The sequence below is a fragment of the Pongo abelii genome, chromosome 5 (assembly GCF_028885655.2).
Source record: "Pongo abelii isolate AG06213 chromosome 5, NHGRI_mPonAbe1-v2.0_pri, whole genome shotgun sequence".
Lineage (NCBI taxonomy): Eukaryota > Metazoa > Chordata > Mammalia > Primates > Hominidae > Pongo > Pongo abelii.
In genome coordinates, this window is record NC_071990.2 from 117,705,903 (window position 1) to 117,994,260 (window position 288,358).

Genomic DNA, 288,358 nt, shown 5'->3' on the forward strand with positions numbered 1-288,358 from the left:
ACTAATAATCAAACCTGCTCTTTGTCCAAAAAGGAGACTTTACCTCATCTCGTAAAGTTGTTTGCTGCAAACAGAACTCTAAGAAATGGCCTGGGTAAAAAGCAGTCGGAGCTTTGCAATCTTGGCATATGGCAAGACATGTGAGAGTGTGAGAGACTGAGAAGGACAATCTTCCAGCTGTCACTATTTTCCAAGTCCTATTTCAAATCATACTTCCTCATCAGTGTGTGCCCCAACTGTATCAGTCCACAGTAACTTTCTCCTCTGAATCCTATGACTTCACCTCTCAAACTTACTGTAACACTTGACCATAAACCTTGTTGTATTGTAATAAAACTGTATGTTTCCTCTTTCCAGCATGATTTTATAACTTCTGAAGATTTTTTAAAATCTGTTTGTAACTCCCACAAAATAGCGACAAAACTGATAAAAACACGTGAGAAAAATTAAATACGTTTTTAAGAAGAAAAAATTTTTAAGTATCTCAAATATTTCTTGAAATTTTGAGACACAAGGTATATAACCATAGACAATAAATCAGAAACCAGATGTGGCATTTTGGTAAATACATTATCATTCCTAGACCTCAAAACCATGTGAGAGTATTCATAAATCCATGTGTTCATAAATCAGGTGATTGCTAATGTTACTTGTTGGTCTTTTTTGTATGGCATTCCATTTCATAAGGGCAGATTATATATAGCACTATAAAATTATATAAATATATTCATATTTTTCTTATATATAGTAAAGCAAGAAAATTTAAAAAACAAAAACAGGTTTTTTTCCATATAGTATTCACCAACTTAGGGGTTATTGATGTTTCCCAGAACACACAGTTTGGAAAATGGTACCTCAGATAATCAGAGGCAGATGGCCACCAACAGTTGTTTAATGTACTTCACGATATTCTTAAATCACATAGTCTAATTCAAAAAAAGCAACTTAAATAAACTCATATCTGAGATATGGTCAAGTTGTAGGGCAACTTATTTCAATGGCCAAGCAAGTAGATGGATGCATAGGGGATTCCTTAAGACAGGGTTTATTTCATGGAGACTAGATCATCTTGCATCTAGGCATCTTTAAAGATACTTAAAAGCACTTGGAGACAGGGCAGTGCATAAAATCAAAAACAGATGTTTTTCCTCTTAAAAATCAAAACAATCCTAACTTCTTCCTCTGCCTCCAGCTCTGCTCAATATTTCTTGATGAAACAACTGTCCCTATTCAATTCATATATAATCTAAGAGGACTAACTTTAACAAGTCCACATTCCTTAACTTTTAAGTCTGCTTGCCACTGTTCATTCCAACAGAATTCCACAGTCTTTCCAGGCTGCCAAGCACATTTATCCCAGCTAGAAGCTGCCTAACTTTCCCTGCAGATGTATGGTAAAGCTCACTCTTTAAAATTGTCAGTTTTATTTTCTTAAAATCTACACCAGGCCGGGCTCCGTGATTCACACCTGTAATCCCAGCACTTTGGGAGGCCGAGGTGGGCAGATCACAAAGTCAGGAGTTCAAGACAAGCCTGGCCAACATGGTGAAACCCCGACTCTACTAAAAATACAAAAATCAGCCGGGCATGGTGGTGGGTGCCTGTTGTCCCAGCTACTCGGGAGGCTGAGGCAGGAGAATCGCTTCAACCCGGGAGGCAGAGGTTGCAGTGAGCCAAGATCAGGCCACTGCACTCCAGCCTGGGCGACAGAGCGAGACTATGTCTCAAAAAAAAAAAGAAAAGAAAAGGAAAAAATCTACACCTTTATTCCATATCCTCTATATTCCCCCTCTGATTTGAGATTCAACAATTTAGACTTATTAAAAATAGTGCTCGGTAAATATGATCATTGGCAATGACTAATATTTGGAAAAGGTACTTCTGTTCAAAATTGTTGATTTGAAAGTACACATTTTACCACAATAAAAAAAAAAAAAAAGTAAAGGGATCTTTTTTTAATGGCATAAAGCAGGCAGAGAACAAGAAGGGGAACAAAAACAAACAATTTTGGAGAGCTAGAAAGTAGATGGTGGCCGGGCCCCGTGGTTCACACAAATCCCAGCACTTTGGGAAGTCAAGGCGGGTGGATCGCTTGAACACAGAAGTTCAAGATTAGCCCAGCCAATGTGCTGAAACCCTGCCTTACTAAAAATACAAAAATTAACCAGACATGATGGGGTGCACCTCTAGTCCCAGCTACTGGGGAGGCCGGGTTGGGAGAATCACCTGAGCCCGAGAAGTTGAGACTGCAGTGGGTTGTAATCTCCCCACTGCACTCTAGCCTGGGCGACGGGAGTGAGACCCTGTCTCAAAACAAAAACAAAAACAAAAAACAAACAAACAAAAAACATAGATGGTAACTGATAATTGGTCTAATAGACCCGAGGGGAAAAAAAAACTGAAACCCAAGCCGGAAGTGGAAAAAAATAAGCAATATGATTTACACCATGGAATCTGTAAAATTCTCAGGAATTAGCAGCACCATTCACCTCTAGATATGCGGCTGGAGATGGAGTTAAAAGCAGAATTGGTTGAAAATCTTTTTAAGGAAAATTGTCCCTCAGATATCTGTCTCTGTTCCATGCAGCCAAGCAACTGCTTCTCCCTACCCTAGCAGAAGATGGGAGCTTTAAGCTCTAGATATAGTTTTTCAAAAATATTTCTGGACTGAGAGACAATAGGTATAACTGAAGGCAGGGACACTATATTGAACAAATGGAAATTAAGTTAAAAAGTACATTCTGAAATTTTATTTCCCCAATTCTCTTTCCCACCTGGCTTGCAGAATGCTGAATTAAGCCTATATTCTCCAGGAAAGGGATCAGAAGATTCATTTCTGATGAGTCTTCATCAGAAATTTGACTGCCCCCAAAAAAGTGACTTCAAAAAAATGACACATTTTGAAATTCACTTTTAAATTGCCCAATTTATCCTATGTGGAAGCCCATAATCTACAAGCTCCATCAAAGTTTACATTTTATCCAATATAAGTGGATAGCCAACGAGCTCCAGAGATTTGAGAAAAGTATGAAAGGCAAAGACCAAAACAAACAGAAAGACAATTACTTGGAGGAAACAGAAACTATGCATTTTCAAGAAAAATTTTTTTAAACTACCGTTAGTGATTTTAGAGTTATAAGAATAGACATTATATGTAAAAAGTAAGAACAGAATGTTATTTTAAAATGCTTAGAAAATGCAGTAATTCTTGGAAATTAATGACATGATAGAAATTACAAATGTAATAGAAGGTCTGGAAGATACAATTGAGGAAATCTCTCAGGAAGTAAAGGATTAAGATGAAGAGATAGAAAAGAAACAAAAGTGAAGAAAATTAGAAGTCCAGTCTGGGAGATCTAACATTCTACTAATTTCCGGGAGAAAGCAGGGAAAATGAAGAAAATAGGATAAGAAATTATCAAATAAATAATTCAAATGGAGGAGCATGGATTTCTAGATTGAAGAATTCCATTACTTAATCAGTACAGAGGAAGGATACAGGCACATTGAGATGCATCAAGGTGCAATTTTGGAACACTGAGGATATGGAGAAAATCCTAAAGTTTTCCAGAGAGAAAGAACGGAACAAGGATAAAGAATCAAATGGCATGGAAATTCTGAAAAACAATTGGAAGCTGGATGATCATATGCTTACAAACTTTATTTCCTATTCACTCTTTATCAGGAAGTTAGTAAAGTATGCACTCTTTTGGAAAAGTGAGTACACCAAGAAGGGGAAGTAATGGGATCAAGGAAACAAGGGGCTCCATGCAAGATACAGGAGAAGGAAATCCTTAAGCTGATGGTGAAAGGAAAGCACACTACTTGATGGCAAAATCAACTCCTCTGTAATACAATTAGCCCTATATCTCAAGAGTTAGAGAGGAAAAAAGTTAAAATTTTAATAAAACTGTGAGTCAATGCTTTACTGGAAAAATCACTGAGACACATTTTAGATAGAGTGTGGTCATTTTTAAACATGCCCACAAATTCTTTGAAACGCTTTCCTACAAAAGATAGAGAAACTCTTTCCTACAAAAGATAGAGATTAATTCCCTCCCTTGATGTATAATGAATAGAATGATAATTCTATTAAGAATATAATGAATAGAATGATAATTCCCTCCCTTGATGTATAATGAATAGAAAAAACTGAAAGTGATGAGATCTGTTTCCAGAGTCTGCTATAGTAGTAGGATTGATGATCAGGAAATTTCCCTATGTGTGTGATTGAGGTGGAGGTTGTGTGTGAGAAAGCCTCATCTTTCTTATGTGGAAGTATTATAAAAACTAATGACTCAGCCAGGCGCAGTGGCTCACACCTTTAATCCCATCACTTTGGGAGGCCAAGGCAGGCGGATCACAAGGTCAGGAGATGGAGACCATCCTGGCCAACATGGTGAAACCCCAACTCTACTAAAAATACAAAAATTAGCTGGACTTGGTGGAGCGTGCCTGTAATCCCAGCTACTCAGGAGGCTGAGGCAGGAGAATTGCTTGAACCAGGGAGTCAGATGTTGCAGTGAGCCAAGATCGCACCACTGCATTCCAGCCTGGGTGACAGAGCGAGACTCCATCTCAAAAAAAAAAAAACAAACTAATGACTCAAGCTGAAAAATCAAGAGAGGGCTATAAGCATGCTATGTACAACAATGCAATAAATACCAGAAGAATTGGTTACGAATGTAGAAAGAGTTGCTGTCATGAAACAGGAAGTGGCAGCAGATGTGGAAGTGGTGGAGGTCAGGGAGGGGAGGAGAGGTATAGGCAAATGATTTACTCTTTTCCGGATCTTTAAACTGTTTGCATGAATACATTTTTAAAAGTAAGTTAAAAAAGAAAAGAGAAGCAAGATAATTACTTAAATAATCACCAAAATGTATGGAAAGAATCGGTAAATGTTACCAGTGTTACTGGTTTTACAACTTTTGCAGTGCCTAATTCTCTTCAAGGGGTCCCCCAAATATGGTCATTGCATATACAGAAAGACACATATCTACATGACATTAATCTCCATTTAAGATCTTCCAATGTTTTCTTAACTGATTCAAAATAATCCTATGACTGGAGTCATAATAATATGATCTTCGACAAGAATCTGTTAGTGTTTGAGGTGAAACTAAACCTCTAGTGACCACTTTAAGCAGCTGTGGTGGTTATTATTTTTCTTCTACTGATTGATAGTATGAAAAAAATTCTAGTTATTAAGATTTTCTTTGTTTTAACCGTTGCTTCTATTCACAATGCCACTTAAAACATTTTAAAGCAGGAGCCAATTTGATTGAATAAATATTTATCAAATATTCACTACATAATTATAGTTTAGTGGGGGCAGGAAAAGCCTGTAATGAACTAATTATAACACTTTGAGATTTGTGCAAAGATTAATATAATGTACATGTCAGAGAAATAGTAGAGTGGTAATTTGCCTGGGAGCTGCCTCAGATATGTATGGAATGAAGCAAGATACACATTAACAAGTTAATTAAGGAGTAGAAGGGTGATATGGGAAGGTTTTAGAGAACTTGAACGCTGAAGAGGTTTTTGCAAGATGGGCTGTTTACCAGCTGTAAAGAAGGGGAAGAGCATTTCGGGAAGAAGGAACAGCATATGAAAAGGGACAACGGCATGAACAGTATTGTGTATTTAGGAAGCAAACTAGTTCAACATTGCCCCAGCACCAGATGCAAGAGCTGGAGTGAAAGGCAGAGGGCAGGTGACAGAAGGCTTTATCTGTCATCATAGGATAATTAGATGTAGAGACCATGGACAGGCAGTAAAGAAACTGCTGATACCATCAGGTATAGATGGATCATTCCAATGAAGGACTTTTTTTTTTTACTTTATATAATGACTACTATATAAACACAGAGAAAAATAGAGTAGTATAATGAACCACCATAAACAAAGATTTGACAATTACTAACATTTTAAAAATAGTATTTATTGAGGAAAATTTCAAGAATAAACAAAAGTGAGAAAATAAGACAATAAAGCTCTATGTACCCATGAACCAGTTTCAACAATGATCAACTCATTGCAAATTTTATCTATGTTCCCACACTTCCCTCCATTACCAGATTTTTGAGGCACATTCCAAATACATCATTTCATCTGTACACATACAAATATATATCTCTAAAGAAAGGACCCATATAAAAACCGCAATATCACCATCGTATCTAAGAAATAACAAGGATTTTTTTTTTTTTAGGAAAGTGACTTTTTTAATTATTTCAATAGGTTTTTGGGGAACAGGTGCTCTTTGGTTATATGAATAAGTTCTTTAGTGGTGATTTCTGAGATTTTGGTGCACCCATCACCCAAGCAGTGTACACTGTACCCAGCGTGTAGTCTTTTATCCCTTACCCCCTCCCACCTTTTCCCCCGAGAGCCCAAAGTCCATTGTATCATTCTTATGCCTTTGCGTCCTCATAGCTTAGCTCTCACTCTTTTTTTTAGATGAAATCACGCTTTTGTTGCCCAGCCTGGAGTGCAATGGTACGATCTTGGCTCACTGCAACCTCTGCCTCCTGGGTTCAAGCGATTCTCCTGCCTCAGCCTCCTGAATAGCTGGGATTACAGGCGCCCACCACCACGCCTGGTTAATTTTTGTATTTTTAGTAGAGATGGGGTTTCACCATGTTGGTCAGACTGGTCTCAAACTCCTGACCTCAGGTGATCTGCCCGCCTTGGCCTCCCAAAGTGCTGGGATTACAGGTGTGAGCCACCGCGCCCAGCCAGCCTCCATTTATGAGTGAGAACATACAATGTTTTGTTTTCCATTCCTGAGTTACTTAACATCATCAAATATCCTGCCAGCATTTAAGTTCCGCTTACCTCATAAAGGTATTCATTTGAATTGGGATTTAAATAAAGTTTATATATTGCACAATTGAAATGCTCCTTAAATGTCTTTTTTGTTTGTTTAATCAATCCTGTATTTGTAGACATTTGATTCATTAAAAAATTTTAATTGTGGTAAAATACACACAACATGAAACGTATCATCTTAACCATTTTTAAGTGTACATTTCAGTAGTATTAAGTACATTCACATTATTGTAGAACCATCACCAATGTCTGTCTCCAGAACTCTTCATCTTGCAAACTGAAATTGTGTGCTCATTAAATTATAGCTCCCCACTCCACACTCTACTCAACCTCTGGAAGCTGCCTTCCAGAATCTGGTAGATTTGACTACTTCTAGGTACTGCATTTAAGTAGAATCATACAGTATTTGTCTTTTTGTGACTGCCTTGTGTTACGCAGCATAATATCCTCAAGATTCATCCATGTTGTAGCACATGTCAGTTTCCTTCCTTTTTAAGGCACAGTAATATTTCATTGTATGTGTACATCTTGCTTATCCATTCATCCATTGAAGGACACTTGTGTTGCTTCCACATTTTGATGATTGTAAACAATAATGCTATGAACAAGGGTATACAAATGTCTCTTTGAAACTCTGCTTTCAATTTTGTGAGACATGTTAGCAGAGCAAAATTTCTGGATTTTATGGCAATTCTTTTTAAGTTTTTGAGGAACCAGTATAATGTTTTTCAGTGCAGCTGAACCACTTTATATTTTCACCAACAGTCTCAAGATTTAATTTCTCCACATCCTCACTAACACTTGTTATTTTTTGGTGTTTTGATAGTAGCCATCCTAATGTGTGTAAATTGTTTTCTCATTGTGGTTTTGATGTGCATTCCCCTAATCATTAGTGATGTTGAGCATCTTTTCATGTGCTTATTGGCCATTTGTAGATCTTTGGAAAAATGTCTGTTCAAGTCCATTACCTATTTTTTAATCATTTTGGTTTTTTATTTTGAGTTGTCTCAGTTCCTTAACGTTTTGGATGTAAACTCTTTGTCAGATATATGATTTGCAAACATTTTCTCCCATTCTGTGGATTGCATTTTATTTTGTTGATTGTGCCCTTTGATGCACAGAAGTTTTAAATCCTAATATAGTTCAATTTATCTATTTTTTTTTATTTGTTGTCTGTGCTTTGGTTGTCATACGTAGAATTTTTTTTTTTTTTTTTTTTTTTTTTTGAGACGGAGTCTTCTCACTCTGTCGCCCCCCAGAATGGAGTGCAGTGGCTCGATCTCAGCTCACAGCAAGATCCGCCTCCCGAGTTCATGCCATTCTCCTGCCTCAGCCTCCTGAGTAGCTGGGACTACAGGCGCCCGCCACCACGCCCAGCTAATTTTTTGTATTTTTAGTAAAGACTGGGTTTCACCGTGTTAGCCAGGATGGTCTCAATCTCCTAACCTCGTGATCCGCCCACCTCAGCCTCCCAAAGTGCTGGGATTACAGGTGTGAGCCACCGCACCCTGTCTGTCATATGTAGAATTTTTTTTTTAAACATTTAAATAATTATAAAGACATGTATATCTTTATGTAAGACATATATAAGATATGTATGTCTTTATTTTTTTTTTTATTTTTTTATTTTTTAATGATCTTTTTTTTATTATTATTATACTTTAGGTATATCTCCCAGTGCTATCCCTCCCCTAAAGGATAAAACTGTTAAGAGTTCGTACTGACAGTTTCGAATTCAAATTCTGCACTGCAAGTTTTTTCTTTTTAGCTTAACTTTATCAAACTTTTTAAAATTTCATTTTTTTATTAACAAATAATAATTGTACATATTCATGGGGTACATAGTGATGTTTTGATACATATTATGTATAGTGATCAGATTAGGGTAATTAGCATTTCCATCATCTCAAACATTTATCATTCCTTTATATTGGGAATGTTCAATATTCCTCCTTCTAGCTCTTTGAAACTATACATTATTGTTAGCTATAGTCATCCCACAGTGGTATAGAACACAAACTCACCTTTTTAATCCTTTTCTCATGCCGAAAATCCCAGGTCCTAATAGCATCAACATAATTACTACTTTTCTCTGTACCACAATACATCCAAATAAGTGTGCAAATCACTTTACACAATAAACAAGGTGTATTTTGAGAAGTCTGGCCTTTATCCTTATTACATTTGCATCCACCCTGTTTCCTCCCTCAAATGGCAGCCTTTTAAAAAATGTTTTGAGTTAGCCTTCCATTTAAAATATATATAAAATCCCTCCTTCTTAGATAAATGTTAGTTTATGATGTACATTTTTATCTACCTCCTTTTTTAACTTAATATATTCTAGTGGTCATCATGCCATGCAGTAAATAAGATTTTGCTCATTACTTTTTTTTTTTTTTTTTTGAGACAGGGTCTCATTCTGCCACCCAGACTGAAATGCAGTGGTGTGATCACAGCTCACTGTAGGCTCAACCTCCTGGCCACAAGCAATTCCCCCATCTCAGACTCCCAATTAGCTGGGACCATAGGTGCGTGCCACCATGCCCAGCTAATTTTTTAGTTTTTGTAGAGATGGGGGTCTCCCTGTTTCCCAAGGTGGTCTTGAACTCCTGAGCTCAAGTCATCCCCCTGCCTCAGCCTCCTAATGTGCTGGGATTGCAGGCATGCACTACCATGCCTGGCTACTCATTACTTTTTAAAATAGCAATATAGCACTCTATCCTGTGTGGATATATTATAGTTTATTCAATCAGTCTTCTATTGATAGATGTTTGGTTGTTTTCATTTTTAGTTTAGTTAATACAAATACAAATACATCTACCACACTTTGTCACATTTGATTAATCTTTTCTGTTAATTAGTTTAAAGAAAAATAGACATGTTATTTTTTCCAACTTAATATATATCTCTAAAAATAATATGCTAACTAATCATACTACCATTATCATACCTAACATAATTAACAAAGTGGCAGTTGGTTTTCAGAAAGAGCAAGAAGAGAGAGCCACTACTGTGGTGAGAAAAACCAAAACTAAGGCAGTGGCAGTGTGTACTGACAATAGGAAATTTACTCAACGGACATTTAGGGGTGGGGTGTCGGAGGAGTTATTCAGCAAGCCTTTGTGATATAATAAGCATTTTTATTGTGGTTATTTTAAGATGACTTCAGTTTACCTACTATGAGGGTAAAAAAAACTCCTTTGATTATGTACACACTTCCATTCTATTATAGTCCATATGGCTTTTAATCTTAAAGCACAAGCCTTGAGGAAAATGAATCTTTGAGGGAACAAAAAGATAGGTAGAATAAAGAACATTTACCCCATTTGTCACAAAGACACTAGTCATACCAGAAAATAAAGGGGACAGCACATAACTCAGGAAATATGCAGTAATATTATGGTCTTCAGCCTAATCCCCACTTTCTTGAGCAAAACAAAGCATGTGGTTTTGTCCATGACCAATCAAGATATCTTAGATGTCCTCATGACCAAATGAGTCTGTAATTACAAAGGTGCATTCCATACATTTTATATTGGTAAGTTAGAGAACCTTTTATGAAAAGTTTGACATTAACAGTAGAAAACCTAATGCATAATATGAAATGGAGAATAATCTTCCACAACAGCGCAACTACACATGTAGATTATCATCTCATTTATTCAATCATTCTGCAATTTTGTAGCATAATAAAAATACCATAGAGTATTTGACTGAGTGTCAGGGATTGTGCCAGGTGCTGGGAGTACAAAGACAAATAATATATGCTCTTTGCCAAAGAACTCACAGACTAATTGGGGATAAAGATATGCAGGAAAATACTCAGCATATAAGGTAGAGATATGTGAGAGATACTAAGGGAGTTGGGGATTAGAGGGAAACTCACTCAGTCCAGAGGTGGGGTGGGGAAATGAGCCAGTAACGACAGTTTTCATTGAGTAGGTGACATATGCAGGAGATTGATCAGTTGGACTTCATGTGATGGATAAGGAGCATAGCATGAACTGGAAATGGACAGGAACACTTCTGAGAGGTTTCTGGTGTGGATGTACCACTATCTCACTGGTGTTTTATGGAAATCACTTGATTTTAGTGTGGAGAGTGAAGTGGAGGTGGGAGTAACTGGCAGTTACTTCCATTACCGCCAGTGGTTTCTAACCACTTAGAAGTAACTTCAAGAATACAGATGAGGCCCTCAACTAAGGGGCAAAGGAAAATCAAGATGAATTTAGGATGTGGGATTAAAAGAACTTGGTGACAGATTGGATGTAAATAGTAAGAGAGAAAGGGGTCAGAAATAAATAGAATGTTTTAGTTTTGACAATGGGGTCATTAACTAGGAAATGAAATTTTGGAGAAAATAGAGATTTAGCAGGGAGAAAAGGAAATAATGAGTTGAGTTTAGAGCACACCAAATACATGCTTATGGGACATGTAGTTGCAGTGACTATTAGGGAATAGCAGCAGATGGGTGAAGAAGGTAGAGAAGAGAAGTTTTCTGTGTAAAGTCTATCCAGGGAAAACATCTACCTTGAGAAAATGTCAGCCATAGAGCCACATGCATACCACCATTTGTGGAAGGTAAAAGAATTATAGGAGACTGAAAGAGATTTAGAATTAGTAGCCAGCAGAAATATAGGAGAAGAATCAAGGTGGAGACATTTCTCTGAAGCCTATCAAGAAGAAAGAACCAAGGAAGGAGAAGTCAGGAGTGTCAGGCACTGTAAAAAGACAAAAACAGACTAGGAATAAAATGCTGATTTTACTGTAATTAGTGACAGTAAGTTTCAGTAAAATATGGGATTAGAAACCAGATTGCAGTCAACTGGGATGTGTCAGCAAATGAAGAATCAACAAGCATGAGAACAATGGGTGCCAGTCATTAAACACCTAATCTTTCAAAGAAGTATTACAGTATTGTGCCATTTTACTTGAGGGAAGGCGACTTGCTTAAGGCCACTGGGCTAGTCAGTGGCAAGGTAAGCATTTTAACATAGGATTGTCCAGTTTCCAAACTGGTAATGCTTCTTCCACAATATGTTTTCTTAAAGTTTGCCAGTAAAATGATGAGGGAGACACTGGTGGACTGTTAGGAAAGAATTGTCAAGGGAATATTCTTTCTAGAATGGTAGAAACTTGAGCATGCTTTCAGGCATATGAGAAGGAGCCAGTGGAAAGGGAAGAGAGATAGGTGATGAAGGTCACTGAAGACCTAGTAGGAACTAGAGCACTCATGTCTCTCTAAAAATAAGCAATTCCATATACTAGTAATTATTCAATTTGCTCTTCCCTAAGATTTTCCTCATGATATCAAATCAACCTTTCAGGGCTCATAATTTTATTAATTGAAAAATATTAAATACTTTATATCATCTCGAACCATCTTTGGTCATAAAATTTTATCTTTATAGCTTTTCCTATAAAGTCTGCCATCCCAGAGCTAGAAAGAACTGACCAAGATTGCATGGTTTCTGTTTCGGTCTCCAACCTAAATTTGCCACAAATATTCCTGCCTATAAAAGGTAGCTACTAGGAATATTATCAACACTTAGTTTAATTATGTTTAACTTTAGATAATAGAGAGCAAATCTTTGCCAAAAGACACCTGGCTGAATTTATGCATAGAAGTACCATCATAATCAATTGCCAGGTCCGGAAACATGATATTCTTGATAAAGAATTGCCCTTTGAGCTGTCTAAACTTGAGCAACCAGTATTGGGACTTTTTTCTTCCATTCATTCATTTTGATTTGATATCTTCATGGGGGACTCCACCCAGCAGTTGTTCAGAAAGGTTTAAAATGGCATTTTTTTCCCCTGTCTAGGGTGCGAAAAAATGTACTGTTTTGACATGAAGTTCTTCCAGACTGTCTAAACATTTTAGGCAGCCACAAGACAATCACAGGTAAGGTTCTGGGGGGAACACTGACAGTGGGGGAATACTGCCAGTGGGAGTAGAAATTTTCTTCTTTATCTCATTTTTTAAGCACCCCTAAAGCAGTAAAAATCATCTCTGATCTATTTACTTATTGGCTCCAACTCTTGTGCTGTTTTATCTGGGGGTATTTTTTTTCAATAGTGGCATTTGTCAGCTTTTCAAATTTCTTTGACATCTTTGGGACAATCATTATACAAGTCTTGGTAGTCCTAATATGTGGCTTTCTATGGCTTTCTTCAGTGGTCATTTGTATGTATTATGAGCATTTTTAGAATGCTCAAAACAGTATACATTTCCACATTCTAGATATGGGAGTACTTGGGGAAATTTTGTAGCCACAAATCCGTTCCTTGTTTGGAAAAGTTCCCTAAGATGGCCTACAATCAAATCACCCGTCTCCTTGGAGACACAAGAAATTGTACTTATGATCTATGGGGAATCTCAGGCAAGTATGTCTGGGCAGGCTATTATCCTCATGTTAGTGCCAATGTGAAGAATCATTCATTAGAGCACAGGGAAGTAAAGGTCGTGTGTATTTTCTTCCCAGGCATTTGCAAGATCATGCACTCTGAAGGCTGGGTTATTTTCTACTCTGAGGGGTTAAGTGCTGAGAGTATGGACAGTGTTCTACAGCACAAAGTGTCCTCATCCAGCCTCTGTCCGCCTCCATCTCTACAAAGACCTTGAATCATGTTTCATAGGGAAGATTAAGGCCAACGGTCATGAGCTCGATCAGCGTCTTCCCCAAACATCTCTAATCCAATTCCCTTATCTGCCCACTTTCAACTTCACCATGCCTTTCTCAGGAGAAAGGGTAATCTTTATGCAGTTCAGAGTCAAATCTTTCTCCTGTCGTCTTTATCCTGCCCTCTCCCACTTCCTCACAAGTTATTCCCTCTCTTTCATGTTTCAAATGCCTGAATTCTTAAGGAAAACAACAACAACAACAACAACAAACTAAAATTAAAAGAGCAAACAGCCCAACCTTGCACTCAGTGTCCATTTACAGTCAAGTACCTTAACAGAATTATCTACACATAGGGTCTCACCACCCATTGACTCCTCTATCTTCAATGAGGCCTCTGCCTCTGCCACTGCCCTGAAATTGCTAAGAGGCAAAGACCTCCTCTACACCAGTTCCAACATCCCTTTTCTGGCCTAACTTGATTGCTTTTCTGGGGCATCTAACACCTCTGACCCCTTTATTTTCCTTGAAATTTGGCTTTGGTGTCACCAGTTTCTCGCTTCTACATCTCTGGCTGAAAGTTCAGCCTGACTTGTACTTTTCTTTTCTTATTGCCCCTTGAATGGTAGTATTTCTCAAGATTCTATCTTTGCCCCTTATATTTTCTCAAGTCCATATTCTGTTCAGATCTTACCATCCACTTCCACTGCTGTTACTATTGTTTATACACTGATGACTCCGAAGTCTATCTTCAGTTCAGACCTCTCTTCTGAGCTCCTGGTATTGTTTGGATGTTTCAAAGGCACCTCAAACTCAAAGTATTCCAAGCTTATTAGCTTCTTCTTTTTAGCTGACTTCTTCTCCTGTGGTTCCTCCACTGACTCAGCCCCCTAAGCAAGATCCTCAGGAGCCATTGCCAGCTCCCTGTACTTACCAGCTGCACATTTTAATGCACTTAAAGCACTGGCAAGTTTGGTTTCTTTGTAATTTCACAGCTACCCCCACTACAAACTTAATGCCTCACAGATTGCTGAAAATTAAATGATGTACCACATATGCCTGGCATCTGATAAAAATGTTAATTGAATGCAAATCTTAAAAATCAGCATTTCCAGGTGTTTGAATTGCTTGGTATCCATTGGGAATTAACATTTCCTTTTCCACATCATCAAAATCTATGTGATTCACATGCTACACAGGAACAGCAAGTCACTAAACACAGTCTTCTGGCTTTAAAGATTTGTATCACTGAATGGTTTCGGAAATGAGAGGGTTGATCTGAATTTAGAATCCTTAGTGACTCCTGATGTGATTTAGGATTCCAGTGGAAATAGGTGTAGCAAGGGCCTGAAATGTATAAATTTTTTGCCTGTTTTATTTTGAGAGGTACCACCAATTCAAAACTGTGTCTTCTCCTTGTGGAATCTCCCTTTTCTAGGTCTTGTGGGCTGAGTAGTTGCACAACATAACACAACCTTCTATTCTCTTACTCCTGTGAACGTTTCCTTTTTGTGAAGAGGAGAGCCATGTAAATACAAGTTTTATTTCGTTGAACATTCAACCATGTGAAAATGTAATAATAAGTAATTAATTTTTTTGGTATTCTCAAATACATTACAGATTATCTGACCTATCACATATTTGTCATACAATGAATTTGTTGCATGGCTATTAATAGAGATGAGAGAATCAGAAAATTAATTAGTTTGGATCCTGTTAATTGCAAGTAACAGAAACCTGACTCTGTTCTCTTAATAACACAGTAAATTTACTGATGTGAGTAACTGAAATTCCAGAGGCAGGGCAGGCTTTTTTTCTCTTCAATTCATTCATCTTCCTTATCCCCCCTATGTCAGCAGGAACCAGAGCCAACTATTTCCACAGACAGACAGAATAAGAGAGGAGCGGGGTGGCAGGGAAGTGGGGTGGAGAGAGAGACAGAGAGAGAGATCCTCTTTCCATAACCATAGAGTAAAAATTGCAGTAATTGGGCCATGCCAGAACTATTGATTGTTGTCTGGGACTGTGTGGACTGGATTAGATCTGGATGGCAAGGAAGCAGTTTTAAACTGAGAATGAGCCACCTGAAGTAGATGTGTTGTTTAATTAAATGGTGGCTCCTATGGAGAAATGTCATTGAATTAGAAGAGAGGAAGACATAGGAAGCTAACAAATGTCTATTACATGAAGCATAATTAAAAGAAAATGGAAGAGGAAACAAAAGAGAAAGCAACGAATTCCAGGAAGATTCCATGGAAGAAAAGAAAAGATTCAGTAGTGGCCACAGGGCTGCTAAAAAATGGACAACAAAAGAAACAGAAGGAAGAAAAATAAAGATTTTTTTAAAATTTTACTTTAAGTTCTGGGATACACGTGCAGAATGTGCAGGTTTGTTACATACGTATACATGTGCCATGGGGGTTTGCTGCACCTATCAATCTGTCATCTAGGTTTTAAGCCCCACATGCATTAGGTATTTGTCCTAATGCTCTCTCTCCCCTTGCCTCCAACCCCCCAACAGGCCCTGGAGTGTGATGTTCCCCTCCCTGTATCCATGTGTTCACATTGTTCAACTCCCACTTATGAGTGATAACATGCAGTGTCTAGTTTTCTGTTCTTGTGTTAGTGTTCCTGCAAAGGACATGAACTCATTCTTTTTATGGCTGCATAATATTCCATGGTGTATATGTGCCACTTTTTTTTATCCAGTCAATCATTGATGGGCATTTGGGTTGGTTCCAAGTCTTTGCTATAGTAAATAGTGCTGCAATAAACATACGTGTGCATGTGTCTTTATAGTAGAATGATTTACAATCCGTTGGATACATACCCAGTAATGGGATTGCTGGGTCAAATGGTATTTCTGGTTCTAGATCCTTGAGGAACTGACACACTGTCTTCCACAATGGTTGAACTAATTTAAAATCCATCTGACAGTGTAAAAGCGTTCCTATTTCTCCACATCCTCTCCAGCATCTGTTGTTTGCTGACTTTTTAATGATCAGTGTTCTAACTGTTGTGAGATAGTATCTTACTGTGGTTTTGATCTGGATTTCTCTAATGACCAGTGATGATGAGCTTTTTTTCATATGTTTGTTGGCCACATAATTGTCTTCTTTTGAGAAGTGTCTGTTCATATCCTTTGCCCACTTTTTGATGAGATTGTTTTTTTTCATGTAAATTTAAGTTCCTTGTAGATTCTGGATATTAGCCATTTGTCAAATGCATAGTTTGCAAAAATTTTCTCCCATTCTATAGGTTGCCTGTTCACTCTGATGATAGTTTCTTTTGCTGTGCAGAAACTCTTTAGTTTGATTAGATATCACTTGTCAATTTTGACTTTTGTTGCAATTGCTTTTGGTGTTTTAGTTATGAAGTCTTTGCCCATGCCTATGTCCTGAATGGTACTGCCTAGGTTTTCTTCTAGGGTTTTTATGGTTTTAGGTCTTATATTTATGTATCTAATCCATCTTGAGTTAATTTTTGTATAAGGTTTAAAGAAGGGGTCGAGTTTCAGTTTTCTGCATATGGCTAGCCAGTTTTCCCAGCACCATTTATTAAACAGGGAATCCTTTCCCTATTGCTTGTTTTTGTCAGGTTTGTCTAAGATCAGATGGTTGTAGATGTGTGGTGTGATTTCTGAGGCCTCTGTTCTGTTCCATTGGTCTATATGTCTGTTTTGGTATCAGTATCATGCTGTTTTGGTTACGGTAGCCTTGTAGTATAGTTTGAAGTCAGGAAGCATGATGCCTCCAGCTTTGTTCTTTTTGCTTAGGATTGTCTTGGCTATATGGGCTCTTTTTTGGTTCCATATGAAATTTAAAGTAGTTTTTTCTAATTCTGTGAAGAAAGTCAATAGTAGTTTGATGGGAATAGTATTGAATATATGAATTATTTTGGGCAGTATGGCCATTCACAATATTGATTCTTCCTCTCCATGAGCATGGAATTTTTTTCCATTTTTGTGTGTGTGTCCTCTCTTATTTCCTTGAGCAGTGGTTTGTAGTTCTCCTTGAAGAGGTCATACACGTCCCTTGTAAGTTGTATTCCTAGGTATTTTATTCTCTTTGTAGCAATTATGGATGAGAGTTCACCCATGACTTGGCTGTCTGCTTTTTTATTATTAGTGTATAGGAATGCTTGTGATTTTTGCACATTGATTTTGTATCCTGAGACTTTGCTTTAGTTGCTAATTAGCTTAAGGAGTTTTCAGGCTGAGACAATGGGATTTTCTAAATATACAATCATGTCATCTGTAAATAGAAACAATTTGACTTCATGTCTTCCTATTTGAATAGCCTTAACTTCTTTCTCTTGCCTGATTGCCCTTGCCAGAACTTCCAATACTATGTTGAATAGGAGTGGTGAGAGAGGGCATCCTTGTCTTGTGCCAGTTTTCAAAGGGAATGCTTCCAGATTTTGCCCATTCAGTATGATATTGGCTATGGGTTTCTCATAAATAGCTCTTATTATTTTGAGATGTGTTCCATCAATAACCAGTTTATTGACTGTTTTTAGCATGAAGGGATGTTGAATTTTGTCAAAGGCCTTTTCTGCATCTATTGAGATAATCATGTGGCTTTTGTCATTGGTTCTATTTATGTAATGGATTACTTTATTGATTTGCATATGTTGAACCAGCCTTGTGAAGGACAAATAAAATCCTTTCCAGAGAAGCAAATGCTGAGGGATTTTGTCACCACTAGGCCTGCCTTACAAGAGCTCCTGAAGGAAGCACTAAATATGGAAAGGAAAAACCAGTACCAGCCACTGGAAAAACACACCAAAATATAAAGACCAATGATACTATGAAGGAACCACATCAACTAATGTGCAAAATAACCAGCTAGCATCATGGTGTCAGGATCAAATTCACACATAACACACACATTTAATTGACCTTAAATGTAAATGGGCTAAATGCCCCAAGTAAAAGACACAGACAGGAAAAGTGGATAAAGAGTCAAGACCCATCAGTGTGTTGTATTCAGGAGACCTATCTCATGTGCAAAGACATACATAGGATCAAAATAAAGGGATGGAAGAAGATTTACCAAGCAAATGGAAAGCAAAAAAAAAGCAGGGTTTGCAATCCTAGTCTCTGATAAAACAGACTTTAAGCCAACAAAGATAGAAAAAGACAAAAAAGAGCAATACATAATGGTAAAGGGACCAATGCAACAAGAAGAGCTAACTATCCTAAATATATATGCACCCAATACAGGAGCACCCAGATTCATAAAAGAAGTTCTTAGAGACCTACAAAGAGACTTAGACTCCCACACAATAATAATGGGAGACTTTAATGCACCACTGTCAATATTAGACAGATCAAAAAGAAAATTAACAAGGATATCCAGGACTTGACCTCAGCTCTGGACCAAGCCGACCTAATAGACATCTACAGAACTCTCCACCCCAAATCAACAGAATATACATTCTTCTCAGGACCACATCACACTTATTCTAAAATTGACCACATAATTGGAAGTAAAACCCTCCTCAGCAAAGGCAAAAGAACAGAAATCATAACAAACTGTCTCTCAGACCACAGTGCAATCAAATTAGAACTCAGGATTAAGAAACTCAATCAAAACCAGACAACTACAGGCAAATTTAACAACCTACTCCTGAATGACTACTGGGTAAATAACAAAATTAAGGCAGAAATAAATAAGTTATTTGAAACCAATGAGAACAAAGAGACAACATACCAGAATCTCTGGGATACAGCTAAAGCAGTGTCACGAGGGAAATTTATAGCACTAAATGCCCACATCAGAAAGCAGGAAAGATCTGAAATTGACACCCAAACATCACAATTAAAATAATTAGAGAAGCAAGAGCAAATAAATTCAAAAGATAGCAGAAGACAAGAAATAACTAAGATCTGAGAAGAACTGATGGAGACAGAGACATGAAAGACTCTTCAAAAAAAATCAATGAATCCAGGAGCTGGTTTTTGAAAAGATTAACAAAATAGATAGATCACTAGTTAAACTAGTAAAAAATAAAAGAGAGAAGAATCAAATAGACACAATAAAAAATGATAAGGGGGATATCACCACTGATCCCATAGAAATACAAACTATGATCAGATAATACTACAAACACCTCTATTAGATCAATAAGAAAGAAAATTTACAAGGATATTCATGACTTGAACTCAGTTCTGGACCAAGCGGACCTAATAGACATGTGCAGAACTCTCCAGCCCAAATCAACTGGAAAGAGATTTCAACAAATAAGCTGGAAAATCTAGAAGAAATGGATAAATTCCTGGACATACACACCCTCCCAAGACTAAACAGGAAGAAGTCGAATCCTGAATAGACCAATAACAAGTTTTGAAATTGAGGCAGTAATTAATAGCCTACCAACCAAAAAAAGTCCAGGACCAGACGGATTCACAGACAAATTTTACCTGAGGTGAAAAGAGGAGCCGGTACCATTCCTTCTGAAACTATTCCAAACAATAGAAAAAGAGAGACTCCTCCCTAACTTATTTTGTGAGGCCAGCATCATCCTGATACCAAAACCTGGCAGAGATGCAACAAAAAAAGAAAACTCCAGGCCAATATCCCTGATGGACATCGATAGAAAAATCCTCAATAAAATACTGGCAAACTAAATCCAGCAACACATCAAAACGCTTATCCACCACAATCAAGTTGGCTTCATCCCTGGGACACAAATAAAGATTTAATTGGGAAAGACAGAGCCTGGGTTCAAGGGAGAATAAGAATTACCCCCAGAAGGTCTATTTCTTAACTGTTTTTTTTTTGTGAAGGGGCTCCAACTTTTTATTTGTTTTGTTTAGCTCTTCCTTTCTAATGAAAATAAAATTTTGCTAATGACTTTTGTGGCTGTGCCTTGTTTTCAATGTTAGGGTGACACTTGCTAACTGAATAAGAATTGACCATTTCCTTCTGAGCTCACACACTGGTACATTATACCTGCTATATCCCTTCCTGTCTGTTGGTGGTTTGTCATAGACCCTACTGGTCGACCACTGGTTATGTCCAGCTAAAGTTCTGGAAGGTTTATTAGGATGAAGAAATGCAGACACTGGTCAGATTTTTCAAGGAATATGCAAATAAGTGGAGTAAATAAAATTTGGCTTTCTCTCTTAATAAGAAGGATACAGAGTCTTTTGTCACATGAAGTTTCCAGAGCTGGGAGGATGCATCCATCACAGACTCCTCCAATGTTACTGAAGAGATATTAGCTTCCAAAGCTGGTGAAGTAAACTGAAGTGTAACAACCACCCAGAGTCTACAGCCCAGCAGGAGACACTTAACAATGACACTTAGCATTTACTGTGTTAGTTAACATTTAGCAGATCTTTGTTAAAGTAGTAGCAGATTTTTCTTAAAGTAGTCTCTGTTTACAAAAGTTTTAATATCATCCTCTTACTTCAAGCATTTGATTTTCCAAATTTCTCCTTTTGTCTCTCATAAACAGGGAGAAGAGGAAACTTTCCACTTATTCACCATCATTCATTCCAACTGCTAAACAGATCCAGGCTCCTAACAGCTAATAAATGAAACTGAGAGGTTTGAGAAGACAATAAGTAAGTCTGCAGGACGCTGAGGGAGGTATTTCTGATTCCTGGCAACTGCAAACAGTGAATAGACAACCAAAGGAGACCTCCTCAGTTAATAGCTTGGGCAATATCTGGTGTAGTCACTTAAGAGCATTGCACTATGTCTCTGCCCCAAACATTTCCTCCTCTTTTGCTTTGCTGAGGTGACAAAAAAAACTCTGCTTTAATCAAGGTTTTGGGTTCAGAGTAAAGGCTTTTATAAAATAAAAATATAAAATAATATAAAATAAAAATATTATATAACCTTGTAGTTATGCTGTGTAACTTCCTCAAGCCCTTTATCAGAGAAACCCAGCTTTACACAATGGTGATGAAAACACACTTGGAGCCCAGGGGAGGATGTGTAATCTCTCTTTATTGTTTCTATGTGTCATCACTCAGTTGGTGGAGAAAGAGCATTTCATGGTTCTCTGACAGTCTTATTGCCCTGGTTCTCTTTGATTTTTTTCTTTTCTACCCATCTCCTCTCTTTCTCTCCATGGTACCGGATCCTCTCCATTCATTCTTTGTGTCAAAGGTCAAGGAGACAAAACAAATCTTTGACTGGGAATTCTAAACCAGTGCCGTCCATTAGAGTAGCCACTAGATACGCATAGCTATCAAACATGTAAAATGTGACTAGTGTGACTGAATTTTAAATTCCGTTTAATTTTAATTAATTTAGATTTAAAAATTGAGGCTATTAAACACCACTAAACACAACTTTGTTATTTTGGTAGAACTACATTTCACTCTAGCCTTTGAAAATTTACCATGAGTTGAGATGTGCTAAGAATGTCAAATACACATGGGAGTTCAAATAGTATAAAAAATATATAAAATGTCTCGTTAATAATTTTTATATTGGCCGGGTGTGGGTACCTCATTCCTATAATCCCAATACTTTGGGAGGCCAAGGTGGGAGGATCACTTGAGGCCAGGATTTAAGACCAGCCTGAGCAACAAAGCAAGACCTCCATCTCTACCAAAAATAGTAATAATGATATTTATTATGATAGATAATAATAACATTTATTATTATATTACTATGTTGAAATAAAAATTTTTGGATAATTAAAATAAATGACATATTATTAAAACTAATGTCACCTATTTCTTTTTATTATTTAATATGGCTATAAGAAAATATAAAATTCTATAGGTGGTTCTCATAATTCTAATATATTCAATGCCAAGAGGCACCCCTCCTTCCACGATGAGAAAAACAAGGGATGGGGAACAAGCCTCATCCTGAAGCCATCATCAGTTCCAATACCCAGCATCACTGAGCATACCAGATTAAGCTGTCTTCAGCAGGGTGGGGAACAAAGACTTTGGGCCAAGGGAATTTTGATGGTTGGGTTAGGAGAGAAAGAAGAGGAAGGTGTAGACAGGTAGGAGAATACTTCAAGGCCTGGAATATTTTCAGGATAGCTAGTTAGGTGCTAATTTAAGTGGGAGGGCCTTAGGCATGAATATCTTGGGTTCCTGGGAGGAATGCATATATTATAAATGAGAAAGAGGCAACTGAGCAGAAGATGGAAAAAATCCTAAAAAGAAGCTTTAGAATAGATTGTAGGCAAGAATTCTTATGGAGGCATCAGTTTAAAATACATGACATTGTGATATTCCTTCTAATGTCAGATATCTTCTTCCATCTTCCAGATTCTATTCCTGGTCTTCTGTGGAGCAGGCTTGAAGGTTCTTCCATTGATGCCTCAGCTGTGTGCCAATGACCCTATTTCCTTTATGCCTATTGCAATGTCCTTTTGAAGAGACAGTTGAGTAAGTGGAGAACAAACAATTTCCCTGCAGTGTTCTAAAGTCCAAAAATGTAGAATTTCAGTGGTCATTTATATCGTTTAAACCCATTGGTACAGTTTTAGACCTTTATTGCATCCATCGCCCTGATTTTAAAGGGGTGGGGAAAGAGGGAGATAGAGAGAGAGAGAGAGAGAGACGGGGAGATTATGTGCCTTGCCCAGGATCAGTCACTACTCAGGATCAGCTGAAGCCCCTAGAAACAGAACTGGACAGGGACTCAGAACAGGCTCCTGAATCCTAATTGACATCTATCACGAACATATTACTTATACCAGTTTTATTTATTTTGATTTTTTTTAATTTTTATTTTTTGTGGCTACATAGTAGGTATATATATTTATGGGGTACATGAGATATTTTCATACAGGCATACAATGCATAACAATCACATCGGGTAAACGGGGTATCCATTACCTCAAGCATTTATCTTTTCTGTCACAAACAATCCATTTATAATCTTAATTATTATTAAATGTACAAAAAATTATTATCAACTGTACTTACCCTGTTGCACTGTCAAATACTTGATCTTATTCATTCTTGTACTTTTTTTTTTTAAGACAGGGTCTCACTCTGTTGCCCAGATTGGAGGGCAGTGGCACAATCATGGCTCACTGCAGCCTTAACCTCCTGGCCTTAATCAGTCCTCCCATCTCAGCCTCCTGAGTAGCTGGGACCACAGGTATGCACTATACATATATATATATATATATATATATATATATTTTTTTTTTTTTTTTTTTTTGTAGAGACAGGGGTCTATGTTACCCAAGCTGGTCTCAAACTCCTGAGCTCAAGCAATCCTCCCACTTTGGCAACCCAAAGTGCAGAGATTACAGGCTTGTGCCACCATGCCTGGCCCAGATCTTATTCATTCTATCTAACTATATTTTTGTACCCATTAACCATCTCCACTCCTCTTGAAACTACCCTTCCCAGCCTCTGATATCCATCATTTTACTCTGTATCTCCATGAGTCCAGTTTTAATTTTTAGCTCCTACAAATAAGTGAGAACATGCAAAGTCTGTCTTTCTGTTCTGACATATTTCATTGAACATAATGACCTCTAGTTCCATCCATGTTTTGCAAATGACAGGACCTCATTCTTCTTTATGGCTGAATAGTACTCCATTGTATATATGTACCACGTTTTCTTTATTTCATTAATCTATTGGAGGACACTTAGATTTCTTCCAAATCTTAGCTATCGTCAACAGTGCTGCAATAAACATGGGAGTGCAGATATCTCTTCGATATACTGATTTCCTTTATTTTGGGTATATACCCAGCAGTGGGATTGCTGGATCATATGATCATTCTATTTTTTGTTTTTTGAGGAACCTCCAAACCATTCTCCATAGTGGTTATACTAATTTACATTCCCACCAACAGTGTTACCAGAGTTTCCTCTTCTCCACATCTTTGCAAGCATTCACTATTGCCTGTTTTGGATAAAAGCCACTTTTAACTAGGTTGAGATAATATCTCATTATAGTTTTGATTTGCATTTCTCTGATGACCAATGACGTTCAGCACCTTTTCATATACCTGTTTGCCATTTGTATGTGTATGTCTTCTTTTGAGAAATGTCTATTCAGATCTTTTGCCCATTTTTAATTGGATTATTAATTTTTTCCTACGGAGTTGTTTGAACTCCTTATATATTCTGGTTATTAATAGCACAAGGGTGTCAGATATGGAGTTTACAAATATTTTCTCCAATTCCGCAGGGTGGTATCACACTAATTATAACTTGTACTTGCAATTTGGGCTCTCTGCAGAGCCCAGTAGATTCTGGGCTGCCTTGTAGGCTGCCCTTGTGTGCCAGTGGTCTGGTGAAGATTACTGTGTATTTAATTCATACATTTGAATTTTAAATGTGTTCTGCTCACAAAGAAAACATCCTTTGGAAGATTTTTTAGAGGATGAAAATGATAGTAGAAATTCTAAATTAATAAGCTTTGGGGTAAGAAAGTATTTTCAAAGAATATTATTTATCCTTTATTTTAGAGGTTTCCTGGCCTGACCATCAAGCAATATTTCATGAGAAAAGGAAGGAATTTGGTTGATGCCAGCTATATTAAAACTAAATAAATTAAAATAAGTTAAAATTAAATGTTATTTATAAATGTTTCAAAATTATCATTGAATAAATAGCTTGACTTGGTGATTACAAATCAAGGGTAGCATCAGAAGGCTAAAGCTATAAGCCAAGCTAATACGTGAGAAAATCAAATCATATTTTTTTAGAAATATGGAATTATTTATTTAAGGAACGCAATATACAGTATCTAGAAACTACTGTCTATGTATAGGAAACTCTATGCTACATCATTTCATTCTTTTTTTTTCAGCAAAGAGATAAATACACAACTGTTTGTATTGGTGCTGCTTTTTTTCCCATTACCATACGCGAATGGAATGAACAGCTTCTCCGAGGATGGATAGTGTAAGATGTGGAATTCCTGCCTGCTATCTTGTAAGGAGTTATTTGCATATGAAATTTTGTGGACATGAGATTGAAAATGCGTGATTTATAAGCAAAAGGAAAGAAAAAACCTTTAAACCTTCATGCCCTGCATTTCAAATTTCTGGCTGATTTATAAACCTTTCAAAGCTCGTGCTATGAAGCAATTCAAAATTTCTATGTCTATACATGTTTAGCTAATATTAACCCAACTAGCTGCCCTGTGGCATTTTCCATGCTATTCTTCATTTTTTCCGTCTATATTTTTTCTCGTCTTGCTTTTTTAGAAATATTATTCCTATTTCTGTCACACTGTCACCTTTTAGTCTGTCTTGCAAGAATGTAACATCAGCAGCCAAATGAACCTAGGAAAGAAGAAAAAAACAGGCCTGTGTCATTTAATTAAAAAACAAAAAACTAAATTCTTCTCGGTTTTTTTTTCAGCTTTCTTTACTTTCCTTAAGAAATGACTTTTAAAAAAGCTTGTTCATGGATAAAGGGCCCTTTACTGAGTGTCCTCCAGAGATGGTCCAGCTGTGTGTCAGCTCTGCGGTGTGAATCTGCAAAGAGAAGGGTGGTCCAGGCCAACTAGGATGACTGGGACACCCAGACTCTGCCAAACTTAGCTCAATGTGCAAGGCTGAACTCTGGATCCATCTTTAGAAGAGCACAAATTCCCAGCTTGGAGATAGCCTTGACCCACTGTGCTTAGCCAGCAGAATTTCCAAGAATAAATGGATTCTTAAATGATTGCTCTCAAACAGATTTGCCATGAATCATTCTGTCATTAGCTAAATAACATAATCACTTATCCTAACAACATTTAGCAGTCACTTATGGCTTTGAGAGCTTTGAGAATAATATCAATTAAATGAATTATAGGTATAAAATTAAAGATTGAAATTACAGACATGAATATTTGATACTCAGGCCTTCTTTTTCTCTGTAAGGTATTTCCCATTTCCCAGGCACTGAAGTAAGCAGGGCTTACTTCTTTATTCATTAAAATGTGTCCACATAAGAGCAGCATGATATTGCTGACCTACCCCCAATAGTGTATTTGTTCAGAGTTATTTTGATTTATTGGGAAAAATAAGATAAATAAGTAAAAGCACATAGCAAAAGCAAATAATGTGTGAAAAATGCCCACGTGTAGTGGGCAATTAATTGATGTTTATTGAATCTTACCTGACTCGGTCCCCTCTCTCACTAAGAATTCCTTAGCTAGCCAGCCTCAATTTGTTAAACCATTAGTGTACTAAATTATCTGGCTCATACTGGGCCCGGCCTTGCAATGTCTACCATTTAACAGAGGATGTAGACTGCACTTGGAAATACAGAAGCAACATTCATCCTCAACTTTTTCTTCCATAAGATTTTTTAAGTCTTTGTCAAAATTTAACAGAACATAAATTAACAGGGAGACAATATTGAAGCTATTTGGATATTTGGGGACACATGAGGTCTGATACCAGCTGCCATTCAGCAAATATAATCGACTGCTATTTATGAGAGTGGAAGACATTCTTATCCTATTATTGACTTGGTTTTATGGTTTTTCCCTTTGCCCATAAACGCTTATAAGGCTTTCTCACCCCTTCCTTGATTTCATGGCCACCGACTACAAGACAAGTCTAAAAAGATGCTAGGGTAGAAGCATGGAGAATCTGTGTGAACAATACATTATTTCTATTGTTTTATGCTTTTGGATTAGTTGTTATTCTATTTTCCCCTAATTATCACAAATAATTTAAAATTACATGCATGCCTCATTATTAGGTAGCTCAATACATGGCAAGACTTTGGTTGCTATCTGGTTCCACCATTATTAATAGCTAATCTTCTGGGAAAATGAGACTTTGTTGACTGTTACCTCTTCTTAAGCTGTTGTTGGCTCACCAATCTATGACAGATTGTCTTCTTTTCCTCCACTTTCCCAAAGGAGCTTTTACCAAGGCCCTCCTGGGTCTTTTGGTTCCTAAATGTTGTGAATATTTTTCAGGTCCGGTTTAACTTAGACTCTTTGCTTTACTTGTTCTTATTAATCACTCTGTCTTCTTGAAATGATCTCCTCTTGTTTCTATGACTCCTTCTTTTCCTACCTCTGATTTCTCTTTCTTGGTATCCTTTTCAGCCTTTGTGCCCTCTGTTTAACCTACTTATTATATTTTATTGCTTCCTACGGTTCTGTTACTCCCTTTTCTTCTTGCTCTACAGACTCTGCCTAGGCATTCTTTTCCAATTCTAATGCTTCTTCAATCCACATCTCTCTGTGAGCTCCAGACAGGGATAAACAACCGCTTGCTGGATAGCCTCACTTGAGTGTGTTAAACACCTCAACTCCAGCAGGCTCAAAATCGAACTCCTCACTTTGTCTCTACCAAGCCCAGATGTTCTCCTCTTGGTTTTGTTCCTCTTGGTTTAATAGTACAACCATCTCTACAGGTTGCTCAGAAACTTACAAATCATTCTTGAATCTTTTTCTCAATTTCATTCCTTTCAGCCAGTTCATAACCTAGTCTTATCTGTTCCATCTTTTTGATGTTGTTGAAATGATCCTCTCCCCATTCCTGCAGTCAGGGCTTTGTTCTCATTTTACCTGAGGTTACCATCATAACTTCCAAAGTGCCCTAATCCTTTCCTTCAGCATTGTTCCCTCTGATATACTTTCATTTGGTCGATAAAGAAACGAAATTCCTAAAACACAAATTTCAAAATATTATTCTACTGTTTATAAACCTATATTGATTTCTGTTGCTTTCAATATAAAAATCTGAATTTCCAAGCTTGTCATATGAATCCCTTTTCTTAAAATCAGGCTTCTGTAAAGAATTTAAGCCTCCTTTCTCATGAAAATCTGTCTCTCAATTTATATGTCAGTCATAGTGAACTAATTCAAGTTCCTTGTTCCTTCAGTGAAACACTCTTTTTGTACCTTTGGACATGCTGATTCTTCTACCTGTTATATTATTTTTCTCCTGCTCCTCTTACCCAAGGCTTTTATCTAACTCCTATTTTTCCTTCAAAAGCCAGTTTAGAGTTTCCTTAGGAAGTCTACAAGTTTTCCTGCCACAGGTCCTCTCATAGCCTTAATTATACTTCTATGTACATCTGACTTTTCCATTAGACAGAAGATTCTTTAAAGACAGCAACTATGTCTTGTTCATCTGTGTATACTCAGTGCCTGACACTTAGCAGATACTAATAACTGTTCAGTTAAACCAATGAATAATTCAGGTGTAAAATCCAGCCTCCACAATGGCCAATGATCCCTGCCTCCTGTTATTCACACCCTCAGGTAGCACCCTCCTACATGGCACCAGGGTTGGCAGCATAAGTGGCCATGTTGTGATTAGATCTACAAAGAGGTCCATGTGGCCATGAACTTCATGAAGCCTCCTGCCAACTGCCAGCAAGGCACTGGGGCTGTGTGAGTGAGCTTGGAAGTAGATTCTCCAGCCTCAGTCAAGCTGCCAGAGGTTGCAGCCCTGGCCAGCAGCCTGCCTGCATGTGTATTATGCCATGAAAGACTCTGAATGACAACCACTTAGCTAAGCTGCTCCCAGATTTCTGATCCTCAGAAACTGCGTGAGATAATAAATGTTTGTTTTTTTAAGCTGTTACATTTTGGGGGTAATTTGTAACACACCATTAGATAACCAATATACCCAGCAAAATGAATTATGTATATTGGTTATCTTATTTTAGTCTTAGAAGGACTGAGATTCTTCGTTCATTCTTCGCTTATTCAACCTTACCATTTCCAAGGCACCTCTGATAATCCCACAGAGCAAGTTACAGTAGCACAGAGAAGATCGCCCAGCAGGGAGCTCTTCCACAAACTCCACCAGAGGATTCTTGTCTAGAATCAGGGAAAATTCATTTTTGCTTGAATTGTTACAGGTCACACTTGGTGTAATTCCCAGGTACATCTTGAAAGCAACCTGATAAGAAGAAAACAAAATTACTAAAACTTGGTCTAGAACAAATAACTACTAGCAGACTAAACAAATACCCGGTTCTAGGCATTGCAGCACAATGGTTAAGCACATGGAGTCTATAGTCAGGAAGTCCGGCTTCACCCTTAGCTTTGCAATTTATTGATCCTATGATGTGAAATTTTAAAATATTTTTACTTGTGAGTCACTTCCAAGATTGCCAAATAGGAACAGCTCCAGTCTATAGCTCCCAGCGAGATCAATGGAGAAGATGGGTGATTTCTGCATTTCCAACTGAGGTACCTGGTTCATCTCATTGGGACTGGTTGGACAGTGGGTGCAGCCCATGGAGAGTGAGCTGAAGCAGGGCGGGTCATCGCCTCACGTGGGAAGCACAAGGGATCAGGGAATTTCCCTTTCCTAGCCAAGGGAAGCCATGAGTAACTGTACTTGGAGGAACTGTATACTTCTGCCTGAATACTGAGCTTTTCTCACAGTCTTTGCATCTGCAGAAACAGGAGATTCCCTCCCGAGCCTGTGCCTGGCTCAGCAGGTCCCATGCCAATGGAGCCTTGCTCACTGCTAGCACAGAAGCCTGAGATCGACCTGAGATGCTGAAGCTTGGCGGGGGGAGGGGTGTCTGCCATTGCTGAGGTTTGAGTAGGAGTTTCTATGCTCACAGTGTAAACAAAGAGGCAGGGAAGCTTGAACTGGGTGGAGCCCACCACAGCTCAGCAAGGCCTACCGCCTCCTTAGATTCCACCTCTGGGGGCAGGGCATATCTGAACAAAAGTCAGCAGAAAACATCTGCAGACTTAAACGTTCCTGCCTGACAGCTCTGAAGAGAGCAGTGGTTCTCTCAGCATGGTGTTCAAGCTCCGATAACAGAGAGACTGCCTCCTCAAGTGGGCCCCTGACCCCCATGTAGCCTGACTGGGAGACACCTCCCCATAGGAGCTGACAGACACCTCATACAGGCAGGTGCCCCTCTGGGACAAAGCTTCCAGAGGAAGGATCAGGCAGCAATATCTGCTGTTCTGCAGCCTCCGCTGGTGATACCCAGGCAAACAGAGTCTTGAGTGGACCTCCAGAAAACTCCAACAGACCTGCAGCTGAGAGGCCTGTCTGTTAGAAGGAAAACTAACAAACAGAAAGGAATAGTATCAACATCAACAAAAAGGACATCCACACCAAACCCCATCCATAGGTCACCAACATCAAAGACCAAAGGTAGATAAAACCACAAACATGGGGAGAAACCAGAGCAGAAAAGCTGAAAATTCCAAAAACCAGAACACCTCTTCTCCTCCAAAGGAACACAACTCTTTGCCAGCAAGGGAACAAAACTGGATGGAGAATGAATTTGACAAGTTGACAGAAGTAGCCTTCAGAGGTCAGTAATAACAAACTTCTCCGAGCTAAAGAAGCACATTCTAATCCATTGCAAGGAAGCTAAAAACCTTGAAAAAAGGTTAGATGAATGGCTAACTAGAATAACCAGTGTAGAGAAGAGCTTAAATGACCTGATGGAGCTGAAAACCACAGTACAAGAACTTCATGAAGCATGCACAAGCTTCAATAGCCGATTCGATCAAATGGAAAAAAGGATATCAGTGACTGAAGATCAAATTAATGAAATAAAGTGAGAAGGCAAGATTAGAGAAAAAAGAGTGAAAAGAAATGAACAAAGCCTCCAAGAAACATGGGACTATGTGAAAAGACCAAATCTACATCTAATTGGTGTACTTGAAAGTGATGGGGAGAATGGAACCAAGTTAGAAAACACTCTTCAGGATATTATCCAGGAGAAATTCCCCAACCTAGCAAGGCAGGTCAACATTCAAATTCGGGAAATACAGAGAACACCACAAAGATACTCCTTGAGAAGATCAACCCCAAGACACATAATTGTCAGATTCACCAAGGTTGAAATGAAGGAAAAAATGTTAAGGGCAGCCAGAGAGAAAGGTTGGGTTACCCACAAAGGGAAGCCCATCAGACTAACAGCAGATTTCTTGGCAGAAACACTACAAGCCAGAAGAGAGTGGGGGCCAATATTCAACATTCCTAAAGAAAAGGATTTTCAACACAGAATTTCATATCCAGCCAAATGAAGCTTCATAAGTGAAGGAGAAATAAAATCCTTTTCAGACAAGCAAATGCTGAGAGATTTTGTCACCACCAGGCCTGCCTTACAAGAGCTCCTGAAGGAAGCACTAAACGTGGAAACAACAACCAATACCAGCCACTGCAAAAACATGCCAAAATGTAAAGACCATTGACACTATGAAGAAACTGCATCAACTACTGGGCAATAACCAGCTAGCATCATAATGACAGGATAAAATTCACTCATAACAATATTAACCTTAAATATAATGGGCTAAATGTCCCGATTAAAAGACACAGACTGGCAAATTGGATAAACAGTCAAGACCCATCAGTGTGCTGTATTCAGGAGACCCATCTCATGTGCAAAGACACACAGAGGCTCAAAATAAAGAGATGGAGGAAGATCTACTAAGCAAATGGAAAGAAAAAAAAAAGTAGGCATTGCCATCCTGATCTCTGATAAAACAGACTTTAAACCAATAAAGATCAAAAGAGACAAAGAAAGCCATTACATAATGGTAAAGGGATCAATTCAACAAGAAGAGCTAACTATCCTAAATATATGTGCACCCAATACAGGAGCACCCAGATTCATAAAGCAAGTTCTTAGAGACCTACAAAGAGACTTAGACTCCCACACAATAATAATGGAAGACTTTAACACCTCACTGTCAATATTAGACAGATCAACAAGACAGAAAATTAACAAGCATATCCAGGACTTGAACTCAGCTTTGGACCCAGTAGACCTAATAGACATCTATAGAACTCTCCACCCCAAATCAACAGAAACACATTCTTCTCAGCACCACATCGCACTTATTCTAACATTGACCACATAATTGGAAGTAAAACCCTCCTCAGCAAATGTAAAAGAACAGAAATTATAACAAACTGTCTCTCAGACCACAGTGCAATCAAATTAGAACTCAGGAGTAAAAAACTCACTTAAAACTGCACAACTACATGGAAACTGAACAATCTGCTCCAATGACTACTGTGTAAATAACAAAATGAAGGCAGAAATAAAGATGTTCTTGGAAACCAATGAGAACAAAGACACAATGTACCAGAACCTCCGGGACACATTTAAAGCAGTGTGTAGAGGGAAATTTATAGCACTAAATGCCCACGAGACAAAGCAGGAAAGATCTAAAATTAACACCCTAACATCACAATTTAAAGAACTAGAGAAACAAGAGCAAAGAAACTCAAAAGCTAGCAGAAGACAAGAAGTAACTAAGATCAAAGCAGAACTGAAGGAGATAGAGACACACACAAAAAAAACCCTTCAAAAAATCAATGAATCCAGGAGCTGTTTTTTTGAAAAGATCAACAAAATAGATCTACCACTAGCACGACTAATAAAGAAGAAAAAAGAGAATCATCAAATAGACACAATAAAAAATGATAAAGGGGGATATCACCACCAATCCCACAGAAATACAGACTACCATCAGAGAATACTATAAACACCTCTATGCAAATAAACTAGAAACTCTAGAAGAAATGGATAAATTCCTGGACACATACACCCTCCCAAGACTTAGCCAGGAAGCAGTTGAATCTCTGAATAGACTAATAACAGGTTCTGAAATTGAGGCAATAATTAATAGCCTACTAACCAAAAAAAGTCCAGGATCAGATGGATTCACAGCCAAATTCTACCCAGAGGTACAAAAAGAAGCTGGTACTATTCCTTCTGAAACTATTCCAATCAACAGAAAGAGGGAATCCTCCCTAACTCACTTTATGAAGCCAGCCTCATCCTGATACCAAAGCCTGGCAGAGACACAACAAAAAAGAGAATTTTAGGCCAATATCCCTGATGAACATCAATGCAAAAATCCTCAATAAACTACTGGCAAACCGAATCCAGCAGCACATCAAAAAGCTTATCCACCACCATCAAGTCAGCTTCATCCCTGGGATGCAAGGCTGGTTAAACATATGTAATCCATCACATAAACAGAACCAAAGATGAAAACCACATGATTATCTCAATAGATGCAGAAAAGGCCTTCAACAAAATTCAACAGCCCTTCATGCTAAAAACTCTCAATAAACTAGGTATTGATGGAACATATCTCAAAATAATAAGAGCTATTTAGGACAAACCCACCGCCAATATCATATTGAATGGGCAAAAACTGGAAGCATTCCCTTTGAAAATTGGCACAAGACAAGGATGCCCTCTCTCACCACTCCTATTCAACATAGTATTGGAAGTTCTGGCCAGGACAATCAGGCAAGAGAAAGAAATAAAGAGTATTCAATTAGGAAAAGAGGAAGTCAAATTGTCTCTGTTTGCAGATGACATGATTGTATATTTAGAAAACTCCATCGTCTCAGCCCCAAATCTCCTTAAGCTGATAAGCAACTTCAGCAAAGTCTCAGCATACAAAATCAATGTGCAAAAATCACAAGCATTCTTATACACCAATAACAGACAGAGAGCCAAATCATGAGGGAACTCCCATTCACAATTCCTACAAAGAGAATAAAATACCTAGGAATCCAACTTACAAGGGATGTGAAGGATCTTTTCAAGGAGAATTACAAACCACTGCTCAAGTAAATAAGAGAGGACACAAACAAATGGAAAAACATTCCATGCTCATGGATAGAAGGAATCAATATCATGAAAATGGCCATACTGCCCAAGGTAATTTATAGATTCAATGCCATCCCCATCAAGCTACAAATGACTTTCTTCGCAGAACTGGAAAAAACTACTTTAGATTTCATATGGAATCAAAAAAGAGCCTGCATAGCCAAGACAATCCTAAGCAAAAAGAACAAAGCTGGAGGCATCACGTTACCTGACTTCAAACTATACTACAAGGTTACAGTAACCAAAACAGCATGGTACTGGTACCAAAACAGATATATAGACCAATGGAACAGAACACAGGCATCAGAAATAACACCACACCTCTACAACCATCTGATCTTAGACAAACCTGACGAAAACAAGAAATAGGGAAAGGATTCCCTGTTTAATAAATAGTGCTGGGAAAACTGGCTAGCCGTATGTAGAAAGCTGAAACTGGATCCCTTCCTTACACCTTATACCAAAACTAACTCAAGATGGATTAAAGACTTAAATGTAAAACCTAAAACCATGAAAATCCTAGAAGAAAACCTAGGTAATACCATTCAGGACATAGGCATGGGCAAAGACTTCATGACTAAAACACCAAAAGCAATGACAACAAAAGCCAAAATAAACAAATGGGATCTAATTAAACTAAAGAGCTTCTGCGCAGCAAAAGAAACTATTGTCAGACTGAGCAGGCAACCTACAGAATGGCAGAAAATTTTTGCAATCTACCCATCTGACAAAGGGTTAATATCCAGAGTCTACAAAGAACTTAAACAAATGTACAAGGAAAAAACAACCCCATCAAAAAGTGGGCAAAGAATATGAACAGAGACTTCTCAAAAGAAGACATTTATGCAGCCAACAGACATGAAAAAATGCCCATCATCACTGTTCATCAGAGAAATGCAAATCAAAACCACAAGGAAATACCATCTCTTGCCAGTTAGAATGGCGATCATCAAAAAGTCAGGAAACAACAGATGCTGGAGAGGATGTGGAGAAGTAGGAACACTTTTACACTGTTGATGGGAGTGTAAATTAGTTCAACAATTGTGGAAGACAGTGTGGTGATTCCTCAGTGATCTAGAACTAGAAATACCATTTGACCCAGCGATCCCATTACTGGGTATATATGCAAAGGATTATAAATCATGCTACTGTAAAGACACATGCACATGTATGTTTATTATGGCACTATTCACAATAGCAAAGACTTGGAACCAACCCAAACGTCCATCAATGATAGACTGGATAAAGAAAATGTGGCACATATGCACCATGGAATACCACACAGCCATAAAAAAGGATGAGTTCATGTCATTTGCAGGGACATGGATGAAGCTGGAAACCGTCATTCTCAACAAGATATCACAAGGACAGAGAACCAAACACTGCATGTTCTCACTCCTAAGTGGGAGTTGAACAATGAGAACACATGGATACATGTAGGGGAGCATCACACACCAGGACCTGTCGGGTTAGGGGGCTGTGGGAGGGATAGCTTTAGGAGAAATACCTAATGTAAATGATGAGGTGATGGGTGTACCAAACCATCATGGCACAGGTATACCTATGTAACAAACCTGCACGTTGTGCACATGTACCCTAGAACTTAAAGTATAAAAATAAATAAATAAATAAATAAATAAATAAAAATAAATACTATTTTTACTTGTATAGAATATTGTAAGAGGCTAATTTTCTGTGGAAATAATATGGTTTGTAAAAAATTACATTAAATCATTATTTTCAAAATCTTTTTAAAAGATATATATCCTTTAGGGGAGTAAGAAATTAAAATATTATTAATCATCAACATATCAGCTGATATTTGTCACACTGATACTAGCAAAGTATAAAACCCTGGACTAGAAGGGACCCAGGACACATTTGCCACAACAGTGTGGTGACAGTCAAAGAGAGGATGCTAGGGGCAGATTAGACCCAAGAATACATTTTGGGAAGTGGAGGGAACAATTTTGGAGTAGCTGGCCATTATCTGTGGTCTCAGTTACCTGTGGTCAAGATAATTTGAAAATGTTAGATAGAAAATTCTAGAAGTATATAATTCATAAGTTTTAAATTGTGCTTCTGAGCAGTGTGATGAAACCTCTCACTGTCCCTACTCCATACTGCCCAGAACGTGAATCATCCCTTTGTTCATTATATTCACACTGTTTATGCTATGACCTGCCCATGGGTCACTTGTTAACTGCCTCAGTTAGCAGATTTTAAAAAAACATAATATATATGGGTTTGGTACTGTCTGCAGTTTGGGGGTCTTGGTTGCAGGTATCCCCTGTGGGTCTTGGTTGCAGGTATCCCCTAATGGGGATCTTGGTAGCAGGTATCCCCTGTGGGTAACAGGGGACTATACTACTATCGGAGACAAGTCTCTAAGGAGCAAGTGGTAGTGGTGGGAGGTGCATAAATGAATTATTAAGTAACTTCGCAAAACCATCTGCTGTTTTACAGTGCTTGAAGAATTTTACAACGTGGAAATGGAAGAAATCTTGCAGACTGTGTCTTTTAAGGCCTTAGTTTCAAAAATAAGTAAACTGGTGTTCAGAGAAGTCAAATGACACTGCCAAGACCATGCTATAACTTAATTCCTTGGCTCCTAGTCCAAGGCAATTTCTTTTCACAAAACACACAGGCCTGGACTTTGAAGTTTATTAACGAAGTTTTGTCAACTTGATATGTTGCCATCTTTCAAGTGCAGAAATTAATTAATTTTTAAAATTAAGAGCTGTGTAGGAGAGAAATGGAAGCAATTTTCTTAAATTACTTATAATCAGAAGGACTAGGAGATTCCTTATTCATTCTTCATTTATTCAACAGACACTTCTTGAGCACTGCCAGTCTGACACAGTACCTGGCACACAGTGGGAGTTCAATAGCCATTTGCAAGACAAATTATAGAATGGGCATCTATTGACTGAATGTTTGCCAGGTAGACAAGACTAGGGGTCTGGAGGGAAGTGACAAACACATTCTAGGTAGTGGGAACATGTCATGAGCATAAAATACCATGATGGGATTCAGGGAAGCTCTACATCTATCAACTTGTGAGCAGTTGTGAGCCCCAAAGGTGTGAACTGGCTAATGGAGAATTCAATTTCAGTTTTAGAGGGATCCTTTTCTTGTCAGCATAGAGGATGGATTTAGGGTTATGGATGGGAGTGAGCATGAGGTCAAGGGCTGAGATACTAATCAAAAGATTACTATTATAGTAAGCCTAGGAAAGAAATGATGAGGACTCTTCTCATTTTGACTTTCCTTCAAAACTCAAACTCTCCCTAAACTTTCCCATGTAAAATGCACATATCCCAAATCCTGAAATTTGATCTCTAACACTAGCCAGTTTAGGAAGATAAAAAATGAAAGGGGCAAAGTTGAAGGCATTCCCCCTAAGAAGTGGAACAAGACAGGGATGCCTACTTTCACCACTTCTATTCAACACAGTGCTATTAATAGCAATCCCATCCATAGCAATCAGGCAAGAGAAAGAAATAAAGGGCATCCAAATTAGAAAAGAGGAAGTCAAACTATCTCCGTTTGTCAGGATAATCATATATCTAGAAAACACTAAAGACTCCTCCAAAAGACTACTAGATTTGATAAATGAATTTAGTAAAGTCTTAGTTTACAAAACTAATGCACCCAAATCAGTAGCCCTGTTATACACCAACAATAACCAAGCTGAGAGCCAAATCAAGAACTCAATCCCTTTTATCAGAGTTTCAAAAAAAAAAAAAAACCAAAAACCCACAGATTGATATACTTAATCAAAGAGGTGGAAGATCTCTACAAGCAGAACTATAAAACACAGCAGAAAGAAGTCATAGATGACACAAACACAGGGAAATATGTGCCATGCTCCTGGATTGGAAGAATCAATATTGTGAAAATAACCATACTTCCCAAAGCAATCTACAGATTCAGTGCAATTCCTATCAAAATACCAACATCATTTTTCACAGAATTAGAAAAAACAATCCTAAAATTTATATGGAACCAAGAAAAGAGCCCCAACAGCTAAAGCAATACTAAGCAAAAAGAATAAATCTGGAGGCATCGCATTACCTGACTTCAAATTATACTACAAAGGTATAGTTATCAAAACAGCATAGTACTGGTACAAAAGTAGATACATAGACCAATGGAACAGAATAGAGAACCCAGAACCAACTGATCTTTGACAAAGCACACAAAAACATAAACTGGGGAAAGGACACTGTATCCATTAAAGGGTGCTTGGAAAACGGGATAGCAACATGTAGAGGAATGAAACTGGATCCCTGTCACTCACCATATACAAAAATCAACTCAAGATGGATCAAACACTTATATCTAAGATGTGAAACCATAAAATTTCTAGAAGAAAACCTAATAAAAACTCTTCTGGACATTGGCCTAGGCAAAGAATTTATGACTAAGACCCAAAAAGCAAATGCAACAAAACCAAAAATAAATAAATGGGACCTAATTAAACTAAAAACCTTCTGCACAGCAAAATAAATAAACATCAGAGTAAACAGGCAACCCACAAAATGGGAGAAGATATTTGTAAACTATGCATCTGACAAAGGACTAATATCCAGTATCTATAAGGAACTCAAACAAATCAGCAAGAAAAAAACAAATAATCCCAGCAAAAAGTGAGCAAATGACATCAATAGACATTTCTCAAAAGAAGATATACAAATGGACAACAAACATATGAAAAAATGCTCAACATCACTAATCATTAGGGAAATGTAAACTAAAACCACAATGAGATACCACCTTATTCCAGTAATAATGGCTATTACTAAAAAGGCAAAAACAATAGATATTGGTATGAATTTTGTGAAAACAGAATGCTTGTAGAATGCTGGTAGGAATGTAAATTAGTACAACCTCTAAAAAAAACAGTGTGGAGATTTCTTTCTTTCCTTCTATGTATTTATTTATGAGACAGGGTCTTGCTCTGTCACCCAGACTGGAATGCAGTGGCATGATTTGGCTCACCACAACCTCAGCCTCCTGGGCTCAAGTGATCCTCCCATCTCTGCCTCCTGAGTAGCTGGGACTACAGGTGCATGCCACCGAGCCTGGCTAATTTTTCTTTAGTATTTTTTTGTAGAGATGGAGATTTACCATGTTGCCTAGGCTGGTCTCGAACTCCTTGGCTCAAGCAATCTACCTGCCTCAACCTCCCAAAATGCTAGGATTACAGACATGAACCACGGCACCTTTCTTTAGTTCTTAAAGAAAGAACTTTAAGTACTAAAAGTAGATCTACTATTCAATCCAGCAATCCCACTACTGGGTATCTATCCAAAGAAAAAGAAGTCATTATATATTAAAAAAAAAAAACCTGCACGTGTATATTTATTGCAACACAATTCACAATTGCAAAGATATGAAACCAATCTAAGTACTCATCAGCTGATGAATAGATAAAGAAACTGTGGTGTATATATACCATGGAATACTACTCAGTCATAAAAAAGAATGAAATAATGTCTTTTGCAGCAACTTGATGGAGCTAGAGGCTGTTATTCCAAGCGAAGTAACTCGGAAATGGAAAACCAAAACTGTAGTTCTCACTTATAAGTGGGAATTAAGCTATGGGTATGTAAAGGCATATGGAGTGGTATAATGGACTTTGGAGACTCAGAAAGAGGGAGAGTGGGAAGGGGGTGAGGGATAAAAAAAATACATATTGGGTACACATACATATCTGGTGATGGGTGCACTAAAATCTCATATATATGTATATTTATATGTATATTTCATCCATGTAACCAAAACCCACTTGTACTCCAAAAGCTATTGATATATATATATAAAATTTTCGTATGTATTTATATATATGAAAAAAGAAAGCAAATCCCTGTCTTCCAAATCTCAAGTCATAGCAAGAGAAAAAAATTCATAAAATTCTAGGTTTGGAGATTTGATTTGTTGGCTGAAACCTCTTTCTGTTAATGTTGATTCCTTACACTGGAAAATTCCTAGACTATTATTTGTATGAGTGAGAATTTCTTTTCTGATTTTCAATCCAAACCACATGGAAAGAATGTTAAAATGGAGCCTGTGCACTTTGAATTTATTCTCAGCATTTAGGCTGCAGTATCACAGCCCAATTTCCACCAGTAGGAGGCATTATCTAAACATGTTGAGAAATAGTCATTCCTAAGGAATGACATTGTTTCCTTATCTGGCTCAATTCAGTCTGAGAAGGACTGTTGTTTCTGATGAAGAAAGAGCTCCACCCTCGGCCACTGCCACAGCTGCTCTGCCAATAACAAAGGCACAGCATTTTCCCTCTGTGCATCTCCAACATGGATGCTTTTCAGGGCATTTTAAAATTCTTCCTTAATCAGAAAACTGTTATTGGCTACAGCTTCATGGCTCTGCTGACCGTGGGAAGTGAGCGTCTCTTTTCTGTTGTGGCTTTTAAGTGCCCCTGCAGCACTGAGAATATGACCTATGGGCTGGTTTTCCTCTTTGCTCCTGCCTGGGTGTTACTGATCCTGGGATTCTTTCTGAACAATAGGTCGTGGAGACTCTTCACAGGCTGCTGTGTGAATCCCAGGAAAATCTTTCCCAGAGGCCACAGCTGCCGTTTCTTCTACGTCCTTGGCCAGATCACTCTGAGCTCATTGGTGGCTCCAGTGATGTGGCTTTCTGTGGCTCTGCTCAATGGAACCTTCTATGAATGTGCCATGAGCGGGACGAGAAGTTCAGGACTCCTGGAACTGATTTGCAAGGGTAAGCCCAAAGAGTGCTGGGAAGAACTTCACAAAGTATCTTGTGGCAAAACTAGCATGCTACCTACCGTCAATGAAGAACTGAAACTCTCCCTTCAGGCCCAGTCTCAGGTAAGAAAAGACAAACTCGCCTTTTTCTCTCAGCATGAGCTTGAAGTATTCTCTCTGTGCTCCTTTCAGCCAGGGCTGTCTGTGTCCTGTCAGAATATTTTGAAACTAAATGGAAACTGAAACATGATGCAGCATTGAGACTATCTCAGGAAAAGCTTTTGAAAGGCTGGATGGCTCAGTAAAGTTGCTGACTGGATTATCTCTTTTCCGGTTCTGAAAAGAAAATATCCACTGGATGGTCCATATGTAAATACTTAAGTACTTTAAAACAGTCTCTCTGGGTCGACCTTGTAAATAAAAAATGCCTAACACTAAATCATAAATTGAATGTTAATGGCAGAGCTGTAATTAGAAATTACTGCCTTCTATCAATTATTTACATTCAAGTTGGTTTCTCAAACACACACATATATTATGCATCTATTAAAATGTAGCTGAATGAAATGAGTTATTACTTTTCAAAGTTGCATGTAATATAATTAGTGTGGAGATTCTCTTGAATGATTTCTGGCAACTGCTATCTCTGTGTATAAATATTGTCAAGATTGAGAAGAATTTCCCTTGTACAGTAGGAATCAGCAGTTTTTAAATAGCCTTCTGTGAAAAAGTGACCGTACTCTCTAGGGAGATTATGTTTTATACTCTTTGTGCTATACAGCTAAAGGGGTTCTTAATTCCTTCAGAAGCTCAAGATTGGGGCATTGGTTTATTTAACAGAAGGAAATCATATCTTTACATAATTGATGCAGGGCAGTAGCCTGTCATTCCTTCAGGCACATGAACACAAATCCAGATGTACAGCCTTAGGAAGGACTGACTTCCCATTTATAGGTAGTAAGAATTGCATTCCCAAAAGCAAAACAAGTGGTAAGAGTTGATAAGCAGATCCACAAATTGTCAGGAATGCTATCTGTTTCAGAATAAAGGCACAGAAATAGCATTATTTTACTTTTTCAACAAGGATTTGCCTTGGTAACAACACATCAAGGCAAAATCTGTTTTTAAAATCATACACTCCAAAGCTGGTTGGCAGTAAAGTCATACTCTTCATAAATTGATAAGTCAAAAAATACTCCAAAACAAAATCTTTTCTTTAATGCATAAAGCACATCTAAGATAAAACATATCAGGCTCCCAAATGTCTTGTGTCTTTTATTGAAGAAGGGTATAACTTACAACTCTTATGACAGAATGATTGATTTATGGTTTATGTCCTCAGGCACCAGGCTCCATTCAGTCAGTGGCAGGCCCAAACACTTATCATTGTGTGAGCTTCTCCTCTCTAAACACAGGCACAAGGAAACCATGCACATCATGTCATAGCTTAGGCTGAGCACACTGACCTGTTGATTCTTCATCAGACTGAGAAGGACCTGGGGCTGATTACTGTGGGAAGATGCATAAGGAATGTGGGCAAGAGGAGTTGTATCAATAGCAGGTGCTGACTACAGAGGTTCAGATAGGCAGGAGGCAACATATAGTCCAGACCAACAATAGTTGTACATGTGCCTGGAGGTGGAAAAGAACATTCATCCATGGGTGGGGCAGATAAAAAATCTAGCTGGATGACTCTATTCTTAAGGAAGATAGAACGGAGTAGTGGAAAGAGCTCAGTCTTGGAATTGTCTGGCGTTGGGTTTGTATGCTGATGCTACCAGTCACCAGCTATGTGACCTAGAACTAGTGGTTCGACCTCTTTGAGTCCCAGTTTTCTCATAGTTAGTGGTAATATCACTTACTTTGGAGACTTGTAGGAAGATTTAGAGATGATAGACACAAATGGGCATAAAGCTTCTGGTACACAGTAGGTGTTCCAAGTCAATGAGGAAAACTGCCAGGGTTTGGGGGAGGACATATGCAAAATAAGACACTATTGAGGGCTGGTATGGAAGCATCCACCAAGCTCTAGTTCGACTCTGGGTACTGTGAATTGAGGGAAAGCATCGGTCAATGCAAAGGTCATGTGAAAGGGGGAAGGGGACGTGAAGCTGATGGAATAGTTTATAATTCAGCTGGAACTGGCTCAGATACCGAGAAGAGATGGCATACAGAAGCCTCAGCTGTGGAAAAAGAGGAAGATAGACGATAAAGGAAAGAGGAAGATATAAGGTAGCCAACCACAAGCCATTCAAGGACTTTCACATGATGGAAGTTGTGCCTCACTCATTAGTTATAAGTACAGAAAGATATTATGAGTTCAGTAACACATTTACATAAGTGTATATACATTTGAAGAATAGCAGCATATAATATTAGCTAAAACTTAATGAATACATGTGTCCAGTATCATTTCATTAAGTCCACCAAATTACCCTTCAAGGTGAGTAACCCCCATTTCACAAGTGAAGAAACTGAGACACAAAGAATACGCATAGTAAGGGGGAAGTTTAGATTTAAACCTGAGTATTGCCAGTCCAGAGTTGGCATTGGTGCAGAGGCTGAGACCCTTCACAAACACTCTATATCTGAGCCAAAGGTTGGGAACCACTGATATAAAGCTTATTTATGGTTTTGTTATGGTCTGAATGGGTTCATTTGTAGATTATTATTTCTATTTTCAAATAGGCTCATCTGCTAAAGAATATTAAAGATCATTTAAACTAAATGTCAAGAGACACTTTGAAAAAGATGTTAGTTTTCCAAACAAAAAATTAACAAAAATTCTGTGAAAACAGAATTAGAGCCAAAAAAGTTAGAAGATAATTTGAGCAATTTAAACTTTTGCTTTTAAGATCCAGGGTAGAAAAGCTGAACCATTTCATATTCAGGAAAGAGTTTGTTTTTTCTAATTACCAAAAATCAAGACAAATCATTTTCAATGTTTTAATGATCCTAATTTTTTCTCAGCCTTTAAATTCTTACAGCTTTGGCGTCCTGATTGTATCATTTGTCTCCCTTTTCCATGGACAGTGAGTAATGACAGAAAAAAATTAGTCACTAGCCATGTATATACATTTATCAATGCCTAAAAATGCCTGGCTGAAGAGCTGGTCATTTGCTCAAATGACCAGGTTTACTTATGCACAGAATATTTTCTTCTCAGAGCTGATACTATTTGAGCTTGATTTCTGTAAGTCTTGTGTAATCTATACTTTGTACTCTTTTTCCATAAGCCTGCCTTCTGGTTATTTCTTTCCACCAGCAATGTTGGGGAGGAGAATAGAGATTAGGTAAACCCTAACTTTATTTTTAGTTTACCTAATAAATTCAAAAAGTGAGTTTAAAGTGTTTAAAAATTAAGATGAATTATTTCAAATGAGGTATGCCAAAGACTGTGGTAATAATTTAGCTATACATTTCTCAATAATACCCCAGCTCCCTAAATGACTTTGCTTTCATGTGTACTCAATATTTCTTACTTCTTCAGATTCTAGGATGGTGCCTGATTTGTTCAGCATCTTTCTTCTCTCTGCTCACCACATGTTATGCTCGCTGCCGTTCTAAAGTTAGCTACCTTCAGCTGAGTTTTTGGAAGACATATGCACAAAAGGAGAAGGAGCAGTTGGAAAATACATTTCTGGACTACGCCAAGAAGCTGAGCGAGAGGAACCTGAAATGTTTTTTTGAAAACAAGAGGCCAGATCCTTTTCCCATGCCTACATTTGCTGCCTGGGAGGCTGCTTCAGAGCTGCATTCTTTCCACCAAAGCCAGCAACACTACAGCACCCTCCACAGAGTGGTGGACAGCGGTCTGGAACTTAGCCCTGAGGATGATGAGACGACAATGGTCCTTGTGGGTACTGCCCACAATATGTAGCTCATCCATCATCACTGACTCATGGTGTTGAGTGGTATGCTCATTCTGGGATCCTCCTAACGTATCACCAGCAACCTGTGTATCTCTGTATTTTCTTACATTTGGAGTATCTTTACAAGACAATAACACAAAGGAAACTGCTTTGAAGCTCTCAAGTGGAGCATCAGGATGTGCTCAATTTGATGCTGCGGGGTGACAAAGGTGCTCTTGCATTGGTGGAGAGGGGCTTAATAGGCCCAAATGTTGCTCCAAGATCTAAGATTTTATCATTCAACAGACAGACTCATGTGAGAGGGCTCATCAGTCTCTGTAAATATTGGTTGCAGAATTTAGGGGCAGAAGCAATGGCTTGTGAGTGAGCAAGTTACTCTTAACATAGGTTGCCCTACACAGTGGCTCCTGCAGTGTGATCAGCAGGAGTCTCTGTCCTACAGATCTATCCTTTTAAGGATGTATGAAATTCTGGAATTCATTCCCTCAGAATCTGAAGACCTCAGTTCTCAAAAATGACAAGTTGCAAGAATATGATACCTAAAATTGAAAGTTTTTCACATTTTTTCACTGTATACTGAAAATACGCCCCTGGAAGCACAAAAATCATAATTTTTGTGGGCTTTATGTACTTTTGCCTTTGTGAACCATTTCCTACATTCAAAATAGTAGTAACAAATATATATATATACAGAAATATGTATTTATAACTGCACTGATAAAAGGTGAATATATTAGCATTTTCTTCAACCTAAAAGTTTATGTATTTTCTTCTGATTTTAAAAGAAATTAAAAACATTTTCGTGGGCCCTTACAAGTATTGTGGTCCTTAGGCACAGTGCTTACTAGGCCGTGGGTACGTCTTAGTGCGTTTGGGCTACTATAACAAAATATCATAGATAGGTGGCTTATACAAAATAGAAATCTATTTCTCACAGTTCTGGAGGCTGGGAAGTCTGAGGTCAGGGTACCTGCATGGTCAGGTTCTGGTGAGAGCAATTTTCCAGGTTGCAAACTGCTTGCTGACTTTTCATTGTCCTTCCATGGTGGAAAGTGCAAATAAGCTCCCTTGAGCATTTTTATAAGGCACTAATCCCATTCCTGGAGGCTCCACCTTCATGACCCAATTACTTCTCAAAGGCTCTGCTTCTTAGTACTATCAGCTTGAAGGTTAAGATTTCAACATATGAAATTGGGGGAGACACAAACGTTCAGACTATAGTAGGGTAAATTGACCTTGACTAAAGGTCTGGGGACACTGTCCAAAGCAGTACTGGCATAAAACTGTACTGCAGTCTTACATTTATCAGAAATAATGCAAATCTTGCATTCTACAATGTACTATATCCATGTTAGTATGTACATATATATGTGTATGTGTATATGTACATAAATTCTCCTTAAATCTCTGAGAAGAATTGTGCTTTAAAAAAGAACTATGTTTTGTGCTGTGGCTCATACCTTACCGTGGTAGTCTATGTCTCCTAGTTTGAGAAAGCTGAATATTAACTTCTTATTAACATGAAACATGATGGTAAACTGAATCCTACAAGTATAGGACCCAGAACATATCTATGTTATTGTCGTTTACAAGAAGAAATATGTATTTGGTCTTTCTTCCTATTCCTGGTACAGAGTTCCTAAAACCTTTGGGACCTCCGAAGTGATGTGTCTGGTAGTACGCGAATGAGATGACTGATAGTTAGGGGCTTCTGAATGGCCTCAGAATGGGGTCTGGTTGCCAGGGGAACCAACCATGTGTTTAGAGGGTTGGAAATTTCAGCCCCACTCCCAGACCTTGGGGAAGGAAGAAGGGCTGAAGGTTGAGTTGATCACAAATGGATAATGATTTAATCAATCATGCCTAAGAATAAAGCTTCCCATAAAAATCCAAAGGACAAGGTTCAGAGAGCTTCTGCGTTGCTCAATACATGAGGGGTGGTGCACCCAAAGGGGCCGTGGAAGCTCCATGCCCCTTCCCCCAAACCTGTCCCTGTGCGTCTCTTCCATCTGACTGTTTCTGAGTTATATTATTTTGTAATAGACTGACTATAGTAAATAAAGCCCTTTCCTGAGTTCTGTGAGCTGCTCTAGCAAATGATGAAATCTGAGAAGGAAATTATGGGAACCTCTGCTTTGTAGCCATGTCAGATAGAAGATGTGAGTAACTTTGGAACCTACTGCTTGTGACCGGTGTCTGAAGTTGGGGGAGGTCTTATGGGACTGGGCCCTTAACCTGCTGAGGATCTGCACTTAATGCCGATTAATGCCAGAATTGAATTGTATGATATCCAGTTAGTATTGGAGAATTGGCCAGTGTGGGAGAAAACTCACACAATTGGTGGCAAGGAGTGTTCAGTGTTGAGTGTGAATGTCAATAAAAAAAGGTTTGTTTTTTCTACATACAATATCTTTGGGAACTTGGAGGTGCAGGGTCAGACGTCTGTGTGTGTATGTGGCAGGGACAGAACAGGGATTAGGGATGTGAGGGGGTAGAGTTTTCAGAATGAAGGGAGAGAAAATTCAGCAAAGAGTTCTCCTTAATCTTTGTTGACTTAAAGTTTGTCTGCCCTTAAGTGTCTTCTGAGCTGGAAAAAGACACATAGGAACTGGCCGATGCTGATGCCTCTCTTGCAGTGTGTGAGAGGCTGAAACAGAAGTTCTACAGAAGTAGCTTAGCTGTAAGGAGCTGAGGATTGAGGAGTCATATCTGGGGCATATTCCTGCCACCCTCAAGTCCAGGGACTTTCTGCCCTCAGAAAACTTATGCTCATGACAATGACTGCCTGATTCAAGAAAATCCAAGCTGACTGGCAAGAAGCCAGCAGCCTGGGTACTTGTTGCTGCAGCTTAATAAGTAGCAGAGGAGCTCATCCTCCTCCTCTGGAAGAAGCCACTTAACAGGTTCTCATCCTGACTCCTAAATTCCTTAACAGTCCTTTACTCAGGAATAAAACAAGTCCAAGAAAACTTATCTGTCCCACAAATAGTCCTGGAGGCAGTGGAGTAAGATAGGGAGAGCAAATTGGTGTCTGCTCTCGAGTATCCTGAGGGAATGGGTATCTAGAGGCAGCAGGATGAACTGGCTTTGATAGCAGAGACTTTAAAATGTGTGGACCATTAGTTGTCTTTGCATGTTCTCCCTAGACGCTGCGCCTGACACAGGGAGCTGTGTATACATGATTTATTAAAAGGAAATCCTCTTAGGAGAAACGTATTAGCAGGATAAACACAAGAAAGAATGCAGTTACAAGTGGAGTCTCAATCAATCCCACAGGAAATTCTGGGACTTCAGCCTCAGCTTGACCTATGGGGGGCTCTGGAATGTCAGCTTTCTCCTGATCCCAACTGTGCTCTGGGGTTTCCATTGCAGCCGAGAGAGCATTCGCCAGAAAACTCCAGGTGAGGAGTCTCCAGTGGCCCAAGGGTGATCCTGCAGAGGAGGTTACACCACAGAACTGGGACGTTGGCACCCTGAATTTGGATATCTAGAGAGGGCACCCAATGGTCATACTAATGTCTGCCATAACAGTCTCTTCTAGATCTAGAATTGAAGCATATGGAAGCATCCTTGGGCTAGAGCCAACCCAAGCCCAGGCTGACTCCCATTTTATACTTCTAATTTTCCCTGAAGATCTGGTCTTCTCCCTACCACCACTACTCTATTACATAAGAGGAAAGGATTGGAGAATGCTCTTGAAAAGAATGTGATGCTTTGCCATACAAGGAATATACTGAAGGAAAAATTTCATGGCACAAAATGCTGATTCTGTCCAATTTATCCCATGAATAAATTGTGTACACATACATATGATTCTTTTGTTTTTCCTGTGCATTTCCTTCCTTTTTTCAGGCTCAACCACTTAATTCAGCTTTAGGATACATTCAGCTTATTCATATCAAATATAAAGTGGGGGAAAAAAAGGTATTTAACAAAGATTACAAAAATAAGGCATGGCAGACAAATCACTACCTAATTCTATGCATTATACCTTAAAGTAATATATTGTAAAATATATGTGTCCAAAGCAACTTTTAAATTTTTTGTATGGTTTTCTATTTGAGACCTTTAAAGCATCACTGAAAATGTACACATTTAACGAGAAAACGATGACATTATTGATTCAAATTAGTTGTTTCAAAGCCTGATGATCCACTGATTTACTCTAAAAACTGGTTAAACCAATCCAGAAGTCACTGGGTAGCAGAAAACTGCTACTGCTTCTCACATGATATATTTCAAGTACTTCAACTGTTAACTATATTATTCTATTTAGACTTTGGTGGTTCCGAATTCTCTAAGGTAATTATCTTAATTTTCTAGTATTTCCCTCTCATTTTTCTCTCTTATTTTAAATATCCCCTGTTGTACAAGCCAGGGGATATTAATTTCCTTTGTGGGTAGTGCTTGGACTTCTCTGATTTTAGATCCCAAAATCATTATGAAAAAGCTAAGAGGTTGGTATGAGAGGTTGGATGGAAAGCATCTATCTGTGTTTGTCAGTAGCTCTCAATGTTGGCTGCACATTGGAATCACCTGGGGGCCTTTGACAATCACAGTGTCTGGTCCCATTTCCAGAGAACCTGATGTAACTTTTCTGGGTTAGGGCCTGAACATTGAGATTTCTTTTAAAAGCTTCCTAAGTGATTATAATGTGCCGTCATGGTGAAGAACTACTGATTTTATATAGGGAGTCAGTGAAGGTGGCGAGGGGCTGTGAGGTTGAAATATTGGAAATGTTATCTGGATTTCAAACAGCAGAGTATGATAAAAATTTAAAAACTGGCTCTCCAGGAAAAAAGAGACATCCTAATGTGATGTATTTGCCAAAATACCATGGGTTTTCTTGGGCTGGGATGAACTTTCGGAAGTTTTACAGTGAGCATTTTTTTTTTATGATTTCAAATTGGTTCTAGCTAAGCAATTCTGGAGTATCTTTGATGTACCTGGGTCTCTCATTTTAATAAACGTAACAGTGGTATGTTAGTCAGGGTTCTCCAGAGAAACACAACCAACAGTACAACAGTATATATCATACATACATATATATATGTGTGCATGTGTGTGTGTGTCTGTATGTCTGTGTGTGTGTGTATGCGTGTGTATATATATATATATGTTATACATATGAAAGGGGATTTATTGTGGGAATATATATTATTATATATAACAAAATATAACAAATATATAACAAAATATATGTGCTGTATATATTGTGGGTATAGATATAAAAAACAGGATTTACTGTGGGAATTGGCTCATGTGATTATGAAGGCTGAGAAGGCCCATGACATACCACCTGTAAGCCGGAGATTCAGGGAAGTGTGTAGGGTGGCTCAAGTCTCAGTCTGAGGGCCTAAGAACCAGGGGAGTTGATGGTACCAATCCCAGAGCCAAAGGCAAAGGAACCTGAAGTTTTTATTTCCAAGGGCCAATAGATAAGGAGAAGATTGGTGACCCAACTCCAGGAGACAGAGAAAAGATTGGTGACCCAACTCGAGTGGAGAGAGAGGGAGAGAGAGAGAGAGAGCAAATTTGCCCATCCTCTCCCTTTTTGTCCTACCCAGGCCCTCAATGGATTGTATGGTGCCTGCCCAGGTTAGGTGAGGGCAGATTTTCCTTACTCAGTCCACTGATTCAAATGCCAATCTTTTTTGGAAACACTCCCACATACATACCCAGAAATGATGCTTTAATAACTATCTGGCTACCCCTTAATCCAATCGAGTTGACATCTAAAATTAACCAGCACATGTGATAAATTAAGTATGGTTCAATGGCTCTTTCTGGCAGATGTAGTCTTGTTATCCTCATTTTGAATCTGAACTTATGAACCAATAAAATATGGCAGACATGAGGTAGATTGTTAAGCAGTATCACAGTTTATGCCTTGGTCTCTTAGAATGTTGCAATGCTCAACAGTCTGGTAAAAGCCACTATGTAAGAAGTGCAATTACCCAGGGACTACCAAGCTCTGAAGAGGCCCAAGCTAGCCAGTGGGAGGAGAGAGAGATAAAAAGAGAGAGAGAGAGATCCCAATGGCTCCAATTGTCCCAGATATTCTAGCTTAGGGGTCAGGCATGTGAGCAAAGGAGCCATTTTAAACATTCAGGCCCCAGTGTACATGACATGGAGAAGAATCAGGAAGTCCAACCAACAGTGAGAACAAAAGGCCCCAGATCTATGGCCCTAGTCAAATCATTGCAGCCATCTCCAAACATTTGACCCACTCCAGTGGAGGCTGCAGGCTTTGTAGAGAAGTCCTTGCTATGTCCTATCCAACTCCATGACCCCAAAAATCATGAGCTTAATAAATGTTTGTGGCTTTAAGCCACTGAATTTTGGGGCAATATGAAGTGATAGAACCTGAACACTAACACGAAACTCAGAATTTACAAAAAGACAAAAAGTACAGGCAAATTGTATTTATACATTTATACATTCTCCCTATGCATAGAGAGCATTTTCTTCAATAATGTTTTCTTTTTCTTTAGGTTCCAGTTAGCAGTATAACATCTATAGCATGATTTGATAGATGCTGATAAGTAGCTCTCTAAAATCACTCCACCAAAGCTGGAGATTCACTTTTAATTTTTTTGGTTAAATTTTGTTTGAAAGGAACACAAACATATTATTGGGAGAAGTAACACATTAAACTATTATTTGTCATTAATATCTAGGAAAAAATAGCAAGTGAGGGTTTCAGACTAGGCTGGCCTTTAGTAAGCTGGAAACAGATCGTTCTTCTAGTCTTGTCTCTCAAAATGTTATCTTCAGACTGTCAACATCAGTATCACGATGAAGCTTGTTAGAATTGCAGAATCAGACAGTATCTAAAACCTGTTGAGTCAAGCCTGCCGTTTAACATGATCCTAGCTGATTCCAGTTCAAGCTAAATTTGATAACACTAAGGCAGTGGTTCTCAAACTTTAGTCCATATATAAATCATCTGGAGGGCTTATTAAAATGTGGATTGCTGAACTCCACCCCCAGGGTGTCTGATTTAATAGGTCTGGGGTGAGGCAAGAGAATCTGCATTTCTAACAGGTTCTCAGGTGATACTGATGCTGCTGGTCTACAGATTACATCTTGAAAATAACTGCTCTACAGCACAGAGCAGGCTATTCTGGTGAAGGCAGGCTGTAAGAAACTCAGAATCCTGGGCTGCACTCCAGATCTACTGAATCGGTCATCAGCCTGTCCAAGACTTTGGGGTGCCTTTCCATTCATTCAAGGATACCTTTCTATTCATTCAAGGATACATTTTGTCCTTTAGGAATATTTTAAAGTTTACTTCACATAAGTTTTACATGTTTCTTGTAAACTCTATTTGTAGGTGTTTTCTTTGCTCCTATTGTAAATGGTTTCTTTTTTCCACTATATCTTTCTAAGTGATTGTTGTCTGAGTACGTGAAAAGCTATTGTCTTATGCTTATTAATTTTATCTCTCTACTAATTCTTTTATTGTTTGTAGGCCTTTTCAGAATTTGAAAGTAAACATTTTGCAACCTTTGATGACAAAATGGATCTAGACAATAAATAATGAATTCTAAACTATTAGGTGAAAGCAGAATGGGGTCAGACCTATGCAATTTGAAGCCACTCATCTATATTAGCATCACTAAAAATCAAACCAGATACTACGTGCCTTATGAGGCAAGGCAAGAATAAGTACATAGTATCACCTGTGAAATATTGTTTCCTAAAAAGCTAAACCTAATCAAGTATTTAGACATTACTGCTAGTTTATAGGAAATGTGAGCAACAAAAAACAATGCAATTAGCACCACAAGAAAACAACCAGGTACGTCTAAATCTAACAGAACATTCCATTTTACAGATGACTCAGTTTCCCCACAGATTAACAGTATTAAAAAAGGAGAATAAAGGAGATATAAGTGACTTAATAACCAGATGTGCTATATAGACCTTATTTGTATCCTGTTTCCAACAACCAACTGTAACAAGATATCTTTGAGATATTTAGGAAAATATGAATGAATATTAGATGATTTTTAGAGAATTATTAATTTTGCTATGTGTGATAATGGTGTGCTGGTTTATGTTTTTTAAAAAGTCCTTCAGTTAGAGATGTATATTTAAATATTTATGTGTGAACTGCCATGATGTCTAGAAGTTTCTTTAAAATACTCCAGAAAAAATAAAGGTTAGGGAGAAAGCTGAAAGATGAAATAAGATTGGCAAAATATGGAAACTATTGAAGCTGGATGGTAGGTACACAGAATTCATTACATTATTCTCTTTACATTTGTATATGTTTGAAAAATTTCATAAGGTACACAACAAAATAAATGATATGGTCACCTCAGTTATTTTGCTGAAGTTTTGTCAATCACCTCTTGCTTAGCTGGAGTTTGCCTTCTAGTATCATTCTCAGCAAAGGCTCACAGGAATGCTGTTCTCTGAATTCTTACATATTCAGCCTGTTGGCCTGTTCTCGAATTGAAGGACAGCTTGTCTGGTTCATACTTTCTCTACTTGAGTGTATTGTAAGCATTACCTCATTATCTTTTGTCATTGAATATTGCTGAGGTGGCCACAGCCTGATGTCTGATGCCATCTTTATTTCTTTCTTTATTACTAACATGATGTTTTATCCTATATTCTCATTGATTTCTTTATCTTTTATGTCCAAAAATGTTAAATAGGCCTTCAGGTAGGTCTTTTTGGAACAATTTTTCCTGCTACAAGTTTACTCTTTCATTGTGGAGAATCATTTTCTTATATTTCAATAAAAGAGTTGGAAAATTTTCAACTTATTTTCCTTTCTGTGCTATATCATTTTCAAGAAACTATATTGTTTTGAATTTAAAACTAAACCACTCTTATATTCCTATTGGAATTTCATTAATTTAATTTAAAAAACTAAGTTAACTTGAAGTCTTGGCTCTTGTTTCATCCAAGTTTCACAAGCATACTGGGAGGGAGGTATTACCTTTTCTATGTTTATAAATAATGCTAGAGTCCAAAAAGGCTAAGGTGGTTAAGCCACTGTTAAGTTATTGAACATCAATTTAGACCTACATTTGTCTAATCCTAATTTCCATCACACAAATTCTGCCTCATTTTAGTATATTCTTGAGTGTTCATATAACTTTTCAAAGTATGTTCCCTCATTTGTAAAATGAGGATGTTGAATTAGTACATCTCAAAGTCTCAACTCTGTTGTCCTAAATCTTACAGCCAGTAGCGTGTGAATTCCCAGCCAATTGGATTCTTAGTGTCCTCTTGGGAATAGAGGTCTATCTCCAAGTTTCCTGGCCTCTGTCTGGGCCCCTGGATTCTTTCCCATCCTGAACAGCTTTTCACCTTGGGTTTCTAAATATTTAGGATAGTTATGCTCAAACTATACTCCTACTATATGAATGAATTAAACTTTCCATTTTATTTTTTAAAAAATTTCCTTAGATAAAAATGACAATTGATATAGAAGGAATTTTTAGCAGTGGAAAGTTTATAAAAGATTTCAAATAGTCCCCAAACTTTAATTTTTATATATTTTAGAGTCCACCTTTCTTTCTGTCTGGCCCACTGTCTTTTTATAATTTCAGATTTCCTGTACCTACAGCCACAACAATGCCAGAGAGAAATCTTCAAGTTTTAAATTGCAATGAAAACTGAGATTAAAATGGGAAGATGAATTAATTACTTCACCTAATCACATTCACTGGGTCATTTCAAGAAATAGGATTAAGTCAGCAAAGTAAGAACTCACGATATTGAGTAACTTTGCTTAAGAACAGTACCCTAAGATACATGCGTTCTTTGGCAGTTTATAACCTATAAAATGGTGACTAGTTGCATTGTAAAAACATTCTATGCCTATATTTTATCATAAAGAGATGTGCTTCTGCAATCATAATAATTGCTGATGGTTTCAACAGAACACAGTTATTTCTCCCAAGGGTTTTGTTGGTATTTGTGTCACAGAGGAAACATGAGGGATAGTAATCAGTGTTTTAAAAAGGGTTACTTCCTTAAACAGTTGGCTAACTATGAGTGGGTTTCACCGACCCTATGCATGAAGTCAAGCAATTAAAGAAATATATGCTTACAAACTGATCGATTTCCATCTTATTTTGAGAAATGTCCCCAAAAACACAGCCTCCTTCCCTACTTCTTTCCCTATAGACAAGTTTGTTGTCCCAACTAAAGGTGAGACAACAGTTTTATTTCAATCAAAACTGCTCCACTTTGATCATATCTCTCTAGTGTTTTCCACTTTTTTTCCAAATGAATTTTTATTTTATTTGAAGCATGTAAAAGACATAAAAAGAGAAGTAACTAGGAGAAGAATTTGGATGGAGGGTCTGGAGGCGTGGCAGCCTTAACCTGCAGCCTCACTTCTATAGGAATCACCCTAGAGTTCCATAGAACACAGTTAGGAAACTCTTGTTCTAAACAGTGGAGGCCAATTAGGATCACTTGGAGAGCATTTAAAAGGTTCTAATGCCTGTGCCTTATTCCCAGAGACCACAATTTATTGGGTCAAAAGTAAGTTCTGAACATCAGGATTTTTTGGAAAGCTCCAGGTGATTCTATGCAGGAGCTAGAATTGATAACCCTTGCCCTGGAGTATCACTGAGCAGTCAGCGCAAGTCTGAATCAAATCTTACTTCTGATACAAACTAAACATCACACCAGGCAGGGATGGCCTGGGATTTGGTATTCCTGATGTGTCTCTGAATCCTTAGACCCAGACACATCTTGCTTTAGGGTTTTGTTTCCCAGGGTATTTACTCCATGGTTTTCTTTTCTTAATAAAGAATTTTATTGTAAATAGTTACATTAATAAAATGTTCCCAAAGCTATTGCTATTTTCAGTCCACTTAGGTTTGTTTTAAAGGACTTAAGAATATGCCACCCCAAAATATTGCCACTTTGACATACATATTCATTATTTTGCGTTAAAGTCACTTGAAAAGCAGCAGTCACAAGATTGCTGTGAACTTCCTGCTGTTTCTTAAAGGCAGGAGAAGAAATTCCCATGTGAAGGATATCCTCCCTGTACTAGAAAGAAAGCAACACTCTTATCATCAAGGAGGGGCAATTGAGGCTGAGAGGATTCTGTACAGATTTTATTAAAATAATTCTTGTCTTCTTGCCTTCCCAAATAATTTAGTTGCCTTTTCACAAATTACTATTCTTTGTCCAATTCAGTAGGTAAGTGTTCAACTCCTTGGGTCTTCATTTCTTTATTAGAGATTCCCGGCCGGGCGCGGCGGCTCACGCCTGTAATCCCAGCACTTTGGGAGGCCGAGACGGACGGAACACGAGGTCAGGAGATCGAGACCATCCTGGCTAACACGCTGAAACCCCGTCTCTACTAAAAATACAAAAAATTAGCCGGGCTTGGTGGCGGGCGCCTAGTCCCAGCTGCTTGGGAGGCTGAGGCAGGAGAAGGGCGTGAACCCGGGAGGCGGAGCTTGCAGTGAGCCGAGATCGCGCCACTGCACTCCAGCCTGGGCGACAGAGCGAGACTCCGTCTCAAAAAAAAAAAAAGTTTCCCATGCTATGTATTAAGTAAATGTGTATGCTTTTTTTTTCTGTTGATCTGTCTCATGTCAATTTAGTTCTCAGGACAACTTTAAAAAAAATCTTAACAGGATAGAGGTGAAGTTTTGCCTTCCCTACAGTTTCATAAGTCAGTTTCACATGAGTTTCATCCAAATAACTTAAACAGCAGAAATAAAACCAATAATCTTCAATGCAAAGGCAGGGCAGCCTAGATATTCATGTGCTGGGATACCCGGAAGATTCAAAACTTCTCCCCAAGGAGGGAGAGCATTTGGACCAATGCCTAATGCATGCAGGGCTTAAAACCTAGATGACAGGTTGATAGGTGCAGCAAACCACCATGACACATGTATACCTATGTAAGAAGCCTGCGCGTTCAGCACAGGTATCCCAGAACATAAAGTAACATTTAAAAAAACTTCTCCCTTAGAGCATTTTTAGTAATAGAGCAAAAATGACATCTACATGCAGCCAGATTTCTTATAAGTCCTGATTATGAACAAAAATGGAAGATGGACATTCATAAGGAAGGTGAGAGGCAGTGCTAAGTTATTTAGTGACTTGCAGAATTTACTAAGAATCAATCCCTAAGAGATTCTTCTCTGTGATGAAAGAAAAAATAATATTATGCAAATGCAGTCATAATAAAAGTTTAAGGGTAATTCCCCTGCAGGTGTTTTGCCTTCATGTTGGAACTCTGCCATAAACAGTGGATGTGGCCTTCTGGGTTTGATCCAATCAGTCTCAAAATCCACACAGCTTGTGGCTGTACACGTATGCTTTTCCACAAAAGAAAATTTCCTACATTTTTCCTTTTTCACCCCTCCCAGAGGTACAAAGCAGAATAGACCAAATGGGTGAGTGATTACATAAGGCAGTTCTTGCCTACTCAGTGGCGAGAAACAAGCCTAAGTGGTTATGCTTGTTTAAACAAGTTTCATATTTTTAATAATCTATCTGCCATATTTCTGGCCCAAATTGTAAGATGTCTTAAAATAATTTATAAATTGCTTTTGCTGTGAATATTCATCATTTTTTAAATATTGAGAATTTTATTACCACAAAGAATTTTTCTTTCCTTTTAATTGATTTCCTCTCCCTTCTCTACTCAAAACTGCTACTAAATAGGAAAATGGTCTGACATTCAGCTAACTGTGATGCCAGCCTTCTCTGGAATGTTGTGTTGTGTTGGGCTGTGACTTCCATGGAATTCAATTCCTGTTTACCAAGGGCTCCCACTTATTTTATTTTAATATAGTATGTTGAAAAGAGTGGAAAAAAGAAAAGCAATTCCATAGGCTCTTACAACTAGGTTTTGAATTAGCCTTTGAAAAACAGTACGAGCAAAGAAAGGTTTTATTTTTAGGCTTATCTGATGAGCTTCCTTTATTGTGGTAGTTGTTGAGTGATTAAAGGGATTAGTAATCTTAGGAAAATGTTGAGAATGAGGCATATATGGTGCTTTTACCCTTGGGTCCTCCCCTGCCTACACTGTGCTGGAGAACTGCTCTCTCTGACCAGGTCTCCTGTTTCTACCTGGTTGGTTGTGAACCTGCATTCTCCACATTTGTCCGGACTCTTCAGGTTAATAACTGAGCCTTTCACTTGGCTTTGCTGTACCCCTTCAGCTCTGTGCATGGTAAGGAATGCCTGGGTTGCAAATCTCACTAGACCCTGGGGATTCTGTTCCATTCCAATACCTGGGTTTCCTACTTCAATCTTTTGGCTGGGGTGGGAGGCATGTACAATAACAGCTAATTTCTCAAATATCTATTTACATGTTATTCTAAGATAAGACAGTGGCGAGATATCAAAAAATTTTAGAATCTTTGTAACTAACAGAGTCACAACTGTTGGCTGTCTAATGGAAGTGAAATATGGGGTAGCCTCCATGCACCCTCCTGCTTCCCACCTTACAGTTAGGGATTTCCTGTCAGGTTGCTTTTGGTAGACAGAGCACTGTGCTGCTCGAGGTAAAGTAGATTGGAGCTGAGTGGAAGTTGTCCACCATTCGTATCTGCCTTCAGTATCTATGTGGAGAGCACAGAACCCACTCTCCATGTCCTGCAAGGCAGAAGTTACATGTCATCTGGTGAGGTTGACAGGTAGGCAGTTGCAGTGATGTGCCTTCCGCCCTCATGAGGTGAATGCAGCATGAATGAGTCACTTTTTGAGAGGACCATCAGCAAAAATCAATCTCCACAATATCAGTGAGAGATTTTAACCAAGTGAAGGGCAGAGACTGCATGAAAATAAACAGGTTCCAGGTCTTTTATTTTATGGCCCCCAGGCTGCATTTCTGAGCCTATACCATAAAGTAAGTTGTGTGTAAGAGAAGGAGTGTGTGCGGAAGAGGGTTGAGGAATGGAAAGCAACTCTAAAACTGAGTTTTACATATTCATCCTAGTAAAAGAAAGAACATTCAGAGGACAGGGAGAAAAATGCCTCCCCATTTTGTGCACAGCATTATGATGGCAGCAAAATTCAAGTGTTGTGCATCGTACTGGGTGCGTTACATCTAGACTTAGACCCAGAATTGTGAAATATGGTGACTTTTAGAGAAGTATTTGTTTTTAAGATGCATGTCATTTAGAAAATGAAGGAAGCCAAATATAATCAGAAAAAAAAGAAACCAAAGTAAGTAAAATACAGAAGCATAAGGAACAAACCGCCCCCCCTCCTTTTTAAGAAAAAGGAAAAAACAGCCTAAGATATGTTACTGTCTCTGACTTGAATGCCCTGGTTTAAGTTCATTTTATCTGGACACTTTTCCTATTCACATTAAAAATCAGATTGTCTCTGCTAACATTCTTTGAAAAAAGAAAACACACAGAATGTCAAGAGAAAAGACTGAAAAAGACTTAGAAAAAAGAGTAACAAAAGAAAAAGCCCCACAGGATTAGATGACCAGAGCAAACTTTTGTAATTGGTTCCTTTATAAGAAGTTCAAAGGGAAACCTAATACTATCTATTGCAGCACAACATCATTTTTCTTAGGAGAATTTAGTTATCTCCCTTCTACCAAAGCGTTCCTCTGAGCTCACTGTTCTGAATAATGTCTGCCCCACTCTTGCTAATGGTCTAAAATATTTACTTTGCATTAACAATGTGGTTTTACTTGACTGCTTCCAAGTGCGGAGTCATTTTATTTTGAAGTGTTTGCTTTCTTTATTATTATCTGCAAATGTATAACAAAGACAGTTTTGTCTACTTCAATACCTTACAGTTAGCATACTAAATGGAGTCTGCAACACTAGTTATTTGCCCCAAATTCTAGCTCTGAAACAAAGAAAAACAAACACCAGCATCAGTAAGATAAATAATGTGAGCAGAAGGTTCATAGATAAAGTGAGACTCATATATATATATATATATATATATATATATATATATATATCTGCTAATAATTTCCTAGACAAGAGGAACAAGATATTTGTCAATTACTTTGCCCTGTTTTGGAAAATCTTGGAATGTTTTTCATACCCAGATTCCCTTCCTGAGGGGCTCCCTGTGATTGCCACGTTCTATCTAATTATCCTGCCATTCTGGCCACAGTTAATGGATTAGGGTGGGCATTTTGAGCCTGGCCAGTCAGTTCATAGCTTGGCTAGGGCCCTGGAAGTGACCTAGCATGAAACTCTACCTAACACAGGGCTAGTGATTGGCTGGCCAGGTTAAAGACTCTCTTTTTGGGACTTTAAATATGAAACACATAGAGAAAGTCACAGTTTGGGTGATTGGGCAGAATGCAAATGACACCCAGAGAAAAGAGAGTAAGCAGAAGTCATAAGGCAACAAAAACTGAAACACCAGAAGCAGTGAGGTGGAGAGAAGGAAAAGAAAAATGGAAAGATATTAGTAGGTAATTATAAGAGCAGAACAAGCAGAGAAGGGTTGAGTCATGAAAATGGCACAGGACTGAAGTAGAGAACCACAAAGGCTTGCTGCTGAGGGTTCAAGATAGACTAAAACTGTAAGGATTTTCCAATTTTTGTTCTTTCATGGGGTCTGATTATCGTGTCCCAGAATATCTCTACAATAAGCCCTAAAGATCTGACGTAAACCAAATGCTGGTAACCTAAAGGAGTCTACCTAACACAATTTGGCTCCATGATGAATTTTAGGATAATTTTCAAGCATTTTCCATAATAATATGAAGTGCACTATGTAACAATTTGGTTACCTACTTAATATTTTCATTTTAAATCACAATTGACCTCAGAGTAGCAGAATGAATATCCCTCTTCTAAAACCTTCTACACTCATATAATAAATAATGGAAAAAACAATAATAAATATATAATTTAATATAATTACAATTTATTTATATTTAATTTATATTTAATTTTAAAATATAATATAATAAACAATAATGGAAAAAACAAATGTTTCAATAAAATTATCAAGTCGAGTTCGCTGCCATTATTTAATAAGAATCAGTTATCTTCCTGTTCAGGATCCTATCGCAGTTTAAATCTTGTTGCTGTGGATTTGTTATTGTGAACAACCAGGTACTTTTAGAGCACTGATTTTCAGTGTAATGAATATTGCTTGAAATAAGAGGGCTGCTTCTGCATGTAGTGTTAGTATTGAGCAGACAGCGTAGGAGTCTTTCATTTAGAGACAAATGTGGACCACTGCCCTCTTCTGGACAGACTAGGAGGAGCAACAGGGTGTAGATGTGAAAAGTTCTAGTATTTTCTTTTTTTTTTTTTTTTCTTTTTATTTTATTTTTTTTCTTTTTATTTTTTTTTTTTTTCTTTTATTATTATTATTATTATTATTATTATTATACTTTAGGTTTTATGGTACATGTGCCCAATGTGCAGGTAAGTTACATATGTATACATGCGCCATGCTGGTGCGCTGCACCCACCAACTCGTCATCTAGCATTAGGTATATCTCCCAATGCTATCCCTCCCCCCTCCCCCCAACCCACAACAGTCCCCGAAGTGTGATGTTCCCCTTCCTGTGTCCATGTGTTCTCACTGTTCAATTCCCACCTATGAGTGAGAATATGCGGTGTTTGGTTTTTTGTTCTTGCGATAGTTTACTGAGAATGATGATTTCCAATTTCATCCATGTCCCTACAAAGGACATGAACTCATCATTTTTTATGGCTGCATAGTATATGTGCCACATATACTATGTATATGTGCCACATTTTCTTAATCCAGTCTATCATTGTTGGACATTTGGGTTGGTTCCAAGTCTTTGCTATTGTGAATAATGCGGCAATAAACATACGTGTGCATGTGTCTTTATAGCAGCATGATTTATAGTCCTTTGGGTATATACCCAGTAATGGGATGGCTGGGTCAAATGGAATTTCTAGTTCTAGATCCCTGAGGAATCGCCACACTGACTTCCACAAGGGTTGAACTAGTTTACAGTCCCACCAACAGTGTAAAAGTGTTCCTATTTCTCCACATCCTCTCCAGCACCTGTTGTTTCCTGACTTTTTAATGATTGCCATTCTAACTGGTGTGAGATGGTATCTCATTGTGGTTTTGATTTGCATTTCTCTGATGGCCAGTGATGGTGAGCATTTTTTCATGTGTTTTTTGGCCGCATAAATGTCTTCTTTTGAGAAGTGTCTGTTCATGTCCTTCGCCCACTTTTTGATGGGGTTGTTTGTTTTTTTCTTGTAAATTTGTTGGAGTTCATTGTAGATTCTGGATATTAGCCCTTTGTCAGATGAGTAGGTTGCGAAAATTTTCTCCCATTTTGTAGGTTGCCTGTTCACTCTGATGGTAGTTTCCTTTGCTGTGCAGAAGCTCTTTAGTTTAATTAGATCCCATTTGTCAATTTTGGCTTTTGTTGCCATTGCTTTTGGTGTTTTAGACATGAAGTCCTTGCCCATGCCTATGTCCTGAATGGTATTGCCTAGGTTTTCTTCTAGGGTTTTTATGGTTTTAGGTCTAACATTTAAGTCTTTAATCCATCTTGAATTGATTTTTGTATAAGGTGTAAGGAAGGGATCCAGTTTCAGCTTTCTACATACGGCTAGCCAGTTTTCCCAGCACCATTTATTAAATAGGGAATCCTTTCCCCATTTCTTGTTTTTCTCAGGTTTGTCAAAGATCAGATGGTTGTAGATATGTGGCATTATTTCTGATGGCTCTGTTCTGTTCCATTGATCTATATCTCTGTTTTGGTACCAGTACCATGCTGTTTTGGTTACTGTAGCCTTGTAGTATAGTTTGAAGTCAGGTAGCGTGATGCCTCCAGCTTTGTTCTTTTGGCTTAGGATTGACTTGGCGATGCGGGCTCTTTTTTGGTTCCATATGAACTTTAAAGTAGTTTTTTCCAATTCTGTGAAGAAAGTCATTGGTAGCTTGATGGGGATGGCATTGAATCTGTAAATTACCTTGGGAAGGATGGCCATTTTCATGATATTAATTCTTCCTACCCATGAGCATGGAATGTTCTTCCATTTGTTTGTATCCTCTTTTATTTCCTTGAGCAGTGGTTTGTAGTTCTCCTTGAAGAGGTCTTTCACATCCCTTGTAAGTTGGATTCCTAGGTATTTTATTCTCTTTGAAGCAATTGTGAATGGGAGTTCACTCATGATTTGGCTCTCTGTTTGTCTGTTATTGATGTATAAGAATGCTTGTGATTTTTGCACATTGATTTTGTATCCTGAGACTTTGCTGAAGTTGCTTATCAGCTTAAGGAGATTTTGGGCTGAGACAATGGGGTTTTCTAGATATACTATCATGTCATCTGCAAACAGGGACAATTTGACTTCCTCTTTTCCTAATTGAATACCCTTGATTTCCTTCTCCTGCCTAATTGCCCTGGCCAGAACTTCCAACACTATGTTGAATAGAAGTGGCGAGAGAGGGCATCCCTGTCTTGTGCCAGTTTTCAAAGGGAATGCTTCCAGTTTTTGCCCATTCAGTATGATATTGGCTGTGGGTTTGTCATAAATAGCTCTTATTATTTTGAGATACGTCCCATCAATTCCTAATTTATTGAGAGTTTTTAGCGTGAAGGGTTGTTGAATTTTGTCAAAGGCCTTTTCTGCATCTATTGAGATAATCATGTGGTTTTTGTCTTTGGTTCTGTTTATATGCTGGATTACATTTATTGATTTGCGTATATTGAACCAGCCTTGCACCCCAGGGATGAAGCCTATTTTCTTTTTTTTTTTTTTTTTGTCTTTTTTTTTTTTTTTTCCTTTTTCTGGAGAACGGGGTCTCACTATATTGCCCAGGCAGGTCTCGAACTCCTGGGCTCAAGCTATTCTCCTGCCTCTTGCCTCCCTGAGAGCTGGGATTACAGGCGTGAGCCACCGGGCCCGGCCAGTTCTTCTAGTATTTTCTAAGTTCACTTTAACAATATTTAATAAATGTCAACAGGTGTGGATTTACCTGGTGAACCAAATCCCAAGAATGCTATAAATGATCCCTCCTTTGGAAAAACTTACAGATCTGATGGGGAAATGAAATTGTAAATGAAAGGTAACTTCACTGGCTAATACAATAAAGAATCAAATTAAACAAAATTTACTAGTATTATCATAACTTTGGGAAACTGTATTACTTCCATTTTTATGAAACATTTTTGCTTTCTTTAGATGGAGACTGGAACTATGTACAAAATAAGCTGGTCAACAGCAAATCGTTGGAAGGTCAACAGCAAATCGTTGGAAGGTCAACAGCAAATCGTTGGAAGATCAACAGGCACAAAACACGATAAAATTGAATTTCACAAACTGATTAAAACATTAAACTAAAATGCAGACTTACATTGCTCTGCTTTCATAATAAAGATAGGTTAAGTAAGGTTAATCATGGGTTCCCTTATCTTTACAAGGTTGCTCTGTCATTTTTGCTTACTTATCTTAACACTGCAACTCTTGCTTCACATAATGCAAACTAATTATCTCCCTTTGGCACAGAAAGACCTAATGAACATTTCAGAGCGTCAACTTGGTTAATTTAAAGCCTATGAGACCCACTGGCAGGCTTTAAGTCTAAGCCCCCAGCTACATCTTTCACTGGGTGGTAGCTTAAGGGCCAGTCTGCCATTTATCCTTGCATATTACCACCTTGGGCTTCCAGGGAAGAAAGTATAAATTATTGGCAGGTGATATTCTGGAGTTCTTGGCCACAGTGTCATTTAACAGCACTTCTAACAGCAGTCAAATAGAGACAGTAGATTTATAGTCATTGGAGGGATTGAGAAAGGGAACATAGATTTGGTTGTAGAAGTTGAAGAAATTTGTAGGAAAAAAGAGGTAGTGGTTGTATTTAACAAATTTCACTGTATTTAACAAAAAGTCTTTATTTCAGAAGAAAAGTTTGCAAACTGAAAATTATGCTCTTCAGCCTATTTTGTGTCTTCAGTGGCAAGAAGTTGACACCACTCTAGCAAGAAAAACACGTGGCTTCCTTTGCCACCTCTTCCTTCCACCAGACAGCTAGAGTTGCACTGAGTGGCCAGAATAATTCCAGCGTGAGAGAGCAGGTAGGATAGGGTCAAACATGAGGCCACCAAAATTTAAAACGGCAATAGAAATGTAAGTAACAATCAGGATGGCTCGGCTCATGCCTTCTGTACTGGTTGTCAGATTATTGCCTCTCAGCTTAAAACCTACCGTTCACTGCTCTGCTTGTAACACTAGAGCTCCATCATGCAGACATTCCTCCTTGGCCAGAAGAAGGTGCTGCAGGGACACTGCAGGAAGAAGGGGCTTTTCTTCTGTCTCTAGCGTGCCTTTTGTTGTCTTGCTCCTGCTGTGAATTGTGACCGGCAGGGCATAGAATACCCAGTGGCCTTTCCTTCCTAACTTGCTACTTCCAGCTTATAGTTTTCTTACTGTCCCCATCAGCCCACTTACACCCTAATGGGAGTTTCCTGATTGCAAGGTTTAGCCCATTGTTCCCTGCCTGCAGTCTGAGCCTAGCAACACAGCGGCCTTCTCCGCTATCCATAGTCTGTAATCATACCTTCCCCAACAAGATTTGAATCCCAGCCTTAAGAAATGGAACTCTGTCTAAAAAGGATTCCTCCTTTGGGTACTCACTCTCACCCATAAATTCTGTAGTGCGTTTTTTTCCCCCTTTTCTCAGTAGCTAATCCCCTATAAATAGCTAATAGTGTTTTATATTCAACCTTTCATTTTGAAATGATTGGGTGATTCCTGTCTCCTGACTGAAACCTCTCTGGCTCACCTTCCAAGCTGTGGGACTCCCCTCTGAAAATGTCTAATAAAATCAGATTTGGATATCCTTGTTGAAGTGTCAAATCAGAGCTTCAAATCTGTATTGGAGATTGGAAATCTATAGCCCTCATGCTGTCTCCATTCTAAAGCAGCTCAGGAGTTTTGGCTTGAAATGTTTTCATTCGTCGTATAGATTCAGTCATAGCAGTCTTGTGCATTCAGATCAGAAGCAGAAGAAAAAAAAATATGGCTAGTATGATTTGCTGAAATTTTTCTGTGTACACTCAACTCTAATCTCAAATGGACCATTTTACTGAAATAAAAATGATTCAGCCACTGGGAAAAACATTCCCTCTGCTATTTTGTTTTCTCTCTGGATTATGTGCCTAAATCTTTTGCCCTAGAGTTTATGCTTACAAAATTCACCACTTAGATTTACTTCCCTGCTTTAGGCACCCTCATTCATATTGCTTCCTATGACCATTTCCTGGATTTTTTATCACTCATCCCCCAAAATCATTGCTCACATTATTTAATTGAGGTAAAATTTCAATTTATAACTATAAAAGGAAAAGTTCTCTTCTTTTGCTTTCCAGAATTTCCAACAAGTACGGTATATTAGATGCTGATTTTTTTAACCTAAAAATCAGGGTTTCAAGTTTTTTAAGTCTTTTTATGCTGTATTTAAAAATCCCTTCTTACTGTGACAAAAAAGTAATGTGATATTTACACTGAAAAGTGATAAATTCCCCCATGTCCCTCACAGTAATCATCATATTGACATGGACCTGAGCACAAAAGACTTCCCAACTTTGACAAACATAATTTGTGCAAGGCCAAGCGGTTATAAACATTGTCAGTAACTAGAAGGTATGGATGCTCTGTAGGAGGCTTCGGAAGCTACATTTACCACACTCAGCTATTTGTGATTATAATTCAATGTGCAGATGATAGCTAGTGAAAGTAATACCTGAAATTCAGGAGAATGACAGCTGAAAGAGGTCTCTTCTGACAAATATGGAAACCGAAGTTTGGACAGCTTAAGCAACTTTCTTAGAGTCACACAGTGGGAATGTGGATCAGCAGGATGTGGACTCTTCCGTTTTAATCTCCACTACATTGGACATGGTTAGGCCAGTGCTCATCTACTGATGAGGATCACAGCTCCTTGTGTCCAAATTACTTTCAAAAGGCAACATTATTATAATTATTGTCAAGCCTAGCCTTTATAATCATCTTGATTTAAATGATCAAGTTTATCTCTAATTAGCTTCTCCTAATAACGAAACTATTTTATCATAAATGTGTTTGGAAACCCTAAAATATATTTTGTATAACTAAGGAGGTTTTTTGGCTCTTTGACCACAGACAGGTGCAATTGCACTTTCTACTTTCCCTTATAATAAACAGAAAGACATATGGGTCTGTAAATAACAGTTGAATTATATAATATTTCATTATTACAACTAAAATCAGCTATGGTAATTCTACTGCATATTACACATTTTCATTTAGACCAACTACAAAATTTTTCTCAGAACAATTATCATAGTAGAAAAATATCTTTAAAAATACATTTTAAACAATTAGTTTGTGGAAAAAACACTAGAATAAGGTCAGAAGAATTAAATTCTAAGCTGGCTTTTCTTACTATGTGTCCATGGTGATAGCAGATTAAGTCTCAATTATTCTATCAGTAAAATGGGGCTAATGATAGATGATAGATGTTCTTTTTATTTCACAAGGTTCTTATAAGGGAAATACAGGTAATAGGTAGGAGTTACTTTGAACTTTTATAAAGAAAATATCAATGCTATTAAAGTTTTTCAATATCATGTTATAATGCTGCTGACTTACAAATGTTCAAAATAAATTAGTATGTCTTATTTAATATTTGTAGTTGTACTTTGAAGTAACTACTACAAAAAGTTAAGTTATATATTATAAAATTCTGTTTTAAAAATGGATGAATTTTAATGTTGTAGGAACGAGACTTTATAATTAACTTGGCATCTTTTTTTTATATAAAATGCAAGGCCAACTAAAGATTTTTGCCTTCAATGATTTGGCCATTGTCATGGGATTCCTTTTTAAACCACTAGATGGCGCAACTTAAGGTCTACTACTTGTTAAAAGACATTGTCAGAGGCCTAATGACAGAACGACCTCCTCTTTGAGGAAAAAAACAAGTGAGGGAAACAAGAGAGAGGAATGTTATGAATACCTGAAGTTACACAGTCCTTCTCTCGCAAAGGCAGAGGCGTGCAGAGTGCAGTGTAAGTTCAGGAAACCTGTTCCTACATGTAGTCTTTTTACTAACTCAGAGGGAGGGATCACTTCTCCTGTCTGGGCATAGGTTTCTTCATCTAGTCAATTCTCTTCAAATGCATTCCTTCTCTCTCTTTCCTTCCCTGGAGACAGGACAGAGATCATGAGTTTTATGGGTGCCATGGTCTCTAGGTGCTCAGTACTTGAGACGGATGATGATGCTGTTCGGTAGAAGTGTGTGGTCTGAGAGGGGAGCCAAACAAATTTTACAGCCATTAGGTTCTATTCTTGACTCTGCCATGCTCTGGGAGCAGCATGTGACTACAGTAAACTTCTTCTGAACTTGGCCTAGTTCTCTGTAAAACTGACTGTATCATTTGACATCTGCCTCCTCTGAGGAGAGTTTACAAGGATTAATAAGATAATGCTGCCACAGGCCCGACGTTTGAATGAAAGCTGCTAATTATTAACAAAGCTTCAGTGGGCAGGTCCATAACTAAAGTCTGACCTTTCATCTTTGTCAAAGTGCTCCTGAAATGGGTGACATTAGTGCTACAAGTAAAGGAACATTTTGTTGGAGAAGTAAAAATGATCAAGAGGAAGGACATCAGGCCTTTGAAGGAAGGTGCAAAGAGCAGGGACAATCGTCCTACACTAGAGAAGGGTGAGGGTGATGAATATTCTCCTCATTGACAAGAAAGAATCTTGCATAGGAGTGGAAGTGGATCTTTTTCCTGTTCACTGAGGACAGAAGACACAGGAAGTAATTCATCAGAATGGTTGATAAGACATGAAAGTCTTAGAGAAGGGATATTTGGAAAGCAGATGTTGTACATTGTTCTAATAGGGGAGAATCAAGCAGACTTGTTTCTAACTTGGTGAAAATTGTGTACCATTAGGAGGTCAAATATCGTTAGAATCTTCTTTACTCTTTTAAAGACAGAATAGGGTTTCTGAATATAATTTCTAAATGGGGAACATTCTGGGTTTTTTTTAATGGGTCTTTTCCTGCTGAGATATGAATTCATTTTCTTTCCTACGCTCTCCATAGAACATTTCTTACTCGATTCCTCGTCAACCTTTTCTTTTTTAATCTGGAGCATTGAAAGAACTCTTGTTCTATTTCCACATATTGAAGGGACTCGAGGAGCCCTTAAATGCATTGGGCAAGATGAGGAGCATTCCCAGGCTACCTCCTGCAGAAGAAAAGCAACTTCCTAAGGGGCCTGAACAAAAGACTGCTTTGATTCCTTCTTCCTCCTTCCTCCCCTCTTCCCTTCCTCTTTTCTTTTCTTTCAACTAATTTTTATTGAGTAACTACCCAGTAAGAAGTCCTACATTAGGCCCCACATAAATATGTGCTTCCTATTGGCATATTTAATTTGGCTTTCAGCTCTGTAATTTTCCTGTGGCTAATAGAGAATGGAGAATATCCTGGTTGAGGACCACAGGTAACAAGAAAGTTTTATGTGAGTCTTCTTAGCCACCTCTGGGAAGGATTTATATGGGATATTTGTTAGCAGCTATTTTGAAGTTAATCACAATAATTTTTAAAAGTTATTTTTATTTTCTACTAGAGAAGCCTTGTTCCTTTATGTTCTTCTGATTAAAATGAGTATGTGGAATTATCTCTTCTGAGTCTCTTCAGAAGCTTTTTAGTGATTTGGATGTTGCCCTCAGCGCTAAGAATAGACAGTAAGAAAAAACTGGAGAATCCTCCCATGTCACTGCGCTATTCTGACTGGATCAGCCAATATTCTCTGGGCCAAGGGCATTTACGGTATTGAGCATATTTCAGATAATCTCTGACCCTCCATCGTGTGGCAGAATGTAATTCCAGCTTCTCAGCAATGAGGTTGTATATGCCTCTACTTCCACTTGGTTACTGCTCTTTTTTCAACAGATATTTTTTGTTCTGTTAATCATCTTCTTAAAAAAATAAGTGAATACATTAATAAATGGAAAAAGATACATATACAAACATATCCAGAAGAATGAACATTTTTTCTAGTTGTGCTAACATATCTTTAGAATGAAGTCTCCAAATTGCCCTTGAAATTATTCTTCAAATGTTCAAAGCCTAATAAACAACCTTAAACACATGAGTCAGGTTTTATTTTCCACATTATATAAGTTTTCAGATTATTGGTCAATGCTCTACCGCCTTATTAATTTGCAAGACAAAGTCTTAAATCTTTCTTTTTTTTTTTTTTTTTTTTGAAACAGAGTCTCACTCTGTCACCCAGGCTGGTGTGCAATTGCATGATCTCGACTCACTGCAATCTTCACCTCCCAGCCTCAAGCCATCCACCCCTCTCAGCTTCCTGAGTTGTTGGGACTACAGCTGTGCCACCACGCCTGGCTAATTTTTGTATTTTTTTGTAGAGGCGGGATTTCACCATGTTGGCCAGGCTGGTCTCGATCTCTCGATCTTCTGAGCTCAAGTGATTTGCCCACACTAAGCTAATGGGATGAATTTTGGCAAAGATCAAGAGGGAGTCATTCTCAAACCAATCTATGCTCATTATAGAGAGACTGTGTCTTACTAATCAAAAAGCCTAGGGGGCTACCAACTAGAAATGCAACAAAACACAACCATCTACATTTATATATTACAAGTATTTACTTTCCATTAAAACAGCTGGTATTCTTGTAGTATTGCCTATAGAATTAGTTTCATTAAAAAATGTTTTATTTTTCAAACTACTGTTTCGGGATCTTACTTATAATCTGACAATACAAAAAGGGACTTTTTTTCCCCAACCTGGTTAGTGGTATGATAAACTCATTGTGCTAAGGTTGGAAGATACTCGGATAACAGTTTCAACCACATTATTTACTAGCCATGAAATAATACAAGTAATAATATGAGTAAATGGAAAAATCTTTCATTTGGATTGTATTTTTTAATGTAGAATTTTTTCACACATATACTATTATTTACTGTTCATCATATTATTTCTGGAACTTAATTTTCTTATCTGGAAAATGGGGATAGTAACTCCAATTCTGCCTACTTCAGAGGGTTACTGTGAAAGTGAAAGACAAAGAGTATGTAAAACTGCATTTAGGCTCAGAAAGCGTGATGGTATAGAATGACAGCCATTCATGCACAGAGTCAGTTTGGCCATGTATAACAATATTAAGGACTAGGAGAGAAAAAAAATGAGACTGACTTAATTGATCAGTTGTGTAAACCTGGAGACATGCGTATCTTCTGAGTCTCCCACAAATTAACAACACTACATTAATAACCATAGGCCAAGATTTTTAAAGGCTGGCTAAAGATGCATTTTCCAGTTTAATTTCTAATAAAAGTGAGCTAATCCTGGATGATTCCAAGTTGTCTCCTACATATCAGGGCTATGAAAGTTCTTAGAACAAATATATTTACAGGAAGTTCTGTTTTTCTCTTGGGAAAACAATACTCTGGGAATGACTAAACAATATTCTCTGATACTACCAAAAACCATCTCCCTCCATGTGCTGAAAATTATCATAAAGAAACTGGTTTGGGGCATGCATGTTTTAAGGTTGCCCTATTACACTCCCCTTCTGTTTACCTTCTGAAAATGCTTTTTCCACTGTGAGACATACACTCTACACACTCCTGTAGTCAGGAAAATCTATAGTTGCTTAAATGCATCTTTCAGTTCACAGTAGCTTTATCTCTGTGCTGAAATAAAATGCTTTTCAATCAGAATCTCCTTTCTCAGCACCTAACAATGAATGCAGATGGAACCTGTCCAATCTGAGCAGAAAACCACCAAACTCAAAAAGAATCAGAGATTTTTCAAAACATATTGACAGAGCTAAAAACATAGTTACCTGGGCAATTATGTCTGTAATTTCTGAATAACTATGGCATCTTCCCACGCAGGATCGAGCCAAAAAGTCTTCCACAAGCCGCGTTCCAATGCCGTAACCCCTGTGGATGAAGGAGAGAGTGTGGTCTGAAAATTCTAAGAAATTAGTGAAGTCTATCAGTTTTTAAGAAGGGATTTGTGTGTTTAGCACTTGTGCAAGTGAATCACAAATCAAACCAAATATGATGAGTTAAATGGCTTTTGGCTGTGGGCTTCTTATTCATCCCACAGACCACAAAGCAGAGAGCAACACACGGAGGAAATATTAACTGGTCTCCTACAAGCAGAAGAGTCTGCCTAGAATCAAGACTTGCCCAAACTTGACAATAGAAATTAAAATTAAGGAAGGCTGGTGTCTGTAGCCTAATGTTTCTCAGTGGCAACTAATTTTCTCATCATTAGCTATTGATGGAAATCAAATGAGATCCTAGCTAAAGTGTCTGCTACACGTGTGATACCAGGATGCTCGCTCTTCTCTTAGCATTGTTATCAGGGTAGAAAGGCAGGCATTTCCAGGGTGGGCTCTGGAAGGAGGGGAAGAAGGGAGCAGAAAAAATTTTTGTTGCCAGTGAAAGTTTCAGCAACTTCAGACTCTGAAGTTTACTAAGTGAAAAACAGCCCAGTTCAGAAAACTCATTTTTCATTCCAGAGAAACAAACTGTGGGACTGGGGGAAGGTATTGTGTTATCTCCACCCTGAGAAAATAGCTCTAGTAGTGCCTGAAGTACAATTTTGAAAACCTTCGATTGAGATGTGATTATACACACGCTGAATATGTAGCTAAGTTGGCTGAGCACACACTTTCAACAAGATAAACTGAAAAACGACTAAATTTCCCAGAAGGATACAAAGAAAGGTCAAAATCTCTGTCTTATAAGAACTTGCAATCTAGCTGAGAAAATGTGACCTTCAAGGTGGAAATCAAACGGAACACTATTTTTGCCAAACCTCTATCAAAATTGGTCTTTTAATTTCACAGCCACATGTACATAGACAAGTGAAACGATTTCCAGTGGAGCCACAAAATGCCCAACAAGACACCACAGTGTTCAGAGGCAATGATTACTCCAGAGGCTCTAAAAAGAGATGAAATCTTTGGTGGCTAGGTGGTTGGAGGGAGACGGATTTGATGTGAGAGTGCTTATGAATTCTATGAATCTTGTGAGATATCCTATTTATATTTCTGAGTGGATAGAAATATTCAGTTTAGCTTCCTTGACTTTAGAGAAAAATGGTTTATAATTTCAGGCAAGAAGTTGTCACTGCAAAGACTTAACAATCAAAATGTGTACTTTACAGAAATAGTTGTATCTGGATTAAAAAATATTCCCAGTGTTTTCTAATTATCACTTTGCATATCCACAGCTCAGCAACTGGGAACAGTGGTCAGAAGCCAAAACGTTATGAGCTGTGCTATATCTACACATATTGCTTTGGTCAAAGGGTATGTTTCTGCAAAGTAGATATTTTATAAATTAAAAATGTAAGAGGCTCTCAGCAGAAGCTATTAAGGAAATCTAAATGTGAATTTTTTTCTTAAGGAAAGATCTTTCTGCAGCCTCTCAAAAATTTATTCTTTAATATTTCATTCATATTTGTTAAATGTGTACTCAATTAGCTAACCAAAGGCATTTTTTTAGTCAAATAAGTGAGCTTTTTTATTATTCACAGCTTTTTCACAAAACAATGCAAGTTTAACATAAGTCAAATAAAATTAAGTAATTTCTGGAAATGCTGTGTCAGATGTTTAAGTGTGACCTAGTGTAAAATAACCTTAACATTCCTCACAGCTGTAGACAGTTCAGCTAACGAAGTGACTGAAAAATCTATAGGTGGACAGTTGGGCAGTTCTTTTCTTTGTGAATGCCCTTGACTAATTAAGTAGAAATGCAAAAAAAAAAAAAAGGCATGTGTACAAAAATAAATTAGAATTTTTTTAAAGAAAAAGAATATGCATACAGAAAGAAGAAAAATGAGACTTTTTAAAAAAGACTTTCAATCTTTATGTTGTCTTTTTCTGTATTTCAACTGAAAATACAATGAACCCTTTTAAAATGCTCTAAAATGTTAGGCTAAATTTCCCCTTCAATCTGCCTAGATAAATCTTCTAACCAGTACACATTTTCCAGCCTTTCCTCTGTTAGAGTCCTCTTCAGATTTTATAATTAAAAAGCTCAAAAACCATTGACAGATGTTTTATTGTTTGGCAGTCATCTGATGATCACATAGCTACTCAGAGAAAATCAGAAGGTGGAATTTGTGCAGGAGGAATCTCCAACAATAAAGACAAAGAGAATGGGTCTCATTTAAAAAAGAAGTGAGTTTTTCTACCTAATATGTTTTTTAAGAAAAGCACAATAATGATTAAAAAACATTCAAACAATAAAAATGCTATCTTAAACAAAATAAACTCTCCCTTTAATTCACAACTCCCATTTTCTCCATCTTCCCCTTAGGAAACTACCATTATGAGTTTCTTGCATATCTTTCAATAGATGGTCTGTGCTTGTGTAAGCATATATTTATATTGGAAGGAGTTGTGTTAGAACAAAAGACTTCTGAAAAGAATAAAATTTGATGTTCCCTCATGTTGTTAATAGAACAATTTCAATTTTACCACATCTTTTGCTTATAAGCAACTCTCAAGTCACTTAAGAAATGATTTCTAACTAAAGAGAAAACATCCCACACTTGATATTTGTAGGAAAAAATTCCTTCCTATTATCTTATTCTATCAACCCAAATGGCACTTGTAAGAAATTATGTTCAGCCTTCAGATGTGATTAATTGAGACAGAAGAACAGCTGGTGAAATGAAGCAAAGGAAGTCATCAGAGGCAGAAAGAATGCAGGTGATGTAAGAAACAACAGACATTCAATAAGAATGAAGGACTTCCACTTACATTTTATCTAAATATTGGTTCACATCTTCATCCTTCTCATAATCCTTACACAGCTGGGCAACCAGAGCTCCATAGGTAAGGACAAAGAGATCTTTATTCTGGAGAAAAAGGGGTAGTTTCTTGTTATAGGCAAGTTATGACAGTATACTACTGTATTTCTATTTTTAAAAAATCTGGTTTGAAGTAGCCTTAGAAGTCATCTGTACATTTTTTCCTTCCTCCTATTATTGCAACAATTTGCACTTTTGAAAACAAATTATATTCACATTTGGATACATTGATGTGAGGTGGGGGAGAGAGAACTGTTAAATAAAATGAATTTCTTAACATGAGAACATCTTTCTATGCATTTGCTTACATGATAACTTGCAATGTATTTTCATGGAGGACAGTTTTTTTAAAATACTGATTTCTAACATAAATTTCTGTTTTTCTAAAATATATGCCACCCATGTTTTCAGTTGGAAGCAAGAATTGGATAAGACTTCTCAGGCATCTGCACAATCCCTAATGGCTCCCAGATCTGCCAAGAAGACCTTCAGGATAAACCCAAATGTAGCAGCAAATTTGTGAGTTTCTTTTCTTTTTACTTAGAGAAAAAAGGGGAATGTGATATTTCCTTATAGATCTCCAAAATATGTCCCATTTTTAGAGTAAATTATAAATGAAAACTAAAACTTTAGACAATTTAGGTTTGGCTTAGGGTTTTTCCAAGAACCTAATAATAAATCACGAGAAATGCTGGTAAATTATCAATGAAAAGTCTGCTCAACATATAAGAGCCACAGCAGAAGACAAAGTGCTGCCATGTACTAATGCTACAGCATAAAGATAAGCAAAGGTGAAGAAGAGAGAGAGAGAGAGAGAGAATGATGAGATTGTTGTGACTAGCAGTAAAACAAAAGAATTTGAAAAAAAGAAAAGTAGAAAAAATTATACCCTACCTACATGCCATGGCCCCAACATTGTGTCCATTTATAATTAAGGCCAAACTGAAATAATGGAATTTCTTCTTTGTCCCTGATGGGTGAGCACTATTATATATTGAAACCTATTTTATTTCCAGTTGAGTTTCTGGTTCAGTACCCATAAAGGCCAGCTTTCTCTATTCTGCTTCATGGCCAAGGACTGTGCCTTGAGCTACCTGTTCAATTGGGTCTCAAATCCATACCACAGATGCCAGGAAAGGTCAACATAAGTTTATCTTTATAGTTTTTAAAACAATAAAAATAATCATATGAATATCTGAAAGAACATCATTAACTATTTCAGTAGGTTATGAATGTATCAGGATAAAAACACATTTTAACTGCTTTATAAAATCAAGTGATTTCGGTATAATATGAACTATGTACCATATATTTTTAGCACTTGAGAGTCCCACAGGAAAATAAATCAAGATCCCAGAATGCCAGAGGAGGTATCCGCAGGCATTTCAAACTGAAGTATGCCAGTTACTACAATTCTAAACACCAAGTCTGAAATTACTTAATTATATCAAATGCCCATCAGTCTCCTGACATAATTAACAGAATTTTAATGTTAACAAAGAGTTTTTGTATCTGTAGCTTCTGAGTGACTAAAACTATAAGAGAGTATTAAAGAATATTATTTAAAACTAATCTGCAAAAAAATAAGGTTTATAAATAACTCCTAACCTGGAATATATAGAAAGGGTGATATTACATACCAATCTACAATAAGACTAGGAAACATTTTTAAAGGCAATCCTTTTTTGATGACCTATTTCGTTTCAGTTTTACACATAATCAACTATATATATACACACATATATATACATACATATATAAACATATATACATATATACACATATATACATATATACATATATACACATATATACATATATACACATATATACACACATATATATACATACATATATGCATATATATACACATACATATATATGTAAGTTCCCATTTCCTGAAGTATGAAATACAAAAAATTGCTAATATTTTCATATTTCCTGTTAGAGGCAAAAAAATTGACACTCATATTGATATAATTAGTCAGAAAAGAAGACCTTAAAGTCTGTATAAAGAATTGATTATTCTTTATGTGGGAGATAATCATAATTATTCCTAGATGTGTCATTTATGATTCACTTCACTGAACACTCTCTTTCCTCCACTAAAAATTCTTATAGCATCAATTTTTAAAATCAATCAGAAATCACTCAAGAAAACATTTTCTCTGAAGTAGAAAAAATCTCTTTGTAGACAGATCTTACTATTTTATGGTATTCTGGTCTTCGTTGTGCAGGGCGAGACATAGTGCTTGATAGATGAAGAATATGATCTTCAGTTTCTCTTCTTTTGCCTGTTTCTTAGAGGTTTATCAGTCCATGTCTTTTTGTTTTGTTTTTGTAAGCTCTTCCTCGCTTTGAGACAGGAGTGCTGCTTCTGCGCTCTACTGCTTTTGCTCTTTGCTGAGCTGAAGAGGGAAAAAAAAATCATGAACAACAGAATTGTCTTATAGCCACGTAACTTGCCGTGGATCAAATAACTGCTTCATTTGTAAGGATGAATTGTAATCTAGAGCCATAAAAGCTGATAATGTGAAGTCAGACCTGAAGCACTGAGACACAAAAAATTCTTTAGCCCAAGGGAGTTCAAGAGTGGTGTTTTGTTCTCATGCCAAGACATTGTTTTAAAATCACAAACAGAAACCTTCGCAATCCAAGATAGATCTAAATGTTAGCATTATTCAGTCTTGGATTGATTGTTGTAAGAATTAGAGAGACAAGATCAGCAATCTGTAGGTAATAAATCCTGAGTTTAAACCTGATCCCTCAACTACACCAATGGTTATCACAGTGTCCCCAAAACCATAGATCCCTGTCTTGTGTGATTACAGTATTCAAATATGTCTGGTAACCTTTTTTGCTTTTCATTAGCAGCAATCAACAACATTAAGGAGTGATAGAACGGGCAATATTTTCTTACAAAACTGTTGTTCAAAATGGGCGCTCTACAGCATAATAATGTATAATGATTCTGTTAGAGAAAGTAAGCCCTTAGCTTTCTTTTGAGAGTTCCAGAGATGTAAGCTATTGAAGCCTCTCTTTATTTATGCAGAAATACTTAAAGTTCAAATAAAAAATCCTTTCACCTTGACAACTGCAGGGTTCAGAGGAGGATCAAAATCTTTCCAGAAATGGAAGCGCAAAACTCAGTTTAGGAAAGTAATTTTCTTCTACTTATAGTTTGAGTCCATTAGTCCTTTTTGTTCTGGCAAATTCTTGCTATAAAGTGACAGACTCAAGAATACTTTGAAGAAAAGTGCGGTGTAGTTGAAAGAACCTAGGAGGATTTGGAAGGCTCAGGCTGTTGCAGCCCTACCATTTACTGGCTGTGTGGCGTTGGGCAAGCCATTTTATTGCTCTATGGCTCAGTTTCCACATTTGCAAAATGGCAACAATATCACCCACCTCACAGAATAATTGTGAGAACCAAAGAGACGAGGTGTGCCGTAAAACACATTAGAATGCACTATATAATAACTAGTTACTACAGGTTATTCTTGTGGTTGGATAAATTGAATGGAATTCTACAATACCGAAGGTATTTCCATCACTGCATATGTTCTATGACACTATGATCTCAGGAAAATTAATTTCACTTGGTTGTGGGGTATGGGGTGGAGAGTTTTTCAGTAGCAAATAATAATGACATATGTATATCAAATTTACAGTTTACAACATGGTTTTCGTTCTCTTCATCTCATTTTAATTCAAATACAATCTGTGAAAAAGTCAGTACTATAATCATGGCCATTTTACAGGATAAGAATCTAAAAGTAGAGAGGTTGAGAAATGTATTCAAGGTTATCTGGATGTTGGCAACAAGAAGGGATTTGGGCTAAATTTGATGATTCCAAATCAAATTTATTTTGTACCGCACACACTCTATGTTAGAGCAAACTATTTTAGAGGCAGACTCACAAAGCTTACTAAGGTGCAGTGACAGCATGTTGCTGGGTCAATTTGTGGGCAATCCTAGTTCTGAGTAAGATACCCCAGAGAATAACCTAGAAAGGGTCTGTGTGCTTGCTGCGAGGTGATGGCGGTACTGGAATCAATATCACCAAACTCTAATGGCTGTGGTATGGTCACGTTAGAGCCATCGGGAGAATTCAGGATGTCATTGGGTGTATTAGAAAAAGCCAGCTTTTACTTCAGACTGACATGGCTCCCCTCTGCTCCATTGACCTTCCAGTCAAGACGCAGAGCTTAATGAAGGAGCAGAGCCCCTGCCAGGTGCTACTGAACAAAGCACAACCTGCACGACCACAGCTGTACTCACCATCACAGGGGACACTGGTTTGCTGGTTTTCAGACTATGAAACCTACTAGTCTTTAGCAGCTCTTAGGATGCAAGTGAGCCCTGTGTTCCCCAGAGTCCTTTTTTAATGTAAAAGTACTCCTCCCTTAAATAGAAGAAAGCACAGAGATGATGTTTCAAGCAGGTACATGATCTACAATGTCTGCCCTGGCAGCCAACTAGGAAAGAATTATTCCAAGATAATGCATAAGCAAAGTTTTTCCTGTTTTACTAAGAGTTCTTTAGGCTTGTTAGGACTAAATTTGGAACTGGGGTTAGGAGAAAGACGCATGCTTCAGTCTGGTAAAACTGCACTGCAGTCAACCAACCCAAATAAATGGTGAATTTAGCTATGCCCCATGTTGGTCCTTTGGGAATACATGGGCAGCAGAGTAGACACTTGCGAAGGTGCTAATAGAGGATGACATCCACTGATCTGTCGGTTGTATGATCACCCGCAAACTATCAGAGAAGGCAAAGATCTGAATATCCCTAAAATTTATGTGTTTAAACTTAATGCCTATTGTGGTAGTTTTAAGAGTTGGGGCCTTTGGGGAAGTGATTAGGTCATGAAGGCTCTGCCCTTATGAATGAATTAGCACCTTATAAAAGGGCTGGAAGGAAATAGCTTAGACTTTTGTTGCTCTTCTGCTATGTGAGGATACAGCAACAAGGTGCCATCTTGGAAGCAAAGAAGAGCCCTTGCTAGAAAACAATGCCAGCACCTTGATCTTGTACTTCCCAACTTCCAGAACTGTAAAAAATAAATTTCTGGTGTTTATACTAGTCTGAAGTATTATAGCATCACAAAAGAACTAAGAAAATTGATTACTCATAAATGTAATCATTCACAGTCATTAACAAGTTACACATTGGCACTGCAGATTAAGTGATTAGTTCTTTCAACAGTAAGCAATAGTAAAACTTGGGAATTTATCATCTACAAACTCCTTTACAGCAAGAATTTTACAATCCAATAATGTTTTCTAATCAATCTATGCTCCATCCTTTCCTACGTAATTCCCTGAAAGAATGGTCTACAATTTCCTTCCCCACTTCCTCACTCCCCATATACAGATGCTCCTCAACTTGTGATAGAGTTATATCCTGACAAACCATTCAGAAGTCAGAATGCATTTAATATACCTCACGTACCGAGCAGCATAGCTTAAGCTAGCCTACCTTAACATGCTCAGAACACTTACATTAGCCTACAGTTGAGCAAAATCATCTAACAGAAAGCCTATTTCATGATAAAGTATTGAATATCTCATGTAATTTATTGAATACTGCACTGACAATAAAAAACAGAATGGTTGTGTGCATGTTTGATGTAGGGTTTCTCCTGAATGTGTATTGCCTTCACACAATTGTAAGGTGGGGACCATCTGTACTTTAATTAAGTTCATTTTTAAATATAAAATTTTAAACATAAGGAGGCCGGGCATGGTGGTTCACGTCTGTAATCCCAACACTTTGGGAGACCGAGGTCGGTTGGTCACCTGAGATCAGGAGTTCGAGACCACCCTGGCCAACATGGCGAAACCCCATCTCTACTAAAAATACTAAAAATACAAAAAAATTAGCCAGGCGTGGTGCAGGGCACCTGTAATCCTAGCTGCCTGTAGTCCAGGCAAGAGAATCACTTGAACCTGGGAGGTGGAGGTTGCAGTGAGCCAAGATGGTGCCACTGCACTCCATCCTGGGTAACAGAGTGAGATTCTGTCTAAAAATGTATATATATGTAAAAAATAAAAATAAAAGTATAAGCCTAAGGAAAGATGTGGCATTTACTATCAAGCTTTACTGAACATGTCACTATATACACTTCAGGCTTTGCTTTTTTAAATTTTTGTGTTGATACGTGATATTTATGAGGTACATGGATAGAATATACAATGATCAAGTTAGGGCATTTAGAGTATCCATCATCTTGAGTATTTATCATTTCCATGTGTTGAGAACATTTCAAGACCTCTTTTCTAGCTGTTTTGAAATGTAAATGCATTATATATTATTTATATATATAAAACTCTCAGACAAAACTTGCTGTTTGTTCTTTGTATATTTTATATATTTTCCGATATTTATTTGATTGATTAATTTCTGATAAAAGTATATTAAAAATATCTCTCCAGCCAGACGTGGTGGCTCACGCCTGTAATCCCAGCACTTTGGGAGGCCAAGGTGGGTGGATCACCTGAGGTCAGGAGTTTGAGACCAGCCTGGCTAACATGGTGAAACCCCGTTTCTACTAAAAATACAAAATTTAGCTGGGCATGGTGGTGCATGCCTGTAATCCCAGCTACTCGGGATGCTGAGGCAGGAGAATCACTTGAACCCGGCAGGCAGAAGTTGCAGTGAGCCGAGATCATGCCATTGCACTCCAGCCTGGACGACAAGAGTGAAACTCCATCTTAAACATATGTATATACACATATATATATACACACACACATATATATATACATATACACACACACATATATATATACATATATATACACACATATATATATACACATATATACACACATATATATACACATATATATACACACATATATACATATATATACACACACATATATATCCATAATTATAAGAATTTTTCTTTATAATTTGATCAGTTATTGCTTTATATATTTCAAAGTTATACAATCACAGACTACAAGTTGACAATTGCCAAAATTATTCCTTGTGACACTTTTAAGTTTTACCTTCCATTAATATTATTGTTCCCATTGATATATATTTCAGTACCTTTATTTTCAAGCATTGTGTGTGGTATAGTTTTGAGAGTGTCACTTGTAAGCAGCATGACTCTATTTTTCAGTGACTTTGTAGGTAAGTTTAATCTAGCTCTGGAATAGTGGTTAAAAGCATGTGTCAGACCACCTGAGTCCCAATCCTGGCACTTCCGCTCATCTGTGTGTGATGGGCGGAAGTGCCAGGGTAATTTTCCTGGGTAATCTCTCCACATCTTAGTCCTCTCTTCTATAAAAACATTGAGGATAATATTATTATCTCATCATAGGGTTCTTGTAGGAACTAAATAACATAAAGTTCTTAGAGCAGTGCCTAGTGTCAGTAATTGTTAGCTGTTGAAAAAAATTTTTTGTTGTGATTATTGATGTATTTAGTCCCATTTCTACCATTATTTTCTGTTTTCTCTTTACCATCCTCTTTCCCTTGTTTACTCTCTCCTTTCCTGTCAATATTCTCTTTGTATTTCCTCTGTTTTGAATGATTGATGCGTTGGATTTCTATTCTTTTAGTGATTACACTTATACCCCTGAAGCCACCAAATAAATCAATATAATTAACATTTCCATCATCCCTGTCCTAGTTGTGTTTTCTCAGATTCTGTATTTGTCTATTTGGCATCCATTAATTACAAGGTCAAATAATGGCCAAGTTGCTTACATCTCCCCTGTGATCAGAGACCATACTCTGAACCACTTCCTTAACTAATTCTCATATACCAAGCCAATATTTACCCTCCCCTAAATAAACTATGGCCAGGTTGTGGGCACGTAGGGCTAGCCTTTGTGCCCCAAGGCCAATCAGAATTGTTTAAGCTAGCCAACCCTAAGTGTTTTCCCTGCCCTGCCTTGCCTTTTCCACAGAGTGCCCAATAAAGGCTCTAGCTAGGCTTTCCCTGCCTCCTTCTGTCCCCTGACCAAACCTGATGCACCCCCGTGACCTTATGTGGCAATAAATTATTTAAATGGCATTGGCCTCTTTGTGTTGTCACTCAGTCACCTCTCTAAATTAAAATTCCGCGGCACAAGTTGATATAACCCCAGAATTACAAAGGGATATTTCTCATATTCCTTTGTAATCCCTCTCTTCTTATCCCTACTTCCAGACTTCCTAGGCAAGCACTGGTCTGTTTTCTGTCGGTATAGATTAATTTACATTTCCTAGAATTTTACATTAAAAGAATCATACATTATGTACTCCTTTTCCTGAATTATTTCATCCAGAAAATTATTTCTGAATTTATTCAAGTTATTGTATTAATATATATTAGGTTGGTGCAAATGTCATTGTGGTTTTTGCCATTACTTCAATTGTTTTATCCTTTTTTTTGCTGAGTAGTATTCCATTGTATGAATGTATAATACTTTGTTGATTCATTTCTTTGTTGATGAACATTTGGGTTGTTTCCAGCTTTTGGCTATTCTAAATAGGGTTGCTATGGACATTCATGTGCAAGTGTTCATGTGGACATGTGTTTTCATTTCTCTTGTGTAAGTAACTAGGAGACACATGCTTATGTTATATGGCAGATGTATGGCTACCTTTTAAATAAAATAACAATTTTCCAAAGTGGTTACTCCATTTCACAGTCCCACCATCAGTGTATGAGAATTTCAGTTGCTCTGCCTCCGTGCCAACATTTGGTATGGCTAGTCTTTATTTTAGACATTTTAGTAGATATGTAGTGACATCTTATTATAATAATATATAGCTTTAGTTGTATATTTTGAAATAAAAATTAGTTATTTCTGAATTGAATGGACTTTTAAAAGATTATACTTGTGCCCATCATTATTTTTTGCTCCTGTGTCTTTCCTTGGGGCTCATTTTCCTTTTTGCTGTAATATATCCTTTAGTAATCCTCCTAATGAGGTTCTGTGGATGGTAAATTCCCTTAGCCTTGATGTGTTTTTATTTTGCTCTATCTTGAATGATAGTTTGGCTGGTACTAAGCACTCTGAAGATAATATCTTCTGGTCTTTATTGTTATTGATGAGAAGTCTGCTGTCAGTCATTACCATTCTTTTGTAGATTATCTGTTTTTTTCTTTCTGGTAGTTTTAAAGAATATCTATTTTTTCACATTCTGCAGTTTTATTCTGTGTTTGGTTGTGCATTTATTTTTCTTTATATTGCTCAGAATTACCAACATTCTTCAGATATAAGAATTTTCTTTGATTCTGCAAAGTTCTCAGTTATTTCTTCTTCAAATATTGCCTGTCTATTCCTTCCTTTTTTCTTCCAGAACTCCTACTAGACAGATTGTGTAGTTGCTTAACTGTTTTCAAAAATAATTATTTTATTTCTTTGTCCGTACTGCATTTTGGGTGAATTTCTCAGTACTACATTTCCTTTCACTAATTATGTATTTAACCATGTCCAGTTAAAAGTTTATTTGAGAAGAGAAAATATATATCATATTCACTTTTTATAAATCCAGTCAAGCCTAGTTCAGTGCCCTTTATATAGAAATTCTATAATAAATATTTACTGGTTAAATACACACAGAAAACATCTTACCTTTTGTTTATAGATATATAACTTTATTAAAAACCAAATATCGGCCGGGCGAGGTGTCTCACACCTGTAATCCCAGCACTTTGGGAGGCCGAGGAGGGCGGATCACGAGGTCAGGAGATCGAGACCATCCTGGCTTACACGGTGAAACCCCGTCTCTACTAAAAATACAAAAAATACAAAAAATTAGCCGGGCGTGGTGGCGGGCGCCTGTAGTCCCAGCTACTCGCGAGGCTGAGGCAGGAGAATGGCGTGAACCCAGGAGGCGGAGCTTGCAGTGAGCCAAGATCGCGCCACTGCACTCCAGCCTGGGCGACAGAGCGAGACTCCGTCTCAAAAACAACAACAACAACAAAACAAATATCACATTTTCATATAACAAAAAGATACATATAAACATATCTGCAACTTAAATTTTTAAGCAGCATATAGCAATATTCTGTCAATGCAAGCAGATTTAAAATTTTTATGCAAAGTTAGAATATTTTGTTGTGATTTGGCTTTAGTGGCATCTAGCCTTGTTCTTTCCTTTGGGAAATCTTTTGAGCTCTTCTAGCAGAACCCTTAGGAACATTCCAGCCAGCCCAAAATTTTGGATTGCTCTAGTATTTAATAATTTCCATTATTCATTTTATTATAATTTTATGGTGATGAGATTCTAGTCTAGTACAAGGTTAAGAATGTCTCCGTTTTGCTTTCAATGCTCTATTTGCTAGTGCTCAGCATTTTGTGTCATACAAGCAGCACATAGAAAGATGGAGGCAGTCTGCTTTCTAAGCAAGCCACCCTCCTTTTATTATAGTTAAAAAAAAGAAATTCCCCCCTTCACTCATACCTAAAGGAGCTCTCCCTCAATTTCTTTCAGCTGTAATCAATCTGAGCTCAGGGTTTTCAAAGTACACAAGGAAAGATGCTAGAATCCTTTAAACATGTAAGGATGTTGGATCACTTGACACAACCAGTTAAACCAGTAAGATCCCATAAAATGGTTATAGCTGGTGGAGTCTAATGATCAGAAAGGGCCACAAGCTGATTTGTGTAAGAGCTTCCCAAGATGTGCCCAACTCTCAACAGTATTGTGTCTTCTCTGCAGAGAAATGGAATATTTAGCAATTCTTTAATTGCAGCCTTGACTATTGGTGGGCAACAACTCTTCTCCTCTTCCACATTCAGCTGTCCTTGTCAGGTTGGAAAAAATTTCTATTATGGTTCTGCTTTTCTTGTCATTCCTGCCTTGATCCTTCTCGTTGCTGGCTTTGCTCTGAGAAGCCAAATGTGGACAATTACCGGTGAATACTGCTGCAGCTGTGCCCCTCCATACAGGAGAATCAGCCCCCTAGAGTGCAAGCTGGCTTGCCTTAGGTTCTTCAGCATCACTGGGAGGGCAGTTATTGCTCCTTTAACCTGGCTGGTGGTGACCCTGCTGACAGGCACGTACTATGAATGTGCAGCAAGTGAATTTGCATCTGTGGACCATTACCCAATGTTTGATAATGTCAGTGCCAGCAAACGAGAAGAGATCCTAGCTGGGTTTCCATGTCGCAGATCAGCTCCTTCTGACGTGATCCTAGTAAGAGATGAAATAGCTCTTCTGCACAGATACCAGTCACAGGTAAGTTTTTAGACTTTGTTTTCCTTCTGCTATGTTTTCCTATAGAACTACAGTCAATGGAAACATTTCAGATTCCTACTGCTTCTCATATTCTCTGATTATAGAACACAGTACTAGATGCTGTTCATCAAAGTGAGTTCTACTGAGCAAATATATATAGTTAGGATGCTGGGCTTTGGAGTCAGCAGAACTGAGTTTTAGTCTTGCTTTGCCACTTATTAACCTGCAAAACCTTGAGTAAAATGGGGATATTAATGGCACCTACCACATGGGGCTGCTGTGAGGAATAAATTACCAATATATCTGGAGTGCTTAATATGACTTCTAGAATCTATATTAAGAACAATAGATTTTAGATATTATTATGAATATTATTATTGCTATATTAGTAAATCCCATTTTCTGTATATATATATTCTTAAATATGCATTCTTATATATTATCCTCATCTAAAATTATATATTATCCTCATCTAAAATTATAAGAAGCTTAATTATGATGAAAAATAACTCCAGTTGTGATTCTAAATTTGGTGTCTATGGATAGGTTTATGTCAGAAAGTGAGGTGGGGTGGGAAGAAAGCCTGAACCCTACTACATTTATAGGTTAAATTTTAAAAGTGCTATTGTGCATTTTGTCAGTAGAAAGAGTAACACTGCTGTCATCAATTTCTCCAAGGGATTTGAGGAAAAAACACATTTTGAAATCACCGTCATATAGTAAAAACATGGCTTTTTAAAACTACTTATTGCAAAGGCATGCATATTTTTTGACTGGTAACCTTAGAGTTATTACGTTTCAGAAATGCTAAAGTTATTTAGTTGGGAAAAGCTACTATCAAGACACAGAATATCAAGTTATTGCAATATGGCCCAGTTTTTAAAAAGTTGGAAATACCATTAGATATGCTCTGTCTTAACTTTTTTAATACTAGCCCTAATGCTCAGAGGAGCTATGTAAAAATATGTGAAAATTCAAAAAATCAATAGAAAAATTATAACTTAAAATAATTTTCTTGCTTAAGAAAAGCTAAAATGTAACACACATTGGTAAGATTTTCTTAAAGTCAAAACAAAATGTGTTATTAAACGCATACACAGATTTCTGTGAAAAGACAGTTTTACAGTTCTGAGTACCATTGCCAGTAGATTATTTGGTTTTGTGACAACAAAACTTACATTTATTGATGTACTTATCACATACTATATAAATATTTCATATCTTAATTCTAGTCCTGATAATATTGAGAGACTGATATTACTACCCCATTTACAGATAAGTAAATCAAAGCTCAAAAAGTTTATGTAACTTGTATAATTCAGGACTAATAAACTGGATTAAGATATCCCAAGAGCATGCTATTTCCATTTCACTAGGCCATCTTCTGTGACTGTCTCAATCACATTTCAAGAATATACATTATTTTTCAGTTAGATTTTTGTGAATTGACCACAAAATCGCCTTGAATTCAAATCTCTTCTTTGCCCATGCCCCATTCTAAAATACCTTCCTGACATTAACTTCACTCCATTTCAATCTACCTTCTAGATATATGCAAAAAATATCTTTCTAAGTGCAAATTGAATGATGAGATCCCTTCCCTACTGCATATAAAGCCCTTCAGTGATTTTCTACTAGCATAAGAACAAACCCACTTTCTTGGCATAACATACAAGGCTTCAACATCTGGCCCTTGACCACTTTTACATGACTCCTGTGAGCATGTGAGTCCAAATGTCTTGAGGTTCTGCCAACAATTCATGCTATTTTTCTTTACCTTCTTAGAACTCTCTTTACCTTCTTGCATTTGGTGAACTTCTTTTTAATAATTTAGGCTTTTGCATTATCTCCTCTGGGAAGTATTCCCTGATACTCCGTTCCCTTAAGTCAGTTCATTCCATTGTGCTTCCTCGGGTGCTCTGATTACTCATATCAAAAACTATCCCATTGTACCATATTTCTTGGCTTGCTCATTTGTCTCCCTTTTTAGACTTAAAAATTATAGAGAAAATGAATGCATCTTTAATTATTCACATCTGAGTTCCCCATAACCAAGCACATGTATTACACATGGGGGAAGGTCAACCTGGAGCTCAGTAAATGATCGTTTATAGGTTAATGGGCATCTGGGATGGCTTTTCCTCCTCCATGCTGGCCTCTGTTTAGTTAAATGGTAATAAATATCACTTTGCAGGTTTTAGCCTCCATAGAGTACAACCATCCCACTGTGCACACACTGGAAACTTCATGCCTGTTGGTAAATCACAAGATGCAGAAGAGGCCTTCACTACCCAAATTGTGGCTGCATACTGCTAGCGTCCCTAAATATGTGGAACTTACCTCTCTCACTTTATATAAGAAGTGCAAAATATTGAAAACAGTAAAATGAAAAGAAAAAAAGGATTCTAAGAATAGAAAACGCCATTTGAGTCAATCTTTAAAAGCCGACACTAAATAGTCTCAAAAACTAGTTCATTTTCCTTTTAAAGTATGTTTCAAAGACACATAATGAAACTGGTCAGCAAATGATTATTTGAGGACAAGGGAAATGAAAGGGAAAACAATATGGTACTACATGGCACAGTGACTATGCTATTTATTTATTTTTAATCTTTTTTTTTTTTTGATATGGAATCTCTCCCTGTCACCTGAGCATTTTTATGGCATGATCTGGGTTCAGCACAACTTCTGCCTCCTGGGTTCAAGAAGTGCTCGTGCCTCAGCCTCCTGAGTAGCTGGAATTACAGGCATGTGCCACCATGCCCGACTAATTTTTGTATTTTTAGTAGAGATAGGGTTTCACCACGTTGGCCAGGCTGTTCTCGAACTCTTCGCCTCAAGTGATCCGCCTGCCTGACCTCCCAAAGTACTGAGATTACAAGTATGAGCCACTACACCCAGCCAACTATGCTATTTATAATACATTTAGAAACATGAGTCTGTTCACTGACTTGCTTTTTAGCTGCAAAAGATAAGAGGAAAGAGCAATTCAGGAAGAAATATCAATGAACACCTGTTGGTACATCATTGAAGATGCCTTAGAAGGTTACTATTATTATGTATCATATCATTTTCATCACCATCATTATCAAATACTTATTAAACACCCAAAGAATGCATAGGCCTGTAACTGATAGTTGAGAACTAAGGTTGAACTAAAAGCAAAGAAAGGTATGTATCATATGTAAGGTTAATTGGTGGGTTATAGCATCTGTCACTTCAAGGACAGTACTTAGAATCCATTCCAAGTTAACTGGTCAAATTTCTTTGTAACTCAAAAACCAAGTTGAAATGGCTGGACCTATGCCCTCCATCAGACCTATTTCCAAATCATATCATTAGCACATTGTTGATATACTAAAGATGGGAAAAGCAAATTTTATGCCCATATTTTAGTTCTTAGGTTTGTAGGAATCCCCCCTCCCATGGCTGTTGCTTGAATATTTGATGTATTGATACTTCCTGTTTTTCTTTTTAATAATGATGTGAAGATGCTGGGTTGGATTTTGATCACCTTGGCAACCATCGCTGCCTTAGTCTCCTCCTGTGTGGCAAGGTGCTGCTCTCCCCTCACCTCTCTGCAACATTGCTACTGGACCAGCCACCTCCAGAATGAGAGAGAACTCTTTGAACAAGCAGCAGAGCAGCACTCTCGGCTCCTCATCATGCATCGCATAAAGAAGCTATTTGGCTTCATTCCCGGGAGTGAAGACGTCAAACACATCCGTATTCCTTCTTGTCAGGACTGGAAAGATATTTCAGTACCCACTCTTTTATGCATGGGTGATGACTTGCAAGGTCACTATAGCTTCCTTGGAAATAGGGTGGATGAGGATAATGAGGAAGACAGATCAAGAGGTATTGAATTAAAACCTTGATTACAGCACCTTTCATGAGTCAGGTTGCTTAGCAGATACTTGGCTTTTATGGCTTTTATGATCAGGGCGTTTCAATGTAATCTTTTCATCTTTTTCTTTCTCTCTGTTATTTGTTTACATAAGTCCATCTCAAATATTATTTCTAAAAGCAATTTATTAGATAATTGTGCCAATCTCTCATTTTGAAATTTTGCCAATGGTCTGGTAATGCCTAGAGTGGAATGTGAAGTCACATGGAAATTTGCATCTTAGTTCTGTTACTTAGTAGCTGTGTGAAAATTAATATTTCTGAGTGCCATTTTGTCATCTCCACATTGTAGCTACCTCCTAGAGCTATTATGAGAATTAAACGTGATAATACAAAGTGTTTAGCACAGTGTCTTTCATAAAAATAGATGCTAATAAATGTTACTTTCTCTCTTTCTCTTTTGCATTCCATGTCTTCTATCACTATTTTCCCTGCCTCTATTTTCTGGTTTTATCAGTTTCTACCTTTATGTAATATCCAGAACTTTTCACAGCCTCCCCCTCTTTCTTCAGACCTAAATATCTGACCTTTTGAGAAGCAGGACAGAAACCCCTTTCTAATCCAGTAACATGTGAGGGAGAAGCCCATGCAGGAAGGTCTTGAGTTATCCTACTATAATCTGGGGACAATGATATATTATTGTATCATTATTAGTATCATGTTATTTGTAGCACCTCCATACTAGGAGTATTTTTATGGCCGCTACATACAAAGTTTCTTCTAGAAAGCTTCTCCACTGTGCTCTACTCCAGAGATACCATTTGTACCTTTTCATTACCAAATTGCACCTTTGCACTCAAAATCCATTTGTGAAACCAAAACTGCAGTCTGTACTTGTATATCCATTATCTGTAACTACAAAAGAGGGTAATTCCTGCTTGGTGTTGCTCTGCCTGGCTTTACTAAATGCAGCCTACAGTATCTGGACAATTTTCTAATTTATCTAGATTATTTCTGTGACATATAGTGACTCATGCCTGATTTTTGCTACATTCACTGAAGCAACTTGCTCATTAGCAAAACTAAGTTATCTGAGGCCATTCTGTCTATTTATTTCTTTAGTCAAAACAATGCTTACTGGACAGTGGACCAACTGCCAATAGTCAATCCAATTTTCAAGATTCACTTTCAAGGAGACAAAGGAACTTGACTATACTATCTAAAATCCAATCAATTACTTGGTAATCTACTTTTACGCAATTATGGAAGGTTTTATTTTCTATAAAGTTCTGGGTCCTTGAACTTAATAGGAAGAAGCAGAAAATGAATTTTTAAGAAATCAAAATGTTTTCAGGTTTTGTTTTGTCCTCCAATAAGAGACTGCATATTGTAGTTCTTTGCTGGGACAGGAGAACTGTCCTGCTCTCACCATTACTCATCTGTCATTTGACCTTAGACAAATCAGTTCATCTCTCTGGACCCTGGATTTTTTTCATCTATACAATAAAAGGGATGATAATATTTTACCTCTTGGAAGAAAAGAACTGAATTAAATAACTGCTTAAGGTCTCTTTTACATCAAGTACGATTTTTATGTTTATGTTTATATATATATACAGGTCAATATGCATACATCTTTCTGAAATGGTAGTAGACCCACGTTGCTTCTCTTGGAAGGAAAATGTCCCCAACTCTGAATCTGAGCTTTCTCTGAAGACATTTACTGGCATTCCACTTTTAAAAGAATGTTAATGTACTGACCTTTTTCAAGTCATCAAGGAAAGCCATTCCAGTTTGTCTACTAACTCTACACTCAGTACTCATATGACATTACATGAAGGATGTTAAAAATACAAATAGAAGTATGTTGTGGAAGGCAACTAGGGTTCTAGTTTCACACTGATACAAATGAACTGTGTAAACATGGAATGTCACATCCATTTTGTTCCCTAAGGTCTGCTCCAGTTCTAAAATTCTGTTCCTATATGCCTGATAATTTTTTATATTCCTCTGTATTGGAACATACTAGTTAAATGAACACTTTCAACCATTCTCAGAATTAGTTTATTAGTTGTCAGGAACTATACCACAGTAAAGACTCTTCAATAAGATTTTCAGTTAACAACAAAATCAAAGAATATTTGAAGTTATAGCATTACATCATCAGAAAGAAGATTAATAGTTGTTTATACCCTAATACCAGGAAACTATTTCCACTAGCTTCTGAAGCCCTTTCTACATCAAACTCTTTTAGTGTATGATGTAAAAATTTTATATTTTGAGCCAGTTAATCATGATCTTCCCCTATAACTTTCTGGCAAAGGATTCTAAGTATTTGTTGGCTCTTCTACATGGCTTCAGAGTGATTTATAGCATCTATGTGAACATTTAAAAGGTAGTACACACCCCTGGGATTTCATCTTACAGTACATCTATCTCAGATCAAATAAATTGAATTTTTAGTATTTTTTGGGGGGGGCTATGGTCATAGCATTTTTTTGTTCCACAGCTAGTTAAATGAAACTTTTTCATTAAGAACATGGTACTCCCTCCCCTTTATGCTTAATGGATTTATGTAATTATAAAACATATAATTAAAGTCAATTATGTGCTAATACTACTTTATATTTTGCTACCAAATGCTTTTGGCTACCACATCAAACCCTGGAGCTTGACATATATAAACCTTCTCCTTTCTTAATTTCATTAGCTCCTCCACGGTCCCATCATGACCTAAGTTGCCACCTTCCCAGGAGACAAATACAAACCAATGTGTAGATGTGTTTTACTCAGCTTTCTTTATGTTTTCCAAAGCTGAATTGTAGAATCGCATTTATACTCTGTCCTTCTCTGTGTCTCTTTTCTCTGTTCTCAGTCTTCCATTCATTTTTTGTAGAAATTCTAATGCATGATTGTAATAAACAACAGTGAGATTTTGCTAGTTGTTTTCTTGTATTTGGTTTGTATCACAAAGGGAAATCACATTAATCCTATAAAAGTTTGAAGTATCATGGCCAACCAAAGGCCTTCTGAATGCAAGACTAGGTAGGGATTTGCTATCTTGAAAACATAAGATGTGGAGATACAACTTTAACTTCTAAATAGAGTCTATGGAAATTTAGCACCAGTCAGTAAAGAACAGATACTGGCAGGCTGAGGAGCGTAGACCGCTACGCAACTGGCTTCTTGAGCTGGGGGGCGTAAATCCATAAATGTGACGTCTGGACCGAAGAGCAATAAATGGTATTTCCAGAAAGGCAAACTGTATTATTCCTGACCTGATTATTTTTCTGCAGTAACAACCAAGTATGATTAAGCTTCTGTAATTTCAGTATACCAGAACTTCAGGAACAAAACAAAACGCATGAATTTCAAGTATGGTTTCCTCTGCTGCCACCCAGTGGTCAAAATAGGTGCCTGCACCCATCTGTGGTGATAGTAGTAGTAGTAGTAAAAATAATATGTAGTGCTCACTCTATGCCAGTTACTTTTAACAAATTATCCTAGTTACACTTTTGGACACGTGACAAATAGTCACCCATTAGAAAGTAACTTGCTGAAATGACATTAAATAACATTAATTCTTTATTAATTCATTGAGTAACTGAGATACAGAGAAGTAATTGATATACAGAGAAATCAAGCAATGTGCCAAGGGTCACGTAAGGGTTGAAGCCAGAATCCAGCCCTGGATCCTGCACTCTGCAGCACTGTGCTGGAATACAGCGATGAAGTACGTTATCAATCTTCCAAGGCCTTGTAGGTGTTAGGAGGATGTTCCTAATACTTCTGTCAATGAATAACTGAAACATCCTGGGCTCTGACCGTGTGTTGCCATATCACATAAGTCGCTCTCTTTCCACCTAAATTATACCTGCATACATCAGGGCCCACTTTCAAGGCACTATGCTTCTTAGCAAAGTGACCTGTCCACTCTCACTGGGGCATAACATTGCACCTGATCTCCCCAACAGCCAGTGGCACTGATTCTATTAGCCACAGACTAACCACAAACCTGCTCTGGAGTATCAGGTGTTCTCTTTCTCATGCATGGCATGGGCATGGCACTACTGTAATCTGTCCATTTATTTTCAGTAGGCCATAGTTATGAAGTGTCAAAACAGGGATCAGGAAAACACCATCTCCTATCATTTATGTTGTCTTGCACAAGCCAACCTCTTTGGGACTTCAATTTTCCCCTCCATGAGAAAGGAGATGGTGGTTAAATTGCAAAGGTGGTTGATTAAACCATTTTGAATCACAGACCCCTTTGACAAGCCATTCTGGGGAAGCTCTTTTGAGGACATATCCAGTGCATACACATAGACACCAGCTCACATAGCTCAGAGTTCTCAATACTGTGGTAGGCTAAATAATGGCTCCCTGAGGTTGTCCATACCCTTATCCCTGGAACCTGTGAATGTGACTCAATATGGCGAAAGAGACTTTGCAGATAGATCAAGGTAAGGATTTTGAGATGTGAAGATATAATCCTGGATTATCTAGGTGGGCCCAATATAATCACAAGGGTGCTTATAAAAGGACTGCAGAAGGAATCCGAGTCAGAGAGAAGGCAAAGTGACAACAGAAAAGGAGTGTCAAAAAATGTCAGAGTTATGCAGCCTGAGAAAGACTTGATCAGCCATTGCTGGCTTTGAAGATAAGAGGGTCATGAGCTAAAGAATGTGGGCAGTCCCTAGAAACTGGAAAAAGCCAGGAAATGGACTCTCTCCAAGAGCCTCCAGAAGGAACACAGCTCTGCTGACACTTTGCTTTTAGCCTACTCAGATCTGTGTCTGACCTGTGCCAGAAGAGTAGTAACTACACACTGTTCTTTTAGTTACAGAACTATAAAATAATACATTTGCAGTGTTTTAAACCACTAAATTTGTGGTAATTTGTTACAGTGGCAATAGGAAGCTAATATACAAGCCAATACACTTCAGGAGCTTGTGAGCCCACAAGCCTGTTGAATGAGACTCCCTGGATTAAGACCTCTAGGTCATCTCTAACACAAGCATCCTGATTCTATATGTGCTGACACTCTGCCTTGGGCAAAACTGTTGCACCTGGAAAACAAATATATCTATAATATAATATTTTATGAATAAAATTCAGTGTGCTCTAATATTTTAAAGTGTGCTAAAGTGCAGAAAGAGCTGAATATAAACTTCATATGCATTTATGGATGTTTTACCTTAAGCTGCAAATAAACATTTAAATATATTTTTCTTCTGTAGTTGCCAGTTAGTGGCATCAACAGAACTATTTACTATAAATTATTTCATAATGTAGACATATGCTGGCATTTGAAATGTGAGAAAGCAAATGCGAAAGCACAATCAATCAATCTCTGGATCTACATGGTGTTTTACTGATTGCACAAATTTCATAAGTCGATAATAGGTAGCCTATTATTGGTAAGTTTATGCCCGCCATCATTCTTTCATGTTGAAATAACTTGAATTTGGAAAAGCTGCCTACAAAATAAGCATCTTTAGTCCAATGATGATTTAATAGATCCTATGCTGTCCTGTGAGACAGGTTTATATTTCATGGGGAAGATAACGCAAAAAGCAAAATTCATCCAAGTTATTACTGGCAGAGCTAGAATGATAATTTAATATGCGATTCAGTACTGCACGCCATCAGGGAGCCTGATGTTTTGAGCTCCTTCTGGGAAATTGTCTGGGGCTCACTGGCATGGGGTGCCCTGAGCCAGACCAGACTGCAGGGACCCGTTTCTTCCCTTCCCCACATCCCTACACTCTTTGACCCTCTTCCCACAGCGTGGCATGCCAGGGGTGTTCTCGCTGGAAGTGCCAGCTCCCACCTGCAGCCCCCCGGAGCCGGGGAAGTGGTGGCAGTAGCAGGTCCTTTCCTTGGTGTGCCGCTGCACTGGGCCCAGGGTGGTCTCCACTGTGTGCCGCGGATCAGGCCGTCCTCTGGGGTGGTGTGTCTACTACCAGTGCTCTGATGGCTTTTGAGGGGCCTTACAGATTGCTGTCCCTTTCTGGCTTCAGATCAGTGTGGTGAAATCTGTGCTCTCTTGGGTTGCTCAAGGACATTCCCTGCACTGGAATGGAACTGCTTATCTGGCGCCACCCCTAGGACCTTCTCCCGTCTTCCCACTTGGTGGCCAAGTGTAGAAGGTGGGGTGCAGCGACATTAAAAGAGACATCGTTTTAGGAATGCAGTGATTATGGCCTAAGACATTCAAGAAAAGACATAATTGGAAGATGTGTAGTAAATTTAACTGACTGGAAAATAACCATTCCCATTTTCCTGCATACTTGGGGTAAAATTTCCATTTGTGGTCATCAATAAAGAACATTCTTTGAGAAAGACTTTGGAAGCCAGTATTCAGGAGCAGCAGGATGAATGACGCAGCTTAACGAGTAATGATGTGACCAGCATTACAAAAAAAGGTATTGGGATACTGCAGAGGCAAGAAGAACGATTTTGTTTTGCTAGAAATGACAATGAGCCACGGGATTTTGTATAGCAGCACTACTTTTTTTTTTTTCTTCTAAATCATGGTGAGAGATATGAAATTAGACAGCAGTACATTTGACAATAAAGAACATGAAGAGATGGCTCTTCTTCCTGAATAGGAAGAGATGGTGCCTGGACACTATAGAGAATCTTCAGACAAACTGATTAAACAAAAAGAAATGTATATGTATTGTCAGAGGCTCCTTCAGGTGCTGCTTTACCGGCTGGAAACCTCTGTGGCCAGTGGTACCTCTACTTGAGTTTTGCTTGTTCCTGCTGGGATCGTTCAGCCCACTTGGCCCAGCAGGCCGTGCTCGCTTGTGCTACCGGCCCAGATCCTATGCCTGCCGAGAGTAAACCAGGCGCGGAGCGGCAAGGGGTGTGTGAGCGAGCAAGTACGGGGTCCGGCCACTGTACACAGCAAGCATGCCGGCTGCCGCAGCGGGGCGGGTAAGCTCCTGGCACCGTCACCGAGCGAGACTGCGACGGGACCAGGCATACCGCAAGCAGCTTCCACTGTGGACACAAGTGTCTGGACGAGGGGAACGCGGTGGCACCCAAAAACTCAGAGATTCCAGGAACCACAGAGCTCCAAAGAGGGTGTTACAATGTGTCACAGCCCTGGCTCAGGGAGCCCCGAGGTCTGGGCTTCCAGAATGGCCACAGCTCTTCTCTCCCTCTTGTCATCTGCAGTGTGGGCAGCGGGGATGGGGGACATGCTTTGAGGGAGTGTGTTTCAGCCCCTTTGTGGTATAGCTCTTTCAGTCTCACCACCCCGCTCTGGCCGGGCCCTGCGGCTGCTTCCCTCATATGGGGCAGCCGCCCGGCACTAGCAGAGGGTGGGAGGACTATAGTGTTAAAGCTCTGGTTTGGGGACTCCCAAGATCTAGGCCCCCAGAAGGGTTGCCGCTCTTCATTCCGGCAGTCTGGGAGCATATCACCGCCCACAGCTCAGCAAGCAGGCCAGGAACATGTCATAGCCCCTTTAGCTCCCGCCTGCAGTTCAGCAAACCGGCCAGAAAAGTGTTACAGCTCCTTTTGCTCCCGCTGTTCAGCAGGTCCTGAGTTCTTTCTTGTCCTTCGTCCAGAAAGAATGAGGTTATGCAGAAAACTGGAAGGTGAGCAAGGCAGAGAAGAGCTTTATTGGGTGACAGAACAGCGCCCAGCGAAGAGGACACCCAAAGTGTGCAGCTACCAACCGCAGGCAGGTAGTCGCCATGAGTGTCTAAGCCGGCCAGTCCAGCGGCTTTTATGGGCTCAGAATGCAGGAAGAGCATGCTGATCGGTCCATGGACAGGAGGAAATGCATGCTGATTGGCCCATGGGTGGGCCTAGAAAAAGCACCACTTAATTGGTCCAAAGGTATCAAGGAAAATCTCACTCCAGGTTAGGGACTTCACCTGGAACTGGTAGTCCAGCCCCTAGGCTTCAGGCTGTCCTTGGCTTGAAGATGGAGTTTCACGGGGGACCTGCCCCTTCCCACCTAGGAACCTGCCTACCTCCCGCTGCCATCAGTAATTCTTTATTATTTATTCCAAATCTTCATCAATAAGTCATTATATTTTACAAGGGCCCATGAGTTTTAAAAATACATTTTTAAACACAATTAAATAAGATTGTTTATAGAGACAGGGACTGCACAATAAAATTTTGCCACCAAGACACTACTTACCTTAGGGGTAATCCCAACTCAACCCTTCACTGTATTTCCTCGAAGGAAGCCAGAGAATTGATGACTTACATTTAGATTTTTCATTTTAACTCTGTTTTCTTTCTATACATTTAAAGTCATTTATATTGCATTTCACTAACCCTATGTTCTATATCTCTTTTGCTCCTTTGTTTTCTTCTCCCCATGCCTCAATCCTTTCCACATCCAAAGCAAAGGTAGGGGTTTGTCGAGAGTGGTGAAGAGGGAGAGGAAAAGAGGGAGGAAGAGGAGGAAAGCCAAAAACATCAAAATGGTTATTACTAGGGTAGGAGGAAAGGAACATGTACAAACTTTATTTCTTGTCTTCCCACCTTATACTTTGTTCTTCCATGCAAGGCAATGCTGGAAGTGTAGCTCACTTAGACCTAGTGTTGTCCCTGCTTTGTTGTTGCCCGGAATTGAGGCCCCTATCTGTTATATGGTTCAAGAACATTAGCATCAAGGCTGTTAGGAGAAAAACAACTCCATGCATAAATACTACTGGTATGAGTTCGTTTTCACACTGCTATTAAAAAACTACCTGAGACTGGGTAATTCATGAATAGGTTTAATTGACTCACAGCTCTGCATGGCTTGGGAGGCTTCAGGAAACTTACAATCACGGCGGAAGACAAAGGGGAAGCAAGGCACGTATTACATGGTGGCAAGAGAGACAGTGGTGAGGGGTGGAGGAAGTGCCACACTTTTAATCCATCAGATTTCGTTAGAACTCACTATCATGAGAACAGCAAGGGGATGTTCACCCCCATGATTCAATCACCTCCCACCAGACCCCTCCCCTGGCACATGGGGATTACAATTCAAGATGAGATTTGGGTGGGGACTCAGAGCCAAACCATATCACTACTCCTTTAGCCACGGCACCTTGGGACAGAGAAGTTAACTGCTAACTTTGAAGTCTATACAAAATTGACTCCAATATAAATATGATCTTGAGGAATCATAGGCTCTTACATCTAGAGAGAATCTCAGAGATCGTTTTATCCAACTCCGTCATTTTATAGATGGGGAAGCTTAGATCCAGAGAGATTGTTTCTTACCCAAATTTATATGACAAATTCATTGTAAAGACCTATAACCTAGCCTTATAATCCCCTGGTCCAGTGTTTTTAGAATTGTACCACGTTACCAGTCTTTTGGATTCATTCATTCACTCAGAGAGTTAATATTTTCTGAGTGCCTAGTCTGTTTAGGTACTGCCTTATGTGCCAAAATACAACAGTAAACAAAATTTCTACCCTCATGGAACTTACATTCTACTACAGGGAGAAAGAGTATGAACATAATAAATAAATAGTGTAATTTTAAAGAAGCATGGGAAAAATGAGTTAAAGGGGATAGGTAGTGCTAGGAGTGGTTGTAATTTTAAGTAGGGTGGTCGAGTTGGGGTAACCCCATTTAGAAAGTGACCTTTGAGGAAAGACTTGAAGGAAGGGAAGAGGTGACACATATGGGTATGGGAGGAACAGCATTCCAGAGGGAACAGCAAGTGCAAAGATACGAGGAAATCCTGCCTTGCATGCTTGAGGAACAGCAAAGAGGCTAGTATGGCTGGAGTAGTGGAGTAGAATAAGAAGAAGAGAGACCGGAGTGAGCACACTCAGCCTCCTCGCCATGTGATGGCCTGTGCTACCTCAGTACTCTGCAGAGTCCCCACATGCAAGAAGGTCTCACCAAATGTCCCCCTTGACCTTGGAATTCCAATACTCCAGAACTGTAGGAAATAAAATTACCCAGTTTCAGGTATTCTGTTATAAGCTTAGTTCAGAAAACGGACTAAGACAGAGAAAGAAGAGCTATGAGGGTGAGGATCAGGAAGCCAGGTTCTCTAGGACCTATATTATATACACATGGTTTTAATCTGAGATGAGGATGGGGCAGTTATGAGCAAAGGAGTGATATGGACTGGTTTACATTGTAACAGAACCACCCTGGCTTCTGTGTTGACTCAGAGTAGACTGTAGGCCAGGGAAGTGAGTTAGGCTGGAAAGTATTACTGAGATTCACTACCCCTGAAGAGATTTCTGTTCAGAGTACACAAAATTAAAATTTTATATGGCTCTTTGTGCTTGTGACTGGTAAAGTCTTTGACCTGAGTAAATGAAACACTAGCCACATGAACTCTTCAATAATTAACATTAAGCATGAAATAGGGAATTCTCAACATTGAGCTTCCGAGAGTAGTGTGATTGCCTAGAAAACTCACAGGTGCAGAAAAGTAAAAATAAACATCAAAATAATTTTTAAAGGCTGATAGCATTAGTAAACAGCAACTGCTAATATGCATTACCTGCAGAAGAAACTGAGAAGAATACAAATAAGATGAATCTCTTAGGGACAATTTCATTAGCAATAAAGATGAACAGAGAATAGCAGTGCTTCACAAGATGGTATATGAATTTAATTACCAGTAAATAATATTTATATGGAGTTTACAAAACATGCTTACACATTATTTCATGTCATCTGAATTATAAGCTTATGTATCTTGCAAACGACTAAGGCTGGGCTTCTCACTTCTGGTTCCAGATCCTATGATGGCTGTAATAGTCAGTTCTCACGCTGCTATGAAGGAATAACTGAGATTGGATAATTCATAAAGGAAAGAGTTTTAATTGACTCATAGTTCTGCACGGATAAGAAGGCCTCAGGAAACTTACAATCATGGCAGAAGAGGAAGCAGACACATCCTTTTTTTCACATGGCTGCAGGAAGAAGAATGAGTGCCCAGCGAAGAAGGAAGACCTTTATAAAACCATCAGATCTCGTAAGAACTCACTATCACAAGGACAGGATGGGAAAAATCGGCCCTGTGATTCAATTATCTCCACCTGGTCCCTCCCAGGACACGTGGGGATTATGGGAACTACAATTCAAGATGACATTTGGGTGGGGACACAGCCAAACCATATCAATGGCTCACACCATTTGCCTACCTGCAGAGCTTAAAACACACTTGGTCTATAACATCTCTACCTACCAATTAAAAATGAAACACTAAAAGAAAGTCAATTTGCCTCATGAGAATTTTCCACAGTTTCAGTTAAGGGACTTGCTGTGTTGCATTAAGCATGTGTTATGGTCAAAATGAAATTAGAGATCCACTAAAAAATGCTTAATAATGCTTATGTAGGTGTGACAAAGATTTGCGGAAGTGTTTTCTTGATTACAAGAGCCATCTCCAGTATCACGGTAACACTCTTGAGCATTCTGAAGCATGTAGGGTTTATTTACAGTGATACATAAGGTTTGAAAAGGATACTTTACCAAAAATTTTGTTAATGAAATAGGAATGCAAATAAAGAGGTACATTTACTGGATTGCAATTGGCAACCAAAAGTAACCTTTTTCTAAGGTAAACCTTGTATGTTTGTTGCTTTGCTGCATCTCATTTCTTTTGGTAGGTTGTTTTTATTATTGTTAGGAGAAAAAAACTTAATTTTGCTTGATTTTCTTTGATCTAGGAGTCATTTAAAGATGTAATGCCACCTTCCTTGCCAAACTTGATTCTGTCTTTCTCACTTATTTTGGTCAACAGAACTTCATCTTTCCAGTTCTTCTAGCCAAAAATCATCCTTGACTCCCCACTTAGGACTTATGCACTAACTGTTTCCTCTGGCAGCTCTTTCCTTATAACAAATCAGTATAATTCCTCTGAACTGAGGCGATCCAAAAAAAATGAGCAACTTATACTTGCAAAGTTACTTTATGTATTTTGATTGTCATCATAGTTAGGAGACTCCACTTTTTTCATTAAAGTTTAAAAGAAAGCCTGAAATCAACCCTTAATACCGTAAACACGGAATCAGTATCAAAGTGTTCCTCTGCTATAAGTAAGCAGCACTCTTCAATAAAAGATCAAGGTGCCTTCTGGTGCATGGGACATCACCATTTCAACAAGAGAAAACTTCGGAGGCTTCATCATTAGGAATCTTTCATTTAAAAAGTGTTCCTCCCACTATACAAGTGAAACTAGCTTTAATACAGATAAATCAAAACAAAGAAAAATACAGAAAAGTGGGGAACAGCTTTTGAGTATTTTCTTAAAATTTTCCATTTTTTCGACTTAGCGCAATAATATAATAAAGGAACATGGGATCCTTTATTATTGTTACCATAGTTTTTAATATTATTTTCATAAAGCTAACCATGTTTATCTAGCCATTTTCTTAGCTTTTGCCATCATAGTTCTTTGAAAATTTTCTTTGTAATTGCTGCAATGATTTTGGAGATCACAGATGCATGCTACTTGCTCAAGTTTATTCTTGGAAGTGGTATTACCAAATTAAAGGTTCTCAACATTTCTCGGGGTACTGCAATTTTTACATTGCATATGATCATTGTTATTACTGAGCTCTACATTCCTTTCATCAATTCACAAATACACAATCACAGACATCTTGAGATCTATCATAAGTCCAGCCGCGTTCATTTCACAAAATCAGAAGTTAAGCCTAAAGATCTGAACCGAGAAGCCGGACCTCCGGTCTATTTCTGCCTCCTGGATCCACCCCGACTTATTAAGCAGTTAGGCCGACCCTTCCATACTCATTCAAGGCAGTGCAGAGCTTTTGCTCCCCTGCCCAGTGGAATCTACACTGGTCCCAGCCTCTCGTCCAACTCCCGTAGACGCCAAGCAATACGGAGTTCGAGAAGCTCAGAAATCTCCTGAGCCCCACCAGTCCACACTAGGTTGCAAGCCCGCAGCACCTACGCCACAGGGTCAAACCGGAAACCAGAAAAGGTGAAGGCACCGTACGCTCGTCGCCCCGGACCGGCCACCAGCGACACTATCCTTCACTGGCGCGCGATGCCGGCCTTTCAGCCCAGACTCATCGAGCGACGATGCCGCGCTGAGAGGCTTCTAAGGCTCAGGCCCTGCAAAGGTGTCCTTGGCGAATGCCAGACCGCGCGCACCGTCCCAGCAAGTCCCGAGCGAGTGTGGGACAGGCAGCAAATCAGTGCCCCGCTGGCCAGGCAGAATGAGTCGAACGTGGAAGTCGGGAGCAGGAGGAGGCCGGCGCGGAGCTGTAGCTAAGCAAGCCGGGTCTGGGTTTGGGCCCTGGGCCTTCCAGCCGCGGACTCTGCGCCTGCGCCCGCCTGGCCGCCGCCAGCTCTCCCGGAGCGGCAGCTGTCTGGGCTGCTGCGCGCCGCCTAGGTGTCTGGGCGATCCATGGGCAAGAGCAAGGGCAACGATGACAGATTACGGCGAGGAGCAGCGCAACGAGCTGGAGGCTCTGGAGTCCATCTACCCTGACTCCTTCACAGGTGACTTCCGCGGCCGCAAGCCTGCAGCCGCCCCGAGGTGGAGTAAGACGGGCAGGAGCCGCGGCAGCTCTGGGCCTCATAGGCTGGGGTGGAGAAGGGGACCTTGAGGCCGCGCGGCCACCTTGCCCTCCACTCTTCTCAAGTTCTTCGGTCACTTACCAGCAACCCAGTGACTTTTTCTCCTTCTCTGCTTGTTCCCGGAAATCTAAAAGTCCGGGTGATGCTGGAGGGTGTCAGGCCTGAAAATTGAGTCGGGATTACTTTGGTTTCTGTGTAACCTACAGCAACCTGAGATCTATAATACATTAAGAGAAAAGATACTCCAAGTGAGATTCTTATTTCCACAGCCGCAAGGATGTTAGTTTTCACATTTTCACCTTTATTAAGGTAGAAACTGTTTTTCATAAGATGCTGTTTTAATTTATAGGATTCAGAGGGCTGTTTTCAGTTACTCAAATCGGTTTTGAGACTAGCATAGTTCCTGAAGTCTGTCGGGTTTCTTTTCTTATGAAAAAAAAAAAAAATCTGGCATTCAGCAGAATGCCTAATGGATAAAGTGGCCCAAATTTCCGTTCTGCTATAAATTCATAGGTTGTTAGATTGGAAGGGAGATTAGACATCATCTATCCTGGGGCTCCTGCTACAAGCCAAGGTCATGGGGGTTCAGGAAAGCTAAGTGGCTTGCTCTGGACTGTCCGCCAGCGAGTTAGCGGCAGGGCTGGTACTGAGTTACGTCCGGAACGCTTGCCTGTTCTTTCACCTTCCAGACATATGGGACTTGGGATTCAGCTCCAGCTGAGATTGAGAGAGCAGAAGATTGCTTGGTAGGTTGGGCTAATGTAAAATATTATAATGAGAAGTTCATTAGGTATAATTTAGAGGACGAGATTTCTCTATTAAGCCATGCTTCGGATGATTATAAAAATGCTACATAACTATATCAATATGGCTCCTCTGAGATTTGAGAAGCGGTCAAATAAAGCCAATATGAGTGAGTAGAACCTAGGTGTGTGCATTTACATTCCCCATCCTTTCCTTTGAGTGTTGCCTATCGTTGATAGTCAGAATTTATAGTGTAAGGTATATTACTTTAACTTGTAAACTCCAACCCCTCTCCCTTTCATTGTTTAGCTTAGTTTTCTTGGCTCCACCTTTTGACCACTGCTTGCAATGGTAGCAAATTTTGTTCTGCTTTGCCAACAGGCAGATGTCTCTCAGCTATCCCTGTATAGCTCCAGTCCTGTTCATGTTCTCTCTCACCAGCAGTACATCTGTGCTGTGAGGATGTTAAGGGGATGAGTGAAGAGGGGTTTGAGAGTGTCATTAACTGGGTGAGTGTGTATGGAGTCTGGCTCCCTTCTCTATCCTTGCTTATATGTCTATGTCTAAAATAGAACATAGGGTCAGTTGTTGGATATATTCTTAATCATGTTTGGTCATTTCCAGTACTTTGGAAACATACTAGGTATGAACACTGTAGGCAGAGTCAAGAAAGCAGGATGTGCTATTCTTTTCATTTCTTTGGACATAAGCTATCCCTTGCTAAATCCTATGCATATAAGCATTTATAAAACTGATATCTTTTTTTGTTTTTAACCCTGAAATAATCTTGTGGGTATTTCAAATTGTACTAGGACCTGACAGCTCTGGTATAGTTCACTATGTGAAATTCTTATCAGATGCCCAAGTGCTTGAGGATTCTGAGCCAGGGTAATAAAAGACAATTTATGAATCTTTTGATGCATTCAGGTATTCTGCACTATCAGATGAGCCATCTATCTCTAACTCCTGTCAACATTTCTACAAGCTTTGCAATAAATAAATTAAAATGAGATGTCTTTATTTATAGTTCTTAGAGAACTTTGCCCTCCTAGTGATCATGTTCTTTGTGAAACCTCTTGGGGAAAAGGCAGAGGACTTTGAAATAAAATGTTTCCATGTTTGATCTTTTAAAATCTTGGAGATTTGCAAGATTTTCTGTTTTATAGCCTTCTTTTGTATTTATGATTCCATACTTTTGTATTCTCATGCCAGGTTTAAGAAAGAGATCTTGCTTGTGTCAGTTGGCCAAGGAACACTAAATGGGAGTTTTGTAACTTCATTTTGAATCACATTTAATTATTGAATTTGGTTAATGCTCAATACTATTAATGAAGAAAATAGATATACTTTTTTTTTTTAATGGATGACTGAGTGCTTGACAAAGAAGCATTTGTTAAGTACACATGACCCCATGTGGATGCTGAAGAGGCACAGTCAAGCCCATAGACCTAGGCACATAGATTTAGCCTAACCTCAGAATTAATTGCTTTGACTATTTGCAAAGAACTTTTGGTCCAGTGTTGCATTTGTTGTGATTATAACAAATCATAATACAATTTCTTCTTTTTGCCTATTCTGTAGCTTGATTGCACATTGATCCAACCCTCCTAACAACTAGTCTTCCAAAATATAAATGGACTCTCCTGATACCACATTCTCCTTCAGTAGTGCTTCACTTGACAAGGTCCTGCTAAGGTAGTAGAATTTGGTTATTTCAATTTATGTATTGAAATCGCTGGCTGTGGGGAGTTTTATTGAAACAAATTTGTTGGCATCAGGTTAACCAAAAGCCAAGTTTCCTTAATTCTGTTTGCCTTACAAAGAGGAGTACATAATCCTGTATTTCTTTGTCAGTACCTCTAAGCAGCAGCCATTCACATTTGACAGTTATAATTGTATCTTGAGATAGGTAAGAAGTCATCTTGTAAAAGCAGTTTGTTCTAAGTCATACTTTTTGAAAGGTCAGACACTCCCTAACAACCAGAGGTACTTATTTTAATATGGGCTCTCTTGTATTTTGTGGAAACTAAAGGTAATTTGTGTATCTCTTAATGTACCTTTTAGCTGCTACCTCTGTTATCCCTGTTTTTGACAAATCGTTAATTCTGTCAGTTTCACCACCATCTGTCCCCTAACATCTCTCCTGCCCTTCCTCTGTGGCCAACAACTCACTTTCTTTCTTTCTTTCTCTCTCTCTCTCTCTTCCTTCCTTCCTTTTCTTTCTTTCTTTTTTTTCTTTCTCTCTCCTTCCTTCCGCCTCCCCTCCCCTCCCCTCCCCTTCCCTTTTTTGAGACAAGGTCTCACTCTGTCACCCAGGCTGGAGTGCAGTGCCCCAGTCAGCTCACTGGAGTCATAGAGCCTCTTTACTCAAGTGATCTTCCCACCTCAGCCTCCAGAGTAGCTGGGATTACAGGCTCGCAGTACCATGCCTGGCTAATTTTTTCATTTTTTATAACAGCAGAGGTCTTGCTTTGTTGCCCAGGCTAGTCTCTAACTCCTGGCCTCAAGTGAGTCTCCCGCCTCCAACTCCCAAAGTGCTAGGATTATAGGCGTGAGTCACTGCACCTGGCCCAGCTTTACTCTTTTTCTCAAATTTTTTTTTTTTTTGAGAGAGAGTCTCCCTTTGTCGCCCGGGCTAGAGTGCAGTGGCACCATCTTGGGTTACTGCAACTGCCACCTCCCAGGTTCAAGCAGTTCTCCTGCCTCACCTTCCCAAGTAGTTGGGATTACAGGTGTGTGCCACCATGCCTGGCTAATTTTTGTATTTTTAGTAGAGACTGGGGTCTTGCTATGTTCCCAGGCTGGTCTTGAACTCCTGGCCTCAAGTGATCCACCCACTTCAGCCTCCCAAAGTGCTAGGATTATAAGCGTGAGTCACCATGCCCGGCCCTCAAAAGTATTTTGAATTACTTACAGTGGTGGAAGTCTGGCATCCTTAGTGAAGACTAATCTTTCTTCTGCTTACCCTAACTCACAGTAATGCATGGTAATGGGATTAGTCCTTTATCAGAACTTAGGAATTATCTATTTTTGTGAATCCAATTAAGTAACTTTCCCATCCCTATTTTAGTTACTGCCCAACTTTGAAATATCCCTTTTTCTGTTTTTAAAAAATACTTATTTTAATAGGATTAGGTTCAGCTGTGACAAAAAACCCCCAATAACATTGGTTTTTAAAAAGGTAAAAACTTATTTTGCACGTATAAGAGAGTTGTGGCAGCTCTATTTCAAGAATTCCTCAGGGACCGTCTTCTAACGTAGCTCTCTGTCATCCCTAAGATGTAGTCTTACACTCATTGCCAAGATGGTAACATTCCCTTTCCAGGAAGTAGGATGAATAAAGGAAGGAAGAACAGAGAAATAAGAGATGGCAGTTTCTTAAGGAAATTTCCTGGAAACTGTCAGAGGGCATATCTACTTCCATCTTTTTAGTGGGAATTTAGTCATCTGGTGAGAGCTAGCTGGAAATGAAACTGGGAAATGTAGTCTTTATTCTGGGTAGTCAGTATGATCAGTTAAAAATGGCATAACTTAAATAAAGGGAGAGTGGATATTGGGGGACTTTTAGCAGTACTTCCCAAAATCTTTTATCTTTGCCGTACTTGCTTCACGTTTTTTCCTCTATAGTGGCAGCTATATGAAGTGTCCTTGGACAAATCACTTAGCCTCTCCAAGCCTTAGTCTCTGTATCTGTTTAATGAGAAATAATGTAAGTGAAAATACCTTATACCTTATAATTGTAAAACAAACATATGATACTCTTTACTAGAAAAACCATCTTAGTTGTTGATTTTTCCACTAATATGGCTTCATAATTTCTTGTCTCTTTCAACTAATGATTTTGATTTCCACTTTTTTTTAGCTGCACATGGGTGTTGCCACACCTTGAAAATGCCATCTCTAACATTTTGGCCTCTGAAAATTACTCCTTCCCATAACCTTTGTACCCTGTAGTTCTTTTGTTCCCATGCTTTTATTGAACATGCATCTCATGATTTCTCATGGATTGATAGTTCATCAGTTTCTTTCTGGTCCATTTTGCCTCCCTGTTCTATCTGGCTCCCCAGGCCTGGCAGTTCACTGATATTCTTGCTAACATTCCCATATCTTTTGGTTTCCTCGTTTACCAAATAGTTACTGTATGCAGTTTTTTAGGATATCAGCTTGGGGAAACAGACATCAGATAAACTTAGGGAGAGGGGACAGTCTGAGTTGTTTCGGAAAATTTAGGAGTAATGACAAGTTAACAAGTAAATGAGACTAGGGATGGTATTCCAGCCTGGGACCCACATATGCAGAAGCAGGACTCTGAGGGATCAGAATATGTTCAAAGGACAAGTGATTTGGGTATTGCTAGAACATGAAGTGAGAAGTGAGAGTCATGGAAAATGAGACTTGACCAGTAAGCAGGGACCACATCACAGAGGGCCTTGTCAGGGACTTAGATGTGATCTGACAGGGCAATAGTTCATTGCCCATTTTATTCCCACACATACAATACAGTGCATATTGTAGACACTGCCACATCAGACTCAGATTCTAATAGGTAGGGTGGCTCCACAAATAAAATAGACTTCGAGTTATGCATATTTTTTAGTGTGTTGTTTGTGATTCTACCCCTTTCTCACAACTCATTCCAACACACTGTATATGGATAGGGAACTGCTGCTGTAAGCAGGTAACAGTGTGATAAAATCTGCTTGCTAGGAAACTGACAAGAGACAGTGGGCAGGATGGGGTAGAATGAGGAGAATCATTCTTCATCTGCTCTTGAAACTCACTTCCCTTGATTTTCATAACACTGTTATCTCTTGAGTTTGTTATTACTTCCTCTTACTTTGTTTTCCAAATTGAGAATTCCTTAAAAAACTTATGTTGGCTTTTATTTCTCTGTGTTACATTTCTGATGATCTCATTTAGTCTAATGGCTTTAGCTATCACCTCTGTGTAGATGATCCCAAATTGAATTAAAGCCCAGCTGATTGTGCCACCATTGGCCGATTTCTGATTGCATGTTCAACGCTTGTAACTGAAAGTCCTAAAGTGTCCTTAAAATATATCGTGTGATTTTTTTGTTACTACTCATTTTTGTTAGTGGCATCACATTCTCAGCCTGCAGCCTGCCAACTTAAAATATCATCATCACCATTTCCTGCTATTCTCATTGCTGCCGACCTAGTTCAGGACCTCATTACCTTTGCCTGGATTATTGCAATAGTGGCCTAGTTTCATACTGCCTGCAGTCGTCTCCCTCCTTTCATTTTATGTGCTGTTGTTAGATTTGTCTTCTATGTTTTGAGAACAATTCTGATCATATTATTGCTAAAAAAAAGATTGTGCACAACTAAACTTTCAACTGTATTTTCACCTAGTTTTCTTCACTCACATATAAGTTCAGCAAATGGAATAATTTCTTATTCCCTATATATATCTTTAGCTTTCCCACCATTATGCCCTTGCTTCCATGGTGCCTCAAGTGCATTTCCCTTCTCCATCTCTGCTTGCCAATATGCCACCCATGATTGACAGCCTAGCTCAAATGACTTTCTTGGAATTTCTCAGCTGGAAATATGTTTTCTTTTTAAATGATGCTCTATATAATTTATTCTGTTTGTTCAGTTACTACCTGATAACCTTGGACAAATTATTTAAAAGCTCTGTATCAGTTTCCACATCTGTAAAATTGGGGTGATAGTATATTTAATTGTTTTTAAGACACATTTTACACTTAACATCTCTGAAATATGAACTTTTCTTATAATCAGTTACATGTCAGTTTAGTTGGCAGCTTATTTTTCTTTCTTAGTGGTACGTAAAGCATATCTCATACTTGATGGCATTGAAAATTTAGTGAATTATAGTAATAGTATAAATCATGGTCTTGTGCCAGAAGTACAGGATTTTTGTGTAAATGCATAGCATAGCACAAGCACAAAGTGATGCTCAATAAATGTTTACCTGTTGTAATTGAGTATTGGTTACCCCTGACCTATAGCCTCAGGGAGTCATAGAAAGTGGTAATAAGTTGGAATGTCATTGGGCTGATCCCTTATTTCTGTAGTTGCAGTGTTTACATTTCATGACTTGTAAATGTTAAAGTTGGTCATGAAAGGAAATAAGAATGAAATACATCAACTATATTTTACATATATTTGTAAAATATAGACAAGCCCAACCGTATTATGGCTCTATTATAATAACCTTTCGGTGGGCTGAAACTTTTTTCAGCATGGGCTGGACTACCCAAAACCTATTAAAATATGCATCTACTGAGTCTTTTATCTAACACTTTTCTAGTAATCACAGGTGTTCATCATTTCTTAAAGTACCTTAAATTCAATTAAAATGAAGACATCTATCTTGAAAATAATTGGTTTTTGGGATTTTCTTTTTTTTTTTTTTTTTGAGACAGAGTCCTGCTCTGTCGTCCAGGCTAGAGTGCAGTGGCGCAATCTTGGCTCACTGCAACCTCTGCCTCCCAGGTTCAAGTGATTCTTGTGCCTCAGCCTCTGGAGTAGCTGGGATTACAGGCATGCGCCACCACGCCTGGCTATTTTTTGTGTTTTTAGTAGTGATGAGGTTTCACCATGTTGGCCAGGCTGGTCTCGAACTCCTGGCTTCAAGTGATCCGCCTGCCTCGGCCTCCCAAAGTGCTGGGACTACAGGCATGAGCCACTGTGCCCGGCCAGAGAATACTGTTGATAATATATATTTATGATGGCTTTAGAAAGTTCCCAGGTAGGAAAAGTTGAATAGTTTCCATGATTACTTCTTCAGTAATCCATTGCTCTTTCATTCTGAAAAAGTCTGCAGAGCTGCTGCCAACCTTGACAAGTACCAGTGCTTCATAGGCTTTTCTCATAGGCTTAGCAGCCATCCCTAGTGGCTTGAAGTTTCCTTGTTTACTTTTCAAATGGTTCTGAGTACAAGTTTTCTTCGTTACTGTTTTTCCTCCTTTCATTCTATTCATTTAGTTCTTGTTTTATTGGGGCAATATTAATTGAGTTTCTAGATACTGCCAGATACTGATCTAGGAGCTCTCATAGAGTTGTTATAGCGTTCTTGTTGAGGAATAGATAATAAACAGATTAGTATTAGATAGACATAGGCTGTAAAATGACACACAAAGCTTTGTTATTTATATAAATGTTGACTTACGTGTCTTGTCTTGCTTAGTAAATTACATGCAATCTGATGTTTACATTCATAGCTAATTCATTTTATAATTCTATGAAAGATGGTAGAGGCTTAGTAAGCATATGTGAAAGAAAGTTTGGTTTTAGAGGTGATGTGGTAGAGAATGACAGCAAGAAGACATAAACTTTAACAAATCGGTATTTACCGTTTGTCATGGAGGTTCTGAGTTATATCTCACAATATATAAGTATAAAAATCAGTGAAACATGAGTATCAGTGGGTAGTTTCAGGTGAGAAACATGAAACTCTTTGCCATTATTTTTGGGATTTTTTAAGAATGTAATTTTCCATGTATAGGTGGAGATTTTAAAAGGTAAAGTACCTCATTATTTCAGTTGACTTGGTAAAACTCCAAGAGGGTTATCTACCATAGTTATTTCTTTCCAGATTAAAGACAACCCTCCATTTAAATAGAAAGTTGATGGTAATTTTATCATTTCAGTGTTCTGTTCAGTCTGTATTTGTGGAAATGGAAATATAGCCTAGGGACCAGTTTCCAGGACTGGGTACTGATAATTTGCTAATAAGGAAAAGCATCTGCCTTAGAAAGCATTTCAATAACTTCTGTGTGTATTTTCTTGCAGTATTATCAGAAAATCCACCCAGCTTCACCATTACTGTGACGTCTGAGGCGGGAGAAAATGATGAAAGTAAGTCTCATAAAAAATACTTGTGGTTTTTCTAAGTTTCTCAGGAATTTCACTCATTCTGTAGGCATTATGCTGGATATTGCCGTGTGGAGGTGCTAAGGGGCTGTTAAGACTCTACTATGAATGTTGTATATTTCTAGTCAGAATTTACTGTGTGAACATGACTTCTAGGGAAATAGAAAGGAAATTAATGAAATATAGTCTGGCACAATAAGCTTAGTTTTTAAAAGTGAAATAGTAATATTAATAATACAGCAGATAAAAAAAGGTAGGAGACTTTTGTTTTGTTCAAAGCAATACTTCGCGTGCAAACATATTTCAGTGGTTGTGTGGTTCCTTTGAGTGACTATTATTTTTTCATGGCTGTTTTTCTCTTTGAACATTTATATTGTTCACTGGACATTTGCTGTTATAAATGGGGCTGGATATACGTCTATCTGCATGTTTCTGTCTCTTTCTTTTGAAATAACGTAACTATAAAAACCAATAAATTAAAGTTAAATAAATTAAATTTGGAGATTTTGGGGGAATGGTATCTGAAGTTTATTTCTATTTTTAGTCACATTAGTTGATATGGTAATTTGATAAAAAGGTTATGTAAATTGGAACTAACAACGCTACACATTTTTTTGCTCCCTTTGAAGCTAGTAAACCTAAATTCTGCCAGGAGCAGTCATTAATAGCCAACTTTTATGGTATTACTTGATAACTCCAAATCTGTCTAGTATACTTGAAAATGAGGTTTGCATTCACACATTGTTGAAATCTGAATTAAAAGGATATTGAATACATTTATTTACTACCAAATTGATAACCAATATACTTTTGCAGACTGGTATCTAAAAATTTTTCTATAATGCTTTAAAGCTTGAAATAAATACTATACTGACTGTTCTTCAAACCATTTAAAATTTTCCTTTGTAAATAAGCTAGTGGCATGATTTGGGCTTCATATGATGCCATTATGGGTTCCAAAATGGTGTGGTAAATAATCACACCATTGGTAAATCACACTCATTGGTAAATAATCCAAATAAAATTTTCTTTAAGATTACGCTGAAATGAAAAATAAAATATAAAAATTTCTTGTGAGAGCTCCCATATTCTGAATAATAGCTTTATTAGGAGCTAGTAATAGCTCTATGAAATAGGTGTACTCAGTGCATTATCCACCATACTTTCAAAATTATTTCTTTGAAACTAAATCCTGCATTGTACTTTTTTCTTCCCCAAAAAACTCCTTTTTAGTGAACAAACTAGTAGAAAAGTGGGCAAAGGGCATTGATGTACAATTTCTAAAGGTAGTATTAAAAGAACGATCTTACGGGTAATTAAAAATGCAAGCTAAAATAATATATCCAGCAAATTATTAGTATTGGAAGATAGCATTATGCTGTTTGGAATATGAATCATAACACATGTTCAGGAGAACTATTGAAATCATGAAGCAGGAGACTTTGAAAATGTTCATATTCTTTGATACAATGACTACTGTATTTATGGGTATCTATTCTTTTTTTTTTTCATTTTATTTTTATTTTTATTTTTAATTTTTTAATTATTTTATTTTATTATTATTACACTTTAAGTTTTAGGGTACATGTGCACAATGTGCAGGTTAGTTGCATATGTATACATGTGCCATGCTGGTGTGCTGCACCCATTAACTCATCATTTAGCATTAGGTATATCTCCTAATGCTATCCCTCCCCCCTCCCCCCACCCCACAACAGTCCATTTATGGGTATCTATTCTAAGCACAGTATCATACTACAAAATAATACATACAAGGATGTTTATAATGTCATTGTTTCTATCTTAACTAATAAACAGTGACATACTTATAAAGTGGAAATATGATTGTATTGAATAAAGACTTGGAAGTATTCTCATGTTATTTTTGAGATTTTATATTTATATATGAATATGTACATTTTAAGCAAAATTTTATCCATCTATACATAAAATTTTGTCTAAAATGTAAATATATGCAGATAAAAATAATGTAGTTTTATGAAATATTTTTAAGATACTTAAAATATACCAAAATGGAAATAGCGATCTCTTCCTGATAATGGGATTGTTTGTGATTTTTATTTTTCCATTATTTTATTCCTAAATTTACTCTACTGAATGTCTTTTACTTATAGTAGAATCAGTTTATTTTTTTTAAAAAAAAAACTTAGTTATTTAAATGGTTAAATGCATTTTAATATACCTGCATGGTGAAAATCAATTTGCAACTATTTACACTAAGTGTTAAAGAATATTCTCAGGATATAATGCACATGAAACAAATCCAGTATAAAGCTCTATTCATAGAAAAGAGGAAGAGACTAATTTGCCACAATGATAAACTTTATTTTTTTAATTTACTTTTTAATTTTTTTGGTGAGAACATTTAATATCTAATCTCTTGGCAGTTTTTAAGTATACAGTACATTATTGTTAGCTGTAGTAATAACGCATTACAATAGATCTGAAGTTATTCATCCTGTCTTAAACCTTTTATCCTGTAACTGATATCTCCCCATCCCTGATATCAGTTATAAAATATCTTCTTTCATGTATGATTTTATTCATTTTCGTCTTCTCCCTTTTTTCTAGTCTAGCTGTTTTGTTAGACCTTTTCTATTGTTTTTCTAATGTATTTCATTTATTTCTGCTCTGATCTTTATTATTTTCTTCCTTGTACTGATTTTATGCCCAGTTTTTTCTTTTTCTAGTTCCTTGAGGGGCATGTTAAATTGTTTCTTCAGATCTTTATTTTTATTTGATTGTAGGCATGTATTGCTATTAACTTTCCTCTTAGAACAGCTTTTGCTTCAACCCATAAGTTTTGGTATGATATGTTTCCATTTTCTTTTTTTTTTTTTTAATTTTTAAAATTTTAAATATTTTTTAGAGACAAGGGTCTCACTCTGTTACCCAGGCTAGAGTTTCATGGTGCTATCTTAGCTCACTGCAGCCTCCAACTCCTGGGCTCAAGCAGTTCTCCCACCTCAGCCTTCCAAACAGCAAGGACTACAGGCACATGCTACCACTCCCAGCTCAATTTTTTAATTTTTTGTAGAGACGGGGTCTCACTCTGTTGCCCAAGCTGGTCTTGAACTTCTGACTTCAAATGATCCTCCTACCTTGGCTGTCCAAAGTACTGAGATTACAGGCATAAACCCCAGCGCGTGGCCATGTTCCATTTTCCTTTGTCTCAAGATATTTTTAAAGTTCCCTTTAAGTTTCTTCTTTAATGCATTGATTGTTTAAAGTCTGGGAGGTAGTAGGAATGGTGAGATGCTGGCCAAAGGGTACAAAGGTTCAGTTGTACAAGATGAATAAGTTTGGGGATCTAATGTACAACATAGTGACTATAATTAATTATAGATAATACTGTATTGTATACTTGAAATTTACTGAAAGAGGTGATCTTAAGTGTTCTCACCACATACACACACACACACACAAATCATAATGATGTGAGGTGATGTTAATTAGCTTGGTTCTGATAATCATTTCACAATATATATGCATATCAAAACATCACATTGTACACCTTAAATATATACAATTTTTATTTGTCAAGTATACCTTAAGAAAGCTGGGGAAGAAATAAAATGGAAAAAAAAATCTTGTTCCACCAATAAAACTAAAAATGTGCTAATAAAAGAAGAAAGGAAAATGCCAGAAGATACTGTTTCTTACTGACCTCTAACACTTAATCTTTTGCAATTTTTGGTTCATAAAATTCCTTGTTAATATCATAACATGAAAAATAAAATATCAAACCTGCAAATTTTAAAGTGCTTTTTTTCCCTGTCCATGAAGAGCAGTATAAATTTGTATTGCTTCATCAAAATCAGTAGATTTTAATAATATAAAATGTGAGTTACACAAAAGATGGCACTCTGGGAAAAAGGTCATTGTGAGTAATAAAAAGTCTTAACAGAAAATGTTTAGCACTACTACTTAGTTGCAGACTGCCTGGTGGAATTGAGAACTCAATGGCCTGTGCTGCAATGAGGCACCTTGCACTGACACGCCCATAAGAGTTTTACTTCCGTACAAGTGTGAGATCCGTAAATTGACACAGACTAAAAGAGTGAGTGAGAATATATAGATGAATTAGGTTAAAAGTTTCCCATATAACCTTTTATACTCTTGAGGTCAAAACGGTGCCATCCAGCCACTAATTAGCCCTGCTGACATTGTGTGGATTCAAATATAGATTCGAGGGCTACAGCCAGATCTTCTGCAGGTAGGAACTGGCTCTGGTAGAGGCTGAAAATGAGCATACAGTAGTACTTTTTAAAAATGTGTTGTATTAGTGCCTTTTGTTTATCTTAGGAAAGGTTTTTAAAAAGTGACGTTTATCCACCCTCTTTCTTAGACATGCAGTCTGGTAAAATACCAATAAGTGGTAAATGTGCTTCACGTGTAAGTGTGATTTTTGGTATTCCCATGATTTGTTTCACTTATCTCTTTGTGGTGTGTGTTGTTTACATTAGTGATTATCCATCTGGTCTCTTAATAACCTTTTTCTTTGTAGGAAAATCTATTGTGCTACTTTTTACTGATTCAGCAAAGATACCTACCTCATTACTTTTAAAGTATTCACATCAAACTCTTATCTTGTGTCTTAGCTGTCCAGACTACCCTCAAGTTTACATACAGTGAAAAATACCCAGATGAAGCTCCCCTTTATGAAATATTCTCCCAGGAAAATCTAGAAGATAATGATGTCTCAGACATTTTAAAATTACTAGCATTACAGGTAAGGAAATAATAATTTTATGTTTTGTAGCAGCTTTTATTGGCCTTAAATATTACATATTAATTTCAAGAGTTAGAAAATGCTATTGTGTAAATAGAACATTGACCAAGCGGAATTCATGTTACATAATCACAGAGCATCTTTATTTTTGTTTCCTACTGTCCCTTTAAAATTTGAGTAATAGAATTTGTCCCAGTGCCCCTGCTTGAAACTCAGTCAGCCCCATGGCTTTTTCCCTCGTCATTAGTGATAAAAAGTCCAACGGGTACTTTAAGTTGTAAACAGTATTTTGATTTGGTTTTTAAAATGCCTAGTCCCATATGTAGCTACAATTTTCAACTTTTTAAAAAAATTAAAACTTCTTTCCTCTCTGACTTTTACATGCTAGTTGCCTGCAGTCTGGGAAAAGGACTGGTGATTGATTTTTTTTCTCCCATCTCTCATCCTCTCAAAGCTTACAGACAACAATAATGGCTTATGACCCCTCTATGAGGGGAGTCTTGTGTGGAAATAAAAATGGATATTAAAAAAAATTTTTACTGGATTAATTTTATTGTGGGGTAGGCTATCCGTAATCTGGGCTTGGCAGGTATTTAAAATATACTCATGCTTGGGTAGAGAGTTTTCATGGGGTTCTTCAGAGCAGAGAGTAGGGAGGGGAGTAAAATTCTTATTCCACCATCTGAAAGTCAGAAGTCCTACCTTTATTTGTTTACTCTAAGAAGAATTGACAGAAAACATATCTCCACCTTAGATGTGACTTACGTATTCTAAAGACCAGTGGTCACCATAATGTTGATGTTACAAAAATATCTGGAGCTGTTGTACAATGAGGAGTGAAAGAAGATATATCAAATAGGAATTTTTGCTGATGTTGGGCCCTATTCACCTTGTTACCTTGCATGAAGTTATGCTAATTCTAACATCTTTTTTTATATATTTTTATTTTTTTTGAGACAGAGTCTTGCTCTGTCACCCAGGCTGGAGGGCAGTGACATGATCATGGCTCATGCAGCCTTGAACTCCTGGGCTCAAGTGATCCTTCTGCGTCAGCCTCCCAGAGTGCTGGGATTACAGGCATGAACTACCTTGCCCAGCTCTTCGAACATCTTTTAAGACATTGCAGAGAACCTGGGATGGTTATGCTATATTCAGTCAGTCATACCTTAATGTAAATTATTCAGTCTAAGTGAATTTTTCCATGTTTTTAGTATTTTATTTGTACTCAAACTGTCTCTTTTCAAAAAGGCTGTTTTAATTTATTTGACACCTGCCTGACCCTCAGGTGTGTTCAGGGAGTATTTGTCCTTTGTTTTCCAAAAAATAATTGTTATAATTTTCCAGTATCAAAATAATAAATTCATATTACAGAAACTCAGAAGATACAAAAAATCATGAAGAAGAAGAAAATAAAGATGATTTTTAATTGTACCAACCATGTATAATTAATTGTCTATTAACATTTTGGTGTGATCTAGTGTGAGACTTTTTTTCCTTATGGTTATATACATAGTCCCCCTCTCCCACCCAAGTTTGATCATTTTATGCATAATGTTTTATAATATCCTCTTTTTCACATAATATATGTGAGCATCTTTTCATTTCAGTTAAACATATATGAGTCATTATGTTTGGTAATTGTATAGAATTTCATTGTATGTATATGTAATTACTCATCTTTTTGTAAAACAATTTACAGTTGTCTTTCATTTTTGCCTGATATATAATTAACAAATAATTAAGAATTAGTATATAATTCTTTCAACATTCTTATATATCACTACTTGTAAGTCCTTAGAGCAGGTTCTCTTTTGTACTCCTAGTGCCTGGCACATAATAGACACTCAAATGTTTGTTGAATAAATGAAAAGAATGAATTGCTGATGAGTATGGTAGTTCAGTGTTTCCTGGAAATACGATTGCTGGATTAAAGGGAATGCATACTTAATAATTTCATATATATTGCTAATTTGGCCTTCAAAATGGTTGTGCCAATTTATGATCTCACTGTAGTCATTGTGGTATCTATCTGTTTTCTCACATTTGCTAATACCAGATATTTACATGTGGACATAAAATGATGACAAGGTGAAAATGGAATGTAATTATAATTTGCATTTTAAAAATACTAGTGATGTGGAACTAGTATGACTTCCAAGTTATCCAGTTTCCATGTGAATGATTTTTTTTTTGCTTTTCTATCGGAATACTTAACTTTTCTAAAAGATATCCTACTTTTATTGGATATGAAAGTTTTGTTATTGAAATGTGTCAAGCATTAGGTTGAGTGAACAAGAAAGACACCATCCCTGGTCTCATAGATTTTTTTCTCTGGTGAGCAGTGTGGATTAGCAAATTGGAAATCATTATTCTGTATGAAAAATACTATGACGGAATCTTATGAAATATAAGATTATATGGGTTGACATAGACAAAGTTCTGTAGAAGCTTCCAGGAGTAGCTGAGAGCTGTAGGAAGAGTTGGCCAGGAAATAGAGTAGAAGAATTTCAGGACAGAGGAACCAACTTGTTAAAGGATATTGAGGTGAGAGAGAGCAAGTGATTGAGTATTTCTCCTAGAACTTCTAGTCACACAAAATTTATTGAACTTAGGATTTGAAGTTGGTGGTGATAAGTGGTGTAACTAAAGAGGCTACTTTCTTCTTTGAAGGGTCTGCTAAACATTCACAAAATATGTATTTGGTCCTGATTGGTTTGCGAAGCTATGAAGGGGTTTTAAGCAAGAGACTGACTAGATCAGTTTTGTGGTTCTTCAGTTTATAAATTGATTAGTTCTCTCTGTGACTCTCTCTCTCTCTCTCTCTCTGTGTGTGTGTGTGTGTGTGTGTGTGTGTTTATGTATGTATGTATTGAGTGGTCAGGGGAGGTTGATGTTAGGTTTTAAGATCGTAGCTTTTAAGAAGACCAGTTAGGAGTTTCTTGTATTCCAAGCTGAAAATGTTGGTACTCCGGGCTAGGCTTATAACAGTGTTGATGGACAGACTTAAATGACGTTTAAGAATAGGTAAGTAGCAGTGATGGAGCTTATGATGGGATGGGGACATTCAGGCTGGCTGGGTGGTGGTGTGATTTGCAGAGATTGATAATCCAGGAATAGGTTTTGAGGAGAAGATGATGGTTTTGTGTTGAGATGACTGTGGGACATCAAGTCACTGCCCCAAAATAGTCAATTTTAATATGGGTTTGTCACTCAGGAGAGAGGTTTGTTTAGTCATAGATTTAGTATGGTTAGCATAGAAACACCACAGAGAAGCCCTAGTGAATTGGATTGCAGGAGCTAACTTGAAGCCTAGTACTCATAGAGGGCCCGGGAGATGCAATACCTACTCAGATGCTGCTGAGGCCAGCCCTGTCAGAGAAATACCTAGTAATCTCCGCTTCTAGCACTGAGATTCTGGCTAGTATATTTTGAAATTATTTTTGTCTTCTTCATTGGAACCCTATCTTGTTATTTTTTTCTGCCTTCAAATGACCAGCTTCCTAATAGCCTTTTGAGTTATATCCTTTTCATGAGTTCGAGATGCTTTTATATTTGGTTTTAAACCATTTCAAATCTAAAGAAAAAAAGGTTGATATAGATAAACTACAGTATTTCTTACATTCTTTATTATTATATTATTTTAGAAATCACTCTGGCCTCAAAATGCAGTTCATTGTTACAGCTCTTAAAATAGAAAGAACTAAAATACTGAAAACATGCTGGAGAAAGGATGTTACTAGTTACTATAGGAAACAGTTTTCTGAATTTTACCTATATGATTATTAAACAGAATTTGCTGAAACACAGTATCTGTTTCAGGTTGGATATGGCACATTTACACGACTTTTTAAATAAGATATTATTATTTATATATATGCTCACTTAAATGATCTTTTATTGAACTGTATGAGCATAGAATATAACCAAATTAGTAATTATTATAAATGTATGGACTTTTATTTTTCTGAGAGTTTATTCCTCATCACCTTTTTGTGTTACATAGGCTGAAGAAAATCTTGGTATGGTGATGATTTTTACTCTAGTGACAGCTGTGCAAGAAAAATTAAATGAAATAGTAGATCAGATAAAAACTAGAAGAGAAGAAGAAAAGAAACAAAAAGAAAGAGAAGCAGAAGAAGCTGAAAAGGTATATTTAAAAGCCTTGTTTTCTTTTATTATTTCTTAAATCAGTTTTCAGTTGCTTGGTTGGGGTTTTTTTTTAATCAATAGCAGTATTTTTTTGGAAATCACAAAAATAAATAAAAGTAAATTTTAGTAAAGTTTCACTAAAATTGTAGAAGTCCCTCATTTGGTTGGTGGCATAGCATGAGTAACAAATGATAATCAGTAAAAAGTTAGTAAAACTCATGCAGGTAAGACCAAGAAGTATAAAGATTTCACCTATGATATAGAGCCAGGGGTGTCCAATTTTTTGGCTTCCCTGAGCCACATTGGAAGAAGAAGAATTGTCTTGGGCCATACATAAAATACATTAACAATAGCTGATGAGCTAAAAAAAAAAATTGCAGAATAAAACCATGTTTTAAGACAGTTTACGAATTTGTGTTGGGCCACATTCAAAGCTGTCCTGGGCTGCATGTGGCTCTCAGGCTATGGGTTGGACAAGCTTGGTATAGAGTTTAGAATTATAAATCCCCTATACTACAGTGAATTAAATAGTTACTAAATGTAAAGAAAACCTCATATTTTGAAATGAAGTGATAAAGCAATGATTTAGTATTAGAAATTGATGTGTATTCAAAACATATCAGTATTGACAGTGTATTAGTTCGTTTTCATGCTGTTGATAAAGACATACCCAAAACTGGGAACAAAAAGGGGTTTAATTGGACTTACAGTTCCACATAGCTGGGGAGGCCTCAGAATCATGGTGGGAGGTGAAAGGCACTTCTTACATGGCAGCAGCAAGAGAAAAATGAGGAAGAAGCAAAAGCAGAAACCCCTGATAAACCCATCAGATCTCATGAGATTTATTCACTATCGTGAGAATAGCACGGAAAAGACAGGCCCCCATGATTCAGTTACCTCCCCCTGGGTCCCTCCTACAACACATGGGAATTCTGGGAGATACAATTCAAGTTGAGATTTGGGTGGGGACACAGCCAAACCATATCAGACAGCAACAACTTTCTTCTTAACAATGAATAGCTATGGTGGTAAATACAGTGAATACATTGCATATTATCTTTGTTTTTTGTAATAAGAATAAAAAATAGACTACTTCAAAGTATGTTGCCAAAACCAATGAGAGTAGCCAGTGCAGGCAGAAATCAGTTTAAATATTTCAAAAATTCAAACATTAATTTTTCTGTTTTTCTTATAAGGGGTTATATTGATTTGTTTAAAAGATACTGTTAGGATTTATTTGTTAAACTGCTGTTTCATTGGTGACTTATTTTTTTTTTATTTCCTAAGCAATTATTCCATGGTACTCCAGTTACAATTGAGAATTTCTTAAATTGGAAAGCCAAGTTTGATGCAGAACTCTTGGAAATTAAAAAGAAAAGGATGAAAGAAGAAGAACAAGCAGGAAAAAATAAATTAAGTGGTATGATTCCCCTGCCATTCCTGTTCTTCCTAAACCCTCCTGTATCATTTTTTATATAGCAAGAGGATCATTTGGTCAGATTTCTGTAAGAAAATAATATACATAGGCATCTAGGACAAAAAGAGAAAACATATCTACCAGATGATATTTCTCCACTCATAGTTTGTAATTAATTTTTATGGCTTATCTTTGATATAAGTATTATAATTACCAGATCCTGTGATAGAAGGACATTCAGGATCATGTCTTAGAAGTAGTAGAGTCAAACCCATTTGTTTTTCTAGTACCCCAAGGCAGACTGGTTTTTCACTTGTTCCATTTTAATGCAGATACATTTCATACGCCACTTAGCTACTGAATAGATTCAGAAATTTATTGAAATTCACAGAAAAAGAGGTTTTCAAACGTGCTTTCTAAGTGTTGTAGTGAAAATGGAGAAAAACTATGCCATTTGAATTAAACATGCTTTTTTTTTTTTAGGGAAACAACTATTTGAAACAGATCATAATCTTGACACATCTGATATCCAGTTCTTGGAGGATGGTAAGATAATATTAGAATTCCACATGTAGGACAGGCACAGTAGCTCAAACCTGTAATCCCAGCATTTTTGAAAGCCAAGGCAGGAGGATTGCTTGAGCCCAGGAGTTTGAGACCAGACTGGGCAACATAGTGAGACCCTGACTCTATTGAAAAAAAAAAAGAATTCCACGTGTATATAATGTAGTCTCTTTAATTTTGAACCATGAAAATCAAACTGAACTTTATTTATTGTACATTTTTCCTCCCAAGGCTGTTAAAAAATACATTTTGGAGAATAAATTCTAGTGGTTGACTAATTTATACATTTGAAATGAATGTTGTAATTCTATAGCAACATATATTTTAAATTTTTTGATAACTTAAGCAATATCAAAGATAGAAATAGACAATGATGATCACACTAGCCTCTCACAACTAGTAAACCAGGTTATTGTGACTCAGGTGACCTGTTTTCTTCAAATTTCTAATATCATAAATATGTGAAAACTATTCTATGGACTGTCATGGAGCTTGTAAAAACCTCATGTTTAACTCCTAGCATCCCCTCTCACCAGACTTTCATATGACTCTTGCTGTATTTGGAGCATCTAGTCCCTTGTGCTTTTCTTCTGCCACCTATCCTCTTCCATCTATCCATCATCGATTCATTCAGAAATATTTATTGCACTGTCCTGGCCACTGAGGATACAGAAGAGTACAGTATGGGCCAGTTCTCTCCCCTCAGGAGCTTATGGCCTACCTGTGTTTTCTTAAACTGGGCTCCATACTCAGTCACACCTTTGATAGCACTCTAGAGTTCTGTACTTCATTAACCTTTTGTTGTGTCTGTCTTGCCAGTTGGAAATCCTTTAGCTTCTGGCCTTTCAGCCTTGTTCTGGATTACCTGCTGAAGAAGGTTAAGAAGCAGTATTGATATAGCTTACTGCTAAATGCTTTCTAATCTAAGCTAGGCCTTTACTGATAGGCAACATTTGAAAGTTTTTGATACCTTTTCCTTTTCTGATTTAAGTGTTTTGTCATTTTCACCTGGATTTTTGTGGTAGCTTCTTAAATTATTTCCCTAAACCTCTTCCTCCTCCTCCTAGTGCCATTACCTATTCTATAGTCACTCCCTATGAGATGGTATTTCTAAAACCCATATTTAATCATAAAATTTCTCTCCTTAAAATCCTTTGATGGTTTCCACTGCTTATAGGGAGAGAATGACCTACACAGTCTTTCTCAATCTGGCCCTCATCTACGTTACTTTCAGGTATTTTTTCTCAGGAATTTCATCTTCCAGTTAGAATTATTCAAGGTCTTATATTTTCTCTCTGCCTTTGTGTATACTTCTACCTAAAATTGCTTCATCCTGGCTCCTTTTCTTCTTGGTGGATTCAAATTTGTCATGAAGATATTTCAGACTTTATTTGCTCCACGATGCCTTTGCTGTCTCCTAGACAGAGCCAGTTATTCTTTGACCAGGACTTAATTGTATTACCTACTTCAGACACACTGAAGAGTGAAGATGTTTAATGCAGAACCTGGGTATTGTTTCCTATAGGCTTTAGACATTGTAACTGAAGGCATACCATTGGTTAAAAGGCAAACTGGGTGAGAATGAAGATCAAATCAAATCAATTAATTAACAAGTATGGCTGAGCTTTAACGATGTGCTTATCTACCACTACTGGAAGAGATAACTCCTCATACAGGTCCCATGATCAGTGATAATCAATTTTCTATAACCAGGAGAACATATTATCCTTGTCTTCAACATATAACATGCTACATTATAAATTCTAGTAAGCTTTTTTTAATAACTGGATTTTTAAGACTATGAACTGGAAACATGAAGTTGCTCTTAAAATTTCAGAGTCTCTACTGACCAATACAAATCACTGTTGATAATTGTAGTTTGGGATTTCATCACTCCTACCTCACATGCAAATTTAGAGATTTCTGTTTGGTAGTGCCAATGAGTTTTATCTTTTATTTCTGAGTATAAGTCTAAAGGTGATTTTTTTTTTTTTTTTGCCTTGTGCAGCTGGAAACAACGTGGAGGTAGATGAGTCTTTGTTCCAAGAAATGGATGACTTGGAGCTGGAGGATGATGAAGATGATCCAGACTATAATCCTGCTGACCCAGAGAGTGACTCAGCTGACTAATGGACTGTCCCCATCTGCAGAGAGGCTTGACTGCCACAGCATCTGTGGCTATGCTCAGAGGGTTTTGATTTTCCTTTCTTTTTTTCTAAGAAAAAATTATTTTCAGGAGAATATTCTTCTGATAGCTTTCATCATTGAACTTAATAAACTGACCTTAAAATTTCAAATATAAAACGTTCAAGGCTTCTTACTGGTGAGCACAAGGTTACGTATTTAAAATCACCTAGTATTTGAGAGAGATCCTGCCTATAGCACCAAGACTTGAAGGTAGGCTGCTGCTGTGCACATGAGCGAGTTTATACACAGGAAATTGGAATAACTTGGAATTTCTATGCTGGAGACTTTGGCTACTTCTGGATTTCAAGCGTTGTATGAAGTGTGAAAAAACTGAGGTGACTAGCACATTAAACCATCCAGATTCTAGCCTCCAGGCACACTAAATTTAAGTCTTGACAAAACCAGGAGGCCATATTATGATCAGGAATAAGATGAAGTTTAGCCTTCATTTTAGTCCATTTTGTATTGCCGTAAAGGAATATCTGAGGCTGGGTAATTTATAAAGAAAAAGGTTTGTCGGGCATGATGGCTCACACCTGTAATCCCAGCACTTTGGGAGGCTGAGGCAGGTGGATCACGAGGTCAGGAGATTGAGACCATCCTGGCTAACACGGTGAAACCCCGTCTCTACTAAAAATGCAAAAAATTAGCCAGGCATGGTGGCGGGCACCTGTAGGTCCCAACTACTCGGGAGGCTGAGGCAGGAGAATGGCATGAACCCGGGAAGTGGAGCTTGCAGTGAGCCGAGATCGCGCCACTGCACTCCAGCCTGGGTGACAGAGCAAGACTCTGTCTCAAAAAAAAAAAAAAAGTTTTATTTGGCTCACAATTCTGGATGACCGGAAAGTTGAAGATTGGGTATCTGCATCTGGTGAGGGCCTCACGCTGCTTCCACTCATGGTAGAAGGGGAAGAGGCACATGAGAGAGTGAGGGTGGAAGTTCCAGGCTTTTTTCTTTTTTAAAAAACTAGCTTTGGTGGGACCTCCCTCACCCCTGCTCCCCACAGGAAGGCATTAATCTATTTATGAGGGATTTACATGACATAACCCAACACCCCACTAGCCCCCATCTCCCAATACCACCACACTGGGGATTAAATTTCAACGTGGGATTTGGAGAGGACAAATATCCAAACCATAGCAGTCTTACAGTATTTAAATTAGAATCATTTGTGGAGTTTCTAAAAGGTATGCATTCCTAGGCCCCTCTCAGGTTAGATTTATGAACACTGATCCCCAGTCTGAATTTTAAAACAGCAAAATCTCATACTGGTTCTACAGATTATTCTGATGAACAATCTGGATTAAGAACTACTGTCCTGTAGTCGTGAAGTCTATATATTTTGGTATTTTCTTTACCTCTTCTCTAATTAACCAGTCTGAAGGAGTTTGAATTTTGGGGATCGAACATTGTCTGCAAGAGAAACACATTAACATCCGTGCACATAGAGTCCTTTGTAATAATTTGGGATGATTGACTTGGTGGCTCCAGGTAGGAGAGCCAGGCTTCATGCAAGTTATTCAGTCACTACAGTTTTGGAGGACTGACTCTCAACCCCAAGAGGAAATCAGTTGTCCTATTTTAAATTTATAAAGCTATTATAAAGAGCTGCCTCCAGTAAAAAATACATATGCCACATACCCACAAACAGCAGTATTAATCCTTCATTTATTATTGGAGTTAGACCTTATAATCAAAAAGCAAATTATTTAAGATAAAATTACCATTGAGGAGTTTAATACTTTTCAAGGAATCTTCACGTCAGCCTTGATCCCAGACCAATAGAATGGAATAACAACAGGAATGTTCAGCATTTCTATGCAGAGAGAAATCCAAAAGTTTGTCCTATGTGAGATTCTGCTTTTCCCATCTTTTTAAAGCTGATCAGTAGATACATAAGAACCTGGAAGAAGCTGTTCAATTAAGGTTAAAAAAAAAAAAAGAGCAATTGTTAGCAATGTGGTGCTGAAATCAAGACTTAACTTTGAAGTATCAAGAATGATAACCTCTCATCCACTTCATGTGATTTTTAAGAATAAGTTTTATATATTTCTCCAGGTATTAAAGTGGATGTCCACCTTTGCCATTTCAGAACCTAAAGGCAGAATCTAATGGTAAAATGAAGACAACCTAGTTGTCTTCTAATAACCTAGTTAGTTCTAATAACATTCTCAAATATTTTCATCTAGAGTAAATATTTACTGTTGGCTTTGTATTCTGGGAATTAGCCCAAGACTATGCTGCTCAAATGGGTGCAAATATACTCTCAGGTTGCAATAGCATGACTAGTGGTATTTGAAGCAATAATTGTTCCATCTTGGATTATCGGTTTTGCTCATTGATTTGGTAAAGTTTTTGTTTTTCTACTCGTGCCAGTTGTATTAAAATGTTACTAGGTTAAAAACAAACACAGATATGTTTATTCATTACTGTATCCCTGTAATAATGCCTGGCATGCAGTAGGCCCCTAATATTTGTTGAACAAATGAATTATAGAATAGAGTGCAAAATTCTAATGTATTTTAAAGTAAAGCATGAGAGTTCAAAGAAATGTATTTGCCATCTACAATTTGGAATAATGTTCCTTGATCCTGCTTTACTTCATGCACTTTTGCCAGCAGAGGCGGATGCCTTAGGGAAAAAGTTGGATAAATGCTGATCTAAGGCAACACATCTAAATGGTTATGTGAACATTTCCCAGTTGAGGTAAAACTAAGAGGAGTGATAATAACATCAATTTAAAGGACAAGTTCACTGATGGTACTGTCATACTCCAGAGATACATGTGCCAAGAAGCAAAGAGATGCACTCTTGTATTCCAGAAAGAAGATGATTTGTAAGTGTTCAGTATTTGTGTGGCAGCCCTTTTAGGTGTAATGAAGTGTAACAGAAAAGTAACTGAACTGCTTCACATAACTCTTAATGTTTGTCTTTCAGAGGACATACAAGTCAGGCAGCAAAAGTTGGAGCCATTGTATGACTGTGTGTCAAAATGAGAGTCACACACTTCAAGAACTGTAGGAACTAATTTTAGAAAAAGACTCTTCAGAACAGATGACACATGAAATGTGAGTTTATGTAAACATGTAAATTTGAGTAGCATTAGTTTGTTTTCTGTTTAGGAACTGTATCAGGGTGACAAAGATGAAAGAATACTGCCAGAAAAGTATATTGTTAAATTTTCAGGCCTCCATTGGTGAAGTTTCAAGTAACCTTTCGCTTAAGTTACTTGTGTCAGAGGATGGATGACGGGGTCATTTAAATTGTTGGACAAAGCCATGAAAGGACTTTTAAAATTTTGTCATAAAAATAGCCAATGATGTTTTTAATTTTACATCTAAAACTAATTTGCATTATCCTGTGTTAGTGACTGAATTTCAGCTCAGTCCTCATTCTTTAGTTCAACTTTTGACAACCTTATTTTCATTGACACCATGGACAGCACAATAAAAAAATACACAAATTTCCTTTGCAGTTATTGATTTGGAATGATCACTTTAAAAGAGCCATCAAATACGCCTACATATTGAGCCACTCTTTATCATTAAGGTGAAAAGTTCATTCAGTTAAGGTATTTGAGTGCTACTATGTGCCAGCCTTTCTTTGTGATAATGTTAATTTTTTTTCCTCCCCTCCATGAAGGGAAGAAAAAAAATTAATTTGGCCATGAATTTTAATATTCTGGCCAGCACCTTATCCATTTGTAGCCATGCCAACAAATTTATTCTGTGATAGACCAAACTTACAAAGTCACTCTGCGATTTCAGTAAGCCCCATTCCCAACATGAGTGCTGCTGTCCACGGTACTGAACCATCAATGCTAAATGGTATTTAGTGGTTGATCTTCATCCTGTCATGCAGTTAAATATTGCAGGAATACTGAACCAAGTGAGGAGAAAGATAGCAGTGGGTTGCTGCAAAGGAGGTGAGGGGAGGGGAGAGATAGCAAGTGAGAAAAAGAGAGACTAGTGGTGATGTTTTTAAATAATTGAAGTAAAAAAGAGAGAGAAAGAGAGAAGAGGTTCTACTCAGTCCACCAAAGCTTTTTAATTTCCTTACATAATTAACATGATGAATTTTTAAATAATTGTTATATTTAGTTTTGTTCTTCCACCTTTTGGCTATTTCTACTACATATTTACTTATCATAAAAAATAATTCCTAGACCTTCCTCTTATAGCTATTGCCTATCTCTACCTTTGCAGCTGTTCTCCTTTAAAGAATAGTCTCCATTAGTTTTCTTGACTTCTTCATCTCCCTGCACAAAGATGAAGGGTATTTAGCTCTGAAAATCCTTTACTGTTGAATATTTAGATTGTTTTCAATTTTTACATAATGAACAATGCATCATGGGATTATTGGCTGCAAATAAATTGGAAACATAAAAGGCGTTTTAAGTTTAAATTTTTTTAAAAAAACAGGTAAAAATAAAATATTTGCCAAAGACTAAGGGTTTTAAAGCTATCTCATGTTGCACTCTTATACCAATACTAAAATAAAACTTCACAACAACAAAATTAGTGATTGGGGAATTACAGTTTTGATGAACTTGGCATTTCAATCAAAGTCATATTTGCCACCATTCTCTCAGTAGCTTTAGGCCAATTTCCAAATTGCTTTCGACAAATTAGTTTTATTTGTTTATATTATATTATATATATATATAAAATATATATTTAAATTATATTTATAATTCTTTCAGTCAGATTTCCTGGAGAACAATAGTTGTTAGGTGCCTACCAGAAAATAGGACTAGAAAGTCATGTTGGAGCCATATTGTGGAAGGCCAAGGAAGTAGGATGGGAGCAAAGGTCATGTCAATTATATAACAAGCTTATATTCTATGGAAACTAACCCCTTCCTACCACATATATTATTGAAAAATTATTCACCTGCTATTTTATCAATAAGTCATTTATAAATTAAAATTTTTCTTATTATAATTGTACCTTAAAAACACCAATAAAATTGCCAGATCAGTGATATTCCTGCTTTTATTATTATAACATAATATATCAGTTCTTCAAATACACCTTTGAGTAGAAGGATGGAACTGAAAATTGATTTAGGTTTATTTAAAAGAGAAAGAAACCTTTCAACAATCCTAAATCTCAGATTTTTAATAGCATTTTTATCGTTTGAGTATGGCCAGTTTCCTATTTATTTCCTATTTCTTATTGTTTGACAGTGCCCATTTATGTAGGAAAATCAAAATGGAAAAGTACATTAGAAAACGTATAAATCCTTCAACTTAAAGATGTATGATATTGGTATCTGGTTGCATAAGTTTCTAGTCAGAGGCTCTTCTAGTCATTTCTGTTCGAAAGTGGGATCCACCAGAATGTACACGTGATGACAGACCTTGTCTGTCTGTTCCCCAGTTTATTGTTACTATGAGAATAATGCCTAGCAGAGAGCAGGCAGTCTGTAAATACTTGTTGAGTGTATACATGAATAAGTCCTTTTGTACTACTGTTTTGTAATGTATTGTAATTTTTATTTTATTTTTTTGAGATAGGGTCTCACTTTGTCACCCAGGCTGGAATGCAGTGGCGTGATCTCAGCTCACTGCAGCCTTGACCTCCTGTGCTCAGGCCATCCTCCCACCTTAGCCCCCAAATTAGCTGGGACTACAGGCATGCGCCACCACACCTGGCTAATTATTATCATTATTATTATTATTGTTTGTATTTTTTGTAGAGATGGGGTTTCACCATGTTGCTCAGGGTGGTCTTGAACTCCTGAGCTCAAGCAATCCGCATGCCTCAGCCTCCCAAAGTGCTAGGGATTACAGGCATAAGCCACCACACCTGGCCCCTGTAATTTTTAAAATACAGTTTGTCAGATATATAGGTTGGGATAAATGAAAATGTGACAAAAGGAGCGTCCCTCTGCCAATTTAGAAATATGCATAAAAATACTTAAAGATACACGAAGCTTTGGGAAATTGCCATACACACACTCTATCCCCAGTACACCAGTATTTTACAGATTTTAAAACCAGTAACAAATATTTATTTACAATACCATTCTGCCTAAAATTTACCTATTAGCCAGATTGCTTTATGCATTTGGTCAAATTGCGTTTAGTCAAATTGTTTTCAGGCAAACCTTATGCGCACATGCTAGCCAGTGGGATGATAAGAGACAAGAGATGTAGTCTGTCTTCTTGAGGTATTCTCATATTTCCGGGCACATAAATACAGTATTGAATGAAAACTTACAGGATGCTCCAGGGTCACAAAGGAGGGACATCTAAGTTAACCTGGGATTGGGATGGCCCAAGGAGTCTTCTCAAAACAAGTGCTTGAAATGACCAGTTGGAGGGCAGGAGCTGTGTTTTATTTGACTTTATATTTACTGCTTTGTAGATAATCTATACTAAATAATTATTGGATGAACTAGTCATTGAAATCTGAAATAATTATTCATGTAGTAATTTATTGGATGAATAAATGAAATCAAGTTGAAGATGCATGGGAACATATTTAAACTGTTGTATCTTGGGATTTAAGCTGGATGAAAAAATAAGTCAAAGGAAGCATTTATGTGGGGAGAAATGGAAGCTACATATCTCTTTAAAATCAAAGATTATTCCTAATGGAAAATAAGGAAAAGAGAAAATTTGAATTCTGGGAGAGTGAGAGAAGCATAAGAGACTTAGGTTTCTGAGAAGTTCTTTCAGATAATGACAATTCAAGAGTGGTTCTTTGAGGTAGGAGATGGCTGAAGTGGGGCAAAAATAATAGTTATTTAATGATATTAATAAGTTATGAGGTTAGAATGTTGAGGACAGATTATATAGAGGACATTGAAACTGCCAAAGATATGGTAACTCAGATATGTTAGTTGGTCTTAACTCAAAAGGTAAAAAGACAGTCATAATCTTATATTCCTGTAATTTGCAGCAGATTTAAAAGATAGAATACTGAGCCCAAAGACTCAGAAATAGTTTATTTTGATTAGATGCTTCCCAAATGGCATTAATATTTAAAGAGAAAAAAACAAAAATAAAAGAAAAAAAAATCCCAACAAAACTTAGATTTTTCAAGACACAAGACTATTGCAGCTAAAACTGTACAAAAAAGATTTAAAAAAAAATTTCTACACTTTTATTGGAAAGATGAATTGCATGTGCAGGTGGCAAGATGAATTGTGTGTGCAGGTGACCTAGCCCAGGTAGTGGTCTCAGTGTGAATGCTTATGCTAAATATGTCCCTAGAAATAAAAACTTCTAGACTTCTTAAATATACTGGATTAAAATGATCCTGAATTAATTCATCTAAACATTAAAATAACTGGCTTTTCTACTTCAAACACAATTTTGCTTAGAAGATCTTTCAATACTGAAGCAAAGAAGTGGCCTTGGGGCTCTCTAAGGATAGAAATCTGGGATAAAAATGTGTGTGTGAGTGTGTGTGTGTGTGTGTGTGTGTGTGGTCAGAATGTGGAGTTCAAGCCACTGCATCTGCAGTGAGGAAGAAAGGAAGTGAGTTGGGTTGGGAATGCACCTAATCCCCTCCAGTATTAAAAGGTGGAAAAATGCCGGTGAAAGTTCAAGGTTCAAGATTATTGCAAAGGTGGACAGGGTTATTAAATCACATATTTAAATAACAGTGCAGTGCAGAGGCATATTGGAGCCTGAAGCAAAGGAAAAATTTGTGTTATTTAACATTTTGATGTTTATTTTGTACATCACAGATTTTACATTAATTTTGATTTTTATAAATATTGCATTAAAATATTATTTCTTTTGATTAGTGAGTTTTAATGCCTCCTTAAAGTTTGCACCTGAGACCAATGCCTCACTCACCTCACCATAGTCCTCAGCAGATCAAGAAGGCTTTCAGATTCCCTGACCTCCATCTCCAAGACCATTAGGCAGAAAGGCCTGTAAATGGAACCACATGGGGTTTCAGGCAAGGGAGGCTTCATTGCTGAAATGATAGTGCTCAATGGATGAACAAAATGAAGCCATGTTATTGCTGGCCCCAAACAGATGGTTAAACGAACTATCTGTATGATAAAAGGACCTGGAAATCACTGGGATGTGGGCTGTTGCTACATGCCCAAGACATTGAAAAATAGGTTACTGATTTTGGTCACATCCAGTCCAAACATATCTAAATGAAATTAAATTGAATCATGAAATTAAATTGAATTATATTCCATATATGGTGGTTTTGTTTATATGATGGAACTTAGGCTGTTTTGAAAATACAGATCTAGAACATGTTTCACCTATACTTTTGGGATAAAGTTTTTTGGAAACCTTCTTGATCACTCTTGATATTGGGATATATTTTCTGATGTTTAAATTTTGTTTTTAAGATGTCAGATGGATTAATCTCTAAAGTTCCTTGTAAGAAGCTAGGATCTGTTACTAAAGTTGTTTACAAGATAATTATTTTCCTTTTAAAAGGTAAAGCCATGAAAATAATGTCAAAGGAGGGAGTTAGGCAGATCTTCAAAGGTATGCATTTAATGTGTTGTTCCTTTCCTTGCTACTATCAACTAATTTTATAGGATTCTATCTGAAATAAGAAGTATCTCTGTGCATGTGTACTTTTTATATAGGAGGGTTGGGGTTTTCTCTTTCTGACATTGACACTCAACTGATAATGAACCTCCACACTTTGAGCCAGCCCCAGGGAGCTTGAGCACAAGAGAAAAAAAAGATAGTGAACATTTAGTATTTAAATCTTAATATTTTAGTTCATCACTGAAATTTGACACATTGCTTAGTATGAAGATATATGATACAGTTGATCAGACTTGTGAAAAAATGGTGAGAATTGGAATAATAGGCTCTTTAACTGTGGAAGCTTGAAAAAAAATTCTTGAACCCCTGATTCTCAATTTCCTGATCTGTAAAATTAGGATAATAATACTTCCTTAATATAAATAACTTAGAAAAATTGATCAACATGTTCCAAATTGGTCACTTACCAGGGAAGGAAGTTTTTCAAGAGATTTTGTCTATAAATCCCTTATCTTTCACATTTCACCTATTCCACTTACCCTACACAATTAACTTACAGTGAAGAAGTATAATCCTTCATCTTCTTTTTGCCATTATTTAAAAATATATATATATATAAATTCAAGAAAAGAAATAAAAGAATATTTTGATATGCAGACTGTACCTCCCTCAGCTACAACTGCATAAATGCTGTCATGCATTCACATCTGTGGCAACAAAACATTCTCAATTTAGAACAATTCTGAAGGGCATCCCAGCTCCTTAGCTCCCTATTCAAATTTACCTGTTGTCTCTGTTGCAACTGCATTGTAGTTCAACTTTTGACTCTACCCAGTCATGCTTCTTTGATTTCCTCACAGACTGTTCCTAAGAGTACTTCATCTTCATATAAATCTTAGACTACTTCCTGGGGGAGCCAAAACTAAAACATCTTATAAAATGATTTAAATCACCAAGGTGACTCAGTGGCAGCAGAGCAGTAGATCAGAACTAGCTAAGGGCACAGTTTGGAAGGATGAGTCTTGAGCTAGTGCCTTTGGCTAGTGCCCATAGACCCCAACTCTTGCTAGAGAAAGTGATTCTAGGTGGGCCTTGGAAATGTGTGGGAGCACATATCTATACAGCAGCACCTCACTCTACCGGCACCAATTTACTTTGTTAGTCCATTGTCACACTGCTGATAAAGACATTACTGAGACTGGGTAATTTATAAAGAAAAAGAGGTTTAATGGACTCACAGTTCCACATGGGTGGCGAGGCCTCATAATCATGATGGAAGGTGAAAGGCACGTCTCACATGGCAGCAGACAAGAGAAGAGAATGAGAGCCAAGCAAAAGAGATTTCCCCTTATAAAACCAACAGATCTCTTGAGATTTATTTGCTAGCACAAGAACAGTTTGGGGAAAACTGCCCCCATGATTCAATTATCTCTCCCTGGGTCCCTCCCACAACACAAGGGAATTATGGGAGCTACAATTCAAGATGAGATTTGGATGGGGACACAGCCAAACTATATCACTAATATACCTCATGAGATAGCTAACAAAATATTAGCAAATGGAATCTAGCTATTTAAAGAATTATTCAGGATGATTAAGTGCAGTGAATCACATGAATACAAAGTTGGTCTAAACATCCAAAAATTACTTTTATGAAATACACAATAAATGAAGAAAATATAATAGCATCATATTAGGCAAAGAAAAGTTACTTGACCAAATCAAAACTCAATTTTGATATAAAATTCTCAGCAAATTAAGATAGAAAGGTACTTTGTAAACCTGATAAAGAAGATCTACAAGAAACCTACAGATAACATCACACATAATAGAGAAAGACTAAATGCTTTCCTCTTAAAGTAGGGAACAAGGTAAGGATCATTCCTATCATTTTTGTTTAACATTAGGTTTTACCCAGTGCAATAAATAAAATAAATAGGAAATAAAGGCAGCCAGTTTAGAAAGGAAGGAATAAAACTCTCTTTATTCTCAAAAACTTAATATTGTATTCTCAAGATGTTTACAAAAACAATTCTAGAAATAATTCTTAGTAAGATCATGAGGTACAATAATATTATATTTCTGTATAATGATAAAAACAAATTAAGACAAAATGCAATTTGCACTTAGCACCAAAAAATAAAACATGTAAGAATAAACTTAACAAAAGAAATGCAAAATCTTTACACAACAAAATGTAAAACATTAATGAGATAATTTAGAGGACCAAAATAAATAGGAAGATTCATCAAGACCAGGTGTATTAATCTATTCTCATGATGCTGGTAAAGACATACCCAAGAAAGGGAGATTTACAAAAGAAAGAAGTTTAATGGACTTACAGTTTCACATGGCTGGGGAAGCCTCACAATCATGGTGGAAGTCAAGGAGGAGCAAATCATGTCTTACATGGATGGCAGCAGGCAAAGAGATCGCATTTACTATCATGAGAACCGCATGGGAAAGTCCCACCCCCATGATTCAATTACCCCCAACCAGTTTCCTCCCACAACATGTAGGAATTGTGGGAGTTACAATTCAAGATGAGGTTTGGGTGGGGACACAGCCAAACCATATCATTCTGCCCCTGGCCTGTCCCAAATCTCATGCCCTCACATTTCAAACCCAATCATGCCTTCCTAACAGTCCTCCAAAGTCTTAACTCATTTCAACATTAACTCAAAAGTCTATAGTCCAAAGTCTCATCTGAGACAAGGCAAGTCCTTTCCACCTATGAGCCTGTAAAATCAAAAGGAAGTTAGTTACTTCCTACATATGGTAGAGGTATAGGAATTGGGTAAATATAGCCATTCCAAATGGGAGACATTGGCCAAAACAAAGGGGCCATAGGCCCCATGCAGGTTCAGAATCCAGTGGGGCAGTCAAATCTTAAAGCCCCAAAATGATCTCCTTTGACTCCATATACAAATGGCCAACAATCATGAAAAAATCCTCAACATCACTAATTATCAGGGAAATGCAAATGAAAACCACAATGAGATACCATCTTACTCCCACAAGAATGGCCATAATCAAAAAATCAAAAAATAATAGATGTTGGCATGGATGTATTGAAAAAAGGAACACTTCTACACTGCTGGTGGGAATGTAAACTAGTATAATCACTATGGAAAACAATGTGGAGATTCCTTAAATAACTAAAAGTAGAAATACCATTTGATCCAGCAATCCCACTACTGGGTATCTACTCAGAGGAAAAGAAGTCATTACATACACACACACACACGCGCACACACACACACGCGCGCGCGCACACACACACACACACACAATGGAATACTACTCAGCCATAAAAAGGAATGAATTAATGGCATTCGCAGCAACCTGGACGTAATTGGAGACTGTTATTCTAAGTGATGTAACTCAGGAACAGAAAACCAAACATATGATGTCACTCATAAGTGGAAGCTAAGCTTTGAGGATGCAAAGGCATAAGAAGGATAAAATAGACTCTGGGGACTCAGGGGAAAGGGTGGGAAGGGGGTGAGGGATGAAAGACTACAAATTGGGTCCAGTGTATACTGCTTGGGTGGTAGTGCTCCAAAATCTCACAAATCACCACTAAAGAACTTACTCATTAACCAGTTACCACCTGTGCCCCAAAAGCCTATGAAAATAAATTTAAAAAAAAATTGGGATAAACAGAAAAGAGCATATTTAACAGCCATCTACTGGGCTGAAAAACTACAGACTGCAGGTGCCCTAGAAGTTCCACACCCGTGATACCACTGCCCTTTCTGGGGATCCCCTATGCTTGAGCCACCGTGTTACTGGAAAGCAGTCCCAATCCAGACGCCAAGAGAAGGTTCTTGAACCTTTCACAAGAAAGAATTCAGGGTGAGTCCATAAAGCAAAGTGAAAGATAGTTAATTAAGAAAATAAGAGAATAAAAGAATGGGTACTTCATAGGCAGAGCAGTGGCATGGGCTGCTCGACTGAATATACTTCTAGTTATTTCTTGATTATATGCTAAACAAGGGGTGAATTATTCGTGAGTTTTCTGGGAAAGGAGCAGAGATTTTCCAGAACTGAGAGCTCTTCCTCTCTTTAGACTATATAAGGTAACTTCCAGACATTGTCATGGCATTTGTAAACTGTTATGGTGCTGGTGGTAGTGTCTTTTAGCATAATGCATTATAATTAGCGTATAATGAGCAATGAGGACAACCAGAAATCACTTGCATCGCCATCTTGGTTTTGGTGGGTTTTGACCGGTTGCTATACCACATCCTGTTTTATCAGCAAAGTCTTTGTGACCTGTACCTTGTGCTGACTTCCCATCTCATCCTGTGACTAAGAATGTCTAGCCTCCTAGGAATGCAGCCCAGTAGGTCTCAGCCTTATTTTACCCCGCCCCTATTCAAGATGGAGTCACTCTGGTTTGAAAGCCTCTGACAACTGCATCACCAGATCACGCACAGAAAATCCCCACAGTCCCCTCTGACTTCGGCAAGCACAGAGAACTGGTGGGTCCCAGGTAGTAATGGATTGCCTGGTGACTACCCTTTGGTGCTGACTGCCCCTAAGGGAATACAGAAAGCACAGCTTGCCAAAGCCCCCTTTAGGACAAAGGAAACATGGGTGTAAGTGCCAGTAGCTGAAAGGGACACCACCAAGGCCCAGGAATGGACTTCGAGAGAGTCATGTCTTGTCTTCCACCACTCCTCACCAGAACACTGCTTCAGATGGACTAAAATAAAAATGGGCCAATACAGTGAGTAAGAGCCTATCTGCTGGCTCTCACTGTTAAGTGCTACCAACTGGAAGGCAGCCTGAATTGTATCACGAAACAAAATTACGTTGCTACAACAAGCAACATCTTAGAAAGCCACTGCATGAACCTAACTGCAAACAAGGAACCTATACAGAGCCTTGGCACCCTAAAAGCACCTAGAAATGAAGCCAATTGATCAGACATCATATACACCACTGTTGTATCCCTAAGGGGACAAAGATTAAAAAATAAAGAAAATCCATCCAAATGATAGCAAATTAAAAAAGAGAGAAGAATCAGCTATTTCAGATGAGAAGAAACTAGTGCAAGAACTCTGGACATAAAAAAGCCAGAGCATTTTATCACCTCCAAAGAACCCCACTAGCTCCCAAGCAATGGATCCTAAAAAGAGAAATGTCAGAAATGACAGACATAGAATTCAGAATATGGATGGCCAAAAAACTCAACCAGATTCAAGAGAAAAATTAAATCCAACAAAAAGAACCTAGAAAAATGATCCAAGTTTTGAAAGATGACATACGTTTATTAAGAAAGAACTAAGCAGAATTTCTGGAATTGAAAAATTTATGACAGAAATTTCAAATTACAGTTGGAAGCCTTAACAACAGACCAGACCATGCAGAAAAAAGAATTTCTCAGTTCAAAGACCATTCCTTCAAATCAACCCAGTCAGACAAAAATAAAGAAAAAAGATTTTAAAAAATCAACAAAGCCTTTAAGAAATATGGAATTATGTAAAACAATCAATCTTGTGATTCACTGGCATTCATGAGAAGGAAGAGAATGTAAGCAACTTGGAAAACATATTTAAGGATATACTCTGTGAAATTTCCCCAAGCTTGCTAGAGAATTCAATAATACACAAAAAATTCAGAGAACTCCTGTGAGATATTACACAAGATGACAATCCTGAAAGCATATAGTCATCAGATTTTCCAAAGTGAACATGAAAGAAACAAACTTAAGGCAGCTAAAGAAAAGAGCCATATCACCTATAAAGGGATGTCCATCAGTCTAACAGCAGACTTCACAACAGAAATTGTACAAGTCAGAAGAGATTGTGGGCCTGTTTGTAGCAATCTTAAAGAAAATAAAGTCCAACTAAAAATTTCATATTCCACCAAACTAAGCTTCATAAATGTAGCAAAAATAAAGTCTTTCCCAGGTCAGCAATCACTAATGGAATCTGTTACTACCAGACCAGCCATATAAGAGATACTAAGAGTTCTAAACACAGAAATGAAGGAACAATATCTGCTACCACCAAAACATATATAAGTACAACGCCCACGGATGCAACAAAGCAACCACACAATAGAGATTACAAAGCAACAGCTAACAACACCATAACCTCACATAAAAATACTAACCTTCAATGTAAACACTCAAAACACTCCACTTAAAAGACACAGACTAGCAAATTGTATTTAGAAAACAATACCCAGGTCAGGCGTGGTGGTTCACCCCTATTATCCCAGCACTTTTGGAGGTGGAGTTGGGCGGATCATGAGGTCAGGAGTTGGAGACCAGCCTGGCCAATATAGTGAAACCCCGTCTCTACTAAAATGCAAACAAATTAGCCAAGTGTGATGGCGGGTGCCTGTAGTCCCAGCTATTTGGGAGGCTGAGGCAGGAGAATTGCTTGAACCCAGGGGGAGGCGGAGGTTGCAGTGAGCCAAGATCGTGCCACTGCACTCCAGCCTGGGCGACACAGCAAGACTCCGTCTCAAGAAAAACAAGATCCAACCTTCTGCTGTCTTCACAAGACCCATCTCACATGGAATGACACTCACAGGCTCAAAGTAAAGGGATGGAGAAAATAGCACACAAATGAAAACAAAACAAAACAAAAAAGCAGGATCCCTTTTCTTTTCTTTTCTTTTTTCTTTTTTTTTTTTTTTTTTGAGACAGAGTCTTACTCTGTTGCCCAGGCTGGAGTGCAGTGGCACCATCTTGGCTCACTGCAACCTTCGCCTCCCAGGTTCAAGCAGTTCTCCTGCCTCAGCCTCCCGAGTAGCTGGGACTACAGGCACTCACCACCATGCCCGGCTGATTTTTTGTATTTGTAGTAGAGACAGGGTTTCACCATGCTGGCCAGGCTAGTCTTAAACTCCTGACCTTGTGATCTGCCCGCCTCGGTCTCCCAAAGTGCTGGGATTACAGGCCTGAGCCACCGCGCCCGGCCAGGATCCCTATTCTTATATCAGATAAAACAAACTTTAAACCAGAAACAGTATAAAAGGACAAAAGGAAAATACATAATGATGAAGGATTTAATGCAATAAAAAATTTTAAATATATACACAACCAGCATTAGAGCACTCAGATGTATAAAGCAATTACTACTAGATCCAAAAAAAGACTTAGATAGCCTTTTTTGAAGTCCCTCCACACAATAATAGTGGAGGGACTTGAACATCCCATTGCAGCATTAGACAGATCATGGAGGCAGAAAACTAATGAAGAAATTCTGGACTTAAAGTCAATATTTGATATCTACAAAATACTTCACCCAACAACCACAGAATATACATTCTTCTCATCTAGACATGGAACATATTATAAAATTGACCACATGCTCAGTCATAAAGCAAATCTCAAGAAATTAAAAAAAAATGAAATCATATCAAGTATCCTCTTGCACCACAGTAGAATAGGAATAGAAATCAATACCAAGAAGAACTCTCAGAACCATGCAAATACTTTCCAAGGATGGAAGGTAAACAATTTGCTCCTGAATTACTTTTGGGTAAACAATGAAATAAAGGTGGCAATTTAAAAATTCTTCGAAACAAATGAACATAGTGACACAAAGTACCAAAATTTCTGGAATGCAGAAAAAGCAGTGTTGAGAGCAAAATGTATAGTGCTGAACACCTACATCAAGATGATAGAAAGATCTCAACAACCTAACATCACACCTAAATGAATTTGAAAAACAAAAACAAAGTAAGCCCAAATCTAGCACACGAAAATAAATAATTAAAATCAGAGCAAAACTAATGAAATTGAGACCTAAAAAAATAAACATTAAATAAAACCCAACTAAACAAAAGGTTGGTTCTTTTTTTTTGTTTTTTCAGACAGGATATTGCTCTGTCACCCAGGCTGGAATACAATGGTGTGATCACAGCTCACAGCAACCTCTGCCTCTCAGGCTCAAGCAATCCTCCCCCTTCAGCCTCCCAAGTAGCTGGGACTACAGGCCTGAGCCACCATGCCTGGCAATTTTTTCTATTTTTGTTGGTGATGGGGTTTCACCATGTTTCCCAGGCTGGTCTCAAAATCCTGAGCTCAAGCCATCTGTCTGCCTCAGCCTCACAAAGTGCTGGGATTACAGGCGTGGGCCACCACACCCAGCTGAAAAGGTTGGTTCTTTGAAAGGATAAAAATAATCAATAGATGGCTAGCTAGATTAACAAAGAAAAAAAGATCCAAAAAAACACAATCAGAAATGACAAAGATGGCTTTACAACAGATTCCACAGAAATACAAATGATCCTCAGAGGCTACTATGAACATTTCTAAGATAATGCTTCCCTTGTAACTCTTTCAAGTCGTGGCAATTTTCTTTCTCGCTAGTGGGGTTTTGCCTTCCTTTTTTCTTATTGCTCCTTTCAGATTATTAGCCCACTCTCCTCCATAAAAACACTCAGTTTTGAGTTTCATGTCATCTATCCATATCACCCATTATCTATTTATTTATTTATTGATGATGATGATTATTATTATTATTCCTCTTTTTCCTGAGACAAGGTCTCACTCTGTCATTCTGTTGCCCAGGCTTACGTGCAGTGGCACTCTCACAGCTCACTGCAGGCTCAAACTCCCAGACTCAGGCGATCCTCCCACTCTAGCCTCCTGAGTGGCTGGAACTACAGGCACGTGCCACCACGCTTGGCTAATTTGTTAATTTTGTACAGACAGTGTCCCCTTATGTTGCACAGGCTGGTCTCAAACTCCTAGGCTCAAGCAATCCTCCCACCCTAGCCTCCTGAGTAGCTGGAACTACAGGCATGTGCCACCACGCTTGGCTAATTTTTTTACTATGTACAGACAGGGTCCCCTTCTGTTGCCCAGGCTGGTCTCAAACTCCTAGGCTCAAGCGATCCTCCCACCTCAGCCCCACAAAGCACAGGAATTATAAGCATAAGCCATAGCACCCAGCCTTCTTATCTATTCTTACTGTAATTAATGACCAACTCCTAGGTCAATCCTCTCATTTCTCAAAGATTTTAGCCCCTTGATTATGAAAGGATAAAGTAAGCACATACCATTCTATTACTCCCATTAATTACAACTAAAAACCCTGAGTAAAATAAACTATAAGAAGATTCCAAAAGGTGGAGAAAAGAAGGAAGACTGGCCAGAGATCACAGAATTTTAGGAATAACCCAGTGGTGAGTTCTCTGGGGTTTTTTCCTCCCATCTTATATATCCAAATCTGGCACTAGAGAAATCTACACTTGGAAATTCCAATGTGCCCAGACTTTGAAAAGCCTTAAGAAGGGTCTTCTCTCCTTAGACAAAGTCTAGGAATACAAAGCCCCTGCAGAACCAAATCTATTTGTACTCTACCCACTCTACTACAGTCAAACCCAAAGAAGAAGCCACATTCTGCCTCCTGCACACTGGGTACTGCAGAGCCAACGTGTTTCAGCCTGTTTAACTGTCCCTACTCTACATGAACACAAACAGAGGTGGCATCCCATCCCCCAGCACACACACTGAGCCCTTTTAAGACTGTGAGGTAGAGTCCTGTCAGTCGTCCCCACCCTGCATTAACAGGAGCAGAGGCAGCACCTGTTTCTGTCTTTCCCATTCTGCATTAAGTGAACAGTTGCAAAGAGGTTGCACACGCCATCCCCTCCCCATTACAGAATGAGGTAAAGAGTACACAGAGGAGTCTAAATGGGGTTGGAGGGTGAATTTTTTAAATCTGTGTATAAATTACTAAGCAAATCCTAAGTGACTCATGCATAAAATCAAAAAGAACACAACAAAAGATGTGAGAACTGAATTACTGGGTGAATACGGCTCATATTTTAAATGACCTCTAAGTAGCACATAGAGAGGCAGACCAGAATTTTATTTCATAGGTTTTGAAAACTAAATTGACTTTCAAACTATAGCTCACAAAATTGGATTGGACATGTGTTACAAGTTTAGGAAAGTTGACTGCCTCCAGCCGTATTTAGACTCCTCTGTGTACTCTTTACTTTGCCCAGAAGATTTATGTAGGAACCAGAGTCTCAAAAAATACAAATATCTAGGATAAAATACAAAAGTATTTGTCATACCAAAAACCCAGGAATCCTCAACTTGAGTGAAAAATGACAACAAATGCTAACACCAGGATGGCACAAATGTTGGAATTCTCTAACAAAGATTTTAAAGCAGTCATCATAAAAATACTCTGAGAAGCAATTATAAACACCTTTAAAACAAATGGAAAAATAGAAAGCCTCAGCAAAGAAATTAAAGATATACATAATAATTTTAAAAATTTCACAATGGAAAAATATAACAAATTTTTGAAAACTCACTAGATGGGCTCAAAAGCAGAAAACAAAAGAAATAACCAATGATCTTGAAGATAGGTCAATAGAAGTTATATAATTTAGCATCATAAGGAAAATAGACGAAAAAATGATCAGAAACTCAGGGATCTGTGGAAAGGCAACAAAAGATCTAACATTTATGTCACTGGGGCAAAAAACAAAAGAGTGAATGTGGAATAGAAATACATTTTTTAAAAAAATAGTGGCTGAAACATTTTAAAATTTGGTGAAAAACATATACAGATTTAAGAAGCTGTGTGAATGCCACAGAAAATAAATCCAAAATCAGAAATTTAACCTTAATATAACATCATACAAAGTATATTCTCTGACAATAATGGAATTACATATAAATTAATCACAAAAAAAAAATCTCCAAACTCTCGAAAATTAAGTAACACACTTAAAAATAATTCACAGCGCGATGAGCAAGTCTAAGGGAAATTTTAAATAGTGTATATTGGACTGAATAAAAAGGAAATGACATATCAAAATCTGTTGGATACAGCTGAAAGAATGTTTAAAGGGCAGACACTTCTCAAAAGAAGACATTAATGTGGCCAACAAATATATGCAAAAAAGCTTAACATCACCAATCCTTAGAGAAATGCAAATCAAAAACACAATGAGATACTATCTCATGCCAGTCAGAATGGCGATTGTTAAAAAGTCAAGAAATAACAGATGCTGGTGAGGTTGCAGAGAAATAGGAATGCTTTTACACTATACGTGGGAATATAAATTAGCTCAACCACTGTGGAAGACAGTGTGGCGATTCCTCAAAAATCTAGAAACAGAAATACCATTTGACCCAGCAATCTCATTACTGGGTATATACCCAGAGGAATATAAATCATTCTATTACAAAGATACATGTGTATGTTCATTACAGCACTATTCACAATAGCAAAGACATGGAATCAACGTAAATGCCCACCAGTGATAGACTGGATAAAGAAAATGTAACATATATACATCATGGAATACTAAGCAGCCATAAAAAGGAATGAGATCATGTTCTTTGCAGGGACATAGATGGAATTGAAAGCAATTACCCTCAGCAAACTAATGCAGTAACAGAAAACCAGACACCACATGCTCTCACCTATAAGTGGGAACTGAACAATAAGAACACATGGACACAGGGAGGGGAATGACACACACTGGGGCCTGTTAGGAGGTGGAGGGTAAGGAAGGAGAGCATTAAGAAAAATAGCTAATGCATGCTGGGGTTAATAGCTAGGTAATGGGTTGATAGGTGCAGCAGAACACCATGGCACATGTTTACCTGTGTAACAAACCTGCACATCCTGCACATGTACCCCAGAACTTAAAATAAAAACAAAAATGTAAAAAAGAATGTTTAAAGGGAATGTATAAAACACTAGACACTTATGGCCAGGCACGGTGGCTCACACCTGTAATTCCCAGAACTTTGGGAGGCCGAGGTGGGTGGATCACTGGAAGTCAGAAGTTTGAGACCAGCTTGGCCAACATGGTGAAACCTCATCTCTACTGAAAATACAAAAATTAGCTGGGTGTGATGGTGGGTGCCTGTAATCTCAGCTACTCAGGAGGCTGAGGCAGGAGAATTGCTTGAATCCAGGAGGCGCAGGTTGTGGTGAACCAGGATTGTGCCACCGCACTCCAGCCTGGGTGACACAGTGAGGCTGTGTCTCAAAAATAAAACAAAACAAACAAACAAACAAGAGCAAAAACAACCAAACACTAGACACTTACATCAGAAAAAAAAAAGAAATCTCCAATCAATAATCCAAGTTTCCACTTCAAGACACTAGCAAAAGAAGAGCAAAATAAATACAAAGTAAAGAGAAGCAAGCAAATAAGAACAGAAATCAATGAGATTGAAAACAAAAATAATAGAGAAAATAAATAAAACCCAAAGCTAATTTTAACAGTGTCCAGTAAGACTGATGGACTTCCAATAAGACAAAGAAAAAAAGAGAGGGCAAATTATCAAAATCAAGAATGGAAGAGGAGATATCACTACAGACCCCCCAAACATTAAAAGGATGAGAAGGGAATGCTGCAAAGAACTCTGCAAACATAAATTCAACAACTTGGATGAAATGCATAAAATCCTTTAAAATTGCAAACTACCAATATGCATCCAAGATGAAAGAGATCATCTGAACAGTCCTGTAACAACTTAAAAGTTTGAATTTGCAGTTTAAAAACTACTTGAAATAGAAGTCTCCAAACTCATACAGTTTCACTGTAAATTTTACTAAACATTTAAAGAAATGACACCAGTTCTACATAATCTATTCCAGAAAACAGAAAAGGAGGAAACACTTCTCAACCCATTTTATGAGGCCAGCATTATATGACACATAATACAAAACTGAGAACATAAGTAGGCTAAGAGCTTTAGTCTTTATCTTAGAACAGTAAGAAGCAAATTTAGGATTACTAGAGTCAAAGTCAAGATAAAGCTCTGGACTGAAAATGAAGCAGGAATAATAACGGACACTTACATTGTTCCTTTCAGTTGCTCTTCACTCCTAAGCTGGAGCGATAAGCAAGCTATGTCTGTTCCTTCATGCGTTCTTTCTCCTGGCCCTACTACCCTTCTCTGGCTTGTCTTTCTTTTTTTCTTTTCTTTTTTCTTTTTCTTTCTTTTCTTTTTTCCTTTTTTTTTTTTTTTTTTTTGACACAGGCTTTTTTTGACTCCAGCTTGGGCAACAGGCTGTCGTCCAGGCTGGAGTGCAGTGGCACGATCTTGGCTCACTGCAACCTCCGCCTCCTGGGTTCAAGCAATTCTCCTGCCTCAGCCTCCGGAGTAGCTGGGATTACAGGCAGTCGCCATAATGCCCAGCTAATTTTTGTATTTTTGTAGAGATGCGGTTTCACCATGTTGGCCAGACTGGTCTCAAACTCCTGACCTCAGGTGATCCACCTGCCTTGGCCTCTCAAAGTGCTGGGATTACAGGCGTGAGCCATCTTGCCTGGCCCTCTGGCTTGTCTTTCAAAGAAAAAACACAAAAGTGCTGGGATTACCTGGTGAAAAAAGACAAACTGCTTGGATTACAGGCGTGAGCCACCACACCTGGCCCTCTGGCTTGTCTTTCAAAGAAAAAAAAGCCTCCATTACAGCTTGCCAGCTGCAGGGGAGAAATTAAGGGGGAAAAAATGCTAACTTCTTCAACTCTTGCACCAATTACCAAAAAACCCCAGAATTTATTGTTCTAGTTTATCTTAATGTTTTGTTTTTAGAAATCCAAGCATTCTAAATCCCAGACATTTGACTTTAAAGAGTCTCTGTACCAGCAGCAGTTATATTCAACATTTTGTGTGTGTGCACACAGTTTTTATCAAATTATTTTAGTCTGTGATTCCCTCACCACACTGAATGGAGGAGTATTATGTTCTTCCATGAAGTTAGAATTTAGAGCAACATCTTGCTAAATAGAAGCTATATCAATGTAAACTGTCAAATGCCAAGTATTTGTTGGTATATTTAAAGAAAAGAAATACAAAACAATTAACATTAAAGACTTTAATTAATGTATGGTTTATAGTTAAGTCCAGATATGGTCCAATCTTCTGTACCTTCTTCATATTGGAGACTGTATACTATAAATGAATAGTCATAATCTTGAACTTAAATCATTGCAAAATTATGCATTTACATTTACATTATCAAATAAAAATTATATTATGCCAATATAGTTTAGTGTTAATTTGAATTTCAATTATTAGAAAACGGGTAACCCATGAATTGCCTATTTATAAGTTTTCTGCATTGCCTTCTCCTCAAGTATAATATTCTGCCTAATCATTAGGAGATTCCTTATAAGCAGGAAGAACAAAACTCAGGACAGCTTTGTCTATTCTCCGAGTCTTTAGAGTTGGTTGGTTGTAGCTGATGCACGCTACATGTGAGGCTTGGGCTCTCCTGGTCAGCACACTGGGGTCCCATTGTTACCTGCACCTCCAAGATTACCAAGGTCAGTCTCTTCCTCCCTCTCTACCCCTCACTCTCCCTCTCTCCCTCCCTCCCTTCCTCCCTTCTTTCCTTCCTTCCTTCTCTCTCTCTCTCTCTCACACACACACACACACACACACACACACACACCCTCCATACACACGCTTCATGAATACACTGTCCCTCCACTAACGCACGTCTCGCTCCTCACAGCACAACTTGGATCAGTCTCAGACCCCTAAAGATCTCTCGCGTGGGGTCGCCATTCTTCCTACTTTGTGCTCAAGGCGCAGGACCTGGAGTTCTCGGTTTCCAAGCAAGACTGGTCGAGTCTAGGTCGGATTGGCTGCGATAGAACGAGGGGCAGGGGTTATACCGAATCACAAAGCTAGGATTTTCATCTCTCTCGTTCTCTCTCAGTCTCCGCCCTCGAATCCTGGCAACAGGCGCGGTGAGTTTTTCTGAGAGGAACCCGGCCTGGGGTTGCTATGGAGATAGGACGCAGCAACTCACAGAGCAACCAGTACCCAGAAATCGCTTAAGAGACCGCGGCAAAGTAACTTAACTGAGTTGCCTTCTTCCATATTTTCATGTCCCTTTCATCCAGAACATTTTTTTCTCGAACTGCTTCCATGGAAGACTCAACCTCCCCGAAGCAAGAAAAAGAAAACCAAGAACTAGGGGAAACAAGGCGGCCATGGGACGGAAAGACAGCAGCTTCTCCCCAATATTCTGAGCCTGAGTCGTCTGAGCCCTTGGAGGCGAAGCAGGGGCCAGAAACTGGACGCCAGTCCCGAAGCAGCCGTCCTTGGAGCCCGCAGTCTAGAGCCAGGACGCCTCTGGGTGGCCCCGCGGGACCAGAAACATTATCACCTGCTCCTGTCTCTCCGTGGGAGCCCTCTTCCACTCCCTCTCCCCTGGCTCCGGCCAGACAAGACCTCGCGGCACCACCTCAGTCAGACAGGACCACGAGTGTGATTCCTGAAGCTAGGACACCTTATCCTGATCCTTTGGAACAATCATCTGATAAAAGAGAATCAACTCCTCATCATCACACAAGCCAGTCAGAGGGAAACACCTTTCAACAGTCTCGGCAACCCAAACCCCACCTGTGTGGACGAAGGGACGTGAGCTATAACAACGCTAAACAGAAAGAGCTGAGATTTGACGTTTTTCAGGAGGAAGACTCAAACAGTGACTATGATTTACAGCAGCCGGCGCCTGGGGGCTCTGAAGTGGCCCCCAGCATGCTTGAGATCACCATTCAGAATGCTAAGGCTTACCTGCTGAAGACTAGTAGCAATTCGGGCTTTAATCTGTAAGTCTCAGAGGGAAAAAAGATGAAAGTTTGGCAAAGCAAGAGGTTGTGTGAGTATCTCTGTGTGAGAGTGTGTTTCTGTGGGTGAATCAAAATATATTTGAAAGATTGTATTAGTAAAAGAGAGTTAATGACATAACTCTGGATCACATGACTCAAAACAGGTCATTAATGGAGATTCTTATACCTTCTTTTTCTTAACCTTTTTTTTTTTCCTTTTCCTCCAGAGCTTCTTTAAAGACCCTAGGCACACAAAAAAATAAAACTTAGGAATTATGGAATCTCGGGCTTGAAAGAGACCATAAAGACCGTAAAGTCCAAGAATCTCTCCAGGATGCTTGTGAAAAATAATTGTCTACCAGTGAAAGCAATCACATGTCTCTCATCTGTAGATGCTATTGCTTGCATGGCTTTTGAGTTCCCAACCCAGGCGGTGCTAGGGTGACCACCATCTCAGTTTGGCTGAGCGCTGAAAGTTCTTTATCCTAAGAAACCCCTTAGTCCTCGCAAACTCGGAGAATTGGTCACTATACAAGCCACCTGGAACACATACCATTTTATCCAAGTCTCTTAAAATGTGATGATCAATAGTCTACATATGTTCTGTCCATCCCATTATAGCTTTAATTTTAGAACTTATGACATGTATAGATTTCTATAGATTTTTGCTTCCAGAGTTACATAATGTGGGGGGAGGAGGGGTCAATAGAATTTTAGGGCTAGAAGGGCTTTTGGAAAACATCTAATACAACTCATTTGTTTTTGTAAATGTAGAGACCAAGTCATGGAGAACCTAATTTGCTCAAGATTCCAGTGGCTGACAACACTTACCGACTCTTACCTCTCCCTCCATCACTAAGCTCCAGCCCCATGGCTGTTCCCTCTGCCCAGAAGGCTTCTTTTCTAAGTCTTTGGCTGGCTGGCTCCTCATTCTTCAGAACTCAACTTCCATAGAACACTACTAGAAAGATTATTCTTTTCCTTCATAGCATTTAATGTCATTTATAATTTTTTATACAGAGAGATAGATAGACTTATACTTTAATATCTGATTCTCCCACTAGATTGCAGGCCCCCAGAGAGCAAGGACTCTGAATTTTGTATACCACTATATACTTAGTGGTAGCACAATGCTAGCAACTATTAATTAAGAAGAAATGAATGCTTTTTCTATTCTCTCACTCTACAACAACCAACATAGAAGACTTCTTGTTGTTGCTGTTGGTTTTGTCTTTGTTTTGAGATGGAGTCAGCTGTGTCGCCCAGGCTGGAGTGTAGTGGCACCATCTCAGCTCACTGAAGCCTCTGCCTCCTGGGTTCAAGCAATTCTTCTACCTCAGCCTCCCGCGTAACTGGGATTACAGGTGTAAGCCACTGCACCCAGCCTCAACACAGAAGACTTCTGTGACAAAATGTTTGGGGTTCTGTTTTCCTATCCACAAGCAAGCAATCACTTCTGCAGTGGGCACGAACTAGGTGTCCTCCAATTCAATTCTGACATATCCACCTGGAGATAGCATCAGATCCCACAGGTTGAGGGCTCAATCCCACAAGACTGCCCCACACTTCCAATGCCAATCACAAGCCCCAGGCTGATTAACCTGTGCTTCTGACCAACCAGCTATAAACCAGGGATCCCACAACTCCCTCTTTGGGTTTGACTAATTTGCTAGAGTGGCTCACAGAACTCAGGGAAACACTAATGATTACTGGTTTATTATAAAGGATATTACAAAGGATGCATATGAAGAAGTATTTGGGAAGGAGTGCAAAGTTTCCATGCCCTCTCTGGGAAGGCCACCCTCCAGCAACCTCCATGTGTTCAGCTATCAGATGCTCCCCTAAACCTGTTCTCTTGGGTGTTTTATGGATATGTTATTGGATAGGTATGATTGATGACTGTGTCTTAGAAAAGGGGTATAATCTAATGCTAGTAGACTGAGTGGGGAAACCCAGCAAGGCCTAACCAGATTCTTCTTGGCCTCTCTGTGGAGCATTCTTTCCTCCTTGATAAGGGGCAGGACCTCTTTTGAAATGAGGGTCTTATGACCATCAACCAGACAAAGTAGGTTAGAGAATTTCATTATGGCCAGACATGGAGAAACATTAGAGTATACTTTTAGTTTCTAAGGCCTATCTTGGGGATAAATGAAAAGCGGTATGAGACTTATGAGTCAGAAACTGTGGATGAAAACCGATGTATATAAATCATAATTCCCAAATTCTCACCATGATCTATTGGGGTGCTTCCTGATTAATCAGTAAATATTAATTAAATGCCTACTGAATCTACAATGTGGCAAATATTTGCAGCATTACTAGGCTTTAAGATATATGAGATATAATTTTAAAGTCTAAGGAATAAAAAAATAATGTATGATGTGAGAAATCTCATGAAATGTGAGATCAGTTTGAAATATTATTTATTAGTTAATTTTTTTTTTTTGAGATGGAATCTCGCTCTGTTGCCCAGGCTGGAGTGCAGTAGCACCATCTCGGCTCACTGCAAGCTCCACCTCCCAGGTTCACGCTATTCTCTTGCCTCAACCTCCCGAGTAGCTGGGACTACAGGTGCCCGCCACCACGCATGGCTAATTTTTTTGTATTTTTGGTAGAGACGAGGTTTCACCGTGTTAGCCAGGATGGTCTTGATCTCTTGACTTCGTGATCTGCCTGCCTCGGCCTCCCAAAGTGTTAGGATTACAGGCGTCAGCCACCACGCCTGGCCTATTAGTTAATATTTTAAACTACAATTTACTTAAGCTGCAAGAATGTAATTTGCTACCCCACAGTGGACTCTACTTGAATTTTTGATATAAACTTCTTGTCATAATGCCCTATGTTAGATAGCAAGCATGAATTTATAAACTGCTAAAATTGCAAAGGAACACATTACAAATACTTGTGAGTTCACTAACAATTTAAAACTGAATGTGAAAACATGATAAAATTTTCTTTATTGAATTATTTTATAATTGATATTACTTACATGTCTAGATTTAATTTTATTTCCAAATGCTGTTTCTGAGGTAATAAGTGAATATCTTCCATAATATTCACTGTTATCATCTAAGTACTTTAGTGCCTGCAGTTTAAAATTGTTTAGTAAAAGATTACTTTAACTCCATCTCTTATATGCAGATCTAATTTGACAGCCATAAAAGCTATTTTTCATGGCAATTTAAACAATCTTTGACTGAAATATGGAATCTGAAAATGGTTTTTCATCATTGAACTAACAGGCTATAGGAGAGAATTGCTTCCTCCTTTTCTTCCATTTTTTAAAAATAAATTATTACTCCTCCCTAATAGAAAAAACTATAATTGTAAATTAAAACCTAATACATATATTTCATAATTTGACACAAAGGCATTTTCAGGTGTGGACTTGAATAAAGCACATATATATATTATATTGAAACCTGAAAAATAAAATGAAAATTTGGACGGAGAGTCCCTGATTTGATGCCATCCACAGCTGCTACTGAAGCAAATCAAACCCTTTCATTATTAACCCAGCTATTGCCCGATAACCAACAGTGTTTTTAGTCTGGAGTCTTCTCCATGAGTTTTCTTTTTCTTTTCTTTTTGAGACACAGTCTCACGTTGTCACCCATGCTGGAGTGCAGTGGCACAGTCTCAGCTTACTGCAACCTCCACCTCCCGGGTTCAAGTGATTTTCCTGACTCAGCCTCCCAAGTAGCTGGAATTACAGATGCCTGCCACCACACCTGACTAATTTTTGTTTTTTTAATAGAGGTGGGGTTTCACCATGTTGGCCAGGCTGGTCTCAAACTCCTGACCTCAGGTGGTCCGCCCACCTCAGGCTCCCAGAGTGCTGGGATTACAGGCAGCCACAGCTCCCAGCCTTCTCCGTGATTCCAACAGTGCATGAATATTAAGGAAGCTTGATGAAGTTTTAAAGAAACTCCTAGTCAAAACATTTCTGTTCATTTACAAGAATTATTTGAGGAAGGAATTTTATATTCTTCAAATACTGTATAATATTTTAACTGCCCTTTACATTGATCTCCCGTATAATATACATATTTTTCTTTGACATTTCTGAGGTCATTAAATAAATATAGATGTTAAATGAAAAAGAAAAAATGAAAAATATAGCTTAGGTCAATTAATAGAAAGTAGACAATTATTGAACAACTATTTATTTTGTTTCACTATAATAAGAGAGGAGATATATAAAATCCTAAGCTTGGCTGTGAAGAACATACTATAGTTGCTGAATAAGAAATATATAATGTATAAAATTTCAGAGCAGCATATCATTGTTCTCAGAAAGAACTCCTCTGAACTGGGGAAGGATGATTTTGGGGAATGACTTAAGTGCTAAGTCCCTGAGAATGAAAGGAGTTTTAAATTATTTTTTGAGAGAAATTATATATATGGTTCACAGCAAGCAAAAGCTCCCAGGTAGAACTTAGCAAATGTATGAAAATAATTTTTATTAGAACATCTAATTGAACTAATAATTAGAAACAAAGTTGGAGAGATACGATGTGTATCCACCAGAGAAGGAATTTATACAAATTTCCGCATTGAACAGAGGAGTTTTTTTCTCAAGAAAAAAGCACTTTAACAGGACACAAGGACACTTTGACAGACATTTTGGCCTCTTAAAATTCACTTTGTAATTCTGGTATTTGAAAAAGCAAACACTAGCAGTTATATATAAAATGTAATGAATTACTGAGAGGATAGAGGCAATTTCACTAATTCAGTTATGAAATAAAAATCTAGGGCAGTGTTTCTAATAGAATAGAACAAAATATTAGAGTATATCACATTTCAATAAAGGTAAGTAATATTTAATGGCTTTTTTGTTGTGTGTAAGTGGATGTTACAATATGAAATGCAAGATGGTCTGAGAAGCACTGAAGTAGACAATTGGCTTTAAAAATAAAATGGAAAGGAAGAGAACAGATCTTAAAGACAGAGTCAACAGGATTAGAAATCAAATTGGATTTGGTTAGGGGAGGGGAAGGAGAATGGAAAAGAAGTTATGATAAACAGTGAAAAATAATGTTAATCACTTTTAAATATATAACCAAAAGATTGTAATTTCAGAAATAAAATGTGAAAATTTACCTGACGTGGAATATGTATCGTGCTCTAAAATGTTTTTCTTTAATAACTTAAACATCCTTATCATATTGCAATCATTTCCTAAGGAAAACTCTAGGATAAGTTGTTTCTGGCATAGTAGAAATTACATTAAGTGTTTATCCTCTGAAAATCTCTGAAGACTTCAAGTTATTGAAGTTCCTTAAAAACAAGCTGAGTCTGCAAATAGTTGTTCAATAATTGCCTACTTCCTATTAATTGACCTAAGCTATATATTTTTTGTTTTTTTCTTTTTCATTTAACGTCTATATTTATCTAATGACCCCAGAAATGTCAAAGAAAAATGCTTCTTCAAATGCTCTTGACATGTATATTATCTGGAATTTTCTCTGTTTGGATAGATATGATCATCTTTCTAATATGTTGACCAAGATATTAAATGAGCGTCCTGAAAATGCTGTTGACATCTTTGAAAATATTAGCCAAGATGTGAAGATGGCACATTTTAGTAAAAAATTTGATACACTCCAAAATGAGAATGAGTTGCTTCCAACATATGAAATAGCAGAAAAGCAAAAGGCTCTTTTTCTCCAGGGACATTTGGAAGGAGTTGACCAAGAATTGGAAGATGAAATAGTAAGTCACTACTATAAATTTTAATAATTAAATCTTAGGATTTTATTTGGGATGAATGGCTGTGGCTTTAAATTCATACCAACTGTATTTTATAGCTTTTTGTTTTGTTTTGTTTTGTTTTTTTGTTTTGTTTAGACAGGCTCCCAGGCTCGGAGTACAATGGCGCAATCTTGGCTCACTGCAGCCGCTGCCTCTCAGGGTCAAGCAATTCTCCTGAGTAGCTGGGACTTCAGGCACGTGCCACCATGCCCAGCTAATTTTTATATTTTTAGTAGAGACGGGGTTTTGCCATATTGGCCAAGCTGGTCTCAAACTCCCGACCTCAAGTGATTTGCCTACCTTGACCTCCCAGAATGTTGGGATTACAGGCGTGAGCTACTGCACCTGGCCCTTATAGCTTCTTACATAGTATTTACATCTTAGTTTTTAAAAATACCTTCAAGCCTTCTTTAGTCAAACTCATTTCACACTACTCATTTCCTCGATTAGGGATTTCTTGTTTTTTCATACTGTGTTTTAGTATTTTGTAAGCTATAACAGATTGTTACATGTTTGTATGCTAAGCTTCTTGACATTAGAGTAAAGGATTTCTTCACATTTTGTATTCTCCAAGGTGCCTGGTACAGATCTGGATGTATAGCTATTTTTTGCTAAAGATTTGTTGAATAATGAATAAATGTTAGATAATTAAAATCAGGTTTTAAATCAAGTTGCATGTTTATTAGAAAATTTAGAAGCACTTCTAATATCATTTGTATTCTCTTCTAAGACAAGCTCCTTATATTATGACTTGATATTATGTATATTACATCAATGGGACGTAATACAAGAGGAGAGGAGTAAAATACTTTTTAAAATCTTCATAGACAAAATTTTGAAAATATTTGGAGAAAAAGTTGGTGACAGAGATAGAAAAAAGCTATAATTAGAGAATAAAATCTTATACATCACAGAAATTTTAACTTCAAATATTTCAAAATAATATTGGCTATTCTGTTTCCTAAATACTCATATACTTGTAATTTGTACACATCTGCTGAACTTATATTCTGTACCACTAGATTATTTAAGATGTGGCTATATACTTTCAAATTTGATGTTTGGAATAAGGTATTTTCAAAACAGCACTCTGTCAGGGAAAAGATAAGAGAGACAGTAGATGCTTTCTCTAGGCTAAGCAGCCTGTGAGGAGAGACCTAACTGATGCAGTAAGATCTGTAGTACTCATACAGAAGGAACAGGTGATAGGTGTCAAGGAGTTGACATTGGACAGTTTCAACAAGGTGGCAGTTGGTTATGTAGCTATATCCAGTGATGATGAGTCTGGGAGCAAACAGCATATGGAGATGAGGTAGATAGGCAGGCATTATCATGCAGGAGTTAATCAAAGAAAGTTCAGACTCCAGGGTAAGAATGGGTGCCCTTTATAGGCACAGAATTACAAGGTAGGGCTTTGCATCCTAAAACTAGGATATGGGGTGAGAATACAAATAAGCTGTTTTGATCATGGGACCTGGGCCCTTTAACTAGATTCCATACATCTTCCTAACAAGGGATAAGATTGACTTTAGAACCTGGAACAGCTGAGTCATCAGCTGAAGATTAAAAGCTCCACCTCAGGAAGTAGAAAGATGCAGGAACAGATAGAGAGACAGGTCTCTCTGATGCATTGAAATATGAGCTATATGACCAACCTGTCCCTGACTTACATGTTTAGAGTGTTCATATTTTTATTCCTGCCTTTGACCACACCAGAATTCGTTTGCTTAGTCTTCAGCATTCATTTATTAATTCACCCATTTATTCATACACAATGTGACTACTGCATGCCAAGTACTGAGATATACATGGGAAAAAGGCTTTTCTGACTTTAAGTTGCTTACAATTTAGAGAAAGGCAAAACAGACTGGAAAGCCATTTGATTAGTGCAATAAAGAGACAGCCTCATATGATGGAGTAAACATGGGCTTTGGAGGTAGCCAGATCTGAGCTAGAATCCTAGTTCAACTAGCTTGCTAGTTGTGTGATTTTGAGCAAGAGGCTAAACTTTCCAAGCCTTAAGGATAACCAAGTGGCAAAACCCTGAAGGATAGAGGTAGTATATATAAAGGATTTGGCTTATAATAGGAACTTAATAGTAGCAATTGTTATTATATTGTTTTGACAACATGATAAATGACAGAATGGAACAACTAACTTTGCTATTGGCAATTGGGCAAGGCTTTTTAGTGGAGGTAATATTTCATTTAGGCCATGAAGGATAAGCAGGAGTTCACCAGGTGAAGACTCTTAGAAATTAAATTCTTAGAAAAAGGAACAATAAAATAATTAGGAAAGATTATTTAATGTTTGGAAAAGTCGAGTGTGGGTTTGAGGGAGTGAGTGATGGAAATGAAGCAAACACAGTGCTTAAAGCCAAACTGTTCTTTGTGCATTGATAAGTAACTTCTTTCTTGTAAACAGTAAGAAGTTTTTAAATAGAGAATAGCATGGTCTGACTTTTGGTTTAGAAAGATAACTCTGATCATAATATGAAAGATAATGAAAAAAGAAAGGTAGAATGGGGCCAGGAGGAGAGCGTTAGAAGCCTTCTGCTATAGCACAAGTAGTGAGGATGGTGACTAATACAGTATAAATGAATACAAGAGGAGGAAATAATGCCAACAAATTTTTATGTGCTAGAATCAATAGGAATCTAACTACTTAAATACTGAAGGTCAAGGGAGTCAGAGGAAGCAAGGATGACTGAACTTTCTGGTGTGAGAAACTGAGATGTCACTGGCGAAGAAAGAGTATACAGAAAAAAGAGAAAACTTTGAGATAAATGTGAATTAAATATTAAACTGAGGTATCTTTAGAATACTCGAGTGAAATTTCTCAGAAGTGGCTAGAAATATGTGTAGAATAAGGGAGAAAAGTCAGAGTTAGAGAAACTCTTCCAAGCATAAAGTGTTGAGAGATGCGATAAGTGAGAAGGATATTTTGACAACATCAACATTTGGAGCTCAAGAAATAAGGGAGCAATTAAAGAGACTTAAGATGAAATAGCTCTAGAGGGCCAAGTAGGATCAAGAGTGAGTGGTACAGCAAATGTCAAGGAAAGACTTTTGCAATCCTACATCAAGGCGATGAGGATTTAAAAAAGTCATTATACTTATTTTGACACTACAATTATAAGGGCATATCATTTGTAAGAATAGCAGAGCTCTCAAGTTCTTAATCTTGAGGGTCAAGGTTTCTCTTGCAAGTTATCTTGACCTATAGTTGAAGTTCTTTCCTACTTTTTCACAAATGTGTTTCTTTTTTTCTTTTTCTTTTTCTTTTTTTTGAGACTGTCGCCCAGGCTGGAGCGCAGTGGCGCGATCTCGGCTCACTACAAGCTCCACCTCCCAGGTTCACGCCATTCTCCTGCCTCAGCCTCCCGAGTAGCTGGGACTACAGGTGCTCCCCACCACGCCCGGCTAACTTTTTGTATTTTTAGTAGAGACGGGGTTTCACCGTGTTAGCCAGGATGGTCTCGATCTACTGACCTTGTGATCTGCCTGGCTTGGCCTCCCAAAGTGCTGGGATTACAGGTGTGAGCCACCGTGCCCAGCCTTCACAAATGTGTTTCTATGGTCCATTTGAGACTCTGCTTATTCATTTCTCTGTATTTCTTTTGTGGAATTTTTTTATTTTTCTCATTATTTTAAATTCAAAATAATTTATTATAAGTAGGAGGAGCATCTGACTACATTATGTCTTCAAGTATAGATATGAGCACTTTATTATATGTTCCTTTTATTTATTCCATACATTACATTATACAGGATACTATATTAATTTTTAGTGATCCTATAAAACCATGCACTTAATAAATGTTTATTATTTTTAAAGATATATAGTAATATAGACATATGTAAAACCATATTTTGTTCTAAATATATGTGTACATAGTTATTCTACATCTTATTTTAGGATAGTAAAGGAATCACTTAAATATTTCTTATAAAACAGGAATGTTGAATTTTTATTATTCATAGTAATTATTAAACTTTCTCTACCTAAGATATTCACATAAACAAGGTAGCTATTATACATTAATGAGTATAAGATACAAGAGAAGCTACATTTATAAATAATGAGAGAAGAACAGAAATTCAGGAATTATCGTACTTTGATCTAAATCTTTTTGTTTGTTTTTTTGAGATGGAGTCTTGCTCTTTTCCCTAGGCTGGAATGCAGTGGTGCGATAGCTCACTGCAACCTCCGCCTCCCGGGTTCAAGTGATCCTCCTGGCTCAGCCTCCCAAGTAGCTGGGACTACAGGCACGCACCACCATGCCCAGCTAACTTTTGTATTTCTAGTAGAGATGGGGTCTCACCATGTTGGCCAGGCTGGTCTCGAACTCCTGACCTCAGGTGATCCACCCGCCTCAGCCTCCCAAAGTGCTTGGATTACAGGCATGAACCACCGCGCCCAGCCAATTTGATCTAAATCTTGAGAGAAATGTCAAAGAAGTGGTGGAGAAAGTAGAATATCAAGATACATAAAAAAGACAAGGGAAGCAAGCATTTGTCTTGTCAATAAATTTTAACCACAGCATTTGTTTCCCCAGGCAGAAAACGCTCTTCCAAATGTAATGGAGTCAGCTTTTTATTTTGAACAAGCTGGAGTTGGTTTGGGCACAGATGAGACATACCGCATATTTCTTGCCCTCAAGCAGCTTACTGACACCCACCCAATCCAAAGATGCCGCTTCTGGGGAAAGATCTTGGGTCTGGAAATGAATTATATTGTAGCTGAAGTGGAATTTCGTGAGGGGGAAGATGAAGAGGAAGTGGAAGAGGAAGATGTAGCTGAAGAGAGGGACAATGGAGAAAGTGAAGCTGAGGAAGATGAATTACCAAAGTCCTTTTACAAGGCCCCACAGGCTATACCAAAAGAAGAAAGTAGAACAGGTGCCAACAAATATGTCTATTTTGTTTGCAATGAACCAGGAAGACCATGGGTGAAGTTACCACCAGTTATACCTGCACAAATTGTTATTGCAAGAAAAATCAAGAAATTTTTCACTGGGCGATTGGATGCTCCCATCATAAGCTACCCACCTTTCCCAGGAAATGAGAGTAATTATTTACGAGCGCAAATTGCCCGAATTTCAGCAGGAACCCACGTCAGTCCTCTAGGATTTTATCGGTTTGGTGAAGAGGAAGGAGAGGAGGAGGAAGAGGTAGAAGGTGGGCGAAATAGCTTTGAGGAAAACCCTGATTTTGAAGGCATCCAAGTGATTGATCTAGTAGAATCCCTATCCAATTGGGTTCATCATGTACAGCATATTCTCTCTCAGGTAGGAGCTTTGCAATTCTCAATCTATCAGGTAATTAGGCAAATATTCATTAAATTGTCACGATAATGCACAAAGACATACAAAATAAAGGCCTTCGGACTCTATTTAATAGGCAGGGAAAGAGATAATTAAAAACAGCGAAAAATGCAGAGTAATATACAATTGCCAGTGTCTATATAATTGTCTATATAACTGAAGGTCCCAGGGATCTCCAAACAGACTTTATTTTCTATTTGAAAATAAAACACATTCTTCCATGGAGCATTTGACAGATGATGTACAGATTTAGATTTGTGTGTTCTGAAATTACTCAATTTTTTATATGTTTAATATAGATGGGTACATTAATTTTGAAAATAGTTCTTTAATTTTATCTCTATAATACATGTAGCTTTTATGCCAAGAACAATAAGGGATTGTAACAAAAACAAAAAACAAGGAAACAGTTATATAGTGGTTATATAACACCTATTGTGCCAGGTGTGTGTGTGTTGGGGGCAGTGTGTGTGTGTATAAGATTTAATCTTCACAGCAACCCCATGAAATAGTATTATTATCATTAATTTTCAGATGAGGAAATTGAGAGTTTAGGAAATGTGACAAAAGGAACATAAGTAATAAGGAACAGAATCAGATGTGAGGCTGCACAGAATGGACCCATGCATCCATTTAACCCCCGTGCTATATTACCTCATCTGCAGGTAGAAAATCTTTGTTATACTTTGATCTAGATAAGAGATACTCTTAGCTTTCTCTACATAAGAGTTAACTAAATGAGACATTATAAACCCTAAACCTCCATAATCTTACCACATTTAAATGTTATTGTTAATAATAATCATCATAATAGCTTTAGCTCTCTCACATAAATTATTTACCACAAACCAGTAAAATACACTCTTACCTTTTTCACTAAGGTTCTGCTAATTTTAAAATGTAAGTGATAATTTTAAAATACACGTTCTGTGACTTCAAGAATTTGGCAAATTCTTAAAATAAATAGCACGGTCCTTTCCTTGAAACAACCTAGATCAAAATAGCACTTGGAAAATGTATGTAGAATGAATGAATGAATAATTGATTAAATTCCCACAGAGTGACACTTCATCCTGATCAATTCAAATGAATATTTTGAAATTTTAAGGTCCCCGTTAGACTACTAAATCTTGCAACATTCATTCCCAGGGTCGCTGTAATTGGTTCAACTCCATACAAAAAAATGAAGAAGAAGAAGAGGAAGAAGATGAAGAAAAAGAAGAGACTGACTACATAGAACAAGAAGTGGGGCCTCCTCTTTTGACACCAATCTCTGAAGATTTAGGTTATTTTATATAACTATTATCACACACAGACACACAAACAATATAATATACTGTGTGCATTATATAGTAAATATGAGAGTCGGAAAGCTCTAAAAAGTGGACAGGAGCCAAGGTCTCATCCTCTTCCCATTCATGTTCTGGGATGATAGGGAGTGAAGAATGTAGCTGGCCACATCAATGTTCTCTGACAGAGGTTGAAGAAGTCATGCAGACAGGAAACATAAGTTGGCTGTAGCGCTTTCTGGAAATGCTGACAATTGTCTCCTTTATTATTCTTGTCTTGCATTTTGCAGACCATAAACAAATGACGTAAATATTCTTGGTCCTGGTTTTTAAAAACTCTACTCTCATTCCTATATTCTTGTTTCTTTCCCTTCAGTTTTGGAGTATTTGTGCTTGCAACCCTTGATCTTATTCATATTAATGATGTACCTTTCATTGGGCCATCAAATATTACTCACTCTATCATATAAGCCTCCTTTCCCTTAATAAAACTTCTTGTCTTGGTTGCAAAAATGGAGATGTATATTTCAAATTCCATTGTTCCAAAACATTCATGAAGTACCCTCCTGATTTTGTTAAGCTGCTGCTCTTTTTTCTTTCTATATCAAGTATGTGTGTATCTGTGTGTGTGGATTTATAAAAATAGCTTACACAGTAGATTCTTGTCTAGTTAGGAATTAAGCTTTTGCATTTCTCTTTGGGTTCCAGAGATTCAGAATATACCCCCCTGGACAACACGGTTATCCTCAAATCTCATTCCACAATATGCTATTGCAGTCCTTCAATCCAACCTTTGGCCTGGAGCATATGCCTTCTCCAATGGCAAGTAAGTATCTGACCACTTACAAAGCCATTTCTGTGATTAGTTAAGCTCTGGAAATTATAAATAACCACTAGAATGTTAAGCTACTATCGTTGTTTCTTTGTTTTTTGTTTTTTTTTTCTTTTCTTTTTTTTTTTTTTGAGACAGAGTCTTGCTCTGTCACCCAGGCTGGAGTGCAGTGGCATGATCTTGGCTCACTGCAACCTCCGCCTCCTGGGTTCAAGCCATTCTCCTGCCTCAGCCTTCCCAGTAGCTGGGATTACAGGCATGCACCACCATGCCCAGCTAATTTTTGTATTTATTTATTTAATTTTTTTTTTTTTAGTAGAGACAAGGTTTCACCACGTTGGCCAGGCTGGTCTTGAACCCCTGATCTCATTATCCACCCCGCCTCGGCCTCCCAAAGTGCTGGGATTATATGTTTGAGCCACCATGCCCAGCTGCTACTGTCGTTTTAACTCATCGTTGGCATATTATGTGTGTGTGGCATAAAATTTATTAAAATAACATCTGTGATACACAATAAAACATCAAATTCAGGACATTAAGCAGTAATTTGGACTTCTACCTTTTCATTTTAATTATCCAATTTGTTGCAATAAAATATAGTTTTTCATCAATGATTATTTGGGTAATGACTTATTCACTTAGTAGATTAATGGAGGTATTTCTAAGCAGTGTTTAGTTTAAATCTCAGATCATTTTTGTTGGAAATCTTGATAAAAGATAATTAAAATATGCTTTATTTAGGCTGTCACTTTCAAAGGAATGAAGATCAAGAGGACACTAAAAATCATTTTATCCCTCACCTAGAACATATACTTCTATTTGTCTTATGTTTCCATTTCTTTCCTAATAACCCAGTGTCAGAAGCTTAGCTTATCTGGAGAGAAAGCTGAGCGGCCAGGTGTTAGAGTAGCCATTAAAGCAACAACAGGCTAAAAATGAGAGTTAAGCCTTTAATCATTTACTGTGATAGTATAAGCAAGAGAAAGCTTTGACATCCCACTGTTCCATTTTCCCCCATGGAATGGCCCTCTAGTGGAGAGTCAGGTGGATCAGAACAGATATGGCTATCATAGATGTGGAGGTGCTGGGGTCATCTCATTGACAAGGGAATCCTCAAACGGCTCCTGCAGTTTTACAGACCTGGAGACCAAGAGGAGGATGAGAGGGCTAGAAGTGAAAAAGTGCTGAGCACAGAGAGCAGAGAAAGGAAGGGCTGGAAAGGCCTCTGCTGAAGGCCTCAGATAAAGAGACCTAGGAACAGAAGCACCTGGTCTAGGAATGCAAACACTGAAGAGCATGACTAGCCAAAGGGGCCAGTGTCCTTGACTGCAACTTCCCGTAAAGACAGCAATGCATTGTACTCCAAGTCTGATGTGCCAGGTAAACTGTGATTGCCTATGGTCATGCCTAAAAAAAGTAACACATAGGTTTCTAACCACAAGCCCAACTCCTTGCCCAACCAAGAGTTTGCACGGTTAGTTATTTTTAAATCTTTCTAACTTTGTGGAAGGTAGTAACTTTTTTTTCCTCCCCTGAAAATAATTGAAGGAAGAAAGGCTTTGGATTGTGGTCTAGGTGTAGGGTACATTTTAACAGTGTCTGGCCCCATGGTTTTTTTTTTTAACCAGCTTAAGCAGTTTGGATGAAAACAATTCCCTGTGGTAGAAGAATCATTGAGGAATATTTCACTTCTAGCATTTTACATGTATTGCTTTTTTAAATTATAGGACCATGATATTCTAAGCACTTTATTATTACAGAAGGGTCAATTTTTTCTGAGAAATTATATAATCTTTTTTTCTTTTTTCTTTTTTTTTTTTTACTTATAGAAAGTTTGAAAATTTCTACATAGGCTGGGGTCATAAGTATAGTCCAGACAATTATACACCCCCAGTTCCACCACCAGTTTATCAAGAATACCCCAGTGGACCAGAAATTACAGAAATGGATGATCCTAGTGTGGAGGAGGAGCAGGCTTTCAGGGCTGCACAAGAAGCAGTTCTACTCGCAGCTGAGAATGAAGAATCTGAGGAAGATGAAGATGAGGAAGATGATTATGACTAATAAACATAAAATTAGCCTGGTTTTATGTGACACTGATACACACACACCCCTTATATGGGACTAATTTTACACTTTTCTGTGTATGTGTGTATATACATACATATGTAAGAAATTATTCAACTGCAAAATGTCAATCTTGAAAATATCAAGCTTGAAATTTCATAGGTAGAAATATTAGCATTTTTATTAAAAGATACTCACGGGATTTTCCAGAGGCTAAATAACATGCAATCACATAATTGTTCTGAGGGTTATGGATAATGGAATATGTGCTTGTACATTCTTGTTTTTAAAAGGGCTCAGGTTTCACATGGTCCAGGTGAGGTAAAACAATTCAAATAAATAAATAAATGGTCTCAGGTTTAATTTGTAATACGACAAACACTGGAAGATATAACCCACAGGAAATTCTTGGAAACATCAATACTTTTCTAAGAGTGTCAAGGGGTATGAAGACAAAAAATATTGATAGTCACTAGAGTAATGTATTCTTAACCTTTGTAAGAACTGATCTCAGCATGTATTCTTAAACCTTTGTAATTACCTATGGTGCAGAGTGTGATATTGTGTGCAAACACTGTATAGCATATATATTCATTTTTCCTGCTTGAGATAGTATCATAATTCTGTCACCTGCTTAAAACTGTAGGAACACTCAAAAATTTTTTTTTTTTTTTGAGACGGAGTCTCTGTCGCCAGGCTAGAGTGCAGTAGTGCGATCTCGGCTCACTGCCACCTCTGCCTCCCGGGTTCAAGCGTTTCTCCTGCCTCAGCCTTCTGAGTAGCTGGGACTACAGGTGCGCACCACTACGCCTGGCTTTTTTTGTATTTTTAGTAGAAACGGGGTTTCACCATGTTAACCAGGCTGGTAAATTTTGAACTCTTTTGTTACTTCTCCAAAAGTCTTCTCAGACTCCTCTTTCATCCTACAGAAATTGATTTGAACTGATTAGGGAAAAATGATTTGCTTTGCACAGATATGGTTAGCTGGAGATAGCCAGAGACTTGACTTATATTTTCTAGCACTACTTCTCTAAAACATTATTTTCCCTCACTAAAAAAGCATTTTTAAGTCCTATATGTACCAGATATACCTGTGGCTATTACTAAAAACTAGGCACTACTCTTGAAATCATAGAGCTTTCATTGAAGAGAGAACTATAAAAAGGTAAATAAAAATGTAAAATCAATTGCAATTTAGCAAGTATTGTGATACAAATATTACAGGTAACACAGAACAGTGCTTCTCAAATTCTACGGTAACAGAATTTGGGTAAGTTAAAAAATAATTCCAATCCATTACTGTTGTTTTTTAAAAATAAAATGACACAGCAGTTCTCAACGTCTGTACTTACCTTGCCACAGACCTTCAGTTTGCAGATCACAGATCTGCACCTGGAGTAACATTGTTGTCAAACACTTACAGGGTACACTGAATTCAGACTTCAGCAAGTCAGGAAGCACTTCTAAGAGCCACCAGGTGGAGTGCTATGGGAGAAGGTTCTTGGTGGCATCAGCTGCACCCTGACAAAGGACTTTTGGCTGAAAGGAATGAAATTTCAACCGCAAGAAGTGGTGAGCGATGAGCCTGCAGAGGCAAAGAGGGGCTAGAGTGTGTGGAAGTCTGGATTTTACCCACGAACAGTGAAGAGGATTACACTAGAAAGTCACACAAATATTTGTATTTAAGAACATTTTGGCTACAGTGTAGATGGATGAGAGAGAATCCAGACTTGAGACAAGGAGACCAGTTAGGAGGTTATCACATTATCTAGGTAACACAGTGGCTCACACCTATAATCCCAGCACTTTGGGAGGCCAAGGCGGGTGGATCACCTGAGGTCAGGAGTTCGAGACCAGCCTGGCCAACGTGGCAAAACCTCGTCTCTACTAAAAATACAAACATCAGTCGGGTGTCATGGCGCATGCCTGTAATCCCAGCTACTCGTGAGGCTGAGGAAGGAGAATCACTTGAACCTGGGAGGTGGAGGCTGCAGTGAGCCAAGATCGCGCCATTGGCACTCCAGCTCCAGCCTGGGCAACAAAATGAAACTCCGTCTCAAAAACAAAAACAAACAAACAAAAAAACAAAAAACCCAGGATAACTGCAAGTGGATATAAAGTAGAAAACTGCACCTGGTGGCTGAGGTGGGAGGATCGCTTGAGCCCAGGAGGTCAAGTGAGCTATGATCGTGCCACTGCACTCCAGCCTGCGTGACAGAGCAAGACCATGTCTCAAAAAAAAAAAAAAAAAAAGAAAACTGGTTACCAGTCTGAAGGACAGAACATTAGGAAAGATGGTTTCCAGAATTAAACTGGCAATATTTCATTCTTGAAGTGCAACTTTCAGTCTTTGTTGGCATACCTAAAATTCACAAAACTTCATTCATATTGGCTTATTCATTTTTTCATGACATAGTAGACATGTTCTTTTGTGTTGCTTAATATCCATTTCATTACCTACCCTGATTTCCTTTTGAGGAACTGCCTCTGTCCCATTAGATAGTCTCATGCCAATCAGATGTAGCCTCTCTGGGATCTAAATTACGGGCTCCTAACCAGATTGTTCCTTCTATAAATTAGACCATATTCTAGTTTCCACAGTTGGCTTGGTTCCAGCTAAGTTCTACCCATGGACTGAGCTTCTGGTAATTTTTTGATGAATTACATTGGCCAGGATTCTTGGTTGCAACCACACGTGGCATGTCCAACAAGAAGTGGAAAGTTTCTTTTCTATGGAACACATTAAACACAAGATGCTAAATCACAGTTGTATAGTTAGTATAAACACTTAACAAATGCAAATCCTTGTTTATAGAACTATGCCTGTTAAATATTATCTCTAAGCAGTGAGGAAAAATTTTATTATATATGTTCTCTAACGGAAGACAGCCAAATCGTTTAATGCTAAGAGTTTGGTTGGAAGTGAGATAGCCTAGGTTCATACCCTGGATCAAGATTATTTTCTTGGGCAAATTACTAACCTCTCAGGGCTTTAGCTTGCTTCTTCATGGGGCTAATAATAGTACTTGTCTCACAGAACTATTCTGAAGATTAAACTAAGTAATATATGTAACATACTAAGAGTACCTAACAAAAGTAAGGACCCAATGCATATTAGCTTACAGCTATAAAATAAAACTGGTTTCCAAAACATAGATAAGAAAAACAAAATCCACAATGCAAAAACAAGACATTTTATTGAAATAATTTACCAAACAATGAAGTATGATAGGTATAATTAAGTTAACACAGGCATTTTAGAAATTAAATTATATGTTAAGATTTAGAGAATTCACAGATTCATAATTGTGTTAAGGAATTCAATATCTACATTTAGAAAACAAAGTATTGTTCTCAATCACTGAAATGCTTGATTCTTCAAGGAATCTTCTCGGCTGTAAAGACTTGAGAAGCTTGTCTCCTGGCCTTGAAAAGAAATTTTAAAAAACAATTTTAAGCTATAAGTCAATTAATTAGAATATGTGTTGTCATTCTAATATAAAAAATAAAATGTGGAATTTTTTTTCAAGATAATGAAAATTCCTAAAGAAAAATTGCAATCTCAAACTTATGAAATTAGGAATAAACATTTTTCCAGCCAAGGCATAAACAAAGAAAATTCCAGATAAAGACAAAACAGTATGAAATAGAAAATGTAACTTTTTTATGGAATAATGAGTCAAAAGTAAAATGCTAGCTCAAAGTCAGAGAGAGATGAATAAAAACAGAGAGAAGGCTAGAGGAAGACAGGGCTGTGCATAGAGAAACTTCATAAACATTATGCATATCCCTCATTATAGTCTTAAAAATGTCACTTCAAAAAAATTTTCAATGTTTGTGCTATTTTCACAACCTGAGTTCCAAATCAAGACATATCAAACCAAGCTAAATTAAAACTAAGTTAAATCAAGCTGAGAATACAAGGATGACACGATGGAAAATTTAAGAATATAGTGGGGTAACTTTAAAACTGCATATCATAATGTGAAAAAGAATTAAGGAACATGGCTATTGCATAAATTTGTATTTACTATTTAACTGAACTGTATTAGGTGATATTGTCTAAAATAAATCCTTTCACCTAAACAATTGCTCCAACATCTAGAACAGAGTCTGAAATTAGTAGACACTCAAAACATATCTATGGCAGAAATGTCTTATGGTAATTATAAGACTCTAGTGGCCAAGATTAAAAAAAAAAGTTTGAAAACCAATCATTCTCTTTCTATAATAGTTGCATGATTATTAAAAGATCAGAACTAATCATAAGTAAAAATATGAAGAGCAAAACATAAAATGCAGTTATAAATATGTATATTTTGGGATATCATAAACTATCACATTTATTTTTAATCCTACAATTTAAAAAATTGTAGTTATTGCTTTGAAGAAATAGACTTTTAAAACCTGAGTTATAAAAGCTAATATGAAATAAAAGTGAAATCACTATTTTGTCCTTTAAATAAAGCTGCAGACTTCTACCTGATGATCTGCAAAACACTCGGCACATTAATATTGGCTGAATTCCTACAGTATAAAGTACATTAAAAAGGACAGAATAACTATAAGAAACAGATGCTAAAAAAAAGTTATATTAAATTAGTAAGATTAAATTTTTTTCACTTTTCAAAATGTAATATCTTTTCAAAAAGAAATGTGAAATTGTTCATACAAAAGCTCAGCAAACATGACTGAGGTTTTGTATCCTTACAGAAGAGGCAATATAGGGCTCCAGATGCAAACTGCCTAAATTGGAATCCTGACTCTCTATTTAGCAGTTGTGCTAACTTAGGAATACAATTTCTCTCTGCCTCAGCATCCTCTTTTATAAAATGGAGATTAATAATGGTGTCTATAGGGCTGTTGTGTGGATTAAATTAGTTAACATATGTAATGTGCTTAGGATAGGATAGCCCATAGTACAGAATAAGCATTAGACAAGTGTTATTTCAATCTATTATAATTAAATCTTATTATATTTATTATTATTATTCCTTTTCTACCTGGCAGTGTTATACATTGTTAGCCAAGTTACGATTCTTACAGTTAAAGCACAGCTACTGTCCATGACTCAGAAAACTAGAACATCAAATGCAAAGTGCAGAAAGCACATTTTTAGTATTTTAACCCCACAAACAACTCCATTTCCAAAACCAGAAAGTAAGAGCCAACTAAAATGTTCAGCAAGACTCCACAGTAATACTTAACCACACCTATGCTCTCGAATGTGTACACTGGTGAGCAAGTGTCTTGGTATTTTACAATAATTGAAACAAACCTAACTTTATCTAGACAAATTAATGATAGGGTTAAAAAAATTAATGTGGCTGGGCACGGTGGCTCATGCCTGTAATCCCAGCACTTTGGGAGGCCAAGGTGGGTGGATCACCAGAAGTTGGGAGTTCAACATCAGCCTGGCTAACATGGTGAAACCCCATCTGTACTAAATACACAAAATTAGCTGGGCGTGGTGGCACATGCCTGTAATCCCAGCTACTTGGGAGACTGAGGCAGGAGAATCACTTGAACTGGGGAGGGAGGCAGAGGTTGCAGTGGGCTGGGGTCAAGCCACTGCACTCCAGGCTGGGTGACAGAGTGAGAGTCGGTCTCCCAAAAAAAAAAAAAAAAAAAAAAATCCTTGCCTTTATATCCCATGTTATGAGGCTGAAAAGATTACTCTAGCTCTATTATTTCAAAAACTTACAGTCCTTTCCCCCATGATCCCATTATTCTCCATAACTGTTTGTCTCTAGCCTTCAGTCTCTTTTCTCTTTAGAGGGAAATAAATCAATGTGAAGTATTTTGGAGCTTTTTAATTTAGGGCTTACACATTTTCTAGACTTGATGTGCTATCATATAGCTTCAGTTCACACCAAGTGGAAATTTTTCAATTCCTAGGAATTTTTCTATAATATTACGTCCCTCCCTGATGGTGTAGTAGCTAGGATTCAATTCCTAGGAATTTTTCTGTAATATTGTGCTCATCACTTAACTGCAAGGAATAAAGACAAGAGGAAAGTCTAATGAAGTTAAATTCTAGAAATGCGAATATCCAATAAGCCCAAGTGCATAAAATAGAGCCTTAGGAGTCACAAGAATCATATTTTAATAAACCATAATTATAAGACCAATATGAGTTAGGTCTCCTTGGATTAAGTTAGGTTTTCTTACTATATGTTTCCATTATTCATCGCTCACCTGACATTAAAAATTAAATATTACAAAATTAAACAGTTTTATGAAGCTCTAAGTATAAAAAGTCATTAAAGTACCATTTCAAATATAAATATGTTCATTCCAGAAATTAAAAACATATAAAACCAAATGGCTTTTCCAACTTAATGAAACAGAATAAGGTGCTAAGGAATACAAAGTTGGGAGTTCAACATCAGCCTGGCTAACATGGTGAAACCCCATCTCTACTAAATATACAAAATTAGCTGGGCGTGGTGGCACACGCCTGTAATCCCAACACTTTGGGAGGCTGAGGTGGGCAGATCGCTTGAGCCTAGGAGTTTGAGACCAGCCTAGGCACCATGGTGAAACCCTGTCTCTACAAAAAATACAAAAATTAGCCAGGTGTGGTGGCATGTGCCTGTAGTCCCAGCTACTCGGGAGGCTGAGATAGGAGGATCACTTGAGCCTGGGAGGTCAAGGCTGTAGTGACTCATGATCGTATGCCACTGCACTCAGGCCTGGTCAACAGAGTGAGATCCTGTCTCCAAAAAAAAAAAGAATAGAAAAAGAAGAAAAAAGTGAAAACACTGATTTTAAACTAAAAGTTTTAAACTTTTAAGTTCATCTCATTCAAACTTCACATATAAATATTTAGATACTTACAATTTTCTCCTCTGGAGAAAGAGCACCCTCTACTGCCAATATCTGGTATTGCTTATGTTTTAAATTTCCCACAGATTTCCGAAGTTGCTTGAGACTGCTAGCCTCTATGTCTTGCCTTAATAATTTCTGCATTTCTCGAGAAGGACATCCAGGATCAAATATTAGTAAGCATAATGTTCGGTTTTTTTTCTCTTCAATTCCAATAACAGTTCGACTGTGACCTATCAAAAGATTTTTTTTAAGTTATACGTATGTCACATCTATTTACAGTTATACAAATAGTCTCTGTATATATGTTGTGTGAGCATATGTGTGTTTAGAATATAAATACAGTCAGACTCTGACACATATGTATCTGAGTTCTCCTAAGACATAAGAGTTTAGTTCTACTTCAGTTTTTTCATTTAACTTTAGTTTTCTAAAGGCTTCATTACAAAAAAAAACATTTTTATTCTGTCAAATATTTTACTTTTCCTTTCCCAATCCCTTGATCCTTCTTATTCAAATTATCTCAAATGAAAGAACAAAAACTGTTCTAGAACAAAACTCTCATGATTCCAAAAGGTAAACAAAAGTAAACCTATAAATGCTAGAATATCAGTGGAGGGAGCTTCATCTCTTATAGTTTATATTCCTAAACAGTGAAATTCCTAACATTTACTTCTGTTTATTCCTGTCAATCCAAACCATCATTCATAATTTACCAAGTATCTATGTGCCAGGTACTACTCCAAGCACGAAGGTATGTAACAGCAAACAAACAGACAAACGTGCCTGTGTTCTTGGAACTTATATTCTAATAGGAAGAGATACTCTATAAATGAGGTAAATAAGTGAAGAAAATGCCAATGGTGGGATGTTGGGATGAGTTGTATGTTTTTTTGAGACAGCCTCACTCCGCCGCCCGGGCTGGAGTGCAGTGGCAGAATCATGGCTCACTATAGCCCCCAACTCCAAGGCTCAAGTGATCTTCCCACCTTAGCCTCCTGAGTAGCTAGGACCACAGGCATGTGCCACCACACCTGGCTAATTTTCTTATGTTTTTGTAGAGACAGGGTCTCACTATGTCACTCAGGCTGGTCTCAAACTGCTGGGCTCAAGCAATCCTCCTGCTTTGGCCTCTGAAAGTGCTAGGATTACAGGCATGAGTCACCATGCCTGGCCTTGAGTTCTACGTTTAAGGTAAGGTAAGGTCAGGGAAGGCCTCACTCAAGTGACATGTGGGTAAAGACCCAAGAAAGTAAGGGATGAACAATGAAGGACAAGTGAACCAAACACAGAAAACAACAAGTGCAAAAGGTCCTGAAGATGTCAGGAATATCAATCTTAATTACCCAACAAAGTATTGTAGAAATATCAATCTTAATTACCTAAGAAAGTATTGTACTGTCAAAGAAGCTCTGAAAAATTAGACAGATTAATGTCATAATACTCCCTGCTATTATCAGACCAGCCTGGCCAACATGGTGAAACCCCGTTTCTACTAAAAGTACAAAAATTAGCCAGGTATGGTGGCAGGCGCCTGAAATCCCAGCTACTCAGGAGGCTGAGGCAGCAGAATCACTTGAACCTGGAAGGTGGAGGTTGCAGTGAGCCAAGATTGTGCCACTGTACTCCAGCCTGAGCAACAGAGCAAGACTCTGTCTAAAAAAACAAACAAACAAAAAACCTTAACCTGTCCGAAAGCAACAATTTGTTATCTTATAAACAACATTGTCAAGTATGAGTTATATTAATACTAACCTTGATGCTGAAGATAGATAGGAGGTTTAGATGTACACACTACCTTTGGATTCCCTTCCCCCTCTGAATAATAGTTCAATATCCATTCGAATAAGCGAGGGTGTGTACCCAAAGGACCAGTTGATTTGTGAAAATCAACAATATGACACCTATTAAAAATTGACAAAATGCATATTTAAAGGGCATTTAAAAATATTTTCATCGATGGAGTTATCAAATACAACAAATTCTTAGTTTAGAACTGTTTCTAGCCATTACTTTCCTATAAAAGAAGAAAAGTAAATATAAATTTTTATTACTTATCTAAAAAACTCCTTTTTGTGGGGGATAATTATTTAACAATTCTCCCTATTTAACTATTTAACTATTCCTCTAACTAGCTAACTATTTAAATAACTTTATAATAAGTCTGCTGACTAACCTAAAGGTTACAAACATTTTCTGATATATAAAATCTCCATGAATAGTAAATAATGACCATACTTGATTTTTAAAAAGTCATCTACACATAATTTTTTCACAGCTTTTATTCTAGTTTCTAACCCTGATGATCAGAAGCTGATTTCTGATTTTAATTCCTCAGTAGTCATTTGTATATATCAAATAGATCCTAAATACTTTTCCTGTCGGTCTCTCAAATCTCTATAACAGAAAATACTTGTAAAGATCATAGAAAAATGTGTGTGTACCCACATCTATACATCTATCTCCTATTTGCCACCAGACCACCGTGGTATTCTTCCTTCAAGAGGAAGTCACCCTTGAATAAACATTTTTTTAACCAGAAACACTGTTTATACTACTCAACAACTGTTTTTAAAAGGTCGGGTACAACTAAAAGCATTTGATAGCTTTATCATCACTTTAAACTACAGCACAGATATCCTGTCCTTGTTTCTCTTGGCAATAAAATCTCTAAAACATCCGAATTGCTAACCGCAGCCTCAGCAAATTTAGTGCTGGTAACTTACAGTTGGTTACTGGGTTTTAAGTGCTCAGATAAACTTCTGGATAAACCATTTAAAAAGAATGTTTTGGGGTTAGCAGTTTGCATATTTACATTTAGAATACTAATTAAACAGTACCCTACAGAGTATAATTCATATAGAGAGCAACAGAAAGACAGTAAATAACTACTAAACACATTCAGGATATATTAATAAAAAAGCTTTCTAAATTATTTAAGGTACCAAGAAAGAAGCTGGACAAAAATTACAGCTGGGTGCAGTGGCTCACACCTGTGATCCCAGTACTTTGAGAGGCCAAGGCGGGTGGATTGCTTGAGCCTAGGAGTTCAAGACCAGCCTGGACAACATGGCAAAACCCCGTCTCTACTAAAAATGCAGAAAAAAAAAAAAAATAGCCCGGCGTGGTGGCACATGTCTGTAATCCCAGCTACTCAGGAGGCAGAGGCACAAGAATCGCTTAAGCCTGGGAGGCAGGGGTTGCAGTGAGCCAAGATCGTGCCACTGCACTCCGGTCTGGGTGACAGACTGGAGACAGACTGTCTCAAAAAAAAAAAAAAAAAAAAGAAAAAGAAAAAAAAATTACTTTAAAACTCAAAACATGATAGAGTATATATAATCTCAAAGTGTGAACAGATTGGCAAAAAGAAAAAGGAGAAAAGCGGAAATAAATTTAGAGGGCATTAAAATAGTTCTTTAATTCAAGAAAGTTATTATACATACACACAATATTAGTTTTTCTATGTTAATGAAAGAAATACTTTTACCTCTGAATCTAATCAATGTGGTAAAAAGAATGTGATACACTGGTTAAATAACTTAGAAACAAACATAAAAGAAAATATAAAGCCATAAAGCTTAAGGCAAACGTTCCATTAAACATGATCACAGACATCTATCTCTATTTCCTCTTAAAAACCCAATGACATAATACTGAAGGAGAAAATGATTTAAACACCCAAGGACAAAGAGAATGGGAATAGACAGGAAAAGAGCTCACACCTTCAGAAAATGGAAAGCACCACAGAGAACATATAAAAGTAAATAAAAGAAAATGGAGACCGTATGTTTCAAAATCAGAGAGAGGCTGAAAGCTTAGAAGCACAAGGTTTGAGAACAGTGAGGCTAAAAATATGAGATTAATTAAAAGTTTGCTTAGAAGGCAAATCACACCTTAACTCTCCCCTCCACTAATGTAGGAACTCTAGGTAGGAGAGTGAACTCTTCTCTGGATAACTTCTGGGAAAAGATCTCTCTATATAATGATATTTGAGAGTTCCTCAACCAAATAGTAACCTTCCGCCTTCCACTTAAGACTTTTAAATGAAGTATGCTAATCTGCAAGCTCTATGCAGTCCTACAGCACTTCTAATCAGCTTTTTAATGTTTCATTCTTCACTCTCTGAATGGACAACTAAGGATTTCCAAAAGTTAAAAGAAAACCTTCAAAATAGAAAAGACTAAAACAAACAGATATGAAAAAATATTAATATGGAACAAACAAAATGCAGGCAATAGAAAGAAAACATTGGAAGAAATTTTGCAACAATAAAGAAAATGATACTATGAAATTACCCCTTAACATAATGGGTAAAATAAAAATTTCAATACAGTAATTGGGAGGTAAAGTTGAGTAAATCTAGAAAATAAAAGAAAAAGCAAAGATTTTTAAAAAAGAGACATGATAAACTTAGAAGGTAAAGAAGTTCAGGCGGGCGCAGTGGCTCAAGCCTGTAATCCTAGCACTTTGGGAAGCCAAGGCGGGTGGATCACCTGAGGTCAACAGTTCGAGACCAGCCTGGCCAACATGGTGAAACCTCGTCTCCACTAAAAATACAAAAATTAGCCAGGCGTGGTAGCGGGAGCCTGTAATCCCAGCTACTCGGGAGGCTGAGGCAGGAGAATCGCTTGAACCCAGGAGGCGGAGCTTGCAGTGAGCCAAGATCATGCCACTGCACTCCAGCCTGGGCAACACAGCAAAAACTCCGTCTCAAAAAAAAAAAAAAAAAAAAAAAAAAAGATTAGTTCAGTGGCCAACTATCAATAGTTCCACAAATAAAACAGACAGATTATAATTATCAAACAACAATAGTTAACCTCTGAAGTCATGCTGTGTGCCAGTCACAGTTCTAAGTACTTTATTATCCCATTTAATTGTCTAACTATTATTAATACCTTCTTTTATCAATAGTAGACCTAAGTATAGACAAGTTCATTCATTCAGCTATTAGGTAGGAAAGCTATGAATCAAGGTTAGGCAGTCTCACTCCAAAGTTCAAGCTCTTACCTACTATCCTAGATGGAACTAAGATCTTAGACAACTCACAATTCCAGATTCAAAGAGAAAAACAAATGCCCAACACAATGAATCAAAGCCCTACACCCCATGGTGAAATTTCATAATATGGTGAAATTATGATGGGCTAAGAGACGGTTGGAATAACTTCCACAGAAAATAAATAGGTTATACATCTTAAAAATGAGACTCCACAAACACACAAAAAAAACAGTGAAGAAATGCTACATGATAATAGCTGCAGATCTAGAAGGCAAAAAGTCCAGATTGGAGCAAAGAGGACAGAAGGCTCAAGAAGGATGTGTCCGAGAATAAGGAGAGCCTCAGATTACATGACAGGTAGAGTGCAAAAACTTGAGGCCATGATGTAGTCACATATTATAGTAAAAGAGAAAAGGAAACACAATTATTAACTCAAGAAAAAATTATAAATGATTTTAGAAAACAAAATCAGCAACAAGCAATATTTACACAATTGTATAATAAAATCTGACTTTATAAAATGATGTAAACTCTGATTTTAATAAAAACTGAGATTTAATCATATTAGAAGGATTGAAGGTAAACAGGTATAAGACATTAAAACAGACAATATCTGAAACTCATAAACCAAGAAACAGCTATGAAAGCATATCATTTAAAAACAATGGAAGTGACAGTTGCCTCTGAGAGACAGAACTTGAGGGTAGAGAAGAGCACAAGATAGTGAATAGGTTACTGGTTTTCATTGCTACTTAATTCAGTGCTACTTAATTTTATTTTTAAACTATCTCTTTGATAAAAAATAAAATTTTAAAAAACAAAGCTCCCCGATAAGGAAATAACATTTATTTAGGTTTTAAGGTACATACTTTACCCTTAGGGAGGTCAGGAGTATATATACTTCACATGCTCCAATCCAGGCCTTTGTTCCCTGTAACCTGTTATTAAGTTGAGAGGCCCCCTGAGGATCAAAACCTTCCTTCCATGCATCTTCAATCATAGATTGAATTTTTGGAATGCAAGGAATCGACATACCTAAAATTACACAAGCAAACATGTTACATGACCGTTAATAAAGTACTGAATAACATTTAGCAGTGTATCATGTACTAGGGGAACTTTACGGTTTTTAAGACAGTTATTCCTGACGTCTATCATTTTCTCTTCCTCTAACCAGAATTCAGGTTTCTTATATAAATATCCGCTAATTGTTAAAGCTATTAATTGAGTATGCTATATCATTCTGTATCATATGTATTTTATCAGATGACAAGTTCAGAGTACTAGATTTCACATACCTTTTAAGCAATCATCATAAGCATCATTTTGTAATAATGATGAAAGTAGCATTTGGAAATTTCTGTAACCACAACCCCAACCTTTGTCGCCTAAAGATGAATGAAAGTGATCCACCACTGAAGAAAGCCACACCCGCCTCACATCTGTGGCAGCATTCTGATAATACCTATGAAGTGCTTCAATAATTCCTAAAGTAGAAAAGAGATTCAAAAGCAGTCGTTATCACCTTTATATGGCTATCTCATACATTTCTACTATCAACCTCTCCTTCACGCTCCATACCTAAATCCTGTCAATTCCATCTTCTTCACCTTCTTATTGCTATAACCTTAGTTTGTGTCCTTGCTTGTTACTACAATCCAAGTTTCCTAACACTAGCATATTATTTATTACAGTTAATTGAAATTTTCTGCATCTGCAGGGCCCAGCACATAAAGTACAACTGTTGAATGAATGTTCTTCTTGTGTCTCCATTTTATTGTATAGACTACTGGAGATCACTCAGTCTTAATCAATTTGCTCCCAATCAAAAAATATTAATAGCTCCCTATTACCAATAGTTTTTTTTGTAATTTAAGATTTTATTTTGCAGATTATTTTGCAATTTTCGAAGCATGAGAATACACAAATGTTTTCATTTAAAAACTCTTGACTTCATGAATAATAAACATATCTCATACTCCAATACGCTAAATTTCAACCCTTTAGTAACATATTCCATTTTGCTATTTGGGGAGATGAATTAATTTGTTTGAGACAATGAAGACAACTTTTCTTAAGGCAGAACAATAGGTTCAGGAATCTTATTAACAACCTTATAAACCTAATTAGAATAGTTCTAATCTATGTTATATGAAGTCCACAGAAAGCTATCCACTGTCTTACCTTTACTTCACACTACTCTTCTTGCTGTAATTTTGGCTGTGGCCTAACTGAACACGTTAAACATAATTTGGCCCATTGAGTTTTAATTCAATTTAATTTTTTAAATTAAATTAAATTTTCAAATTCGTATTTGCTAAGTACTTTTTATACACCTGGCACTATCTAAATGCTAAGTACAAAAAGATAAGTATGATAATATCCTTTAAAATGTCATCAACCCCAACTATAACAAGTGCTATAATATGGAAAAACAAGGTGTTAGGACAAGGGACATCTGACTCAGCCCCTTTCCTGCTTTTAGTATATTCTCCTTATGTTTCAAAATTATACATCCTTCACATGCTACTGTCTTCATAGACCCTTTTTTTGATTCTAAACCTATTTTTGTGTCCCCAAGGTACCAGCCACATTCAGTCACAGAATACTATAGTTCTTTGTGTATATTTACATACTCTGCAGACTCTGTGAAGCCTATGGGTAGGGAGATCTTATTATACGCCCCATAACTTTCTCATAGCATGTGGCACCAAAGACAATAACTAAATCCTTTTTCCTTGAATGAAGGGTTTCCTATAAGAAAATGGGTTTTTGTCTTTAAGACAATAAAAGATCAATAAATAAAAACAATTAGTTGTAGCTGTGCCTTGCACCATGAAAAGGAGAAATACCTATTACTATAACCACTTCCAAAGAACTTAGAAAGACTTGAATTCAAGAAAAACAACAATTAAAATAGTATATAACTGAGTACTAAATGTTGTAGCATGGAATGAATGGGTAGGAATTCAGAGAAAGAAAGCTAAATGTAGATTTTAATATCATAGACTTTGATGAAGAGATCAAGATTTGAGGTAGCCCTTTAAGAATGAGGTGGAGTGGGGGACAGAAAAAATAGAAAGGAAAGTAATAAACATTCTAGTATATTTTAGTATATATGTTACATATCAGATGGAGTGCCACACTGTCTTAGCAACATCATACAACTGCTTTAGGGGGAAATTTCCTTATACTTTTTATTCCTTAGCACCTAAATCTCTTTAGATATTTTCCACAGTAAATTTATCTTCAGTTAAATTATATTCTGTTGTTAAAATTATAACAAGATTGCAGTATATAAGTGAAGACTCTTTAAATGATAGCTGCTTCAATTAACACTTGCATAATTAATGAAAAATAAAAATCTCTGCCACTAAATCACTTCTGTATTACAGGGCAGTGTGCTTTTTTACAGATATATTTAATATTTTCTTCCTGTATCCTAACGAATCATATCACACATCTGAAGGATGCTTTATGCCATAGTGAGAACTTTTTTACATGGAGACCTCTGAACAAATATAAAGGCAGCCTTTAGAAACAAACTCATGGATATATGAAAATCTATAATATATGGTATTACAAATAGGTGGAGAAAATACAGATTCAATAAATGGTAGTGAAATAAATAAGCGTAATATGTACTTGCTATAAGGACTGTTATAAACAAGGAGAAAATAGTCAGATTCCTATCTTCTCTCTCCTCCCTCCAACATACACATACAAATAAATTCTGGGTGGATTTAAAATCAAAATACGAAATGCAAAATATAAATATTTGAAGAAAACATAAAGGTATATATTTGTGATCTTAAAGATGGGGGAGTTACTTAAGACACAAATAATAAATAGAAAGATTAAGAACTTTGATTATATTCAAATTCAAAACTTCTGTCTAATTAAAGGCACTATATATAACATTTAAACACAAACCATAGGCCCGAAAAAGATATTTGCATCTCATATAGCTAATGAAAGAATAGGGTTCTGAATACTTAATGGACTCCTATAAATCAATAAGAACAAACAACTCAATAAAGGATAGAGAAAGGAAGAGAACAGGTAATTCGTTCAAGAGGAAACTAACTCAGGAGTAATCCAGGAAATGCAAATTAAAACATGTATCATCTCATAACCTGTTAAATAGCAAAAATTTAAAAGTGTCACCATACAATGTGTGAAATACACTGGTGTGAATGTAGATTACAAGCACTTTGGAAAACAATTCTATAATAACCTTAACAAAGTTGAAGATTTGCATGCCCTTTAACTTAGCATTCCAGTTCTGGATGCAATACTAGAGAAACTCCTGAAGTAGACATGTTTATAAATTATAAGAGTAGAAAACTGGAAACAATCTAAATGTTTATCAAAATGAAAACAAGATAAGTTAGCTATAATTCATACAAGGAAATACTACACAGCAGCTAAAATGAATGAAGTAGAACTGTAAGAACCAATATATTTGAGCAAAACAATTTATAGAATACATGTTGTATCCCATTTATATATAAACACATGCAAAATATTTTATGGAAATGTACATAGATGGTAAGAGTACTAAAGCATGTATGAGACTGATAAATATCAAACTTGGGATAATAGTTTTCTTGTGGGGAGGGCAAATTAGAATTAGAAAAAGGGTACATAAAAGGGCTTTGAATACTTATCAAAGGTGTTGAAGCTTTAAAAACTTTTAAGTAAATATGGCAAAACATTAAGATTCAAAAAATCTGGGTGGGCAGTAACAAAGTTGTTTCCATAAAAAGTCTGTTAATATACTAATATATACAAAGAAAAAAAATTTTAATACTCGTCAGAAAAAAGCCCTATTATGGGGCAAGGAAGATTTGATTAGGAATAACCAGCTGTGCAGCCTTGCTTTGGCAAAGTCACTGTAACTTCTCTAAGCAACAGTGACCTCATTTGGAATATATAACAGTACAGGAGAGGATGTTTTGAGTTAAATGATACAATGTATATAGAGTTGTTAGTGTCTAAAAATGTACAAACAATAAAATAGCCAATAGCCGTTTGTGGCTATCGAGAATTTGAAATGTGGCTGCCCAATTGAGTTGTGCTGTGAAGTAGAAAATACACAATGAATTTTGAAGAATGTACAAAGAATGTAAAATGTCTCAGTAATAGTTTTAATATTGATTACATGTTGAAATAATAATATCATGGATACACTGGTTTAAACTATTAAAATTAACTTCACCTGTTCCTTTTCAGTTTTTTTTGTTTTTTCTGTTTTTTTGAGATGGAGTTTCGCTCTTGTTGCCCAGGCTAGAGTGCAATGGCATGATCTCGGCTCACCGCAACCTCCGCCTCCCAGGTTCAAGTGATTCTCCTGCCTCAGCCTCCCTAGTAGCTGGGATTACAGGCATGTGCCACCGCGCCCAGCTAATTTTGTATTTTTTTTTTAGTAGAGATGGGGTTTCTCCATGTTGATCAGGCTAGTCTTGAACTCCCGACCTCAGGTGATCTGCCTGTCTCAGCCTCCCAAAGTGCTGGGATTACAGGCATGAGCCACTGCGCCTGGCCTCCTTTTCACTTTTGTTAATGTGGAGCCAGGAAATTTAATATTATATATGTGGCTCACATTATATTTCTCTTAGCACTGTCTAGAGCATAGCTTTTTAAATGTCAAGTAACACAATATAAAAGTAAATTTTTAAGTGAATTATTTACTGTAAAAATAATTCAGAAGTTTTAAAACGATACATTTTTAAAAAAATATTTGTGCACAGATTATGAAAATTAAGCAAAATTAAAATGATTCTGATTATTACTTCAGTGGTATAAGCAATATTAAAACAATGACTCTGATGTTTAAATACTCACCGGAAGTTTTTGTTTTTCCATCATCAATACCAAGAGCTAATGATTCCATCATATCAGCTTTTCTCCTATGAAATTCAGATGGAGGCATTCTTCCCCTATTTACTTCTATCTCCATATTTTGTAGTTGTTGTTGTTTGTATCCTCCAGAATTATCTAAACCATATTGTCTCTATTGAACATAAAAATAAATGACTTAATTTTTACATCCCTGTAACTCTATGAGGATGGAAACTTACTAAAATTTTATTTGGAAACATGCTGAAACATTCTGGTTTATAGACTTTATACAAGTTAACTTAAAGATTTTTACAAAAATAATAACACACACACACACACACACACAAAATTATTGACTTAATAAGCAACCACTTCTTTATAATCAATCTCCAGGGCAAGAAACTTGCTTTTCCTGTAGTAGGGAAAGCAGAGGATCCTGTCTTTCTACCTCAGGTATTGGGAGAGGCAGAAGAGTTCTGAATGCATTGCTGACTTTTTCAAGGAAACTTGTCAGTCCTTATTATTTGGTTCCCAGTCTAGTCCACAAAGGCCTACTTAATCCATAATTCATTTAGTCAGTCATTTACACAGTAAATGAACTATGTTTTGTACACTGGACTGAGAATCTCAAATAGTATGTATAAAACTACAGAAAAATTGTCTATGGAAAAGTTTTCACAGAAACTTTTGTACAGAAAAATTTTCTGAGATCTAAACAACTAACTTGCAAAGTTACATAACCTCCTTAAATATTGGAAACTTTTTGTATTGGTCATGTTTTAAATTACATAAGGCATAAAAGTCTTAAGAAAAGCCAATTTTCTTTCCTATTTTGCAAGTATTGTGAGTCACCAGTGAGAAAAAAATCCTACATTAGGTCTTCCAAAGCACATTCTAAGCAACAATATCCATGTGAGATGTCTGAGAAAAAAAGAGAGGTCAAACAAGTCTGGGAAAATTGTGATATGTACATGCACATTAGTATATTAAAGGCTTTGAGAAGTCCCAAAGTATACAAACCTGTTTAATTGAACACTTTCAAACCTATTCAATTGTAAACCCTTTTTATTTATGCACTATTCTATCATCACTAAAAAAAGAACATATAAAAACTATAAGCAATAGGCCAGGCATGGTGGCTCATGCCTGTAATCCCAGCACTTTGGGAGGCCAAGGCAGGCGGATCACCTGAGGTTAGGAGTTCAAGACCAGCTTGGCCAACATGGTGAAACCCTGTCTCTACTAATAATACAAAAAAATGAGCCAGGCATGGTGGTGCACACCTGTAATCCCAGCTACTTGGGAGGCTGAGGCAGGAGAATCACTTGACCCTAGAAGGCGGAGGTTGCAGTGAACCGAGATTGCACCAGTGCATTCCAGCCTGGGCGACAAGAGCGAAACTCTGTCTCAAACAAACAAACAACAACAAATCTATGAGCATTATTAGCACAGATAACACTACAGTCTACAAATTAGGACTGAAAAAAGGAAAAACAGACATTAAAATTTTAAATGCATTAAAAATATAACAGATGCTACCAGTTTAGTCCAACAGGTAAAACCACCCACCTAAGATAAATGAAGCCTCAAATATCATTAAAAAAAAGCATTTTCCCATAAAATAGTTCTAAATGTTTGAAATTGCAATCTGTAAAATAATTTAAGACTCAGGAGACATTAATTCTAAGTATAAATTTCGCTTCCAAGCATCTATACAAACACTTAAATTCTGAGTCTTGGTTTCCTAATTTGTCCCATCAACTTACACAGGTTTGAATGCAAGCTTTATCACTAATTAGCTGCCTGACACTGAGCAAGTTACTTAACCATTCTCTGTCTCCATTTCTTCATCTGAAAAAAAAAGGGGGCATGGGAGGGCCTAAAGTAACTTCTTCATGAATATGCTGTAAAGATTTTGAGATACTATATGTGAAGTGATTACCCCTGTGCCTGACTAGAATGAATATTTATAAATGGTGGCTGTTATGAACATGTATAAATTTTTTTTGAATAATAACAAGGAAAAAATAAAATAACACTGGAAAGCACATTTGAAAAATAACTTTACCACATCAAAATATGGTAATTGTTATTAATCTTTGTACCTGCAGCTTCTGAAATTCTTCTATTTCTTGTCTTGATTCTTCAGATCTCCTCTTTCTGTCTTCTTCTTGCTGAAGCTGGTGAGCCAATTGTAGATCACCAGAACACTGGACTCTATCCATGCCTGTTAGGTATTTTTAACGTTCAGAATAAAGTAACTATTGCAATCAAAGATTATTTATTATTTAATATATGTTTTTAAAATAGAGTAAATGCTCTTATTTGCCATTTATTTATGACTGTGATGATATGGAACTGAGTACAAATTTAGCAAAACTTAGAACTGCTTTGGTAAGGAATAACCTCCATCTAAATGACAACTAACAGTCACTGTTTTTTGTTTTTTGGTTTTTGAGATGGAGTTTCACTCTTATTGCCCAGGCTGGAGTACAATGGTGCGATCTCAGCTCACTGCAACCTCTGCCTGCCGGGTTCAAGTGATTCTCCTGCTTCAGCCTCCCGAGTAGCTGGGATTACAGGTGCCTGCCACCATGCCCAGCTAATTTTTGTATTTTTAGTACAGACGGGGTTTCGCCATGTTGGTCAGGCTGGTCTCAAACTCCTAACCTCAGGTGATCCACCAGCCTCGGCCTCCCAAAGTGCTGAGATTACAGACGTGAGCTACCATGCCCAGCCTCACTAAGTGTTTAAGCTGTGACAAGCACTTTTCATTAATTATATCATTTGATCTTTATAACAATCTTATGAAGTAGGTATTATTATTTACTGAGGAAACCAGAATTTTAAAAGGTTAAGTAACATCCTTCATTGATACTCCTTAACATAACTAAGGCAGATTGATTCTTCAAAGAAATACTAGGGGAGAAAAAGAAAATAATAGAGAGCATAAAAATACACATTTACAGAGTACAGGTGTTAGATAATAATTTAATTACAGTTTGGCCCCCAAAAATGGTAAAACTTTGCAACATCTCACCCTGCATCTTCTCTACTCAGTGTCCCCTAGATCCATTTGTCAGTGGCTTCTGGCCACTATCTTGTCTCCTTAACCCCATGACCTGATGGTTTAATTATATCACTGACTATTCTTCCTTTCCTTTCAAAGTTCTCAGCTGCTGCTACATCTTCCTATTTGGTCACCCTTTCATTCTTGGGGATATACAAGTCACAATCAATGTTTAGTGTCCCCTGAGGTTATCTACAGTGATTTACTTAGACCATATCTTTTTCTTATTACCCACTATAGGTTTACAGTGTAATATATGTGCTCATACAAAGCCTATCATAAATAAGAGTAAGAATTATCAGACATTCAGAAACCACCAGAGCAGAGAACTTTTCCATCTTTGCTCCAATAATCTCATATTTGGGTTAGGGTGAGTGAGCAGTAACATTGTCCATGAACACTGATACTGGTACTAGGATCATTGATACTGGACACTAAAGACCTCTGCCTTAACAGAAGCTATCTACGTACCTTAAAAAACTGAAATAAGGTGGTAAAACACAATTGGTTTCTCTTGGGATCTACTTTTTATTTTCGTTCAGTGGGCTTCTAACATTCATATAAGATTTTTCCACTTCTAAGATACCATAATGATTATTTAAACAATGCCACTATTAAAAAAACATAGGGGAGAAAGGAAAACTTTTATAGAATCACAATAAAACCAATAAGTCATTTAGAAGCTGTTCAAGCAGCTCAAGATGCACTGAAAGATGTTTCGGTTATATAGCTCACATTCATTTGTAAAATTTTATGTGCCATATGGCAGTTTTCTAGTTCAACAATTTTCGCTGACCAAATACAATATTCAGATACTTCTAGCTGCTAAAGAAATGGCCTCAACTTGTAAATAAAACACTTTTAAAGGAAAAGATGTATTTTAAAATATTTTTTCCATATCACAAATCTAAAAATTAGGTATGTGTCCTAGGAAGTAGAAATTAAATGATAGTTTTATCTTTAAACATATAAACATACCTTGCTGAAAGCTGTTTTCTTCCAAATGCAAGTCAACATGTTCCTGAAGAATATGGTAATTTGTACATATGAGCCCACACATAGGACAATCATAGAGTGGTTGATCACAGTCTGTATTAGAGATATAATTAAGTTGTTTTTATTTTTTTTAATTTTAATTTTTTTTCTTTTTTTTTTTTTTTGAGACAGGGTCTTCTCGCTCTGTTGCCTAGGCTGGAGTGCTGGAGTGCAGTGGCACCATCACGGCTCACTGCAGCAATCCTCCCATCTCAGCCTCCCAAGTAGATGGGGCTAAAGGCATGTGCCACCACGCCCAGCTAATTTTTTTTTTTTTTTAGAGATGAGGTCTCACTGTGTTGTCCAGGCTGGTCTCAAACTCCTGGACTCAAGTGATCCTTCTGCCTCAGCATCCCAAAGTGCTGGGATTACAGGCATGAGCACCATGCCCAGCCAAGTTGGTTTTATTTTTATAACTTTTAGATTTTTTCACCCCATGTCAAAGACTGTCTACCACCTATTAACCTTATATAAGTAAAAGCTCTTTGTAGTGGATTTAAAAGCTATTTTTCTACTTCTAGGGTCGAGATAGAAGGCTGAGCATAGCACAAACCTCTCACACCACTCCAAAAAATAGGAAATATTAATAATAAATATTCAGATCTGTAGTCAAAACAAGAGAAGCAGAAAGGAAAACCAAAGTGGTAAGTAGGGCCCAGTCTGGATATGGATTTTTAGGGCTAAATTCTCAGCACCCAACAGAGTGGTAAGGTGCTGAACTTAAACATCCAGCATAAAGCTGGGAACTGGGGTAATACTGTCTACACAGGAGCAGGAGATTAAAGAGCTGCATCTATCACACAGCACTGCAGGCAGACAGGTCTAGCTTGCCAAAAACAGAAGTGTTTCCTCTATAAGACCAAGACCTAGCAGATAAGGGACATAGAAGAGGGACCCAGGATTGTGCATATACACAGAGTGAAAAGCATAGAGCAGTCTGTATATGTAAGGCCTGGTCTGAAAGCAGAGACTGTGAACAGCCAGGGTGAAGGAACCATGAAACTGCTTCACAGGGAAGGGATCATATAAAACTCCCATAACAGATGAACACTAAAATTTGAATTGCTAAACTCATTGGGGGCTGCAATGCCAAGAAAAACAGCTCAGAAATCTACAAACTGAAAAAGTTACCTGTGAAGAAATGGAGCCACAGTAATCCATAATAAACTGTAAAATAAGTATGTTCAAAATGCTCACTGAAATAAAGGAGGGAACTGAATCTTCGAAATCAGGACAGAAAGTTACTATGCAAAAATAGAAAGATGAAAGAAATGAAAATATTAAGATATAATCATTGGAATAAAAAATTCAATGGCAAAGCTCAAGAGAAAATGAAGCATTAAGAAGTACTCAGAAAATATTTCCAAAAGCACCACTAAGAAATAATGGCATGCAGCTTCCATAAGTAATGCTGGGGGATATAAGAGAAGTCTTTCGGCCAGTTCTCTACCATAAAATGCCTTAGAACCAGAGCCAATGCCAAGGAGGCCTTTGCTTATCGCTTTGATCATCACACTACTGCAAGCCAATCCCTCCGTCCCTTCTAGTTTTAAGTGATAACCAACCTTCCTCAACATTAGACCACACTACACCTCATATCCCAGTATACATTTTTTACCACCAGAATCTAAACTAAGCCTCAGAGGTTAGCCATCATCGTCCAATGGAGTCATCTAGGGCTGATGTAACCACCAACACTGTTCTGTCAATGAATCCAATCTAATTGTTCAGTGGCAGTGTCTTAACAATCTTTAAATATCTCAAGGACATCCGCTAATCTGACCCAAGCTATTACCCCTCCTACTCTCCCAATACCTACCACAACGCCCTCCAGAAATACCATCTGTCGTCAGTCAGCTTCTCTATACACAAAATCTTTCTCTGGATATTCACTTCACCTTTTTGACTTAACTAAAATCTGGTTGGTTCATGACACCCCATTTTCTCTACAGCCCCCTAACACAGAGGCAACTTTTCTTTCACAATTCAGGGCCCTAGAAGTAGAAGAGGCATCCCCTTTGCTCCCTTTCATCACTGTGAAACCTGTTTTAAGCCCAATTTTTGTAATAATTCATGTCACCATAATATAGCATCATCTACCGTTCTTAGTGCCTAATATTTTCTAAGTCTTAGACACTCCTCTCTTTACTAAAAATTTTAACACCTGGATCAAAACCTTCTTTTCCTAGCTCCTATACTATGATCATTCTTAGCAACTTCAATATCCACAGAAATAGTTCTATGCTTTCATTTCCAACAATCTTTTCCTTTACCCTAATTTACCAACCGAATGACAAAAATTATACCCTTAATTTGTTATCACTAATAAGTGAACCACCTCTGAAATCTCAATTTCAAATATCACTCCCAAACACCTACCCTTCTACCTCACTTCTTTTAATTCTACCACTCTAAAAAGTGTTTGACCTAACTAAAACCTCCTATATAGAATATACAAACCCTATTTTTTGTCATTCATTACCACCCTCATGTTTTTCTTTACTTTCCAGCCCAGATTCCACGTATCTTCTCTGTATGATAATCATTCCCTAAAAAACACCTGCAAATCCACCTGTTCCATTTATTATAACTGAACATTGGTTAAACTAGCTTTATCTATTTCACTTCTGTACTTCTAATGACAACAGGTCTTTTTTAAACGCAACTGAACATTCAGACTCCTAAGACTACCATAATTCACCAGTTTACTGGTCCTGAGAAACTTACAGGAAACATTGTGTCAGCAAAGGATTGTCAGGCATTTTTCATCAATACACTTGTTTTTTTCCTTGCAGCAGTCCATAAATTTTCATTATTAGCAGATAATAAAATGAGCTACTTAGAATACTCAAGGGAATTAATGTAGAATTATTAAAATTCATTAACAGGCCAGACGCAGTGGCTCACACCTGCAATCCTAACGCTTTGGGAAGCTGAGGAAGGAAGACTGCTTGAGCACAGGAGTTCAAGACCAGCCTGAGTAACATAGCAGGACCTCATTTCTACTAAACATTAAAAAAAAATTAGCTGGGCGTGGTGGTGCAGGCCTGTAGTCCCAGCCCCTTGGGAGGCTGAGGCAGGAGAACCACTTGAGCCCAGGAGATCAAGGCTGCAGTGAGCCATGATCATGCCACTGAACTCCAGCCTGGGTGACACAGTAAGACCTTGTCTCAAAAAATATAAAATAATATTAGTAATAGTTGAATAAGACTAGATACCTCAACTATCTATAAAAATTGATAGTGTTTCTATAAAACTGCACAAGTTTCTTAGATGAGAGGGAAAAAAATCTAATTTACAAAAGCAACAGAAACTACAAACTATACAGAAATAAAGCTAATACAAATGTGCAATGAAAAAACAACACAAGCCCGGGTGCAGTGGCTTACGCCTGTAATTCCAGCATTTTGGGGGGCCAAGGTAGGTGGATCACCTGAGGTTAAGAGTTCCAGACCAGCCTGGCCAACATGGCAAAACCCTGTCTCTACTAAAAGTACAAAAATTAACTGGGCCTGGTGGTGGGCACCGGTAATCCCAGCTACTCGGGAGGCTGAGACAGGAGAACTGCTTGAACCTGGGAGGCAGAGGTTGCAGTGAACAGAGATCGTGCCATTGCACTCCAGCCTGGGTGACAGGGCGAAACTCCATCAAAAAAAAAAAAAAAAAAAAAAAACCACAAAATTGTATTAAAGGATACAAAAGATGACCTGAATTAATGGGGAGATGTACTTTGATCTAATTTAAAACAAAATGACAACAGAGTTTTTATGAAACTTGATAATATGGCTTTAAAACTCAAAAGAAAGAATGAGAAGGTCTAAGGTGATGAAAATGAAGAACGAGGGAAAAACTGTCCTATCTGATGTTGATGACATTTTACAAAATAGCTACTAAAGTGGTGGTGTAATAAGGGAACAAAAGCCACATAGATAAATACAGCAGAAGTAAGAGACCAGAAACTGGCCCACACAGATATGAAAGACAGAAACCATACTATGAATCAGAGATATATCTGGTTTCTGTACAGGGAAAAACTAAAAATTAGATCTCAAGTTCACAAAACACACACATGTACACACGTACAGACACACACACACACACAATCCAGAAAAAATTTTAAAAAGTGAAAATATAAAACATTAAAATTTTTAGAATATACGAGAATACCTTTTTGAATTCAGAGTAAAGAATACTTTTTTAGACAATACATAGAAAACAAAAATAAAATTCAAATACTGCACAAAATTCAAGGATAAGCAACATCTTATGGAATACAGCTGAAGGATTAGTATTGAAAATATATTTTAAAAGCAACTGAAACAAACTCAAAAAAAATTTGACAATATACAGTTGAAAAATCCATGTAACTCAAGTGTACAAAAAATGTAATATGCAGTTCATAATAGAGTAAATTAAAATAACTATACAAAAAAGATATTGATTTCATAATCAGAGAAATGCATTAAAAAAGAATGTAGACACTGACTTCATACCTTTTACAAAAATTAATTCAAATGGATCATAGATCTAAATGTAAAATGCAAAACTATCAAACTTCTAGAAGTTGGCAAAGAGTTTTTAGACACAACACCAAAGCATGATCCATGAAAGAAGAAATTGTCAACTTGCACTTCGTTAAAATTAAAAACTTCTACTTCATGAAAGACACTGTTAAAAGAATGAAAAGACAAGCCACAGACTAAGAGAAAATATTTGCAAAATACACATCCAAAAAAGAACTTGTATCCAAAATACAGAACAATTTTTTTTTTTTTTGGAGACAGGGTCTTACTCAGTCACCCAGAGTGGAGTGCAGTAGTGTGATCACGGCTCACTGCAGCCTCCACTTCCCAGGCTCAGGTGATCCTCCTATTTCAGCCTCCCAAATAGCTGGGGCTACAGACGCAAGCCACTAGGCCTGGCTAGTTTTTTTTTTTTTGAAGAGACGAGCTTTTGCCACATTGCCCAGGATGGTCTCGAACTCCTAGGCTCAAGGGATCTGCCCACCTCGGCCTCCCAACTTGCTGGGATTACAGGCATGAGCCACGACACTTGGCTCTACAAATTCTTAAAGTTCAACAATAAGAAAAAGACATAAAAGATCCTAAATGTGTACACACCAACAAGAGTCTCAAAATACATGAAACAAAACCTGACAGAGCTGAAAGGAAAAATAGATAAATTTACAATTATAATCAGGGATTTCAACAACCCCTTCTCAAAAATTGATAGAACAACTTGACAGTATTACTATAGAAAACAAGCAAGGATATAAATAATCTGAACACAAACAACAGGATCTAGTGACATACATATAACGTTCCACCCAACAAAGCAGAATACACTTTTTTTTCCCAAGTATCCACAGAACATGACCAAGATAGATTGTGTCTTGAGCCACAAAACAGGCCTCAACAAATTTAAAAGAACTGATATCACAGAGAGTTTGTCCTCTAATCATAACAGAATAATGGAGTCAAAATGGAACTCAATGCAAAGTCAGAGAGTACAGGACAGTCCAGATGCTATTGGGTTAGTGACAATAAAAAGAATACCCTCTGGAAACTAGACAGAAAGTTCCAAAACTACTCTCAATGTAGCTGAAACATTTTATATCTGCATCAAAATTCTTTTCCATAATGTACTTTTATATTTCAATAATAGCAAATGAAAAATGTTATAGACATAAAATGGATTTCAAAACACATCTGTAGTAAGCTGACTTACAAACCAACTTTTAGAACACCACATATTAAATTGAGGCTGTAAACTCGTAATAATTTATAATGAAATGAAAACTTTACCTTCCAATGGAATGTCTAAAAGATTGGCATGCTTTGTTTTCACATGAGTTTCCATATCTTCACTGTGCTCCTCTATTTTTCCACAGAAGGGACATTCGGGAGGACTGTATGTTGTTTCATAAATAGATCCTTTTATTTCGGTCAGGCCGGACTGTTTTTCCCTACTTTTCAGGAATTTTCTAGATTCACTTAAGTTCTCTGAATAGAAGCCTTCATGTTTTAAAGTACTATCTTTAGTCAGGTTTTGAGCTGAATTTTTTGGATGATTAGATGCACAACCTGAAAGAATACTTGAATTAACTTCCATTCCACACTGTAGGGTGTTGTCTTTCTTGTTATCTGAAGTGCCATATTGTACTGTATTTATCCTCTCAAAGTTTCTTTCAAGTGTATTCTGCTCAAAATGAGCTGTTTCGATATGAAAACACATTTCATCATAATTCACACCTGACAACTTGCAAAATGGACATATAATTTCACTTTCCATGTGAACAATTAGGTGAGCTTTCATGTCTGGTTCTGAGGTTACTGTTTCACCACAAATATCACAGGAAAGCATGGTATGACAAGTAGCTAGAAAAGAACATAACATTAGGTTTCAAAGATTTGAAGAAAAAATGTGTTTCATAAAATGATTTGAGACAATTACTTGGTCTTTAACGCTGGATTATTTTCATGAAGAAGTTTTCAATGTACTTACTGTTCCTCAAATACAAAAACTTATTTATAAATATCAACCAAAATTTCAAGTTTATTTTTTTTTAAAAAAGGCAATAATAATGAAAACAAGTAATTTTAAAAATAAAATATTTCAAAAAATGTCTCTGGCCCAAGGTGGAGAAAAAATAACGTTTAAAAAATTGTCCAGGTAAGATAAATCAGGTAAGAAAAAAATGAAGAGAAGAAACCTATTTATCAAATGATATATCTAAATACTGAATACTGAAGCTGATTATATTGAGGAGGTAAATAAACACATCTTAAAAGTAGAGTTTAACACTGTAAACTTAGAGTCTTACATGTATCAAGTGCTATTATTATAATTTAAGTACTATTATTATCGCTCTACACATAAAGAAATTCTGGCTCAGACAGGTCACCACAAGCAGAAAAAGGTGGAAGCCAAAATGCCAACCCCGTCATGCTCCACAACCTGTACTCTCAGCCCCAAGAATAAAAGCAGAAGTGGTATAGTACAAAAAAGCACTTATTCCAGAGTCAAGAGAACTAGGTAATAATTTCAGATTCATCATTTTGGGTAAGGTATCTCACCGCTCTGAGGTTCAGTCAAAGACTACTGTAAAATCCAAAGGTAGTTATTTTTGGATTTTATGGACAAATAAAGTACTGACTACTGACATAAAAGTGTTAAAAAAATAATTTTAAAAAAAGCAATCACTTCGCCACCACCTTCCTACTACAGGTCAACGTTCAGCTAAAGACTATTTAAAATCAAACAGGAAAAGAAAAGTAATGACACTATCACTTCATTTAAATAAATTTACCTTTAAAATACCTCCCTACATTGTCCTTATTTTTTTCATTTCTCTCCAGACAAATGGATACAGTCTCTGATTTTAGAAGGCTGTTCTCCCGAGCCCCCAATGGGATTAATGTCACACCCGGAGTTTCTTCTCTTCTGGTGGCTGGGACACGGTCAGACACATAATGATGAACTTGGACATGGACTCAGATTAAGCGGGTAAGCGACAAGAGGGTACCCAAGTGCCTCAGAGAAAGCGAGTGAGAGGCAAGAAGGACCCAGTGCCAAGCGAGGCACGTGGTGGGTGAGGTCAGAATGCCGCAAGGCCGAGTCTCCCAAACGTTCCGCGCCAAAGGCACAAGCCAGGCACACGAAACTAGCAGGCACTAACTGGGTCAAAGCCTTGGGCCTGGGGAATGAGGGAGGGGACAATCAATTCTTACCGGCCCAGAGGCCAGCAGCTGCCACACTGAGCTCCGCTAGGCTTCCCCTTTGGGCCTCGCTGGCAGAGGAGTGCGTGCGCGGCGTCCAATACCTCTCCTGGCCTGATGACTGAGGCCAGGCCTTCCCAATACGCAGAGTTTCACAGTTAACCGAGGAAAGAATTAAGAACTTCCAACCTTGGCCCTCAGTACCTCATTCAAAAGCACTTCCTTACTCCCACGGAAAAGAAGGAATCCCAGAATGCGCCGCTCCACGCCGGTCTGTATGCAGTGCATTCTGGGAGATGTAGTCGGTTTTTTGGGGGTTTTTTTTTTGTTTGTTTTTGTTTTTGTTTTTTTTTTTGAGACGGAGTCTCGCTCTGCTGCCCAGGCTGGAAGGCAGTGCGCGATCTCGGCTCACTGCAAGCTCCGCCTCCCGGGTTCACGCCATTCTCCTGCCTCAGCCTCCCGAGTAGCTGGGACTATAGGCGCCCGCCACCATACCTGGCTAATTTTTTGTATTTTTAGTAGAGACGGAGTTTCACCGTGTTAGCCAGGATGGTCTCGATCTCCTGAGAGATGTAGTCATTTTTGCATTCCTCCCATTTCCGAGTTTTTCCTTCTCCCATCGAGTTTCCTGCTCCTGATTTGCTAGGAGAGAAAACCGGGCTCGGAGGTCATTCAGACTTAATCTGAATGAGTTCACAGGGCAGGTCCTGGGGCAAATAGTAGTCTACAAACTCCCTGTAGGGCCTGCTGAGTAGCACTCTATTTTAGTATCAATAAAGGGTTTATAATGCTGCTAGGTATCAAGCTCCCAGCTATGCACTGAAGGTAGAGGATACCAGGTTCTTTCCTCAAGGTTACAAGATAACAAATATCTTGGTTTGTATGTATGTATGTTTTTTTTTTTTTTTTTTGAGACGGAGTCTTGCTCTGTCGCCCAGGCTGCAGTGCAGTGGTGCCATCTCTGCTCACTGCAAGCTCCGCCTCCCGGGTTCAAGCCATTCTCCTGCCTCAGCCTCCCGAGCAGCTGGGACTACAGGCGCCCGCCACCACGCCCAGCTAATTTTTTGTATTTTTAGTAGAGACGGGGTTTCACCGTGTTATCCTGGATGGTCTCGATCTCCTGACCTCGTGATCCGCCCTCCTTGGCCTCCCAAAGTGCTGGGATTACAAGCGTGAGCCACCATGCCCGGCCGTATGTATATATGTTTAGAGAGGAGGACTCTTTCTGTCACCCAGGCCAGAGCAAAGTGGCTATAATAGCTCACCGCACCCTCGAACTCCTGGCCTCAAATGATCCTCCCATCTCGGCCTCCCAAAGTGTGAGCCACCATGTTAGCCCAAAATCACAAATATCTTGTCATTCAGCCTTTATTTCATTCAGCAAATATTTAAAGAGTGTCTATTAGAAAGGCATTTTGCTTGGAACAGGAGCTGCAGCAGTAATCAAAATACACAAAATTCAGGACTTTTGAGGCTTACATGCTGGTGAGGTAGAGGAAATAAAAAGTTAATTAACTGATCATGATAAGTGCTATGAAGAAAAACTGGATTGGCCAGGCGCAGTGGCTCATGCCTGTAATCCCAGCACTTTGGGAGGCCGAGGCGGGCAGATCATTTGAGGTCAGGAGTTCAAGACCAGCCTGGCCAACATGGTGAAAGCCCGTCTCTACTAGAAATACAAAAATTAGCCGGGCGTGGTGGCAGGTGCCTGTAATCCCAGCTACTTGGGAGGCTGAGGCAGGAGAATTGCTTGAACCCGGGAGGCGTAGGTTGCAGCGAGCTGAGATTGTGCCACTGCACTCCAGCCTGAGTGATAGAGCAATAGATTTTTGAGACTGAGTCTCAAAAAAAATTAAAAAACGAAAATAAAACTGGATTATAGAGATACTAATGTTTAGAAAAGGTCTCGATGAAGGGCTAAGTGTGCTGATGAACAAACCTTACACCAACAGGGGAAACAGCATTTCAGACAGATAAAATAACAAGAATGAAGGCCTAAGGCTGGAGCAAAAAGAACACTTTTTGACCAGAGCATAATGTGGTAAGGGGAAAAATGATTACAAGATGAGGTTAGGGTTGTAGACAGGGGCCAAATCATGTAGGACCTGGTAGAAAGCTAGTGAGGTATTTAAATAGGAGGGTGATGTTACCTGATGATAAACAGTATATTTTTAAAAATTGGCTGGGCGCGGTAGCTCACGCCTGTAATCCCAACACTTTGGGAGGCAGAGGCGGGCAGATCGCATGAGCCCAGGAATTCCAGACCAGCCTGGGCAACATGGAGAAACCTGTCTAGACCAAAAAAAATACAAAAATTAGCTGGGTGTGGTGATGTGGCCTGTAATTCTAGCTACTCAGGAGGCAGAGTTGGGAGGATCACCTGAGCCCCAGGAGGTTGAGGCTGCAGTGAGCCATAATGGCACCATCGCACTCCAATCTGGGTGACAGAATGAGCACCTGTCTCAAAAAAAAAAAAAAAATCGTTCTGGAAATTTGTGGACAAACATGGAAGATTAAACATGTAAATTTATATTTCTCTGCCTCTCAAAATCTATTAAAATGATAGGAGGAAAATAAAAATACTACTACTAACAGCTAATGAGATTTTACAAAACTTTGAAAGCTAAAAAAAGATGAATGATTAATAACGAACTTAACTCAGAACAGATGTCAACCCAAAACAAGTCAAGTCATACTGTCTTGACATGTATGGGTTTCTGCTTGCCCAGCACAGCAGCTGGAGTCTGCTTGCCCAGCACAGCACAGCCAAACACTGACACTGGGATAGCAGCAAGAGAGAGTTGAGGCATTTATTGTAGGGCACCAAGCAAGGAGAATTGAGTAGCTCATGCTTAAGACCTGAACTCCCACATTGCTTACAGGTAAGAGTTTTTAAAGGTGAGGAGGCAGAGGTTACAGGCGACGTCATAAATCAATACATGGAAGCTATACGTTGGTTTGATTTTAAAAGGCTGGACGTCTTGAAGTGGTGGGGGGCACAGGTTACAGGTGGATTCAAAGATTTTCTGATGTTTGATTTGCTAAGGAGGCAAAGCTTTGTCTAAAAATTTGGGATCCGCAGAAAAGAATATTAGCCCTGGCTCAGGGGTGTGATCTCCAGGCCCCTCGGGAAGAAATTTAGAACAAAGAACAGGGATCAGGATTTAGTCTTCAGTTTCCCCTTATCAGGGGCCAAATCATGTTAGACAGTAGATCTGTTTGGTGGGGGATCTGGGTTTCTGGAAAACAACCCAGGGACATATGTTAAAATGTTATCTTAAGTTTCTATAGGGAATAAAACATCTCCTGACTCTTTTTTGGGCTACTGTTTTAAGCTACTATTACCTTTTTGTTTATCAAATTGCTCATTTATTTCTCAGCGCTAGCTAGGTTCCTGGAATTTTCCTTAAAGAAACTCAATATTTTCCTTTATTTCCATGCTTGGGGGTTGCCCACAGGCCCCTAAGTAGGGTCCCTACTCCATCTTAATACACTCCTCCTTCCCAGAAATCTGAAAATTCCAGAAATTAAACATAAGATACTTCTAAAAATGATGGTGACATTTGGAACTAAATAAAGGATCGTTTTACCGAAAGTCTGAATAAGGAAGAGTTAGAACTCCAACTCTAGATTTTCTCCATCACCAGTGTGATGGTTAATTTCTCCTGAAACATTATTTCTTATTGTTTCCCAGGAAGCTCCCGCCAAATGAGGGAAGAAGCAAAGAAAGTGGAAGGTATGGGGCCGGGCATGGTGGCTCACACCTGTAATCCTACACATTGGGAGGCCGAGGCAGGCGGATTGCTTGAGCTCAAGAGTTTGAGACCAGCCTGGGCAATATGGTGAAACCCCGTCACTACCAACTTGACTGAATTGAGGGATGCCTAGATGGCTGGTGAAGCATTGTTTCTAGCTGTATCTGTGAGGGTGTTTCCAGAGGAGATTGACCTGTGAGTCAGTGGACTGAGAGAGGAAGACCTACCCTCAGTGTGGCAAGCACCATACAGTCAGCTGAGGGCTAGGCTGGGGCAAACAGGAAAGAAAGGGAATTCTCTCTCTTTGCTCTCTCCCTTATGGAACAAGACACCTTTTTCCTTCCTGCTTTTGGACATCAGATTGCACCATATTCAGCTTTTAGACACTGGGATTTGCACGAGTGGCTTCCCAGGAACTCTTGGGCTTTTAGCCTCAGAGTGGGGGCCAAACTCTCTGCTTCCCTGGTTCTGAGGCTACTGGGACTGAGCCACATTACCAGTCTCTCTGGTGCTCTAGCTTGCAAGGTGGCCTGTTGTGGGACTTCCACCTCTGTGATCATGTGTCAATTCCCTAATAAATTGCCTCTCATATATAGTATTGGTTATGTCTCTCTGAAGAACTCTGATACAGCTAGGTTGCCATGAGACTCCTCTTTCCCTTCCAGACAGAAGACTACAGATTTAGTTCATGAAGAAAACGAACCAAAAAAAAACAGCTATGAACCCTATCCTAGGGGGTTCAAAGGCTTGACCCTATCCTTAGGGTAAAGGCACTGGACTGAAAATGGGAAATAGGGAAGGCTAAATACTAAATTATGAACGTCTTGCTCCTTTTCCGCCATCACATCTTGATATGTGATTTCTGCCTCCAAGGCAGGAGGTTGGAAAATTCCTCCCCAGAGAAATCAATTGTCCCAAGAGAAAGACCTAACAGATGTCAGCTTTTAGGAAGTTATCCAATGATACAGCCAGGTCCCTATTTTACCACTCGGTGGGAAGGCTGCCAATTGGTGAATAAACAAGCCCCACTGACGCACAGTGTATAGAAGGTTTCTTTAATGTCTTATTCTTAAATATGAATAGATACTCAAGAGTTCCAGGCATTTGAGTACAGCCTATGGCAAGTAAGATGGAAAGCTAAACAATAATCATAATTTAAAAAGTAAGCTCTGAAGAAACAAAGAGAAAAAAATTTCAATGGAAACCACAATTAATATCCTCAGATAGACAAGAAAATGTATTGAATCTCTAAATCCAAAATAGGAAATACCTATTGGGATTACAAATATTGCATACTTTAAAATACATATATTAATAGAGGCCTGAAAGATAAAGCCCAAGAAATTTCTCAGAAAACAGAACAAAAAGAACAAGGGATAGAAAAACAGGAAAGAAAAATAATCAAATGAGAAATTGGATTCCACATCCAACTAATAAGAGATACAGAGAGGAATAACAACAAAAACAATGGAAAATTAGTTATTAATGAAATGACATGATAATTCATGACTCAATAACAATTTCTCCTGAAACATTATTTCTTATTATTTCCCAGGAAGCTCCCGCCAAAATGACGGAAGCAGCAAAGAAAGTGGAAGGTATGGGGCCGGGCATGGTGGCTCACACCTGTAATCCTAGCACTTTGGGAGGCCGAGGCAGGCGGATTGCTTGAGCTCAGGAGTTTGAGACCAGCCTGGGCAATATGGTGAAACCCTGTCACTACCAAAAATACAAAAAATTATCCGGACATGGTGACATGTGCCTGTCGTCCTAGTTACTGAGGAGGCTGAGGTTGGAGGATCATTTGATCCCAGAAGGCAGAGGTTGCAGTGATCTGAGATCACACCACTGCACTTTAGCCTGGGTGAGAGATTGAGACCCCATCTCAAAAAAAAAAAAAAAGAAAAAAAGAAAAGAAAAAAAAAAGAAAGTAGAAGGTATGGAATTCCATAAAAAACTCTACCAATATGAGAGAGAACAGACAGGAATGAAGGCAGAAAGGAAGAAAAAGAAAGGGAGGGAGGGAGGAAAGAGGCAACTGACAGATCACTTCATGTTTATGACCATACTGAGAGAAATATATTCTGTTAAGCAGAATAGTGTCCCTCAAAGATGTTTATGTCCTGGCCAGGCATGGTGGCTCACACGTGTAATCCCAGCACTTCGAAAGGCCAAGGTGGGAGGATTGTTTAAGGCTAGGAGTTGTTGACTAACCTGGCCAACATAGTGAGACCCCCCCTGTCTCTAATATTAAATTTTTAAAAAAGATTCTATTTCCTTATTAACAGAACCTGTGAATATCTTACTTTTTATGGCAAAGGGACTTTGTAGATGTGATTAAGGATCTTGACAAGAGGGGTTTATCTAGGTAGGCACAATGTAATCACAAGGGTCCTCATGAGAGGGAGATACATAGGAAGGTCAGTCTTAGAAAAGGAGATGCAATGACAGAAACAGAGGTCAGAGAGATGTAATTGCTGAAAGGGATCCAGAAGCCAAGGTATGTGGGTAGCTTCAAGGAACTGGAAAAGGCAAGGAAATGGATTCTCCCCTACAGCCTCCAGAAGAAACACAACTTTGCTGACACCTTGATTTTAGCCCAGTGAGACCCATTTTGGACTTCTGACCTCTAAAAGTGTAAGATAATACATTTGTGTTATTTTAAGTCAGCAAGTTTATGGTAATTGGTTAGAGCAGCAACAGGAAACTAATACACATCTCCAGCAGTGTGTTTGAAGATGAGTTAGTGATGAGTAGTTAGAAAATTAAGCAAATGATAATGACAGAAAACAGGCAATTAATTTTAGAACAATAAAAAACTATACAAGGAATGTAATTTTTACATAAAAATTAAATATTGATTTAACCAAAATAATTTTGATAGAACTATATTGGAGGATGTGCGATCAGGAAGTATGTGTAAATGTGTATGTTGGGAGGTTAGTGCAGTTATGAGTAATAAATTCTCATTTTACATCTATAACAATAGAAAATGTCTATGACTTTACAAATCAAGAACTAGCAGTATATGATTTTAAAATATTTAATTAGAAAAGAGATACCAATAAGAATACCTAAACAAGTTGAAAATAGTAGCTTCTGGGGAGTGGCATCTGGGGATGGTCAGGTGGGAAGTGTTCATTTTCATGACAAAATTATTATTGGACCCTTTAAATGATATATTTGTATTATTTGATTACAATAAATAAAAATTTAATTGTAAATTACTACACCTTCTGAACAGGGAATAGATTGTAAAGGAGTCAAGGTAGATACAGATTGCTTAATTAGGATACTACTGCAGTTTATGAAATAAATGATGGAATGCTAGGAGAAGTGTCAGTAGAGATGGACTAGGTGTAGATGTGGACTACTTTGGAGCTAGAAGCGAAAGACAGGAGGCACTGGTAAGGGAAAGGTAAAGAATGATTCATAAATTTTTTAGCTGGAGTTTCTGGCTGCATAGTTGTATCATTACAGAGATAAAGAGGCCTGAGAAAGAAATAAAGCAGAATGGGATAGAATCAAAAAATCTGTTTTGGCTTATTAAATTTGAGATGCCCATCAGACATCCAAATGGAGATTTGATATATGAGTTTAGACCTCCAGGAAGAGGTCAGGGATGGAAATTTGAATTTGGGAGAAAGTGGTTTATAGGTAGATGGCTTTTAAAAATACAGGAGTATGTTGTATCACCTAGAGAGGCAATGCAGCAAAGTAAGAGGCCTGGCACCAACATTTATAGGTTGCTTAGAGGAGGAAGACTAAATAAGGAGGATGAGAAAGAGGAGGCATGAAGCTGAAAGAAGGCCATTCATTTCTTTGTCTTTGGAAAACTGAAAAAGTATGTATGGTAGGACCTTTGGTACACTGCCCAAGTTCTTGTTCAGGACTAAAGGATTTTCTTCCCCCACTGATGAGGGCTCTAGGCCAAGTTCCACTTCAGAAACTGCACTCTGGTCAAAGGGAGCTGCTGCCTCACCCAAGATTAACCCTCCTCTCTGGATTTGATTCAGTGATATCCAAAGACTTCTTGATTCAGTGATAGAAACATGAGCCTCTAGCCTCAACAATGACAATTCTGAAGGGCCATCCCAGCTTTTGCACTTCCTGTAAGATTGTCTGAAGTCTCTGTTGCTAATAATGCAACATAATTTCTCTCTCTGTAGAATCCTGCCTCCTCACTCCTGACTGTTATTATTCCCAAAGAGCACTCTGCAATAAATATCAGGTGGCAAATCTTGAATCTCAGTGTTTCCCTGTGTTCCGTGAAAGGGCTATATATGCAAAGCAACCCCCAAATGCTGAAGGAGCCAAGAACCCAAAAAGGCAGAAAAATCAAGTTAATTGGTCTTGGGTGATTTATTAGGGGAACTTACAGACAGAAGCGTGGTCTTGGGTGGCCGCAAGACAGGTAGATCTCCATACCACTAAACCCAGGGCTAACCCTCTAAACCCAGGGCTTATATCTTAGGGAAAATATACGTAATCTGCAAGGAATGTTTAGGTGGCTACAGGTGTCACAGCCTGTGATTTCTGTAACAGCATCAAGGGTTGTTTTGGAGGAGACTTAATGGTGAACAGGTGTTCCTACTTAAAGAGTGATACATCAACTAGACATTTTGGGAGCATTCCTGGACTTGGGGTTAGTCAGAAGTTACATGGCAGATTAGCATTTCAAATAAAGTCACTCTGTCCCCAGACCCTGGATCAGACCGATCGATAGCAACAAAGATACATGCTGTTGTGTGGAATGACTTGTGCTACAGAAGTGAGGGAAATTTAACAATAATTTACAACTTCAACAATTAGGATGGTCATGTGTCCTAGTTTGCCCAGGGACAGTCATCCCAAAAAAGTTATTAATAGTATCCCATTCCACTATCGAAAATGTCCTGGTTCACACAAATTATATGATCCTGCTACTAAAAACTTTGAGTCTTAATCTAGTTCTCATTAAGATAAACTACTTAGGTATGAATCACAGCTACTTCTTACTAGCCCTGTGACAGCGGAAAGTTTACTTACACATTCATCTGTGCCTCAGTGTCCCCAATCTCATGTTGTCATTGTAAAGTTAAGTATATCAAATTTTAATTTTGCAGTGATCAACAGGATCTCAGAAGAAGTATGTTCTTACTTTGATAACTTACCTGCTTCCTTATTCCATTTGGGCTGCCATAACAAAAATACCAAAAATGGGTTGACTTATAAACAGTAAACATTTACAGACAGTCCCCGACTTATGATGGTTTGACCTATGACATTCCAACTTTACAATGGTGCAAAAGTGATACACATTAATAATAAACCATACTTCAAATTTTGAATTTTGATTCAAAAATTCTTTATAACTTTATTGTGACATAGGCTTTGTGTTACATGACTTTACCCAATAGTAGGCTAAGTGTTATGACTATGTTTATAGTAGTCTAGGATAAGCTATAATGCTCAATAGGTTAGGTGTATTAAATGCATTTTTGACTTACAATATTTTCAACTTACTGATGGGTTTATTGGGAAATAACCCCATTGTAAGTTGAGGGTCATCTGTATTCCTCACAGTTTTGGAGGCCACAAGTCCAAGATCAAGGCTCAGACAGATTTAGTGTCTGATGATAGCTGGTTTCCTCATAGACAGTACCTCTACCCTCACATTGTGGATGGGCAAGGCATTTCCTTTGACCTTGTTTTACAAGAGCACTAATCCCATCATTAGAACTCCATCCCCATGATGTAATCACCTCTCAAAGGCCCCACTTCTTAGTACCATCACTTTGAGGGTTAGGTTTCAACACATGAATTTGAGAGGGACAAACATATTCAGACCATTGCATCTGCTTAAGTAAAAAGAAATTGTTGAGCCAATGGGTTAGAACCCTTTCTTTTCCATCATGGCTTGTGGAGGAGGTAAGCTAATAGGGCAATAAGCTCTCTACTGTTGAGGCAGCAGCTTTTGGGATAAAAGGACCACTGAGAAGTGGATTTTATTTTGATAGGCAGATTGGGAAAGATGCCATAGAAGGTCAGTTCTTAGTAGGAAGTTGCTGTGGTTGGCATTGCATACAACTAATGAAGTCAGCATCTTGATACCAATCCTATTCCTCCAGTTCTTTCCTGGATATGAAAAGCTGGGACCTAGACCTTGCTGAGCAGTGGTCTAAAAGACATCATTACCATCTCTTCTGCCATATCTATCCAGAGGGAAGGCATGTCCAGATAGCAGGAATCTTCAGGAGTATAGAAACAAGTGCAGACCATCTAAATGAGAATAAGCAAAGTCAAATTTATTTGGAGCTTACAATAGCAAGGGAGTCAGCCACCATCACTTGCATTTGTCAGAGACTCAATGGCAGGCAGAGTAGTGGGAAAGCTTTATAGTAGAAAAAAGGGAAAGCTTCAGGTATGCCAATTCAAGGCTGTTTGCATGGAGAAGCTGCAGTTGGGCTAATTAAAAGCAGGGCATCCTATGTAATTATTTAGGGGTGGGTAGATATTTGGTTCTCTCTAGCTGGCCTTGAGTTGGAAGCCCAGACAAAAATTAGAGAAGCTGTCAGTTATTAATCACATCCTGGCCATTTGGGGTAGATTGCTACCAGGGTTATTGCTTGGCTTCCTGGACTTGTTGCTACATATAGTAATCTGATTTCTTGGACCGGTTACTGGACATAGTAGGTTGCCTTCCTGGACTGGTTGTTGAAGGTTGTAGGTGAGTGTTCTATTTGTATGTATTCTCTGGCCATTGTCTATTTGAATTCAGTCTCCCAGGACGGAGGAGTAGGGAGGAAGTAAGAAAGGGATAGGGTGGCCAGGTGATTAAGGCAAATAAACTCCTATCAGTACTCCAATAGTCCTGTTGTCAGAGGCGTTTGAAGCAGAGTGACTCCAACTTGAACAGGTGCTGGGTAAAATGAGGCTGAGACCTACTGAGCTGCATTCCCAGGAGGTTAGGCATTCTTAGTCACAGAAGATTGGGGTCCATGCAAGATACAGGTCACAAAGACCCTGCTGATAAACAGGATGTGGTAAAGAAGACAGGCAAAACCCACCAAAACCAAGATGAAGACAAAAGTGACCTCTGGTCATCCTCACTTCTCATTATACGTGAATTATAATGTATTAGCATGCTAAAAGACACTCCCACCAGCACCATGATAGTTTACAAATGCCATGGCAACATCCAGAAGTCATACAGTCTAAAAGAGGGTAGAACCTTAAGTTCCAAAAATTGCCTGCCCCCTTCCTTGAAAACTCATGAATAATCCACCCCTTGTTTAACATATAATTAAGAAATAACTGGCTGGGCGCGGTGGCTCACGCCTGTAATCCCAGCACTTTGGAAGGCCGAGCCAGGAGGATCACGAGGTCAGTAGATCGAGACCATCCTGGCTAACACGGTGAAGCCCTGTCTCTACTAAAAATACAAAAAATTTCCAGCTACTCAGGAGGCTGAGGCAGGAGAATGGCGTGAACCCGGGAGGCGGAGCTTGCAGTGAGCCGAGATCACGCCACTGCACTCCAGCCTGGGCGACAGAGCAAGACTCCGTGTCAAAAAAAAAAAAAAAGCAAAAAAAAAAAAACTGTATACTCAGTCCAGCAGCCCAAGCCACTGCTCTGCCTATGGAGTAGCCATTCTTTTGTTTCTTTACTTTTCTAATAAACTTGCTTTCACTTCACTATATGGACTCATGATTGGCAACACTTTCCGGTAACACTGCCCAGGTTTCCTTTGTCAAGCATGCCTTTCTCAGCCCTACATACCCACAGTTAAATAATCCCTTCTCTCCTGTTTATTTTTCAACTATTGAAAATAGCAAACATCTTAAAACAATTTGTCTTCATGTTTTTCCTCTTAAAAAATTGCAAACGTCTTCTGGGCAGGATTCATGTATTGTTTATCTTATTTATTCTCTTCCTAGCATTGCATCTGGAACACAGTCTGTTTTCAATACCGTTTGTTGAACTCCAGGGTAGATTACAGGGCTGTGTATTGTAATCTACAGTACTTTAACTGAAATTACTCGTTTATTGGTGACTACATTGTTGTCAAAAATACACACATGTAGCTGGGTGTGGTGGCTCATGCCTGTAATCCCAACACTTTGGGAGGCCGAGGCGGGCGGATCAGGAGGTCAAGAGATCAAGACCATCCTGGCCAACACGGTGAAACCTGGTCTCTACTAAAAATACAAAAATTAGCTGGGCGTGGTGGCGCATGCCTTTCCTCTCAGTTACTTGGGAGGCTGAGGCAGGAGAATCGCTTGAACCTGGGAGGCGGAGGTTGCAGTGAGCCGAGATTGCATCACTGCACTCCAGCCTGGTGACAGCGCGAGACTCCCGTCTCAAAAAAAACCCCCAAAAAACAGAAAAACAAAAACAAAAAACCACAGATGTTATAGAATATAAAATTATAAATGACAAATTAAAAAGCTTGAAATAAAACGAGCAGAGCATATAAAAGAAAGTTAATGAAGCTGAAGAAAACGTGAGCTTCTCTGTACACTCAACAAGGCTGCGATTTTTACCAACTTTTTTGCACTGTTGTAGCCCTAATAATGTATCTAAAATGGTACGTGACACAGTTTATATCCTTAAGAATGTATGCATGCACGCACGCGTGAAGAATGAATGAATGAGGGGTCGTCCCTTTGCACACACGGAGGTCTACGGGCCGCAGAGTACCTACAGCATGGCCACCGCAAGCGCAACTAAAATTCAGGGGTTGTCGCAGGCACAGGCTCCTCCTTCGGTGGGTGGGACGGAGGCGCGCACTTTCTCTACGCCCCACTGCTAGGATGTGCGGCCACCACTCCTTCGATGTGCGGCCACCACTCCTCCTCCTCCGCCGCCGCCGCCGCCGCCGCGTCGAGTGCAAGGGCTTCTGGGAGCCGAGCCTCGGGGTCTCGGAGAAGGGGCGCAGGTGGCCGCCATCTTGGATTGCGAACTGGGTCGCTACGCTTCACGCCAGGGGCGGAGTGGCGGCCCTTCTGTTACCCGCCACACACGTCGCCGCTGGGGACTGGGAAATCAGGGCATCGGAGCGTGCCACATTAATGGGTAAGTTGGAGTGAACACGGGCTAGGTTGGGGGAGCCTCGGGTTTGGTCCCTTTGGGAACTACTAGTTCCTGGGGCCACGGTTTTTATTTACCCCGTACTTTGCGAAGGTCTCTGGAACCTGGCGGTGCCGGGTGTTTCTCCTGTTTTCCCCAGGGCGACAGCGGTCGCGGGGGCGTGGCAGCCGGACCTTTCCCTTGCGGACGCGAAGGCGTGGTGAGTTCAGATTCTTTCAGCAGGTCCTCGGAAGGAGTGGTGGGCAGCTGGTCTCATCTTCGCCGCCTCGCCTCACCGTTTCCCGGTAGTTCTTTTCAGTTAATGGAATTGCCAAACGTTGCCACTCATACCTGGTACCCAGCAGCTGTGTCCAGAAGCTTATGGAAATTCCACAGTGTCCAAAGAAGAGACAGGTTCCATCCCGAGGGCCTCCTAGCCTCGCCCTCTCCATCCGGCCTCCTCCACCTGCGTGCAGGTGTCTCTAGTGCTGATTCCCGACGACAAGGCAAGCCTGGGTTCCACGCTTCTAATAGTCGGGCAGCTCCTTTCTAAGATGAAAACTTAGGTTTTCATCGATAATGCATAGGAGATGGAAGTATTTGAAAGCTGTGAAATGACAGTGATACGTCTAAAGAATATGACATTGGCGGCGGGCGCAGTGGCTCACGCCTGTAATCCCAGCACTTTGGGAGGCCGAGGCGGGCGGGTCACGAGGTCAGGAGATCGAGACCATCCTGGCTAACACGGTGAAACCTCGTCTCTACCAAAAATACAAAAAATACAAAAAAAATACAAAATAAAATACAAAATAATAAATACAAAAAAACCCCAAAAATACAAAAAAAATTAGCCTGGCGTGGTGGTGGGCGCCTCTGGTCCCAGCTACTGGGGAGGCTGAAAGAGGAGAATGGTGTGAACCCGGGCGGCGGAGCTTGCAGTGAGCCGAGAGCGTGCCATTGCACTCCAGCCTGGGCGACAGAGCGAGACTCTGTCTCAAAAAACAAACAAAAGAATATGACACTGGCATTTACTTTTGAGCTTTTTAGACACGTTTTTTTTAAAAAAGACAAAAACGCTAATGATTTATCTCTCAATTACAACACCCAATAATGACTCATATTCTGTAGGAAAGTGGCTTTCTTGGTAGGTCAGGAGCAACTCTGTCCCTCCGACCTAAGTACTGCTTGTTTGGTTGTGAGGGCTCTCTAGTTGGCACCTCCCCCGCTTTGTGCAGTCTTTTACTTTCACTAATGAGGCGCCCAGCCCCATGGAAATGAAGGCTTTACTGGCATAAGAAATAATGTCGATTGATATTAAAGAAAATCGTAAGTTCAGATTCCAGTTATTTGCCCAACTTAAACCTGGTTTTTCTAAGAGCCGTTGAAAGCTTATGAATGAAAAAAAAAATCCTCTATTCTGTAACTTTAAAGTGCCGGAATAACATTTCTTATATTTAATTTTTATGAGACCTAAGCCTTTGAAGTGCAGCCATTAAATTTATTTTTCAGTGAACGAAACAATCCCATTGGATGGGGCCCCTTTAGAGATAATTTCCCTTGGTTTATTGTCCCCTTTAAAGCAACTGCAGTGAGGATGGATGCCGGTGTTAAATCTGAAGCCGGAATTCAGTACTATTGAAGAAAAAGGAACAAGTGATATATGAGTTGTTGGGACTATATTTTATTTGGCTAAAATCTATGCTGAACGGTTACAATGTGGTTGCTTGGATTAATGGTCTCATAAGTAGCGCCTTTGTGTGTGTGTGTGTGTGGTGGGGCACAAGGTGATCCAGTCAGATGTGGTAAGAAAATATTAGAACTTCTATTTGTTTACCTTTTAAAACTTTCATTCTTAAAAATTTCTGTTTTTTGTGAATTTTATGCTAGAGTAGTAATGCATGTATAGAAATAAATATATTGAGGATGAATGCACAAATATATTTTACGTATGTAGGATGTGTGATTGAAAACGTTTAGAGCCAGTGGCCTAGAATATGCTACATATATAGGTGATAAATATTTTAAGAGTTTTATTTCCATGAGCATTTTATTTTACTTAAATATTTTATATGTATTGAGTATAATTCAACAACTAATACTGTGGTCAGTTTGCTCTGTAATGAACTCTGATCTCTATTTTTTTCCTTTCAAGAGTCTAGCTTTTTATAGATATCAAATAGAGAATAATATCAAACATTGTTATGAGTGAAGTTATGTTGAGCAGTGTCCCTCTTTTATTTTTTATTTTTTTGAGATGGAGTCTCACTCTGTGGCCCAGGCTGGAGTGCAGTGGCATGATCTCGGCTCACTGCAAGTTCCGCCTCCCGGGGTTCATGCCAGGAGTCTCCCTCCCGGGGTCTCCTGCCTCAGCCTCCTGAGTAGCGGGGACTACAGGCGCCCGCCACCACGCCTGGCTAATTTTTTTGTATTTTTAATAGAGATGGGGTTTCACCGTGTTATCCAAAATGGTCTCGATCTCCTGACCTCGTGATCCACCCGCCTCGGCCTCCCAAAGTGCTGGGATTACAGGCATGAGCCACCGTGCCCGGCCTTTTTTTGTTTTTGTTTTTGTTTTTTGACAGAGTCTTGCTCTGTCTCCCAGGCTGGAGTCCAGGCTGGAGCGATCTTGGCTCACTGCAACCTCTGCCTCCCGAGTTCAAGCGATTCTCCTGCCTCAGCCTCCAGAGTAGCTGGAATTACAGGCTCCTACCAGCATGCCCAGCTGAGTTTTGTGTTTTCAGTAGAGACAGGGTTTCACTATATTGGCCAGGCTGGTCTTGAACTCCTGACCTCAAGTGATCGACTCTCCTTGGGCTCCTAAAGTGCTAGGATTACAGGTGTGAGCTACCCCGCCCGGCCATATTGAGCAGTTTCTAATGGTATCTATTTGTAGGTGCACATAGTATTGCTGAATCTATTAAATATTTTAAAGGAGGAATTTTGGTAAATTAATCATGCATTTCTTTTCAATCATTCTCAAGTCCTCAGCCCCTTCTCTTCTACCTTGAGCTCCACCAGTAGTAAGATTTGTCTCACTATCTTTACCAGTGACATAATTACCAAATCTGATGCCTGATATGGTACTTGGATTATTATAGGCACTTTTATTTTCTGGATGAATCAATGAATGAATAAACCGAGTGGCCTGTTTTCAGTGGTACTACAACTTAAATATTCCTTTATCTTTTGAACTCCTTTCTTTTGCGGAACTCTTATTTTCTTTCGCGGAACTCTTATTTTCTTTCTTATTCTTCTGCTTCTCTGACCTACTTCTTTTTGTTTTCTTTTGCTCTTGCCTTTTTCCGCTAAAATATGATGGTGCCCAAGATTTCTCCTTTGGTCATCCTTCTGTAGCTCTACATGATACGAAATGATCACTCCAGATCCCTGTCCTGAGTTCTGATCCGTATTTTCAACCATCTATAGATCAAAGCCTCCTACATGTGCACCAAGTACTATACATTTAACATGTTTAAAACCAGAGTCACTATACACTTATTAGAATGGCTATGACTAACAACGGCAACAACAAAACCCCTTACATTATCAAGTGGAGACAGGATGCAAAGCAACTGGAACTCTCATACATTGCTGATAGGAATGCAAGATGGAATACTCACTTTGGAAAGAAGTTTGACAGTTTCTTATAAAGTGAAACATAAACGTGCCGTATTATCCATCAGTTCTACTCCTAGATATTTACTGAGTGAAATGAAAGCTTATGTTTACACGAACATCTTTACATGAATGTCTGTAGCATGTTTATTCATAACCTCCAAAAACTGGAAACCACCCAGATGTTCTTTAACTGGAAAATTGATAAACCGTGATATGTCCCTACAGTGGAATAACAGCAATAAGAAAGGAGAGTTGATAGATGCCAACAACGTGCACCACTCAAATACCATGCTAAATGAAAGAAGCCAGATTTATTTTGTTGGTTTTGTTGTTGTTATTTTACCTTTAGGCTCAGGGGCACATGTGCAAGTTTGTTATATAGGTAAACTCGTGTCATGGGTGTTGGACAGATTATTTTGTCACCCAGGTACTAAGCCTAGTACCCAATAGTTATTTTTTCTGCTTCTCTCCCTCTGCCCCACCCTCCACCCTCCGGTAGGCCCCCAGTGTCTGTTGTTCCCTTCTTTGTGTCCATGTGTCCTCATCATGTAGCTCCCACTTATAAGTAAGAACATGTGGTATTTGTTTTTCTGTTCCTGCATTAGTTTGCTAAGGATAATGTCCTCCAGCTCCATTCATGTTCCCACAGAAGACATGATCACATTCTTTTTTGTGGCTGCATAGTATTTCATGGTGTTTATGTACCACATTTTCTTTATCCAGTCTGTTATTGATGGACGTTTAGGTTGATTCCATGTCTTTCCTATTGTAAAAAGTGCTGCACTGAACATTCGTGTGCACGTGTCTTTATGGTAGAATGATTTATATCCCTCTGGATATACACCCAATAATGGAATTGCTGGGCCAAATGGTAGTTCTATTTTTAGCTCTTTGAGGAATTGCCACACTGCTTTCCACAGTGATTGAACTAATTTACATTTGTTTTTTGACTTTTTTTCTTTTCTTTTTTGAGACATGGTCTCACTGTTGCCCAGGATGGAGTGCAGTGGTGTGATCATGGCCACTGTAGCGTTGACCTTTGGGCTCAAGTGATTCTTCCACCTCAGCCTTCTGAGTAGCTGAGACTGTAGTCACGTGCCACCATGCCTGGGTAACGTTTTGATATTTTGTTGAGACAGGGTCTCACTGTGTGGCCCAGGCTGGTCTTGAACTCCTGAGCTCAAGCGATCCTCCTGCCTCTACCTCCCGAAGTGCTGGGATTACAGGCGTGAGCCACCATACCTGGCTCATTTTGACCTTTTAATAATAGCCATTGTGACTGGTGTGAGATGGTATTTTATTCTGGTTTTGATTTGCATTTCTCTAATGATCAGTGATGTTAACCTTTTTTTCATATGCTTCTTGGCTGCAAGTATGTCCTTTGAAAAGTGTCTGTTCATGTCCTTTGCTCACTTTTTAATGGGGTTGTTTGTATTTTTCTTGTAAATTTGTTTAAGTTTCTTATAGATGCTGGATATTAGACATTTATCAGATGCATAGTTTGCAACAATTTTCTCCCATTCTGTAGGTTATCTTTTACTCTGTTGTTAGATTCTTTTGCTGTGCAGGAGCTCTTAAGTTTAATTAGATGCTATTTGTCAATTTTTGCTTTTGTTGCAATAGCCCCTTCATGATGAAATCTCTGACTATTCCTGTGGCCAGAATGGTATTGCCTAGGTTGTCTTCCAGGGTGTTTATAGTTTTGGGTTTTACATTTAAGTCTTTAATCCATCTCGAGTTGTTTTGTATATGGAAGGGGTCCAGTTTCAGTCTTCTGCATGTAGCTAGCCAGTTATCCCAGCACCATTTATTGACTAGGGAGTCCTTTCCCAATTGCTTCTTTTTGTCAGTTTTGTCAAAGATCAGATGGTTGTAGGTGTGTGGCCTTATTTATGGGCTATTTTGTTTCATTGGTCTATGTGTCTGTTTTTGTACCAGTACCCTGCTGTTTTGGTTACTGTAGCCCTGTAGTACAGATTGAAGTCAGGTAATATGATGCCTTCAACTTTGTTCTTTTTGCTTAGGTTTGCCTTGGCTATTCAGCCTCTTTTTTGGTTCCATATGAATTTTAAAATAGTTTTTTCTAGTTCTGTGAAGAATGTCATTGGCAATTTAATAGGAATAGTGTTGAATCTGTAAATTGCTTTGGCCAGTATGGCCATTTTCACGATATTGATTCTTCCTATCCACGAGCATGGAATGTTTTTCCATTCATTTATGTCATCTCTGATTTCTTTTAGCAGCGTTTTGTAATTCTCACTCTAGAGGTCTTTCACCTCCCTGGCTGGCTATATTCTGAGGTATTTTATACTTCTTCTGAGAAGCCAGATTTAAAAGACTATATGCTGTATGAATCCACTTTTCTGAAATTCAGGAAAAGGCAGAACTGTAGGGATGAAGAATTAACTTTTTACCAGATGTTAAGGGTCAGGGAGGGCTAATAGGAGCAGCTTGAGGGAGTTTTTGGGGGTGACAACTGTTCTGTGTCTTGATTGTGATAGTTACATGCCTGTATATTTGTTAAATTCATAGAAATGTATACGAAAAGAGTGATTTTTACTAAATATAAATTTAAAAATAAACTTAAAATAACGGAATTCATTATTCTTGTCTCAGAAACAAGCCGATATGTAAACACAACAACCACTACTCTGATCCTCCATCTGTATTCTCTGTCTTATGTTATCTTGCCATACTACTCAGATGGCTCAGTTAAAAACATGGAGTCATCCTCAACTCCCTTTTCTTCCTCACCAGATATCTGTTACATTCATTTGGCCTCTAATTTTTACTGAATCAATTTCAGAAATATTTCTAGAATCCAACTTGTCTTCTATGTTTTCATTGTAGTAACTTGTTTAGTTCACGCCTTCAGCATCTTTCCTGTCTGTCTCTCTGAACTATGTAAAAACAACCTTTTCCTTAATTTGTTTGATTCTATTCCTTAGGATCAAGTCCAAATTTCACAGCTGCATTATAGGAACCATATGTCCTCTAACCTACCTTTATAGCTTTATGTTCTGCCGTGCATCCTCATTTTGGACACACTTAGTCTCTTACTGTTCTTGGTTATGCAAGGCTTCTTCAAAAACTTTGCCTTTGCATATATTCCTTCTGCTCAAAATGATTGATTCTCCCCATTTCTCTTTCCTGCTTTTCCTTTAAGATAGGATACCCATAAAGCTTTCAGAAGTCCCTAAGGCACAATTAGTTGCCATATCTTCACTGCTCTCTCAAGACTTAAAGCATGTATTTTAGTGTACTGCTTACAATAAAATTTGCCAATTCATTAGTCTGTCTCTTCAATATCAGGGATGGCAGATGCCAGCCTCTCCTTCTCTTGTGTTTATTTCATAAGCTAATTGGTCTTAACATTGTCTCTGGTTGGACATGGATATGTCCTCTGAATTTAACAGAATAACATACTGGGTACTCACTAATTATCTAATGTTAAACTGAAGTTGGCACCCTGCTTTAGGCAGATTTTGTGTGTGTGTGATGTGTAAGTCCAGAATAGGTTATAATATCAGTATTTTAATATTCCTATAAGATAATATCAAAATATCAATACTGTTACATTGTTAAAAAGTTTATAATTCACTTTCTAAAAGTAAAACTAGCACATATATTTCAAATATGAAATATATTTGCATATATTTTATGTATTTATAAAATATGTATATAAATGTTAATGTTTTAAAATACATTTGCAATAAAACTACTTAAAAATAAAGTATATGTGTATTTTAGTATTTCAAAAGAACTAATTATACTGGAGTACTAAAAACTGATATTGTAGTCATAATTCAAGTGCTGACCCTTTGGCCATAGCTCTTAAGGCAATGCCTTCAGTAAGTGAAAGAAGCCAGACCCCAATAAATATTTGAGATGTGCTTACTGGAGCCTAATATCATATTTCATTAAAAATAAGATACTTCAAAGCTGGTTATTTCTTGATCTAGCCAGAAACTGTAATTTAGAAGACTTTTTTTTTTAACCTAAATAATTCATGATTATTTCCTGACAGTAATTATGTTTCAGAAAGGTTAAAACACTGTGGGGGCTAGGGAGACAGGAAAGGTTGTTGCATCTTAGAATCAATAAGATAGGGTAAACTTTGTCTTTGTTTAGACCAAAATTATTTGTTTAAGATATATTTCTAAAATATGTGGTCATTTTGCTCTAATCTTGATGTGGAATTAAGGGAATGTATTATTTGCACATAATTTTCAGGATGGGTTTTGTTGACCTGTTAATCAGTGAGCCTGAATTTAGTTGCTAGATTAAGTGTCTCATGTTGTTTTGAGAGAGTGAGTTATCAGTGTCTGTTTTCTTTTCTCCTTCCTTTAAGATGCCATGGCTAGTCCAGGGAAAGATAACTATAGAATGAAAAGTTATAAGAATAAAGCCCTAAATCCTCAAGAGATGCGTAGACGAAGAGAAGAAGAAGGAATACAGCTTAGAAAACAAAAAAGAGAAGAACAGGTAGGTGTTTTTAGCTATTTAATTTTGTTTTTTAAATTTTAATTATTTGCTAAGTATTGGATAATTTTAAATGGAAATGTTTTAAGAAATTGAATATAGCTAAATCTATTATTTATTAGACTCCAGGCATCATAATTGCAAATTTTGAAACAGAACTCTGTGCTACTTTTAGTCACTGGGAGAAATGGATTTTCTGTTTTATTGATAAACCTGTTGTGTTAATTATATTTTTACCCTACTGCTAAGAAATTTTTCCTCTTGCATCTACTTAGATCACTTCCATTTGTCATTGTAAAATTTGCCCCTTAAAGAAACATTAATTATATATTATTTGCTGCTTAGTAGTTTTCATAATTCTTGCCCATAAGTATATTATTGTCATCTTCCCATGCTATTCATACTGTTCCCCCATTGTCTTATTAGCCGGATCTCTGTTTATACTTTTCATATGAGACATAAAGAATATAAAATCATTTAAGAGAGTACATCTCAACATTTTTTATTCCAAGATGTACTTAAATGTAGAAGTATTTATAAATAAGTAAAATAATATGGTTCTCACACATATGAATTAAAACCGATGGGTGAAAAGTACTAGCAGTGAAGAAAGTAGAAAAGGCCTATTCTATTCTATTCTGTAAGTAGAGATGGGGTCCTGCTATGTTGCCCAGGTTGGTATTGAACTCCTCGCCTCAAGCAATATTCCTGCCTCTGCCTCTCAAAGTGCTAGGATTACAGGCATGTAATAGGCAAGGCCTATTTCAGAAATATGATAATGATTTCTCATCTCCCTATCTACAGCATCTAACACCGTCCTTCATACGTTATAGTAGGTACTAAAAAAATCATGTTGAATGAATGATTAGAAGGAAGATTGTTTACATATTAAAGAAGAACAGGCCGGGAGTGCTGGCTCACCCCTTTAATCCCAGCACTTTGGGAGGCTGAGGCGGATGGATCATGAGGTCAGGAGATCGAGACCATCCTGGCTAACAAGGTGAAACCCCGTCTCTACTAAAAATACAAAAAAATTAGCCGTGCGTGGTGGCTGGTGCCTGTAGTCCCAGCTACTCAGGAGGCTGAGGCAGGAGAATGGCATGAATCTGAGAGGCGGAGTTTGCAGTGAGCCGAGATGATGCCACTGCACTCCAGCCTGGGCGACAGAGTGAGACTCTATCTCAAAAAAAAAAAAAAGAAGAACGATATTTATTTAGCTATCAAAAAGAATATAACCAGATTTTGTTTTCCTCAAATTTTGATTTAGGAAATATAGAGTTATCCCTTGGTTCCAGGATCCTCTGCAGATATCAAAATTCACTGATGCTCAGGTCCTTTATGTAAAATGGCATGGTATTTGCATATTACCTGCACACATCCTCTTGTATATTTTAAGTCATCTCCAGATTGCTTATAATATCTAATACAGTGTAAATGCTATGTAGTTGAGTTGTTATACTGTGTTGTTTTAAAATATGTATTATTGTCGGGCTCAGTGGCTTATGCCTATAATCCCAGCACTTTGGGAGGCCTAGGTGGGCGGGTCACTTGAGGTCAGGAGTTCGAGACCAGCCTGACCAACATGGTGAAACCCCATCTCTACTAAAAATAAGAAAATTAGCCAGGTATGGTGGTGCACGCCTGTAATCCCAGCTACTCAGGAGGTTTAGGCAGGAGGATCGCTTGAACCCAGGAGGTAGAGGTTGCAGTGAGCCGAGATCGTGCCACTGCACTCCGGCCTGGAGACAGAGCGAGACTCCGTCTCAAAAAATAAAATAAAATAAAATAAAGTAAAATAAAATAGGTATTATTTTTTATTTTCATTTTTTGTTGTTGTTGTTGATTTTTAAGAGATGGGGTCTTGCTGTGTTGCCCAGGTTGCCCTCCAATTCCTGGGCTTGTGCAGCCCTCCCACCTCAGCTTCTCAAGTAGCTGAGACCAGAGGCACGTGCTGCTGTGCTTGGCTTATTATTTTTTATTGTTATTATTATTTTTGATCCGAGGTTGGTTGAATCTGGGAATGTGGAACTCACAGATATGGAGGGCCAGCTGTACCTATAAATCTCCTTTAGTGAACTCACCATGTTTCTTTTCTTCTGCTTCATTTTTATCTGCTCCTGAATTAATAAGCATAGTACTGTCATTTCTAAGAATTGTTTTCTATTCCTTGTTAATCAGATATACTGAATCTGTTAATGTATCAGATGTTATCTTTCCTATGTAACAGATGTGCTTTTTAAGTTTTCTTGCAAAAATTCTTAGATACCTCATAATCCAGTGTGGAAATACGTGCTTTTTTAAGTGCTATAAAATGACCATGTGTATTCCACTTACAGGCTTACCGTTGGTAAAAGATCTGAGATTGAAAGTGACGTGAAGTACTCTGTGCAGCCAAAAGCTAGCCCAGAAATTTGACTTCTCATAAATACCTTAGATCTTCCTAGTATAATGATTGGGAAATACTCAAATATTCAGAATTTTAAGTTATAAAATTGATAGGATTTTTTTGTCCACTCAAATGAAAACATGGAATTCTATGGCAATTTAATGTTTTATGGAAAGCTCAATGTGTAAAATGATTTCTCTTTATTACAGTTGTTCAAACGCAGAAATGTCTCTTTGCCCAGAAATGATGAATCTATGCTTGAAAGTCCTATACAGGATCCAGATATTAGTTCCACTGTACCCATTCCAGAGGTATACTTTACCAAAATATGTTTCAAATTATACCTCAATAATTTTAGCAATAGTATGTATAACAAATATTTGTGCATGCAAAATTATTCATGTAAAATATGTAAATGTTAATTATATTTTTGTGTGTGTGTTTTAGGAAGAAGTTGTTACTACAGATATGGTTCAGATGATTTTTTCTAATAATGCTGATCAACAGCTAACAGCAACACAGAAATTTAGAAAGCTGCTTTCTAAAGGCAAGAATTATTTTCAGTATGCTTATTTGATATTACTTGATTTTGTAGTAGAGGTTTATTTTATTGTTTTTTTTTTTAAATTTTAAAATACCTTTCTTTGCTAGACACAGGTGTTATATTCTCTGTAAAATATATTGTAAAGTAACATCCGTTTTTGAACGTGATGTTACCAAAGTAACATATGTTGACTGTAGAAAAATCGTAAAAATATAAAAGCAGTTAAAGAGGCAAATATAAAAAGATTAATCCTGCTGCCAAGAAATAAGATTAGATATATATATTTTTTAATTCTTGTAGAAATATTTTTCAGACATGATTTTTTATTTTTATTCGTATTTATTTATTTTTTATTTATTTTTAATTTTTTTGTTATACTTTAAGTTTTAGGGTACATGTGCACAACGTGCAGGTTTATTACATATGTATACATGTGCCATGTTGGTGTGCTGCACCCATTAACTCATCATTTAACATTAGGTGTATCTCCTAATGCTATCCCTCCCCCCTCCCCCCACCCCACAACAGGCCCTGGTGTGTCATGTTCCCCTTCCTGTGTCCATGTGTTCTCATTGTTCAATTCCCACCTATGAGTGAGAACATGCGGTGTTTGGTTTTTTGTCCTTGCGATAATTTGCTGAGAATGATGGTTTCCAGCTTCATTCATGTCCCTACAAAGGACATGAACTCATCATTTTTTATGGCTGCATAGTATTCCATGGTGTATATGTGCTACATTTTCTTAATCCAGTCTATCATTGTTGGACATTTGGGTTGGTTCCAAGTCTTTGCTATTGTGAATAGTGCCGCAATAAACATACGTGTGCATGTGTCTTTATAACAGCATGATTTATAATCCTTTGGGTATATACCAAGTAATAGGATGGCAGGGTCAAATGGTATTTCTAGTTCTAGATCCCTGAGGAATCGCCACACTGACTTCCACAATGGTTGAACTAGTTTACAGTCCCACCAACAGTGTAAAAGTGTTCCTATTTCTCCACATCCTCTCCAGCACCTGTTGTTTCCTGACTTTTTAATGATCACCATTCTAACTGATGTGAGATGGTATCTCATTGAGGTTTTGATTTGCATTTCTCTGATGGCCAGTGATGATGAGCATTTTTTCGTGTGTCTTTTGGCTGCATGAATGTCTTCTTTTGGGAGTGTCTGTTCATATCCTTCGCCCACTTGTTGATGGGGTTGTTTGTTTTTTTCTTGTAAATCTGTTTGAGTTCTTTGTAGATTCTGGATATTAGCCCTTTGTCAGATGAGTAGATTGCAAAAATTTTCTCCCATTCTGTAGGTTGCCTGTTCACTCTGATGGTAGTTTCTTTTGCTGTGCAGAAGCTTTTTAGTTTAATTAGATCCCATTTGTCAATTTTGGCTTTTGTTGCCATTGCTTTTGGTGTTTTAGACATGAAGTCCTTGCCCATGCCTATGTCCTGAATGGTATTGGCTAGGTTTTCTTCTAGGGTTTTTATGGTTTTAGGTCTAACATTTAAGTCTTTAATCCATCTTGAATTAATTTTTGTATAAGGTGTAAGGAAGGGATCCAATTTCAGCTGTCTACATATGGCTAGCCAGTTTTCCCAGCATGATTTATTAAATAGGGAATCCTTTCCCCATTTCTTGTTTTTGTCAGGTTTGTCAAAGATCAGATAGTTGTAGATATGTGGCATTATTTCTGAGGGCTCTGTTCTGTTCCATTGGTCTATATCTCTGTTTTGGTACCAGTACCATGCTGTTTTAGTTACTGTAACCTTGTGGTATAGTTTGAAATCAGGTAGCATGATGCCTCCAGTTTTGTTCTTTTTGCTTAGGATTATCTTGGCAATGCGGGCTCTTTTTTGGTTCCATATGAACTTTAAAGTAGTTTTTTCCAATTCTGTGAAGAAAGTCATTAGTAGCTTGATGGGGATGGCATTGAATCTATAAATTATCTTGGGCAGTATGGCCATTTTCATGATATTGATTCTTCCTACCCATGATCATGGAATGTTTTTCCATTTGTTTGTATCCTCTTTTATTTCCTTGAGCAGTGGTTTGTAGTTCTCCTTGAAGAGGTCCTTCACATCCCTTGTAAGTTGGATTCCTAGGTATTTTATTCTCTTTGAAGCAATTGTGAATGGGAGTTCACTCATGATTTGGCTCTCTATTTGTCTGTTATTGGTGTATAAGAATGCTTGTGATTTTTGTACATTGATTTTGTATCCTGAGACTTTGCTGAAGTTGCTTATCAGCTTAAGGAGATTTTGGGCTGAGACGATGGGGTTTTCTAGATATACAATCAGACGTGAATTTTTAAATGGTATCATAACATAGAGTATGGACATAAAATAATGTAATCAGGCATTTAAATCACAAAATAATGTAATCAGGCATTTAAATTTTTCTCAATTTTAGATTACCATAAAAATGCTACAAGAATTGTTAAGCAATATAAATTTCCTTAATATACATTCATAAAAGTGAAGTAGGGGGTCAAAGGGAATACACTGTATTAATTTACACTCCCATCTTCAGTTTGTACAAGCATGGATTTTACTATTTATACCAACATTCACAATTCTCTTTTTCTTTTTTTTTGAGACAACATCTCACTCCTGTCGCCCAGACTGGAGCGCAATAGCAGAATCACAGCTCACTATAGTCGCTGCTTTCCAAGCTCAGGTGATTCTCCTGCTTCAGCTTCCTGAGTAGCTAGGACGACAGGCATGCATCACCACGCCCAGCTAATTTTTTGTATTTTTAGTAGAGTCAGGGTTTTGTCATATTGCCCAGGCTGGTCTCAACTTTCCTCCCACCTTTGCCTGCCAAAGTTCTGTGATTACAGGTGTGAGCCACCATGCTTGGCCTCACAATTATCTTTAAGAAAAAAATAAATGCTTATATAATAGTAATTCATTATTTGGCTTTTTTTTTTTTTGTAATTAGGTTGAATATTTTGCCTTATTTATTGGTTCTTTATAATACATAATTGCCTATTTATGTTATTTGACCAATTTTATATTGAGTTAATAAGAATTCATTTAAATAAAAATTTAAATCTTTGTCTTGTGTTTCATATATGGAATTTGTTGAACTAGTAATTCTAATTTTATGGGATTGTATATATGAAGGGGTAAGGTTTTGAAAATGCCCTTAGCTCAACTGCCTTATTGTCCTAAGGGAGACAGAGTTTAGTGACACATGAAGAAGGAAAGTAATCTTGTGATCAGATCAGCATAGATTACAAGGCTTTCACTTTTGCTTTCTTACTGTAATTTATGTTCATAAATAAATTTAACTTTTATTTTCTGTTCCTCACATACCTTAGCAATGTCAAGAAACCCTTATGCAATCAAGAATGGCTTCTCTCTTCCTCACAATACTTCACAGTTTTGGTTTTTATAATTGGGATTATTTTCTGAGTCAGATTAATATTTTTAAATTGTTTTTTAAGTATATTCCTTCAAGATTTTATTTTGACATACGTCATACTGATAACAGAATTTCTTTAGATTTAAGAGTTTTAGAGTTTGCCACCAGTGTTTTTGTACCATTTCCTCATTATTGAATTCTTTATCTTGACTAATTTTTTATTAGAGCATTGCTTGAAGGATTTTCTATCCCTTTCTTACCCCCATTCTAGGAAAATTGCATTGGTACAATTTTTTTAAGCCTTTATATGTCTAAATACTGTATTTCTGATATCTTTGAGCAAGTTGTCTGGGTATTGAATTCTTTGATCAGAAGATTTTGTCCTCATTTACTCTAATTCCTCAAGGTATTCTGTTTCCGTTAAACTGTACTATCTTTCACAGAGACAATTGTGTTCTCTGTTTCTTCTTTGTAATGGAATTATGCTTGCCCAGTTGGACATACAGCAAGGAGTTAATAGACGTTTTCTTTCACTGATTGATGTGAGTTCCTGCCACATCTATCAGGCCTAGAAAAATAATAGATTTACTGTATTTTTATTTGATCTGTCAAAGTAGGAAATATGGGAAAGCAAGCATCTAGAGCCCAGAACTGGAAGCAGAAACAACAGGAAACTTTGCCTCTTTTGCAGGCATTTCTTTATTGTAATTAGTGTTCTTACTGTAGACACTAGGAAGATATGAATATGCCCTGGGTACTGCACAGCCTATCTTAGCTCCAGCTTTTACTCCTCTAACTTAAGTCTGCAACGGTGACCTTTTGTTACATCTTCTATTTATTTCCTTTTCGTGGCCACTCTTGTGGATATAAATCACAAACTATCCTTTTCTTCAATCCCAGTTTTGTAGAAAGTTCTCCAAAGCTTTTTTCTTTTGCCTGACTCTTGCTTAGTTTTCAGTGCTGAAGGAGATATTTCCCCTATACTGCTTATTGCCATAATGACTAAAAGTCTTCTCGGTAGCAGTTTATCACCATTATAAGATTATATAGACTATCATCCTGTCAATATAATACTAATAGTAGTTCATGATACCTGTTAGATAAGCTGACAATCCAAATGCACTTTAATTGCTTTCTTTTAGATGAAGATAAATATAAATGTGTTGCTTTTAATTCACCGGGAAGAAACTATATTTGGGTTCTTATATGTGTGTGTGGGGGGGTATATATCATATCATATCTATATTTACTTTAATATATGTAGCTGACATTCTCAATGCCCACCTCGCCCTACCTACCAACCACAAAACCCTATATTTTCTTCCTTCTCTCTCATCTCTTTCTCTCATAAAGAGCAAGACAAAATTTCTGTCCATTAAATTTAAAACAAAATAGGATAATATATTTATGATTTTCTTTGGAAATAAAGGAAAAACAAGAAAGTGAAGGTGATAATTGCAATCCTATAATTTTGTTTTGATTTTTTTAAGATGGAAGGTAAAATGATTAAGAATACTTAACTGTTTTATCCTGTTGATGTTTTATAACAGTATAAGTTAGAGTCTGGAATTCAGTTTTCCATCTTGAAGAATTGGGGCTTTTCGTTTAGAACACCCAAACAAAACTTGATGGGTATAACTTTACTAACCTTGCAGAAATTTTCTAAATTTTGCCCAAGTTAGAAGAATAGCAAATTTGTAGAAAAATGAAAAGGAAGAAGGAAGTCTGTTTCTAAGTAAATCTTTCTTAACAATTGAGAACAAGGTTTCTAGGATTTGAGCTGACTTAAAACTTGATGAAAAAATTTTTCTATATCAAAAAGAACGATTTGTACAGATGTTTTATGTCCACCATTTGCTTAGTCATCCTACTCATTAAACACAGTATGTTAACATTAATATATGAGTTCTTTATGATCAGTAACACAGTCAAGTAGAGGAAGTAAGAAGGAAGAATCAGAAGTGGAAATGAGTATTCTCTTTTGCATGACTACATGAATAGATAACTCAGTAATATACAATTTAGGTGGCAGATGCAGGGCAAGGGAAGGAATAACCATGATGATATAATGAATTTGATTTTGGGTATGCTGCATTTTGAAAGAAGTGTGAAAATACATTTTAAAAGGTGTGAAAATAAAAATATATCTTATCGTCACTTAGGAATATGGTCTGAAATCTAGGAAAGGAGAATTCAGTTAAGGTTGTAAGGTTTGTGAATTATCACAAATAGTAATAATATCTGGTACTTGAATTAACAAAAATAGGTACGTTTTCTAAGATGAGAATAAACAGGAATAAGACTATCCCAAAAGAATACCAATAGGGAAGTTACTGAAGAACTGTAGGGGGTACGTTCTTGCTGAAGCCAAGGTAGAGGAAAGAGTTCTTTATACTTAGATGAGCAGTACCTGAAATGTCTTTGTCTGGATTTTATATAAGCTTCCTAGATATTTTATGATTCTCAAAAGCTGTCTGCATTTCATGAAAATTTATCAATAATTGTAGACAGTCCATTAACATTTCTGTAAAAAATAATTCCCAGACAAAAAAGAATCTTGTTTGATAGACATTAGGTAAATTGTAGTTGATAATGAAGGAGATATGCTTAGAAATTGAGGGTAGTACTATAAAGAATTAGTGGAAACTTAATTCCTCAGTTGGTATTTTGAGTTTTAGACAGAAATAATCAGTGTTTTAAAGGTGTGCCCAATAGCCTTTGATTTATGAAATTTAAATGTTTATGTAGGAAATATTTTTAAAATTTCTTGCAGTGAGTGAGAAAGTGGAATTTGCAAAATGTACAAAAAACATTGTAATCTGGAGAAAATTTGACTTCAATTACATCTAGCTAAGGGTTTTAATCTTGGGTCAGGGAAACCTAGGAAAGAGTTATTTTATGTGCCCTGTTAATGGACATAGGGACTAGATTGTTTTCTTTTTGTGTCTTTGTAATAACTTAAGTCTTTTTAAATTTTTAGAACCTAATCCACCAATAGATCAAGTTATACAGAAACCAGGAGTTGTACAGAGATTTGTGAAATTTCTTGAAAGAAATGAAAATTGCACTTTACAAGTGAGTCTAAAGTTTTCTTTCTTAATTTTTCTCTAGAAATGACATGTTAAAGTTTCTAGTGAAAGCAACTTCTGCAGTATTGACTCTATTATAAGCATTAAGTAAATACTTGGTAATTAAAAGAAAAGGTAGTGCTGCCTGTCTTGTCTTGGACACAGTTTCAGTGCTAGTTTTTTTCCAGGAATTGTTATTTTATTAAGCAATTTTAGAAAAAGTATATAAACTCATTATTAATGTTAATAAACAATTTATAGTTAACCTTTAATAGCTTTTTTGTTTTAGAAAACTTCAGACTAAAATGTTGTTAAATTTATTTTGATTCTTAGCTAGCCAGGGTTCTAACTTTTACCTTTTAAAACACTGTTAGCTGTGTTTTAAAACACTTTTAGCTGTGATTAGTTCTTTTTTTCAAAACAGGATAAATTAGTATTTAGTATTATCTAGTAGAAACGTGACCAGAGTTAAGTTTGTCATAAAGAACATTGGTTCTCAACCATGATATAGTTACAATTTTAAGATGTCTTCCAAATAATTTGCTACTAACGGTAATTTACTGAAGTTTGTGAATATTTTAATGTTAAAAAAAGATTGGTTTTCCCTACATTCATTGCTATGCATATTCTTAAGTCAGAGTACAGGTTGGAATTTTATCTATGTATCAGGAATTGCACAAGACATACACCTAACTTATAAATGCTATTGTCAATAATGGAGGACTGTTACTTCAGTAACAATTGTTGAATTTATAACTTAAGAGTAGTGGTCTACTTAGCTCAATAATTTGAGAAAGATCCTCACATTTTAGGTATAAGCAAAGGAATGTATTGCATGTGTGAATGTGAAAAATTGTTGAGAATGTTTACAATAAGGGTCTCTAAGAGGCTACTTTAGTCATGTTACAGTTTTATTGTCAATTATTTTGAACTAGAGATCATGAAATCTGGTTCCATTGCTTTGTATAAGCCCTAAGTCCAGACTAAAACCCAGACCTCTTGATACCTATTATTTGGCTTTTTAATTCCAATTGAATGAAAGAAGAAATGATTGAATGTGAATAAATAAAATTATTGAGAGCTAGTTTGAGCCAAGCATCGTGTAAGATATTGTAGTTCCAAAATTCAGATGTTGTCCTGTCTAGAGAAATTCCTCACTTTCTCCTGGGAAAGACAGACATAAAAAAGATCTGTGGTAACATCGTGTCCTTAGTGCTCTAACAGAGCTATAAACAAAGTACTCTGGGGACACAGAACATAGCAACTTACTCTGTTTAGGGGAAGTTTAAGTTTAAGACTTCACAAAGGTAGTATTGCAGGACTAGTCTTGAGGATGAAGGAGCCTTTGGCAGACTGAAAAGAGGAAAATTAATACTAGGTTTAGAGGATAGCGTGCGTAGACAGCACAGTGTGGGAAGATTTGCTAGGCATGGTGGCTCACACCTGTAATCCCAGCACTTTGGGAAGCTGAAGAGGGAGGACCTCTTGAACCCAGGAGTTTGAGACCAGCCTGGGAAAACAGTGAGACCTCATCTCTGCAAAAAAAAAATAAAAATTAGCTGAGTGTGGTGGCATGCACCCGTAGTCTCATCTACTTGGGAGGCTGAAGTGAGAGTATAACTTGAGCCCAGACGTTTGAGGTTATAGTGAGCCGTGATCACACCACTGCACTCCAGCCTGGGCCCTGTCTCTAAATAAATAAATAAACACACACACACTGAGAAGTTGAGCATTTATTAATCACTGTAATTAAAAACTATAGAAATTCAACAGTATGGTCTTGGGACAGCTACATGTTGTGCCATGTTACCCAAGTGCGTGTGAAATATGTTAGTTAGTATGATTGGTCCATCTAACAGGCCTTAAATTGGGGGCCTACAAACAAGTTTTGTTGGCCTGCACATGTTTTAAAGCGCAAATTAGATATTAAGTGTTAAAAACTTGGGGGATTTCAAATGAATATCCGGATTTTTGGCTTCTTTTAACAAATCAGAGGTGTTGGCACTGTTGTCAGATAGTTAAAATGCAAGGAGGTTGAATAGGCATTCTGTCTCTATTTTCTTTGTTCAACTGGAAAGTTTACCTTTTTTTAAAATTGTAGCCACACACTCTAGGTTTTCACAGTTGTCACTTGCTTATCACTCGTTTTATGTTTAACTGGTTGCTGGCAGGCTTCTGACTTTACCAGTCTTCACTAAGGCTTTCTTCTAGGGATACTAGGGACAAGTTTGTAGAGTAACCTTTCAGTTGTCCACTAGCTTATTTCATTATCTACAATTGGTTAGAACTATGGTCTTCATTATTTTTAAATATAAATTCCCTTTAAAATTTTTCTTAGTCCTACACGTAAAAGTAACTGTACTTTTTAGTATTTCAGTAATGCTTTTGGGTACATTTTTTGTTACTTATAATGACGTGTACGTTTATGTGAAAAGTTATTTGTGAAATATTAAAAAAATTTTTTCATGGTTAATTTTATATGTCAAATATGTGAAATATTTTTTAAACTATAGTCACTGCTTAGTTTGCCTGTGGATTTGTAGGTTGCTTTCAGTAATTCACTAGTTCATTGTTTTGGAGCCATGGTTGAATTTTCTCAGTTGCTTTTAAATCCATAATGTATATGTATATTCAAATTTTAGTTGAGTTGATATGATAACTTCTCAGAGAGTCTGCAGCTTAAAAAGAATACCAGAAGTCCCAGCACTGGCTCTGTTAATAATGAAACCTTGATGTTGAACAAATACCTAATCTCTCAACTTCTGATTTTTTTGTTTCTTAAATAGTAGGTTGAGGTTACATGATCTGTAGAGGAATAAGTACCTCTTATGATTCTAAGTGTCCTAAATATACTGTTTTTATAAGTAGTGTCTCTTATTTATTTTTAAACTGCTTGCTTTAGAATGCTTGCCTCTGTAATAATAAACAGGAGTTTTATGCATTGTAAATTCAAAGGTGTTTATATGTTGTTGATTTTGTATATTTTCATTATATTTTTCTCAGTTCTTATTTTTCCATATTAAAGAATACTTTTCTGTAATCAGTGATCTTTGATGACAATTACTTTTTTTTGTATGAGTTTTTATCCTTAAATCTGACTTCACAATGAATCTTATTAATATGTCAGTCTTTCACACTTGTCCTGGCAGGTCTTTACTCCCTCTCTTTCCTTCTTTGCCTTTCTGACATTTCTTTGGTTCTTTCATTTATTTTACCTTTTTTTCTTCTTAGTTTGAAGCTGCATGGGCATTAACTAATATAGCATCTGGAACTTTTCTGCATACCAAGGTAGTGATTGAAACTGGGGCTGTTCCGATTTTTATCAAACTTCTTAATTCTGAACATGAAGATGTTCAAGAACAGGTACGTCTCTAATTTGTATTGTTGTATGTACTAGAATTCAGTTTTCTCTTGAAAGTACCATTTGTAATTACGATGTGTAATTTATTTTTGTTTCTAATTGCTGTATATTGCATTAAATTATAGTAGTGTTTTTGGTGTTAAGTTAGAAGGGAGGAAGAATGAACAGTTCCAGACATAATCCTGGGTTCTCTATAAGTGTGATCACAGCTAGCATAGGAATTACTATTCCTGTTTATAAAAGTGCATACTGAGGCTGGGCATGGTGGCTCATGCCTGTATTCTCAGCACTTGGGAAAGCTGAGGCGAGCAGATCACTTGAGGCCAGGAGTTTGAGACCAGCCTGGCCAACATGGCAAAATCCCAGCTCTCCTAAAAATACAAAAATTAGCCAGGCATGGTGCCACAGCTCCTCAGGAAGCTGAGGCACAAGAATTCCTTGAGCCTGGGAGGCAGAGGTTGCAGAGAACCGAGATCATGCCACTGCACTCCAGCCTGGGCGACAGAGCGAGATTTGTCTCAAAAAAAAGTGTATACTGAGACTCAAGAGTTAGTAACTTATCTAAAGTCACAATGAATGGCAGAGCCAGGTTTTAAAGCTGAACTGGTTTGACTTCTTGTTCTCTGCATATATGTAGATTATTTTGTTGTTTGTTTTAAGAATATCACATTACTTTGAACTATTTTTTAATAAACTTAATGAATAAAGTTTTGTTGTAAGAGGTAAAATTTAATTACATATAATTGTACCATCTAAATAAAATCAAGTCATTTAACATTTTTTTGCGTCATTTGTATGTACATAAATCTGTTGATATCTCTCCCATTTTATTCATCATTTCATTTTATATATATTTTTTTCAGTTAACACTAATATTGGGAGCCTTTTTTTATGGCAGTAATTATTCTTCCATGGAAATTTTACTGATTACTCAGTATCTGCTCAGATATGTACCATAATTTGTTATCTGTTCCTCAATTGTTGTACATTTGGATTATTTCTAGCTTATTGGTGTTGTTAATAATATTGTGATGAATATCATTATATGTCATCACTCTTTATGTATCTTTTGATTATTTTACTAGGAAAAATGACTACCCTGTCAAAAGATAAATTTTTTTGTTTGTTTGTTTGAAATGAAGTCTTGCTCTTGTCCCCTAGGCTGGAGTGCAGTGGCGCGATCTCGGCTCACTGCAACCTCCACCTCCCAGATTCAAGCGATTCTCCTGCCTCAGCCTTTCGAGTAGCTGGGATTACAGGCACCTGCCACCACGCCTGGCTAGTTTTTGTATTTCTAGTAGAGACGGTGTTTCACCATGTTGGCCAGGCTGCTCTCGAACTCCTGACTTCTGGTGATCCGCCCACCTAGGCCTCCCAAAGTGCTGGGATTACAGGTGTGAGCCACCGCGCCCGGCCAAAAGATAAATTTTTTAAAGCTCTTACTATGTATTTCAAAGTCAGACTCCAAGAATATTATACCAATTAAGATCTCCACCAACAGAATATTATATTCCACAAGGTAGAAAATGTCTTTAAAGGTTTTTCTTAAAAACAAACAAAAAAACTTAGGTCTAGAGTAGGTGTTAAAAATACTAACTTATGTTTTAAACATTAAAATAAAACTTTCCCAATTGAAAAGTAACATGTCTACTTTTGTACTAACATGAAAAGTTTATGGTGAGAATAAAATAAAATGATAATTTGCATTTGCATGATTTCTTACCTAATTGAAATTTAATAAATGAATATGTGTTCTGAGAAATACATTTTCATCATTGTGCAAATTCCATGGAGTCTATTTACATAAACCTAGATGATTTATAGTATGGCCTTGGGCATCCAGTCTACAAACCTATACAGCATGTTACTGTACTAAATGCTGCAGGCAATTTTTTTTTTTTTTTTTTTTTTTGAGACAGAGTCTTGCTGTGTCACTCAGGTTGCAGTGCAGTGACATGATCTCAGCTCACTGCAACCACCACCTCCTGGGTTTCAAGCAGTTGTTATGCTTCAGCCTCCTGAGTAGCTGGGATTACAGGCACCTGCAATCACACCCAGCTAGTTTTTGTATTTTTAGTAGAGATGGGGTTTCACCATGTTGGCCAGGCTGGTCGCAAACTCCTGACCTCAAGTGATCTGCCCACCTCACCTCCCAAAGTGCTGGAATTACAGGCATGAGCCACTGCACCCGACCTACTATAGACAATTGTATATACAGTGGTAAGTATTTGTATATCTACACATACAAAAGGTACAGTAAAGATAATGGTGTTATAATATTATGAGACTACCATCTTATGTGCAGTCTGTCATTGACTAAAATGTTATGCAGTGCATGATTATAATTGGAAAATTTGCTAAATAGATGTATTTTGTCTCTCCATGTAAATTCATAGTAAACTATGCTCTTTGTTGAACAGTATAGATATTTCACTAATATGCAAGGAAAACTTGTTTTTTGGAGACAGGGTTTCGCTCTGTTGCCCAAGGTGGAGTAAGGCTCATTGCAACCTCTGCCTCCTGGGCTCAAGTGATCCTGCCACCTTAGCCTCCTAAGTAGCTGAGATGACAGGTGCGTGCCACCACACCCAGCTAATTTTTGTCATTTTTCAGTAGAGACAGGGTTTTACCATGTTGCCCAGGCTGGTTTTGAACTCCTAGACTCAAGCGATCTACCCACCTCAGCTTCCCAAAGTGCTGGGATTACACGCGTGAACCACCTTGTTCAGCTGGAAAACTTTTTAAATGTCCTATCTTTCAATTTGAATAAAAATATTAAATTGAATTTTAAAAGTTTTTCTTCTCTACTTTTTTTTTTAACATATCGGAAACTGTTGCTTTGTTCATTGTGTACTAAAATATCATTCCTAAAGGAAAGCCTCTAATTTAAAATATTGTCTTAAGAGAATTTTTTTTTTTTCCTAAGGCTGTTTGGGCACTTGGTAATATTGCTGGTGACAATGCAGAATGCAGAGATTTTGTTTTGAATTGTGAAATACTTCCACCTCTTTTAGAGTAAGTACTTTATCACAATTAAGTATGTATCGAAAACTATATACTCCACGATATTCTACATACATAATTAAGTTCTTCAGTCATACTTTTAAATTTGTCTTATGGTTATCAAGCCTGCAGTAGCTTGACAGTAGGTAGAACCAAGAGAAATTTTCAAATTTCTGTGTCTTTTATGTTCCCTTAAACCACACGTAACGGTGGTCATTGCTTACTTGATGCTTACTGATCTAAAATAGTTATTCTGCAAAAACAAGGATATATAGTAGTTTATAATACAATAAAATTTACATATTGCTATAGTAGGGAATCCTTAATACTTGAACAGACAGTATATTTAGGATGTCAGTATGTTTTAAATTTTATTAAAAGAACCAAGATTTAAGATAGAGATTTTTCTTTCAGGATTAGAATTTTACTTCAAGTGATTTATCTAGTAGCTTCTTCTACTACTTTATGTATTTTTTTAAAAAAGAAATTACCCTATAATGTAAGGTCCTTTATAGAAATGACATAAAATTTTTTGAAAGACAGGTTTATACATATTGTTTATGATTAAGAGGATCTTTATGTAGGATAAATGCTAATGGCAGGTAGTGAAGAAAAATACTAATTGAGGAGATAGTTAGAAGTAAACATTTTACTCTTCATTTCTGCATGGAGGTGCGTTTTCTATGTTCTCCAGCTGAGGAATTAAATAGGAAGAATAAATTTCTAGACACTAGTTTTCAAAAAAAATTTTACTCTAGCTTTCTGTGGACAGAAGTTATTTCTTGGCATGGTTTCACTTAACCAATATTAATCGAAGATCTGTGTACAAACCACTGAACTACTCACTATAATTTCATTTATTATGGGCTTAAAGTTAATGGTCTATAGTATTTGAGAATTTAGCTGAGCTGTAAAAGAAAGTACTGATTTAGAGTTCAATATGAATCATTTTGAAGTCTGTACTATTAAAAGCATCTCTTAAAGTTTCAATTTGAGACTTGTCTCACCTGATTTATGTGGTATATAAATTAACTGAGCACTTTTTGTTTTTGTTGTTCTGTCTGTATGTCATTTTATTATTTGTTAATATCTCAAGTAGGTAGTGGTTTATGAAGTAGTAAACATTTCTTAGGTCTAATCTCTTTAAATGTCCTAAGGAGTCTTTTAACCATGACTGAAGAAACCAAACTAAAAAATAAAACAAAGGAAGAATAACCAGTACCCAGCTATGTAGTAATAGTTATAAAAACAATTTCAGGCTGGGCATGGTGGCTTATGCCTGTAATCCCAGCACTCTGGGAGGCCAAGGCAGGTGGATCCCCTGAGGTCAGGAGTTCGAGACCAGCCTGACCAACATGGAGAAACCCCATCTCTACTGAAAATACAAAATTAGCTGGGTGTGGTGGTGCGTGCTTGTAATCTCAGCTACTCGAGAGGCTGAGGCAGCAGAATCGCTTGAACCCAGGAGGAGGTGGAGGTTGTGGTGAGCTGAGATCATGCCATTGCACTCCAGCCTGGGCAACAAGAGCAAAACTCCATTTCAGATAATAATAATAATTTCCAAAAAGGGTATTAAAAAGTTGGAAAGTTTCAGAGTTTCATTATAAAACTTCATCTTAGAAAGTTTCAAAGTATTTAAAAAAATAAGAAAGGTAATTAAAAGGAAGTTAAGTTAGATACTCTCTCTGGAGTTGGGCAAAAGGAAAAATTTTCAGCTTAAAAAATGATTATGCAGGCCGGGCGCAGTGGCTCACACCTGTAATCCCAGCACTTTGGGGAGGCCGAGTTGGGTGGATCACGAGGTTAGGAGATCGAGACCATCCTGGCTAACACGGTGAAACCCCATCTCTACTAAAAATACAAAAAAATTAGCCGGTCGTAGTGGCGGGCGCCTGTAGTCCCAGCTGCTTGGGAGGCTGAGGCAGGAGGATGGCTTGTACCCGGGAGGTGGAGCTTGCAGTGAGCCAAGATCGCACCACTGCACTCCAGTTTGGGTGACAGCGAGAGACTGTCTCAAAAAAAAAAAAAAGTTTATGCATTATTTGTTGTTCACATTGTAATTCACATTTAGTAATGCTTAAGTAAATGTAAAACTTATTAATGTATCATTTTATCTCTTTGAGTGATATTTTAATTTATTTTATTAGTATTCATTTGATTCTCAGTAAATGTAAATCTTTTACTACTATAAACTATCCTGATACAATTTTGCTGTAATTTAACTCAACTTTAATTTATAATGTAGCATATTTTTACTTTCTCATAATAACCCCATTAATACAAAAAAAGAACAATAGTATACAACAGGGGTTGGCCAGCTTTATCTCTCAGGCCAAATCTGGCTTGCTTCATGTTTTTGTAAATTAAGTTTTATCGGAACACAGTCACACCTATTCACTTACTTAATGTCTTTGGTTACTTTCATGCTACATCAGCATAGGTGAGTAATAAAAACGAGAAGGAGGGCCTGCAAACCCTAAAATATTTACTGAAAAAAATTGTCAACTCTTAGCATACAAAAGCAGTATAACTATTTTATTTCTAAATCTGTTGTATTTTGGGGAAATCTAACATCTATTTTCAGGAAAGCCTTTAGAACAGAAACTTTTTTTAGTGTAGTAGAATACATGTAACCAGTTTAACCATTTTAAAGTGTACAATTTAGTGGCAGTAAGTAGATTTGCAACATTGTACAACTATCACTACTATCTAGTTCCAGAATTTTTTTACCACCTTAAACAGAAACCCAGTACCCATTAAGCAGTCACATCCCATTTTGCCATCACTTTGTGCCTTGGAAACTACAAATCTGTTTTCTCTCTCTATGGATTTGCTTATATTGTATGTATCACATAAGTGGAATCATACAATATATTACCTTTGTGTCTGGCTTCTTTTAGCTTACTGTTTTCAAGGTTCATCCATATTATAGTGAATGTATCTGTGCTTTGTTCTTTTTATGGCTGAATTATATTCCATTTTATGCATGTGTCACATTTTGTTCATTCATTAATAGATGGACACTTTGGTGTGTCCACCTTTTGACTACTGTAAATAGTGCTCCTATGAACATTCATGTACAAGTTTTGTCTCAGTACTGGTTTTTAATTCTTGTGGGTATGTAAACACGTAGGAGTGGAATTTGCCAGGTAATATGGTAATTCTATCTTTAATTTTTTAAATTAAATTTTTAGGGACTACCAAGCTTTTTCACAGCAGCTGTACCATTTTACATTCTCCTAGCAATGTATGAGTGTTCTAATTTCTCTATATCATCACCAACACATATTATCTGTTATTCTGATTTAGATCATCTTAGTGGGTGTAAGTTGACTTTTTCATTTCTATAAAAAGGTCATTGTCATTTTGATAGGGGTTTCATTTACTCTGTAGATCACTTTGAGCAGTATTGCCATTTTAATAATATTAAGGCTTCCAATTCATGAACCTGGGAAATCTTTTAATTAAGGTCTTTAATTTTAACAATATTTTGTAGATTTTAGTAAACAGGTCTTATACCTCTTTGGTTAAATGTATTCCAAAGTATTTTATTCTTTTTTATTCAAATGTAAATGAAATTGTTTTCTTAATTTCTTTTTTGACTTGTTCCTTGGTAGCGTATAGAAATACAACTGAGTTTTGTGTGTTGATTATTTATTTATTTATTTTGAGACAGGGTCTTGCTCTGTCACCTAGGCTGGAGTGCAGTGGCGTCATCTTGGCTCACTGCAGTCTGTGTCTCCCAGGTTCAAGCGATTCTCGTGCCTCAGCCTCCCAAGTAGCTGGGATTACAGTCGTGTACAACCATACCTGGCTAATTTTTGTATTTTTAGTAGAGACGGAGTTTCACCATGTTGGCCAGGCTGGTCTTGAACTCCTGGCCTCAAGTGATCCATCCCCCCTTGACCTCCCAAAGCTCTGGGATTACAAGTGTGAGCCACCACACCCGGCCTGTGTGTTGATCTTGCATCCTGCAACTTTGTTGAATTTATTAGCACTAATAGTTTTTTTGTGGATTGTTGTGGATTTCCATATATTAGATCATGTCATCTGTCAATAATGATAGTTTCATTGCTGAGCATAATGGCACATGCCTGTAGTCTCAGATACTTGGGAGGCTGAGTAGGGAGGGTCGTTTGAGGTCAGGAGCCTCCTGGGTTCAAGCGGTTCTCATGCCTCAACTCTCCCAAGTAGCTGAGAATACAGGCGTGCACCACCATGCCTGGCTGATTTTTGTATTTTTGGTAGAGATGGAGTTTCATCATGTTGGCCAGGCTGGTCTTGAACTCAAATTTGAGGTCAAGATCATTTGAGGCTGTAGTGCACTATGATAATGCTTGTGAATAGTCACTGCACTCTAGCCTGTGCAACATAGCAAGACTCCATCTCTAAATTTTTTTAAAAAAAAGATAGTTTCATTTCTTGCTTTCCAAGTTGGCTGTGTGAATTCTTTTTGTTGCACAGTTGCTTTGGATAGAGCTTCCATTACAATGTTATTTAGAAGTAGCAGAAATGAGTGTCTTTGTCTTCTTTCTTATCTCAGAGTAAAAACTAACTCTTTCACCATTCAGTGTGATGTTAGCTATGGTTTTCGATAAATGCCCTTTATCCTGTTGAGGTAGTTTCCTTCTATTTGGTTTTTTTTTTTTTTTTTTTGAGACGGAGTCATGCTCTGTCGCCAGGCTTGAGTACAGTGGCATGATCTTGGCTCACTGCAACCTCTGCCTCCTGGGTTCGATTCTCCTGCCTCAGCCTCCCAGGTAGCTGGGACTACAAGCGTGCACCACCACGCCCAGCTAATTTTTGTATTTTTAGTAGAGACAGGGTTTCACCATGTTGGCCAGGATGGTCTCGATCTCCTGACCTCGTGATTCACCCGCCTCGACCTCCCAAGGTGCTGGGATTACAGGCATGAGTCACTGTGCCTGACCTGTTTAGTGTTTTTATCATAAAAGGATGTTGAGCTCTTTTAAATACTTTTTGCATCCAATGAGATAACTTGTTTTTTTAATTCATTATATTAATATGGTTTATTATTTTGATTGATATTTGTATCTTGAACTTTTCTTGCATTCTTTGGTTAAATGCCATGTGGTCATAGTATAAGCTGCTAGATTCAGTTTCCTAGAATTTTGTTGTATATTCCGAAGAAATATTTTTTCTTTTGTAAGTTTTGTTTTGATGTCTTTGTCTTTGGTATCAGGGTAATGCTATCCTCATAGAATTGATGAGGAAGTGTTCTCTTATTTTTTTAAAAAAATTTTGTGGCTACATAGTAGATATGTTTATTTATGGGGTACATGAGATGTTTTGATACAGGCATTCAATGTGAAATAAGCACATCATGGAGTATCTATGCCCTCAAGCTCTTATCCTTTGAGTTACAAATAATCCAGTTACATTCTTTCCATTATTTTAAGTGTTCTCTTATTTTTTGAAAGGGTTTGAGAATTATTCATTAATGTTTGGTAGAATTCACCAGTGAAGCCATCTGATGCTGGACTTTTCCTTTTTGGGAAGTGTTTGATTCGAATTCTGTATCTTGTTATAGTTCTATTTAGATTTTCTATTCTTAAGTCAGTTTGGTAGTTTCTTTGTTTCTAAGTGGTTTTTCATTTCTTCTAGCTTATCTTTCTTGGCTTTTGATGATAATATTCTCATATAATTTTTTTTGTTGAAGTGCTGATAGTAATGTCTCTACTTTCATTCTTAATTGTAGTAATATTATTATATATATATATATATTTTTTGAGTTGGAGTCTTGCTCTGTTGCACAGGCTGGAGTGCAATGGCATGATCTCGACTCACTGCACACTCCGCCTCCCGGGTTCAAGCGATTCTTCCACCTCAGCCTCCCAAGTAGCTGGGATTACAGGTGCATGCCACCACGCCTGGCTAATTTTTGTATTTTTGTAGAGACATGGTTTCACCATGTTGGCCAGGCTGGTCTTGAACTCCTGACCTCAGGTGATCCGCTTGCCTCAGCCTCCTGCAGTGCTGGGATTACAGGTGTGAGCCACCACGCCCAGCCAAATTGTAGTAATATGAATCTTTTTCCTTTTGTCCATCTAGATAAAGGCTTGTTTTTGTTGATTTTTTTTTTTTTTGGTCAAAGAACTACCTTTTTGTTTAGTTGATTTTCTGTAGTGTTTTTCTATTCTGTATTTTATCTCTGGTCTTAACTTTATTTTCTTCCTCCTGCTAGCTATGAGTTTTGTTTACTCTAATTTTTCTAATTTCTGAAGGTTGAAGGTTGTCTTTTTTCATATGGGTGTTAACAACTATAAATTTTTTTCTGAGTATTAATTTCACTACATCCCTTAAGTTTTGGTGTGTTTTTATTTTTTATTTATCTCAAAAGTATTTTCTGCGTGTGTGTGTGTGTGTTTTAACTCACTAGTTATTTAAGAGTATGTTACTCTACTCATAGTTCTGAATTTTCTAGTTTTCTCTCTGTATTTTTAGTTTCATTCCATTGTTGTCAGAGAAGATACTTTTTATGTTTTCACTTTTCAAAAATTTATCAGAGCTCAAGTGATCCGCCTGCCTTGGTCTCCCAAAGCCTCCTGAGTAGCTGGGATTACTGGCACGTGCCACCAAGCTCATTGAACCTCCGCCCCCAGGTTTAAGCGATTCTCCTGCCTCAGCCTCCTGAATAGCAGGGACCACAGGCACGTGCCACCATGCCCAGCTAATTTTTGTATCTTTAGTAGAGATGGGTCTTACCATGTTGGTCAGACTGGTCTCGAACTTTTGACCTCAGGTGATCTACCCACCTTGGCCTCCCAAAATGCTAGGATTACAAGCGTGAGCCACCACATCTGACCCATGTGTTACTTCTTCCTGATAGATTGACTTTTTATCAATATATGGTGTTCTTCTTTGTCTCTGAAAACAATTTTTGACTTATAGTCTAGTTTGTCTCATTAGTGTAACTATTCGGATCTCTGTTATTATTTGCATGGAAAATCGCTTCTCGGCCTTTTGGCTAAGATCAAGTGTATTATTTGCATGGAAAATCTTTTTCTAATTCACTTTCAACCTATTTATGTCTTCGATTCTAAAATGAGTCATTTGTAGACAGCATCGTAGACTTATGAGTTTTGTTTTGTTTTGTTTAATGTATTCTGCCAGTTGCTACTTTTAATTTGAGAGTTTAATTCATTTACATTTAATATAACTGCTGATAAATTGGGACTTACTTTTGCCATTTTATTATTATTTAAGCTTTTGTAGAGACAGAGTCTCGTTATGTTGCCTAGGCTGGTCTGAAACTCCTGGCTTCAAGCAATCCTCCTGCATTGGCCTCCCAAGGCACTGGGATTATAGGTGTGAGCCATAGCACCTGGCCATTGTTATTTGTTTTCCAAATGTCACTTTTTTAAAAAATAATTTACAGTATTGATTCCTTTCTTGTTTCCTTTCCTATTTTTTTAAAAAGTTTTTTTTAATGTACCCTAAGGAGTATAATTAACACTTTAAACTTGTAACCACCTTGATTGAATTACTCGCAGTTTACCTTCAAAATTATACAAAAACACTACTCCTATACATTTCTGTCTCACCCTTCTTAAGTTGTTATTGCCACAAATTACAGTATTATACATTGTGTGCCCATTACCCTAGATTTATAATGATTATTTTTTGCATTTTACTTTTAAGTCATGTAGGGAAAAAAAGAGGAATTATAAACCAAAAAATCCATAATACTAGCTCTTAGAGTTGCCTATGTAGCTATCTTTAGCAGTATTCTTTATTTCTTTGTATGGTTTTGAGGTATTGTTTATGGCCCTTTCATTTCAGTATAAAGGATTCCCCTTAGCTATTCTTGTAAAGCCAATCTGCTAGTGATGCCTTTCCTCAGCTTTTGCTCATGTGGGAATCTCACTTTCTCCTTCTGTTTGGAAGGATTGTTTTGCCAGATATGGAAGTCTTGGTTGAGAGTGTCTTTCAGCACTTTAAATATGTCATCCCATTGTCTCTGTCCTTCATGGTTTTTGATGAGAAATCAGCTATTGATCTTTATGAGGAATCTTTGTACACTATGGGTCATTTCTCTCTTTTTGCTTTCAAGATTCTGTCTTTGTCTTTTGATTACTTGTGTCTTGGTATGTATCTCTTTGAGTTTATCCTTAGAGTTTGTTTAGCTTCTTGGATGTGTAGATTCATTTCTTTTATAAAGTTTGAAAAGTTTTCAGTAATTATTTCTTCAGATATTCTTTTTGCTCCTTTTCTTCTTGGATTTCCATTATGCATATATTGGTATGCTTGATGGTATTTTACAGCTTTCTTAGACTGTGTTCATTTCTTGTCATTCTTTTTCTTTCTGCTTCTCAGTTTGAATAATTTCAATTAACCTATCTTAGGTTTGTGGATTCTTTCTTCTTCCTACTCAATCTGCTGTCAAACCCCTGTAGTGAAATTTTAATTTCAGTTTTATACTTAACAGCTTCATAATTCCTATTTAGTTCCTTTTTATAATGTCTGTTTCCATAGTGATGATTCTCTATTTGTTGAGTCATTGTTTTTCTAGTTTTCTTTAGTTTTTTTGTGCATAGGTCCTTTAGCTCTTTTGAACATATTAGACAATGAATTTAAAATCTTTGCATAGTAAATCCAATGTCTGTGATTTCTCAGGGAAAATTTCTTTTAATTTATATATTTCACTGTTAATGGACCACACTTTTAAAATTTCTTTGCATGCCTCATAATTTCTTGTTGAAAAACTGGACTGATTATTGTGACTATGGTAACTATGGAAATCAGATTCTCCTCTCCTTCCAGGTTTTCATGTTGCTGCTTGTTGTAGTTATTTATTTGGGGACTTTTAAAATTAATTTTATAAAGCCTGTATTCTTTGTCATGCGTGGTCTCTGAAATCTCTTTTCCCTTAACTCAGTGGGTAGCTAGTGGTTTGACAACAGAGAGTGCTTTAAATATCTGGAGCCAAAAATAAACAAAAAGAAAAGTCTCCAGGTTTTTACAGATTGGCCCTGCATTGAGCTACCTCTTCAATTCTTAGTCAGGCTGATTACAGCTATGACTTAGCACTACTTTACTCCCTGCTCGTGCTAAGCCTAAAGGAAAACTAGAAGTAAAAGCATAGGTCTCTTCATGTTTTTTCTGATTGTGGACTCTGCCCTGGACATGTGCATGGGCCTTCAGATTGTCTGATATATGTGGGAGCTTTTCACATCCCTCATAGCCCAAGTATCTTACTCCCCACCTTTCCAGCCAGGTTTTCAACATGTGTCTTGTTTGCCTCAACTGTATCTTTGCTCAGGTTTCAACATCTTATTCATTTGCCTTTTAATGTTTTTGAGGACCATTCCTTATTTACAAAGCTACTTTTCCACCCTGAGAGAATTCCCAGTTATGCAAAACAAAGGCAAGCCCTTTGCATCAGTTTTTCAGGGAGCCTCCAAACAGGTCAGAACAAACAAACACAATTTCTTGGAAACAAGTTCTGCTCTACTCCTTCCAGAACCAGGAACCCACAGTGAGAACTCAGGCTGCTGTCTTAAAGGTTGCTGCCAGGCTGGGGAGGGGGTTGGGTAAGAGTAGGTTAAAATGCTGGAAAGCTTTCCTACCACATTTCAGCCTTTTCCTGGTTAAAAGTTATCTTAGTTGCATAAACTTTTGACTATCTTCAGAGTTCTAATAAACTTGATTCTGACAGTGTTTGCAAGTTGCTTGGTGTTCCTGGGAGGGACAAGCACCTGGAGTTCCATTCTGCACCATTTTTGCGTGTCACTCTAAAACAGGGATTTTTTTAACCTAGGTTCTTTGTACTTCTAGCAGGTTTGTGGAGGTCCTTAGGAGGTTAACAAACTCCTGAAATTGCATGCCAAATTTTGATGTATGTGCTTTTTTTCTAAGGTAAGGATCCATTATGGTCTCAAGGGGGTCCACAGCTCTAAAAGTTTCAATTACTACTATTTTAGGGGCTCTCTTATTTAAATAACTAAAACATAAAGTTATGCTTTGAAAAAAAAAACTGTAAGTAGTAACTCCTTAGGAGCTGAGAAGAAAAATTATCATTTTAGATACTCAGTAGATACCAAGGTTCATTGCAAACCAGATAAAAAAATACTAAGACATACTCTGTTAAAAACACAACAAAAGAACTTCTCTTGTCAATAGGTAATCTTTATATAATTTAAAACTATTCCTTGCTTTCTGAATTCATATAATGTATTATTTTCATGATTAAAGAAATTAATCTGGCTGGGAGTGGTGCTTCATGCCTGTAATCCTAGCACTTTGGGAGGCTGAGGCAGGTGGATCACAAGGTCAGGAGTTCAAGACCAGCCTGGCCAACATGGTGAAACCTTGTCTCTACTAAAAATACAAAAATTACCCGGGCGTGGTGGCAGGCGCCTGTAATCCCAGCTACTTGGGAGGCTGCGGCAGGAGAATCGCTTGAACCTAGGGGGCAGAGGTTGCAGTGAGCCGAGATTGTGCCACTGCACTCCAGCATGGGTGACAGAGTGAGACTCTGTCGCAAAAAAAAAAAAAGAAAAGAAAAGAAAAAGAAAAATTAATCTAGTATTCTTTTTAATATATATAGAAATAAGTAAATTTCCTACAGCATCCTCTTAAGAATTCTTTTAAGAATTCAGATTGTAGATTCACTTTAGAAAATAGAACTGTAATATGCTTATTTTGCTTGTGAAAACATAATGAATTTTAGATTATTTTTTCCTATTTTACTAGTTTGAATATTTTATAAAATGTATTGGAGAGAAATTTTATGTTATGATAGCTAAAGAAGAAAAATGAATGTAAGGTGATAATTCTTTTTTTTTCTTTTTCTTGGCAGGTTATTAACAAATTCAAACAGACTCACAACAACAAGAAATGCTGTGTGGGCCCTTTCAAATTTATGTAGAGGCAAAAACCCTCCTCCAAACTTCAGTAAGGTATGAGTGAAATACACAAATTAAAAAATTTGTTTCCATAAACCTAAGTTTCTATATAATAGCTTTTTGATGTTTAAGGAACTCCACTTTTTGTTTAGTAATTATTTTCTTTATTGACCAATATTTGCACATATGCAGTATTCAAAAGCTTTACAATATAAAGGAAGTCTCCCTTGTACTTTTCCTCACACACCTTAAATTCCTATGCCCAGAGGCAGTCACTGCAACCACATGTATCAAGGGATTGATTTCAGAAATCTTCTAGTCTAGTTCTCTCATTTATAGGAAAATAAGTCCACCAAAAGATTAAATAATTCCTTTAGGTTCACCGTTTGTACTTTTTCATTGTAACTTTTATCTCTTAGGATATCTGTTTCCCTATCTACTGATATTTTGCCTCTAGAAATACAGATGATTAATTAATTCCCAGTTTAGTTTTATTGATTAAGATGCTGTTAAGAAGGTAGAAAGGGGGTAAATTTTTAGAATACCATTCTACTTCTTTTGAATTTAGTATCTAAAATGGCACAATGACTCTAGCACTAAGAGAAATTTAAACTTTGGTAAAGATCTAGTGATAAAGTTTCTGGGGATAAAAAATAATACATTTCTAATTCACAAAGGTAATGCATGAACTAGTATGCCTTCTCATTTTTACTTTTCATTTCATTTCATAAGATATTCAAAAGACACAAACTCAAGAGTTGAGATTTAATAAAAGTAGTAATTTTTACTGCCTATTCACGTTAACTCTTAAATAAAACTGGCTCTTCCCCACCCACTGCCCTTTTAACCGAGGTGAAGAATACAGAGATATGTAGTACATTTTGATACTACTGCCGTGATTTGTGCTAACATGCCAACAGTTTTACCTGCCAGTGTTTTTGTACCTTTAGTGCAAATGTCAACAAAATGAGAAAGACGAATGATGTCTTAGTATTATTATGAAAATAGTTTTGACATCACATATACCCCCAAAAGGGTTTTAGGAATCCCCCAGGGGTTCATGGACCACACTTTGACAACCACTGTCTTACAGCAGTCTCCTTGTAGGTAGCTACTTGACTGATTCCCTCATTTTTGTTTGCTTAGAAGTCACATTTTTTATGAGCTCTACTGTTACCACTATTTTTAATAATGTAATCTGTCACTGTGGTACCAGTGGAAGGTATCCAAGTTACTGATGGCAAATCCATATGGGTCTGCAGCAACCTCATTTCTTGCATCCTCAGAAGAAAGAATTCAACTGAGAGCATTAGGTAGAAAAAGAGACCAAGGCAAGTTTCAGAGCAGGAGTGGAAGTTTATTTAAAAGGCTTTAGAACAGGAAAGAAAGGAAAGTACGCTTGGAAGGGACCCAAGCAGGCACTGAGGTCAAGTGCCGTGTTTAAATTAACCTTGATCCTAGGACTTTATACACTGGCCCCTTTCCCATGATTCTTCCCTTAAGGGTGCGCTGCCTCCATGCCCAGTGCCCTCCTTACCCTTGGGAGGTGAGCATGAGCAGTGTGTTTAGGAAGTTGTATGCATGCCCATCTGAGGCTTTCTTCCCTTTTCCAATAGTGTGCCCCCCCACCGCCGGAAAGTTATACTCCGTCATTTTGTCTCTTAATGGACATGCCTGAGAAGTTGCATCTCCCTGGTGCCTGCATTCAGTTAACACTTTAGTGCAACAGGTGAGGATCATCAGGAAATGGCCTCTTCCTTGCACCGGCTGCCAATTTATCACTTTTAAAGATGCAATGTGATAATTGCCAAACCATCACCTGACATTCCTAGTGGGTGGGGGAGCAGCCCTCTCATGCCCCGCTTAAGCCTGTCTACCTACTGTAACAACTGCCCTCACCCCATGAGTATACCTGACCTTCATTTTTACTCTGTTTCTTTCAAATCACCTTTTAACATAATATATGTGTTTTTCTTATTTATGTATTTTAATTTTTTTCTTTCTTTTTTTTTTTTTGAGATGGAGTCTCACTCTGTCGCCCAGGCTGGAGTGCAGTGGCACGATCTCAGCTCACTGCAACCTCCACCTCCCGGGTTCAAGCTATTCTCCTGCCTCAACCTCTCGAATAGCTGGGATTACAGGTGCACGCTACCTCACCCAGCTAATTTTTGTATTTTTAGCAGAGACAGGGTTTCACCATGTTGGTCAGGCTGGTCTCGAACTCCTGACCTCAGGCAATCTATCTGCCTCAGCCTCCCAAAGTGTTGGCATTACAGGTGTGAGCCACCACGCCTGGCCCTTATTTATGTATTTTAATTTTTAAAAATCTTCCACTAAAATGTGAACTCCTGAGGGAAACTTTGTTGTTTACTTATGTATTCCAAACTTATGAAATAATATCACATTTTGGGGCTTAAGACTTTTGTTTGTTAAGTACATTTTCTGTAATTTTATATGAGAGATTTGTTTTTTAATCATTCACTTTTTTTGAAATTTTCTTTTTTTTTTCCTTCTTTTTTTGAGATGGAGTTTCGATCTGTCACCCAGGCTGGAGTGCAGTGGTGCGATCTCAGCTCACTGCAACCTCTGCCTCCCGGGTTCAAGCGATTCTCCTGCCTCAGCCCCGCAAGTAGCTGGGATTACAGACACCTGCCACCATGCCTGGCTAATTTTTATATTTTGTTAGAGACGGAGTTTCACCATGTTGGCCAGGCTGGTCTTGAACTCCTGACCTCAGGTGATCTGCCCATCTCATCCTCCCAAAGTACTGGGATTACAGGCATGAGCCACCACGCCAAGCTGGAAATTTTCATTTCTACAATCCTATTTTATCTTTTCAATAATTAGTTTTCTTGCTCTCTGGTTGCTCATCTTTATGTAGAATTCTGTTCTTTTATGGACCCAGCAAATTGTCATATCTAAGGATTTATAGTGTTGTTTGTTTGTTTTTTGGTGTTTTTGTTTCTTTGTGCTTTTTTTGTTTTGTTTGTGGTTTGTCTTAATCACTTTAATATTGGAGGCTGTCTTCATTTATCTGGTGATCTTTGAACAAATTTCGGAAGAAACTAAAAACTGATTAGAAGATGAGTGTATAAATGGACTTCATTGTAGGATACTTGGGCAGCAAAACTATATTTTCTTTGAGGAACACTAAATTTCAGTCTCTTTTGTGAGACCGTTCAGTTTTTTCAGAGACAGATTTTCCATTCTCTTGCTGGAAGATGGGTAGATTGGGTTGAGGTATAGAGTAGGTAACATACCTGTCCACTAAATATCCCGCAGCTGGGCACTGTGTCTCATGCTGTAATCCTAGCACTTTGGGAGGCTGAGGTGAGAGGATCGTTTGAGCCCAAGGGGTTTGAGGCCAGCCTGGGCAACATTGTAAGAGCCTGTCTCTACAAAAAAAATTTAAAAAATTAGCCGAGTGTGATAGCACATGCCTGTATTCCCAGCTACTCAGGAGACTGAGATGGGAGGATTCCTTGATCCTGGGTGGTTGAGACAGCAGTGAGCTGTGATCATGCCACTGCACCTCGAGCTTGGGCAACAGAGCAAGACCCTGTCTCAAAAATAAAAAATACAAATAATAAACATCTGGGAACTGAGTATTGGAAGAGAGCTAGAGGTTTTCACTAGTCAGTTTGAAGACTTACGCTTATCTCCTACTTTCTAGTCTAGTGCTTCATTTCAACCTCCGCTGTGCTTTATATCCCAAAGTTCTGTTGCTGTGATTCACATTTTGTTGTCCAGTTTCTCCTTCAAATAAACTTCCAGTCTTTGGTAGCATTGAGAATGCTAGTCACCTACCTTTGTAGTAGGGACCCAAAGTCTAACCTGCTTCTTATCAGATTTTTAATCTCTTCCTCTATTTTAGCACCGTTTCCCCTGCTGTCTGTGATACCTGGTTCCTCTGATTTCTAAGTATTTGGAGGTGATGGTGGGGAGATAAATTAGCTTTCCTCTTATTGGTAGTTCCCTCTCCTGGCATTAAGGTTCCACTTTTCTCTCCTCTTCTAAGTCGGTTACTGTTTCTTTATTCACTTTTGTCTTTATATATTGTGGGCAGGATTATTAATGTCTACTGGCCTTTTCAAAGTTGGAATTTGTATTTGTTTCTTTTCTTTTTTCCTGAGAAGATACTGGGGCAGAAATGTTTTTACTTTGCTCACTTAATACTGGAAATATGTATTAGTTCGTTGTTTTTTAACTCAGCAAAAAGGCATATGTCAGCTGTATTGATTTTTTTAAACATACTTTATATTTGCTTTAAAAACCTGATATTCGGCTGGGCGTGGCGGCTCATGCCTGTTTTTCCAGTGTTTTGGGGGGTTGAGGTGGGTGGATTGTTTTGAGCACAGGAGTTCTAGACCGGCCTAGGCAACATGGTGAAACCCTGTCTGTACAAAAATTAGCTGGGCATGGTGGCTCACGCCTATAATCCCAGCTACTCAGGAGGCTGAGGCTGGAGGATTGCTTGAGCCCAGGAAGCAGAGGTTGCACTCCAGCCTGGGCAACAGAGTGAGACCCTGTCTCAAAAACAAAACAAAACAGAAAAAGAAAAACAAACCCTGATTTCTCTGTTCAAAGAAGAGGTGGTTGGCAAGGGTGGAAGCTTGATTGTTGGAGAAGGATCCAGTTGTGCTGATTTTATTTGCCCACTAACAGATAGACATACCTATTTTGTAAGCTAACTGATTTGTGTACATGAGTCCTAGGGTCATCTTTAGATGGTAACTGCTTTCAGAAGAGGATAGTTTATATGCTGATAATCTTGAAAATCATCTTTAGAGGACAGGCCCAGCAGAGATGGTAACTGCTTTCAGAAGACGATAGTTTATATGCTGATAATCTTGAAAATCATCTTTAGAGGACAAGCCCAGCAAAGATGGTAACTGCTTTCAGAAGAGGATAGTTTATATACTGATATTCTTTAAAATAGGGGTAAAGAGAAAAGTCATCTATAATATTAGAACATTTAAGAAAAATGTCATCACTTTTTATTTGTGAGATACATAACATATAACATAGTTCTTTTTTTTTTTTTTTTTTAGTAGAGATGGGGTTTCTCCATGTTGGTCAGGCTGGTCTCGAACTCCTAACCTCAGGTTATCTACCCGCCTCAGCCTCCCAAAGTGCTGAGATTACAGGCGTGAGCCACCATGCCCAGCTTAACATAGTTCTTAACTGAGGAAAAAGACTAAGGGATATGTTAGGTTGCTGATTTTAAAAAAACAACTTTAAGGAACATAGCATTGATAGTGATCATGGTAATTAAAAAAAGCCAATATTTGAGTGCCTACTCTATGTCAGGCACTGTTCTTAGGTGCTACATGCCTTCTTATCAGTGTAATAGTTTATTAATGACTTCCACTTGAGTACCCGTCACAAATATATTTATTTTTGTACTTTCTGTACCTTAGTTCCTCAAATGATTATTAGATTTATTTCCAGTTAAATACATGCAATGAGTAAAGTGAGGCTCATTAAAGTTAGATTATATTCTGTGATCATCATATCAAACACTTAACTGGAACATTTGAACTTCTCAGTTTTGGTATGCTTTTTTTGTGGGGGTGTGTATGATTTAGACACAGACAAGAGATCTCAAATATTTTACTACTTTTTAAAACAGATTTTACTACATATCTTATTCAATATAACATTAATAGTCATAATCAGCTTCATATTCATATATCTGATTATAATTTTAAAACAATATAAATTTTCTGGTATTTGTATAACATTAAATTTTTGTTTTAAAATGAATTTCTATATTTTTCTAAGGAAACTTGGTTTTAAATAGAGAAAAAATTTAAATATGCTCTTTCTTCCCTTACAGGTTTCACCTTGCTTAAATGTCCTGTCACGACTGTTGTTTAGCAGTGACCCAGATGTGTTAGCAGACGTGTGTTGGGCCCTTTCTTATCTCTCTGATGGACCCAATGATAAAATTCAAGCAGTCATTGATTCTGGAGTCTGTCGAAGATTGGTGGAACTTTTGATGTAACTATAAATAATTTATGCTTAATAATTGTATGATTGAGATTAAAATTAGCAATTCAAGTAATAGCTTTGTAAATATCTCAAGAGTCACTGTCTTCAGGGAAAATTAAAAAGCTACTGACCCTACACTTAACAGAATAGCCATAATCCTAGAAAGTTGACCCTAACCTTAAAATTTGGAACTTATGTCCTATAGTTGGGACTAATTATTTTGTAAATGAATTTCCTTAGTTTAATGTGATCTCTTTATGAATTAGATAAACTTAATTTAATAAGTATTTATGGAATGCCTGTTATCTGTTAAGGGGTTGTGTGAGACATTAATGAAGTGTAGAACACAGTTTCTCCTCTCACAGAACAAATAATCTAGTTTATTATTCATTATAATAATTAATTTGAGTAAAAGTCCATGTAGTGAAAATCATTTAGTATTTCACCTCTATTAAAGATAACATGTTTCTCTTTGCTGGGCTGTTATAGCTATTTTCCTTAAAAAGAACAGCTTTTCTATACAAAGAAGTTAAAAACGTTTAAGAAAACTTGTTTTAAAAAGATGTTGTAACTTCATAACTTCATCTTCTTACCTTCTTTAAAAAATGTATTATCTTCCTTCCTTTCTTCTTTTGTCGAGAAGCCATTGTAGGCCCAAACAAGGTAGATGGCACAAAGATAGGTCTGATAAGGAGTTGGGGGTCCCAGCATGAGGATAGCATCAGAGGAGCGTGGGCATGCAGTTCAGCATGGGGGATCAGGGCCCCAATGTGATAATGACACCCACTGGGGAGAGCAGATAAGCAGGTTGGAGCAGGGCTTGGAGCCAGCACATCATGGGGTACCAGTCTAGCTGAGGTAAAAGATTGGCTGATATAGGGAGGTTAGGAAAATAGAAGCTATTCCTGTTATCGGAGAATAGAGATAAAAGTATAGAAGAGGAGAAAGCCTGAATAATTTAATTATTTTAGATTAGAACTAGAAATATCAGTGTGAACTCATGGCTCTTAACATAGCTAGGTATAGAAATAAATATATACGTGTGTAGGTGTGTGTGTGTGCATCCTCTTGAAGGGCCTGGGAGCAGTAACACTTCTACATTAATAAGCTGAGGAAACTGAAGTTCAAATCGAAGTTTCTAAACACTACTCTCCATTGAAAGGAACCAAGATTGTTGGAGAAATGACTGGTTTCAGGGCTGGCACTGAGAAAATGTAAGATGAATGCAGGAAGTAATGAGTGCTCAAGTAATGGACAGATGTCAAAAGGACACAGAAGCCTATTTGAAGGGGTTCTCACTATCCAAACCTGGGACAGTTTGTGCTTTGAAATAAATTACATTAATGTATATTTTATTGAATAAAATACGAAACCCATAAGTCCACAGTAAAGCATGTAGTTAGAATGATAGTATTAGAAATACATCACTGGTAATAATACTAATAATTGCCAATACTTCAGATAATAAGCATCAAGAGATGCTAAAACCTAGTGGTAAAGTAGGTTAAGGAGTGAGATTTTGCATTATCTCAAAGTATTTTGTTGCAAAATATTAATTATATTAATTATAAATGGGAAAACAATAATGGTAAAATGGAAAAGTCTGGCAGACATCATCATAGTGACCAGAATTCAGTACCAATATAATGGGAAAAAACAGATTGGGATATAATGAAAAGATTATAGCACTTATGATATCCCCCAGCCAAAGTATATAACCTGGGTCTTAATCATGAAAAACATTGGATAAACCCAAATAATGGGCTTATGATCTTCAAAAATGGCAAAATCATGAAAATTAAGGGAAGACTGAGAAACCATTCTGGAGAGACTGGAGAGACATGAAAACTGGCTGTAATGAATGATCCTGGATTAGATCCTTTGTTATAAAGATTGTCAGAATAATTAGTAAAACTTCAATGGGATCTTTGGCTGAACACCCCGCGGGAGTTTGTAGTATTTTTGTAACTTCTGTGTAAATTTTTAATTCTTACTAGTATTTAGGTTCATGTTTTTATTATTTTTAGGCACAATGATTATAAAGTTGTATCACCTGCATTAAGGGCAGTTGGTAATATTGTGACTGGTGATGATATTCAAACACAGGTGAGTTCAAACTTGAGTATCATAAATTGTTAACATAAAGGACTTTAAAAAATTTATGTTTCATACAACTTGATTACATATTAATCAAGATTTTAGCATCACCATAATTGTGTGTGTGTCTGTATCTGTGTCTTAGAGGATGGTGAGATGTCAAAGAAGATGTGCTGTCAAGATTGACACCAGCCAGATTTGGGTTACAATCTTTTTATTTATTTATGTAGTTAGTTAGTTAGTTTAGTTAGAGACAGGTTATTGCTCTTTCTCCTAGGCTGGGGTGTGGTGGTGCGATCATGGCTCACTGCAGCCTTTACCTCCCTGGCTTAAGCAGTCCTCCTGGCTCAAGCAGTCCTCCCGCCTCAGCCTTCCAAGTAGTTGGGACCACAGGTGTGCATCACCACACCTGGCTAATTTATTTATTTATTTATTTTTTAGAGACAGGGTCTTGCTATGTTGCCCAGGTTGGTCTCAAATTCCTGAGCTCAAGTGATCCTCCTGCTTTGGCCTCTCAAAGCGTTAGACTTACAGGCATGAGCCACTATACCCAGCACAATCTTTCTTGAAGATAGAAACTTAAATTATTTAACACGTTAGATTTTCCTTTGTTTACCGCCTTACAGTGTATTTTTTATTCTAACCTACATATGTTCTTTCAGTTTTATCCTTTTAAAGGCCTATTTGGATACTAATCATAGTTATTAAACAGTTGCTCTTTAGTAATTGACAGTTATTCATTTAATACAGCTATTGAAATGAAAATGCCATTCTAGACATATACTGTAATTTTCAGTTGGATTTCCAGTGCACTGCTCCACACTTCTTCACCAGATGAATTTAATGTAAATCATTGGAGTATTTTGAATATAGGAACATAATTAATCTTGCAATGGAATAAAGAATGTAAAGGGACAATGCAGAATATACTTGTTTACAGAAGAAGAGTAAGATAGTAAAAATTTTTATGAAGCCAATTGATTCTACATGCTAATGTTTTTAATGGTTGTAGAATTGGATTTTCTCAGACTGTATGACATATGTATTTTTTTTCACCAATTCATTTGGCAAAACTAGAGGTTGGATCCTGACCTCAGTCACCGAATCTTTTTTCAGTTTTATCAGTTGAACTCTGAGAACATTTGTAAATATGAAGGATACACCTCTGATTTTCATTTTATTGGGTTGAGAACAGGGCACTTCCTTATAGTGGCACAAGACTAGGTTTATCAATAGCAGAAGTGTAGAAGACAGCAAGTTTTACTTTGGGAGGAATTTCTCCTTAATTTCATTTTCTGGAATGGTTTTTGTACATCTAAATAATTCATTAGTAGATTTTCAAATAGGTTATTTACTATAAAACTTTTTGTTTCCATTTCTAACTTGTTTTAGGTAATTTTGAATTGTTCTGCGTTACCCTGTCTCTTACATTTGTTGAGTAGCCCAAAGGAGTCAATTAGAAAAGAAGCCTGCTGGACTGTTTCTAACATCACTGCTGGCAATAGAGCTCAGATTCAGGTAACTACCCTTCAGATCTGAGAGTAGAACAGCAAGGTCTAAGAAGCCAGTTTGGACAAAAGTTAACACTTTTACTAAAAAAGATTCCTTTTTAAAAAGATACCAAAAAAGTATTTTAAAGAACATGGCCTTTCCTCCTCTAAAATAACATTTACTTGTAGTATTCTAGTGGAGAACAGCAAGTGTGTGTGTGTGTGTGTGTGTGTGTGTGTGTGTGTGTGTGTCTAGCACAGTGCCTGACACATAATGGTTTGTCTTTAGAAAGATATTTTTTTGCATTAGTTTTAAATAAGTTATGCAATAATCTTCCTCTCAAAGCTTTTAATGATTTATTAGGGTTCTATCAAGCTTCTTGCATCAGTGATTACTTATCCATTTTGATCAGTCACATGCCTTGTGCTTTATCATCTCTAAAATTTATATTTTGCTATTCTCCAGTCTTTAAAAAGCTAATTTCCTATGTAAAAAGAAAAATATTTGAAAAGTTTGCTGACAGAATAGAAATTAAAAATTCTTGGAAAGGTATTTCCAAAAACCTTGACATTTTGAAGCCATTGAGTTTCAAGATTTTTTTTACTGGTAGTGTTTTAGAAACAGTATTTGTACTGATTATATATTTTTCCCCCTCTCAGGCTGTTATAGATGCAAATATTTTTCCTGTTTTGATTGAGATTCTTCAGAAAGCAGAGTTTCGTACCAGAAAAGAAGCAGCTTGGGCTATAACTAATGCAACATCAGGAGGTACTCCAGAGCAAATAAGGTATGATATAAACTTTTTAATTGTTTTTTTAATGTAAATGAGACAAAAGTTGAAATTAAAACATTTTAATTTACTGATGGAACTAAAATATTATTTCTAAGTCAGTTTGATAATATGAAATGACAGCATGTATTATATCAGTTACGCATTCACAATGTTGTTTTTTTTTTCCATTTAACATATAATTAACATCATTCTCCTTGATAGGCTGCTTAAGAAAAATCAGAGATTAAAAATCCAAACGGGAACGGTCTATGTTAATTTGCAGAGTACACTGTCATGGGCATTGAATATTTTTTAATCACAAAAATAGAGCTTTATTGTACAGAAATGGCTAATAAATTTGAATATCCACTTACTTTAAATAAAATTGAAATAGACGTTGCTTATATGGTGATGTTCTGTTCCTCATTGATTGTTAGCCTTGCCTATGGATAGTATCTTACTTTTATTTTTCTATACTAGTTACCTTTTTTTCATATTAGCTTTTTGAGTCTAGGCTTTCTAAATTTATTTATTCTGCTGACAACGTAAATAATAGGTGCATGGGCTTTTAAGTCAGCCTGATTTCAAATCCTACTCCTTCAGTAAAAGTTGTGCGGTCTTGACAAAGTCATTTAACCCCTCTAATCTAGTTTCTTCATTTTAAAAAATGAGTTCCAGTAATCAATAGTAATGGTAGTATAGTCAGCCTTCCATATCCTTGGGTTTTGCATCTGTGGGTTCAACCACCTGCAGGTCAAAAATACTAAAAAAGAAAAAAACAGTAAAAAATGCCAGTACAACACTACAAAATAATGCAAATTTAAAAACACAATACAACAATTAGCAACATCATAGCAATTACATTGTTTTAGGTATTATAAGTAATCTAAAGATAATTTCAAATACATGGAAAGATATGCATAGGTTGTACGCAAATACTATGCCATTTTATATAAAGGAATTGAGCATCTGTGGATTTTGGTATTGAGAGGAAGGATGTCCTGGAACCAATCGCTGATGAAACTGAGGGACTGTATCTTGATAGTTAAGTGAAATTTATGTCTTTGAAGTGTCAGTACAGTGCCTAAACATATTATTAATAACTAATAGATAATTAAGAATAGCTACTATTATTATTTGTAATCATCATAATTTTTATTATCAGTATTGATTCCTGAATCTCTTTTTATCATGTACTTTCACTCTTTTTTATCTCCCGTAGCAAAGTTTCACTTACATTTCTATTAAAAGCTTCTACAGAATCGTCTTGTTCAGAGGATCCCTCCATGAAACTAGACTTCTTAGAAAATATTTTCTAATGCATATTTGATTTATTTTTCAATTTATAAAACAAGTCAAATTACGGTGCAATTTTATAAATCACATAATTTTGAAATCTACCTATTGTGAAATTGTTGTCTTTTATTGCCTTCATTTGTAGTATTATCTTGCTCTCTCAAATTTGTATCGCTGTATATTGGTAGCATCTGTCTCTTCCTTTTATTTTCTATTCTATCTCTTTGCTTTCATCAGTATTTCCACTTTGTGTCATAGATACAAGCAGTAATAAATCAAGACCCTTCCTTTGTTCTATTTTGTATTTTTTTAATGCTGATATTATTTTTATTTTATTTGGGCTGCAAGTTTGTTCACCTGCAAATAGTTGTATTTTTTCAATTAATTTTCGTGGTTATATCTATTCTGTATATTATTCCTTTAATTTATTAGTATGGATTAAGTATCCAAACTGAGATAATTATTTTTCTAACCACTTTTATCATTTCATTAAGTCTGCATATATGGGAAAAGACCTCTTGATCTCAGATTAAGTTATGCATCCATACCACTAGTTGAGTGCCTACTATTGCAAGTTATTGTGCTTAGTAAGTCATTTCAGTTATTGAGCACCAGCAATGTATCCGGTACTTTCATGTATTTTATCTCCTGTAATCTCTGAACTTTGAGGCAGTTATTATTCAACAGATATTTTTGATCAGTTACAGTACAGTATAGGGCAAATAAGTGCTCCGGTGAAGGTATATACATCTTTTTTGTTAAGAGGGACAGAAAGTTTTATTAAATGTCTATTGTGTTCTTACAACAACTCTCTGAAGTTGGTACTATTATTATTCCCATTTTTAAGATGAGGAAACTGAGACAGAGTAATTGCTCAAGGTCACACAACTAATAAGGAGTGGAATTGGGACTTGAAGGCACACAGCCTGGCTTCATAGTATGTTTTTAACCTTTGTACTTAATACGGACTTTTTGCCAAGTGAACAAATCAGTTACTTCGTTTACATTATAGAGTACAGAAAACCAGCCAATAACTAGAAAAGGACACGCATTCAGAAATTAAAGAATTTTTTTGTGAATATTATTTATGAACATTATTCACAAGAGAGCCTGTTTTGTTCCTACAGACCTTCTATGCTTCTGAAACACAGTATATGTTTCAGAACATTAGCTGTGATTGTTTTTATGGGAAATTTTCTCAAGTTTAATTTAGATGTCTCTTCTTTCTTTCCATTTCTGTCTACCCCCATATGACCTCCGTGTGTGTGTGTGTATGTGTGTGTGTGTGTATGTGTGTGTGTAGGCTTGCCTTTAAAAAAAAAAAAAAAAACCTTTCGAACCTACGTTTAGTGCTCAGATGAGCACCATGAAAAACAGGCCGAAGTACCAGTTTGTGTGTGTATTTTATAGTCTTTGCAAGACCATTTATTGCTAATTATGTTAAATTAGAGAATAGGTGAGTAAAGAAAATTTTAAGTTTCCTATGTGAGAATTTAAATGTGTGTAATGTTTGCATTTGTATAGGAATACTTTTTCTTAATTGCTTATGTAACATTTCACTATGAAAAATATTTTTGTGTCATTGTTACAAACAGTACTTAAGTCTTTTTAAATCTTTTTTTCCCTGTTTCTTCTCTTTTAAATTAATCTGAAGGTATTTGGTAGCCTTAGGCTGCATTAAACCACTTTGTGATCTTTTGACTGTTATGGACTCCAAAATAGTCCAAGTGGCTTTAAATGGACTTGAAAATATTTTACGTCTTGGAGAACAAGAATCTAAGCAGAATGGAATAGGCATTAATCCATACTGTGCTCTCATTGAAGAAGCATATGGTAAGCAATCAGTTAAAAATTTGCAATTATAGTCAGTTCTTAACTATCTGTCATAGATACTTTCCCCTTCCAGTTCCCTACAATTTTTTTGTCGTAAAAGCAGTATGTATTTTTTTAAGTTTTAAAATGTCACCCGTAATTTTATTACCCTAACAATTTATTTTTATTATTTACCTTTTTTTAACATTGTCTTTATGCACAAATACTTTACATTGACTTAATTGTATTGTATGCATAGTTTTATGTTCTACTTTTTAACATTTTGGAGAAATTGTACATTTCTACATAATTTTTATTATAATGGCCACATAATGTTATATATATATACTATGTATAAATATGTAATTTTTTTTTTTTTTGAGACACAGTTTTACTCCGTCTCCCAGGCTGGAGTGCGGTGGTGTGATCTTGGCTCACTGAAACCTCCGCCTCCCATGTTCAAGCAATTCATGTGCCTCAGCCTCCCAAGTAGCTGGGATTACAGGTGCATGCCACCATGCCCTGCTGATTTTTGTATTTTTAGTAGAGATGGGGTCTCTCCATGTTGGCTAGACTGGTCTCAAGCTCCTGGCCTCAAGTGATCCGCCCACCTCAACTCCCAAAGTGCTGGAATTACAGATATGAGCCACCATGTCTGGCCATAATGCTACATATTGAGTCAGGTTTTAGCCATTTGAATGGAAGTTTAACCATAACCTGTTGTTGACCATTAGTTTGTTCCCAGTTTATCACTTTATGTATACCAAAATAAGCATCTTTCTGTGTATATGTTTATTTGTTTTATGGAATTAATATCCGGGGATAAATTTTCAGGAATACAGTTGCTGAGTCTTAGGGCACTGACTTCTTTTTAAGCTTTTCATATGTCTTCTAATTTTGCTTTCCAAAGGCCTGTTGCTGACAGTGTCACTGGCATTGTATGAATCTATTCTACAACCTCATACTTGTTTTGTTTATTTTGCAGACTCATCAGATGTAAAATAGTACACCAAGTTGCTTTTATGTACATTTTTTGGTTTATTTCCTATAGATAGTAGTATGTATTTTTCATGAGTTAGTCTGTGTCCTTATCCAAATTGCATATTTATTATACTTTGTCTGGTTATCTATTTGACTTTTCTTTTTGGTAAAAATTTGAATTTTATTTTATAGTAGTTTATTTTGATATGGCTTTTTCCTCGGTCTATTGTTTTTCAGATCATCCATTGAATACATTCTTTTATTTTAATAAAACATACCATGTTCATTTATGTTTAAATAACTCAGTCTAATTTTCTATTCTTTCAAAGTTTACAAAGTCATTGCCTCCACAGAGATTTGACGAAAATTAATTTTTTTATTTGCCAAGTTTTAAAAATTAGGTTCTTAAAACATTTAACTTAATCATATGGAATTTATTTTAAATAAGGCATGAATCTAAATTGATTTTCTTTTATTTGCATTGAATATTCACTTTTCTGTATTAAGTCCTCTTACATTGTATGGCTGATTCAGACTTTTATTTCTGATTCTTAAAGCCCATGATATCACTTTGTCTTTCTTTCAAATTATATAACATCACTGGATAAGACATTACATGAATACAAGATATTAGTCACTGATTTAAGAATATTGTCTTACTACAGTCATTATTTTGACCCCAAGTTAGACTAGGGTTTGAGCTATTCTGTGATTGTGTATAGATATGACTGCTTTGCTGCTTTTTTATTCTATGATAATCTGATTGAAGTGGTTTATCTGTAATTAAATGAAATGTATTTTCAGCACTACCCAGACTTATGTGTAGAGCTTTTTCTGATAAGCAGTAAAATCGATTGCTATTGATTCTTCTCATCTTTTCAAAATGAGGCCTTTCAGTTTCAATTGTAGATTGTAATTCTTTTAAATCGCACAACAGCCATATGTTTTTTGTTGTATGGGTTTGCAGATTTTACACATTTATTTCATAGTGATATTCTCTGGCTCAGCGTGTTTTAGTTTCTTCATTTTTTTTGTTTTGTTGCTTTCCCTTTTTGGGCTTTGTTAATTACTCTAGAAAGGACCTGTGGAGTTAATCTAAAACTGCCATTTTACAGTTGAGAAACAGAAGAACTGAACTTACCTGGCCAAGATCACACACCTAGCAGGGTGGTGTCTGTGACCTTACTCCCAGGCCTACGGTCCTTCTTCATATCACACTGCTACATACTCTCATTCTTGAAGTATAAATCGTAAGTGATGGCTATCGATATGTGCAACAATTAGATTAAAATAGCTGTCCCATTGCCAGTGAGGTGATAGATGATGTTCATTTATTATTTTGATTTAAACATATACTGAAATTGTAGTAACAGTTTGTTTTTATATATATATATATATACTTTGTATAACAGGTCTGGATAAAATTGAGTTTTTGCAAAGCCATGAAAATCAGGAAATTTACCAGAAGGCATTTGATCTGATTGAACATTACTTTGGTGTAGAAGAAGATGACCCCAGCATTGTACCTCAAGTGGATGAAAACCAACAACAGTTTATATTTCAGCAGCAGGAAGCACCAATGGATGGATTTCAACTTTAACTTACTGGAGGAAAAAAAATTTATGGCTAAAAAGGGTAGCTTCAGGTAACTCCTCTTTGTTGCCAATGTCAGTAAGAATGTTTGTTTTTTTACATAGAACAGTAAAGAGAATTTGATGCACTTTTAGAAAGCAAAATGAAACAAAAATTTCCATTCAGATGCAACCTTTCATTGTAGTTTGTTGTTGTTTTAGTTTTGTTGCCGTGCCTGTATTTATATCTTCTATTGTTTGGATTTTTGTATCTATTTGTGAATAATTGAATATGCAATTATTTAGTAATTTAAGCTTGAAAAGGAGAACTTTGGTGAAGTATTACTTAGTAATTCTGAATTTTTTCAAGCATTCTTGGAAACTGCACATTAGCAGTAAACCTATTGATAATTGCATTTTGGCAGTAAGTCTTACACATCCAATCTCTACTAAATCTACCTCTATCTTGAAGCAGAAATAAAAACAAAAAAGCTTCAGAAGCATGAAATAATGCAAATGCTAAATTAGAATGTGAAAATATTTATTACCTTAAATTATGCATATCACTGTGCTGTAGGTTATACTTTGCAAAAAACTGCAACAGAAAACCTATAAAATTTATTTATAAAACAGAAGAAATATTGTACTGATAATCCATTAAAATGTGGCAATTGTGAAGGGAGAAGCTGTTTTTCATGTTGAACACTTTAGAAAGATTACTTTACAAAATGTTTAAATATTTCTGTTTTTAACATATAAGTGCTATGTATATTAGTATATTTTGTATTTCAACCAAATATGCTACCATTTTTGAAATAGTGTTTTATTGTTTTTCACTCATTGTTTTAAAGAGCATCATGACAGAGATGTCATCATGAATCTAAAGTAGTGCTGCATATCTAAAATAATAACTAATTATTTCTCTGATTTTTCAGAGCAGTAATTGAAAAGTTTCATTTTCTACATAATAGTACTAGTTTAAGTACAAGTTTAGGTACTTGAATGATGAAATTATCCTGAAGAAATAACCTTATTATGTGTTAAATTGTATTAAATGCATTTAACATTTGGATGCTAAATGATAATGAAAATTGCTAAAGATTCTTTAATATGGTTCAAATCTATAATAGACTTTTTTCTTTTAGTAATACTCAGAGGGTCATACTGCTGCTTGTTATGAATCATAGATTACATTCATGTCAGATTGGTCAATATGTATGTTTTATGATTTAACAGCAAAAACCTCTTCAAACTGAAAGTTTAAAAGAAAGGTTTCAATAGAAAAATTATATATATATTTATTTATACATATATGTGTGTGTGTGTTACTCTCACAGTTCAACTACTGTTGAACTCAATCTTTTAATTTATAGTTATACGTAGGCTATTTACGTGTCCAATTATATACCTAGAATACTTACTTAAAAATTAGTTTACAACTCTTTTTAAGATGAGAACTAAGGCAATTTTGATATGATTCATGGTCTATTCTTTAAAAAAAAGATTTCATTTATGATAGTATTTGTAATGTTTCTGCTGGAAATCAGAGGCACGTTCCAAGAGGAAAATGTATATAGGAGTACTTTTAAAGAATATGTCACTTTGTAAATTACATATCATGAAACTAAGCTTTTGACAAGACACTTAAAACCTACAGCTGTAAAATACAGGTTTAAATGGTGTTCGTAATGCTGAGTGCATCTGCCAGCCCTTTTTTATTATTAAATAGAAGATTGTATCTGTGCCCCTTTTTTCATAGTGGAAGGTATATAGTTGAGTATAAAATGGTTTTCTTTTGCATTATCTGTATTCAAAAAACAGGGTAGTTATATTAAAGCTTACCAAATCGATGGTGAATTTATCAGACTAACATTTTTGTGGTGCAGATGGTTCTAAGTATCAGGTAACAGGGTATTCTACTCTTTCTAGTCAATTAAAATTGATAATGCAGCATGATTCATAAACTAACCAGCTGTGCCTCCTTTTATTTCGAGGACCCTGTAGTCACTATAATAAATTTCTAAGCCAAATTTTTCAAACAAGGTAGTTCTTATAGAAGGAAAAATAATAAATATGTGTGTGTTCATGCATGCACACAGAATGACCTGTGAAAGGAAACTTAAATTTTGCCGGTAAAACAAACATATCTCTACAGACTGTGATTATACTTCATAAGCATTTAAATACAGTTTTATTTATTTCCTTAAATATATTACTTGGGTAATTAATTTTAGATTTGATTGCAAAGAGCACTGTATAGCAGTTGGGACCAGCTCTTGGCTTGGCTTAGCTTATTGTTATGAGTTTATTGGATCAAGACTAACAAATAACTTTGTGATGAAAATTCTTCAAAAATATAGCTACTCTTTTCAAGTATACCATTTAAAATATTTCATCAGGCAGAGCCCTGACCAGGAAAAAAAAAAAAAAAAGGAAGAAAGAAAGAAAAGAAAAAAATAAATAAAATGCTCCAAAAAGTGTTTTCAATAGTCTTCACTGGCCCTTGTGGGAGGAAAAATACTTTTTTAACTTGCTTTTCTAAGATTTGTTATATTTAAATCCAAGAGAAACTATGCCAAAAAAAAGTGTTATAAAGAGGAATGCATGTAGCATTAATGCAAATATCAAGAAATACTTGAAAGAGTCCTTTTCATTTATTTAATTAAATTTGGTGTTTTATTTTGTCTGAATCTGAATTTCTCCTATTTAATCTAATCTATGCAATTATGCTTGTTTTATATTTATAAGCATTTGACTCACTGGTGTGGTCTTTTTACTGTGTTTTATTTCAAAACGTTGTTTTAAGTGATAGTGTCCTTAAATTTTAGTGTCATTTGGTCAACTTACTGGTAACACCAGAACAAGAAAGCAAAAAAGTAATAAATTCTGCTGGCACAGAACTAACATGTCATTTGGTAACTGTAAAACCTGTTTGCAGTTAAAGGTTGATTTATTGGATAAAGGACTAAAAGAAGCATATATTACCTTTGCCTTTATATTTTTTCTTCTTTTAAGAAGGAGCATTATGGAAAAATAAATATAGTCTTAGTGAATTTTTGTTGTGGTTCTCAATTCAGCAATCTACTGGCTGCTTGTGAAACTGTGAAATCAAATTGTTCTTAACCTTTATTCAGTTTAGTTTATAGTATTACTGTTTTATGAAATGTGACATTTTAGGAGCCAATATAATAGAGCTCTAAAAGGACAGTATATCTTTAAATTCTGACTGGGGAGTAAGAAGAGAAGATATTCTTACCCTACTAAATAAACCAACTTTTGAGCAGTATGCAATATTATGAAATGTTACAACACTATATTAAAAATAATAAAATATTTTAAAATTGCATTTATATAAATGTGTCCATTTCATTTTTTCTTAAGATTGTTGTTTCCTAACAGAACAAAGACAGATGCTATTATTGGTTAAAAATCCATTTACTTTCTAAAACCAACAAAGGAGAAAAAATAGAATTATAAAAAATAGCTAATCCAAAACTAGATAGAAAAAGAGAAAAAACAAATGAAGATGGAACAAATAGCAAGAAAGATCAAACTCAGTTATATCAGTAATCACAGTAATTACTAATGATTTAAACATGCCAATTAAAGTGCAGAGGTTATCAGTTTTAATAAGAAAGTAAGGCCGTATTTTGCCTCTAAGAAAATGTTTTCAAGAAGCAAATTGGTGAAAAGTAAAAGGATGGAAAAAAGATATACCATGCTATCACAAATCAAAAGTAAGTTGGGGTGGCCATATAATGCATATCAAGGTGCATTTCAGAGCAAGGAATATTTATTGCTGGAGATAAAGAGGGTCATTTGATAAAGGGATCAATTCATGATAGTCAAAATGTAGAAACAAATGTTCATCAGCCAATGGATAAATAAAATGTTATATTCATAAAATGGGGTATTACTCAGTAATAAAATGAAATATGGATATATGGTACAACATGGATGAACATTGAAAACATTAGGCTAAGTGAAAGAAACCAGATTCCATTTATATGAAATGTTCAGAATAGACAAATCTATGGAAACAGAAATAAATTAGTATCTAGGACTGGGGAAAGTTGGAAATGGGAGGTGGCTGGGTACAAAGTTTCTTCTCTGGGCAATAAAAATAGGATTTTCTAATAAATTCATAGAGATGTGCTGCCATTACCATAAGCAAAAGTTCACTTTTTTACTGGCACTAGCCATATTTCAAGTGCTCAGTAGGGAGTGCAGGGCTACAGTATGTTTTTTAAATCATATGAGAGTAACACCAAGTTTTAAATGCGTATTTTACACCCCAAAGCAACCACTTCTTGTTCTTGGAGTTAGCTGAGCTTCCTAGGAACCATGGATTTATAGTTTTCATCAAATTTGGAAACACAGCAATTATTTAAACATTTTTACATTTCCAATTCCACTTATATTAGCCTGCCTGAAATACACAGCTTATTAATGCTTCGCTCATTTTTGGTTATTTTTCATTTTGTATAGTTTTCATTGCTTCGTCTTCAAGTTCACTAATCTTGTCTTCTGTTGTGTCTAATTTCTTAATTCCATTAGTGTATTTTTTATATCAGACATTGTGTATTTTATCTTTAAAAATTCAATTTGGATCTGTTTTATATCTTCCATTTTTTTATCATACTCAAGCTTTCCTCTGCTGGCTTGAACACAGCAAGTATAATAGCTGTTTGAATGGCCTTGCTACTAATTCTGTCATTTCTTGCTCTGTTTCTGTTTATTGATTTTTTTATTATGAGTTGTATTTTTCATTTGCATGCATTTACATGTTTGGATATTGCATTTCCCATATTTGTTCTTCTTAACACAAGTTACTAGGGGAAAAAATGTGATCCTTTAAAGGCTTGCTTTTAAACTTTGTAAGGCAGGCACAGAACAACATTTATTTTACTGCTGAGTCAGTACCATTCCGAGTACTCTATTACCCTATGAATTACAAGGGATTTTCACTTTGGCTAGTGGAACTTAAACTGTTCCTGATCATTGTGGGCTCCAAAAATTGTTTCCCCTTGTGCTTTCAGGTGATTCTTTAGAAGGCCTTGGGTAGTAGTCACATGTGGTCAACAATACTCGGCTGAAGACTCAAAGAGGAATCCTCTGCAGATAATCTGGAGCAATCTGTGTAGTTTTGTCACATTTGGTACTCTACCTTGTGAACTCTAGTTTTGTCCTCCCTGGATTCCTAACTCTTTCTCCCCAACTCAGAGACTTCGTGGCTATACCTGGATTTCCCTTCCTTGCCCTGCAATCGTGAAACTCTAGGCAGTAAGAGACAGAGTAGTCATAGGGCTCAGCTAGTTTGCTTCTTCTGTTTCATAGATCACGGTTCCTCATTGTCTGATGTCTAATGTCTGGAAACTTGTTTCATGTTTTTGTCCTGGTTCCTATTACTCTAGTTTGGCTTAAAGCAGAAGTTAGCATACCAATCCATGTTCTTTTTAAAATCTCTGTTTAATGTGGGCTTTGATCATTTTTCATATTGTTTTCGTTGTGCCTTTTTGTCTCAATCACTCTCGCTGAATTCAGTTATAGTGATTATAGTCTTTTTACTTATTTCCTTAGTTTTTGCTCTTAATTTTAGAATTTCCAACTTTTTATTCTCTTTGGAATTATTCTTAAGTCTTTCCCTAATTTCTTAAGGTTGTTAAATGTTTAATTTGGGAAGGCTAAAAATTTACCTTGAAGTACCATTTCAGCTGCATTCCACAAGTTATTCAGCTCTAAGTATTTTAAAGTTTATATTATGATTTATTCGTGACCTATGAATCATTTAGAAATGTACTTTTAAATTTCAGACCTTAAAAATATTATGCCACTAACTTCTAAGTTGTGATGTGATTACATGAGTTTGAAATTCGTTGATATTTGCTTTATGATCTGGTATGTGTTGGTTTTAGTGAAATGGCCCATGTGTGTAAGAAAAGAATGTGTTTTGTTAATTGATTCATGTCTTTTACGTACTAGTCTGCTTAATTTGTCAGTTTCTAACTCACCAGTTTCTAAGAGAGGTGTGTTAAAATCTCCCAAGATGATTGGTGGATTTTGAATTTTCCATCTAGTTCTGACAATTTTTTTATGTTTTATAAGTTTTTTACATTATTTTGTGCACGGAAATTTAGAATTACGTCTTTTTTTAAGATTCAGATGAGAATTTGTACATTTATGTGCTAAAAGTACGGAACAATAGTTGAAATTTTCAGAGTACTTGATAAGTGAATTTTAACAAAATAGTTGAAACTTATTTGAAAATATTTTCCCTTTGGTCTTTGTGGTAGAAATGACAGACTTTTTCATTGAAGCATGAGGACACAGCAGCCATATTATGCCAAGATGAAAAATATCATGATCATATTGAAAGGTCAAGCATGAGCTTCCATGGTGAAGTCTTCTGTACCAATGCACCAGAGAATGCCTACCATCCAAAAAAGCAGTCAGCTGATGGAAAAGAAGATTATTAAACCTTTGTTCTGGGACTTACTGTTAAAAAGCAAAAAACAACAAAAAAGCAGTGAGAGGAAACAGTTAAGGAAATGATTTAACTGAAGGGAAGCAAGATTTTTTTTAGAGCATTGTTCTTAATCCCCATGACTGTCCTTCAGTCACAATTCCAGAATAAAAGAATCTACTTTGTGTATTAATGTATTATGCTTTTTATGAAACAGTCAAGTCTTTTATTTTCCCCCTTCTTGAACCACAGGGATAACTATCTTTTCACCCAATACAAGTGCTGGTCATAAATACACAAAAAACTTGTGTTTATCATGCAAACCACTAGCACCAAGAAATTTTATTTGTTGCAATTTGATGTCAGATAACATCACTGGGTAAATAATTTTTTATATACACATACTAAAACACAAATGCAGATTTATGGGTCAGATGACACATTATTTTTCCTGTGCATGTGGTAATTAACATTGCCACAGAAATATATTAGAATACACATGTGTATATAGAATATACATTCATACCTACATAAACACATGTGATATGTATAGTTTTTAACAAATACACTGGCCATTACCCATTCCACTTGAAAATACATGTATGAACTACCTCATGAAATGTAAACAGGAGTATAAAGAACCACAAGTTTCTACCGATAATAGACATCTAAAAGTCTTGACTATGGAGAGAGAGTTCTTTTTTAAATAAACATATTTAACCCAAAGTAGAAGTCATTTTTGGAAATCCGTCGATTAGATAACACAATTCTCCTTCATTTGATACTGATTTCTGTTGTACTAACCACAGCCTATTTTTTATATACTCCTAACAGAATAAGACACACAAAAATAAGAGTTAAATATTGGTGTGTTTTAAAACTCTCACATCTTTGAAAGCACTACTTGAACCTATCTACTTTATTTTATTTCTGACTGTGCCCTAAGACACCATGAAGAGAAGACACCAATTTAAAAAGTTCAACAAATAGGAAAATCCTATTGGTATAAAATTTCAAAATATTGGCTTTCTAGCTCAGTAATTTCTCACAGCTTACTGTATTTAAGTGAACATCTATACATCTATTCCTGCTTGCATCTTAGAGTGGGATTTAAAATTTTTCAAAGGATAATCCTTCAATACTGTATTTTGAAGCATATACATTAAGGAAAATTTCTTTTAAAGCTATCACAACACTTTCTGTGTGAAAGTTGAAGACAACTTATGTGAATAATACTCTGTTATGTAAGGAAGGGGTATTCCAGTTGTACCCATAAAACTGACAATCTGTCCTAGTGTTGGGATTTGCCACTACGTTTTTTGTTGGGATGGAAATTATACTTTAAAAGAGGAAAATCCTTTTTTTTTTTTTAAATGAACAAGCACCCCTTTTTATTGTTTTCTCTGGAGTCTATGTTTTGAAAGATGTCAAACTCTACTAATTGATATTTAATTCCAATTTTAAATAATCAGCTGTACAAATGCGTTTTTAAAGTATAATGAGCAACATTTCAAAAATTAAAAAGATTTTAATCTTATTTAATCACGGTGATATTGTAGTTAGCTCAGTGACTATAGATTCAGAAATACTAGTTTAATGTTAACATGGTAATTGTTTTAAATTTTTTTTTGCTTTTCCATATGTTTAGACTTTTTTCATGAATGTATTTTTTATTTTAAATTGAGAAATAATGGTATATATTTATGGGGTATATTGTGTTTTTAAAATATATTTGCATCATGAAATGATAAAAATCAAGCTAATTAACATATCTGTCACCTTACTTACCCTTTTTTATGATGAGAACATTTAAAATCTACTCTTTTTTTTTCCCTCCTCAAGATAGAGTCTCACTCCGTCACCCAGGCTGGAGTGCAGTGGCATGATCTCGGCTCACTGCAACCTCCATCTCCCAGGTTCAAGCAATTCTAATGCCTCAGCCTCCCAAGTAGCTGGGATGACAGGCGTGCACCACCATGCCCGGCTAGTTTTTTGTATTTTTAGTAGAGATGGGGTTTTGCCATATTGCCCAGGCTGGTCTAGAACTCCTGGCCTCAAGCGATCCTCCCACCCCACCTCAGTCTCCCAAAGTGCTGGGATTACAGGCGTGAGCCACCGTGCCTGACTAAAATCTCTTTCAGCAATTTTGAAATATACAATACATGGTTACTAACTATAGTCAGCATGCTGTGCAATGGATCTTTAAAACCTATTCCTTATATTTTACTGACAACTTTGTACCCTTTAACTGTCTTCCCATTCCTCATCCCCTCCATATCCCCCAGTCTGGTAACCATCATTCTACTCTCTACTTATATGAGTTTGAGTTGTTTAGATTCTACATATAAGTGAGATCACACAGTTTTTGTCTTTTTGTTCCTGGCTTATTTCACCCAGCATAATGTCCTCCAGATTCATTCATGTTGTAAATGGCAGAATTTCCTCTTTTTGTTGGATGAATAATATTCCATTTTACCACATTTTCTTTATTCATTCCTCCTTGATGGGCAATTAGGTTGCTTTCATATCATGGCCATTGTGAATAATGCTGCAGTGAACATGCAAGTGCAGATATCTCTTTGACATACTGATTTCAAGTCCTTAGGATATATATCCAGAAGTGGGATTGCTGGATTATATGGTAATTCTATTTGAAATTTTTTGACAAATGTCTGTACTTTTTTCTATAATAGCTATATTTGCATTCTACCAACAGTGTACAAAAGTGCCTTTTCTCCACATCCTCACCAATACTTATCTTTCATCTTTTTGATAATAGCCATTCTGACAGATGTGAGGTAATATATCATTATAATTTTAATTTGTATTTCCCTATGATTAGTGATTTTAAGCATTTTTTTCATATATCTGTTGGCCATTTGTAAGTCTTCTTTGGATAAGTGTCTATCAGGTCCTGTGTCCATTTTTTAATTGGGTAATTTTATTTTTCATGCTATTGAGTTGAGTTTCTAATATATTTTGGATAGAAACTCTGTGTCACATATATAATTTGCACATATTTTCTCCTAATCCATGGGCTTTCTCTTCACTCTATTGATTGTTTTCTTTGCTATGATAATTTTTTTTTAAATCTGAAGTGAAATGGCCTCATTGCCTGGGGTGGCATCTGAAGTTCTTGGTCTCATGGCCAAGTAAATCAAGGACGCACACACACCCCCGAGGGTGAAGTCAGAGCAGAAGTAGACGTTTAATAGACAAAAGAGAACAACTGTTTGTTGCAGAGAGCAGTCCCAAAAAGGTTGCCGTTCAGCAGTGAAATGCAAGGGTTTTATAAGTGAGTTAGTGGGGAGGCAGTATCTTATCTCATAGGGCACAAAAAACTGGTTAGGACCAGGTATGCTATCTGCATAGAATGTGAATCTCTGGCATCCCCCACCCCAACCTTTTATTATGCTATGGGTCGTTTGCCTGAGTGACTCTACATTGCTTTCCTACTGTGCACGTGCTAAAAAAAGGGGGAGGTGGAGCCCCCATGGTGGACATGCGTGGCCCCAGGTACGCCTTTCTATCGGTGCAGTTGCAGACATTCCCCACATGCAAGCTTCCAGCTTCCTTATCACTGTTTGCAGCCTGATCTTCCAGGCTGCTCTTTGTTAGAAAAAAAAGTGATTTCTTTGGCTGCTTTTTGTTAGAAGGGAAGTTCTGCCAAGAAATTTTTGCCTTAACTATCTGCCTAGCTAGTCTCTTTTTATCTCCTCTCTCAGAAGTAATCACATCTGTCTTTTTTCTTTTGTTGCTTGTGCTTCGGAGGTCTTATCCAAAAAATCATTGCCCATACCAATGTCATAGAGCTTTTCTCTGTTTTATTCTACTAGTTTTACAGTTTCAGGTCTTATGTTAAAGTTTTTAATCTATTTCAACTTGATTTTTCTACATAGTGTGGGATGAAGGTCTTATTTCATTCTTTTGCATGTGGATGTCCAGTTTTTCCAACACCATTTACTGAAAGACTCTCTCCATTGGGTGTTCTTGACACCTTTGTCAAAAATCAATTGACCATATAGATATGTGGGTTTATTTCTGGGCTCTCTCTTCTTTTCCACTGCTTGATGTGTCTGTTTTGATGCCAGTACCATGCTATTTTGATTACTATAGCTTTGTAATATATTTTGAAATCAGATATTGTGATTCCTCCAGCATTGTTCTTTTTAAACAATATTGCTTTGGCTATCTGGAGTCTTCTGTGGTTCCATACCAATTTTAGAATTTCTTTTTCTATTTCTGTGGAAAATGTCATTAGACTTTTGATAGGGATTGCATTGAATCTGTAGATTGTTTTTGATAGTTATGGACATTTTAACAATATTCTTCCAATCCATGAACACAGGATATCTTTCCATTTATTTATGTCTTCTTCAATTTCACTTCTCAATGTTTTATTTATAGTTTTTGGCATGTAGATATTTTACCCCTCTGGTTGATTTATCTTTCAGTATTTTTTGGTGCTATTGTACATGGAGTTGTTTCTTAATTTCTCCCTTGAATAATTTGTAATTTTCTAGAAATGTTGCTGGTTTTGTATCCTGCAACTTTACTGAATTCCTTTATCAGTTTTAACAGCTTTTTTGGAAGAGGCTTTAGGGCTTTCTATGTATAACATCACATCATCGGCAACAGAGAGAATTTCAGTTCTTCCTTTCCTTTAACTGTTTTCAAAACAATGTGATTCCCTGGCCTTCTCTAACAGTGACCTGATTTCTTGTTTTTGTTTTATTATTTTGAACTCACAGATGTAAATCTGTTTGAAGAGGTTCAACCTTTTCTGGTTACTATTCTTGCTGATGTTCCTATTTTTGGCTGGTGAAACTGTTGTCAGGTTGGTTCTAGAGGTCTTTGGACATAGCCTCAAAGCTGTATTAGCTTCCTTATTTTCTGTATGGCCAGATGTTCCAGGACCATCCTGTGTATTTCATGTACCAGACCTGGAATAAGCCAACTCAGGAGGGAGCCCTGGGTTTCTTTTAATATGAAATAGTATTTAGAAACCAAGATCTGGGCGCTAGGACTGCATATTACTACTGTGTTGTCCGTTGCTATCAATGGACAGAACTAGGAAAAATGTGTTGTTTTTGTTTTGTTTTGAGATGGAGTTTCGCTTTTGTTGCCCAGGGTGGAGTGCAATGGACCAGTCTCAGCTCACCACAACCTCCGCCTCCCGGGTTCCAGCGATTCTCCTGCCTCACCTTCCCGAGTAGCTGGGATTACAGGCATGCACCACCACGCTCGGCTAATTTTGTAGTTTTAGTAGAGAAGGGGTTTCTCCATATTGGTCAGGCTGGTCTCAAACTCCTGACCTCAGGTAATCTGTTCGCCTCAGCCTCCCAAAACCCAAAATGCTAGGATTACAGGTGTGAGCCATCGCGCCTGGCTTTTTTTTTTTTTTTTTTTTTGGAGACAGAGTATCCCTCTTGTTGCCCAGGCTGGAGTGGTGCAATGGCACAATCTCGGCTCACTGCATCCTCTGTCTCCCCGGTTCAAGCAATTCTCCTGCCTCAGCCTCCTGAGTAGCTGGGATTACAGGCATGTGCCACCATGCCCGGCTAATATTTTGTATTTTTAGTAGAGACGGGGTTTGACCATGTTGGCCAGGCTGGTCTCGAACTCCTGACCTCAGGTGATCCGCCTGCCTTGGCCCCTCAAAGTGCTGGGATTACAGGTGTGAGTCACTGCGCCTGGCCCAAAAAATATGTGTGTGTTTTTTCCTTTTAACTTACTTGCTGTATCATTTTACATATGTAATATATATTTGTATGGTTGTCATATTAACAATACCGATATTATCATTAATAGTATGTGTATTAGGATTCTCCAGAGAGAACTAATAACAATAGATAGACACGTGAGAAGGGATTTATTAGGGGAATTGGCTTATGCAATTATAGAAGCTGAGAAGTCTCACAATAGGCCATCTCCAAGCTGGAGAACTAGGAAGGTGGGTAGTCTGGCCTGGTCCAAGTCTGAAGGCCTCAGAACCAGGAAAGCTGATGATATAACTCTCAGTGCAAGGGTGAAAGCCCTAGAATCCACAGGGCTTCTGCAAGTCTTAGAGTCCAAAGCTAGAGAACCTGGAAGTCTGATGACCAATGAATGACAGAAGATGGATGTGCCAGCTCCAGAAGAGAGAATGAATTCATCTTTCCTCTGCCTTTTTGTTTTAAGTCCTCAGCTGGTTGGATGGTTCCTGTCTACACAGAGGGTGCATTTTCTTTAAAAGCCCACTAATTCAAATGTCCATCTCTTCCAGAAACACCCTCACAGATACACCCAGAAATAATGTTATACCAGCTATCTGCATATTCCTTAATCTAGTCAAGTAGACACCTAAAATTAATCATCACAATTTGCTTACTGGAAATGTTTTCTGGGAGATGGGGAGGGGATATCTTTTTTAAACATCGAGTATATACCACTAGAAATATTTTTAGATCACTTGAAATATTTACTCTCCATCTGGCCATCCTACCAATTTAATACACGGGTTTATTTGCTCGATTTTGGTTTTGAGTTTTTAAAAAAGTTGACCACTTTTTTTTAACAATTTTATTTAATATATGACCTTTACATTGTTCAAGAGGATAAAACAAGTTATATTCAGAAAAGTTTCACTTTTATCACTGTCCCTCCTCTACCTATTTCTTCCTTTCTTCTATATATAACATTAAAAACTTTTTCTTGGTTTATACTTCTATTGTTTTTTAACATAATAATGAATACATTTACAGCTCCCCTCCCTTTACTGAATACTACATATGCTTTCCTCCAATGCACTTTTCTCACTTAACTCTATTCTGTAGCTCATTCCATAGCAGGATGCAGAGCTCTTCATTTCTTACCACATCTGCACAGTACTCCATTGTGTGAACCTAGCATTATTTATTCAATCAATCCTCTACTGATGGACAATTAAATTGTTTTCAGTCTTTGCTATTGCAAATAGTATGACAGTGAAAATCACTGTAAACTGTTAGGTCCATAAACGTGCAGTTTTGCTAGAAACTGTCCAATTTCCATCCACAAGGGTCATACTATCTTCTATTCAGAACAGCAACATATAAGAATACCTACCATGTCCCAGCCTTGGAAACATAGTATGTTGTTCAGGTCACTTTTTAAAGCAGTTTTATTTTCATATAATTTCTATGTACCACTGTAATTTTTATATACCATAAAATTCACCCATTTTATGTGTACATTTTTCTTTGTAAATTTACCCACTTGTGCAGTTGTGCATTACAACAATCCAGTTTTAGAACACTTCCATTCAATCCTCAGTAAATTCTGCTGTGAGCACTTTTAACCAAATACTTGGCGTAGACTTATGTGGGGGGGGTTAACACAGATGGCATAAAATCTGGTCTCAAAAAACATGTAATAACAAACATGGTTAAGTGTTCTTAAAGATTTTTTTCCTCTTTTTTCTTTTTTTAAGATATTAACATGATAGGTTTCTCTCTCGTTTTTACTCTGTCTCTCTTACTGTTCATTTAGATCTCAAGATGATAAGTAAATTTCTCCTCTCTTTCTCTCTCTCCCTCTCTCTGGAGCACTGTGATGATTGGTTTTATGTGTAAATTTGGCTAGGCTATCATACCCAGTTTCCAATTAAACATGAATCTAAATGTTGCTGTGAAAGTATTCTGTAGTTGGGTAAGCATCTATAGTCAGATAAGTCTAATTAAAGGAGGTATCTTTGATAATTTGGGTAGGTGTCATCCAATCAGTTGAAAGGCCTTAATAATAAAACTGAGGTTTCCCTGAGGAAGAAAAAAAATGTTGCCTTTGGACTGTAGCTTCAGCTTCTGCCAGAGAATTCTCAGCCTGCTGGCCTGCCCTACAGATTTCTGATTTGCCAGCCCCCACAATCAGGTAAGCTAATTCCTATAATCTATCTGTCTGTCTATCTATCTATCTATCTTATCTATCTATCTATCTATCTATCTATCTATCTATCTATCTATCTATCTATCTTTTTACATATACATACATATGTACATGTAAGTATACACACACTTTCAATTGTCTTAAAAATATGCTACTCCTTAAAAGTCTTTTTACACCTTCAAGATTCCTGAAATTTCTAAATATTATTGAACAGCTCAAAGAGAATATTTATAAGGATGAATATGATATATATTCTACCAGAGAAATAGGACATTATATCTCCTATTGTTCCATTTGTCTGGTAGAACTCTGATAGGTGCACCCCACCACTACCAAGCTCCAGTTCAACCATATGGATAGTGTAACCTTTCTGGGATTCTGCCTTTGTGTTGATGTTCTCTCAGCCTTTACAGGTCTCATGTTTTTGACTATTCTCTCCAGCATATAACCACTTAGGATAACTGGATATGCCCATGGCAAACAGCAGCATCAGATATGCTTATTAACACTCTAGATTTTTACTTTGTTATCTATGACTATCTATGACAAGGATCTTCCTTCTTTTCCCAACAGTTTAACCAAGTATTTTAAAAGATGTTTAAAAAAATATTTTGTCCAGATTATTTAGTCTAATACTAGAAGACTTCCTCTGGACATCTCATCTTCCATGTAACCAGAAATGGAAATCATCATATTCATTGTTATAGATAGTCTCTCTGAGTATCTCAATAATATTTAGAATATTCCAGGAATCCTCAAGGTATAAAAAGACTTTTAAAGAGTAGTATATTTTTAAGATAACTGATTTCCAGATATTTTAACTCCATATATACTCCCTCCTACAATGTATATGCCCAAGAATGTGGTCTGACGGTTCTCCTTTCTCACCTCTCCTCATAACCAACGTTACACTATTGTGCAAAAAGAGAGCACTTCACTCTCATTCTGAACCTTACTCATGCTTTGCTTTGTGATACAAAAACCTTCTGGATGACAAAGAATAATTTAAGAATTAATAGCTCCAGAGAGGGAGTTCCATGAGAGCAAAACAAAGGGAGTCACTGTGCAAAATGTGAAAGCAGCCAGTGCCACAGTGGGTCTCATGAAGACAGAGCATAGACAGGTGGTTACCAGAGGCCAGAGAGAGTGGTGGGGAGAGGGAAATGAAGATAAGTTGATTAACAGGTACAAACATATGGTTTGGTAGAAGAAGTAAGATCTAGTGTTAGATAGATCAGTAGGGTGACTATAGTTTACAGTGATCTATTGTATATTTCAAAATAGCTAGAAGAGAATCATTCAAATGGTTCTAGCATAAAGACAAATATTTAAGGTGATAGATAAGTACACTGATTTTATCTTTACACCTTATAAGAATATATCAAATTATCTCATGTATCCTGAATTTATGTACATCTATTGTGTATAAATTTACGAATTAAAAAAAAAATAAAGCAGCAGTGCCTTGGCTCATCCAAGACACAGACTCATAACAATGCTTCATGCCTTCTCTATCTAAGAGTTAGGATTCAAAAATGAGATTATTGTCACAGGAATATATATTAACATTTTCACTTTCAAATCAAAGTAAGCCTTTTTCTAACAGAACGTATAACTATACGTTATACATTTTCGTGTAAGATGAATGAACCACATATACAACAGTGGTCCCCAAGGTTATTGGGAGCATACATAGAAGTCTGATATATGGCACTTGGTATTGGCACTGCAGATCAAGTAGGGGACATGACTGATAATTCAGTAATGGTGCTGGGATGTTTGGTTTTCCATATGAAAAATACATATAAATAAAAATATATATACTATCTAGGTTTATGTAAGTATACTCTGTCATGTTTGTACAATGATAAAATCACCTAACAATGCAATTCTCAGAATGTATCCCCATCATTAAATGATGCGTGACTGTATAAGTTTGATTTGGCTCATTAGTTTGACAATAAGAACTGGCTTTGTACCTCAAAATGGACAGGCAGACATCCTCCACAAACTGATTGAGCTAATTATGTAGCTTCAAGGTTATGATGGAAAATACACTTAAAGCACATGAACTATACAGTATGCCAGAAGTTATATCTTTTATAATACTTACATTTATGGTTAAAAAAATAACAAATGTGAAGTTAAAAATGTGCAGGGATGAGATATGTAATTTTAAAAAGTTATTTTAGGGCTTAAGCAAGTTTGAGGATCATTAATGTATACCATTTTTTTCTCTAACATTTTTGTCGTTTTCAAAATTGCTGTTACAATTACTGTTTTAGTACTTTACCATTTTAGGAATAGGTTTTAGAATTAATAATTCAACCTATTTCACCTAGTTACAAACTATAAAAAGAATAATCAGAGGTACTACCCAGCTGCTAAATACAGTGAAATTTTGGTTGAAAATTAGTTTTGATTTTAATGAGCCCTTAATGATTAGTTCAACCTCATTTTAATGACATATACAATGTGCTCATTTTAGCATTATATGTAGTGGCCAGAAACTGTGCCAAATATCAAAATAAATTGTGGTATGTTTATACAACAGACTACAGCAATGACAATGGATGAACTAATGGTACACACAATTTGTGGATTAACCTTATAACTAATGTCAGGTAAAGAATCCACACACACAAGTGCATAATGTATAAGTCCATTTATATAAAGTTCAAAAACAGGCAAAACGAATCAAAGGTGATGAAACTCAGAAAAACTGCTATGTTTGGGAGGTAATGGCTGAGAAAAGGCAGGAATGAGGCTGTGAAGTGTTGCCAATATTCTACATCTTCACTTTGGCAGTGGTTACACAGGTGTTCATGACATAAATATCTATCAGACTGTATACACTTTTGTTCACTTTTTGAATGCATGGTATACTTCAGTAAAAGTTTACTAAAAAATAAAAATAAAAAAGACATTGTGCTTCTTGTTACCAAAATAAAACCATGGCAGATATTTTGGTAAATATTCTATTTTTCCCATCTTCTACTGTTGCTGATGACAGGGATGGTATTCAGGTGAACACTTTGTCACTTAGAATATCATTTAGCTTTAGCCTGTGCAGCCAATGCAGCTTCTTCACGCCACTTAGCTTTCTTTGCCAAGTTCCAACTTGTTAAGGATTCATGTCGTTCTACAGCCTGTGGGGGGGAAGAAATAAATATATATATTTATATTTATATATTAATACATAAATATATATATTTATATTATATATTAATATATAAATATATATTATATACACTATATATAATATAAATATATATTTATATATTAATATATAAATATATATTTATATATATTAATATATATATTTATCTTTATATTTATATATATTAATATATAAATATATAAAAATAAATATATAAATATATATACATATAAATATATATATATTTCCAGTTTCCAGAGAGTCACGGTGATATATATATATATATCACCGTGACTCTCTGGAAACTGGAAAAATTTGTATTTTAGATAGAAATACACAGGAGGGAATAGAATTAGAAGTTCTAACATATGTTAATAATGGGAAGAGAGAACAGACTGAATGGGTGAAGAGGCTATATTTGAAGTTATGACAGCATAGACTTTTTCAGAAGTGAGGAAAGCTATAAGTCCTCAAACTGAGAGACATACAAAGTCCTTAGTAAAATAAATAAACATTTAATATATATTGATGGATACCTAGTGTGCATCTCACATTTAATATAGCCAAAATAGAGAGTTGACATATTTTGTTCCCCCTGCCTACCAGTCTTTCCCTAGCCATACACATCTCAATAAATGGCAGCATCATCCACCTACTTGCTCAAGTCAAAAAAACCCAGGCCTTTTCACTTCTTTATTCCATTTTCTTTTCTGCTTCCACAATGAATTAACCACAAAGTTCTATCCTTTTTACTTCCCCAAATTTACCTGAACTTGCTAACATTTTCTGCATCTCCATCTGCCACAATTTCTTTAAGGTACATGCATTGTTATTAAAAATGAAAAATGAATTGGAGACAGGCAAGAGGGACAGTGGTGGGACCATTTAGAAGATATTGCAATGAACCAGGCAATAGATGTATATTGGTATCTCAGGAGAGATACTGAGGAGTGCTCCAATTTGGCTGTATTTTGAAAGTGGAGCCAATGGGGTTGCTGACGACTTATCCATGAGCAGCTAGAAAGATAGAGTTGACATCAACTGAGAGGAGGAAAACAGTACAGAAAAGGGTGGCTCAGGGTTGTCTGCGGGAAGATCTAGAGTTCAACTCTTGACACGTTAAGTTTGAGATGTCCATTAGACATCCAAAGGGAAATGTTAAGTAAGCAACTGACTATATGAATTTGAAGTGCAGAAGGAAGACATTAGCTGAAATATAAATTTGAGAGTTCTTGGAATATAGAAGGTATTTAAATCCAGAAGACTTGGTAAGATCCCCAAGGGAGTGAGTGTAGATAGAGAACGGAAAGACTAAAGACTGATCCATGGGGAGATTCCACCATTATGAGGTCCAGGAGAATAGGAGAAACCGGCAGAGTAAACTTGGAAGACGTGGCCAACAGATAACCTATGTGAGTGTGGTACCACGGAAACCAAACGAAGAAAATGTTTCATAAAAGATAAACGATTTTCATTCCCAATGCTCTCACTTCAGAGCTTCTGAGGATTTTTATGGAAGGACAATGGCTAGTTTGCATTCTCCAACAAAGGGTAAGTGAAAAATGCCACAATGGCCTATTCCAGTGTTTTTCATATATCCATTTATAACTAACTATTTCCCTATGTGCCAAAAATATTCTTTTCTTGGTTGAAGAATGGAGAGACTGGCTACTACGTGCCAGAATTTCTGTAGAGGAGTGGCTTTGAGGCGTAGGGAGACCAAATTCCTTTATAATCCAGATATTCTCAACCTAGACATAGTTTTAGCAGCTCCAGTAGATTGAACTCAGATAGAGCAGAATCTGAGTGGGGGAAGATACTGATTCAGCACTGATTCAGCAGAAGAAAATATTTGCTAATCAAGCAGAATTGTCAACTGCCTCTCCAAAATGTAATGAGATTTATCAGCACCCAAGCATTGAAACGTTGTGTCAAACTGAGTCTAAATAAACAGTCTTCAAAGTAGGATAAGAACTACGATGTCCACTGAGGTCAAGAAAGCAATAGGAACACATTTCATCTTTTTTTAAAAAGAAAAATTGCTAACATTTAATAGAAGAGTTGAGGAATAGAGAATCCCTGTCTATGTCAGGAGTTGGAGATATCTTGAGGAACCTGTGACAGTTCTATAATACAGAAGAATATAAAGGCACATCTCATTTTATTGTGCTTTGCTTTATTGTGACTTTCTTTCTTCTTCTTTTTTTGTTTTTTTCAAATTGAAGGTTTGTGGCAACCTGGAATGGAACAAGTCTATAGGCTCCATTTTTCCAACAGCATGTGCTCACTTCGTGTCTCTGTCACATTTTGCTAATTTTTGCAATAATTCAAACTTTTTCATTTTCATAACATCTGTTATGGTAATCTGTAATCAGTGATTGCTGTTGTTACTATTGTACTTGTTTTAGGGTGCCACAAGTGTGCCCATATAAGACGGCTAACTTAACTGATAAACATTGTATGTATTCTCCACTCCACCCACTGGCCAGTCTCCCATTTCTCTCTCTCTCCTTGGGCCTCCCTATTCCTGAGATGCAACAATATTGAAATTAGGCCAATTAATAACCCTATAATGACCTCTACATGTTCAAGTAAAAGGAAGGGTTGTACATCTCTCACTTTAAAAAACTAGAAATGATTAAGCTTAGTGAAAAAAGGCATGTTGAAAACCAAGATAGGTCAAAAGCTTGGCCTCTTGTGCCAAACAGTTGACCACGTTGTGAATGCAAAGGAAAAGTTATTGAAGAAAATTAAAAGTACTACTCCAGTGAACACCTAAATAAAGTGAAACAGCCTTATTACTGATATAAAAAATGTTTTAGTGGTCTGGAAAGAAGATCAAACCAGCCACAGCATTCCTTTAAGCCAAAGCCTAATATGGAGCAAGACCCTAACTCTCTTCAGTTCTGGGAAGGCTGAGAGAGGCTGTGAAGGCTGAGAGAGGTGGGAAAGCAGTAGAAGACAAGTTGGAAGCTAGCAGAGGTTGGTTCATGAGGCTGAAGGAAAGAAGCTGTCTCCATAACAAAAGTGCAAGGTGAAGCAGCAAGTGCTGATAGAGAAGCTACAGCAAGTCATCTAGAAGATCTATTATAGCTAACATCGTTGATGAAGTCTATGCTAAAAAACAGTTTTTCAATGAAGACAAAATAGCCTCATATTAGAAGAAAATGCCATCTAGAACTTTCAGAGATAGAGAGAAGTCAATGCCTGGCTTTAAAGCTTCAAAGACAGGCTGACTCTCTTGTTAGGAGCTATTGGCAGCTGATGACTTTAAGTGGAAGCCAATACTCATTACCATTCTGAAAATCCTAGGGCTCTTAAGAATTATGGTAAATCTACTCTGCCTGTGCCACGAATGGAATAATGAAGCCTGGGTGACAGCATATCTGCTTACATGGCTTTCCGAATACTTTAAGCTCACTGTTGAGACTTACTTCTCAGAAAAAAAAAGATTCCTTTCAAAGTATTACTTCTCAGTGACAATGCACCTGGTCACTCAAAAGCTCTTATGGATATTTACAAGGAGATTAATGTTTTCATGACTGCTAACACAACATCCATTCTTCAGCCCATGGAAAAAGGTGTCATTTCAACTTTCAAGTCTTGTTATTTAAGAAATACATTTTGTAAGGCTATAGCTACCATAGATAGTGATTCCTCTGATGGATCTGAGCAAAGTAAATTGAAAACCTTCTGGAAAAGAGTCACCATTCTAGATGCCATTAAGAATATTTGTGAATCATAGGAGGAGGTCAATATTAATAGGAGTTCAGATGAAGCTGATTCCAATCCTCATAGATAACTTTGAGGGGTTCAAGACTTCAGTGGAGGAAGTATGAGGAAGTAACTGCAGATGTGGTGGAAATAGCAATAGAACTGGAATTCATAGTGGAGCCTGAAGACAAAATTGAATTGCTATAATCTCATGACAAAACTTTCACAAGATGAGTTGCTTCTTACAAATGAGCAAAGAAAGTGGTTTCTTGAGATGGAAACTACTGCTGGTGAAGATGTTGTGAACACTGGTGAAATTAGAACAAAGTATTTAGAATATTACATAAACTTAGTTAATAAAGTAGTGGTAGGGTTTGAGAGAACTGATTCCAATTTTGAAAGAAGTTCTACTGTGAGGAAAATGCTGTCAAACAGCATTGCATGCTACATGGAAATCTTTCGTGAAAGAAAGAGTCAACTGATATGGCAAACTTCATTGTCATCTTATTTTAAGAAATTGCCACAGCCACCCCAAACTTCAGCAACCACCATCCTGATCTGTCAGCAGCCATCGACATCAAAGCAAGACCTTCCACCAGCAAAAAGATTACAACTCATTGTGTACTATAAACATAAGTTTTATATGCATTGGGAAACCAAAAAATTTGCATGTCTCAGTTTATTACAATATTCACTTTATTGTGGTTGTCTGGAACTGAACATACAATATCTCTGAGGTATGCCTGTTTTCATTCATTTCAATACCGTTAGAATAGATACTAATAAATTAGAATGGTTTCTTTTTTGGCCAGAAAATTACATGATGTCTTTAAATACTTATATGGATAATTTTGTAAGCTTAAATAAAGTCTCTAAACAATTTATGGGGTTTTGAATCCATTTGGTACAAAATTCAAAACTACTATATCTTCCAATTATTTTGCAAGAATAACATAGCTGAAGAACATCAGGGAGGGTAAGAAATTACTGGGCACATTTCAACAAAAGCTTTGGCATAGTTGGTGGGTAAAATTAAGTATTAGCACCACTATTTAGTAATCACAGCTAAAGAGGTATTTCTTTTACTGGATCTATGTATCAATATGTGGCATATTTTCAGTTACAATATTATAATGAATATAAAATTGCAAAATTGTAGATAATAAAGCATTTCAATTGTATTGTTATTACATGAAAATATGTTAAATATATAATATGGTATATGTCATACATGTTAATAAAATTTTAGGGAAAATGTTTTTGTGTCATTCACAAACAAAGTACAATTTATTGGATGCATGCAGTGGCTCATGCCTGTAATCCCAGCACTTTGGGAGGCCAAGGCAGGAGGATCGCTTTGAGCTTAGGAGTTTGAGGCCAGCCTGGGTAACATGGCAAAAACTCATTTCTACAAAAAATACAAAAAATTAGCCAGGCGTGGTCATTGACACCTGTGGTCCCAGCCACTTAGGAGGCTGAACCTGCAGAATCCCTTGAGCCTGGCAGGCAGAGGATGCAGGGAGCCAAGATCATGCCACTGCACTCCAGCCTGGGTGAGAGTGAGACCCGGACCTCCTCCACCAAAAAAAAAAAAAAAAAAAAAAAAGGGGTGGGGTGGGAAGACCAACTGTGTCAAATGCTGATCGGTCAATGAAGATGAGTGTATCACTGGTGACCTTGATAACAGCAGTTTGGTGGAGCATTTGAGGCACGAGCCTGATCAAACGGAATGAGACAGGAAATCACAGACAGAGACAGTGTATATAGACAGGTCTACTGGAAAGGTTTGCCACAGAGAAATGCAGCTATACCAAAATAAGTTTTGTTTTTGGTTTTGAAGAGGGAAGTAGAAACATTTCTATATTTTGATAAAAAATGATACAGTAGAGAAGAAAAAAAACTAATGACGAGCAAAGAAACCTGAGAATTCCTGGAATGAAATCCTTGAAAAGACAAAATGGAATGGGATCCATGCAATTAATAAGAGCTTCTAGATTGGAGCAAGGATCATTTATAATAGGCAGAAAAGCAAAATATACAGAATTATGTGTCATAAGACTGGAAACTGCTCCTTGGGCTGCTACAATTCTCTCAGTGAGGTGGAAGGAAAGGTCATCAATGGGGAGGACTGTGGAGGTGTAAGGTCTGAGGAGACAGCACGAAATAGTTGGATGGCTAGACTTCTTTTCCTGTGTTTAAGAGGCATGTGCATTTTATTTTCTGCAGATTCTGCCTTTTTGTATCTTTTACCCATTTTTTAAAATAAAAGGTTGTTGCTGTTTTATTTAGTGGAGCTCCTTATAATTTAAGAAAATTAGCTCTTAGTTTGTGATCTATTTTGTATTTTTCCTAGTTTGTCATTTGTGTTTTTACTTTATTTATGGCACTTCTTTACCAAGCAGAATTTTAAATTTTATATGATTAAATTTATCTATTTTTTCTTTTGTATAGCTTCTCAGTTTTGTTCTGTATTTAGAAATGTCTACCCAACTACTATAAAGAATTCCCTCATATATTCTTTTGGTGATTTTAAGGCTTCACATTTAATGTGAAAATCTTATATCCAACTGCAATTTATTTTATGTAGAAAGTATAGTTGGAATGTCCCAATATCATTTCTTGACTAATTTATCTTTCTCCACTCATATACAGAGTCACTATTTCATATATTAAATCCCTATGTAGTGGGTTATTTATGTGATTTGAATTCAGTTCTATTAAGTTGCCTGTCTATTTGTATGTCAGTACTGCAGTCTTAATTATTGTTGTTGTTTTGTTTTAATATATTTTAGAGCTAGTCTTCCCTTAGAACTATTATTTTTAGTATTTTCTTGTATATTTTGCTTATTTTTCTATATAAATTTTAGACTCAGTTTGTCTACTTCCGAAACAAATCCTATTGCTATTTTTATTGCAATCATGTCAACTTTATAGACTTAGAGAAGTTTGCTCTCTTTAAAATGTCAAGTCTTCCTATTCCAAATAAAAATTTCTTAGGTTATACCTTCTCTTGTGGCCACTGGTAGTGTTTAAAAGTTGCCTTTATATAGATATTGCATGATTTTTAATTTCATTCTTATGTGCCTTACCTTTTTTTTTTGTTTGTTGCTATTTTAAGTAGGATCCTTATTTCTAATCTTTCTTTTTCTTTTTTTTTTTTTTTTTTGAGACAGAGTCTCACTCTGTCGCCCAGGCTGGAGTGCAGTGGCACAATCTCGGATCACTGCAAGCTCCACCTCCTGGGTTCATGCTATTCTCCTGCTTCAGCCTCCCGAGTAGCTGGGACTACAGGCGCCCGCCACCACGCCCGGCTAATTTTTTTGTATTTTTTTTTTTTTTAATAGAGACGGAGTTTCACCGTGTTAGCCAGGATGATCTCGATCTCCTGACCTCGTGATCCGCCCGCCTCGGCCTCCCAAAGTGCTCGGATTACAGGCGTGAGCCACTGCACCCGGCCTGATCTTTCTTTTCACTGGGTTTTGAATAAAGAAGAGAGTGAAAATTTTTAAATCTTGTCACTAACTTGCTTAAAACTCTACACTGGATCCCCAATATATTTTTAAAAACCTGAACTATTTGCAGTGACCCATAGGCCTGATACTATCTGGACTCTCCCTGTCTCATACCATCTTCTCTTTGCTCATTATACTCCATCCACACTAGCTCCTTTTTGTTTCTTAACACACCAGACCCTTTCTCACCTCTAAGCTTTGCACATGCTGTTCTTTCCTTCCCCTGGTCTTCTCATGGCTAGCTTATTCTCATCCTCCTCAGAGAAGACGTCCCTGACCACTCCATCAAAAATGGCCTCTCCTAGGGTGTTACTATTTTATCATCCTTTTCCTTTCCTTCATTGCACTAAGAATTCCTCAGATCTTTTTAGTTTACTTGATCACTCTCCATTTTCCCTACTACAAAATACCTGTCTTTTAATTCCATGATATTCTAATAACAACATGCAGAGTGCCTGGCATGTCTCAGGTGCTCAAAAGTATTTAGTGTATTAATGATTTAAAATCAGTGTTTGCTATCACACTTTTGGAGAAGAGGAAACAGAGCAATAACTGGTGCTATACATAAAACTCAATTCTCAGTTGCTACTTTTTGTGTCAGATTCACACAGAGAAAGGTCCTGGCTATTGATTTATAATAGAATTATATTTGAAATATGGAATTTTAATAGGAAATGAAAAAAACCTTTCCTTCAATTCAAATCATATGTATTGAAAATAAAATGATGACATCAGTAGATCTCTAATATGCCAACTTGCTGATAAAATATATATTAAGTGTAATTGGTCTTAATGTCTCATTTGGAAACTTGTGATTATGATTAAAAAAATTAAAGTGCCATTATAAATATATTATTAGAGGGTGATTCTAAGTAAACAAATTGTCTAATTAATGTTTATCTTTTTGATGTAGATGAGGCAATACACTAATCATCAAAATATTCCTAGAAACTAGAGAATCATCAATTTGGCAGGCAGTCATTTAAGGTTAGGTTAAAAACAAAATATTATCAAAGTTATTTATTTACATGCTTGAGTGTTCAGTCCAGTAAACATTTCAAAATTTCTCATTTGGTGAGAACAATTTCAAAGCATAGATTTTTTTCCATGCTAATAGGAATGAAAGGACATTTATATAATATCAGTAGGCTTGTAAGTCCTAATCCCCATGTGAAGTTAGTGGGCTTAGACACACTTGGGCACCTGAGGAGTAAAGGACAGAATCACAGAATTGGGCAGAATGGTAATTAGCTAAATACACCCAGAGAGTGAGGATGTATGGAGCCAAGCAAACTATTCTGAATGATATGTATGCACCATTGAAACCCAGTGTTCATAACCAAAAATGTTATAATCCAGCTCTAATGGCTTCAGTTGCAGGTGCCACGATGAGGAGGGGCACTGTTAAACTGGAGTGTGTTGAGAGGACAGCTCAAAGGTAGAAGGAAGTTGTTAGAGTGGTTAAAACTGAAGAAGCAAATACTCATAGGGATGTGTTAGAAATGTCAAAATACTTGTGGGGCTGCTCTTTGTGGTAAAAAGTGACCAGTAGATGGAAGGATTTTGGGAGGCAGAAAACAAAATTAGAGGGTAGTCAGCTCTTAATTTCTCTCTAGAGGTATTAAACAGAAACCATACATTGGGAAAGGCAAGGAAAGGGCTGACATACAGGATCCAGACAAACTAGATTACCTTGGCAATCACTTCCAAGCTTTGCATTTCTAACTAGTTCATATTTCTGTGCAATAGCTAATTGAGTTCCTGATTTAATGAATGATCTAGTCTGGATAACTTTCAACGACAAAGTTCTCCATCTTCTGCAGATTTTAACCAGGGTGTAAATGGTTTTGTTTATAAGTTGAAACATGCATTTGTCCCTCTTGGCCATATAGTGTTAATTTGTTGACTCAAATTTCCATGAACAAATTTGTCTCCAGTATTTTTTTATACATATATATATATGACTTCAAGTCTCAAAGACAAAATTGTTCTTATATTAAAAAACAGCAGTAATCCTGAATTGAGAACAATGTCCATGACATTTCTTAAAATTCACCCTTTGGGCTGACTAAGGAGGTACTCACCCTTTTGGTGAGATGCTCTTTTAGGGAGGTACTTAAAAAGAGGTACTCACCCTTTTAACTGACTTGCCCTTTTAAGGAGATACTCACCCTTTTGGCTGACACTATCACAGCAAAGCAGGCGATAATTGTGAGTCCAATCATTATGTAACAAGCTTTCACTCGAGCTTTGTTTCTTGCAGTGTCTATCATTTCTGGCCTAAACGAAGATGTGTATTTTGTTAAATGTGTAAAAGTAATATGGTTTTCTGACAGGCATGATAGATAATTTGCCATGTAAACATTCCAAAAAATTCCCTGAATGCAAACTGCGTTTGGTGACATTTTCATGTGAAAGACTTTGAAATGCTAGCTAATAATTTTTACCAATTTCAAATTAACAAGTATTTGTTCAGATCTTAAACTAATGTTAGCCATTATGAAACCACTGTATAGAATATTAGTTTCTAATTCCTCAAAATATAACTACTAGAGATGCTAACTTGACTCTTCAGTGTTTTTATTCACTAAGTGGGGTAAAGGAAGAGTTAAAGCATATGTATGTCGATGACTTGCAATTATTTAGCCTCTTTGTAAAGTAGGCTTTGTTTTCCACTTGAACAGTTTTTTTTAAACTCATTTTTATCACTTTGTTTTTTTCACTCGCCTCCCAATCTCTTGTCCCTTCACATGCTACCCACAAAAGACACACTATTATCCAGTTTGTGAGAATGTCTGTTAGAAAAATGTTTCCTTCATGGCTTTTGCAATAATTTCTTTTTAAACGTGATCAAAATCACAATAATTTGCCAAAGAAAAGGATAAAAGAGACCTTCATTTTCATGTTATTATTATTCTGAAATTTGATACACTTAAATTCTGGATATTCTTATTCATTCATAGTTTTGTGCATGTTGTCCAAGATTTTAATAATGCTACTTACAAAGTAGTGATACAAAAGGCATCATGCCTGTGGGACTTTTACGTTGAAATAAACTTTAACAATGTTCAATGATATGAAGTGGCAGATTATAAATATGCATATTTAAAGAATTTCATTCATGAGAATATATTCATTGCCATTCTTTCCTCTCTATGTGAAGTTTAAATAGAGTGTAGTTACATTGAAAAAAAAAAATCCAGAATGACAGAGTTGCATTTTCTCTTAAAAACAGAAAACTTTTTAAATTTTCCACTGGTTAAAAGACTATAGAAAACTCCTATCTAGCCTATTTTCTTTAGATTTTAGGCAGAGTGACGTAAGTTTTAAGATATTAGTTGCAAACAGGTCCAATTAGTGAGTATGGAGAAATTATTAGATTATATTTGCTGCTAACTTTTGTTCCAGATGGAACCTAGAAGCTCTGATCTTTTCTACCCAGCCATTTGGCTTTAATCTATTATAACAAATTAGTTTAGCACTGAGAAGAACAAGACAAAGTACAGTTATTATTAAACATAATTAGTGCATGATACAAAAATTATAGGTCAGTTGTTCATTATATGTCCATTAAAAGGTAAAAGCTGTTTACATTGTAAGTGTGACACTTAGCTTAACAGGAATATCTCTCTTAAACAGTAATGCTTAAACAATTATAGAAAAATAATAAAATGAAAAATACTCAAATACTTTTATGTTTCCAATGCAAAACTGCAATGCTTTTTATAGGCATCTTGTTCTTAGTGAAATGCTCCTGTTTATAATACATCTTTTGACTATGATCTTGGGGAAATTAAATTATTTCTGCAAAATGAGTCTGTTCACATATACAGCTATGTTAAATGCAATACTGGGCATAGGTTTTCTTAACAAACAATATACAATAATGTTGGTTCTTTACACTCTTGATGACTCGGTTAGGCCACTAGAAATAAAAATTCAAACCAATTGAGGGTGATGGCTTATTTATTTTAATTTTTTTTACTTCTTTGGCATTTATAGTATTAAATTTTCAGGCATCAATTAAAATTTGATAACCAGAGCTTATGATGATAAAGACTTTTCTGAGGCTAATTTTTGCTTTCAGCTAAGTCTGTAGTTTGGAGTTTATAGATCTTGAGGAAAAATAATCTTAGAAAGTGCCTCTGTAGTTGAATAAATACTGAAAACGAATTCGAATGCAATGTTATTTCAAATTCCATGTCCATTTCTCATTTAGTGACTTGCTCCAATAAAAGAACGAAAATGCTTCAGAATTCATTATTGAGTGTACATTTCCTGCCATGTTCTCCCACCCCGCCCCCTATCTATCTGAGATGCTTTGGTAACTGATAAACTGCAATTGTTTATAAACAATAACATTGCAGGCACCATGTGAAAAACAGAAATATAGGCCCAGTTTCCATTATCCATTCTAATAGGCATTCATTACATTGTACAAATATATAGAATCTCTAAAATCCTTCTTTCACGTTACGGTTTTAGTCTTTTATTTTTAAAAGATAAACTTAAAAAGTAGTAGATTGATTTTATTTTTAGTTTCCGTCCCTCTCTTTTTTACCCAATCCCTTGTAAAAATGCTGCGAAGGTTTTGGGCTTGGCAGAAACAGAAACTTTGGAAATATCTTTTTACAGGTTACATTTACTTATTATTAGCATTTATTTTACAGGTTACATTACCCTAGAGGGGGAGTTATTTGCTTGAGTTTTATCATCTGTCTTGCTGGGTTTAGCATGCTGAAGAGGCCCACGGTGCTGACACTCCCGCGCGTCCCACCCTGAGTAAACTCGGAGCCTAGAGGGCTGCGGAACCGCGTCCGCCAGGCGTTTCCTGCCCCAGAAGAGGAGGCCGAATGGATGCGGCTTTTTTCCAGAGACCACCCCCCCTCCCCTAGCCGCCCCGCAAGCCAAGATCAGAGAACCCCTTCCCTGGGTGGGGTAGGGGGACGCCCCCGGCCAAAGCCTAGATTGCCGTCTGGCGTCCCCGCAGCCATCCGGATGCTCGCGAGGACCGTGGCCTGTTTGGCACAAGATCCCCACTGCCTCCCTGTTCGGAGCTTGCTGGGGACCGGCAATCTGGGCGATGCTGGAAGTGTCCCCTGAACCTCTCAGTTTTCATCCACCTTCTGCAATCTGCCTGTAAGCTTGGTTGACTCTTGACACACCGCACTGGAGGTGGGGTGTGTGTGTAGGTAAACTCCGTGTGTGGTGGGTGTTACTGCGAAGTGTTGGCACTGCGGCCGCTTTCGCTCCTAGGTGGCCGCGGTCGGAAGGTGGGTCACCCCGCACCCTTGCGGCCGGGGACCGACTCTCCTTCGCGCGGCGCTCGCCACACTTACGGGATCCGAGGCGGGATCTCCTCCATCGATTTGAAACGCCCTGTCCACAGCAGGATTTTCTTGTCGAACTGCGAAGGCCTGCGCTGCGTGGGGACTCGGTGAATCTCCCCTGCAGCGAAAGCAACCCAGATGGACGCGGGAACTGACGGACCGGCACAGAGGATCAGCGCGCCCTCAAGCCGACTCCCGGGCGGGCCCCTCGCTGCCCTCCCGCAACCTCCTCCCTCCTAGGACCTCCCCGTGGGAGCCCTGGCTCACCGTGACCTTGGGGCCCAGAATTGCTGGGGGCCCCGCTGCTGGAGTAGCAGGGGAGACCCCGAGGCGGAAGAGCCAGTGCGGGCCGCCGCGTGGCCTCGAGAGGCGCCCCGGGGCCGCAGCGGATTGTTAGCCCGCGGCGGAGGCGCAGTAGGCTGCCGACCGCCTTGAGCATGCTGCCCGCTTGTCCCGCGCCGCACCCGCACCTCGGGACCCAGCCACAGGCGTTCTCCCCGCCGCTCTCCTCGTCCTGCCCCGGCCTGCCGCGCCCTGGAGAGCCTGGGACGTGCAGCGGGAACCCCTGGTGCTCGCACACTCAGTTCGCTGTCCCCGTCTCCGCCCCCGGCCAGCGACCCGGAATCAGGGCGTCAAGCCCCTAGGGGCTGGTTCCTCAGGAAGCAGCCTGCCTCTGTTTGAAACAGGCTCACCACCGCCTGAGACAGTGCGTGTAGCTCCTTTTAAATTCTTTGTATTGAGTAGAAATGTGTTTCCGCCAGGCTTTTAGCCTTTGATTCCATCGTTTGTTCCCCAGGAGAATAAATCTAAATCCTCTCCTCCAGGAAGAGGCAACAATCCTTCAAGTGCAGGAAACTGAAGATATTTCCCAATTAAGTGTTGAGGGCACTCCACGAACTTCTGGATGAGATTTCTTGAAGTTAGCTCCTCACCTCATCCTCTCCCACCCCCATACCTTTTCTCTTTCCTACGGAAAACTATCTCAATTCCTCCAACTGTCTTTCTCTATCTTTTCTTCTTCTTTTCAGAGACAGTCTCCGGCTCTGTCATTCAGGCTAGAGTGCAGTGGCATGCTGATAGCTCATTGTAACCTCGAACTCCCGGACTCAAGTAGTCCTCCCACCTTAGCCTCCAGAGTAGCTAGGGCTTTGGTCGTGCGCCAGCACGCTCCGCTATTTTTTTTTTTTTTTAAGAGATGGGATCTCACTATGTTGTCCAGACTGGTCTCCAACTCCTGGCCTCAAGCTATCCGCTGGGCTCT

General features: G+C 37.2%; 8 protein-coding genes, 2 long non-coding RNA genes and 1 pseudogene across 27 annotated transcripts; 7 read left to right on the top strand and 4 right to left on the bottom strand.

The window, feature by feature from the left end:
- Positions 1 to 23,613: 23,613 nt before the first annotated feature.
- On the bottom strand, positions 23,614 to 76,824 carry TRAPPC3L (trafficking protein particle complex subunit 3L). The gene is made up of 5 exons (XM_002817274.4): positions 76,613 to 76,824; positions 74,358 to 74,455; positions 71,418 to 71,517; positions 29,093 to 29,278; positions 23,614 to 25,699 (listed from the first exon to the last, which is right to left on the bottom strand). Exons 1-5 carry the CDS (start codon positions 76,652 to 76,654, stop codon positions 25,580 to 25,582), a joined length of 546 nt encoding a protein of 181 aa, XP_002817320.2. The 5' UTR covers positions 76,655 to 76,824; the 3' UTR covers positions 23,614 to 25,579.
- Positions 40,196 to 48,416, top strand: CALHM5 (calcium homeostasis modulator family member 5). The gene is made up of 2 exons (XM_002817272.6): positions 40,196 to 40,861; positions 44,229 to 48,416. Exons 1-2 carry the CDS (start codon positions 40,322 to 40,324, stop codon positions 44,616 to 44,618), a joined length of 930 nt encoding a protein of 309 aa, XP_002817318.3. The 5' UTR covers positions 40,196 to 40,321; the 3' UTR covers positions 44,619 to 48,416.
- On the top strand, positions 74,868 to 92,385 carry CALHM4 (calcium homeostasis modulator family member 4). Of its 2 annotated transcripts, XM_003776906.4 has the most exons (3): positions 74,868 to 74,926; positions 85,532 to 85,598; positions 89,090 to 92,385. In XM_003776906.4, the coding sequence occupies exons 1-3, from the start codon at positions 74,868 to 74,870 to the stop codon at positions 89,474 to 89,476; spliced, it is 513 nt and encodes a 170-aa protein (XP_003776954.3). In that variant the 3' UTR covers positions 89,477 to 92,385. The 2 variants fall into 2 exon arrangements, with proteins under 2 accessions (XP_003776954.3, XP_009240452.3); XM_009242177.3 differs by lacking the exon at positions 74,868 to 74,926 and having other exon boundaries at positions 85,041 to 85,598.
- Positions 92,386 to 102,607: 10,222 nt separating this feature from the next.
- RWDD1 (RWD domain containing 1) lies at positions 102,608 to 124,789 on the top strand. 3 transcript variants are annotated; one of them, XM_024249098.3, is made up of 8 exons: positions 102,772 to 102,918; positions 105,322 to 105,435; positions 111,522 to 111,587; positions 116,225 to 116,355; positions 120,359 to 120,502; positions 121,792 to 121,924; positions 122,405 to 122,467; positions 124,494 to 124,789. In XM_024249098.3, exons 5-8 carry the CDS (start codon positions 120,377 to 120,379, stop codon positions 124,613 to 124,615), a joined length of 444 nt encoding a protein of 147 aa, XP_024104866.1. In that variant the 5' UTR covers positions 102,772 to 102,918; positions 105,322 to 105,435; positions 111,522 to 111,587; positions 116,225 to 116,355; positions 120,359 to 120,376; the 3' UTR covers positions 124,616 to 124,789. The 3 variants fall into 3 exon arrangements, with proteins under 3 accessions (XP_024104864.2, XP_024104866.1, XP_063581032.1); XM_063724962.1 differs by lacking the exon at positions 102,772 to 102,918 and adding an exon at positions 104,129 to 104,249; XM_024249096.3 differs by lacking the exon at positions 105,322 to 105,435 and having other exon boundaries at positions 102,608 to 102,918.
- On the bottom strand, positions 122,461 to 147,736 carry LOC129060052 (uncharacterized). 2 transcript variants are annotated; one of them, XR_008526396.2, is made up of 5 exons: positions 147,619 to 147,736; positions 132,487 to 132,564; positions 128,871 to 128,931; positions 126,398 to 126,586; positions 122,461 to 123,353 (listed from the first exon to the last, which is right to left on the bottom strand). It is a non-coding gene; the product is annotated as an uncharacterized LOC129060052 (long non-coding RNA). The 2 variants fall into 2 exon arrangements; XR_008526395.2 differs by lacking the exon at positions 122,461 to 123,353 and having other exon boundaries at positions 125,644 to 126,586.
- Positions 126,571 to 164,022, top strand: RSPH4A (radial spoke head component 4A). 4 transcript variants are annotated; one of them, XM_054558072.2, is made up of 9 exons: positions 126,571 to 127,509; positions 127,611 to 127,741; positions 133,096 to 133,146; positions 148,029 to 148,739; positions 154,223 to 154,457; positions 159,055 to 159,786; positions 160,972 to 161,107; positions 161,820 to 161,937; positions 163,773 to 164,022. In XM_054558072.2, exons 4-9 carry the CDS (start codon positions 148,054 to 148,056, stop codon positions 164,005 to 164,007), a joined length of 2,142 nt encoding a protein of 713 aa, XP_054414047.2. In that variant the 5' UTR covers positions 126,571 to 127,509; positions 127,611 to 127,741; positions 133,096 to 133,146; positions 148,029 to 148,053; the 3' UTR covers positions 164,008 to 164,022. The 4 variants fall into 4 exon arrangements, 3 of the variants coding, with proteins under 3 accessions (XP_054414047.2, XP_002817321.3, XP_054414048.2); XM_002817275.5 differs by lacking the exons at positions 126,571 to 127,509; positions 127,611 to 127,741; positions 133,096 to 133,146 and having other exon boundaries at positions 147,885 to 148,739; XM_054558073.2 differs by lacking the exons at positions 126,571 to 127,509; positions 127,611 to 127,741; positions 133,096 to 133,146 and having other exon boundaries at positions 147,885 to 148,739; positions 160,972 to 161,067.
- Positions 164,023 to 167,183: 3,161 nt separating this feature from the next.
- Positions 167,184 to 193,758, bottom strand: ZUP1 (zinc finger containing ubiquitin peptidase 1). 8 transcript variants are annotated; one of them, XM_063724961.1, is made up of 10 exons: positions 193,708 to 193,758; positions 191,590 to 191,868; positions 185,729 to 185,839; positions 183,786 to 183,907; positions 181,684 to 181,852; positions 177,135 to 177,323; positions 176,706 to 176,871; positions 172,594 to 172,742; positions 170,851 to 171,071; positions 167,184 to 167,436 (listed from the first exon to the last, which is right to left on the bottom strand). In XM_063724961.1, the coding sequence occupies exons 2-10, from the start codon at positions 191,642 to 191,644 to the stop codon at positions 167,389 to 167,391; spliced, it is 1,230 nt and encodes a 409-aa protein (XP_063581031.1). In that variant the 5' UTR covers positions 191,645 to 191,868; positions 193,708 to 193,758; the 3' UTR covers positions 167,184 to 167,388. The 8 variants fall into 8 exon arrangements, with proteins under 8 accessions (XP_063581031.1, XP_054414049.2, XP_054414050.2 ...); XM_054558074.2 differs by having other exon boundaries at positions 191,590 to 192,162; positions 193,095 to 193,758; XM_054558075.2 differs by having other exon boundaries at positions 191,590 to 192,162; positions 193,708 to 193,753.
- LOC129060053 (uncharacterized) lies at positions 193,391 to 197,849 on the top strand. Its single transcript, XR_008526397.1, has 2 exons — positions 193,391 to 193,774; positions 197,198 to 197,849. It is a non-coding gene; the product is annotated as an uncharacterized LOC129060053 (long non-coding RNA).
- An 8,198-nt stretch (positions 197,850 to 206,047) lies between these two features.
- Positions 206,048 to 263,672, top strand: KPNA5 (karyopherin subunit alpha 5). 4 transcript variants are annotated; one of them, XM_054558079.2, is made up of 17 exons: positions 206,162 to 206,315; positions 206,470 to 206,529; positions 206,619 to 206,815; positions 214,279 to 214,412; positions 217,005 to 217,106; positions 217,243 to 217,342; positions 223,683 to 223,777; positions 227,002 to 227,133; positions 230,058 to 230,146; positions 240,957 to 241,056; positions 246,842 to 247,005; positions 249,024 to 249,102; positions 250,486 to 250,611; positions 251,244 to 251,371; positions 254,307 to 254,485; positions 256,858 to 257,090; positions 263,310 to 263,672. In XM_054558079.2, the coding sequence occupies exons 3-16, from the start codon at positions 206,632 to 206,634 to the stop codon at positions 257,043 to 257,045; spliced, it is 1,800 nt and encodes a 599-aa protein (XP_054414054.2). In that variant the 5' UTR covers positions 206,162 to 206,315; positions 206,470 to 206,529; positions 206,619 to 206,631; the 3' UTR covers positions 257,046 to 257,090; positions 263,310 to 263,672. The 4 variants fall into 4 exon arrangements, with proteins under 4 accessions (XP_024104674.3, XP_063581033.1, XP_002817323.4 ...); XM_002817277.6 differs by lacking the exon at positions 206,619 to 206,815 and having other exon boundaries at positions 206,088 to 206,315; XM_024248906.3 differs by lacking the exons at positions 206,470 to 206,529; positions 206,619 to 206,815 and having other exon boundaries at positions 206,048 to 206,315.
- On the top strand, positions 237,103 to 237,181 carry LOC112134114 (U2 spliceosomal RNA; annotated as a pseudogene).
- A 10,256-nt stretch (positions 263,673 to 273,928) lies between the features above and the next one.
- FAM162B (family with sequence similarity 162 member B) lies at positions 273,929 to 287,765 on the bottom strand. The gene is made up of 4 exons (XM_009242184.4): positions 287,365 to 287,765; positions 287,107 to 287,215; positions 283,939 to 284,047; positions 273,929 to 274,530 (listed from the first exon to the last, which is right to left on the bottom strand). Exons 1-4 carry the CDS (start codon positions 287,534 to 287,536, stop codon positions 274,432 to 274,434), a joined length of 489 nt encoding a protein of 162 aa, XP_009240459.2. The 5' UTR covers positions 287,537 to 287,765; the 3' UTR covers positions 273,929 to 274,431.
- Between the last annotated feature and the right edge of the window lie 593 nt (positions 287,766 to 288,358).

Excerpts from the sequence above, each read along its gene's own strand:
- CALHM5 (XM_002817272.6), top strand. The coding sequence starts at position 40,322 with ATGGATGCTTTTCAGGGCATTTTAAAATTCTTCCTTAATCAGAAAACT. Across the intron at positions 40,862-44,228 it reads CCCTTCAGGCCCAGTCTCAG|ATTCTAGGATGGTGCCTGAT; the intron begins GTAAGAAAAGAC and ends TTACTTCTTCAG.
- CALHM4 (XM_009242177.3), top strand. The coding sequence starts at position 85,041 with ATGTGCCCAACTCTCAACAGTATTGTGTCTTCTCTGCAGAGAAATGGA. Across the intron at positions 85,599-89,089 it reads TGCACAGATACCAGTCACAG|ATGCTGGGTTGGATTTTGAT; the intron begins GTAAGTTTTTAG and ends AATGATGTGAAG.
- FAM162B (XM_009242184.4), bottom strand. The coding sequence starts at position 287,536 with ATGCTCAAGGCGGTCGGCAGCCTACTGCGCCTCCGCCGCGGGCTAACA. Across the intron at positions 287,216-287,364 it reads TTCTGGGCCCCAAGGTCACG|GGGAGATTCACCGAGTCCCC; the intron begins GTGAGCCAGGGC and ends CTTTCGCTGCAG. Across the intron at positions 284,048-287,106 it reads GAGATCCCGCCTCGGATCCC|GCCAGAAATGATAGACACTG; the intron begins GTAAGTGTGGCG and ends ATCTTCGTTTAG.
- RWDD1 (XM_024249096.3), top strand. The coding sequence starts at position 102,633 with ATGAGTCGAACGTGGAAGTCGGGAGCAGGAGGAGGCCGGCGCGGAGCT. Across the intron at positions 121,925-122,404 it reads AGGAAAAAATAAATTAAGTG|GGAAACAACTATTTGAAACA; the intron begins GTATGATTCCCC and ends TTTTTTTTTTAG. Across the intron at positions 122,468-124,493 it reads TATCCAGTTCTTGGAGGATG|CTGGAAACAACGTGGAGGTA; the intron begins GTAAGATAATAT and ends TGCCTTGTGCAG.
- TRAPPC3L (XM_002817274.4), bottom strand. The coding sequence starts at position 76,654 with ATGTCTCGCCCTGCACAACGAAGACCAGAATACCATAAAATA. Across the intron at positions 74,456-76,612 it reads GACCAGAATACCATAAAATA|AATAAAGATCTCTTTGTCCT; the intron begins GTAAGATCTGTC and ends CTTTTTCTCCAG. Across the intron at positions 71,518-74,357 it reads AACCAATATTTAGATAAAAT|GGGTTACGGCATTGGAACGC; the intron begins GTAAGTGGAAGT and ends CTTCATCCACAG.
- KPNA5 (XM_024248906.3), top strand. The coding sequence starts at position 206,054 with ATGTGCGGCCACCACTCCTTCGATGTGCGGCCACCACTCCTCCTCCTC. Across the intron at positions 227,134-230,057 it reads ATGAAGATGTTCAAGAACAG|GCTGTTTGGGCACTTGGTAA; the intron begins GTACGTCTCTAA and ends TTTTTTCCTAAG. Across the intron at positions 254,486-256,857 it reads TCTCATTGAAGAAGCATATG|GTCTGGATAAAATTGAGTTT; the intron begins GTAAGCAATCAG and ends TTTGTATAACAG.
- RSPH4A (XM_002817275.5), top strand. The coding sequence starts at position 148,012 with ATGTCCCTTTCATCCAGAACATTTTTTTCTCGAACTGCTTCCATGGAA. Across the intron at positions 148,740-154,222 it reads AGCAATTCGGGCTTTAATCT|ATATGATCATCTTTCTAATA; the intron begins GTAAGTCTCAGA and ends CTGTTTGGATAG. Across the intron at positions 154,458-159,054 it reads AAGAATTGGAAGATGAAATA|GCAGAAAACGCTCTTCCAAA; the intron begins GTAAGTCACTAC and ends TTGTTTCCCCAG.
- ZUP1 (XM_054558074.2), bottom strand. The coding sequence starts at position 192,148 with ATGCTTTCCTGTGATATTTGTGGTGAAACAGTAACCTCAGAACCAGAC. Across the intron at positions 181,853-183,785 it reads AAGAATTTCAGAAGCTGCAG|AGACAATATGGTTTAGATAA; the intron begins GTACAAAGATTA and ends TATGTTCAATAG. Across the intron at positions 167,437-170,850 it reads TTTCTCCAGAGGAGAAAATT|GCCAGGAGACAAGCTTCTCA; the intron begins GTAAGTATCTAA and ends TTTCTTTTCAAG.